At 36.2% G+C, this 284,288-nt stretch overlaps 1 protein-coding gene, 1 long non-coding RNA gene and 3 pseudogenes across 4 annotated transcripts; 2 read left to right on the top strand and 3 right to left on the bottom strand.

Annotated features, from left to right (window-relative positions):
• The first annotated feature begins 52,929 nt into the window (after positions 1 to 52,929).
• Positions 52,930 to 61,895, top strand: LOC117025261 (uncharacterized). Its single transcript, XR_004423570.1, has 3 exons — positions 52,930 to 53,018; positions 57,639 to 57,745; positions 61,766 to 61,895. It is a non-coding gene; the product is annotated as an uncharacterized LOC117025261 (long non-coding RNA).
• Positions 53,527 to 193,604, bottom strand: RNF180 (ring finger protein 180). 3 transcript variants are annotated; one of them, XM_033111097.1, is made up of 8 exons: positions 193,503 to 193,604; positions 167,662 to 167,796; positions 158,659 to 158,754; positions 156,101 to 157,060; positions 152,752 to 152,787; positions 92,479 to 92,704; positions 84,185 to 84,310; positions 53,527 to 54,535 (listed from the first exon to the last, which is right to left on the bottom strand). In XM_033111097.1, the coding sequence occupies exons 2-8, from the start codon at positions 167,794 to 167,796 to the stop codon at positions 54,336 to 54,338; spliced, it is 1,779 nt and encodes a 592-aa protein (XP_032966988.1). In that variant the 5' UTR covers positions 193,503 to 193,604; the 3' UTR covers positions 53,527 to 54,335. The 3 variants fall into 3 exon arrangements, with proteins under 3 accessions (XP_032966988.1, XP_032966987.1, XP_032966989.1); XM_033111096.1 differs by lacking the exon at positions 193,503 to 193,604 and adding an exon at positions 193,062 to 193,311; XM_033111098.1 differs by lacking the exons at positions 152,752 to 152,787; positions 193,503 to 193,604 and adding an exon at positions 193,062 to 193,311.
• LOC117025259 (nucleosome assembly protein 1-like 1) lies at positions 96,876 to 98,028 on the bottom strand (annotated as a pseudogene).
• On the top strand, positions 112,227 to 113,021 carry LOC117025260 (cytochrome c-like; annotated as a pseudogene).
• LOC117025258 (high mobility group protein B1-like) lies at positions 121,251 to 122,221 on the bottom strand (annotated as a pseudogene).
• Positions 193,605 to 284,288: the final 90,684 nt, after the last annotated feature.

Below are 284,288 nucleotides of genomic sequence, written 5' to 3'. Positions count from 1 at the left end.
AAGACAGGACACTGGAGGTCAGGCTTCTGGACATCTTTGCCACCATTCTGTAATTTCATCCCCTTGCCCTGTAGGGAAATAGTGACTGCCACCAGATTTGAGCACCTCAAAGCTCCTGAGTAGTAGGTTTCTACTCTAGCTACAACCATCTGGTTTCTACTCCCCCCTTCTTCTGCCTAGAGACAGTTTCAACAAATGAAAAAGAGTGGGGGAAAGGCAACACTATCGCACTGCCCTGTTTCTATGCCTTATTTCTTTCAGGAGGAGGAGGATAAATGGATCAAACTCAGTACCACATCTGAGGACTACAGATTTGGAAACCTGCTGGGGGATTAAGCAGAATCTCATTGGTAAGATGGCCCTTGGCCTTCCCTGAGAGTCAGCCCAAGCCATTTTCCTGAGAGGGGAGAAAAATAGCAGCCAGACCAGAGCTGTCTCTCCCAGGAACAAATGCTGTAATCAGAATAGCAGCAGGCAGGCTGAGTTCCCTCACCTTCCCCCACATTCAAAACAGCATGAATTTACATTCCTGGGGCTATCTGACTGTCAAATAGCAGGGTGAATGCAGCTGGAGATCCCAACAAGGGCATGTTTTCTGGTTATCCAGACCTCATTTTGGCACAACCCCAGTAGCGGGTCCTCTATAGGTATACAGCTTCAACCCAAGTCACATCCTAGAGTCACTGCAATATAAAATCCACCTTACGGTTCACGTTATCTCTGTGGTAATTTTAGAGAATTCATTTTGATTTGGAATTTTAAAAATATGAATATTAGTATAGAGTGAATGTGAGCAACTTGGTAAATTTCTCCAAATTTCTGCTATAAAGAACCACAGTGGGACCCAGAGACGCACATCTCAAACTGGACTGGCATGTCATGAAACTCCTCCATACTGGGAGGCAGATTTCATCTGGGAGTAAAGTTCAAGGAGGGGCAAAGATGAAAAAGGACCTTATCTGTGTGGGTATGTGATAGAGGCAACAAAAAATACATTAAGATACTGAGTTCTGAGATGTTGGAGAAATCTAAAGGGAATGATCGAGTTATTTTCTGTTAGTGTCAAAAGACATCATGTTATTATAAAGATTTAGTGAAGACACCATCTAATAAACAGTTTACTTCCACTAGAAACAAGAGGAAGTACAATATATTGGGGACACATTTATTAATTTTACATATATTTTTGAGTGTTTTTATTAGGTGCGATTCCAGGTTTTGTTGGTCCTACAGCTTATATAATTTGGAGGCCCTTCTTTAAGAAAAAGAGTCCAAAAATTTAAATACAAAATTAGATATGTGGTCTTAGAAGGAGCATATGCAAGAGAGGTTCCCTGAAGTTTAGGCTTCATTATCTTCATGGAAAATTTCCACATTATATGCACGGTGGGCATCTGGTATTTTACCTCCTGTCTTTATTGTCTTTTTACCCTGATGATAGCACCTTAAGTTTCCTTTGAGAAATCAGTCTTCTCTCATTTTTGTCACATGGCTCATGGGGGGTGCATATGATTCAGACCTGGCCAATCAGAGTGCTACATTCTAGTGGCCACCATGATTGGTTTAGTAATGGGTACGAAATCTAAGCTGAACCAATGAACTTCAGGCCTTGGGACTTTTTCTGCAACTATTAAGTTGAAACATATGAAATTGCCATTATTCACTGTTCTTTGACCTACATAAATGCAATTTTATATATTTTTAACTTAATATTAAGAGTTTCTTTCCTTTGGGTTGCTAGGATGATAAAATCAAAGTCTGGAGTTTCTGGTGGCTGCCTTTGTGGCTCATGGTCAAAAAACTACATAAGAGCCAAACCAGAGGAAACCAGAAGGGAGAGAGAGGGCAAGATTGATTCTTTTTGAAATTTTTACTTTTATTGAGGTACAGTTAACACCCAACAGTATATTAGGTATAAAACAGCTAATCAGGTGTACGACGTACTGATTCAATATTTGTATATACTGCAAAATAATCATAGGAAGTCGAGTTAACATATGTCACATACAGAATTACAGAATTTTTTTTCTTGTGATGAGAACTTTTAAGATTTTTTCTTCGCAGCTTTCAAATATACAATACAGTATTATTAACAATGGTTGTCATGCTGTACATTACATCCCATGATTTTTTATTCTAAAACTATTAACGTGTATCTTTTGGCTTCCTTCACCCATTTCACCCACCCCCACCCCATGCCTCTGGCAACCACCAATCTGTTTTCTGTATCTATGAGCTTAGTTTTTTCTTTTAGATTCCACATATAAGTGAAATCCACATCTACAGTATTTGTGATTTGTCTTTCTCTCCCTGACTTATTTCACGTAGGATAATGCCCTTAAGTTTATCCATGATGTTGTCAATGGCACAGTTTCATTCTTTTTTATGGCTGAATAATATCCCACTGTGTGTGTATGTGTATGTGTATGTGTGTGTGTATGTGTGTGTATGTGTGTGTATCACAGTTTCTTCATTCATCAGTGGACACTTTGCTTGCTTTCATATCTTGGCTATTGTAATTAATGCGGCAATGAACATGGGGGTGCATATATCTTTGAGTTAGTGTTTTCATTTTCTTCATATAAATACACAGAAGTAGAACTGCTAGGTCATATAGTAGTTCTATTTTTGAACATTTTGAAGAACTTCCATAATGTTTTCCACAGTGGCTGCACCAATTGACATTCTCACCAACAGTGCACAAGAAATTCCTTTCTCCACATCCTTGCCAGTACTTGTTATTTCTAGCCTTTTTGATAATAGTCATTCTCATAAGTGTGAGGTGATTTGATTTTGTTTTCATTTACATTTCCCTAATGATTACTGAGGTTGAGTATCTTCTCATGTACATGTTGGCTATCTGAATGTTTGAAAAAAATAATGTCTATTCAGATCCTCTACCTATTTTTCATTGGATTGTTTGTTTTTATGCTATTGAGTTGTATGAGTTCTTTATATGTTGCAGATATTAACCCCTTATCAGATACATGATTTGCAAATTATTTCTCCTATTCCGTAGGCTGCCTTTCCATTTTGTTGACGGTTTCCTTTGCTGTGCAGAAGCTGTTTGATTTTATACCATCCCACTTGTTTATTTTTGCTTTTTTGTTTTTGCTTTTAGTGTCAGATACAAAAAAATCATCACCAGACTGATATCAAGAAGCTTACCTCCTGTGTTTTCTTCCGGAGATTTATAGTTTCAGGGCTTACATTCAAGTACTTAATCAATTTTGAGTTAATTTTTGTGTGTGGTGTAACAAATTCTTTTGCATGTGGCTGTCCAATTTTCCCAGCACCATTTATTGAAGAGACTTTTCTTTCCCCATTGTATACTCTTGACTGTTTTGTCATAAGTTAATTGACCACATATATGTGGGTTTATTTCTGGACTCTATTCTGTTCAATTGATCTGTGTCTGTTTTTATGCCAATACCTTACTGTTTTGAATACTATAGCTTTGTAATATAGTTTGAAATTGGGAAGCATGATGCCTCCAGCTTTGTTCTTTGTAGGATTGCTTTGACTCCTCACTATCTTTTGCGGTACCATACAAATTTCAGAACTCTGTTCTTTTAGTTTTTGTTTTTTGTTTTGTGGAAAATTGGAATTTGGTAGGGGTTGCAATGAACCTGTAGATTGGTTTGGGGAGTATGGATGTTTTAACAGTATTAATTCTTCCAATATATGAGTATCTTTCATTTATTCATGTCGTTCTCAATATCTTTCATCAGTATCTTATAGTTTTCAGTTTATAGGTCTTTCACCTCCTTGGTTAAATTTATTCCTAGGTATTTTATTCTTTTGATGCAATTGTAGAAAGATTGATTCTTAATGATATTATTAGAGCATGTGAATCCAGCTTTCCCTTAAGTCAAACTACACTTACAGTTTCAGTTAGATCACCTCAATCCCTTTAAATTAAGCCAATTTGATTTGGGTTACTACCACTTGCCACCAAGAAAGTCCTGGTTAATATAATATATAAAGAATAATTGTGCACAAGTATAGGTTACATCACATCAACCCGTCATCTTGTACTTATTCAGTGACCACTATAAACAAGGCACTGTGTTAAAGACTAGAGAGAATACAATAAAATTAATGATATGATTCTTCCTTCTAAGTTACTTATACTGGGGAGATGAATACATACACATATGAAATTATGAAAACAATAAAATATATATTAGAGTTATTTTCTGATGTATCTACATACCGGAGGAATCTTGTGACAGCATCACCCTCTGTAGGCTGACGTTACTAGAAAAGGCTACATGATAGAAATGCAACCTGAAGTAGGTATTTGTAGAATCTGGAGAGACGGAAGAATGGGGAGAGCTTTTGTGCAGTTGGCTAATAGTAGGAGCAAAGACACAAGTGGGATGCATAAAGAGCCTGGCCTGAATTGAAGAGAAGAAACAAAGGCTAGGGTGAAAGTGGTGTGGGTGAGGTCACAGAAGTAGGATAAATGATCTGGTTCCTTTGGTTTAGGAAAGGAAGGAGAGTAGTAGGTAAGAAGTAGATAGATAGCAATAATAATCAAGATTTGAGGTCACATTGGGAAGCGGATACCCAAAAGGACTATGCTGTGTACCACTGACTTCTTACACTTTTATCTATCTATCTATCTATCTATCTATCTATCTATCTATCTATCTATCTATCTCTATCTATCTATCTTGACTTCCTATATTTTTGAAGGAATGGACTTGGAGCCTGAACCCCAGTGTTCTGAGGAATCAATGATGCAAGTTACGGGTAGAGTGGGAGTTGATGGTAGCTAAGAATGGCCTGCTTCACATTACTTACAGATTTTAGAGCAAAACGAAGGCATTTGATCCTGATGCTGGGTTGAGTTAGACGATGGGCAAAAGAGGACCACTGCCATTTCTTAAGTGAATTAATAAGAGGCCAGTGCTGCTTTAAGAAAATTAATTTGGCAATGGTATGTAGGATGCATTGGAGTGAAGAGATAGTGAAACCATTTCCTAGGCTATTATAATATTCCAAGTGGAGGAGGTCCCTTTCTGTGCTGGTAAGAATCTGGGAGACATTTAATAGTGTTTGAAGGTCAAAGCACTACCTCACATAGCATTACCTTATCTTCTTAGATAGTTTAAAAAACAATCTGAACTTCCCAAGTTAAAAAGCAACAGGTATTTCAATCTCCCATTGAAATAACAAAACTCATTAACTATTGTGCATGAAATCTGCATCCAGCTCTGGCTTTATAGAGCACTCCTGCCTTCTATGTACATAAGACTTGTACCCATTGGCCAAACTCCAGCTTGTCTTGTCTATGGATTTCACTGAGACCTCCTGCCCATTGACTAAACCTCTTTCTAGCCAATCACAGCTCTGGTCTAAACCTAATCTGCACCACACCATACTCAGATACTAGTCAGCTACTGTTTTGTTGGCCCTATTTCCTTCTGCTGGTCCCACCAACCCTGTCTGCAGTGGTAACTCCTTCCAACACAACTTGGTTCCTTTAAGGACACTTCTGGGCCTGCCAAGTATGCTGAAAAACATGCTGGAAGAACACTGCAGTGGACAGGCTGTCTCTGCAGTACCAGTTTCCTAACTGTCCTTTGACCCGTCTGTTTACCGGCTCCTTTCTGGCCATTCCATTTCCCACCTTTGCTTCATTCTCTGCTTCCTCTTGGTTCTGTCCCTCACCCTCTTTCCTTCTCTTTCTTTTCTCTCATTTATTCTGTCTCATTCTCCCTCTCTTTCCTTTTCTCCCTCTGTCTCTCCCTTTCTGTCTCTCTAATAATAACATAATTAATACAAACATAATTTTTCCTTATTTAAAAAAAATTACATTGAGATAAGGATAAAGTCTTCTTTGAACACCATCCCAGCCTCAGGCCTCTTCTGCCTCTCCAGAAATAATCCTTCTTATCAGTTTGCTGTGGAGATCTTCTATTATAGGTAGTGGTTCAATATTGTTTTTATATGTGAATGTATTTATAGAAATATATGTGTCATTCTGCAACATGCCTTTCTTCTTTCTACTCAACACTGTCTTTGGAGAGGCTTTTGTATTAGTGCACATGTACTTCAATTTGTATCCTGCATAGTATTCTAGAGTACTAGACATACGACAGTTTACTAAGCCATTCTCTAGCTGGGACATTTAGACTATTTCCGATTTTTTAATAGTATTAATGATGCTGCCATGAAATTCTTAAGCATACCCTCTTTTTCAGACGAGGGTATATATTTTGTAAGTACACGTGAGGAAGTAAAATTGCTGGGTCATAGTGTATATGCATTTACATTTGTAAGAGACACTCTGACATTTCTTTCCAAAGTGGCTCTATCAAATTACATGACCGTTGGATGTTTATGAAAGTACCTGTTGCCCCACACACTGGCCAGTTTGACAGCATTAAACTTTGAAATTTGTGCCAATTTGACTTTCTCTCTTGAGCTATATCTTTACCTTACCGGCTTCCACTGATTCAGTCTTGGCAAAGAATCTCTGTGACTGATACTCTGTAGACTGGTAATGATCCCTTCTACACACTCACACACTCTGATCCCACAACAAAATGAGTGGGCTTCTGAGTTGCTTACTATTAGGAAAAAATACAGGCAGGGTAGGGATGAGAAAAAAATAAAAGATGAACTTAAATTTCTGAGTCTGATAAATTATAAAATGGAGCTTTCCCTGGTAGACTTGGGCAATTGAAGATATTAGACTAGGTAACAGGTTAGAGCTGGATATGTAAATTTAGAAATCAGAAGCAAAAAAGTGGTCAATGAAGACTTGAGAATGGACGTGTTTCTAGGAATGAGTAAGTATAGAAAGGAAAAATGGCAGAGGGATGAAGATTAAGTCCTGAAGTATGTCAATTTAAGAGGTGGGGTGAGACAAAGAGTCAGCAGAGGGATAGAGAAGGGACAGCCAGAAAGACAGGAAGAATCCACTGCGTGCAGTGTCACAGCAAAAGGCACAGTCATGTTCAGGGAGTGAGATGGATGTTGTCCCAGAGGTGTGAAGGAGGAAAGGGACTTAGAAAAATACCTTTTGGTGGGAAGAAATGATCGTGGGAAGTTGGTGTATCTAATGAATGCAAAGAGTAAATTGTAATTGAGCAATAAGGATAAGAAACAGAAGAAGCAGACAGGCACCACACTATGGGACAAGGACAGTTGTTACAGAATGGCAGCTTCTGGTAAGTGTATGTTTGTCTTTTAAAGGACATGTTTGAAAAAGAAGGGAAGAACCAGTGCGGATACGCAAGGATAGATGTTTTAAAAATAAAAGGGCATAATTATAGAAATAAAAGGCATCCGGGGATAGAATGTGGTAGAAAGTGCAAATGAATGGAAATCTACTGATTTTTTGCAAATGAGAAGAGTCTAGGCAATCTTTCCAAGAGTGCTTAATAGGAATTCAGGGTTTTTGATCCCAATTCAATACTGAAAATAAAATCCAGGCTTAAAGTATCTAGGTCCTTAGAATATGTTAATAAAATAATTTAAAACAAATTTTTTTTCAGTTTTTACATCAACCCTGTGCAGTTAGTTTTATTATGAATATATTCTTTCATTCATTCAATTTTCTATTTATTCATTTCTTCTAATGGCATAACACAAGCATAGAGCTTACAAATATGAGTAAGACTTAGTCTTGACATCCATAAAGTCTAGTAGAGGAGGGATGAGTGAACGTCCAGGCACAGCACCAGTACAACAAGCCCACAGGAAAGGAGTACCTCACAGACTGGGAAGGTATCAGGGTCTCTTTTCTGGAGGAGCTGAAACTTTAAAGGACCAAAGTGAGGGAATGCAGTTCATCAGAGCTGAATTACTTATGGTGCAGCTTAAGAGAGGCCAGAGATAAAATGGAGGTGATGGTAGGCTCGAGATCATAAAGAACATTTATCTACCTGAAAAGTTTGAATACATTTATTCATAAAGATAAATGTACCCCTATGTTTATTGCAGCATTATTTATGGAATAAAATAATTTCTTGAAGGAACAAAGGCCTACACAATAACATCATTACCTGGCTTTGGGGACTGAGGCATTTAAACTCTTGACTTTTCAACCTAATTACTGAAATTCTGATGTATCAAGGGTGGTAAGGGACATTCAGAGTTTCCCACTAGGGAGACCAGCTCAGAATCTGGCTGTTTTTTCCTCAAGGCTGGTTTGGGGAAAAGGTTCTATAATTTCTCTCAATAACTTGTCCTCGTATCCAACAAACTTTTCAGTCAGGACATTGTTCTTTATGTATATTCTAAATTTCTCCCTGGAGCAATTTAATTCCAGTTCCTTAGTGAGCATAGGAAACAAATAGCATTTGTTGCCAGACTTAAAGTAAAATAGATGAGTTAAAATAAAAACTGGTTTTTCAATATGATGGTGCAGCTCAGTCTTTTAAACTCTGACAGAAATGGGGAGAGAATTAGATTGGCAGAGTGTCTCTTAATTTCAAGGCATAGAGGATCTAGGGTTTCTCCTCCCTGAGGGAACTGGGGAATAAGATGGACTATCCAGGGGACTGGGAGATGAAGGTTTCAACATCAGACTAGGATGGATTCCAGCCACTTGTGTCTGGCTCATTCTGTCCTCTCTCCTTTTCTGTGGAAGTTGGAAGGACTTACCTGATGTCTCTGTTCTGATAGTCTGGCAGAAGGAGAGTGTATCTGACTTCCAGTTTGGCAACAAATGCAGCCGCAGTACCTCTGGCTTTTTCAGAACTGCCAGTGCTGAGTCCATCACCAGCTCTACTGATTTGTTGCATGACCATGGGTAATGAGGCCGCTATTCTTTTTATAGTAACCTTTACTTCCTTAAAGAGTCATATCAAGTCACCTGTCAGGTTTTTTTCATCCAGGCAGAAATAATTTTGTTTCTTCATCCTTCTTTCAAAAATGTACACAGTCGTTTTTTGTTACTTCAAGATAATTGAAACTAAACTCTAAAATAAGGTCTCTAATAGTAACCTGATTAAAGTAAAAGCAACTTTATTATACCTTCATATTATATCTAAATAATTCATTGAGTCTCTAACTACTACTTTTAAAATTAAATGACTGCTTTGATAATCTGTATTGACTTTGTGGTCCAAATGGCAGATATAAGATAATTCTTACTCTATATGATAATATTAGTAAGAGAAGAGGTGTAACAATAGGCTTTCAGACCTGCAGAAAATAGATAAGACAGAAATAAAAGTTGATATATCCAGAAATTCAAAAGGAAAGGCCTTTGTTTTATTATTACTTGACTATTTTTTTTTGCACATCAAAAGGAGCTAATAACGCTCTCCTTTTTATGAATCTAATCTTTGTTGCTATTCTATAGTTATAATTGCAATGAAAAGTTCTTAGGTAATTAGACTGGGGTGTAATCCACATCTGGAGGAAGCATCTGAGTCTGCACAATCTTGGGATGCACTGAGGAATAAGAAACTCGTATTGAATGATTGATAGATAATGCTTCATTACAAGACTAAAAGACAATGGAGCATTTCAGTTTTATACAACAAACTCGTATCATCATCAACAAAACTTTATTGAATGTTGGGTGGTTTTTAAGGCACTAGGTTATGTAATAGGGAGTCAAGATATTAGATGATACAGTCTCCGTTCTCAGAGCCATCCAAACAGACATCAATCTAAGATGGCAAATGCTACATGTCATAAGTCATGCCTGACGGTGAGGAATTCTGGGAAAATAGTAGTAGGGGCTGGTAAGGAAGAAGAAAGTCTGGACAGAACTGGAAGGAGGAGAATTAATCCTTTATGGGGAACTTACTTCCATTATGTTGTGTCCAAAGAGATAGGACAAAATTGGTGTGATTTATATTAGCCTAAATATTCATGGAGGTCTAATTTAGTTTGTTGGTATTTTTTTTTTGTTGTCCTAAGAAGCCTGACTCATACCTACTATGTGTTAGTTGCTGAGAATGCAAAGTCAAATAACATAAATCCCTGCCTAAGAGGAACTTACGGTAACAGAAGGAGAAATGGTAAACTATATTCAGGGTGACAGTATCATCTGTGAGTAAACTCTGTTCAGAGTGAGTCTCCTAGCAGACAGGGGAAGAAGAAAGCAGGCTGATGAGAACTTAACAAGATTCTGGGGTCACAGAGAAGTGGGCTGAGATACAGAGCTGGGCTCCATTTTCCAGAAAGAACTGGAGAGCAGAAGAAAATTTTGAAACAGAAGTTCAGTGATGTGGATCAAGCCAACACTCTTGGGAGCAGAGAAAAGCTGCAATTCAATGGCCACATTGGTATACAGACTTGTCTATACCAGGCATCTGGCCTTGGCAACAATCCTGATTTCAGACCTGGAGATTTCTAGTTGACCATCTGCCTTAGGAGATTTCTAGTGTACTACCTGCCTTCGAGAGGAGAGCTTTGGGAGCTGGGAGTAGAGCGGAGCTGGCTTGTGGCACAGTGACTTATGTGACACAAAAGGGAGGGGCTCATACTTTGCTATTAAATGAGCAGTGGCCAGAGTGTCTGTAGGGGAGCACCCAGCACATCGCTGAAGTTGTAAAGAAAGGTTTCATTCAGGGAGAAATCAAATCTGAGGTATGTCGTCAAGAAAAGAGGCAGGACTTAGATGAGGAGAAAAGAATGGGAAGAACATTCAAGGCAGAAGAATCGGTATGAACAAAGCACAAGAGGAGAGTTCAGATGGACATAGTATTTATGGGGAATGATAAGTACATCAGTTTGGCTGGATCAGAGGGTTTGTATAAGCAAATAATGAAGTAGATTGGAAAAGTGGGTTGGAGCCAGATAATAACAGATATTGAAACTCCAGGCTAAGTATTAGACTGTATCTTATGAACAATAGAGAAAATTGATTTTGTTATTAATTTTGGAACTGAAAGGCTAATTTTGAGAAGATTAACCTGGTGTCAATGTATAGAACGGAAAAGGTAGACATTAGAATGAGAGAAACTACTGCTATAAGAGCCTGGAGATCATAAGTAGCAGTGGGAAAAGAAAGGGCAAGCTGTGGAAGACATTATAAAAGAGGACACAATAGGAGGTATTCAGAATGTCTCCAGAGTTTTATATTTAGGAGGCTGAATAATGATGGACCGTTGCCTGAAATATCAAAAGCCAGAGGGGCTGGTTTGGTGGGAAAATAATTAGCTTGGATTTAGATGTGTTAAATTGAGGTGATAATGAGAATTCTTAGGGAAGAAGTCCTGCAGATAATGATAAATGTCAGGTCTGAAATTCAGTGGAGATTAGGGCTCAAGATGTGTGTCTGAGAATCTTCCAGGTAGGAGTGAAAGTATAAACCCTGAGAATAGATGATTCTGCAGGAGAATGTGTGGAACAGTCATTCTCAACCCAGTTTATGTATCAAAATCACTGGTGCAGTGGCAGATATTGTTTCTACCTGCCCCTCTTTTGGTGACAGAGGATCTCTTTTCCTTTTAGAAGCTGCCTCTCTTCCTCTCCATATGATTCTGGCAGGGAAAGGGCTTACAATTATGGGGTCCCACTTCCCATCCCATAAAGATGGGCCTGCAACCCAATCTGGGCGATCAGAACATTCATCCTTTAGATATAGTGACTGGTCCGGAGTTAGGGACATGACTCAGCGTTCTGGCAGTATTTAGCCTGGCGACAAATTAAAGAGGGCCTGACTCTTTTCTCTAGAATTACTAACTGTAGATGATGGGAACCAGAAGAAGCTTCATGTAGCCCTCTTTCCTACCACATAAAGAAAGCCTGCCTGACAATGAAGCCACCACAGAGGGAAGCAAAGACAGGGTTCTACTGACATCATTTGCATCCCTAGAACCACAGACATTCCTCAGTGTAGTCCTAGCACAGGTCTGCCAACATGGCCACTTCATTTCTCTGCCATCACGCCACACTGGGACTTAGCATGGGAGAGCACAGACAAACGCTGCCGAATATCAGTTTGCTAAGTCATCTTGTACATTGGCTGTTTAGGTCTTTGTGATGATGGAATCGTTCTGTATCTTGATGGCAGTGGTAATCATACAAAACTATACATGTGATGAAATGATATAAATCTATACACACACACTGTATCAATGTCAGGTTCCTGGTTTTGATACTATGCTATGGTTATGTAAGATGTAGCTATTGGATGAAACTGGGTGAAGGTACATAACTTTTCAACATCTTACAAATCTGTAATTATTTTGAAGTTTAAAGCTTTAAAAATTGCTGTTTATAAGAGATACATTTAAATTTAAAGATACAAAAAAGTGGAAAGGATGAGAAAATATATTCCATGCAATATTAACTTAATAGATTTATTAATATCAGAAAAAATAGACTTTAAGAGGCATCAATGTAAGATGAGTCACTTAATGGCGGTAAGAACTTGAATTTACTAGGAAGCTATCTGATACTATAACCTCAAAATACATAAAGCAAAACTTGACTTAATTAAAAGAAGAAATGGATAAACTCACTATCATAATGGGAAATTTTAACATACCTTTCTCAATAAGTAATAGCTCAAACTGTTAAAAAATTCAATAATGTAGATCGATATCAGGCAATAAATTGACATTACATGCCCAGGATTCTACAACTACAGAATGTATACATTTAGGAAGATCAATTCCATACTGGTCCATAAAGCTACATATCTATCTATCTATCTATCTATCTATCTATCTATCTATCTATCTATCTATCTATCTATCCATCTATCTGAAGATATATCAGGAGTTGAATAATGCAGGGAAGGCTAAATTTGAAATTTAGAATCAGGCAAGTGAACAGTACAACAAGAAGACAATCTGCAAGTGAACACAACAGAATTGTAAGTCACTACAAAATATTATATAATGTCTAGTTTCCAAATAAATATTATTAGACATGCAAAGAAACAGAAAAGTGTAGCTCATAATTAGGTAAAATGGGAGTCAGTGACTCCAAGTGGATCCAGATTTGATTTAGCAGATCAGCTTGTCAATTTCTGCAAAGAGCCTTGGGGGGATTTTGATGGGTTATACTGAATCTATAGATCATTTTGGAGAGAATTGACATTTTGATAATATTGAATCTTCAAATCTATTACCGTGGACTATCTTTCTCCATTCATTTAGATCTTTTCTAATTTTTCTCAACAAAGTTTTATAAATTTTGGTATATAAGTCTCCCACTTCTTTCGTTAAATTTATTCCTAAATATTTTGTTCTTTTTGATGCTATTTATGAGTGGAATTGTTTTATTTCATTTTCATGGTTGATTACAGGTATTATATCGAAATAGGATTGATTTTTTGTAAATTAGCCTTGTATCCTGTGATTTTGCTGAACTGCTTTATTAATTCAAACAGTTTTTTTTGTATGTGGATTCCTTAGAATTTCTTACACACAGAATCATATATACAGATAAGGGGAATTTTACTTCTTTCTTTACAACCTGGATGTCTTTTATTTCTTCTTGCCTGATTACATTGGCTAAACATCCAGTATTATGCTGGAGAGAAACAGCGAGAATGGACATCCTTGCTTTATTTCTAATCTTAGTGGAAAGCATTCATATTCTTACCATTAAGTACCGTATTAACTAAGTTAGTCTTTACAAAGTTTCCTTGTTTCAAGTTCATTTTTATGTCTCATTTTTATTGCTCAATGGGCACTGGGTTCTTGTCAAGTGCTTTTTCTGTGTCTTTTGAGGATTTCCTGGGAGTTTTGTCATTTATTCTCATAACTTGCTATATTTCATTAATTATTTTCTCCCTTGCATTCTTTTTCCCTTGCTCCCTTTGTCCTTTTCTTACAGTGTTTTCCAGGACCTCCAATAATTTGTCAATCAGTGGTGGTGGTAGGGGTCAGCCTTGTTGTATTTCTGATCTTATAGGAAACATATGTAAATTTAGTTTACTAGGTAAAATTATGTTGTTGGCTCACCAAGCTGAGGAAGGCCCCTTTATTCCTTAAATCTTTAATAAATATGACTTAACTTTATCAAAGACTTTTTTTGCTATAATCATTTCAATTTTATATATCAATACATTAAATTAGTGAATTACATTGATGTTTTTTTCTTATGCTAAACCATACTTATATTCTTGGGATAGACTCTAAACAATGTAATTTTGAAATGTACTATTGGATTTAGGTATTTTAAAAGGTTTTGTACCCAAATTCATAAACAAAATGAGTATACAATTTTTTTCTTTCCTATTGTTATTATCTGGTTTTGGGATCATGATTAGCCTCATGCAATAAGCTGAGCATCTTTGTGCAATTCGTCTGTTAGACATTCTTGGCCTGTAGCTTTTTGGAAGGAGAGAGCTTTGACCACCATTTCAATTTCTTTAATGTTCACATACTTGTTCAAGTTTTGGTTTTGTAATTTTATCAAATTTTTCACCTTGTCTTCTTCTAGCTGTATCCATTTAATCCAGGACCAATTGAACAAATGACCAATTGGGTATATTCCAAGAGATTGCAGTACACTCAGGTACTTTAGTAATTAACTGGGATCCCATCATTCATAATTAACTGCTGCAAAATATAATTCAATATAAGCATTAGTTTTTCCCTTAACTCTATTCTTACAAGTAGTATCAGATCCCCTACCACAACAGAAGTCAGCATTTCAGTGTGTCGATCTTAAAAATAAAACAATCAGTTATTTTACCAGCAGCAGTGGGTTTACTCCGGAACAGCAAAGAACTGCAATTTGGGACAAGTAAGCTATGGCAAAAGCCATAGGCAAGTCAAACAAACAAAGGAGAGGAACAGTTATTTTATGGAAAAACAGGAGGAAGTTGGCAGGGGTTCTTTTGAGTGAAATTCTACTGGGGAAATGTTTAGTTCGTAGAGATGACAGTATCTCATTGGCTGAATTGTTGGGGTAGTCGATGTTTTGTAGGATTTGTTTCTGTAGGGGCCTATGATTGGTGATCCTTTCCTGTTTACAGTTCTGTTGGGGTCCGCAATGGACAATTCTTCCTGTAATTGACATGGAGTGGTACTGTGTGAGAGCTCCCCCTTCTGGCCTTCGCGTCCACTTGAGTGAGGTTTCCCTTTATTTTCGTGTCATAATACTAGATGTGATAGAAAACTACAGTTGAAGAATCATGTAGTAAATCAGCGGAAGAAAAAAAAAAAGGAAAGAGAAAGAAAAAAATTGTGAAGTGCCTAGATTCTAAATAAAAGTAGAAGGAAAGGCACATTAGAATTATGGTAGAGGCAAAAAAGGGCTTTCAGGATTATGGCATATCCTGAAAATATCGGGACCAGGATGGGGGTGAAGGCAGATGTGTAATCTTGAGGGCAAGGGCTGTGATTATTCTGTTTTCTTTATCCACAGCTTCACTCACAAGTGCCTGGAAAAAGGGTATTTACCTTGGTTAATGGATGAATGGAAGAGTCCTTTGGGGTAGAAGGGCAGAACCACCGAAGTGGGTGCAGAATAGGTTTTATTTAAAGAGTTCTTGACAAGTGGACTATTTTTCTGTAAAGGGGACACAATCCATACTGAGGAGATGTGCAAGGTTCATAGACAAAAATGTTTGCCCAGCAAGATAGTAAAGCAATGAGTTTTGAGTACACGCCCAGAACCATGAGCTCTGCTAGTTTGAGATCTGCTGCTTGTGCCCTCGGAAGTTTAGAGAGGAGGGGCACCAGCTTTTCCGTTAGGCCCTATTTGATCATTTGTAAAATGAGAATTGTTTTTGCTCCTTATCAGGATTAAGTGAGGATTTTTGTGCAAAGAATCTATCACTGTGTGTAGTTTGTGTAAGCACTTAATAATTGCCAGTTTTTATTTTTTTTTCCTTTTCTGTATTTTAAAATTTCTCGGGGTCAGTGAGACATGTGTAACTACTAATAGGAACATAACTTTTTTTTAGCATATCTTTTCTTCTTTGCAAAGATTGTTACAAATTTGTAACCCTGAAGTGACCAAGGAAGGCATTTGGAATTTAAGAAAAGGATAAGACGCTGTGGATAGGTGGAGACTGGAAAGAACTCAGGATTAGTGTTTGGGGAAACTACGTTTATCTAGGTTTGGATTTTTTTGTTTGCGTTTACTACTGGTGTGGGATGCGGCAAGTCACTTTAACCTCTCTGGGCTTTATTTACCTTTCCTTGTTCTTTTCTTTCTTTCTTTCTTTCTTTCTTTTCTTTTCTTTCTTTCCTGTGCGGGTTGGGCGATTGAGTGGAGGTGGAGCGGATGGATGCGACTAGAGATTAGAGCTCTGATATCTTCTCTCTTTTCTCTTTCTGCTGGCTCTTTCTCTCTTTCTCTCTTTCCTTTCTCTCTTCTCTCTTTCTTCTTTCTCTCATCTCCTCTCTCTCTCGTTTCTCTTTCTCTCTCTCTCTTCTCGCTTTCTCTTCTCGCTCTCTCTCTCTCTCTCTCTCTCTCTCTCTCTCTCTCTCTCTCTCTTTCTTTCTTTCAGTTAGGATATGCACCTGACATTTTTCTCACTGATTTAAAGATGGAAAATACTAGGAAATGGGGAAACACAATGGGTGCTAAGGTAAGGCAGTGTGGTACTAACGTAAAGAGTAGTGGGATATGAAACTTGTGGTTGTAGAAAATTTGAATGCTGGGCTAGCATTTGAGAACTAGTCAAGGTTTTTGAGAATGATCAAAAAGGTGTTTGTGACATGACCCCATGAGATGTTTTGGAAATATTAAGGGGGGGTTTGAGTGGAAAAGATTAGAATGGGGCAAAATCTGTTAAGGGAGATATCTAGAGACCCTTAATACTCGTATAGTTATAAGCCTAAGGTGGGGCAATGAAAATTGAAAGGAGCAGATGGATTTGAGAGACACAGCAGACAGATGAATAAGACATGGTTACTGAATGATGTGTTTGTGAATGCGTGGGTGTACAGACATAGAAATGGGGCGTCTACAATAGTCCTGTTGTTTAATATGGGGTAGCAAGAGCATTGTACTATTTCTGGAGGAGTGTGATGAGAATTAGTGTTGAAAAAGGAATTAAATAAGTTGAATTTGAGATACTAACTGTGCAGGTAGACGTAAATAGCAAATAGTTGGGCAAATTACATCTCCCAACTATCCTTTTTCTTTCCTGTATTTTATGCTTTTTTTTTTTTCCAAACTCTTTTGATTTTATATTAAACTTGATACCATAAAGTTACATTAAAGAATCTAGTAAGATGTCAGGCAAATCTCCTTTCTTCTTGCTCACAGGGGACATAATTTATATTTAAGGATTTGTATTTTGTAGCATAGTTTGAGTTTTCCCACATGTTTTAAAATGTTTCTTTTAAAGGATTTCAAATTAAAATTTGAGTATATCTTCTGTGGTAAATATTTCATGTTTTAGTAGAAAATATGGTTTACTTAAGAAATTTGTTTTTTAGCTTATCCTTTCAAAATGCAAATATGTTAAAAGGTAAGGTATGTTCATTATAGGACATGATCTCATTTGAAACATTTTTGTGTTCTTTCATTTTTATTCTAATTTTAAAAAAGAATATTCACATTGCTATTTAAAAGGTTTTCTTTGTTTTTGATGAGGGCATGCAATTACAGGACATAAAATTATTTTTTTAGATTTGCAACAGCTGTGAAAATGTTCAGTTTCCGGAATCCACTTTTGATTTTTACTGGAGACTGCTTAAACCCTTCAGTTTTAAGTATAATAATGAAAGGAAAGCATATGATCCCTATCTTAAATGAATTGAGAATACATTTTGCAGTTTTTGGTAAGTATTTTCAAGCTATTCTTTTTACTGTAAATAATTAACTATAAAATATAGTTAACTATAAAATATTAACTATAAAATAATTCATGTACTACTTTTAGATTTTTTGATGTAAGAGAAGTTGAATAATCCTGTTTATCAGTTTATATGCACTGCAACAGCATTTGGCAGCTAATAGGATTGTTCAATGAATCTGAACATGTTTAATCAAACCTAGGGTTGATTTTATGTGGCAAGAGTTTTTTGTATTATTTTTATCTTTATTACATTTATTGGGGTGACATTGGTTAGTAAAATTATATAGGTTTCAAGTGTATATTTCTATAATACGTCATTTATATATTGCATTGTGTGTTCACCACCCAGAGTCAGCTCTCTATCCATCACCATATATTTGGCCACGTTTACCCTCTTCTACAATCCTTCTTACCCCCTTACCTTCTGGTAATCACTAAGCTGTTGTCTGTGACTGTAAGTTTTTGTTTGTTTGTTTGTCTTATTCATTTGTTGCTTTCAATTTTATATCCCACATATGGGTGAAATCATATGGTTCTCAACTTTTTCTGTCTGACTTATTTCACTTAGCATATTAATCTCAAGGTCTATCCCTGTTGTTGCAAATGTCAGTGTTTCATCTTTTCTTATGGCCGAGTAATATTCTATTTTATATATGTACCACATCTTCTTTATCAAATGATCTATCGAAGGAAACTGGTTGTTTCCATGTCTTGGCCACCATGAATAACGGTCAATGAACATAGGGGTACATATATCTTTACAGATAAATGTCTTCAGAATTTTTGCATAGAGACCCAGAAAATGGATTGCTAGGTCATATGGTAATTCTAGTCTTAATATTTTGAGGAATCTCCATACTGGTTTCCATAGTGCCTGTACCAATTTACATTCCCACCAACAGTATGTGAGGGTTCCTTTTCCTTTACTACCTCTCCAATACTTGTTATTACTTGTCTTGTTGATGATAGCCATTCTAACAGTTATGAGGTGGTATCTCATTGTGGTTTTGAATTGCATTTCCCTAATAGTTAATGAACTTGAACACTTTATCATATATCTGTTGGCCGTTTATATATCTTCTTGGAAGAGTGTCTGTTAAGGTCCTCTGCCCATTTTTTTAATTGGATTGTTTGTCTTTTTGTTGTTAAATTGTATGAGTTCTTTATATGTTTTGGACATTAGCCCCTTATTGGAAGTGTTGTTTACGAATATCTTTTCCTATTCAGTTGGTTGCTTCTTTGCTTTGTTGATTGTTTCTTTGCTATGTTGATTGTTTCTTTGCTGTACAAAAGCTTTTTAGTTTGATATAATCCCATTAATTAATATATTTTTTTTATTTACCTTGTCTGTGAGGTCAAATTCATAAAATCCTCTCTGATCCCAAGGTCCGTAAGTTTGGTACCTATGCTTTCTTCTATGCAGTTTATTGTGTCAGGTCTTATGTTTAGGTCTTTGATCCATTATGAATTAATTTCGTTGTATGGAGACAGATAACAGTCTACTTTCATTCTTTTGCATGTGGCCTTACAATTTTCCCAGCACCATTTATTGAAGATGTTCTCTTTTCTCCATTTGATGTTTTTGGCTCCTTTGTTGAAAATTATCTGCCCATATATATGTAGATTTATTTCTGGGTTCTCAACTCTATTGCATTAGTCTGTGTGTCTTTTCCTTCCAGCACCCTGCAGTTTTGATTATTATTGCTTTGTAGTATAAATTGGAGTCAGGGAGTATGATACCTCCAGCCTTGTTTTTTTTTTCTTAGGATTGCTTTGGCTATTTGGGGTCTTTTGTGATATCATACAAATCTGATAATTTTTTGTTCTATTTCATTTAAAAATGCCTTTGGGATTTTGATGGGTTTTGCATTAACTCTGTATATTACTTTGGGTAACATGGTCATTTTAACTATGTTGATTCTTCCAATTCATGAACACAGAATATCTTTTATTCATGCATATATAAAAATGAGAAGTATAAGAAGTAGTTAAGATCATGAGCTTTGGATTTAGCTGGACCTACATCTGAATCTTGGTTCCACTATCCTCAAGTTAATTGACCTTGAAAAACATGACTAATCTGTCATAGCCTCAGTTTTATCAGATGTAAAATAAAGAAAATAATGGTACCTACTTCACAAGGTATTTGTAAGGATTGAACAGCATAAATATATAAAGTGAATGGTATAATAGTAAGTACTCAATTATATTTTAGCTGTTTTTATTAAGATTAACAGATAACAGCTAAAGAAAAAAAGGATAGTTGAAATACTCATGAAATGTGTGGGATTTTGATGAGAAGATAATGGTCTGGACATTATTTGCCTATACTTAAGAGATTATTAGGGAATTTAGATAGAGGGTGAGATTAATAGGGATCTTGATTCACCCATGTTATTTTAGGGGTGTATATACTGGTTAATTATAGTTATAGCTAGTAGACACAGGATGATTTTATTTTTTTTCTGTGAGCCTTTCTAAAAAACTATTGATTCTCAGTGTTTAATGATTGGTTCCCTTTGGTTCTTCATACTATAATGTCTTCACTTTAAAAAAAGCAAATGCATTCTGAGCATTTCTCCATGTTATGAAATAATCTTTTTTTAATTATGATAAAATATGCATAACATAAAATTTACCTTTTTAACTATTATAAAGTATATAGTTCAGTTGTATTGTAGTGCATGAAATAATCTTTTATAACCATTTTTAATGGTTGCATAGTATTCCATTTAATGATGATGTTTTATTATTTAACTAATCTATTAGATATTTAAGTTATTGCTATTTTTTTTTGTTATTACAACAAAACTCGATGTTAAAAGGGGTTTGGAGATGCTGATCTGGGAAACAAAAGTATGTTGAAATATTTTAGCTAGGTATTAGGGAATGGCTATTGTAAGTAGGCAAGATAGCAAGCTCAAATAGTTAAAGGAAGAAATGATTATATATAATCCTATCATTTGTTCCATCCTTCCCAAATGGTGACAGAGAAGATAATGAATGAAGGAAAGGAGGAAGAAATCAGTTCTGGGATTTAACTGACACAGAAAGAAGAGTCTGGGGAATCAATACTCGACCCTGCTGTCTTCCCCAACCCTTTCCTTTCAAATTCCCGCCTGTGTCTACCATTGGTTTAATCCAAAAGGAAGCGAGTAGGTAAGGGAGCCATTTAATATGGTCCTTTCTTCACTTTACCTACTTGCTGTGTTCTTTGTCTGCCACAGACTAAGTTCTGAACTCATTACCATGTGGATTTAGAATTTAGAATCTAGAAATGTTCCACATTTAAACTCAATATATATTCGGTTACTAATTTTAGTCCAGACATTGAATTGGACCATATGTGCTGACTTTGTCTACTTACCTACATTTTGAAAAGAGGGGACTATGAATGTTGAAAACTCGGTTTGCCAGCAGTATAGCCTGAGTTCTTTAGTGTGTGACTCCCCTTTCTGAGGAATGCATAGATATGCTGTAACTGTGTTATTTTCAGTTTGTTTGACATTCTATTTATACCATAAATTTACATTTGATTGATTTTATAGGCATTTTTGGGATGGATTCTATTGTAAGAAGGTGAGAACAAATAGTCAGTCCCTATTGGTTATATCCAGTTTATCAATTTTGCTAAGAATTATTTTGGATTTTTGTTTTGACACTTCAAATTCTTTCTTATAAATTTAATACAGTTTGAAGAGTACAGAAAAATACCAAGAAACAAAATAATTATTCATAGTTCCATCATTTTAGGTTAACATTTTGTGATATTTCCTTGAAATTTATTTAATGTGCATTTTTCATGTAATTGAGGATGTACTGTATTTGTGTAATTCCACATACTGCTTTTTCTTGAACATTGTATCAAGCATTTCTCCATGTATAAGTGTGATCAAACAATATGGTAAATGCTGCTGCCAAGTGCAATTCAACAGAAAGGCAGGGATCTTCAATATGGGAAGCGGCGTTTTGAACCCTAGTAAGAGTATGTGACAAGTTTCAACTTGTTTGGTGCAGTCAGTCGAGTGTGAGCTACGGTAGAGAGAGGTGTGTTTTAAAATTTTTTAATTTTAGTGAAGTCTACCTTATCAATTCTTTCTTTCATGGATCATAATTTTGGTGTCATATCTAAAAAGTCATCACCAAACTCAGGGTTATTTAGATTTTCTCCTATGTTATCTTCTAGGAATTTTCTAGTTCTGCATTTCACATTTAGGTCTGTGATCGATTTTGATAGGTGTAAGGTTGGCATTTAAATTCATTTTTTTTTTTTTTTTTGCATATAGATGTCCAGTTGTTATAGCACCATTTGTTGTAAAGGCTACATCTTCTCCATTATATTGCCTTTGCTCCTTTGTCAGGGATCGGTTGACTGTATTATATGGTTCTTTTTCTGGGCTCTTTATTCTGTTCCACTGATGTATTTGTCTATTGTTCTACCAATACCACACTGCCTTGATTGTTGTAGCTTTATAGTAAGTCTTGAAGTTGAATAGTGTCACACTTCCAACTTTGTCCTTGTCCTTTGATATTGTGTTGGGCATTTTAACTCTTTTGCTTCTCCATATAAAGCTTAGAATAAGTTTGTTGATATTCACAAAATAGCTCGCTGGCATTTTGATTGAGGTTGCATTGAATATATCGATCAAGTTGGAAAGAACTGACATTTTGACAATATTGATTCTTCCTATCCATGAACGTGGAATATTCTCCATTTATTTAGTTCTTTGATTTTGTTTGTCAGAGTTTTGAACTTTTTTTCACATAGATCTTGTACATATTTTGTTAGTTGTATGCCTTAAGTGTTTCATTTTGGAGGGTGCTAATGAAAATGGTATTTTTAATTTCCAATTCCATTTGTTCATGGACAATATATAGGAAAATAATTGAGTTTTATATTAACCTCATATCCTACAACCTTGCTCTAATCACTTATTAGTTCCACTGTTACATATTCATGACATTTGCGAACATCAAAAATGTTATTGTAAGACATTGTAAGTAGTTCTTTAACTACTACTTCATTATCACTAAAAGTCCCACCAAATAATTTCCCCCAAAAATGCTGTAGGAAGAGGGAGATGTGCCAGAGGTATCAGTGATACGTTTTCAAATAATTTAACAGTTACAGGATTTTCTAAGAGTATAAAAAGGCAAATATGATTCACAAAGACCTGTTATTAAAAAAAAGTACAGATGGGTCAACATTATTTGTTAACATATATTCAGAAGGAATGAAACCAGATTTCACCTGATTTTTTTCCTGTATAGTTGGTTTTATATGTCATGTTGATTAATTTTAAAATGGATATAAATTGTACAAACATCCTGCTTCATGTAAACTGATGCTTTAAAAATATTAAATTATAAAAATTAAATCAGTGAAAAATTATGAATATTACTAAATTTTTTTTATTTACAAAGGGATCTATTACAGAATTACTTTCAGTAGTAATTTATATTAGTGATTTCAAAAAAATCACTGGTTTTAATTTTCAAAATCACTATTTATATAACTTCATAAGGAGCACAACTATTTCAGAAAATGTTGTAGAACTACATCAGGATTTCTCTTAGTCCTTTACCGCATGAATGATTTTAAAACAAAACAAAACAAAACATTGATTTTAGTTAGGAGTAAAGACATCAGTTTTTATTCTTAACTGAACTAGCACAGGCTAGTGTGCCCACACTGACTAAACATAATTTTTAAATTAGCAAATTATTAACCTAGCATTAATCACATCATTGCATTGTTTTCATATTGTAAGACATCTTTTCCACCCTACTTTATAGTTTCTTTGAGAATGCAGTACTACGTGCATTGCAAAGAGAATTTCTGTAGAATAAAGGCTTGTACAAGTTTTATCATTTGTAATTAAAGTTGGGATAATTAAATGTAGTGTGTGATAAAATATATGCTCTTATCATAAAGTCTCTCCAGTAATGGAAACTCTACTATTTGGAGAATGTTATTTAAATATGAAATGGAATAACATTCTTGTCAATTAATTTCCAAACTTTTTTTATTTATAGAAAACCATGAGCTTGATTTTGATGTGGATATTTTGAAAGAATACATGAAACAAATGCACTTGGTTTCTCAGTAATGTCTATGACAGATTTATTTCTGAAGCTCTTGGATGTGGTGCAGTAACAGAAAATGGTTAATTGGAACAATATAAAAATTGGGTTAATGGGATTAGTGGAAGAATTGTGGCTAGATACTTTGGCTAAAGTTAGAAGTCAAATGTAAATGATAAAGATTGTGTTGAAGTTGCTAACCAAATAGCAGTAGGATTTAAAGAAGAAGGAGCAGATCTTGTCATTGCAATAACTCATATGAAGTGGGAAATGATTCATGGCTTGCAAAAAGCACAAGGGGTCAATTTCATTCTAGGGGGCCACGGCCATGATTATAGAATCAGGAAAGTGAATGAAACTTGAATTATCAAAAGCGGGTCTGATTTTAAAAACGTGACAAAAATACATATAAGACTCTTTGATGCAGCTTTCTAATATGCACTTGAGAAAGTGGATGTTTTGAATTATTTGGGAGAAGATTCATATATTAAAACAATAGTACAAGATTTTACTCAAAACATACAATAGATGAATATTGCTTATATTTTCAGCAAAGTACAGATTAATCACATGAATATTTATTGGAAAATACTGTAACATAATAGCATATAAGAAATGAATAACCAACATAGCAAATATCATCTTTCATTACAATTACTTAATGCTGCTACATTTTACTTTATTGGATTGTAATTTCCATATTCAATTTGTAAATTTATTTTGGTTTTGTAAGTAACAGGAATTTATACCTAATTTAATATTTGGATTTATTTTAACTATCATTCCGAAAATATTTTTTCAACACTCCAAATTCTGAAAGACTTTATTTCTTTACTAAAGTGATTGCTACTCAAATTTATTAAGTAGTGGATTAACAAAAGAACAATTTTATATCAACTCGTAATGAAAAGAAGCTCTCTCCTATCTGTTCTCCGATTGAAATACCTCAAACTGTGAGTGGTTTGTTATTAGACCACTTAAACTTTTACATGAGATTGAGGCCTGGAGGCTTGTCTTTTCTTCCACTGCAAAATTGTAGTGCCCAGGGGTGTGTGTATGTGTGTATGTGTGTGTGTTTACATTTGCAAGAGCTGATGGGATATATGATCTAGGTTCTCTTTACATCTGTGCGTGCATCATGTCATATAACTTATGGTACCTGAATTGATTCTATGGGAATGGAGTTGTCTGTTCTGATCATGATCTAAGTATTAATGGATGGCTTTATGTTTGGATCAGCTTGGTGTCAGTGATATTATATATATTCTTATAACAGTTTTCTGGCTTTAGAAGGTATAGAAGAAAGCTCCTAAAATTTATGATAATCTAAACCCTTAAATGGCTCTGAAAAATAAATGATTATTAAAATATCTATTACTTTGATATCTCTCTAATATTTTGGTATTTGGAGAGGGAGAGTTTCAATAAATTATCTGATTTTGAGCGAGAGGTAAAGAAAAAATAGTCAAGACGAGAAAAATTAATAAAAAAAGGAGAAATGTTGATTTTCGATAGCTATTTTTTTCTTTTAGTATATGTTAGAAGTTCTCTGCCCAATTGATGTAGATGGCTATGAAATTACTCTAAGAAAGGTCTGAGAGCAGTCTTGGAGATTTGGTGACTAAGACAGTGTCGTAAGCTTCTTGTGCTGATGTACCACTACTTAAGTCAGATTATCTCATTGTTTAATTAGTTGAAAACAAATAATTATGCTTAAAAATGACTAAATTTTGTTTTTTAAAATTTATAGTAGCAGTACACTACTTATTAAATACAAAACTAGAAACCCTTTTCATTAATTTCACGGGATCAGATCTTCATTTTCTGTTATGCTCAGATACACCATTCAGAATTAGTTCAGTTTATTTGAAAATTAAAAATTTGATGAGATTTTGAATGAGGACATGGCTTTGTCATTTATCTGTTTTACACTTGGTGTGTATTCAAGCCTTGATTATATGAGAAGCAGTGGATTAAAATCTTTCACTTAAGTTCTTGCTCTTTTACTAATTGTCCTTCTTACCTGCGCAATGAGGAAATGGTAAAAAATCTTGTAGGATGATTGGGTAACCTGCTCCCTTACCTAACCATTTTTGTTATGAGTTACAAGATATTAAGAATGTCTATAGGGAATAGACGATTAACCCTTCGGTGAAACCCACCGTGACTCATATGCCACAATCTAGAAACTTTAGACACTGTGACTGTCTGTTCTCAGTGACTCAGTGTGTGCTAATTATCTCAAAAGTTTAGAACGTGACATCACTTAACATCCTAACCACAAACCTCTTATGATGACATTGTCACCGAAAATATATGTAATCTTAATATTCGACATGAATAATTTAGGTTAGTTTGTGGAAACATTTCCTAAGAGTGAGATTTGTTAAACCTTAGAATCGTTTCCTTAGCAATTCTTTGGAGTTGCTCCCCGTGGAGAGCTTTAAAAATGGATGATTTTTGCTTTGGGGTGCCTTAGGCATGATCTTGTCAGAAAGCAGTGGGAGAGCTAGGGCTTTTCAGTTCTAATATTCTGTAATTAAAGAGAAAATAATGGCTAACGTGAAAGTGAGTCTTTCTAAAAATGAACATGCTCTGTATAACTACATAATTAAGAGGGAAGAGAATAGAAACATGAAACATGGGTTAGGGAATAGAAAAAAAATGGGGGAGGGAACTTTTGGCAATGTGGTGCCCAATTCTGAAATTTTGAACATGATATTGAGTCATAAAGTTGACACTTTATGGAAAAAAATCAGTATTGCATTGTTTTTTCCCCTCAAATTTATAGGCACTCTCCATCTGATAGAATACATCCAGCAGGGAATTTCACTTTGCATGATCTTTTGGCTATCCTTCCCATAGTGGACTGGTTTTAATTGTCAGAGTACCAGCTGCATAATTGCTTGATGTACTTGAAAGTGGAATTTACATACCCAGTTCTAGATGGGCAGTATGTATATATGTTTCTACCAATTGATGTACTCACTACTTTTTTTTTTTTTTTTGTATAATGGAACTGAAAGAAAACTTTGGATTTAAATATGCTTTAACATTATTTATAAATCTTTAAAATGTTTGTGCATAAGGATGGTTTTGGAAATATCTCAAATTATGTTTTTTAATAACTAGTCTGAGATTAGCAAAGTACTGGTCTACAAAAATTATACTTCTTAAAAAGTAGGATTATTTTTAGTTGTATACATGTATGAGTATATTTGAGTGAGTCCTTAATTTCGGTACCTAAGTACCTGAAATTCCTTTTTTTTTATCCCTTTGCTTATTTGAGAATTACTACTTTGTTCACTGGAATTTTACTAAATCCCTGTGTAGCATTCTTAGGTAAATGGGGATGAAATAATAGACTTAACCGGATGCTTCTCTCCACGCTTGTAACTCTTAAACCAAAATATATAAAAAGACACTTGCTCAATATTATAATCCACAGTATAATTATACTGTGTATATTATAGGGTATCATAGTGGCCGGAGTTAATAAGAAGCTGAGAAAAGGGTGAGCCCAACCATCTGTAGAGAACGCTTATAGAAAAGTGTTTTGCTTTTCTAAAATCTTACTTCAGTTAACTTTTGTTTAAAAAGCTTCATTGAGATATAGTTTTACTGAGCTATATTGAGTGTACAACTCAGGGTTTTTTAGTATGTGCGCAGAGTTGTGCAGCTATCACTACAATCAATTTTAGAACATTTTCATTACCCCCTGAAGAAACCCTGTAACCATTAGCAGTCTCTCCCCATTGACTCCCAAACCTACAAGCCCCAGGCAACTACTAATCTACTTTGTTGTTTCTATGGATTTTTCTATTCTGTGCATTGCATACAAATGGAATTATACAATATGGGGCCTTTTTACTGGTTTCTTTTACTTAGCATGTTTTCAAGCGTCATCCATGTTTTAGCATGTATCAGCACCTTATTTCTTTTTATTGCTGATTAATATTCCATTGTATGGATGATAATACATTTATTCATTCATAAATGATGTACATTTGGGTTGTTCCCACTTTTTGGATATTATAATGCTGCTATGAAAATTTGTGTACATGTGTTTATGTGGGCATATGTTTTTATTTCTCTTGGGTGTATACTTAGGCATAGGATTGCTGGGTCATATGGTAATTCTACTTTAGCTTTTTGAGAAACTGCCAGATTGTTTTCCAAAGTGACTGTACCATTTTACATTCCCATCCATAGTGTTTGAGTGTTTCAATTTCTCAATTTCCTTGCAACACTATATATATATTTATAATATCCATCCTAGTGGATATGAAGTGGTATCTCAGTGTGGTTCTGATTTGCATTTTCTTGATGGCTATTCACGTTGAACATCTTTTCGTGTACTTATTAGCCATTTGTATATCTTCTTTGAAGAAACGTCTACTCATATCCTGTGCCCTTTTAAAAATTGGGTTATTTGACTTTTTATTATTGAGTTAGAGGAATTCTTTGTATCTTTTAGATATGTCTCTTATCAGATATATGATTGCCAGACATTTTCTTGCATTTTGTTGTTTGTCCTTTACGCTATGGTGTTTGAAGCACAAAAAGGTTTTAATTTTTAATAAGTTCATTTTTTATGTTTTGTTTCTTATGCTTTTGTTGTCATAGCTAAGAAACCATTGCCTAATACTTCTTCCAAAAGTTATGGAAGTTGTGCCAATACTCCTTCCAAGAGTTTTTTTTTTTTTAAATCGTTTTAGGTCTTTGATCCATGTTAATTTTTGTTTATGGTATAATAAAGGGGAGCAGCTTTATCTTTTGTGTGTGGATATCCAGTTGTTCCAGAACCATTTGTTGAAAAGACTATTTTTTCCCCATTATATTGTCTTGGCACCCTTGTCTGAAATCAATTTACCACAAATATAAGGGTTTATTTGTGGATTCTCAATTGTGTTCTATTGATCTATAAGTCTATCCTTACTGGCAACACCACACTTTGAAATCAGGAAATGTGAGTATTCCAACTTTGTTTCTTTCAGTTTCTTTTGGCTATTCTGGGTCGCCTGTATTTCCATAAGATATTTAGAATGAGCTTGTCAATTTTTTCAATAAAGGCAGCTGCTATTTTGATATGGATTGTGTTGAATCTGTAGACCAATTTGGGGAGCATTGCCATCTTACGTTTTTTGATCCATCCATCAACACCCATTGTCTTACCATGTATTTAGTCCTTCACACAGTGTTTTGTAGTTTCAGATTATAAACTTTATAGTTCTTTTGTTACATTATTTCTAGGTATTTTATTCTTTTGGATACTATAATAAATGGCATTGTTGCCTTCATTTCATATTTGTACTGTTCATTGATAGTGTATAGAAACACAATTGGTTTTTTGTATAATGAGTAAATTGTGTTTTAACATTATACTAATTGGATGATAATGTAGAGAATAAACTCATGGAGAAACTTAAAGTAATATAACTGGCTTTCTATGTGTTCAGTTTATGGTGAAGTTCTTGGGAAGCTCTATAAGTACCTTCTTTTTCAAAGGTAGAAACGCTTGTTTCCCACAATAAGTGCAGTTAAGAAACCTAATCTATAGCCAGTAGCATTGTTTTTCTTAAGTAGTTTCTGTCTTGATATTAAATGTAGGTATGTACTCACAAAGGGCTTTCAAACATGATTTTAATTAAGCCTAGAATGCAGATGAACTTTCTTTAGATTGTTGGTTTTTCTTCAACCTATAGTTGTATTTCTTGACCTTAGAGTTTCTTATCACGTGTCCTTCTCCCCAGTGTTGGTCATTTGCCCCAGGAAAATTACAGAGATGGGTTGAAAGATTTTACGAGGCTCCCATGTATTCTGATCCATGAGGCAATTTTCCTTTTGGAATTACGTAATGTAAAGTCATTCTGTGTCATTTCTCTTTTTGAATATCTATATACACTAAAAGTAGAGTCTTGCACACTGGCATTTCATAAATTCTTAACTGATTTTACAGGTTAGCATGGAATTAGGAGTAAGCAGTAATATTTTGACTTAATTTCCTGGAATGAAGACTAAGGTGGGAGGCATAGAAGAAGAAGGATGAGTTTTTTGGAGTCAAGACTAAAACTGTTTTAGAAATTATTTTACAGTATTTCAGACTTTACCTTGGTTGATTGGGTTTTAGCCAAATACTAATGTTAGTTTGGTAGAGTTCAGGTGATATTAGGGAAGATGCAGCAATAAAAGAGATAATGACAAATATATAGAAATGTTTTCCATTTTCTTAACAGTATGGCTAGTGCATATTCTAGGAAGAAAACCAATCTGAAATAGTTGACAATTGTTTGCCTGGAGGTGGGCTCACTGAAGCAGACATTCTATCAGAATTATTAATTGGGCTGGGAAGGGGAGATTGAGTCAAATGCCAAAATCAACCCACTATCAGGCATATGGCAGTACTTCATCAGCTTTTCTCTGTGAGCAGTTATTGGACAAACATTTGCATGGGCCCTGTCTCAGGTAATCAAGAAACTGCTATGTACATAAGTTCTTTGATTTTTCAGTATTAATTACTAATATGTTTTCAGGAAAATCTGCAATTTTTTTGATGCTGAGTCTGTCATTAGGAAAAGCCAGATTTTTCCAGCTAAGAGTTAGTTAACTCTTTAACACCAGAACTTAAATCTTAATATTTTGGATTAAAACTTAACTAAAGTGTACTACGTTCTTTTCTTCTTCAATTGTATCCCTAAAGTTGACCCACTGTAATCACTCAGGGTCATCATCATTAACCTTGAGTAATGTGCTGATACAAGTATCAGTGATATAACCATCTCAGAAAGAATTCATTTGTGTTTAAAGAGAGAGACAATCCACTTGGATTTTTTGTTTGTTTGTTTTTTTTGAAAAATTTCAAATGGCAGTTTAAAAAAATTGTAATAGCTTTATTGAGATAGAATTCATATATCAGAAAATCCATCTATTTAAAGTACACAACTGAATGACATTTAGTATTTTAGAGTTGTGTGACCATCTCATAGTCAATTTTAGAACATTTTCATCATCCCATGAAGAAACCCTATACCCATTAGCAATAACTCCTGTTTTCCCATAATACCCCCAGTCCTAGGCAATCACAAGTCTACCTTATTTCTCTATAGATTTGTCTGTTCTGGTTATTTCATATAAATGAAATCATATCATATGAGGGATTGGCTTTTTCACTCAACAAATATTTTTAGGATTCATCCATGTTGTAGCATGCATCAGTAAGTACTTCCTTACTTTTTATTGATATATAGGTCCATTGCGTACATGCACATGTGTGTTTGTAAACACATTACATTTTATCATTTTCACATTAGTTGATGGATATTTGATTGTTTCTGTTTTTTGTCTGTTTTAAATAATGTATAATAAATATTTATGTACAAGTTTTGTGTCGCCCTATGTTTTGATTTTTCTTGGTTATATATGTGTTGGGTATGTATTTCTCTTGGGAGTGAATAAGTTTCAGTGGGTTTTTTTTTTTTTTTGTAAGTTGCTTTTTTCCTCATAAATGTGGAGTGAGGGCACAAAACAATCGTAAAACATCATAGGCAGTATTGCATTGCCACTTTTTGTATAATTAATTAGAAGATAAAAGGCTGAAGCTTTTCATAAGTGGTTCTCCCTCCAGAATTTACCGTGTTTTTTATTGTTGTATTTTTTCATTTGTCAGCACCATTTCAGAACATCATCTAACTATTATAATAACATTGAAAGTCCTGGATATTACCTGCATGATGGAACACTTCTCATCAAGTATCTTCATATTTTGAATAACACCATTTTCCACAGATTGAATTAGTGTGGCAACACTGGGGAGCAGGAAAATGGTAAAAATATTCCAATCACTAACAATATTTTTGGGGGTACATTCTATAATTCTGTTAAAACAATAGTTTTGATATCCTTTGATAAGTCCATGATTCTGAAAATATAATTTAGTGATTATAAAAAAAGAAAATTAATAGTAAAATACCACTTATTAGGTTATCACTTATTCTATTTATTTATTCAATATTTATTGACTGCATGTACTGTACTCTATAGTTGGGATTTAAAATGAACTGGACCTGGTTTGTGCCCTTGAGGAGCTTACAGTGTAGTAGATCTGGTATGTGAGAAGTTACAATGAAGTGGTTCTTAATAAATGGAGTAGCAGGAGTATACAGTGCATGTAAGAAAGTGGTATGAGTTTGAAAAGGGCCAACTTGGGAATATGTTTCCTAAGTATTTGGGACCTTCTACTATGGCTTCAGGAGAACTGTCATTTAATTTTAAGCAGGAGAATGGCATGATCATATTTATATTTTAGAAAAATAACAGGTGGTAGTGACAGTGTAGGGAATAACTTGTAGAGGGGCTGCAGGGGATGTGTGCCAGATGGATTTCAAAGCTGCAATCAGCACCAGTTGAAATTTGATTAGACTTTTATGTAGAGGTGGTGTCACAAATTTGATTAGATTTGGATGCATAGATATTGTCAGATATCTTTAAATTGCTTTGAGACAAGAAATACAAATATTTGAAGGCCAATTAAATCAGTCTGAGTTCAGTTGTTCAGTAGGATGTGTTATCAGTCTTGAACGTATCTGACACTCTTATCGCTTAACATCCATTATATTTCCTGGATCAGATACTCTGCTCTTTCTTTGTACTTTTTTCCCACATTTTTATGTCATTTTTGTCTATATCTTGTTTTGGATATCTACCAAGCTTTGCACATTACCTTTTTTCAATATAAAATATTTTTTAATCTTGTGATAATAATCGTATGATAAATATCTTAGGCAATCATAAATATCTGTTAGCCTTGGTTTCCTCAGAGAGAAATGTAACAGAGAGATATAGCAGAATTTCAGGACTCTTACAGTATTTACATTGCCTTTTATTATGCCATTTGTGTGTGTGTGTGTGTGTGTGTGTGTACACATACACATACTTGGTAAACATTTTGAATGATCTCAATGATGTCAATCATAAAGAGCTAGATAATCACTTAATACGTATGCTAGATTAGATGTATTTTTCCGGACGTTAAGCCAAGTGATATAGATCCCCAAATGAAGTAGTGTACAGATATTTGTGTAGTACAGATTTTTATCCTCATGTATGGTTTATGGTTAGTAATGATAAATACCTTTTGAAGAATTCTGTGAGCCTCACACGTACAGTCGAAGGGCAGGAGCATGGAATGGGTGGAAGGGAGGGGAGGCACCCTGGTTTCCAAAGCCCTGCCCTCAGATCCTGCTTTCCTGGCTCTGGTGCTCTGTGCTCTGAGGCCAAGGCCTTCTTCCCAGAGCCACGTGGGCTGGCCAAGTGTTAGGCCCTAAATTAGTTTTAAAACATTTTTTTGTTTTCCTTTTCCTCCCCACACAGAATTTGGGGGTGATTTGATGAAGGGAAGCATTTCTACTTTTTCAATTTAGCATAATCAAATGTGCTCATTTAATGTTAATGCTTTTTATCTTACCTACCGGTATTATTAATATATATTTTGTAGAATTATACAAGAATATATTTCTAAATTTTAGATTTCCTCAAGTTGCTGGAATAGAATTTGGATTTATCAAGATGCAGGACCAGGATACTGAATCATTAGAGATATTGTAAAAGTTCAAGGACAATACTTATGGAGAAGAAAAGTTTATCTTGCTACAAAGGAGTATATTGGAAATATGAGATTAATTTCTTTTGAAAATTTTTAAATAAAGTCATTGTTTTATGTTAATACATACACTCCTGTACATGCTTACACACACATATAGTATAATTGTCTTTTGATAATTTTAGACCCTTGGTGGTTTCAATAAATGTTTTCCATTGCATTTTTATAATTTATGAATTAGATTTATTTTATTATAAGCAGGTATGTGTTTATTGTTAAATATTTTTTCGATTAACAGATTTAAAAATATAGAACATCCAAAATTCATGCTATTAACAGTTTTCTGAATGATTGGCAAACATAGCTAAAGGTGGCTAAATAACAACCAAAATAATGGTTGTTATATTCCAGAGTTCTAATATGAGAGCAATTTAATGGGTTTCGGATGAGGTTCAGTAATATCCATTCTAAATAGACCTCCGAGCAATGGTACTTTACAGCCACATTTTTGTTTTTTGGGTTTTTTTGTGTTTGTTTGTTTGTTTGTTTTTATAGCCGCGTGTAAGGATTGTTGGTAGCCCCTTCCTAAAGCTGCCAGGCAATCAAGCCTAGAGCAGCAGGGTCAGGCCAGCATGTCTAGATCCAGGAAGTGGGACAGGACTTGGAAGTGTATTAGTGTATCATATGGAATGTATGTGTTTTTGTATGAAGTTGCATTTCAGTGCCTCCTATAAATTTAAACTATGTAGTTTTTGATTTATACATATTTCTGTATTAGAAAACTGAAATATGATTTGATGTTTTAGGGGAGAGATGTTATATTATGCTTAAAAGTTGTCCTCGAATGTTTGACACAGAAATGGCAAAGTACTTTCTACTGTAGTCATGAATCACTTTGAATCCATAAAAATTTTGCAGTAAAAGAAACAGTGCCTAAACCCTGAATGAGTTTAATTCCTACAACCAAATTACCACCACGAACAGGTGATCATACAGTTTTCCTTAGGAGTTGTTTTGGTTTTGAATCAACTTTTTGGTAAAGTCTGGACATTGGATAAATGAAATTTGGCACTCTAATTTCTTCTGTTTGGGAAAATATAATAAAAGATGAACAGCTTAATAAAGACTGAGCTCTATGTGTCAAGGCATAAGGGTAGGACTGAGGGAAATACAAATAATTAAAAGAAAAACATAAGCAAAAATTCAAAGATAAAATACACAGAGTAATTTCTCAGAATGTATATATTCTTCAAATTCTTCTACTTCACAATCTTACCTCATTTTCTTCAGGTTTTTTTCTTCCCCCTTTCACTTCAATTGTATATGAACCTTTCTAATTAGTTAAATTGGCTTATGTCCTATAAAACATTTTGTCCTTTCCTGCCTAATAAGCAGTGTACCTTGGCATATAGAGATCATTTTATTTTATTTTGGCTTAGTTTTACTCATTTAAATAAGTAACTTAGTAATAATTCAATAGCAGATGGGATCAAAGTCATAATGGGTTTTACAATTGTTTAATTGTTTGATAAAATAATTGTCTTCCTATAATATACCCAGTTTCTAAAAGTCATAAACCTATAATTTTGAAAGTGAAATGTACCACCTTTTATAATAAATCAAGAAAAATTAATGTCTTTTTAATTATATTTAAACTTAAATTGTCTCTTAACATTTTATTCATGGTTGTACAGCTGACATGGAGAATGGATATTCAGAGAAATTCTGGTTAAATTATATTATTGGTCTGAAATTCAATCCATGCATTCTAATAAATGTTTAGGCTTAACTTTAGAATATTTATTTTGGAGTCATCATGTATTTTAACCAGTTTACTGTACTTTTAGCCTTTGAGGAAGAATCAGCTAAATCAGCAGTACCTGGCAGAGGAGGACAAATTCGCTGTGTTTCTCAGGACATGAGTAAACATTCAAACCAACTTAGAACTGCAAGAAAACAAGGCTTAAGAACTTTTCCCACTGTGAGTGACAGTGCATGTGAAAATTCTGATTTTGATTGAAATACTGTATAGGTAAGGTGTTTTATTAGTGCCAAAATGAATCTAACAAATTAATACACAATTTTAGCATTGCTAAGCATTGCAATATAATTTTGATTATTTTGTATTGTTCTAGAATTGATTTTAGTTCTGGAGATGTTGGTTTAAAATTTCTTTTCATTTGATTCTTATTAAGTCATGTAACTTTTGACTCTTCAGTGTGTTATGCAGAAAACAATATAATACGTTTGTGAACATGTTGTCTGTGATTTAAGTACATACGTTGCATAATGTTTCCAGATGCAATGATTTCCATGCTCACCTTTTCACAGTACTTATTTATACATTACCTTTTATTTCTCTTAATCTTGCTTTGCTTCTTTTTTTCCTATCTGAATGAAATACATATATTCATTTCCTTCCGTTGCTGGCTTATAACTACTTTATCTTCACTATTATGACTCTGAGTTGATTCAGAATAGGGAAAAATACATAATTGCATATAATATTGATCATTACTGTTGACTGTTCTAGAAAATTTGATTATGAAGTTGTAAGGTACAGCAATAAGATATTAAATATTATTGTTTTAGAAGTTGTGAGTTTTTCACCTTAATAGACAGTGTAGTCTTTTTATGCAGTATGCTTATCTGTTATCATTTCAATTAAAACAGTTTTTCTTCTTACCAGAAAGAAATGGGAGGGAATATTGCATAATTTATCAATAAACTATGACAAAAAAATCATTTTGCAATAGTTTCAAACCAGGTTGGGCCAACTGTATAATTGGTTTATAATTGGTTAATTGATAAAAGAATCATCTTCCTAAATATACCTCATATCTGATAGTCTTAAGTTTATAATTTTTGAAAGTAAAATGCACCTCCTGCCTTTTCTCAGCCATAAGCTGTATATACCATATTTAGGGCAAAAAGACATTCTTTCCCAGGGAGTTATGTGTACCTCTTTCTAATTTGTAGAGGAAAAAGACACACCCCAGGAATGTCTAGATGAGAAGTAGAAGTAATTCATTGCAATAAGCTATGTAGAGTAGCATTGTTAATAAAAGTGCAGGTTTATCTGGAAGAAAGAAGAACTGAGATGGTACAATTTTCACTTAATTTCTCTCTACTTTTAGCTTTCTATTAGTCATAAGCATAAATGGATTGCTTATACACACATATACTGATTATCTCTGACAAATCCATGATAATAGAAAGCAGACAGGAGTGGAAAACTTTGATAGCAACAATAGTTTTAGATTTCATTTGAATAATCAGATCCAGGTAGATTTCTGAAGTCTATTTTTAAATTAGAAGGTGTATACAGACTAGGTAACAAGAACTTTATTCTGAAATCTTCAGTATATGTGATTGGCATTTAAGTGGAGGTTAGGTCTTTGCCAAAACTTGAATGGAGCATCATTTATACAGTAAGTGGACATTCATTTATTCAGTAAATATTTATTGAGCATATTGTGTGGGTTTTTTTTTTTGTCAAATGCATACATGAATGAAGCGACCTTATGAGTATGTTATTGGTGAATTTTACTGTGTGAAGATTTTACTGTGTGAAGATTTTACTGTTTTATATGAAAGTTTTAGGCGTAGAGGGAAATGAAGTCCAGGGGGTTAAAACCAAATGGAGCATATTCACAGAAGAAAACTGAAACACGAGTATCAGAGAGGATAAAGGGAAAAGACAGTATGTAATGGAAAATTGAATATTACCTAGCTACACTACAACTTATTTTTTACTTTAATAATTTATTGATATTACTTCTGAATACCTTATATGTTGTGATAAAATAATTTACTTATGACAGATGACAAATATAAAATGGCTTTTCAGATTATGTTAATAGAATAGGAATTTCAGAGTTAAAGTTATTTACCTTGAAAGGTAGTAGATATGAAGCTTTAAAAAGTATTCATTTAAATGTATATTAATTCAGACAGAGCTGAATACGAATTTTACTTTCTTAGGAAACCCTTTATATTGCAAATATATAATATAAAAATAGCAGAGTTTAAAATACTTAAGAGAATATTTTAAGCACATTTCTTAAGTCATTTGTATATTGACACGCTTATTATAAATCTTTAGTGTTTAAAGCAGAACTCTACTAGCTGAGGCCTCTTAAGGTGCTCCCCTCATTACCATTCAGAAGTTAATGGTGGTATCTACTTCTCAGAGCCGTGCAATTTACCACTCTACTTGCTTGAAGTTTTCTGTGTTTCAGTGTTTCCCCCAGGAACCTTCTTACCAGTTTCTATCAGCCCTCATTTCAGCATCCAACTTCATTTTATTCTCCTGACAAGATGTCCACCGGGGGCAAGCTTCCTGTTGGGAGCATTGGATGTGCTAATGAAAGCATCTATTTTTTGGTTGTTATTCTTTAATGAGGTTGTCGGTTTTGTGTTGAAGTGAAAAAGGGAGATCCATATTAATTCAGTCATTCACATATATTGAAAAATGATTCAGTGCCCTATTTGCTAGTGGGCAGAGAGAGGAGGGTATATAGATCATTAGTTCTCAAATTTTACCACATAATAGATTTAACCTAGGGAAATTTTAAGAATCCCTATTCCTGTACCAATTAAATAAGAATATTTGGGAGAAGATGTAGGCCTCAGTATTTTTAAGAACTCCCCAAGTGATTCTACTATGCAGCCAAATTTGAAAACCAGTGATATATATCTAGGGTTGGAAAAGTTTTTTCGGAGAACCTAGTTCCAGCTTAGCTAAGCTGACACAGTGTAAAAACACTACAGTGAACTGGATCTGAGCAATAAGGGGCAGCTGCAGACTGAAAATCACCTATTAGGCATACATTTGTGTGGGTGATTCTACATAATAAAAGGACCCCTAGACATTTCATTGAGGAAGAATGTCTGAATTTTCGCTTAACTTTGTTGGAGAAGTCCCTAAATTAGGCATTGAACTCCGTAGAAGGTTTAGTGGAAAGAATACAGCCTCCAGAACTGGATTTAACTCTGGGCTGTACCACTTGGTAGCTGTGTAACTTTAGGAAAGTTATTTAACCACCGTTAGCTCAAATTTTGTGCATAAAATGGGTGGGTAACAAGAGCCTTTTAGGATTGTTGTGAAAAAGAAGCTACTGTATGCGAGATACCTTGACTAGTATCTGGCATGTATTTAACACTGATGTTAGTTCCCCTTTTATTATGTAGAATCACCCACACAAACGTTTGGATAATAGGTGATTTCCAATCTGCAGCTGCCTGTTATTGCTCAGATCCAGTTGACTGTAGTGTTTTTACACTGTGTCAGCTTGACTAAGCTGGAACTCTGTTCTCCGAATCCTTTTCCTATATGGTTGCATGAGAGTGGCTTTGTACTGTGCCTATTTAGCTAAGTTGGAAATACTTTTCCCAGAATTTTTCTTCCTGTATGGTGTCAGGTAGAGGTGGCCTAAGGAGGAATTTGCATAAGATTTGAAAAGCAGAAGCAAAATCGCTGCCATTACACTCTGAAGGTGTTAGTGCTTCCTGGCTGTAAGGGGCTGAGGCAGCGGACCCAGCAGGCTCCAGGCTGCCCTTGTGCTTCTCTGACCTGCATTCAGCTCTTCTTCTTTACTGCTGGTCCTCTGGCCATGAACATTTGCCTGCTCAGCACCCATCTTTTGGCTATGGATTAACCAAAGTTGTAGCTGCACGGAGCCAATAGCTTTACAGAACAGAGCTCCTCTTTGTGGTCCACTTTTAACAGCTGGGTGTGCTTAGCTTCCGTATTTCCTGAGACCTCCCTGTTCTAATGATATAGGAGGACTTGTCTCTGATGCTCAGATTCTCCTTTTTAGACCTTTACGTCCCCAGCTCTTCCCACAATTTGGTAATGCCTAATTCCTACCGTAAATTCCTTATTCCATAAGACAGTCCACGTCGTGGTTTTCCTTCCTTGAATGAACTGGGATTGCTACGCTGGTAAAACCCTGTGCTGTGCAATATAGTGGCCAGCTGTTAGCCACGTGTGCCTGCTGAGCACTTGACATGTGGCTAGTCCACACTGAGTTATGCTGTGTGGAATCAATACAAGATTTTGAAGACTTAATGCCAAAAACACAGTAAATATCTCATTATTAATTCTAAAAATAATTTGATATTATGTTAAAATGGTAACATTTTGAATGTATTGGTTTAAAAGCATTATTAAAATTGCTGTGTTTCTTTTGACTTTAGATGTGGCTATTAGAATCTTTAAAATTAGATATGTGGCCCACATTACACACCTCTGTGAAGTGCTAAGCTAAGCCTCCATATTAGATATGCTTTTTCCATGCTGGTGGCTATGAGGACGATCTTCCTCTTTATCCTTATTCCTTCTGGGGAGGTGTTGCTGCTGAATGAGACAAATGGATTCCAGGTATCTAGAGCTATACCTAGGGAAACTCAAGTTCTAGGTGGTGGTTAGGTGTAGTTGAGAAATTCTATTAGTACTGTGCTAATGGATTATATAGTTTTATATGGCATTTTGGGGACTAATCTGAGAATCCAAATATTATAATGTTTTTCTATGAGAAAATATATTCAAATTTAGAAGAAAAATAAACAGAAGGAAGATTTTGTGAAAACAACTTGGTCTTAGTTGGAAACTGTTACTGTTAGGAAAGGAAAACACTATAGAATTTGCTATAAAATATTTCAGTGCTGGAAAAATGTAAGCACTGACATATCTTCAAATATTAAAAAATTGCCCTCATTACATCAAGAATTAACATCATTATGTAAAAGAAATTATTTTCGTTAATTCTAGTTGAAAATTTGATTAATCCGGGAACTTTACTGTTTTATGTATCTATAAGTTAAAAATTTTTTTTGAAATAAATCTAGTACAAGATGTTTGATGAGCTTAAAGATAACTTGGTATGATAATATGAGAGTTATGGACTGTCAAAGTCATAACTAAAGGAGACTCCTTTTGCCCTGAATTGATATAGAACGGTATGCTGCACCTTCACAGTACAAGTGTAAAAAATTATGAAGGCACCACATTACAATTGAATTTATGCCAGAGACCATGTGCCACAATGCCAAATAGATTGTTCTAAATTTGTGGTTCAAAATGAGACCTATGAAAGACTATCACAGCCCTTCACCCTGTTGACTAGAAAACTTGATTTATAATCCAATTTTGCCTAATGGCCCAGTTAAGTGACTCAATTCTTTGCTATACTGTGGCTGTCAGCTTAAGGGAATGTAAGACTTCCTTGGTGGTAATTAAGGATTCTGACTGTACACTAATAGGGAACAATAATAATGTATTTGTACCCAGCTCCGCCAGCCTGAAGTCCTGCCAAACCTCAACCTGGATTGCCTGGCTTGACATCTTTCCTTGACCTCCATACCAACTTCCTGGAGCATTTTGAGGCTGTCTCTTTTGAGGACCATTTTTTGGGGCTCTGGTTTTCCTTCCTTTGCAGTGTTGATTCAGTGTCATCTTGTTTTTCACCCTCTTTGAGGAGCACGTGGGAGCCTTGCAAACTCTGGGCCTACCCCTGAGCCAGGTACTTTCTCAGCCTAGCAGAGCCTACCATGGGTCTCCTATACTGGGCTTTGGGGGCAGTCCAAGGCAGTAAAGAGCTGTGGTGGGGAGCTTTAGCTTTTAAAAAATAAGAACTTTTCTATGGCTCTTTCAAAAAGTAGGTTTTTAAATAAGGGTAAGGGAAAGGGTAACACGTTTATTGAGTGTTTGCTTTCACTAGCATTATCTCTTTCAATCCACAATACTATTTTTTTTCCCTTTCCTTTTAATAAATGAAGAAACATAAGATTAGAGAGGTTAAGTAACTTGCCCATTATCAAATAACATACTTGGTAAATATTGCTTTGTCTTTGCACAAACTTTCTTTACGAACTTTTAGATCTGTTCCCTAATTTTCTTGTGAACGGAATTTTATCCCCGTAGAATCCTGTGAAGTTCTGTTTCAGCATGCCTAATTTTACAGCTGCCGAAAATGAGGAAAGATAGGTTAAGGAAATTTTAGTCCTATAACCCAGGACAATAATAAGGTCTTTTGATTTTAGCAATTATAATGTATAGTAAGAATTAGAGGTGAGCAGAAATGCCAAAGTATATTTTATTTTAAATCTCCAGATGTGATATTATTACTGATAAATATAGTCTCACATTTGTTCTATTTAAATGGTTCTAGATAGAGATATGAACACCAAAATGTCGGTAATAGAAGAAGAGGGAAAAGTGGGAAATAATTTTTTTTTAAAAAGGAAAGAGTTTGATTTGTGGATTTAAAAAAATCTACTTATGTATTGCTACCTAGACTCAAATCTCACCAAGTAATTTCAGAAGCTTTTTCTATATAGATTTCGGTAAAATGAATTATAACATAATTGATTATAATTCCTATATATTGGATAACCAGTATAGCATAACTCTCAAATGCCAAAATAATGAGAAATTTGTCCTCTTGGGGCACTCTTACGTTAATGACAAAAAAGCAAGATTCATTGCCTTTTTACATTTGTGCTTTCAGTTCCTTGTTATCCTAAGTGTGACGCATGGGCCAGCAAATCAGTACCACTTTGTAGTTTATTAGCAATGGAGAAGCTCAGGTCAACCCTACTTTCTGAAAAATAAGCATTTTAATAAGATTTGATGAAGGCATATGACAATTTCAGAAGGTTGCTGTGGATGACTTTTAATCTAGGTTGATTGCTATACTATATTATCTGCACTGGTTTACCTTCAAATAATGGGACCAGAATAAATATTACCAGTAGCATCCATTTAGTTCTGTAGAACTTGAAAATCAGGACTATATACTTTTTTTCCCCTTAATGACAGGGGTTTACATTTTTCTGAAATAAGAAAATTAAATTACGTTTTAGCCACACCATTATATTTTAAAAATCTGGTGTGTAATTCACAACTAGATTCCTATTAATCTCCTGTTTTCAGGTAAAATAAGAAGTATAGGACTGGAAAGTAGTTTACTCTTAATTATAGTTCACAACTAAATGAGTATATGTCACAATCTTATTAATTATAGTCAATGAACTACATTTTTCATTTTCCCCTCAACAAATGGCAAGACATGCTTCTGAAATATGAATGCCTTTTTGCACCCTTGCCCAAGGATGAAAGATTCCTAACATGGACTGATTTTTCTCATCACTCTCCTTCCCCATGTTTGAGGGACATTGCTGGTGGATCAGAGCACTCTTTTCCCATCAGAGCGAAAACGTAACATCAGAATCCTTCTCAATAAAGCACCCTAGGTAGCCACCACCAATCAAAGTTGGCCTTCAGAATGAAAGCTATTATCAAAGGTAGTATAGTGTTTCACAGATATTAAGGAGTTTTTCATTGGTATAATGAAGCTTTAGGTGTACAGTGCAGTGATCAGGCATCTACACCATCCCTGAAGTGGTCTCCCTAATAAGACAAGTGTCCACCTGATACCCTACAAAATCTTTACAACATTATTGATTATATTCCCCAAACTGATTTTCGTATCTCCGTGGCAATCTTGTGGTTACTGATTGTGCTTTCTAATCCCCTCACCTTCTTCTTCATCCCACCTCCACTCCCATCTAGCAACCCTCAGATTTTCCTCTATATCTCTGAGGCTGTTTTTGATTAGTTCGTTCATTTATTCTTTTCTTTAGATTCCACATATAAGTGAGCTCATATGGTATTTGTCTTTTTCTGTCTGACTTATTTCACTTAGTATAATGTTCTCTAGGTCTATCCATATTGTTGCAAATGGTAAGATTTTAATTTTTCTTTATGGTTGCGTGATACTCCATTGTATAAATGTAATACAGTTTCTTAATCTAGTTATCTACCGATGGGCATTTCGGTTGTTTCCATGTCTTGGCTATTGTGTATAGTGCTGCAATAAACATAGGGGTGCATAAATCTTTTCGAATTAGTGTTTTGGATTTCTCTGGATAGACACCTAGGAGTGGAATCGCTGGGTCATAAGGTAGTTCCATTTTCAGTTTTTTGAGATACCTCCATACTGATTTCCATAGTGGCTGCACCAATCTGCAATCCCACCAATAGTGCACAAGGGTTCCCTTTTTCCACATCCTCGCCAGCACTTGTTGTTTATTTATTGATGATAGCCATTTTGACTGGGGTGAGGTGGTATCTCATTGTGGTTTTTATTTGTATTTCTCTAATGATTAGTGAGGCTGAGCATTTTTTCATATATCTGTTTGCCATCTGTATGTCCTCTTCAGAAAAATGTCTCTCCATGTCTTCTGTCCATTTTTTAATTGGGTTGTTTTATTTAGAGTTCAATGAGTATTTTATAAATTTTGGATACTAACCCCTTATCAGATATATCATTGACAAATATCTTCTCCCATTCAGTAGGATTGCTTTTTGTTTTATTGATGGTTTCCTTTGCTGTGAAAAAACTTTTTAGTTTGACGTAATCTCATATATTTATTTTTTTCTCTTACTTCCCTTGCCCAAGGGAATATATCAGTAAAAATCTTACTCCAGATAATGTCTGTAAACTTTCTTTCTATATTTTCTACTAGGAGTTTTATAGTTTCAGATCTTACATTTAAGTCTTTAATCCATTTTGAATTTTTTCTTGTATATGGTGTAAGGAGGTGGTCCAGCTTTATTTTTTTGCATGTGTCTTTCGAGGTTTCCCAGCACCATTTATTGAATAGACTGTCTTTACCCCACCATAAATTCTTGCTTCCATTGTCGTAGATTAAATGACCATATAGGCATGGATTTATTTCTGGGCTCTCTATTCTGTTCCATTGATCTATGTGTCTGTTTTTATGCCAGTACCATGCTGTTTTGATTACTGTAGCCTTGTAGTATAATTTGATGTCAGGTATCATGATACCTCCCACTTTGTTCTTATTTCTCAAGATTGCCAAGGCTAGCTGGGGTCTTTTATGTTCCATATAAATTTTAGGATTATATGTTCTATTTCTGTGAAAAATTCCTTGGTAGTTTGATAGGAATTGCGTTGAATCTGTATATTGCCTTAGGCAGTATGGACAGCTTAACAATATTAATTCTTCCTATCCATGAGCATGGTATGTTTTTCCATCTATTTGTATCCTCTTTAATTTCTCTCTTCAGTGTCATATAATTTTCTGAGTACAGGTCTTTTAGTTTTTTGGTTAAATTTATTTCTAGGTATTTTATAGTCTTTGAAGCAATTGTAAATGAGACTTTTCTTTATTTCTCCTTCTGATATTTTACTATTGGTATATACAAATGCAACTGATTTCTGAATATTAATGTTGTATCCTGCGACTTTACTAAATCCATCTATCAGTTCTAATAGTTTTTTGGTGGAGTCTTTAGGGTTCTATATATATAGTATCATGTTATCTGCATATAATGGCAATTTTACTTCCTTCTTACCAATTTGGATCCTTTTCTTTCTTTCTTTCTTTTTTTCTTTTGGCTGATTGTGGTGGCTAGAACTTCCAGTACTATGTTGAATAGAAGTGGAGAAAGTGGGCAATTTGCCTTGTTCCTGATCTTAAGGGGAGTGGTTTCAGCTTTTCCCCACTGAGTATGATGTTAGCTGTGGGTTTATCATGTATGGCCTTTATTATGTTGAGATATGGTCCCTCTATTCCCACTTTCTTAAGGTTTTTTTAAATCATAAATGCTGCTGGATTTTGTCAAATGCTTTTTCTGCATCTATTGATATGATCATATGATTTTTATTTTTCATTTTGTTAATGTGGTGTATCACATTAATTGATTTGCGGATGTTGAACCACCCCTGCATACCAGGAATGAGTCCCACTTGATCATGGTGTATGATCTTTTTAATGTATTGCTGAATTCTGTTTGCTAATATTTTGTTGAGGATTTTTGCATCTATGTTCATTAGGGACATCAGCCTTTAGTTTTCTTTTTTGGTAATGTCTTTGTCTGATTTTGGGATCAGGGTGATAGTGGCCTCGTAAAAATTGTTTGGGAGCCTTCCTCCTTCTGGATTTTTTGGAATAATTTGAGGAGAATAGGTGATAATTCTTTTTTGAATGTTTTGTAAAATTCACCCATAAAGTCATCTGGTCCAGGGCTTTTGTTAGTTGGGAGCTTGTTGATTACTGATTCAATTTCCCTGGTAGTAATCAGTCTATTCAGGTTTTCCATTTCTTCTTGAGTTAGACTTGGGAAGTGTATGCTTCTAGAAAAATGTCCATTTCTTCCAGATTGTTTAATTTGTTGGCATATAGTTGCTTATAGTAATTTCTTAAAACTTTTTGTATGTCTTTGGTGTCTGTTGTCACTTCTCCTCTTTCATTTCTGATTTTACTAATTTGGGTCTCCTCTCCCCCCCTTTTTTTGATGAGTCTGGCTAAAGGTTTGTCGATTTTCTTTATCTCCTTGAAAAACCAGCTCTTGGATTCATTGATCTTTTGTGTTGGTTTTTTTGGTCTCTATTTCATTTATTACTGCTCTGATCTTTAATATTTCCTTTCTTGTACTCCCTTTGGGCTTATTTTGCTGTTCTCTTTCCAGATCCCTTAAGTGTAGGGATAAACTGATTTGTGATTTATCTTGTTTCTTTAGGTAGGCCTGCATTGCTATGCATTTCCCTTTTGCTGCAGCCCATAGATTTTGGGTTGTTGCGTTTTCATTTTCGTTTGTCTCGAGATATCTTTTGGTTTTTTCCTTGATCTCATTGTTGATCCATTCATTATTTAGTAACATGTATTTGTGTGTCTTCCAGTTTTTTTCCTGTGGTTGATATCCAATTTCATAGCACTGTGGTCAGAGAAGACACATTGGTCAATCACATTGATTGGTATGTGATTTCAATTTTCTTAAATTTACTGAGACTTGTTTTGTGTCCTACCATGAGGTCTATCTTGGAAAATGTTCCATGTGCGCTTGAGAAGAATGTCTATTCTGCAGCTTTGGAATGAAATGCTTTGACAATATCGATTAAATCCAACTGGTCCAATGTGTCATTTAAGGCTGTTGCTTCCATATTTTCTGTCTGGAAGACCTGTCCCTTGTTTCAGAGGTGTGTTGAAGTCCCCTACTATGATAGTGGTACTGTTGATCTCTGTCTTTATGTCAGTCAGTACCTGTTTTATATATTTAGGTGCTCCTATGTTGGGTGCATAGATGTTTACTAGGGGTATGTCCTCTTGGATTGATCCCTTTATTATTATGTAGTGCCCATCTTTGTATTTTAATATGTTCTTCATTTTAAAGTCTGTTTTGTCAGATATAAGTATTGCTACTTCAGCTTGTTTTCTCATTTCCATTTGCATGAAATATCTTACTCCGACCCTTCACTTTCAGCCTGTGTGTGTCTTTTGATCTGAGGTAAGTGTTTTGTATACAGCATATGCAAGGGTCTTGTTTTCTTATCCACTCAGCCATCCAATGTCATTTGACTGGAGCGTTTAATCCATTTACATTTAAAGTGATTCCTGATAGGTACATAGTTATTGCCATTTTTTTATTTGTAGTTAGATTGTTTTCATCTTTCTTCTGCTTACAAAGACCTTTTAATATTTCCTGCAATGCTGTCTTGGTGATAATGAATTCCTTCATCTTACTCTTTTCTGGGAAGCTCTTTATCTCTCTTTCAATTTTAAATGATAGCCTTGCTGGATAAAGCAGTTTAGATTGTAGGCCTTTGTTTTTCATCACTTTGTATACCTCCTCCCACTCCCTTCTGGCCTGCAAAGTTTCTGTAGAAAAGTCATTTGATAGTCTTATAGGAGTTTCCTTGTATGTAACCTGCTGTCTTTTGCTGCTTTTAGGATTCTCTCTTTGTCTTTAACCTTTGCCATTTTAACTATAATGTGTCTTGGTGTGGACCTGGTTGGGTTCATCCTGGTTGGAACTCTCTGCACTTCGTGGGCTTGTAGGTTGGCTTCCTTCACCAGGTTAGGGAAGTTTTCAGTCATTATTACTTCAAATATGTTCTCGATCCCTTTCTCCCTCTCGTCACCTTCTAGTATTCCTATGATGCACATGTTGTTGGGCTTGATGTTATCCCAGAGGTCTCTTAAACCATTTTCATTGTTTTTTATTCTTTTTTCTTTTTATTGTTCTGCTTGGGTGATCTCTGCTAACTTGTCTTCTAAGTCGCTGATTCGATCCTCTGCCACATTTAACCTACTGGTAATTCCTTCAAGTGTGTTATTTCAGTTATTGTATTCTTTAGTTCTAACTGGTTGTTTTGATTTCTCTATCCTTTTTTATGTCGTCCCTAAGCTCCTTAAACATTCTTATCATCAGTGTTCTGAACTCTGTCTCTGATAGGTTGGTTACCTCTATTTCATTTGGTTCCAATTCTGGAGGTTTCTTTTGTTCATTTGGGACATGTTTCTTTGTTTCCCCAATCTGGCTGACTCTCTGTGTTTGCTTCGATGTATTAGGCAGATCCCCTAGGGTTCTTGGTTTTTGATGGGTGATCTTATGTAGTATGTGTCCTTTATATTTGACTTGCACCACTTCCCTATTCTCCTGTGCTTGTGCTCCAAAGGTGACCTTTGTGTTGTGCGTATTCTCCTGTTAAAGTTGAGCTTTAATTACTTTTGGCTTGTCAACAGGTGGGATTGACTCCTAGGCTGACTAGTTGTGAGACTTGGTTATGCCCACAGTGGATGATCTGCTGCGTGAGGGTTGACCGCTCAAATGAGGCAGTTTCTGCTCTTGCCTGCACATATGTGCACTGAGAGTAACACAGCCAGCCCTGTGGCCAGGACTCCTGAGTCTTAGGACACTTCTTCCATCGGGGGGGAGAGTGGATGGGGTGGGTGTGGAGGGCGGGAGATTTCTGAGCTGCTGAAAGCCCAGAGCTGCCTCTGCCACCTGCTGCTGACCCCTGGATGTGTCTCCTCAGTTGTAATTGCCCTGCCCTAGGCAGGCCAGAAAAGGTGGGGGCTGGGAATACAGGAGTCTTCTGTCTCCCAGCCCAGCAGTGTCACATTCTTCCCAGACTCTTCCCTAGGTCACAGCTGCAAACCCGGGATTCCCAGATCCTGAGCTCTCTGGCTCCTCTATAATCTGACATCCCTCCTCAGTTCAGGGGCCAGCTTGAGACTCTGGAAGGGCAGGGGTAGGATTGCTGTGGGAGAGTGGGGAGAGGGGCCCAGGTATGGTGTTTACTTACTTTGTCTAACCTAGAGCCCAGCTGGAGGTATCAGCTGAGGTTACTGCCTCAAACACTAGATAAGCTGCTCTCTGGCAGGAGAGATCAGCTGTGGGATGCAGGGAAGAGCCCACCTCTTGGCTCTTGTGATGTCTGTTCTGTCCTGGGACCCCCTGCGTCTCTGCAGCCTCGGCCGTGGGCTGTCTCCCCACATCGCTCCTTTTCCTCTTCCCCTGCTCATCCGGGTTGCCCACCTTCAAGTGATCGCCCTACATACCAGTCTCTTAGCTGTTCTGTGTGATGAGCATAGAGTCCTTTGATGGGTTACAGATATTCAATTTGTGGTAAGTTTCAGAGGAGAACTCAAGAAGACTACCTTGCTGCCACTATTCCTATGATGTCCCATTCATGCATTCTTGATTGAGACTATCTCTTATTCCCAACGCTTCTTTAGCAGTATTATTACAAAGCTTCTTCAGTGAATATTCAACTTCATCAAGTTTAACAGATATTACTGACAGTATAGGTCAGAAATGCAGATAAATCAACCACTTTCTAATTGGGTGATTTTGGTAACATTATTTCTCTTCCTCATCTATAATATTAGGTTAACATATATTATTCAGAGTATTGAGAAGATTAATGTGTTAATATGACCAGAATACTATCTAAGATATAGCAGTTTCATAAATGTTAGCTGTGGTCTTCTCTCATTTCCCTTTTTCTCTTAATGGTTTGTTGGTAGACACCTGTAATGCAATTAAAATATTTACCACGTTCTTATAAGAGCAATATTGTCTCTTGCAATGCTGTCAATAATAAAATTACATTTTAGTAGGCAGTATGTTTACTTACTAGATATTCTTCGGGTGAGGCTCTTATAAAAACCATGCAAGAGTACAGCCTACTTAGGAGGACTGTGTCTGTTTTTTATATTTTATTAAATTGATTGGGATGACATTGGTTAGTAAAATTATAGGTTTCAAGTGTACAATTCTATAATACATCATCTATATATTGCATTGTGTGTTCACCATCCAGAGTCAGTTCTCCTTACGTCACCGTATATTTGACCCTCTTACTCTCTTCTACCCCTCTCCTCCCTTCTTACCCTCTGGTAACTACTAAATTGTTGTCTGTGTCTATGAGTTTTTGTTTGTTTGTCTTGTTTGTTTGTTGCTTTCAATTTTATATTCCACATATGAGTCAAGTCATATGGTTCTCAACTTTTTCTCACTTATTTCACTTAGCATGATAATCTCAACATCCATTCATGTTGTTGCAAATGGCAGTATTTCATTTTTTCTTATGGCAGAGTAGTTTTCCATTGTGTATATATGCCACATCTTCTTTATTCAGTCATTCATCTATCAAAGAACACTTTGATTGTTTCCATGCTTTGGCCACTGTGAATGATGCTGCAATGAACAGAGGGATACATATATAGGGGTACATACACAGTGGTACCTTGGTTTTCGAACGTCTCTGTTGACGAACATTTTGGTTTATGAATGCCATAAACCAGGAAGTAAACGCTTCAGATTTCGAACAGGACTCGAAGTCGAACAAGTCGAAAGATCCTGAGGCCTAGCTGTCAGCTGTTTTTGAACATTTCAGAACTCGTGGATTACATTTGAAAACCGACGTACCACTGTATTCTTTACAAATAAATGTTCTCAGATTTTTGGGGTAGATACCCAGAAGAGTGATTGCTGGGTCGTATGGTAATTCGCAATTTTTTGAGGAAACTCCATACTGTTTTCCATTGCAGTGTACCAATTTCCATTCCTACTAACAGTATATGAGGGTTCCTTTTTCTCCACAATCTCTCCAGCACTTGTTATTACTGTGTTTCCCCCAAAATAAGACTGGGTCTTGTATTAATTTTGCTCCAAATGACGCATTAGGGCTTATGTTCATGGGATGTCATCCTGAAAAATTATGCTAGGACTTATTTTCCTGTTAGGTCTTATTTTGGGGGAAACACGGTACTTGTCTTGTTGATAAGAGCCATTGTAACAGGTGTGAAGTGGTATGTCATTGTGGTTTTGATTTGCATTTCCCTAATAGCTAGTGAAGTTAAGCATCTTTTCATGTATCTGTTGGCCATTTGCATTGTCTTCTTGGGAGAAATGTCTGTTCAGGTCCTCTGCCCATTTTTTAATTGGATTTTTTTTTGTTGTTGTTGAGTTATATGAGTTCTTTATATATTTTAGATATTAGCCCCTTAGGACTGTGTCTTAACCATACTTAATATATTGATGGTTATGTGTGTAAGAAGTAACCATAAGCATTGTGATAATAGTTCAATACCTATTTTTAGACATACTGGAATAAGAAAAATGATTCTCAAAGTATATCTATTGTACCTTGTGAGAGATCCTAAAAAAGAGTAAAAATGGCAAAGTATCCGTTTTCCTGACCCTATAAATAGAGGCATGATTATAAGATAAATGCATATTGCGGTAAATACACACTAGGATGTCCATGGTCTAATGAAGATTCTCATAGGATCTATGTGAAAAAAACTGAAATATGGAAAAGGAATTCTTATTATAGGTGTTGTCTTCAAAAATAGCAAAAGGACAATAAATTCATCCTAGCAAAAAGCATACATTGATAGAAGTTACGGAAAGCAGACACTGAGAGTTTACTGAAAATCAGAAACCTTTCAAGAAAATGAGGTGAACATATTAAAGTATTCAGAACTGTAGGAACACTTTACTACATGACAGTATCCTCTGCCTTTAACTGCAGAATCCTATGAACAGAGACTTTAACTGTCATTGCATTTAATTGAATGCTCGTCTATAACGCATTTGTTAACAAATGATCCAAATAAAAATCAAGATTTTAAGAATCTGTCTTCCTTTACCCATATAGAAGACATTTAAATGATAATAAAATGGCTTTTTCTTTCTTTTTCCTTTTTTTTTTTGGTCATGCCAACTATTTTAGGAGCAAGTTTCCAAGGCATTGGTGAAATTGATGGTGCTTTTGTTGCTATATATAGTATTTAATACTAAAGTGGCATTAGTAATGTAGCAGATACAGAATTAAGTGTTTTATTTTTTTGCATTCTTGAATTTGATGATTAAGAGTGGTAAGGTCTTTGTATGACATAAATTCTGATTCCTTTTATATTTTGTCTAAGTTTCCCTATTTTCTGAGTATAAAATGAATTGGTGTTGGTTTTGTGAATTTGCTTTTTTAAAATCAAGAAATAAATTAGCTGCTGAAAGTATTCAGAAATTTACCTCAATTTAGGCATTTTTTTATGAATGTGTGAAAATGTTTAAAATTAACCTTCACCATAATTAAGTTCAATAGAAACAGAAATTGTTGATAGTGATAGCTCAGAAAATGAAACCTATTAAATAATAAATAATATTGTACTTGATTAGTTTTAGGATTTTCTTTTCTTTTTCTTTACTGGAAAATGATTTTTTATGTAATTGATACTGTGAAAAACACTAAATAAAAAGAATATGTAATTTTTTTATTTCACTCTAAAGCTCATTCATGTATTTTATTTATAACTTTAACGATCATTTATTGAATGGCTACTGTGTGATAGATACCAGAATGGTTTCTTTTCACCCTAGGTTTTATCCATTTTCTCGTAAACAGTTGTCTCTAGGAAATGCTGTACTTCTTACTATTTAGCAGCTGTTAGCTCCATTTGTATAAAATTTTAAAATATTTTAAAGTAAAATTAGAAATTTACAATTATTTTCTAAATTTACTCTTAATTTTAATATGCCAAATGATGTCATTCTTAGATCAAGTTATTAATATGCATAAAATCAGACCATTTAGAATGCTCCTCTAGACTGTTTGATTTTTTAAGGGTATTATAATTATTTAACATATAATTATGTTTATTATATATTTGTATTTAGTTTATAGATACAGATTTATACACTGATATGCTCACTGACCTAATAATATATACTGGGAAATCAGGACTGTTTCTCTGAGAGAGATGTATCAATAATACTACTTATTTTACTTCATGTATAATTAAAACCAACCTTTAAGTAATTTAGGAATGAATAAAGGAATATCCGCTAAAGCTTCTAAGCCAGGAGTTGCCTGGGAAATGGCTCCAATTTATTTTCAAGTTCTTAAAATATTGCTCCCCATATGGATTTTGTTAATTTTTCAGTCCTGACATATATTTTATGAAAGCTATATTTTCCCTTATATTATCTTTACTTTGAGCAATAAATTTGTGATTATAAATATCCTTTTTTATTTTTGTAAGGTAATACTGAGCTTTGTCTACAACACTGTTTCCACAAGATATTAGTTACATGTCACAAGACAGCACATATAATTTATATATTTTATTATGATGTGGGAGAAAAAATTGATCTCTGTGTTTCTCAATTGTATTTAATGTTCTGTTTTCTAGACTTATGATGTCTAATGCATACTACTGTTTTCTCTCACAGATATAATTTTAAACACGATAGGAACAGTATTAAAATAAAAATCTGTACCATTCTTCCGTATTTCTTAGAACATCACATACCGTCAGGTAAGTGCTTTTATTCAAATACAATCAGTAGTAATTAGGCCAAATTTGAACTTTTCATAGACTGAACTGTTGAACCTTGATCCATTCCAATTTGTCTGGATGGTGGTAATATTTTTAGTGCCATGAGAGGTTCATTTCAGCATATAAAAATATGCTTACTGCATTATCAGATTTATGCCATCATAGTGTAGGAATGTTGGATCAGTAGTTCATAATAAAAGCTTTTATCCTAGGTTATACAAAGACCACCTGAAATAAATAAGCTTACTTCTCTATGCTTTAGTTTTCTCACTTTTAAAATTGGGATATCTGTCCCAATTCCTTCCCACACTGGGGTAATTCATATCTTCTATTTTTTTGTTTATTTGTTTTAATAAGGAAGAAAACTAATTCCAAGGGTTACTGAAATAATAAATAAAAATAAATGTCAGGTTTTCTTTCTATAAATCCATAAGTCTATTTTCAACAATTCTTTATTGCAGATATTAGATCACATAATAACAATAAAAAATTTTATAAGCCACTCTTTATTGCACATTTACAATATATTTGACAACCTTCTAGTTAAATGAACCACTAAATTAATTACATTTTGGACATGCATTGCTGTTTTAGACTACTGAAATTCAGTACATTTTTTATTTCTTCAGTGAGTAATCCTGCAATTCTAAAAGTGTTAATATCCTTCTCTAAGTGTCTATTGCTGGTTGGTCTCAGTTTTTCTTAATATTTATTATTCTATTCTTGTAGTAATTAAAAATGTTGCACTAAAGCTATTATTAGGTCTGTAAGAAAAGGACAGTCAGCTTTCTTGGTAATAGAAAGGGGCATAAGTATCTACTAGGGATGATTGGAAATCAAAACTGAATATACCTGCTAGATTAGTTCCAGAGAATATAGTTTACCTTTAATGCATATAATTTGCTTGAGAGTAAGTGGTGACTAACTATTTTTTCTGATATCTACCCAGATAATCATTTTGTTTTTTAATTTTTATTATTTTTAAGTGGAGGGAAAAACCTCAGTCTTTACAATAAAGACAATAAAATTAGAGCTCACAAATTCTAAACCAAGAACTATGAAATTAATAGAGCATTGTTGCTAAGAGCGAGATAGATTAGCTCTTGAATAAAGTTGTTTGTTACATGAAAAAAAAATTAATAAATTACCTATTCTCAGACTTTCTATAAACACCCACATTTTATATAATGAAACATTATAAATATTTCAAAGCACATTAAAAAAATGTTTACGTAATTGTTATCTACATCATTCGTGATTGTTCAGCCGTGTTAAGATAGTAAGATATGAAAATTCCTAAAACGGAAAGAAAAAATAGCAAAGAAAGCAGAAAACAATGAATCCGATGACCCAGTTTACTGAATAAATATAGATGATCACCATGTCCATGTCAAACCACCAGCCGCGGCTGTCATCCTCAAAGTGCAGGTAGTCCATCCTGTGTGCGCCGTGTGGGAACTGCCTTCGTGTAACAGGAGCCGCACGTCTGCGGAAACCTACAAGGTGTATGAACACAGTTTAAAGCTCATTAAACTCAGATCTGTACTCAGACAGGAAGCTGCATTCTGAACGCAGGTACCATGAACAGAGTATATCTTGATTTCACTTGATTGTTAGGTTGTATTCCTGAGTTTTTTTCAATGATAAGCACTTATCAGAAGTCTCTTTAAGTTTCATGGTGAAATGCTGTTTTTTTTTTTTTCATTGTGATAATTACATGTGAATTTACAGCTTGACCATAAACTTGCTGATTGGCAACCATTTTTTTCCTTGGCTGACCAATATTTCATTTCAGAAGTATCTAAAAAATACAATTCAATTTTCCAAAGACTGATAACTTGATTATTAATCTTTGCTTTTTAATCTAATGCCTACTTTAAGTACTTCTGTGCTTATCAGTGTTAGTGAGTGGAGACAATATAATAAACTGAAAAGAAAAGATTAGTACTTGCTGGTAACTCTGATGATAAAGGTTCTGTGAGGCTCAAGCTTGAAGCAGATTCTAGTTCATCCATTGTAACAACTGAGTAATGTTAAATATTATGCTCTAGATTAGTCTGCTTATTCTGACCACTAGGTTGCATTCATCTGGGTATTAGTATGTTTATTTAAAGTCAAACTTCTTTGATTAATAACAGTCCTAAATTACTGTTTATGTATGTTTTATTTTAAAAAATAAAATTGTACATATTTAAGGTGTAAAACATGGTCATTTGATATATAGTGAAATGAATATTATAGTCAAGCTAATTACCGTGTTTCCCTGAAAATAAGACCTAGCCGGACAGTCAGCTCTAATGCCTCTTTTGGAGCAAAAATTAATATAAGACCGGGTTTTATAGTAAAATAAGACCCAGTCTTATATTACATTGTTATATTAAGACCAGTGTCTTAATATAACATAATGTAATATAATACCCAGTCTTAAGTAAAATGAGATCCGGACTTAAATTATAGTAAAATAAGACCAGGTATTATATTATTACATTATATTACACTATATTACATTATATATTGTATTATATTATACCCAGTCTTATGACTGGGTCTTATATTGATTTTTGCTCCAGAAGACGCATTAGAGCTGATTGTCCGGCTAGGTCTTACTTTCGGGGAAACACGGTAACATATCTCCTCTCATAATTACCTTTTCAGTTGTTGTGAGAGAGCACCTGAAGTCTATTCTCTCAGCAAATTTCTAGTATCTCTTATCAGATATATGGTTTGCAAATATTTTCCTCAAATCCATAGGTTGTGTTTTCATTTTGTTTCCTTTGCCATGCAGAAGTTTTTTAGTTTGATGTCATCCCGCTTGTTTATTTTTACTTTTGTTGCCTGAGCTTTTGTGGTCATAGCCAAAAAACCATTGACAAGGCTGATGCCACGGAGCTTACACTCTGTTTTCTTGTAGAGTTTTACGGTTTCGGGTGTTAATTTAAGTTGATGATCTATTTTGAGTTGATTTTTGTTTATGGTGTAAGGTAAGGGTCCAATTTCAGTTTTTTTTTGCATGTGGCAATCCGGTTTTCCCAGCACAATTTACTGAAGAGACTATCCTTTCCCCACTGTGTATTCTTCGTACCCTTATTGAAAATTAGTTGGTTTTATATGAGTGGGTTTATTTCTGACTCTCCACTGTGTTCTACTCACCTCTGTGTCTGCTTTTATGCCAGTAGCATGATGTTTTGATTACTATTGCTTTGCAACATAATTTAAATCAGGAAGTACAATGCCTTGCACTCTGTTCTTCTCAAGATTGCTTTGGCTATTCAGAGTCTTTTTTGGTTCCATACAATTTTTAGAATTGTTTTTTCTATTTCTGCAAAAAGTGCCATTGGTATATTGATAGAGATTGCATTGAATCTTTATATTGCTTTGAGTAGTATGGACATTTTAACAATATTAATTCTTTCAATCAGTGAACATGTAAAAGCTTTTTTAGTTGTGTCTTCTTCAGCTAAGTTTATTTTAAATTTTTTAAAAATTAAATTTATTGGGGTGACATTGGTTAATAAAATTATGTAGGTTTCAAGTGTACAATTTTATAATACATCACCTATACATTACATCGTGTCAAATCTCCTTTTGTCACCGTATATACAGCAGTTTCTTTCATCAATGATTGAATCGTGCTAGGCTGATAGCTCAGCTCCTCTTACTTTTTGTTTGCCTTATTAGTATTATCTTCAATCTGATTTCTTTATAGAGTCTGTTTAAATCTCTTGTCCACTTTTTGCTGGTAATTTAGCTAAAACTAGATAATATAATTCAAATTTAGTTGGGCATATGTAAACTTGGATATATTGCAACACACAAAAAGCAAACTAATGAACTCAGTCCTTCTGTGTTGTCAAATCTCCAGTTTTCCTCAGCTAACATTACATACCATAACATCTAAGAATGCTAGTGTCCTCACTAAATATTAGTAAAGCTTAACTTTTCTTTTGCATAAACATAATAATAAACTTTAATGTTATCTTCCTACATTCCAATAGATTGCCTTGCATCCAATGTGTGGGCATTCTGTTTTGGAGAGACATGGAGGGGATTTCAATCCCAACAGCTTTTTAAGGCTATCTAACCACTGTTCTCTAAAATATAGTCTATATGTTAGGAGGAAAGGGACTTTTCTGTTCGTGTAGAAGATAGGGAAAGTGGGAAGAGTTGTTCTCATGTTCAAATATTATCCTAATACATAAACACAAATATTCCCAAAGTAGTTTATATACCTTTTCAAAAACTTTACAGATTTAAGCTGGAGAACAGGTAACACTGTTATTGGATATTATTACTGTTAACTTTACATTTAAAAATATGTGACTTTGCTATCCCAAAGGCTTATTTATAGGCCTTAGTTTCCTCATATTCAAAAATTTCAGTTGTTTGGGTCAAGGAAATAATGTTATTAATGCATAGTTGTAAAAAACAGTACAGCTGAAAATAGACATGGCACAAAAGATGAAGCGTCATGGGAGATTATAGTTACTTGTTTTCCCAGGACAGTCTGTTTAATCTTGTTGTCCTGATATAATTACTAATAGCGCCTCTTTTACTCTAAAAATGTCCTCATGAATGCTAATTCCCTTTTTTTGGTGGAAGGAGGGAGAAAGAAGGCAGTATTAGAAGACACTGGGATGCACAATTTCCAGCTCTGAACAGCAGAAGGCGATGTGACCCAGGATGGCTTAGGCAATACATTTTTATAGGTAAGCTGGATAATGATCATTGCTTGGTTAATGTTAATTTCTTTAAAAAAATTTTTAAGTAGGGAGGGAGAGAGTGTGTGTTATTAATAATTTTGGAATTTCCAGAACTGTAAATGGGATGGGATGATTGCAGTTTCTAAATCAAAATTAGACTAACAGAAAATAACCTCACAGACATTGTTGGTTAAGTAGTAGATTGATTATGACATTAGAAAAATTGTCAGAATACTGATCACAGTGATTAATTACAGATTCCACTGTAAAATGGTGATGATGAAAGTGCCCAATTCATTGAGCTATTATGACGATTAGATGAATTACTACATATAAAGCATATGCCTGGCCCATAGTAAAGGTTCAATAAATGTTAGATTTTTCTTCTTATTGCTATTACTACTTTTTTCTTGACATCTTAATTTGTGTACTGAGCAAATATTAAGCATCTACTATGTTCCAGGCTCTCTGCTACATGCTGGAGATATGGTGAATGATGCTTAGTGCCTATTCTAGAGATGTTTATAGTCTAGAGCAGGGTTTCCCAAGCCTGGCACTACTGACATTCTAAGCTAAAGAATTCTTTGTTGGGGGTGGGGGTGGGAGGTTGTCCTGTGCATTACAGGATGTTAAACAGCATCCTTGGTCTCTATTCACTAGATGACAGTAACACATGTCCCCAGATGTGACAATCAAAAATGTCTACAGATACTGCCAAATGTCCCCTGGGAGGCAAAATTGCCCTGGGTTATGAACCACTGGTCTAGAGTAGTACTGTCTAATGGAACTTTCTGTGATGATGGAAATGTTCTATATCTGGGCTGTCCAATATAGTCGCCACTACCCACATGTGCCTAGTGAGCATATGAAATGTGGCTAGTACAACTGAGGATCTGAAATTTTAATTTTGATTAATTGTAATTTAATTGCCACACATGCCTGGTGACTACCCTATTGGACAGAGCTGGTCTAGAGGACCTCCAATATCCTGATGTTATCCTGACCTTCACTTCCAGTGTCAGAACTCTTCCTCCTCATTCTCAGTTCTTTGTTCCTCCACTAGTACCTGTTTCATTCAGTCCTGTGTTACTTCTCTTCTTTGGGAACTTATCTGCCTCCATTGTTAAGGCATTACACACAGGCAGGTGCTGTGTCTAAATTACTTCAGGGTCCCAAATCTGACACTTGATTTTTCTCAGTTGAAGCAGCATGATTTGGCACGCATTTGAGGGAATTTTTGAACAACAGGAACTGTCCTTGGAATCAGGGAGAGTGAGAGGTGGATCCAGGAGGGTCCAGGAGTGTCCTTGAGGGCCAGCGGGAGGGTGACAGTCAGTCATTCCTTGCATCGGGTGGTCCCCAGACCCGAATCCCTGGAGGGTACGTGGGCCCAGAAGAGGGGACACCACGGTGACTTCTCCTTACTTCTTGTTGTCTTTGCCTTTCCTTTTGTCCTTTCCTTTCGATGGCATCTGCTAATACTACTTTTAATATGAGGAAGAAGCTGCCTTTTCTTGCCAGTGCTTGTTGTTTATATTACGCCTATCTTTTCTGAATAAATCAGTAAACTTACCATTCATTGCTTGTTCAGACAAATGGCTGAGCAACTGTTTTCTTCAAGTATGTGTTGATTTCTCTAAGGCAATTGCTAACTTTTTGTAGACTATCATAATATCAGACACTGAGAATATGGAATTTATTAAATACTTATGGAGTGTATATGTACTAACATTAGTGACTGATGATTTAAACATATTTTAAGAAATGTTCCCTGTCTTAAAATCTCAGTCTAGAACAGTGTTTCTCAGTCTTTTTTTTCATTATCATCCTTGTAAGGAGAAAAAAATAAGTTAAATTGAAATTTATTTTAAATTGAGCATTCTAATAAATAAAGTTAAATTATATCTACTTTCTCTCTAATGAGAGATATTAAATAATAAGGAATAAAATTTTGTCAGGTATGTTGAGCTTTTGAGGGCCACAAACCACTGTACTATCTAAGCTCTTTGTTGTCCCCAAAACCAATTTTTGCCATCATGGGGGCTATATTGCCCCCATTTAAAAAGCATACTTAGGGACAGTACACTTAAAACCATTATATCAGTCAAAATAAATATTTTATTATTTATTTAATTAAATTTATTGTGGGTGACATTGGTTAATAAAATTATATAGATTTCAAGTGTACAATTCCATAATATATCATCTATGTATTGCATCGTGTGTTTTAACGATGCAATGAAGTGGTTTTACAACCACTTCATTCCAAACAAAAATTGGAGTTAATGGAATGAGAAGCTTTTTTACTAGGAATTCACTTTTACACAGACTTGACCACAACCTACTATTGGTGATAAACTGATAATAATTGGTTTGGTATTAAGTCATAGTTTAAAGAGTATCCAATATTATTAGTACATTTTAACTATGCTATTTTAAAAAACACAATAAAGACACATACTTCATACTTTTTTGACATATAATATTGCAGTGAAAAATCACACTCTTCAAGCAATCATAAAATTTGGATTCTTGTGCCAATGTTACACATCTCATTATTGGGTCAAGTCAAAATAGTTTCTCTGTATTTATTGAGATGTTCACATAGATTTCCTATTTAATCTGTTAATGTGATGAATTCAAATAGGAGATTTTTTTTAAATGTTGAAAAATTTCAAAACCTGTAAAAGTGATAGATTTTCTAGTATTTCATCATTCCTTCATACCTAGGATAAATTCCATGTGTTCATGATATTGGTTTACATGCACTGGTGAATTCAGCTTTATATATTTTATATGACATTTTTATGCCTATTTCTGTAAGGAAGATTGGTCTATAATTTTCTGTTTTGTGCTATCTTTGCCTGGTTTTTATATCATAATTTTAATGGCTTCATAAAACATGGCAGTTATGTGACAATTCCCTATGGATCTCAGTGTGTCTGCATATCTTGCAAACACTGACTGCCTTTGCTCTGTACTATTTTTTTAAAGAGATATTTCTATAGCAAATAGTCTTGGCAGATAGCATGTATCCCTCTGTTCTAAGGTTTTATAGCCTTAGAACATAGCATATTTAATACCTGTTATAAAAGATTTGAGATTTGTAAGCTTAGAGCTCTCCATGTAACACACCCCACCACATGTGTAGATATCATCTGGCCCTATTTGTAATGCCCTATGAGAAATGGGGCTCAGGTATCCATCACAAATGCTGCTTTGAGTAGTAAACCATTTGTCGCTGACCCAGGAGTGTCATGTCTGCTGCAAGCATTCATGAAACTGGCAGACTAAACTGTTAGCTTGCAAATGAGGTAAATCTTAGACACTTAACAGTTCTCAATATTGGCAATCTTGTGCTCTATTTTTACTGTGAAACAGTTTGCATAGAATTGGAATCCTTAAAAGTTTGGTGAATCTAGCCTACAAAGCCATTTGGGCCTGTAGTCTTTTCAGGTGTGGGGGTAGATTTTTAAATACTAATAAATTTCTTCAATAGTTGTTAATCTAGTCCTGTTTTCTACTTCTTCTTGAGTCATTTCTGGCAATTTTTATACAACATTATCCATACTATCCCAGTTTTCAAATGAATTGGACTAAAATTTTTATAGTTGTGGTACATTTACAGCTCTTCCAACTATTCTGGTCTCTTTCAGAGTAAATGGTTTATGTGCACTTCTCTGCCCCTTAGAAGTTAGGCACAGCCATGAGCCTTGATAATGAAAATGACTGTCCAATGAAAATACTGTATTACTTCTAAGTAGAGCATCTATCAGTTTGAGATGGTGCAGCAGTCTCTTTTCCTCCTCAGTAACCTTTCCACAATAACCAGCAATGCACCAGACAGAGGAAGCTGTCATCCTGGGTCATAAAGTTTAGGGTGGTGTGCAGCAGGGCCCTCAGGAGTTCATGGAAAAAACATTTCAATGTTACTGTGAATTCTGACTGAAATAATAAAGTGACTTATAAAAGTGTAAAAGAGAAGGGTGATAGAAAGTTGAATCTGACCTATTTTCCCACTTGAAGGGAAAAAAAAGCTCTTGGAGAAATTCATTATATGAAATCAAAGAGGAAGAACTGCAAAAGAAAATCTCCAAGTCACTATCAGGCTTATAAAGAATATAAAGAAGAACCAGCAGTCCACCAGAATCTCAGGTACTTCTGCCTTTTCATAAATTCTATTTTGTAAAAACAATTTTATCTCAGTATTTCTCTTGTATCCTGCAAACAAGGCTATGACCTTTTCTCCCCAACAGAATATGGTTCTAATTTATATTCTCTATCAAAGACTATAAAGTAGGCTCCATTATTTTGAATATTCGTTCAGAAACGGAAAGACTGTCAACAATTATCTCATTCATTTTTGCAATTTTAGCAGCTTGCACAGTGCTTATAGTGGGTTAATATGTGTTTGTTGAATAGATGGATGAGTGCCTGTATATAAGGATAGACTTAGAAGGAATAATTAGCATATTTTCTGAGAATTTCCCAACTCAAGCCTCTCAAATGTTATTTTCAATAGGAATTGAATATTATTATGAATATATTTGAGATACGGTTTGTAGTTCTTATGAAAAATATTCTTTAGATGTTAACTCAGAGCCTTGAAATCAGTATTAAAGATATATCCTATCCTTCATGTGTAATGGGACAGACAAAAGGTTGAAGCACAGTATTTCACTGCTCTGTATTCTTCATATTACATAAGAATTTGTGTCAAAAGTTGATTGATATAATTAGGGCTTAGCAGAGGTGGAGTGATATTTTTATAGTCTCAAGTAGGTATAGAGGTACTCTGTTAATATACTTGAATATTTAATGCAAAATGGATTTTATATTTCATCTTTATCTCCTATAGCTTTAGGATTACAGAGTCAAATGTATTAATCCTGCAAAATTAAATTTTTATATTGAATAAGTTAAAATATCTTGTAGATTACTTATAATTTTATAACACCTGCTTATTTTTCAATATAATTCTATAACATCTGCTTATTTTTCAATATAGTTTATAAAGTTACCAGGCAAAATTATAAAATTTTAAAATATTTTGTTTCTGTAACCAGGTGAAAAGTGAGTACCATGTCTTTTTTTAAAAACACTTTTTTATTATGGTAAAATATATACAAGAAAATTTGAGATTTTAACCATTTGTAGTATACAATTCATTGGCATTAATTACATTCACAAAGTTGTGCAACGATCACCACTATTTCCAAAAAATATTTTCATTACCACAAAGAAACTCTATAGCCATTAGGCAATAATGCCTCAATTCCCCACTCTCCCCAGCCTCTACTAACCTTTAACCTACTTTCTGTCTCTATGAATTTGACTATTCTAGATATCTCATGTAAATGGGATCATACAATATTCATCCTTTTGTGTCTGGCTCATTTCACTTGACATAATGTTTCAATGTTCACTAATACTGCAACATGTATCAGAACTTCATTCCTTTTTATGGCTGAATGATATTCCATTATATGTATGAACCACATTATGTTCATCCATTAATTTGTTTACAGATACTTGTCTTGTTTCCATCTTTTGTCTTTATGGTGAATAATGCTACAAAGAACATTGGCCTACAGTTACCTGTTTGAATCTTGGTTTTCAATTCTTTGGGGTATATACCCAGGAGCAGACTTGTTGAGTCATATAGTATTTGTATGTTTAGCTTTTTGAGGAAACTCTAAACTCTTTTCACAGTGGGATGCATCATTTTACATCCGTACCAGCAATGTACAAGAGTTCTAATTTCTCCACATGCTTGCCAACAACATTTATTTTCTGTTTGTTTGTTTTTTTAACTTTTATTATAGGCACTCTAGTAAGTGTGAATCTCATGGTGGTTTTAATTTGCATTCATTCCCCTAATGACTAATGAGGTTAAGCATCTCTTCATGTGTTTCTTGACTACGTGAATATCTTCTTTGGAGAAATGTCCATTCAAGTCCATTGCCCATTAAAAAAAATTATTTTGTCTTCTTGTTATTGAGCTCTTTATATATTCTGAGTATTAAGCCCTTATTAGATACATGATTGCCAAATATTTTCTCCCATTATAAAGGCTTTCCTTTCATTTTCTTGATAGTGTCCTTTAAATGCACAAAAGTTTTAATTTTGATGAAATTCAATTTATTTTTAAATTTGTTGCTCATGCGTTTGGTGTCATAGCTAAGAATCCACTGGTCATGATTTACCCCTACATTTTCTTCTAAGAGTTTTATGGTTTTAACTCTTATATTTAGGTTGATTCATTTTGAGTTAATTTTTGTATATGGCATGAGGTAGGGGTCTAATTTTTTTCTTTTGCATGTGGAAATCCAGTTGTCCTAGCATTATTTGTTGATGACACTGTTCTTTCCCCATTGAATGATCTTAGCACCCTTGTAAAAATCAATTGGCCACAGACATATGACATGGGTTTATTTCTAGACTTTCTATCTCATTGATTTATGTATTTATCCTTATGACAGTACCACGGTGCTTGACTACTGTAGTTTTGCAGTAAGTTTTGAAATAGGGAAGTGTGAATCCTACAACATTATACTTCTTTTTCAAGATTTGTTGTTATTCAGGACACCTAGAAATTTCATGTGAATTTTAGGATCAGCTGTTTCATTTCTGCAAAAATGGCTATTTTGATTTTGAAAATGATTGCACTGAATACGTAGATAGCTTTGGGTAGTACTGATATTTTAATGATATTAAGTGTTATATTCCATGAACATGGAATGTCTTATATTTAGGTCTTCTTTAATTTCCTTCAGCAATGCTTTGTAGTTTTTGGTGTTCCAATCTTTCACATCCTCGGTTAAAATTTTTCCCACTTATGTATTATTTTAGATGCTATTGTAAATGAAATACCTTTCTTAATATCCTTTTCAGATTGTTCACTGTTAGTAAACACAACCAATTTTTGTGTGCTGAAGTTACAGGCTTCAACTTTGCTGAATTTATTAGCTTTAATAGCTTTCTTTCATATATAGCATTATGTCATCTCTGGGACTTTCTATATATAATATTATATCATCTGTGAATAGAGATAAGTTTACTTTTACCTTTACAATTTGGACACCTTTTATTTTTCTTATCTAATTGCTATAGCTAGATTTCTAGCACAGTATTGAATAGATATAATGAAAGCAGGAATCCGTGTCTTAATCAAGAAGGTGGAGGGGAGCTTTCAGCCTTTCACACTGAGTTAGATGTTAGCTGTTGAGTTTTTAATAAATGTCCTTTGTCATGTTGAAGAGGTTCCCTTCTAGACCTAGTTTTTTTGTTTGTGTGTTTGTTTTAAACATGAAAGGGTATTGATTTTGTCAAATGCCTTTTATGCATTAATCAAGATTATCTATTTTTTCCTTTATTTTATTAATGGGTATTTATTATATTGATTTCTTATGCTAAAACAACCCTTTATTCCTAAGATAAATATTATTTGGTCATAATGTATAATCCTTTTAACATTCTACTGAAATAAGTTTGCTAGTATTTTATGGAGGATTTTTGCATCTATATTCATAAAGGATATTGATCTGTAATTTTCTTTTATCGTGATGTCTTTATTTGGCTTTCATGCCTGGGTCATGCTGGCCACATAGAATGAGTTGCAAAGTGTTCCCTTCTCTTTAATTTTTCAGAAGAATTCGAGAAGGATTGGCATTACTTCTTTTAAATTTTGGTAGAATTTACCAGTGATATCATTTGGGCCCGGAATTTTTATTTTTTTTTCTTTACAATTTTATTGAGAAATAATTGACATACATCACAAGTTTCAGGTATACAGCATGATGGCTTCACATATAATGTGAAATGATCACCACCATAGGTTTAGTTAATATCTATATCTTATAAATACAGTAACAAGAACAATTTTTCTTCTTGTAATAAGAATGCTTGGGATCTACTTTCTTCACAACATTCCTATATGTAATATAGCAGTGTTAACTATAGTTATGTTGTCCATTACATCCCAGTACTGATTTATCTTATAACTGGAAATTTGTACCTTTTGGCCACCCTCCTCCAATTCTCCCTCCCCCCAACTCCCTGCTCTTGTAACCACAAATCTGATCTGTTTTTCTGTGTGTTTGGTGATTTTTTTAAAATTAAGATTCCACATATAAGTAAGTCATACAGTATTTGTCTTTCTCTGTCTGACTTATTTCACTTAGCATTATGCCTTCAAGGTCCATCCATGTTGTTGCAAATGTAGGGTTTCCGCATTTATTATGGCCAAATAATATTCCATTGTATATATACACACCACAACTGCTTTATCCATTCATCTATTGATGGACACTTAAGTTTTTTCCATGTCTTGTCTATTGTAAATAATACTGCTATGAACATGGAGGTACAGATAGCTTTTTGAGTTAGTGTTTTCGTTTCTTTTGGAAATATTCCCAGAAGTGGAATTGCTGAATCATATAGTAGTTTTAATTTTTGAGGAACCTCCAAACTGTCTTCCACAGTAGCTGTACCAATTTACATTCCCACCGACAGTGCAAAAGTATTCCCTTTTTTCCACATCCATGCCAGCATTTGTTATTTCTTGTCTTCTTAATGATGGTCCCTCTAATAGGCATGGAGTGATATCTCACTGTGTTTTCAACTTGCATTTCCCTAATGACTAGGGATGTTGAGCATCTTTTCATGTACCTGTTGGCCATTTGTATATCTTCTTTGTAAAAATGTTTATTCAGGTTCTTTGCCAATTTTTAAATTGGATTTGTTTGTTTGTTTGTTTTACTGTTGAGTTGTGTAAGTTCTTTATATATTTTGGATATTAACCCCTCATCAGATATATGTTAGTAAATATTTTTTTCCCAATCCATAGGTTTTACTTTGTTCGTGGTTTATTTACTGTACAGAGCTTTTTAGTTAGATATAGTCCTACTTGTTTATTTTTTATTTTATTGCTTGTGCTTTAGGTGTGATTTCCAAAAAAAAATATTACCAAGACCCATGTCAAGGAGCCTTTTCCCTGTTTTTCAGGTCTCACATTTTTAAGTCTTTAATCTTTTTTGAGTAGATTTTTGTGAGTGGTATAAGACAGGAGTCAGGATTCATTCTTTTCTATGTGAATATCCAGTTTTCCCAGCACCATTTATTTTGGAGACTGTCTTTTCTCCACTAAGTATTCTTGGCTCCCTTGTCAAGTATTAGTTGACTACTGTCAACTAATATGCTTGGGTTTATTTCTGTACTTTTGATTCTGTTCAATTGGCTTATTGTTTTCCTGCCAGTACCATACTGATTTAAGTACTCCAGCTTGAAACCAGGAAGTGTGATGCCTCCCACTTTGTCCTTCTTTCTCAGGATTTCTTTGGCTATTCCCGGTCTTTTGTAATTCCATATAAATTTTAGAAATGTTTTTTTTCTAATTCTGTAAAAATGCCCTTGGAATTTTGGTAAGGATTGCATTGAACCTATAGATCGCTCTTGGTAGTATTTTATTTTTTAAATTTCATTTATTTAAATTTAAAAAACAAACCCCAAAACAGTTCACTCATTTTCCCATACCCTACCCCCTCCTGTGGAAACCACCAATCTATTCTCAGTATCCATGAGATTTTTATCTATCTATCTATCTATCTATCTATCTATCTATCTATCTATCTATCTATCTATCTATCTATGATTCCACATAGATGAGAGATCATATGATATCTGTCTTTCTTTGTCTGACTTATTTCACTTAGCATATTGCCCTCAAGGTCCATCCATGTAACAAATAGCAAGATTTCATGCTTTTAGTATGGCTGAATAATATTCCATTGTACATATACACCACAATTCCTTTATCTATTCTTATATCAATAGACACATAGGTTGTTTCCATATCTTGACTATTGTAAATAATGCTGCAATGAACATGAGAGTGCACATATCTTTCCGAGTTAGTGTTTATTTTTTTCTTCAGATAAATACTCAGAAATAGAATCAATGGATCATATGGTAGTTCTATTTTTAATTATTGAGAAACCTCCAAACTGTTTTTCATAGTGGCTGCACCAATTTACATTCCCACAGACAGTGCCAACTGTCTTTTCTCCACCTCCTTACCCAAACTTGTTATTTCTAATCTTTTTGATAATAGCCATTCTAACAAGTGTAAGGTGATTTTTCATTGTAGTTTTGATTTGCATTTTGCTGATGAATAGTGATGTTTGAGCACCTTCCATGGAACTGTTGGCCATCTGTATGTCTTCTTTGTAAACATGTCTATTCAGATCCTCTGCCCATTTTTCAAATCAGATTGTTTGTTCTTTTGCTGTTGTATGAATTGTTTATATATTTTGGATATCAGCCCCTTATCAGATATATTTATTGTTTGTTAATATTTTCTCCCATTCAGTACAGTGTCTTTTTGTTGTTGGTTTCCTTTACTGTACAGATGCCTTTTCATTTGATGTCATTCCACTTACTTATTTTTGCTTTTGTTGCTTTTGCTTTTGGTGTTATTTTTAAAACATCATCACTAAGATTGATATCAAGGAGCATACCACCTATGTTTTCTTGCATTGTTTTAGGGTTGCAGGTCTTCAAGTCTTTAATCCATTTTGAGTTAATTTTTGTGTATGGTGTAAGATAGTGGTCTGGTTTTATTCTTTTGCATGTAGCTGTCCAGTTTTCCCAACAACGTTTATTGGAGAGACTGTCTTTTCCCCAGTGTATACTCTTGGTTGTTTAGTCACACATTAATTGACCATATATGCATGGGTTTATATCTGGGTTCTCTATTCTGTTCCATTGATCTTTGTGTTTGATTTTATGCCAATACCGTACTGTTTTAATTATTATAGTTTGAAATCAGGGAACATGATACCCCCAGCTTTGTTCTTCTTTTTCAAGATTGCTCATGCTATTCAGGGTATTTTACAGTTCCATATGAATATTAGAATTGTTGTACCTTTGTGGAAAAAATGCCATTTGAATTTTGAATGTAATTGCACTGAATCTGTAGATTGTTTTGGGTAGTATTAGGTTGGTGCAAAAGCAATTGCGGTTTAAAAGGTTAAAAATAATTGCAAAAAGCACAATTACTTTTGCACCGACCTAATATATGGATATTTTAACAACATTAGTTCTCCTAATCCATAAGTATGAAATATTTTTCTGTTTTTGTGTGTGTTCTTCAATTTTGTCCATTAATGCCATGTAGTTTTCATCATACTTTCACCTCCTTGGTTAAACTTATTCCTAGGTATTATATTCTTTTTGATGCAATTGTAATTGTGTAGTTTTCTTTTTGATTGCTCATTATTAGTGTATAGAAATACAACAGATTTTTGTGTATTGATTTTTTTATCCCACAACTTTATTTCTGCATCTATTGAGATGATCATATGATATTTATGTTTCATTTTGTTAATGTGAGTATCACACTGACTGGTGCAGATGCTGAACCACACTTGCATCCCTGGAATAAATCTCACTTGATCGCTGTATGATCCTTTTAATGCATTGTCGAATTTGGTTTGCTAATATTTCATTGAGGATTTTTGCATCTATGTTCCTGAGGGATACTGGTATGTAATAATCTTTTCTTGTGGCATCCATGGCTAATTTTGGTATCAGGGTAATGTTCCCCTCATAAAATGAATTCCCTTCTATTTTTTCTGGAAGAACTTGAGAAGGATTGGTATCAGTTTTTTGAATGTTCGATAGAATTTACCAGTGAAGGCTTTATAGTGCTGTACTTTTGTTTGTAAGTAGGTTTTGATTACAGATTCAATCCCTTTACTAGCAATTTGTCTGTTCGGACTTTCTATTTCATGATGATTCAGTCAAAACTGAATCAAGCCTTTTGGTAGTATTAACATTTTAACCACATTAATTCTTCTAATCCATGAACACAGGATACCTTTCATTTATTTGTATCTTCTTTGATTTCTTTCATCAGTGTCTTCTAATTTTCATAGTAGATTTTCATAGGAGATTTTTCACCTCCTTGGGTTAAGTTTATTCCTAAATATTTTATTTTCTTGATGCTATTATAAATACAATCAATTTTTCTTGATGCTATTATAAATACAATCAATTTTTCAGAAAATGCATCATTAGTATATAGAAACATTACTGATTTTTGCATGTTAATTTTGTATCCTGCAACATTACTGAATAGGTTAGTTCAAACACTTTTTGGTTGAGCCTTTAGAATTTTCTATATATAAAATCATGGCATCTGCATATAGAGACAATTTTACTTCTTCCTTTCCGATTCTGATGGCTTTTAGTTCTTTTTCATACCTAATTACTCTGGTTAGGTCTTCCAACACTTTGCTGAATAAAAGTGGCAGGTGGGCACCTTTGTCTTGTTCCTGATCTTGGAGGAAAAGCCTTCAACTTTCAGCACTGAATACAAGGTCGCACAATTAAGTTCACAAACTTGTTACAACGATGTTGCTAACCTTTTTTGATATCAGAGAGATTATTCATTATGAATTTGTACCAACTGGACAAACAATTAACCAAGTTTACTATTTGGAAGTGCTGAAAAGACTGTGTGAAAAAGTTAGATGACCTGAACTTTTCGCCAACAATTCATGGCTCTTGCAACACAACAATGTACCAACTCACATGACACTGTGAGGGAGTTTTTAGCCAGTAAACAAATAACTGTATTGGAACACCCTCCCTACTCACCTGATCTGGCCCCCAATGACTTCTTTCTTTACCCAAAGATAAAATAAATATTGAAAGGAAGACATTTTGATGACATTCAGGACATCAAGGGTAATACGATGACAGCTCTGATGTCCATTCCAGAAAAAGAGTTCCAAAATTGCTTTGAAGGGTGGACTAGGCACTGGCGTCAGTGCATAGCTTCTCAAGGGGAATATTTCAAAGGTGACCATAGTGATATTCATCAATGAGGCATGTAGCACTTTTTCTAGGATGAATTCGCGAATTTAATTGTCATACCTCATATAATAGCAGAGGGTGTGTCATATATAGCTTTTATTATGATGAGACATGTTCCCTGTATTCCTGCTTTGTTGAGTTTTTTTTTTATCATGAACAAATGTTGACTATTGACAAGTGCTTTTTCTTCATCTTGAGATGATCATATGATTCTGTCATTCTATTAATGTGATTTTATCACATTTAATGATTTGCATATGTTGATCCATCCATGCATTGCAGGGATAAATCCAACTCAATAATGGTGAATGCTACTTTTAATGTGCTGCTGTATTTGGTTTGTTGAGAATTTTTGCATCTATAGCCATCAGAGATACTGGCTGGTAGTTTTCTAGTAGTGTCCTTATCTGGCTTTAATATCAGGATAGTTCTGGCCTCATAAAATTGGGAGTATTCCTTCACGTTCAGTTTTTTGGGATGGTAATTTTTCTTTGGATGTTTGGTGACATTTACCAGTGAAGCCATCTGGTTTCGGGCTTTTTTTCATTGGGAGATTTTTGATGACTAATTCAATTGCCTTACCAGTAACGGCTCTATTTAGATTTTCTCTTTTTTCCTGATTTTGTTATGGTAGGTTGTTCATTTCTAAAAATGTTTTAATTTCCTTAGGTTGTTCAGTTTGATAGCATATAGTTGTTCATAGTAACCTCTTATGATCCTTTGTATTTCTGGGGTATCAGTTGTAATGTCTCCTTTTTTATTTGTAATTTTGTTGATTTGGATCCTCTGTTTTCCTTGGTTAGTCTTGCCAAAGGTTTGTAAATTTTGCATATGTTTTTAGAGACCAACTCTTAGTTTGATTAATTATTTTCCTGTTCTCTATTTCATTTATTTCTGTTCTAATTTTATTTTTTCCTTCCTTCTGTTAACTTTCGGTTCTGTTTGCTCTACTTTTTGTAGCTCCTTACATAATAGAATTCAGTTACTTATTTGGGTGTATTTTTTGCTTTTTTTAAATTAAAGTTTATTGGGGTGTATTTTTTGCTTCTTAATGTAGGTGTTTATTGCTATGAACTTCCATCTTAGAACTACTGTTGTTGCAGCCCATATGTTCTGGTATATTGTGTTTCCATTTAATTTTTCTGAAACTTTCTAATTTCCCCTTTAACTTCTTTGTTCCATTGCTTCAGGAAAATGTTTAATTTCCATGCATTTTTGTGAGTTTTCCTAATTATTGATTTCTAATTTCATGCCATTGTGATCAGAGAAGATTTTTGGTATACTTTCAGTCTTCTTGAATTTGCTTATTTGTTTTGTGCTCTAATATATGGTCTATCCTAGAAAATGTTTCATGTGTGCTTGAGAAGAATGTGTATTCTGTGTTAGAATGTTTTGTATATGTCAGGTCCATTTATTTATAATGTTCAAATCTGTTGTTTCTTTATTGATTCTCTGTCTGAATTATCCATTTATCCATTGGTGAGAGTGGGGTATCAATGTCCCCAAATATTATTGTACTGCCATTTATTTTTTGGTTAGCTCTGTTAGTTTTTGCTCTATATATTTAGGTGCTCTGATGTTGGGCACATAAACATTTTATCTTCTCCAGGTATAGAATTCTTGATGGACAGTATTTTCTGTCAATATTTTGAATATGTCATCCCATTCTGCCATGGTCTGAAGTTTCTCTTGAGAAATGCACTGAAAGTCTTATGGGTGTTCACTTTTATGAACTACTTCTCTCTACTTTTGCTGCTTTTAAAATTCTTCCTTTTTCTTTGACTTTTGACAATTTAATTAAAATATATCTCAGTGTAGTCCTATTTGTGATCAACCTATTTGGTGTCTTTTGGATCTCATGGATCTAAACAGCCATTTTCCCCTTCAGGTTTAGAAAATTTTTAGCCATTATTGGTTTAAATATACTTTCTGCCCTTTCTCTTTTTCTTCTCCTGCAATTCCTCTAATGCAAATATTGTTTCTTTTCATTTTGTCCCATAGGTCCTGGAGACTTTAGTTTTTCATCATCATCATCATTACTATTATTACTATTATTATTTTTTGTTCCTCGGGATATTTTCAAATGTCCTATCCTCGAGGTCACTGATTCTTCTTTCTGCATGGTCAAGTCTGCTTTGGAAACTGTCTATTGAGTTCTTCAATTATTACATTTTTCAATTCTAGGATTTCTGTTTGGTTTTTATTTTGATGGTTTCTACTTCTTTGTCAAACTTCTTGTTTTATTGATGCATTTACCCCCCACCCCCCAAATTTTGTTTAGTTTTCTGTGTGTTATTGTAGTTCACTAAACTTCCTTAAGAGGATTATTCTGAACTATCTGTCTGATGTAGATCTCCATTTCTGTAGGGTCAGTTATTGGATCTCTTTTAGCTTCCTTTGATGGTGTCGTATTTACCTGATTTTTCATTATTCTTGATTCCTTACATTAGTATCTGCACACTTGAATAATTGGGCTCTTCTTTCAGTCTTTACAGGTTTCCTTAGGCAGAGACAGACCTTCACCAATCAGCTCAGTTTGGGTTTCTGAGCATGTTTACTGGTAATGTCCTTGGGCAGGTGGGCCTCCTATTATGGTTTTGGGTTGAAGCAATTGTTCCAGCTTTAAAGTTGGAGATGGGGGGTGATGTACCATTGGCTGAGAAGTTGGATAGGAATGCCAACTTTGTCCCCTACTCAAATGAGGCTGTAAGATAGGCTCAGTGGTTGCCTGAATTCTCTAGTCAGGTTTACTAGATAGTTAAGATAGAGTACTATAATAGTAGATGGGGCTATGAATTAGCTTCCCTGTGCTGGAAGGGTAGGATCCAGGGTTTGTACAGCTCATTGTTTGTGGACTCGAGTCAGGCAAGAGTGCGCACTAAATTCCCTGGTTAGTGAACCTTCTTCTCTTCTGCACCCTCCATGGTTCTGGCCGAAAAAAGAATATGTATTCTTTCTAACTCTTTTTTTCTAATTATTTCTTTATTTTTCAATAATAGTTGACATTCAATATTATATTAATTTAAGGTGTACAATACAGAGGTTAGACATTTATATAACTTGCAAAGTGATCTCCCAATAAGTCTAGTACCCATGTGGCTCTAACTCTTTATAACCTGTGATTTTACATTTTCTTTTACATTTTAGTGGCATTGAATGTAACTCTTGTTTTTAAAGTAGTTTATGGTATGTAGGACTTATTACGGGGTCAGCTTTTGAAATAAATTTTAAATTAATAAGTATACCCTATGGCAAAAACAGAAACTGATTCTGCCACTGGAAAATAAATTGAAAATAAAAGACACTTTGGAATTCATAGGCCTTTTCAGAAAATTATCTTGTGAACGAAATGGTTCCAATTTCAGAAGAAATGTAAAGGTTCATGCACTTTCTACTAAAATGCATTACTAAGTCTACAGCATATTTTAAAATCTCTCTGACCTCCAACTTTCAGGAAAGTCAGATTTCTGGGTTATATTCAAACTCGTGCTGTTTGAGCATGTACTACTCTTTTTTCTATTCTTTTCCATGTGGATATTCCTTCATTTATACTGAGCATGTTTAAACTTGCAGAATCGATCTGACACCTTCAGCAAACTAATGATCAAATAAAACAATTCCCCAGACTTTTACAAGAAATGGATGGATTTGTTATAAATATATCTCAGACACTCGCATTTCAGCTGCATGTTTTTGTTTAGTGAGAAAAATTAGGGCATGGGATTTTAAATTATGACCTTTTAAAAATTTCTTTGACTTGAGTAGTATTTAGGAAAAAAAATTCAGCAGCATGGAACTTTTTTTTTTTTTTTTTTTTGCAAAAATATCTTACTAAAACCTGTTAGCTATTTTGCTTTATATGTATTTAATATTTTAATATTATAGATATGTTTTCATTTATATACTTATGTAATACATATTTTTTTAGGGAACCAACTAACATGGCATGTCTGGAAGTCAAGTCAATTTGATATTGATACCTGAGGATGCACTGCCTGGAAATGACTGATGTTTCTGGAAGAAGAACTAAGATCGACTGAGACATCAGTTCAACTAGTACCTATAAGAGATGAAAAATGCTAGCTCACATTTATTTGGAATATTTCCATTCCTTGACATTATCCATTTCATGTGTAACTACACAAAATAATGTATTTTTAGAAAGAAAAAACATATCTGCTTACTCATCAATATCTGTAAGACACTGTGTTGTAGGGTGAAAAGGAATGGGTCTATTCTAGGTTTTAAGTGTGAGCTAGCTTAATGGTTGAATTAATTCAAGAAGAGTATATATGAGCTTCATTGGTTAGAAAATCTAAAACTATGTTATAATGTTTTGTTTGCTGGAAAAACACTAATTTTGTGGAGCTAAAGGAATCTGTTGGAAGATCCCCCTTCCCACATAACTTCCTTCCACCACCCTCACAAAACTAAGCTGAAAAGAAATTTTTCTTAGGGAAACAACATGGCATACCGTGTTTCCCAGAAAATAAGACCTAGCCAGACCAGACCATCAGTTCTAATGCATCTTTTGGAGCAAAAATTAATATAAGACCTGGTCTTATATAAGACCCAGTATTATACTATATTATATTACATTACATTATTTAATATTACATTATATTATATTATACATTGTATTAAATTATATTAAAATAAGACCGGTTCTTATATTAATTTTTGCTCCACAAGACGCATTAGAGCTGATAGTCCGGCTAGGTCTTATTTTTGGGTAAACACGGTAGATGGCATAATATGTTTATTGAATAGTGTGATATAACTATGGTATGTTTATTGAATAGTGTGATATAACAGACCCCAATTTTCAAATATGATCTTAATTTAGTACCATTTTATTTTAACCAAGATGATTCAATCAACTAATTACATGTGGTTTCTTATGAAAAATAATTACAAATGAAGAATAACAAAAATACTACATGTAATGTATAAGATTACTGAAATGTATGGCCTTAAATAAAAATTTTAAAAAGTAAAAAGAATATTTGTCAATGATATATCCGATAAAGGGTTAATATCCAAAATTTATAAAAAACTCACTCAACTCCAAATAAACAAACAACCCAATTAAAAAATGGGCAGAGACCTTGAAGAGACATTTTTCTAAAGAGGACATATAGATGGCAAATAGACATATGAAAAAATGCTCAACCTCACTAATCATTAGAGAAATGCAAATAAAAACCACAATGAGATAACACCTCACCCCAGTCAAAATGGCTATCATCAACAAACAAGTGCTGGCAAGGCTGTAGAGAAAAGGGAACCCTTGTGCACTATTGGTGGGATTGCAGATTTGTGCAGCCACTATGAAAATCAGCATGGAGGTATCTCAAAAAACTGAAAATGGAACTACCTTATGACCCAGCAATTCCACTCCTAGGTATCTATCCAGAGAAATCCAAAACGCTAATTCTAAAAAAATTTATGCACCCCTATGTTTATTGCAGCATTATACACAATAGCCAAAACATGCAAACAACGGAAATGCCCATCGGTCGATGATTGAATTAAGATACTGTGCTACATTTATACAATGGAGTATTACGCAGCCATAAAAATAATGAAATCTTACCATTTGCAACAATATGGATGGACCTAGAGAACATTATGCTAAGTGAAATAAGTCAGAAAGAGAAAGACAAATACCATATGATCTTACTTATATGTGGAATCTAAAGAAAATAATAAATGAATGAACTAATCACAAACAGCCTCAGAGATATAGAGGAAAAACTGAGGGTTGCTAGATGGGGGTGGGGTGGGGATGAGGGAGAAGGTGAGGGGATTAGAAAGCAGAATCAGTAACCACAAGATTGCCACGGAGATACGAAAGTCAGTTTGGGGAATATAATCAATAATGTAAAGATTTTGTAGAGTATCCGATGGACACTTGTCTTATTAGGGAGTCCACTTCAGGGATGGTGTAGATGCCTGATCACTGCACTGTACACACCTAAAGCTGAAGCTGAACAATAATGAATGTCAAATATATATATATATATATATATACACACACACACACACACACACACACACACACACACACACACATATATAGTCAAAAGTCATATATATATGTATATAGTCACAAATATTTAGTCACATATATATAGTATATATGTATATAGTCACAAATATATAGTCTCACACACAAATATATATATATATATATATATGGTCACAAAAAGTGGAGTACAGCATTAGGAATAGAGGCAGTGGAAATGTAACGGCTGTATGTGGTGTCCGAGGGGTAGTAGATTGGGGGAGGCGGGTTATCACTTTGTGAGGAATATAAATGATAAATGTCTATTACATTGTTTTGTACACCTGAAACTAATAAAAAATGTAAAAAGATAAAAATTAATGACCTAGAAGACCATCTTAATATGGTATAAAAAGGACAGAATAAATCTAAAGAAAGTATCAGTAAAAATTTAATAGAAGAAATTATGAAATAGAAGATAAAGATACAATATAATAGAATCAATTTCAAAAACTGGTTATCTAAAAAAATAAAATAAAATTGCAAATACCTAGCAAGATCAAGATAAAACACAAAACATGAGTAAATAATATTAAGAATACAAAGAGAATATAACTATACTATATAATAGATTACAAGAAATAAATATCTTTTTCAACAAATTTTAAAACAGAAAAAAATAAATTCCTAGCAAAAAGGTAAATTATATAAACTGACTCAAAGAAAACATAGAGGCAATGTTACTAATAAGTATAGATTTTCTGTTTGGGTGAGCTATCCATTGCTGCCAATGGGGTACTTAGTTCCCCTACTATAAGAAGCAAACTATAGATGCAAACATCCTAAAAAAACAAAACAAAACAAAAAAAAACTAACAAATTGAACACAACAATACATTAAAAAGATTATACATCATGATCAAGTGGGGTTCATTTCAGGGGTGCAGGGATGGATCAACATATACAAATCAATCAATACGAGTATGATTCACTGCATAAACAAAGGATAAAAATATATCAATAAACACAGACAAAGCAATTAACCAGATACAGTATCCATTTATGATGAAAATACTTAATAGAATGGGTTTAGAGGAAAGTACCTCAACATAATAAAGGTTATATACGACATACCCTGAGCTAATATCATACAAGTAGTTAATAGTGAAAAACTGAAAGCTTTTCCTCTAACATCAGGAACAAGACAGGGAGGACCCCTGTCACCACTGTTATTCAATATAGTATTCGAAGTCCTAGCCAGGCAATCAGAAAAAAGAAAGAAATAAAATGCATCCAAAATGGGAATGAAGAAGTCAAATTGTCACTTTTTGCAGATTACATGATTATATAGAAAACCCTAAAGACTCCACCAAGAGAACTATTAGAAATAATAAATGAATACAGTAAAGTTGCAGGACAAAAAAAAAAAAAAAATCAATGTATAAAATCCACTCCATTCCTACATACTAACAATAAAATTTCAGAATAAGAAATGAAAGAAAACAGTTCCTTTTGCAATTGCAACAATAATAATAAAATACCAAGGAATAAACAAAGAATGCAAAGGACGTGTATACTGAAAACTGTAAGACATTTTTGAAAGAAACTGAATAAGACACAAAGAAATGGAAAGACATTCCATGTTCATGGACTAGAAGAATCAAAATAGTTAAAATGGCCATACTACCCAAAGCAATATACAGATTTAATGTAATCCCCATCAAAATCCCAATGGCAATTTTTAAAGAAATGGAACAAAAAAAATCATCAGATATGTATGGAATCATAAAAGACCCTGAATAGCCAAAGCAATCCTGAGAAAAAAGAACAAGGCTGGAGGTATCACACTCCCTGACTTCAATTTATACCACAAAATGATAATAATCAAAACAGCATAGTATTGGAAGACAAACAGACACACAGACCAATGGAATAGAATTAAGAATCAAGAAATAAACCCACATATGTATGGGTAAATAATTTTGGACAAAGGAGCTAAAAACATACGATGGAAAAAAGAAAGCCTCTTCAATAAATGGTGCTGGGAAAATTGGAAAGCCACGTCCAAAAGAATGAAACTAGACTACTATCTCTCACCGTGTACCAAAATCAACTCAAAATGGATCAAAGACCTAAATATAAGACCTAAAACAATAAATTACATAGAGGTATAGTTTTGTATAAGCATTCCTTTTAAAATCAGAGATGCTACTATCACTTTTTTCTATTGAAAATCAAACAGAAGTCCTAGCTCAGAAAGCAAGGTAAAAGAGGAAAAAACATGTATTAAATTGAAAGATGTCTATTTACAGATAAGACAGATTTGATTGTCTTTGTTGAAAGCCCTCCAAATCCTATAATTAGATTTAAGATCATTTAGTAAAGCTGCTAAATATGAGCTTAATATCCCACACTTACATTCCTATACAATTAGAGAATAATTTTATAGACCCAGCATCATCATATAATAAGTATTCAGAAAAGTGGTCTATTATTTGAAGGCAGACAGACATGAATCCTCTGAAATATAATGTTAAGAGGTTGATCCTAAATAAAGATCTAAGTGAGAAAGGTAAAATTATAAAGTTAATTTAAAAAAACCTAAGAGGAAAACTTTGTGACCTGGGAATGGGGAAGAACTTCTTAAACAAAACTTCAAAATTGGAGATCTAAGATGGCGGAGTAAACACTGTGCCTGCTTCCTTCTGTGAACACACTGAAATTACAAATTATAGGACAATCAACCTGGAGACCATCTGAAGTCTGGCTGAACTAAGTTTTATAACTAAGGATCTAAAAAAAAAAGCCATATTAAGACTGGTATGAGGAGCGGAGACATGAACTGGACTGGTCCCAACCTCCATGTGGTGGTTGAAAACAGGGAAGGATAGGTTCCTCCCCAGAGGAATGAAGGACCGCATCCCTACTCCAGGCTTCCCAGCCCGTAGTACTGGTGCCAGGAAAAGGAGCGCCCACAACATCTGGCTGTGAAAAACAGTGGGGATTCCAACTATCCGGGTGGGAAGGGAGGCTGCAGGAAACCCAGATATCTTCTTAAATGGTCCGCACACAGACTCACTCACAGGCACTCACCTTGTGCTCCAGAGGAAGGACAGTGACTCGGGGGGCATCAGAGGCATACGGAGAGCAGACTGAGGTATGTGGCTTTGAAACCAGGGCTGACGGACCCCTGTGTGGGGATCCTTCTCCCATGCAGTTGGACAGGTGGCTGCCATCTTTAATGTTTGAGCCTGCCGCCACTCTTACAGCCACATCTGAATCTGATTGGTCTGGTGAGCTCTGGAGCTCCACCCTACTGACTCACTGGGACCCTGCCCCACCCAACTCCCCCAATGCCAGAAGCACTTTCTCAGTAAGCAGTGAGCCCCTCCTGCATTGCACTCTTTCTTGGAAAACTAGCAGAGGCCATGGACTCCAGGCAGGCGATGACTGGCCTCAGTGTGCTCTGAGACTTTTCCTAAGTAGCTCCACGCTCAGCACTGGCACCAAACCAGAATCTACACTAACCTGGTGACTACAACTCTGCCCACTCCAGTGACTCCCTGAGACTCTGCCTCACCCAACTTGTATAACACATGAGGCCTTATCAGCGGCTGAACTTTAAGAGAGCTGGTAGGTAGCAGCAGGCCTAGGGTATCCTGGCATTTTGTGGAGTTACCCCAGGCCTGAGACTGATGGCAGACATACTTGGTTTGCAGCGTGGCCTTTCCCACGTGCCTTCAGGTTTAGCACAGGCAGCAAACAACTGTGGATTGCTTTCTAGCTCCTACCAATTAGTCCCTGGCTAGTCACAGGCAGTGGGTGACCTAGGCCTGCAATGGAGCCCCTCCCAAGAGGCCACCAACATACCTTGGGGTTGGCTTCAGACCACAGCAGACCACCAACCAATTAGCCCCACAAATGGCATACACAATGGGTGGTATCAACAGGCACCAGAGCCCACTGGATCAAATCCCACTCAGTGGAGTAACCTCCTTCCCAGGAGCCCATAAGCTGCAGACATGGCCAAATACCACAGCCCATCAGCCTGAGGGCCAGTCCCACCCATCAATATACCAATACCAATCAAAGCTCGACTATAACAGGAGGGCACACACAACCCACATCTGGGATATTCCTGGAACACCAGAGCAGACTGTGACCAGAGAGACTGTGTCAGGGCCCCACAGAGCACCTACTAGATAAGGCCACCCAGCCAAGACTGTGAGGCATAGATCTACCTCATAAATAGAAACACACACAGAGAGGCAGCCAAAATGAGGAAACAAAGAAATATGTCCCAAATAAAAGAACAGGAGAAAACTCCAGAAAAAGAACTAAATGAAATGGAGGCAAGAAACCTACCAGGGACACAATTCAAAACAATGGTTATAAGGATGCTCAAGAAACTTAGTGAGACTTCAACAAAGAGAGAGTAAGTGTAAAAAATGACATAGAAACCATAAAAAAGAAACAGTCAGAAGTGAAGAATGCAATAACTGAAATGCAAAATGCACCAGAAGGAATCAGCAGCAGACTAGATGACGCAGAGGAATGAATCAGTGGTTTGGAAGACAAGGTAGCAGGAAACACCCAATCAGAACAGCAAAAAGAAAAAAGAATTAAAAAAAAAATGAGGATAGTTTAAGACACCTCTGGGACAACATCAAGTGGAACAACATTTGCATCATAGGGGTACAGGAGGAGAAGAGAGAAAGCAAGGGATTGAGAACCTATTTGAAGAAATAATGACTGAAAACTTTCATAACCTGGCAAAGGAAATAGACATACAAGCCCAGGAAGTGCAGAGTTCCAAACAAGATGAACCCAAACAGGCCCACAACAAGACAGATTATAATTAAAATGGCAAAGGTTAAAGACAAAGAGAGAATCCTAAAAGCAGCAAGAGAAAGGCAACTAGTAACTTATAAAGAAGGTCTCATATTATTGTCAGCTGATTTCTCAACAGAAACTTTGCAGATCAGAAGGGATTGGCAGGAAATATTCAAAATAATGAAAATAGGATCTACAACCAAGACTACTCTACCCAGCAAGGCTATCATTTAAAATTGAAGGACAGATAAAGAGCTTCCCAGACAAGAAAAAGCTAAAGGAGTTTGTCACTGTCAAACCAGTATTACAAGAAATGTTAGAGGGACTTCTTTAAGGTGGGGAAAAAAAATCAAAATTATGAATAAAATGGCAACATATCTATCAACAATTACTTTCAATGTAAATGGAATAAATGCTCCAATCAAAAGACAATAAGGGCTGAATGGATAAGAAAACAAAACCCTTATATATGCCGCCTATAAGAGAATCACTTCAGATTGAAAGACACACACACACACACACGATATACAGATGATGTCTTACAGAATTGTACACCTGAAAACTATGTAACTTTACTACTAACAATTGTCACCCCAATAAATTTTAATTTAAAAAAAAAAAAGATGTGTGGTTTTCCGGCCTGACCATAGGCAATTACAGAGGCTTTCCCTGGCAGGCTTCACAGGAGAAAGGGGCCCTCCCCACACCACACCTGGTGTACAGCCAGTGCATGTCTCTGAAGGAGATGCAGTCAAGGTCTCAGGCCCCGCGCAGTGATGCTCTTCCACACACGTACAATTCCCAGGCCCAGTGCCTGCATTCCCAAGCCCTATAGAGGCGCTGGACAGACGGCTTCTTCAGGCACGTCTGCTGAGACCTCTTTGGAGAGGTAAAGGGGGAGAACCTCGAGACATTTTCCCCACTCTGAATTAGTACCCAGTACTTTCCCACTCTTAGGCCCTTCCCATTGTCCCTCCTCCCCCCCAGAAAACCCCACATAAGTTCAAGAACCATAAAAACTACTGGCAATCTTTGTTCAGAACACCCTCAACAGTGAGATGACCCCTGGTCTGTGCAGATCCCCCTGACCCTGGACCAGTGCGCCGTTCCACGGGGGAAAATGGAATACGGGTGGTAGGGGTGGGGGAGTGGGCATTTCCTCAGGTTTAGACTCTGGCTTACCACCATTGCACTAAGTGGTTAAAGGTTTAACTCTTTTAGTTTTGGCTGAGCCTGAAGCTCAAGCTGTTGTTGCTCAGCTGAGCTCCTGACAGTAATATATTTCTTAAGTTAGGTTGTATAATAAAGCTTTTGAACATCCTCCATAAAAAACTTACAAAATGTTAAGCTCCGTGGAACTCCTATGGACAAATAAGGTGAAATCACAAAGAAGCAACTGTTTAAATTATAGCTTCAGTGCCCCAGAATACAAAAAGATGAAGGAAATTATGGGGTTATCAGAAAGGTGCTTCATTCTTTCTAAAATTTGGATGCACGGTAGAAGGTAGGATACAAAGGAATCTTTTAAAGCACATAATTCATATTATAAATTTTCTCTTTTTTGGTATGAAATCTTTTAAGTAAGACTGATTTTCTTATATTTGCTTTCATATTATATTTGGGTTAAATGCGATACATTTTAAATGTTTCCATACCATCTCAGTTACTAACTACTTTGTAAAACAGTATGTGCTTATACAATGTTCTTCAACTACTTTCTTCATTCAAACCACTATATAAAGTTATATTTGTCCTTCAACTTCAACTTTGCCTCAACTATGCAGGCTGTTTCTTTCTCCTTTGGTCTCTGTCACTGCTGTGCGGATCATATTGGTTTTCATACACAGAAGTCCTTCCTGTTCCCTGAAGATCATAGTTCCCCAGATCTGAACCTTTCCAACCAGACCTTGTACTATCATAAGGGGCAAATCTAAAATTGCACAATAGTTCACGCTCTGACAGACCATGGTTTTTTTTTTATAAAAGATGAAATTATAATTTGTCCATATTGTATGATCGCCATTATACAGTAACAAATTTTTAAAGGTGAAAGACGTAATCTGTTACCCTTATTTTGATAATTCCTTATGTTTATATAGTGTGAATAGTTATAATTTAGAATGTGCTTTCACATGAGCTCATTTGATCCTTATAACCAGTCTATTAATTAGGGGAGGCAGATACAGTTATTCCCATTTTAAAGATCAGAAAACAGAAACAAAAGAAAAGGTATCTATGACAGCTTGAGGTCAAATGGCTAGTTAGGCCTGAACACAAAAAACTGGTTTTCCTAGTCCACTGCACACCTCTGAGACTCTTTACACAAAAGCTCTCCCACTTTCTGTTTCTCCTAATCTTGTGGGATAACTGTAAAATATTAAAACTAAATAAACTTGGCTTATGATAATGAATTATTTCAATCTTATACCAGTGCTTTTGACAAGTCCTGTTACTTTTGAGATAAATTTCATCATCTACACATTATTGACAACATGGTAAAGTAAGTGTAATCATGAGTTTCTCTCAAATCTGCTCTCAAATTATTGCATAGTCTCCATTTTCTTCATATGTATACCTGTAGCTTTCAGCAAAATCTTTACTTAAAATTGAACAATGCAGAAATGTTTCCACTAACATTTCTAAGACAGGAAAACGACAGCTTTAAAAAGAGAATTTGGACAAAGTAACCAGGCTTTTTTTTGAGGGGGGAGGGATTAGTTTCCTTACCTCCAAAAAGATGGAATGCTTTTCTGCAGCTTGGTAGGGGCCATTTTGCAGAGCTGGATTTCTGAAAGCTTTGTTTTATTTTCAAATATTCTTTAGTGAAGAATGTTTTTGTGGCATTGTTCAGTTCTAGAATAAAGTAAAAGAAAATAGTATTTTAAAACATTAATCTAAGTAAAATGGCAAGAACATGAAAAATAGTTATATTTTGATGATAAATTCAGATCTCTTTAAGACAGTGGAGACAAATGTAGAGCCAACTTTCTTTTTAACTCAGGCAAACATAATTCTCCAAACTCACATTTGAGGCAATTTTGATCTGCCTACACATAAGAACATACACCTAATTGAGTAGCTCCTCAGTTAGAGCCTATGCCAGCTGTGGAGAAAACAGTGATGAATAAGACACAGTTCCTGCAAGAAGACTGTAGAGTAAAAGATGGAAATAAACAAGTAGACAAAAAAGGGGAATAGTGTGTTAGGGATGTAGGAATAGAATGGCTGAAGTACAATTACGTGAGGCTCAGGAGAGAGAACGGTAATGAAAAAACCTTTTAGAACTTTTTACTTCATAATCTCTTTATTTCATTCTGTATGTGATGAATTCAGAGCATTTATTGAGTCTAATGCTGCTGATTTGAGGAAGTTTAAAAATTTAGAAATAAATTTTCAACCTTTAAGAAGCTTGCTAATGGGATTGAAAAAGAAAAAAATTCACGTGAAGTGAGCACAGACCAGAGAACACACATCATGGTATTCACTTTAACTAGTAGAAATTCTCTATATATGAGCCATGGAAAGCAAGGCACGATCTGAGCCAGACTGTTTAATGGTGCAGTTCTTGTCGGAGAGGCTCGTGCAGAGTTAGTTACTAACTTGAGAAGTAAACTATAGTCTTTCCATCCTCTCTGGTCCTCTCTTACTTTCATCCTACAATTATTGCCTATTTCTTCAGTTTCTATCCTATTTCAGGCTTTGAGCTTCTGTTCAAACCAGTTACATTAAATTTTCTCTATTTTTCCTAATTATTCCCTTGGATTGATTTTTACCTAATTCACAAGAAAAATGGATTCATGAAGTTTGTATTTAACAACAAAAGAAACAATGTATAAAATAGACTACTGTAGGCAAGTGAGGTTACGTATTAAACCTACAACTCTCTAACTTCCCTGCCCCATTCCACACCCAAGAACCAGTAATTCAAACATACAAGTTAGAGAAAAAAATATTTTCATAGTTTGTATACTCATTATGTATGCATGGAATTGTTATGGCTAGTGAATTTATTATCCTTTATGTGTTTAACAGTTAAATCATTTCAGGTTGGATATGCCCACAGTGTTTTCTGCAGCAATGCACTGCTGTTTCATTGAAGTTCACTTTGCCCACTACCTATGGGCAAAGTGAACGGCCGCTTAGTACAAGATGGTCATGGCACCATTATCTGCTTCCAAGGACTCATCAGTGTCACTCATACTGATGAAGAGAATGGAAGAAGTTATCAAATAACTTATAACTCATTCACTGACGGTAACAAATATCTTCTTGCAGGACTTATCCTTAAGCAGTGAGGACTAATTCATGGTTTTTTCTGAGAAATTAAAAATTCCATGATTGCTTTCGCTATTTGGGGTCTTTTGTGATTCCATACAAATTTGATGATTTTTTTATTCCATTTCTTTAAAAAATGCCATTGGGATTTTGATGGAGATTGCATTATATCTGTATATTGCTTTGGGTAATACGATCATTTTAACTGTATTGGTTTTTTCAATCTATGAACATGGAATATCTTTCCATTTCTTTGTGTCTTATTCAATTTATTTTAATAATGTCTTGTACAGGGCTGGAGGTATCACACTGCCTGACTTCAAATTACACTACAAAATGACAATAATTGGCAGAAAAACAGACACCCAGATCAATGCAACAGAACTGAGAACCCAAAACTAAATCCACATATACGTGGGCAAATATTTTTTAACAAAGATGCCAAAAGAATACAATGGAGAAAACAAAGCCTCTTCAATAAATGGTGCTGGGAAAATTGGAAAGCCACATGCAAAAGAATGAAACTAAACTGCTATCTGTCACCATACACCAAAATTGACTTAAAATGGATCAAAGACCCAAATATAAGACCTGGAACAATAAACTGCATAGAAGAAAACATAGGTATTAAACTTACGGACCTTGGTCTTTTTTAGAGAGGATTTTATTAATTTGACCTCATAGGCAAGGGAAGTAAAAGCAAAAATAAATGAATGGGACTATAGCAACCTAAAAAGCTTCTGCACAGCAAATGAAACCATCAACAAAACAATGAGGCTTTCAGTTTTCAGTTTTCAATCCCACATATGAGTGAAATCATATGGTTCTTAACTTTTTCTGTCTGACTTACTTCATTTAGCGTGGCAAGATCCATCCATGTTGTCGCTATTGGCAGGCAGTATTCGAACAAGACAAACAAACAAAAACTCATAGACACAGACAACAGTTTAGTGGTTACTAGAGGGGAAGGGAAAAGGGTGGTGGTAGAAGAGGGTAAAGGGGGTCAAATATATGGTGATGGAAGGAGAATTGACTTTGGGGGGTAAACACACAAAGCAATACATAGATGATGTATTATAGAATTGTACACTTGAAACCTATATAATATTACTAACCAATGTCAACCCAATATAATTAACAACAACAACAACAAAAAACAATCCAATTAAAAAAATGGGCAGAGCAACTGAACAGATACTTTTTATAAGAAGACATACAAACAGCCAAGAGATATATGAAAAGCTGCTCAACCTCACTAGCAATAAGGGAAATGCATATCAAAACTACAATGAGATAACACCTCACATCTGTTAGAATAGCTATTTTTAACAAGACATGTAATAACAAGTATTGGAGAGGTTGTGGGGAAAAAGGAACCCTCTTACACTACTGGTGGAAATGTAAATTGATACAACCACTATGGAAAAGAGTATGGAGGTTCCTCAAAAATTAAGAATATAATTACCATATGACCCAGCAACTGCTCTTCTGAGTATCTACCCCAAAAATCTGAAAACATTTATCTGTAAAGATATATGTACCCCTATGTTCACTGTAGAATTATCCATGGTGGCCAAGACATGGAAACAACTGAAGTATCCTTTGATAGATGACTGAATAAAGAAGATGTACACATATACTGGGGGTGCCAAAAGAATGTATACAAGTGGACACTTTGGTCAACATTGCTTAAGCAATAGTTCGCCGTACTCAGAAGTGTCTGGACGCTGATGGTAACCACTTTGAGCACCTCTTGTAATTGTAGAAGTCAAATGTGACTTGTATTCATCTTTTGTTATCGGTATATATTATTACAATTTAAATTTCTTTCTTAAAATGTGTATACCTTTTCTTGGCACTCTCTGTAGAATGGAATATTACTCAGCTATAAGAAAAGATGAAATACTGCTATTGGCGAAAACATAGATGAATCTTGAAAGTATCATGCTAAGCAAAATAAGTCAGACAGAAAAAGTTGAAAACCGTATGATTTCATTCACATGTGGGGTATAAAACTGAAAGCAATAAATGAATAAGACAAACAAGTAAGAAAAACTCAGAGACACAGAAAACAGTTTTGTGGTTATCAGAGGGTAAATGGGAGGGGGCAGGTAGAAGAGGATAAAAGGGGTCAAATATCGAGGGTGCCAAAAAAATGTACACAAGTAGACACTTTGGTCAATGATGCTGAAGCAGTAGTTCGCCATAATCAGAAGAGTCTGGACGCTGATGGTAACCACTTTGAACACCTCTTGTAATTGCACAAGTCAGATGTGACTTGTATTCATCTTTTGTTATTGGTATATATTGAGTATTACAATTTTAATGTTGTTTTGCTTTCTTAAAATGTGTATACATTTTTTTGGCACCCTCTGTATATGTGACAGAAAATGTGACTTTGGGTGGTGAACGCGCAATATCTAGATGATGTGTTATAGAACTGTACACTTGAAACCTACATAATTTTATTAACCTATGTCACCCCAATAAATTTAATTTAAAATATCCGATAAGTGGTATTGTATTAACAATTAACTCTTGGACAAACTGGCTTGCAACTTACTAAATGCTCTTAAAAATGAGACCAGAGTGAAGGGTAAATGAGGATTTCTGTGGGAGGTAATATAAACCAAGGAAAAGAGATCGCAACTCAAGAATTCCTATTCCTCCCCTTTCTCTTTCTCCACATCCCGCCTTTAGAGCTTGTGGCCACGTCCTAATATGTTGATACAATAACCAAAGGATGCCATTGCAGTCCCTTTGTTATACTGAAAACTTATTTGGAAGTGACAGAATTCTAAGACACCAGATCAAAAGGACATTCTTGTAAGAGTTGTCCAATAATTTCAGTTTTGATAACGGGCCACAAACCACTTTTCCTAGAGGGTAGGTGAGAGTAAAGTAAATTAATAATGATGCCTGTGATACTTCTGTATCTTAGCTTCAAGGAACTTAGTGCAGTTTTAAGCTATATTTAACATAGACATGTGGTTAATGTATCAAAACAGGAAAGGGTTCGTAAATATATTTAGAGTACCTAAGAAAATTATGATCAGAGAAATTATTAAAATCTGCAAGAGATGACAGTTGTAACTACAACACTTTGTTGAACATACACACCGTATGTGTCCATAACATAATCTTATGAGACCAGCAATTTAACTACATTTGATCTGAAGGGCCTTTGGAGAAAAGAGGACACAGAAGCCCTGGTCCCACTATTGCTGGGCCAAGTAAAAACTGGGTTCCAATGCCTCCCAACTGTGGAATCCTTTATCAGCTGTTGAACTTCTCTTTGTGCTTACTTTCTGCCCCATCTCCTGCAAACATTTATTTTGCACTTGCTATGTACCTGGTACTTTGCTGGTCCATCTAGGAATATAGAAATGAATTAAATGAAATTCCTGTCTGCAGGGCATTGTACTAGATCACTGATTCCAAAATGCATGTCTGCAGCCTGACTATGCATCAGAAACATAAAACCATAAATTCTAGGACCTTGCCTAGATATACTGGAACAGAAGTGCTGTGGATGTGACCTAGGAGTCCCTGTTTTCTACAAGCTCCTTCGGTTATTATGATGCAGTGTCAGATTTGATAACCACTGGATAATATCATCTTAAATCCTTCTCTGTTCTAAAATAATTTCTTTTACTTAAATATGTTAAACCTCATCTCACTTTGCTATAAACTATACAAATCCCAAGGATGCTATTCTTTCTGTAGAACTGCACTGCCCCATTCTCATGGCATTTGAACTTGGCAATGCAGGATTTGGCAACAAATAAAATGTTCAACATTACATTTCTAATAAACAAGAAAAAGATGAACAGACCAAAATAAAAATGGACATTTTTATGATAAAGCATTTAAAACAGAAAAAAAGGTTAGCTCAGAGTACAAAGAAAATAAGAACCTGTATACTGCCATTTGCAATAATTTTGAAGCATAATTTTGCAACATATCTAGACTTAAAACACACATAGGCTTTAACGACTTCTGGAAATCCATTTCAAGCAAATTTTTAGAAATTTGTACAAATATTTATCCACATATATCAGCAAATAAATGATAACTAAATTAAATGTCCCATAATAGTAGATAGCTTAAGTAGGTTATGATATAATCACAAGAATTTTAAATAAAACAAAGAAGGTTAAAAGCTTTATTATGTACAATTTGATCTCGTTTTTTTTTTTTTTGTAAAATAGATGATTACGTATGTGTAATCATTTATATGTGGTATCCTTCTGAAAGGATACTAAATGTGATCTTTAAATAGTAGGACTACGGAGGATTTTGAGCTTATAATTTTATTTGTATGTTCTGATTTTCCTATAATGAATTATATTACTTATATAATTTTAAAAGTTATTTTTATAAGAAAACAAGACCATATTTTTGGCTGTCCTAGCATTGTTGCTTTCCCTATTTTATACTCTGATATTTCCTCAGGTTTTATAAAAGAATACCATAAAACGCAATGTTAGAAAACCTGATACTGCATTTGCTCTGAGGATGTTTTTGAGGATATTGCCTAATCCATCTTTCAATATTCTTCAGAGGAGAAATCACATTTTAAAGTGCCAGAAAATCCTTTGCTTACCCTTAGGAATTGCTGTATTTCTTTTCATGGATCACGAGAATCATTTCATTGTGTACTTTTATTTTTCTTCAGGCAGCCAGAATGTTTAAAACGAAATGCTTCACCTAATTGTAGTTACTATGTAGGTCCATATGGCTTCCATATCAGCCATCCACCCTTACTTGGGCTTTATAGTCCATTTCAGTTAATAAATTCCTTTGTCCTGCTATTACACTGACTATATCTTTTAAAACACCTCAAATCTTTTTGAGATAGGGTATGATTATGTAGGATAGTCCCATTATTATTCCTAGCTTCTAAATGACAGTACACAACCAAATATAGTCTCCACTAGAATAAGTATTCCCAATATGATTTACTTTAGAAGAACCAATTTTGAAAATAAAGGAAAATATGGCGTCATTTTGATAAATGGACCAAGAGAGACTTGCGTCATTACTGTTTTAAGACATTACAAAAAGCAATTTAAAAATACCTATCAGTGTTAAATTAGATCATAGAAGGCAGGGACAGCATCTATCTAAATCACAATGTAAACTGTCTAGAGACTTCCTATCAAAACAGGCTTTTCAGTAAATGCTTTCTTGCATAGATGGTCGGAGATAACATGGAGAAAGAGGAGTCAGTGGTGCCTCTACTTTTTTTCACTGCAAAGAATCCAGCAAGAAAAGAACTGCTTTTTCCCACTTCAATATAAACCAGAAAAAGAGGAACTTCCAGTAAGCAGCTGCCCTCTCATGGAATTGCTTCCTTGCCTCTCTTCATCCCTTACTCTCTCTTACCAATGAAAGGAGGAGTACTCTGCCTGGTGAGACTGAGGACAGCTTGATGCCCGGACCACATTTCCCTGTTGGGTGGAGTCACTGTGCTTGCTTTTCAGTCTCCAGGTCTGTCTAAACACAGTTCAGTGACTTTGTGCTCCAGTCCTAGTGCACTAGGCATATCAAGGCGGCATGTCTCTACTTTTTCTTCGTTGTTTGATTACTGGTCCTGTAAGCCAGGTTTGCAAGCCTGCATGCAGCTGGTTGGGTCAGGGTACTACTCAAAGCTTATTTTCATAATCTTTATTCTCCCTTGCAGATGAGTCGTTGCTTTTCTTTTAGGGAAGAAAATGTGCCATGTGTTCTCTTTATTTTCACTATTAATGAAGTAAGTACTTTGATCCTTATTAAATCCTCTATGGTTGAGACGAGAATGTGGAGACAGAAATTTTTTCCTTTAACAGTTAGCACACAGTAGTGCACTCAATAAATATAGCTCTGCTTACCACTATCATTCTTCCCTTTTTTCTTAGCAGTTCTCTATGTTCCACATTCATTAGTTTTTCCTCTTTTCATTAGTATGTTTAAATACTGTGTTATATTCCATCTTTATGTGATAATGAGATGACAAACAAATCCTTGCTCCAATTTTACTTTCTTTTTGTTCAAGAAGAAAGACCTTAAGAACAATACGAAAGGTTGAGAAGATTTGGAGTTTGGGGGAAAGGCATAACAGTTGTCCTCAGAGATTTATTCTCTGAGACTCCAGAAGAAATAACAAGGGCAAAGAATGAGTAAGAGTGAAAGGCAGATAGGAGGAATAAACAATCAACAGGGCTGCTTCAATTTTTAACGGAATATCCTTTACGCTGGAGAAGTCCAAGTAAAGACAGAACAACATCTAGTTAGGGTGTTTTAGAAGAGATCCCAGCACAGAGTAGAGGATTTGAGATGAGAACCTATTCTTATCTATGATTCTATGATTCCATGATTTCAAAATAGTTCTATGAGTTGGGCAAGCACTGTTTTATAAACTGGAGAGTGATAAATTCTGTTGTATATGGTTTTCAATAATGAATACTAATTAGCAATCAACAGTGTCTATAATTTTTTCGTTTTTCTATCAACTTTCAATAGTATATCTTTACCTCCCTTAAAAAATAGATATTAATGCCTTCTACCCTTTCTTCTACATATCCTCTCCCACTTCAGTTTCTCACCTTTTAACAGTGTTAAGTACTTTATCAAGATCACATCCGACAGAAAATGCATGGAGCATTCTCTATTCTATACTTTCTCATAATAATTTATAAAGTACCTCTAGACCTGAAACAAAGAGGTAGTCAAAATAATCACGCAAACTGAAAGAGAACAGTTACCTGTCTGAAAAAAGACTCTGGAAATAACTGTCCGACACAATGGGCAGGGCGTGCTTGCAGGATTGTCTTTGGCAAGAGTCCGTAGGCAGGGCTCACAGAATATGTGGTGGCAAGGGTAACACATGTACGGGTTGAAATAAACATCCAGGCACACTGCACAGATGTAGCTTTCCTTTTCTTCTGCATATTCATTGTCATCATCTGTACTCATCTCATTATTCAAAGTCTGCAAAACATAAGCAAAAACAATTTTTCTTAGTTCAGTATCAGATTAGTTCCTTGAAAAAACAGAGCTTGACTTTATATTTTGTTAAAATGAATGAAAATGAAAAGCACATACTCTCTGTGTCTGTGACACATTCAAAATGACAGAAATGCTACCTTGCAAAGTGAGAAGAAACTGAAAACATCCGTGAAAAACAGAAGTCTTATTCTTTTTAGTATTTTTACATAATGCTAAATGCTAAAACACACTGAAGTACATTAAGTATACCTGTATATCTAAGCAGCGTTAGTTAAATGTTAGGTGTACCCGTCCCAGGATTACAGATTCCTCATTTATCCCACTCCCACCACAGCAAATGAACTGATAGTCACAAGGTGATGAAGTCTTACATGGGCATCCGCACATGATGAAAAGTGAGGACCAAAGGATATCATACTTTATCTTCACGTTGTGCATGGAGCATTCTGCAGTCTATACTTTGCACCTTCCTGGACCTCAAAGCCAAGGAAAGGCCAAAGCCTACCGTATGTCAGGAAGTAGACAAGGCAAAGAAACGTGCAGCAACGGTGGGCTCAGCCTTGCAGCTGGGAAATATGAGCCCCCCGTCCCCACCACTACCGGATAGTGAAGAAAGAGGCTCTTAAGAGGCAGCTCAGAGGTTAACAGCACAAAGTCTGGTAGCAGAGTTCCTGTTATTTATTTAACTTCACAGTTTCCTCATCTGTGAGGATATTGTGAGGATTAAATGAGGTAACCCACTTAAAGTGTTCAGCACAGTGCCTGGCACACAGTAAACATTAATTAATGTTAGTCACAACCATCCTCCTGGCCTCTCCTCCAACCCCTTCCTCCTGCCCACCTTCACAGGCTCTGTCGTTTTTGCTCCAGCCTTGAGATATTTCCTCAAATGAGGGCTGCACTCAGTCCACTGAGGCATAATGGGAATCTACATGGTGTAATCTTTTCTCCTCACTTTGATTTTTGTGAAAAATGGAGATCGGTGATTAATATTTGAGTGGGCCTTTGGTTTAATAAATATTTGTAAGTTACATGAAAGATAAACGTTATGCAAATCAGGCCAATAGAGCCTTGAAAATACAAAAAAAAAAAAAACCCTTTGTACTGGATACACTATTATTTGATTTATCCAGATGGTTTTGCTTCCCTTCTGCCAGTTCTTGGTAATTTTTCTTTTATAAAGGACATACCTGAGTCTTTAGCCCATTTATTTTTAACTGGGTTGTCTGATTTTTCTCATAGACTTGTAGGTATTTTTACTTAACCTCGTTATTTTTTTGTTATGGGTTATATATGTTACAAAAATATTTTTTTCCTTTCTTTCTGGTTTTCCTTTGCACTCTTTTTATGGTGTCTTTTAATGAAATGAAATCATTAATTTTAAAGAACATTTTTTCCTTTGTGGTTAAGTACTTTCTCTGTGTCTTATTTAAGAACTTTTGCCCTTTCCATAGGTCATTAAAATAGCATTATTTTGTATTTCATAATCCTATCATCTACCTGAAATTGATTTCCGTGTATGGTGTACATTAGGGGTAAATTTCATTTTTATTCTTTATTCAATTCTTAATTGGAACAGTCCATTTATTGCAACGACTTTCCTTCATTGCTCTGAAGTGCATGCTGCTATTAATTAAGAGGCCAAATATGCCTGGGTGAGCTACGAGGCTTCATTCTGTTCCATTAGTTTATTGGAACTGTCTATTCCTATGCCATATTGAGAATCTCTTACTGTAGCTTTGTAATAAGCCCCAATTTCTGGTAGAAAAAAAATTCTTTCATATTATTGTTATTCCTCAAGAGTGTCTTTGCTATTCTTGGCCTTTACCATGACCATATAAAATTTGGAATTACCTTATCAAGGTATTTTATTTTTATTTTTTTAAATTTAATACAAAATTTATTCAGAATTTCAAATTACATATTTCAAATTTGTAGAATGGAATAGAACCATTTTGGAACTGGAAAGACGGCATAGATGAACACTGATATCCCTTGAAATCAACTTAATAGAACAATTCCTCTGTAAACCACATCACCCTTATATAATAAGATGAAATAGCATTTACTCTTTCACTTTGGTAATAGCTATTTCCTAAAGGAACAAAGGAAAAAAAAGTAGTGGTTTTGCTACTTTAAGTTCATGAAAAATGAGATCCTATCTTTAGATTAAAAAAAAATTTTTTTTTTTAAGTTCATCTATGTTCAAAGGAGCTACGGGTTAAAAAAAAAAATCAGAACGGAATGTCTAATCAAAGCAACCAAAATCATTTTGAAAACGAAGAGGAATAACGTAAGGTGCTTTCATGCCTTTTTTTTGCTACAAACTATCACAACTGATTAAAGATTTCCGGTAGTTAATTAAAATCTTAGGAGCAGAATAAATAGTATTATACAAATAATAAAATGTTGTGCTTTCCACCCCCAAATAGTCTTATTTCTATTTTAGTCCCATGATCTCTACAATATGGTCATAACTAAAAACTAAAATACCTGAAAACAATCTTTGGACATTTTAGAATGCTTATCCATTCACTTCTATTAAAATAGGAGCCACATAAAGAGTGTTGCCTGACCAGAGCCAGAATAAAATACTTAATTTTTGTTTCCCAGTTTATTTATCAAATCCTGGTATGAATAAAATGCTGAATATCATTCTTGTGGTGCCAAAAGGTCCAAATTGTTAAGCTTTTAATAAGGTTGAAAAACATTTCATAAAATTTAATTTAATATGCCTAACACATTTGTGAAGTCTTTAAGTAAACAGTACTATCCATTTTAATACATAGTAAAGAAGCATGGGTAAATAACATACTCATACTTTAAACAATAAGAATTGGAATTAACCATAGAGGCTTGGGGCCCTCTCTCATTCTAACCAAAGGAAATGAAACTTAACTTTTTAATCTTTCTTAAAAACAAAACAAAACACATTGCATCATTTATAATTTTCTTTTTCTTTTTTTCACTTTCTTATTAAAAGATGCAGTACCCTCTTCCAAAGTTGGCACCCTTTTCTTCAATATGGTAAACTAGGTACAATGCTTAATTCAAGGTAGGACTCTGCTTCTACCCAAATTAATACAAAATTAATAGTGGTTACCGGAGGGTAACGGGGGAATGGTGGGGGGTGGTAGATGAGGGTAAAGGGGATCAAATATATGGTGATGGAAGGAGAACTGACTCTGGGTGGTGACTCTGGAATGTGATATGTAGATGATGTGATGCAGAATTGTACACCTGAAACCTACGTAACGATACTAATTGTCACCCCAATAAACTTTAATTAAAAAGAAAAAGACATTATGTTGTGAGAATTAAAATTACATTTGACATTTTTATTTTAGTCTGCAAAAACAAAAAACACGGAAACAAACAAAAAAACTTGAAATAGGCTTGTCAAATGATGAAAATTCATTTTTGGCAGGGAAGCAGAAGGCATACCCTACCACAAAGAAAAGATGCTTAGTTAATGGAGGTTGAGTTTAAAAGTACAGTTAAAATAATGAAGCTTAACTTCTGAAAATTCTAGGTTTTATTTATCTCTCAGTAGTAACCAATAACCATACTATTGAGTTAGGATTCTTCATATTTAACTATGTCACCTAAAATATAAAAGTCCATTAACAATCTAAGTTAATGGGTGTGGTCTTACTGAAAATTCTTAATCATATACTTGTCTTCACAAGTTTTGTTTTTCTTTTTTAAAATGATGAATTGTCTCAGTATAAACACTGCATTTCTAAAACAAAGTAATGAAAGGCAAAGCTAGTGCAAGCAAACTTAAACCCATTTAACTACCAGCTGAAAAAGCACTTTAGTTCTTCAGGAAAAAAATTCACAAAACAAAAAATCTGTTTCATTTAACAGTTATGTTTATTTTCATAGCTGTAATCCATAGTTACATGATAAGAACACTCCAGAGGAACCAAATTGTGTAGCAATGAATGAATTTCGGCATTCAACACATCTGGCAGAAAAACTAAAGTTAAAATGCTGGGTAGAACAAACTGGTCTTTAAAATATCAATTCCTTTCCTTTAAAAAAATTACTGAGTCTACCAAGAAAATGCAAAAACATGGCTGTAAGTAAGTAATAGTTGTGTTTAGGCTTTTGCAGTGCAGGTTATGCTCGAGGCCACTCACATCCAGCTTCACTGCTGCTTGCACTCTGCTGGGTCTTGATCCTTCTTTGGGTCATAATCCGGAACATTTTCCTCCTCTTTTCCCCCTTCCTCACCCAATTCTTTCTTTACCTTCTTCATCACAATCACCACCATCATCTTCAATAACTTCTCCAGTAGTATAACACTGATCTTGGGATTATACACACACGTAAAACGTGACCAATTTCAATGTCTGCAGCAAGGATAGCTTCAGCAGCATCACCCAGATCTCCACTCTCATAAACTTCAGGAGGGGCAAAAAAAATTAAAGAAAGAGGCACTGGAAACTGATTTGGTCACAATATGAACTGTCCTACGTCCCCTGTGTTTCTGCTTTTTAATGGTTTTTAAAGTGACATACTTCCCTTTTATCCAATCTATCTGGCACCCCATACAATCTTAATTTCTAGTCCATCAAAAGAAAGGGATCAGAATCATCTGGTTCTGACTTCATCCTATATGTTTTTGTTAAATACTTATTGGGTTCTAAGACAAAATTCATAGGCTGGCCAGCATCGGAGAACTTCACTTTAATACCTTCCAAGTGCTACAGAATAGATTGGTCACGTTCCTGGATCACATCACTGAGCAAGTCAACATTCTGAAAAATAGTCAACCAAAGTTCAGGAATTCCCTTGGGGTCTTTTCCTTCATCCTTTTTCTCATCTTCAATCTTGGCCTTTTCTTTCATCTCCTCCGAAATTTCATCTTCCTCATCTGGTTTCCATTCATATTCTTTTTCCGTAGGTTCATAAATTACATTAATGATCTCGAATTGCCCATCAAATAAATGCTGATAGAGAACAGAGTACTTTCTTTCAGCAGCATGAACTTCCTCTTAGAACTTGGCTTCTATCTGTGCACACCTAACTTGAAGGCTTTGGAGAGCATTCACTCGTCTTTTGACTTCCCTAGGCAAGCTTTCAACATATCCTGTTCGTGTTTCTACCAGACCATCCACTTTTTCTTGGAGGGCTGCAAACATCTGAGGATTTTACATCATCTGAACAGTCAGTGGACGTGCTTTGATTTTTGTTTCTTCACCAGTTTCTTCTTATTCTATCTCTTCAACATCATGCAAACCTTGGTCAAGCGCAGACTGTTCTTTGCTGTCATTGTCTGCCATGTTGTAAGAACTCCAAATATCAGTTCTTAGCATGGAGAGCCAGGCAACTGGAGCTATGCAGGCAGTGACTCAGGGCAGCAGTGGGAGCAGCAGGAGGCGGCTCCACGGGCAGATGGCACTAGAAAAGCTCAAGTTCTTTTTTAAAAAGTCAGAATTCTTATTGGAACTGCATTGAACTTGTGATAAATTTAGGAAGAGCTAGAAATCTTTACCAATAGAATTTTAAAATACATGAACTTGGTTTCTCTCTCCATTTATTAAAAATTTTCAAAAATTATTTTGGTAGAAGTCAACTTATATTTGAATGAATATTTTGTGCCCACCTTTATTATTTCACTCCTTTTTCTGAACTAACCTATTTCTATTAATATACATGACATGCTCTAATGTCTGTCACATCAAAACAAAACCATAAAAAACACCAGATCTCTCCAGCTCATGCTACATTCCTCTATTCCATTTGACAGCAAAACTTCACAAGAGATTTGATCATATTACGTGCAATTTCTGCTTCCTCACCTCCTATCCACTCTTCAACTCTTTCTACCCTGGCTTCTGTTCTTACTCTGCAGAAACTACTCTTGTACAAGTCGTTAATAACCTCTGGTATAGCCCAATCCAGAATGCTTTCAGCAGCATTTCCAAAGTAGACCAGGACCTCTTTCTGGCCACCAACCTAATGCCTTCTTCTTACATTTGAAATAAATTAAATCAATAATTAGTTACTTTTCAAAATGGAAAGCACCAGGCCCAGATGGGATCACTGGTGAATTTAAGGGAGAAATTACACCAATTCTCTACAATGTCTTTGAGAAGATAGAAGCAGAAGGAATACGTCCTAACTCATTCTATGAGGCCAGCATTACCTTAATACCAAAATCAGACAAAAATATTATAAGAAAACTATTGATCAATATCCCTTATGACATAATGCAAAAATTCTCAACAGAATATTAGCTTATTGAAGATCCAGTTCTTTTCGTGAAGAAGTCATAAAAGGATACATGTATTAAGAAAATATTCAAAACTGAACAGTATATTACTTAAAGAAACACACACAAATCATAAAATTATAAAGAAGAATAAGAGAATTATTAACATAAAATCCAGCATCGTGTTTATGTTCGGAGAAGAGAAAACCATTTGGTTGGGTGCACAGCATGGATACTGGTAATGTTTTGTTGCTTTAAAAAAAATATTAATGCAAAAAAATTAAACAGTGTCTTTATAGACACTTCAAATTACTGTTACAATAATGAAAATAGAAAAATATTAGCAAATTGAATACGACAATGCATAAGAAGAATTCTATACCATGACCAAATGCATTTTACAAAGTCAAAGAAGTTAATCAAAAAGACTATATCCTCTGATTTCAAGTGTATGGCTTTCTGGAAAAGGCAAAGCTATGGCGACAGTCAGAAGAGCACTGGTTGCCAGGGTCGGTCAGGGGAGAGGGAGGCGAGCAGGCGGAGCACGGGGAAGTTTTAGGTGGGAAGAGTACTGTCTCGGAAGCTGTAGTGGTAGGTACGTGTCATGCTGTTTGACAGCATTTTCCGCATGGAACTTCTTTCAAAACCGGAGTCAGTCCTCTCAAAACCGGCCACTGCTGCATCAACTACGTTTGTGTGCTGTTCCAAATCCTTTGTTGTCATGTCAACAATCAGCAATCGAAGGGCTAGACATGAAAAATAGGGACCGGCCACAAAGGTTCTATGGCAGTGATGATAGTTATGGCATGTCAGGGAGTCTGGATTGGATGTAAGCCTCCAGACAACACCTGAGCAAGGTAAAAGGGTGTAACAGGCGGAAGGAAGGGAGAACAGAGGGCTACAAAACTATTAAGATACCAGTCAAGTGAACTGGAGCTCCAGTCCAAATGGAAACATGAGGAGAAAGATAAGGCTGGGCCAGCTCAACAGAAGGCACAGGCTGTACTCGGTAACAGGACAATTTCTGACCCATCCTCCGGTACGTACCTCAAAGTTAACGAGCTTAGGCAGGATTGCTGGAGATACAATGTGCAGCTGAGTTGGGCACAGCTGGGTCAGGCAATAATTTACATTGCCTATGTTTATATCATATAGGATTACAAAGTAAAAAAGTGTGACTACATATATCTTTGATTGTGATCTTTTTTCTTCTATCATTTTAACATTTCTGAAACTGTTATGTAATTTTAACCAGATATATGTCTTTCATTTGAAATTCTTCCCACCTCACCCCAAAGACTTTACTGATTAATTTGTCAGTCATGGTGTCTTAAAAATTCAGGAAATATGGCAAATTTTCCTCTGAGTCAAAAGAATAAACAGCTACTATGCAACAATAACATTTATTTAGTACTTACTAAATAAGGCATAGTGCTAAATGCTTTTATAGAGAACAACAAATTTAATTCTCGTAACAACTATTATCTTGCCTGTTATGGGCTGAAATTTGTGGCTCTCAAAATTCATGGGTTGAAGCCCTAACCCTCAATGTTATGGTATTTAGAGGTGGGGGCCTTTGGGAGGTAATTAGATGAGGTCATGAATGTGGGACCCTCATGAAGGGATTTGTGCCCTTATAAGAAGAGGATGACTGAGGTTCATATTCATTCTCTCTCTCTCTCTCTCTCTCTCTCTCTCTCTCTCTCTCCCCCCTTACTCCTCCTTACTGTGAGAAATACATGTTTTTCAGCCACCAAGTCTATGTATGGTACTTTGTTATAGTAACCCTCACAGGCTATGACACTCCCCATTGTACAGATTAGGAAACTGAGGCTCAGAGTGATTGAGTAAGGTTAAAGTCATGATAACTTATTTAAGCCACAGCTCTGCTTGACTTCACAGCCCAAACTCTGAACCACTTCTCTATACTGCATCCATGAAATTGAATACTGTACCTTTCAATCACAAATTTCTTCTCTATCAGTTTTTTCTATATTTTTCATGCAATGCACGTTCATCATTCTAGTCCAAGACACAGTCATCTTTTTCCTAGATTGCTGCATTAGCCTCCTAACCGGTCTCCCTGATTATACCTTCTCTCTTTTCTCCCTCCATTTTCCCCATAGTATATTCTTAACTCAGAAACTAGATGGCTTGTTTTAAAATATCACGTCATACCACAAATTGCTCAAATCAACAAGGCTTACAAAACCACGCAGACTTAAAACTATAGTCTTTACATGGTCTCTCAGTCCTGCATAACCCTTCCCAAACACCCTACTTCCCTGACCTCACCTCCTATGACTGTCTACCTCTCACTGCGTTCCAGCCACAATGACCTTCTTGTTGGTCCTATTCTTATCTGAGATGTGCACTCTTGTCTTAAGACTTTTACATTTGCTGTTCTCTCTGTCTAGAATGCTTTTTGCAGATGGGTTTCTCACCTCCTTTAAGTCTCTGATCAATACTTAATTCTCAGTAAGATCTAGCTTAACCACCCTTATTTAGTATCACGACCTACTTCCCCCACCTTCTGACACTTCTACTTTGTTTTTTCCATGACATTTATCAACTTCTAATATTACATATAATTTTACTTATTATGCTTATTGTTTGTCCTTTCTACCAGAATGTAAGAGATTGACGGCAGGAAATGTTGTCTGTTTTACTCACTGATGTGACCCCAAGTGCCAAGAACAGTGCCTGACATGTAGTAGGAAGCAAATAAATGTTGGTTGAATGAATAAACCATAGAAGATAGATTACTTGTCACTAGAAGACAGATCCTATTTTAAGTGAGATATTGGGAAAAAAAGGACCCAGTCAATTCTTCATTAAATCATTAACACAATATAGCAGGAATATCAATAATTCTAAATAGTCTCAAATATGTTTAGTCTCAAAAAATATCTATTGTGCAAAATTAAGAAATATAGAAAAATACAAAGCAAAATGAAAGCCATCCATTAGCCAGAATAATCCTAATATTATTTAAATATATATACAAATATATGGATATTTAAATATACATACATATATATATATATATATATATATATGCCTAGTGTTTTTTCTATGTATCAACAATCTTTAATTTTTTTTTAAGAAACAAAATACATCAAATTAAAAAAGCTTCTGCATAGCAAATGAAATCATCAATGAAATAAATAGGCAACTTACTGAATGGGAGAAAGTATTTGCAAATCATGTATCTATTAAGGGGCTAATATCCAAAAAATATAAAGAACTCATACAATATCCAAACAATATAAAGAATGCATACAATAGCAAAAATAAAATCCGATTAAAAAAATGGTCTGAGGATCTGAATAGGCATTTTTTAACGACGACATATTGATGGCCAACAGGTACATGAAAAGATGTTCAAAATCACTAATCAGGGAAATGCAAATCAAAACAACGAGATTTTACCTCATACCTGTTAGAATAGTTATTATCAAAAAAATAAGAAATAACAAGTGTTAGTGAGGATATGGAGAAAAGAGAACCTCACTATTGGTGGGAATGTAACTTGGTATAGCCACTATGGAAAACAGTATGGAGGTTTCTAAAAAAAAATATTAAAAATAGAACTATCCTAAGATACAGCAATTCCACTTGCAAGTATTTATCCAAAGAAAACAAAACCACTAATTCAAAAGATATCTGTAACTCCATATTCATTGCAGCATTTTCAATAGCCAAGATATGGAAACAACCTAAGTGTCCATCAATGGATAAATGGATAAAGAAAATGTGGCATACAATGGAATACAGTCATAAAAAAAAGAATGAAATCTTGCCATTGAGATAATATGGATGGGCCCTGAGGGCCTAAGTGAAATGTCAGACACAGATACCTTACAAACTCACTTACATGTGGATTTTAAAAACAGCAGCAGCAGCAACAACAATAAACCAAACTCATACATACAGGTTGGTGGTCACCAGATGTGGGGGAAGAAAGGGTGGGAGAAACAGGTTAAGGTGGATCAAAAGGAACAAACTTCCAGTTATACAATAAATAAGTCATGGGGGTGTAATGTGCAGCATGGTGACTACAGTTACTAATACCGTATTGCATATTTGGAAGGTGCTAAGAGAATACATTTTAGAAGTCCTCATAACAATAAAAAATTATTTTGTAACTATATACGGTGACAGATGTTAACTAGACTATTGTAATCATCCTGAACTATACATACAAATTTATAATCATGTTGTACACCTGAAACTAATAATATGTTAGTTATACCTCAATAAAAAAATAAAATTAAGATTATCCTCTCTCGACATGTTCTTCCCTAAAAGAGATGCACATGTACAAATATCTTCTATTAAAACCTAAAGAAAAAACCCTCTTTGGATGCTACATTTCCACCTAGCTACAATCACTTCTCTTCAGAATCAAGTTAGTGGAAAGAAAGGAATATCATTTCTGTCTATTATTTCCCATTACCCACTTAAAACTGCTCTACTCAAAAGTCATCTATGACCCAAATGCCACATCCAGTATAGCATTTTTAGCGGTCATTGTACTCAACAATACTGCAGCATTTAACATTGTCAGCCAATTTCTTCTCTTAAAATTGTCCTTTTCAAGAATGCCACTTGAATGGAGTTTCCTTTGAATTTCTAACCCTGTTTCTTTTCCTGGCTTTTCTTCTTTGGCCACCCGCTAAATGCTGGTATTCTGCAGTGGCCAGCCTTGGACGTTTTGCTTTTCTAACAGTACATGTTCTCCTTCAACAATCTCATCTTTCATTCCTATACAGTTTTAGCCACTGCCTGTTGTGACGATGACTCAATAATCTCTAGCATTAGCCCAGATCACTCTCCTGAACCCCCAATCCATTAATCTATGGATATCCATTAATCTATTAGGTAGGTATCCAACTGTCTGTGGAAATGTCACCCAGGCACAGGGAAACATAGTGTGTTGAAAGGTAGTTTAACTTTACTCTTCAACCTGCACCTCATCCAAAATCTTAGTAACTGTTACCACAATCCAATTGTTATTCATCCAAGAAAGAAATTTAGCCATCATTTTAGATTTTCCTTTATCTTCACTTTCTACATCTCACCAGCAATCAACTCATACATATTCCATTTGCTGAATCGCTCTGTATTGTAGTCCCCATTGTATTTCTTCCCCTTGTCACTGCCTCAGTTCAGCCCTCATCATCTCTTGTGTGGACTTAGTCAATCTCCTCTTTCATAATCCCTCCAGTTCATGCTCTATACTGCTATAAAACAAATCTTTTTAAATGGAATATGGAATACATTGCTTTGTGTCTCTTTGAGGGAAGGAAGATTTTCACCCTCTTTTTCAGTCCAGAGAAACCTCCATCCAGCCTCAGGTAAAGGATTTACAATTCAGGTAAATCAACTTATAGGTAACTGACCAAATCATGTTACTAACTGGTGGATGAGGTTACAGTTTAAAATGCCAGGTCCTGCCACCATCTCCTTCTCCTCTCCTTTTTTCCCGGGATGCTATAATGCTCACGAATCTGACCCTTTTCGGCTGAGAGGTCAGCTGGTTGGCTGGTACCAAGTTTGAATTTGAAGCTCTATTTTCTAATTAAAAAGTAACACATGCTTATGGTAACAAATGAAACAACACAACGTAATTAAGCAAATTGTGGTAGACACTATTGGTTGGATAACCCAGTATTTTTTCTAACCCTCTTTTCCTTTACAAGAACCATTATCTGTTATGTAACCCAGAAAGCCTAAATAGTTATTTACCAAAACTTTCTTATAGTTAGAGTTGGCCTTACTTTGGCCAATGAGACATAAAGTATGCTGACAGCTGCTGGGAAAGCTTTGGATTTCCCAATGAAAAGGGCAGAAACAGCTGACCTTATCCTTTTCTTTTTCTTGAAAATAATGATCTTGAAATTTGGATGTGTCAGCCATCTTGCAACATGAGACAAAATACATGAGAAGAGAAGGAAAATGGAGACAGAGTCTGCATCCTTGATTGCAGAAACTATCTCTAGACTTACTTTATGAGAAAAATAAACAGTTCTCCTGTCAGTCAAGCTTTTATTTACAGCTAAAATCTTGATAACCATATTGCACTCCACCTGTCCATTCCCTACCTTGCACATGCAATCATCTGTGAGTTAACACTGGGGAATCCTTTCATACCTTCTCTTGGCTCACACAAAATATAGACACACATGTGCACAGAAATACTCTGCTGACAGTTTTTTCAATTACCAACATGCCATGAATATCTATGCAAGTTCGTAGATATTGATCTATCTTTTATTTTTTAACCTAGATATACACGTATTTTACATAATTAAAGTGATCTCGTATCTGCTTTCACAGTTCAGCTTTTCTCTTCTTTATTGCTTGCCTTCCCTGACCCCCAATTCTCTACAGACTTACTTCTCCTCCCAGTCTCTTGTCTCATTTCTTGTACTGTTCCATCTTGCATCTTACCATTTCCTCTATGAGGCCTGATCACTCTCCTTTAATTACTCTATCCTCCATGAAATGTTACACCTCCCACCTTATGCCCCTACTATGCTTTTTACATCTTCCGCAATACCTATATTGATTGTCTACATATGTCCCCCTCTAATACATTTATAAGATCCTTGTGGGCATGGACTATGCTTTCTTTTTTCTTAACTTCTGGACCTGGAGGGAAGAATAGAAATTGGAATCAAGGAAGGAAGTGGAGAGGAAATTTGAGCTACAAGGATAACATGGGAAAATCATGAGAGCGTGGATGAGGCACCTGTCCTCATCCACTAGACAAGTTTGACTAGACAAGTTTTTCTAATAAGTAACAGAAAATTTTCCTTGGAGAGCTAAGGTGGGTCAGTTGCTATTGATCAGGAATGCACAATCTAGAGCCCACAGGCCAACTACAGCCTGCTGCCTGTGTTAGTAAATACAATTTTGTTGGAACACAGCCATACTCCTTTGTCTATGTACTGTGTGCGGCTGCTTTTGTGCCACCATGGCTGAAGTAAGGAGTTGTGACAGAGACTGTATGATCAGCAAAGCCATTACTTTGCCAGCCTGAGAAGCTTCATTATGTTACTGAATGTAATACAGCACTGCTGATTTCCACCACAATCAACAAATATTTATCGAGCAGTATTTCAGGACTTGGAGATTTTCTTAGTCTGCTCAGGATATAATAATAAACTACCATAGACTGGACAGCTAAAAGAACAGACATTTACTTTTTCCAGTTCTGGAGACTGGGAATCCATGATCAGGCTGCCAAATATGGTTGGGTTGTGCTGAGGGTTCTCTTCCTGACATGCAGAGAGCCACCTTCTCTCTGTGTGATCACATGACCTTTCCTCTGTGCCTGTCAAAACAGATCTCTCTCTCTCTCCCTTTTCTTACAAGGCCAGCAATCCTATGGAATCAACCCCCAACCCATATGACCTCTTTAACCTCAATTACCTCCTAAAAACCCTATCTCCAAATACAGTCACATTGGGGTTAGAGTTTCAACACATCAATTTGGGGGGGGGGGCACAATCCAGTCCATAGCAGGGGTATGCAAGGCACTAAAGATGCTGCAGTGAACGTATCCAGCAAAAAAGACCTATGAACTCGTCCTTTAAAAAAGAAGAAAAATGTGAAGAGGGGATATTTTCAAGACTGTGAGTGCTAAGTGGCAGAAAGAGGCAGTAATTAAGAAATGGGGTGCCAATGGATTGAACCAGAGAGGTTGTGCCGGGAATTTCAGGTGTTTTTGAAACCCACATCAGCAGGAGCAAATTTTCATTTGAGTGGAGAAGGATATATTGATTTTACAATGAACAATTTCTATTTTTTTCCTTTTAAAATATTAAAATCTCATCTCTTAAGTTCACATTATTTTGATTTGCATTCCCCTATTACTTTTGAAGGTTTTTAAAAAGAAGTCACCTTCAGGCTGATGAGAATTCTCATTGGACTACCAAAGAGAGAACACGGGTCTATAACAAAAGCCATTTTCAGCCTCTAGCGACAATCCTTACAGCTGGCAATCAGTTCCAGCTCCACTAAGTCCAGCTATTCCTAAATCAGCATATCAACATTACTTTAGAGAGTAAAGAGGTCTGTTAATCTTCTCTCTTCTTTACTAAACCTCTTGAGTATCTTTTCCTGCCTTATTCTTTTCTTCTTTATATTCTTTTGTTTCTTTGAAGCACAAAAACATTTCTATATTAACCAATGTGGTTTTTTTTTTTTTTTTGTTCCCAGTTCGGGTTATTCATGACCCTTCTCCATTCAGGCAGAAATAGATAATGTTTTATTGCCTGAAGGAATGGGTGACACAGCGGTATGTACATAACAAAGGAATTATTACATTTTTGGCATTTGACTTGCAAAAGCCTATATATGATTCTGAACATAAATGAGAGATTTGAAAGATGCTATCCCTCCTATCCCTCTCCCCTTATTTCAACACATACTAGATAAAGATTCTATGGGATGGGGGCAGGAATCTGGTGGATCTCTGACGAAGGAAGCACTCTGAAACATACTCGCCTGAGCTTCAAACTGTGGGAGGATGATGAATAGGACAGAAAATTCCATCATTTGGGTTTTCACAGCAGGAAAGCCCACAACAGAATAAAGTGTAAAGAGGAAGCAAGGTCTCAGAATTCTCTCATCCTTACCACAGTAAGGGAGCAGCAGAAGACAACACTGATTTGGCACTGAGTCAATACAGGGAGAAAGTAAAGTGACCATGTAGATACCTCAGTCGGCGTCAGCCAGGCCAAATATCCATACCCCTACTAACAGACTGACAATTGGAAGGCCCAAGAAACTTAGAACCCACACCTAGGAGGAAAGGAGAAGAGAAAGCTTTGTACTGATTGCGATTTAGGTTCTAGCCTCCAATAGAAAGAGGGCTAGAAATATAAATTAAATTTACTCAATCATTCATTCATTCTTTCAACAATATCCATTATGGACTTATTATATACAAATAACTTTTAGTTAAAAATAATAAAAATTATATTTCCTGAACACCTGACTTTGTGGACTATGATTCATTCTTAGAACAAATTCTTCCCTCTCCTGTCTTTTCATTGTATCGTTTAAACTCTTCACATAAAATTGAAGTATGCCTACCTTTCTCTAACTCTTATTCTATTGCATTTTTCTTATGTCTGACACAAAGTCCACAGTAGTCAGGCAAAAAGTTTAGATATTAAGGTTATCAGAAAATACCAGTGATTAAGAAACAGCATATGGAAGTTACTTTAAATATATGGACATGTATGTTACAGAATTCATTTCATTTCTGCTTCTTAAAAAATGTAAATTTTTATAAATGTCATTGTTGTGTCATAAGAATCTGCATTTCTAGTCTCAGAATATGGCTTCAAATTTGCATAAATGCATATTCCAAATTTGACAGTTTTGGATTTCTAACATATGTTAGCTTCCATATCAGTCACTGAAAACGTATTTTAAGAAACAACTGGACGAGTTTTCTATATTGCCAAAAACCACTCTGGTCAGTATGGGGAACCAAGCCAATGCAGTAAGCCTCCCTCAAGTGCTAATTCAATAAAAATGCTACATAAAATGTTCAACAATCTCATATGTGTGTTGAGGACACAGGTTATGAATCAAAACTCTAGGCTCTATGTATAGCTGCAAGCTAGAAAGGCTGTTTGGTCTGAGGAATATGGTACAGAAGCCAGCTACTCTGGACAGGAAGGATACCAACACTCCAAACCTGCACTAATTGAGGGTGTGAGGTCTGAATTAGCACTCCAAGAAGCTTGGAACCCCGGAATAGAAGGAGTACCATGAAAATAAGTCCCACATTAGGGAAAGCCCTAAGACCACAGCAATGTCAAACAAAAAACCGGCCCCTATTCCTCCGCAATTCAGCGCACCTGAGATTCACACAGAAACAGAAGAGAAGCTCACAGTCAGAAATTACAAAATATGGCAGAAAACATACCACTAATGAAAAAAATATAAGTAGATGAATGGAAGCATTCACTTTAGAAGAACTACATATAACTGAAAAATACGTAAGAAATTTTAAAATAAGTGTGCTAAAAGATTTTAAAAGGGGACTACAGTTTATAAAGCAAGAACAGAAGATAATAATAATATAATAAAAACAAAAGGTGAATTCGGAAAAAATAAAAGGAGACTGTAAATATAAAAAAGCCAGGTTAAAGAAGATAGATTCCGGAAACTGGAAAACATCACTAAAGGAAACAGACGAAACAATGAATCGTTAAGATTCTTAGCTTATCCAGTTACTATGTTAATATGCTTTTATAACTACTTGTATGTCAAAAATCCAATACTGCAGTTATTTCGTTGGAATTTTTTACCTACTTTTAAAATTTGGTGGTTTTTTTTTTCTTTCTGAGTTTTAAGAATTCCTTGCATGTTCTAGATACACATCATTGATGCAAATGCATGATTTGTAAATATTTTTTTCCAGTCTGTCGCATATCTTTCTATTCATTTTTAGCAGTATCTTTTGAAGGGAAACAATTTTATAAGGACTAATGTGTCAATTTTAATTATTTTTCCTTTGGGAATCTTTTATTGTGTGTCTTATCTAAAAATGCTTTGACTAGTCTAAGGACACAAAAGCCTTTCTCCTATATTCCTGAACTTTTATGGATCAGGTTTTACATACAGGCCTATACTACCCTGTGAATTAATATTTTTATATGGCACAAAGTATGGATCAAGTTCGTTTACTTCATAATGTTTCAGCACCTTTTGTTGAAAAGTGATCCTCTCTCCTTTGAGTTGACTTTGTACCTTCCATTTGACTTCTGTATTTCCAGACTCTATTCTGCTGGATGCTAAAATCAGTGAGCAAATGTTTCAGGAGAAACAGATTATGTACAGTATCTCCCCCAATTTACTTCCTAACTGCAAAGGAAAGACAGTAACTTCACAGTGGAGAAACCTGCCAGACACCAACTAACCAAGTAACCAAGGTAAACATCACCAATAATAATATATATGAACATGAACTCTTTGATATGATACACTTGAGGGCACAGCTTTTTTGTGGTATTTTTGTCAAAAAATATATAAGCCCATTCCATTCACAAGATAATTCAAATAAACCCAAGCTGATAGAGTCTACGAAATAATTGATCAGTACTCTTCAAAAGGATCAAGGCCATAAAAGACAAGAAAAAACGGAGAAAGTGTTACAGAATGGAAGAGACTAAAATAACTAGAAGAGAAAAAGAACATCACTAGAAAAATTGGGGAAATTTTCTATACTTTAGTTAATAATATTGTACCAATGTTAATTTCCTCTTTATAATTATGCTAAGTGAAAGACGCACAACAACCACCACAAAACAAGTACAATACCATACAATTCTATTTATAGAAAATTCTAGAAAATGCAAACCAATCTATAATGAGAGAAAACAAGCGGATGAGTGCCGAGAGATGCAAGGGCCGTGGGAAGCAACAACAAAGAGGCGAGAAAGAACACATGGGGGGAATGGGTATGTTCACTACCACTGTTACGGTGGTGAGATGTGTGGTACACATTTAAAACTCAATCAAATTTATACTGTGAACATGTACAATATATGTTAATTATATCTCAGGAAAAAGGAAAGATTCTCAGCTTATCTTAGAGAGACAGGTAGAGATTTCCTTGAATCCTTCTAAACATAGAATAGGGATTTAAGGAATTTTAGAAAATCACCTAATTCAGTACTAAAACCAAGGCTTCTCTAAAAATTTCTTTCAAATAATACTCGATATGTTTCGCTAATAATTAAACTGTATGATACTCTTCTAGATAAGCAGTTCCCAATTCCAGTGTCAAATCTGTGGAAACTATTTTTTTTCCTGACTAATTTTTATTAAGTCACTGGCTCTCTGTTATGACTCGACATTTGACAATGTTGATTATTCCCTTCTTAAACACTTAAATGTTTTTTAATTTATGTGACTATATATTTCTCTTGATTTTTATGATACAGTATTTTTTTCTTACCTTCATGCTTGCTGCTCAAGTGCATCCTCCTTTTACCTCCTATCAAGTTAGAGTTTCTCAACGCTTACCCCTGAACCGCCTTCTTGGTTTTTCTTCTCAATCTATACAGTTTCCCTAGGCAGTGTGGACCGAGAGCTTCTGCTCATACCTATATACAGATGACTTCCAGATTTATAACTCCAGCCATAGCCTTGCTTTTGAACTCCAAAACTATATGAGTGTCTATTTGGTATTTTTGTTGTGATGTCTTAACGGCATCTCAATTCAACATGCCACAAACTGGACTCACAATCTTCTCTCCATAACTAAGCCAGTTCTAATTTTCTTTAACCTGCCGAATCCACCCAGTTCCACAAGCTAGTATACTAGGTGTTTTCCTTGATATTTCTTCCCAACCTATCAGTAAATCCTGTTTATTCTGGTCCTTGAATTTCTCTTGAATCCATTCCTACCTTTCTATCTTTACAACTACCATTCTCTCTTCACCTGGACTACACTTCAATGAACTACTTACATCCTTTTTTGCATCTAACAATTTTTCCACACTTTGTCAAAATAATTCTTTCAAACTGCCACTCCATGGTTAAAAAGCCTTCAGGGCCTTCCTATTGCTCTCAGGCTAAAGAACCAACATCTATATGGTCCCTTCAGCTCCACTGTAATCTCACCAACTTCATCTATCACCAGCTATGCTATTGCCCTCTGAACTCTAGCATGTCTTTTTACTTCCTTAAATGTACTATTCTCTTTCAGGATACAGATCTTGGCACATGTTAGTTTGTTTATCTGGAATGTTGGGCCCTCATATCTCTTTACCTAGTTAACTCCTACTCTTGGCTACAAAGACACTATTTCAGGAAAACTTCCGTGACTTTTAAAAATATGTTCCCCACTTATATGCTATCACAGCAACATATACTTCTCCTTTACAGCATTTATCATAGTTTGAATTTTACATATTTGTGCACAAGAGCTTAACTTATGTTTGCCACTCCCCACTAGACTTGAAGCTCTGTACCTAATACATTGCCTGTTATGTACTCATAGTAACCACTCAATATCAGAGATAATATAATAAAATGTGTATAACAAATTAACAATGTTTGCAAATAATTTAGTTTGAAAGTTCCTTATTTCTAATCTATAATACTTTATTATCCCTATACTCTAACTCTATTTGCGTTCTGAATTTCTTTCCTGATTCGTGGAAAAGGGGAATGATTAAGAAGGGGAGTTGGGAGAGAGCGGGACGTCAGGCTTGCGAGTGTGAGACTGCGTTTCGTGTCCAACAAAAGAGCGATTTAAAAATGGGTAATGTTGAGAAGGGCAAGAAGATTTTTGTGCAGAAGTGTGCCCAGTGCCATACTGTGGAAAAGGGAGGCAAGCACAAGACTGGGCCAAATCTCCATGGTCTGTTTGGGTGAAAGACTGGTCAGGCCCCTGGATTTTCTTACACGGATGCCAACAAGAACAAAGGTATCACCTGGGGAGAAGACACCTTGATGGAGTATTTGGAGAATCCCAAGAAGTACATCCCTGGAACAAAAATGATCTTCGCTGACATTAAGAAGACTGCAGAAAGGGCAGACTTGATAGCGTATCTCAAAAAGGCTACTAAGGAATAATAGTTGGCCACTGCCTTATTTATTACAATACAGAAATGTCTCGTGACATTTTTTTTTTATGTGTACCATATTTAAATTGATCTCATCTCACCAGAATTCAGATCATGAATGGCGGATATTACATTTCTTTTGGGCAGTCCTAATTCAAATAAGATTGGCTTGTGGTTAAATGGATATGATCAGCTTTTTGAACGTGATGGTAATTTCGGGTCAGCAAGTCCTATTACTGTTTTCCCCCTTCTAAAACTATGATGGGATGTGTCATGTTCAACTTTCCACAGAGATGGTAAATGCCATCTTCAAATCTATAGGAGTTTTGAAATGGAGTTTTATATTTAGATTTGTATAACTGGTTATATTAATATGTTAAATACTGAGGAAGTCCCTTCACTGTCTTATAAAACAGCCAGACTCAATTCTGTTTCAAGTGTTCATTAGCCTGTTAAAAGGAAGGGCTGAAGATACGGTGGCAGTGCCCACTTTATCTTTTTGGTCCTAACTATGCCAATTTAATTAAAATCCCATGTATCTAAACCGTTGCCTTTTATGTAACGAAAGGCATTTTAGTTTGGTTTATGTATAATACAAATAAAAAAAAATATTTAAAAAAAAAAAAAAGAAGGGGAGTTGGGAAGTTATGTGTAAAACTGGAGACGTTCCTGAGAATGTGTATGCAATTCTCCTTTATTTGTGACATAGTAAGGAAAAAAAAAAAAAAAGAAAAAGGACACCTGAGAATTGCTGCTCTAGATTACCAACTAATAGCTTATTATTTTTAAAGATAAAACAAAGTTCTAAGGAGAATAGAAATAATCTTTAGACACACATTATGTCTTTTTAGGATAGTCAGCAACACATGACTAAGGGAACTCACAGTTTATTCACTCCATTGTATCCACTGTGTGATGTCCTAGTTTTAACCTCATCTCTAGGAATAAGCAAGCTCTTTTGATAAGTAACTGTAACAGGCAGAAAGGAGAACAATCTAGTCATCCAAAATAGTGCTTCAAGTTTTTATAACCATCCTTATACTGGTGGTTACATAAACAAAGAAAGTATTAGGCATGTGCTTTATTCCAGTTCCATTGATTTCAATAAAAATTCAGTTCACATATATGATACGTACTTCAGCCTTTCAAGCATGATGCTGTGTATAATATTCTAAATTAAAATTTTAAATGTTGTCCTACCTGTGAAAATTATTGTATATTAGGGACTGAATGTTTCTGTTCCCCTAAATTTATATATTGAAATTCTTACCCATAATATGATGGTATTTGAAAGTGGGGCCTTTGGGAGGTGCTTAAGGCAGGAGGGTAGAGCCCTCATGAATGGAATTAGTGCCCCTATAAAAGAGGCCCCAGAGAGCTCCTTTGTCTCTTCCAACATGTGAGGACACAGTGAGAAGATGGCCATCTATGAATCAGGAAGTTCTCACCAGACACTGAATCTGCCAGTGCTTTGATCTTGGACTTCCCAGGCTCCAGAACTGTGAGAAATATGTTTGCTTAATGTACCTGTCTATGGTATTTTTGTTACAGCAGCCCGAGCAGAAAAAGACCTTGTATCTTCTGTTAAATGGCTGAATATTATATAGAGTACATTATTGTTCTGATTAAAAAGGTAATAAATGCAAGAAAAGAAACAAAGGAAATAAAACCCCAAATCACACTTTATCTTGATAATCAAGATAACCATTGCTAATATTTTATATATTATTTGAATTTTGTTTCTGGTGTGTGTGCATGATTTTCTATTTTTTTTTTTTTACATAAATAAGATTATGGTATACACATTGCCCCACTGTGAACATTTTGCAAACCTGTATTCTTTTCTAACCTTCATAATGGAAGCAACATATTCCTGAAAGCAGTGGTTCTGAACTGGGGTGACTTTGCCGAAAGGGGACATTGGGCAAAACCTGCAAACATTTTATATTGTCATGACTGGACGACTGGGGACGTAGTCGTACGAGTGTTACCAGTGCTTATGCATCTAGTGTGTCAGGAATGCTGCGAAACATGCATAGGCAGCCCCTCCTACCAGAACTATCCAGTCCAAAATGTCAAGTGACAAGGCTGAGAAACCCTGTTTCAGTGCACACAGTATTTTAAATGCTGAAATCAGCAGAAGATGAAATCGGATCTTATACTGCATTGTCATTAATTTTTGAAGATATATTACTAAACCTCCACTGTACTTTTTCTATGGTGATGCATAAAGTCCCTTTTAATATTCCTAAACTTCTTTATAATGTATTCCCATTGGGCAGCTTCTGAAAAGGAAAGAAATATCCTGGCACCCAAACCCTAAAATATCCAGTTATGAAAATGTAATTCTTAACACAGCATTATATAATTCTCAGAGTACTCTGAATCTCACCTTAGAATTTATCGCAATGTAATTTTACATTGATTTATGGGTCTCCTCCACTAAATTATAACTTCCACAAAGGAAAGAACTGTGTCTGTCTTTTCTCACCATGATGTTATGTTCCTTAGCACAAGGCCTTAAACATAGTAAGCACTTAAATGTTTATTAAATGAATGATTAACAGCAGTAACCAGTGCAATGAAGTAATTACTTTTTATACTTTGGTCACAGAAACCAAAGAAAATACATATATAAATAAAATGAAAGTGATGTGTATTAATTGGAATTAATATTCAAAAGTAACATACATATTTATTACATCAAATGTTTAACATTAAATGGAGGGCTCAGTATAGTTAAAACTGCAGAAAATACCAATGGCACGAATTCATACACCTTACATTTTGTGATTTATTTTCATGAATGACTTAACCTAATAATTTGATTTACACCCAGCAGTAGATTTTTTGTCTAATTTCTACAGTTATTAATTCATCGATTTACTCTTTATTTCAGATTAATGCACAGATGTTAAAGACCAAGCACATGAAATATCTGATTCCTTCAAATTATTTTATTGCCCAATATTGTTTTGTCTCTTCTGTTTCAATTCTAGTAGGGATCAAAGAAAAAAATTAAATTTAAAAAAGTCAGTTGAAAATATCTATTACTTGGTATCTCACTGGTACATGATAAAAAATACATCAATTATATGTGGTCACACATTATGTTTTTCCTATTTTTATTAAAATCATCTGAATTTACCTTCAGATAAATTTTTAGTATAAACAAGATTTCTACACTATATCCCTCAGTAGTTCCAAATCTAATTGAGAGAAGCAAAATAAGATAACTAAATATTTGATTACACTTAAGATACAGAAGTAAATGTTTTAAATCCTTAAAAATACATGCTCCAGAAAGGCATAAATTGAATTCCCAATTCTGCCATTTAATGTATTTTGTAATCTTAGACAAATTATTGTTAAATTCCCTGAGTCTCAGTTTACTCTTCTGCACAATGGGAATAATACCACTTACCTCATAGTTTTGTTGGAAAAATTAAATGAGATCATACACATAAAGTGCCCAATAAAAAACCTGACACAGAGCATATTAAATAAATGCCTCCTTTAAGGCCATGAGTACATTCCACACATATAATCCAGAATCTGACCTCAAATTCCTAGGGAAGAAAGGCAGGACTATTTTGCAGAAATTTGCTAACTGGTTACATGGGTATACAGGGAAGTGAATAGTGCATTTACTCAGTAAAGTTCCCTTTTCCTTGCCAAGCTATTTACTGTCCAATAGAAGAGAGAAGGATATAGACTGATACTTCTTTGGTGGTACTACAGAAGCCCACCATTTAATTTCTCTTCAGTTGGACGGGGCTGGTTATCAATACTCTTCTCCAAAATGGGATAAATATAAACAAGACAAATAGAGTGGTTTACCTATTTATTCCAAAGACATCTTTTTATATCTTTTTGTGAAATACAGTAGTTCCTTAAAAAACAAGAAGAACAACAAAAATCAAAACACTAACAGAGGCTTGTTTTTGTGGCTATATTGGGAAGGCGCGGCGAGAGAGGAAGACACTCTTATCTGCACGCCATTAAGGTGGGCTCGGTTTACCTGGCTCACGGGTTTTAGCCAGGCAGTGAATGCCTGCAATAACTGAAAATTGATGGGTACCTCTAAGTTCCAAACTGAAGTTTTAAAAGTAGGTCATTACTTCACATACGTGTATGCTGAAACCGTTCTTGCTCCATTGGAAAAACAGCTTTATTTAAAAAATAAATTTTGAAGATAGAAAATAAAGTCTGAGGTGAAATATTGGCACTAATCACAACTGCCAAAGGTACATGTGATTTTCTCTGATGTCCCACAGATTCGATGAACAGTGGCTTAGTAGAAGAGCAAATGATCTCAGATGAAAACATCAGGGCCTTCAGTAAGGCTTTTTAAAAATCATTTTCACTTCTACTTAGAAAGGAACAAACAAATGGCTTTCAGCCTTTTAAACCTGGGCACACAGGCATACTAAAAAGAGACTGCCGTGCTGTATGAGGCACAGGGAAACAGTGAAGACGTACCTCAAATCTGCCACACATGGGCTGCTGCTGGCAATGACACCCTATCACAGGGGACATTTTAGGGGGAACAAAACCGGCACACATTTCCTCTTAAAAATTATGGCAGACAGGTGTGATAATTTTCAATGAAGAGAATATATAAATGAAGACAGCATTAACAACAGTAAAGGCAGGTGCAAATAGTGACTAGAGTAGAACGTAATTAATTTAACAATGTGTCACTGGATGGGTTGTTTCAAAGGAAGTGAAAGATATCAACTATTAAAGAAAAGAGAGAAAGGGCACACCAGAGATAAGAATGGTACGAGCAAGGCTGTGAACATGGGAATTAGCAATTTGGATGTAGGTATGCAACAAATGGTAGCAACATTAGAGGAAGTAATAAAAGATAAATGTGGTTTGGTGGTTTCCTGATAGAGGATTTTGATGCTGTGTGTGAATCAGCATAGGTTTCAGGGAATGGCTCCCGTGATAAAGAGGAGTGTTTGAGGAAGAGGCGGCAGCTCTGCATATAACTAGAAGAAGTTAAGAGGGATTAAAGGCAGGACACCTGCCCCAAGGCTCTTGTCATAGTCCAAACGTCCAAGGACAAGGAGCTGGATCAAGCTTTTGGCTGTCATCATTGTGGAAAAATGGGCCACAGCACATAATAGATTTTTCTTAGGTAGGAAGGAAATTGGAATGTACTGGTTCTTTGGGAATTAAATCAGATGGTTCCCAGAAGTTGAATAGTTCAAAATCTTACTTTGGTATGCCCTTCTTGTATAAGATATAGTTTGATTTTAAAAGTTAAAAATTCACTGAGATGACTGTATCAGAAATGTTAATGTTGAAATGTCAACAGAGCATATATAGATAGGTTTGTGCCCCTTCTGTGCAAATTCTCTCTACCTATTTGCAAGTTTATAATAGGAAAGGAAAAAAAAGTGGGGGAAGAAAGGTGGAATGTCATGTGCACTAAAAAAAGGAGCAAAGACTTGAATACAAATATTTCACTGTATCCTAATTTATAATGTGGTTGGAATAGGTTAAGCTCTAAAAAGTAGTATTATAGTTAGAATTAAACCTATAAACTATAAAAACTCAGATGTTCTGTCTATTGTGTAATAAAACTCAAAATGAGGTAAGAACTGTGTAAAATAACGTTAGGTAAAGTAAAGACACAATTTGAACTTCAGCTTCATCAACTTGTGAACTTAAATGAATCAACATCGAAAACCAATACAGGAGATAGATAAATTTATGGTAAACAGTTTTTGTAACCAAGTTTCTTAAACTGTGATCCATGGATAGAATGTGTGGGTGTGGGGGTGTCTATGAACTAGGATGGGAAAATGAATTACGCATCTATTTTTCTCTAACTTCAATTTGAAATTTATACAGTGTCTTCAATGATGTACGTAGGAGGAAAACCTCAGCAATATTAGTAGTACCTGTGACTTTGTCACCAATAGAAATCAAAGATATTTTCATATGACATTACAATTACAGCAGATACCCCCAAGTGTCACTGACACTCATCACTGTGATGACTTTATAGTAACAATTAGACTTACTGCTAGATCCTGTTATTTTATGCCTTAACAAAGAAGCACATGTGAGGTTGGTCAATTAAGTTCACCAACCTGTTGCAACGATGTTGCTAAACTTTTTTGGTATCAGAAGGATTACTCATTATGAATTTGTACCAACTGGACAAACAGTTAACCAAGTTTACTATTTGGAAGTGCTGAAAAGGCTGAGTGAAAAAGTTGGACGACCTGAACTTTTTCCCAACCATTCATGGCTCTTGCATCACGACGATGCACCAGCTCACACGGCACTGTCTGTGAGGGAGGTTTTAGCCAGTAAACAAATAACTGTATTGGAACACCTTCTTATTCTCCTGATCTGGCCCCAATGACTTGTTTCTTTACCTGAAGATAAAGGAAATATTGAAAAGACATTTTGATGACATTCAGGACATCAAGGGTAATATGATGACAGCTCTGATGGCCATTCCAGAAAGAGAGTTCCAAAATTGCTTGGAAGGGTGGACTAGGCACTGGTGTCAGTGCACAGCTTCCCAAAGGGAGTACTATGAAGGTGACTATAGTGATATTCAGTAATGAGGTATGTAGCACTTTTTCTAGGATGAGTTCGCAAACTTAATTGTCAGACCTTGTATAACTATATATAACCAGCTGTTGAATATATCTGCCTATATATCCCACAAACATGTCAGTCTCAATATGTCTACCCATTTCTTACCTCACTTTCCTCCCAAACTTGCTCCTTAACATTTATATATGATTCAAAAGAATAACATCCTCAATTCATTGACCCAAAAAACCTTAATCCTTCTTCTTTTACCATCACATCTAATTAGTTCCCAAATCCTGTTGGGACTTAGTCTCTCTTAAATTTGTCAATCTCCAATGTCACTTTAACCTCTCTTACCAGAATTTCTATAATAACTTCCTAACTAGTTTCTCTGACTACCATCTAAATCTTATCTACATCCCTTCTCCCGTTCACCCTCTACACTTCTACTACACTGACTTAAAAAACACAACCAGGTCACTCTTAATCTTGTTTGAAATTTCTTCGCAAGGCATAAAATGGTCCTTTTAGTTCTGGCCTCTATATACTTTTCCATCTATTATAGATTCCCGGTCAGCAATGTCCCCATATTTATCCTTCTACCAATGTTACCGTGTTCTTGTGATTAGTACCTGAATAGGCCATGTGCTCTCTTATTCAACTCTTGACTAGCTGTCACACAAGATTTCATGCAAAGATTCCCAGGAGGAAATCCCTTCTGACCCCTCACTTTTCCTGTGCAGAGTTAGCTGTCCCTCCATCATCCTGTGCACACTGCTTTACTGGCACTTGCCAACATTATAATGTCATCACTGCCTTTATATCCATCTCAGCTAGATTGTGAGCTCCCAATGCACTTAGCAAATAAAACTAGAGCTAGCACTAGGTCTTTTTCTTTACCTATTTCTGTAGGCCTGAGGAGAGTATTTTTCACACATGAAGTACTCAGTAAATGCTAAAGGAATAAAATATACCAAGAATTTTGAAGCTTTATTCATTGTCAAACATTTTTTTTTCACTTTTTAGATAAATGGCTTAAGGATTAAAAAAATAAGGATCCATAATTCACCCAATGGCTGATTTTGTTTGATACATGTTTTTAAAAATTTAGTTCAAAGCAATGTGATCTTTCTTTAGAAATGTGGAAAACATGATTTATTTATGGCAAAAATGTAATAAGGAACAAATGGAGCTGACTTCTGACAGTGTAGGTCCTCCTTCCCCAAAGACCAAGATATCAGGTATCATTTCAGATGGCTCAGGAGTATTATTTACCAAATTACTTTCCCTTAGGAACCTGTGCATCTAGGAGAGGACATATATTAATGGCTGGAGAAAAACATGGGAATCAAAGTTTTCTTCACTATTTTTCTATACATTTTCTTAGGCAGTTCGTTTTATGCAATTTGCTTGAAGCTTCCCATCCTCTATAATTAGCTAAGTTCATTATGGTATACAATATCCACACAAAAAGATTATCGAGAAAGAATGGATAATCTTCAGAGACTGTCCTGTACTTTTACTATGGCTTGCTTTATGACTGTGTCATTACAAAACCTAGTTTTATTTGATAAGTGCATTTATAAATTCATTGTCCTCCAGCTCAAATTTTCTTAAATGCTTTTTGTAATATAACACATTACAAAAGCATGTTGCAAAATGGCAGAGATTTTATGATATCCCCAAGGCATAAAATCTTTTATTGCTATTTAAACAAAGAAATAAACAATTCCCGTTTGAAGAGCTGTGTATTACGAGAAACAAGGCACTGATATGGTTCTGTTAGTCTCTGATGAAAGGAATCATTAGATGAAACACCATCGGGCCCTATTTATCGCCATTCTGCCATTGCTTCTTAAATACCTAGCAACTTCTGAGAATATACCTAACTAAAGATGGACTTCGAAAAGTTTTAGTTCTCCAAAGGTTTTAGCGTAAAGGTGACTACTCTGCATAATCCTTATTTTCAAACTTTTTTCCCTAATAAAAAAATTGTATTTACTTAGAAGCATTCAGAATGTCAACAAAACAGCTGCAATATTTTTTGCAATTACAGAGTGTATTCAGTTAACAACAATTATTTCATACAAGCTGCATCAGAGACAAATGGAGATGAAAAACTTACCATCCCCATATATAACTAATTTTTGCTGTGTCCCAACAAGGACTGGCTTTAAGTTTCCATGCCAATTTACCACCCCCGTACTGTACCAGGCAAGGTTAGTGGCAATGACAAAAAAAGACACTGTACAGTTTAAAAACAAATCTTACACAGTCTTAACATTGCAATTTTTTTCTTTAAAAGGAGTAAGTTTTGTACAGTGGAGTTCAATATTTTATAGACAAGGGAAAAAAAAACAGTGCTAGAACCAACTTATTTATCATCTTCTTCTTTATCTTCCTCTTGCTCCTCATCCTCTTCGTCTTCCTCTTCTTCCATCTTTTTCTTGCTCTTTTCAGCCTTGACAACTCCCTTTTTTTTTGCTACATCAGGCTTTCCTTTAGGTCAGTATATAGCAATATCCTTTTCGTATTTTTCCTTCAGCTCAGCAGCCTTCTTCTCATAAGGCTGCGTGTCATCTGTAGCAGTGTCATTCCACATCTCTCCCAGCTTCTTTGCAACGTCACCAATGAATAGGCCGGGATGCTCACTTTTGAGCTCTGGGCGATATTCAGAACCAAACAAGAAAAAGGCCGAAGGAGGCCTCTTGCGTGCATTGGGATCCTTGAACTTCTTTTTTGTTTCCCCTTTAGGAGGGATATAAGTTTTCATTTCTCTTTCGTAACAGGCCTTGTCTGCCTTTGCTAAGTCTTTAAATTTTCCTTTCTCTTTAGCAGACATCGTCCTCCATCTCTCTGAGCACTTCTTAGAAAACTCTGAGAAGGTGAAGCATCTGGCTGCTTCTTCTTTTGCTCCTCCAGGCAAGTTTGCACAAAGAATGTGTATGATGACATTTCGCCTCTCAGCTTCTTACGATCTCCTTTGCCCATGTTTAATTATTTGTCCTCAGTAACCACAGAGGTGCCCAGTGCCCGTCCGACTGGCACTTGCCCTGGTGCTGTCTCTATGGAGCCCAGTGCACTGCCCTGGTTGTGAGAGCGGGAGCCAGATGCAGCCTCTGTTTTTCAAACTTTTATGTAACTGAATAGGATTTTTAAATATCTTCCATTTATTAAAGGCAAGGTGGTAGAATTTGGGCCTAGTTTTGAGGCTTGGAATACCCAAATATTCAATTTTACGTTGTAGGATAACATTAGTGTAAGCACTAAGAGTATGTGAAGGTCCAGGATGAGAGACTCCACCTCTAGTGGTAAAGGCAAATTTAATATAAAAAACAATTTTAACTTTAATAGTACTTACTATTTATCAAATGTTTACCAAGTGCAAGGCACTCTCCTGAAATTGAAATGTCTTGTCTCACTTAGTCTCCTCAGTAACCTTAGGAGGTAGGCACTATTATCTCCAACTTACAGTCAGACTCAGAAGCCCAGAGACAGTTACTTGGTAGCTAGTATCTGGAAGGAAGAACCAGGACTCAACAGCACTGGTCGGAGTCCAAAGCCCAGCTTCTGGGCTGGCATCCAGGTAAGCTATCCATGTGATGTCTGATTTAAAACAAACAAACAAACAAACAAAAAAATCATCCTATGTTTTCTTCTAGGAGTTTTATGGTTTCAGGTCTTACATGTGTCTTTAACGCATTTTGAGTTTACTTTTGTATATGGTAAAAGAGAATGGTACGGTTTCTTTTTTTTTCTTTTCTTTTTTTGCATGTATCTGCCCAGTTTCCCCCGCACTACTTGTTGAAGAAACTGTGATTACGCCAGTGCATATTTTTACCTCCTTTGTCATAGATTAGTTGACCATGTAAGTGAAGAGTTATTTCTGGCCTCTCTGTTCTGTTCCATTGATCTGTGTGTCTGTTTTTGTGCCAGTACCAGACTATTTTGGTTATTATAACCTTGCAGCGTACATGGTTTGGGATCCGGGAGAGTGATACCTCCAACTTTGTTCTTCTTTCTCAAGATTGCTTTGGTTATTTGGGGTCTCTTATAGTTCCATATACATTTTAGGCTTATTTATTCTAGTTCTGAGAAGAATGGTGAGAATTACGGTCATTTTAACAATGTTAGTCCTTCCAATCCATGAACATGCTATATTCTTCTACTCTTTGTGTTCTCTTCAATTTCTTTCCTCAATGTCTTACAGTTTTCAGAGTATAGGTCTTTCACCTGCTTGGTTAAATTTATTCCTAGGTATTTTATTCTTTTTGATGCAATTGTGAATGGCACTGTTTTCTGCATTTCTCCTTCTGATGGTTCATTATTAGAAGATTTGGTATATACAGAGGGTGCCAAAAAAATGTATACACATTTTAAGAAAAGAAAAAAAAAACTGTATGAAAATTGTAATAATATATACTTATAACAAAAGATGAATACAAGTCATGTGTATACATTTTTTTGGCACCCTGGTATATAACAATGGAATATTACACAGCAATAAAAAAGAATAAAATCTTGCCATTTGCAACAACATGGATGGATACAGACGGTATTATGCTAAGTGAAATAAGTTAGGCAGAGGAAGACAAATACCATATGGTTTCACTTATATGTGGAATCTGAAAATAAAACAAAACAAAAACAGACTAATTGAAACAGAGACCTAAGGGATGGTTTCCACTAGGGGTGGTGGGATGAGTCAAAAGAAGAAGGGAATATAGTCAATAATATCGTGGTAAGTTAGTACAGATGACTACTAGAATTAGTGATCACATTGTAAGGTACAGAAATGTTGAATCACTATATTGTACACCTGAAACCAATATAATGAATATAAGGTTGTATACCAACTATACTTATATAGTTAAATAAAAAAACATTATTCAATATGTATCAAAGAATTTACATTTTTTCCTTGAGAACATTGGCTAATTTTTTCTATATCCATCAGTCTAATACTTTGTAATCAAGTAATCAAATAATTACCTGTTTCACTTATTTGTGTATAATATTAAATATCATAACTCAAAAACTAGTAAATGTAAAGACTCAAGAATCATGTAGAGTTTTAATACTAATAATTATAATTTTTGTAAAAAAAGAATGTGTCTGTGTTATTTTGATTCATGGTTTTTCCATACCTTTATGTAAATGCAGGCTTTACAATGAAGGAACTTCACTTACTAAAAGCTCTTCTAGGAAAAAGATGAAAGTGAAAACTACTCTCATACTACCCACGTCTTTTACTCTAATTTCTTACAGATCTTCAGTTTTCCTTGTCCATAAAACTCCTAGGACTCTATTGCATTTACCAGGTTTATAGAATAAATAAAAAACATCAGAGTCCCCAATTACAGATCTTTTTTTACATACTGAAAAATTGCAAACTAAATAATAATTTGGTAAGAAATGTTAAACCCCTAAGGGATCAAATTTTAATGTTATTTATTTCTTCAAAACTAGAAGAGTTACTTGTGAAAATTTTAGATTTTTGTTCGGTCTTTGAAAAAAAAGAAATGTTAGTATTCCACTAATTTCCAGAGAACACAACTTCAGTTTTGATGGCTAAATGATAACAGGGATATAAATGACATGAAAAATCCAGAGAAATTGAAAGCTCCAGTGATAACTTTCTCATAAAATATTCTACAGCAGACATAAACTCCACTGACATACCTTAAATTTTTGGCATTAAGAAAGAACAACTTGTAGAATGGAAGTCTATACTTTCATAAATGTTTATAGTCTAACAAGTATAATTTCAAAGTCACCAATCTCTGATGTGCAAAACCATACTGGTTTCACAGCAAGTGAATCTAACTTGTCTATTTAGCTTTCATTTTCTGTGTGTAGACTAGGACAACAATTTTCAGGGCAAATCATTTGGTTCCAGTTTTAAAGCTCAATTTCTTTGTGGTAAATAGTCAGGATTCTCCCCTGGTACTTTCTCCTCCCCATCTTCCATTCCTTGATGCCTCAGAGGACCTGGGAAGGCACAGCACTTACATGAATCAAGGCATCTGAGGTGGGAGGAAGGAGGGTGAATGGTCCATGGGTGTCCTCTGTCAATACTGGCTCAGGGTGGGAGAGGGCATTTCATAAAATGCTCATCATTCATTCATTCTTATTGAATCCCTATGTGCATAGCAGTAAACACAGCCTAAAAAAGGCCTTTATCTCGTGGAGCTTATAATCCAGTGGGGATAGAAAAACAAAAAATAAATACATAATAGGTTGCATTAAATACCCTGAAGAAAAATAAACTGTAAGGAAATAGAGAATGTATGTGTAGGGTAGACATGTCACTTAGGATGGTCAAATAAGGTCTTTTTAAGGAAGTGACATTTGATTTAGAGACGTGAATGGAGTAGGAGACTCATGTGGATACCTAAGGGAAGATCCTTCTAGGTAGGAGGAACCATAAGTGCTTGGAGGGTGCAAGAGACAGTGAGGAGACCATGTGGCTATAGCAGAGTGAATGAGGGGACAGGTAATTAGGGGTGCCATCAGAAAGAGGGCAGAGTATCAGGACTGGAGGTTATAGTAAATCCTACTTTTAGTGAATGATCACCGGTTAAAAGTTCTGAAGTAGCCTGTCACCACGTTTCCATTGGGAAGGTAAAACCAATTACTACGTGTCAGGGACTCAGACGCCTCAGATGCACGTTAGCATCTGTAACTCTAAAATCCAGTTACAAATGAGGGATCTGAGACTCAGACTGGTTAAGGCTCTCATTGTCTCTATTATAAACACAGTATGTCCTCATCATGTTGGCACATGACCTGGTGGCCCTTGTCGTATGGTTGTGCTAGACATGCCAGATTAAGCAAGATTTAACAGATTTATTTCCTAGAGGATTCATTCAGAGTCATTGATACCGTGTTTCCCCGAAAATAAGACCTAGCTGGACCATCAGCTCTAACGCATCTTTTGGAGCAAAAATTAATATAAGACCTGGTATATTATATTATATTATATTATATTATACTATGTTATAAAGACTGGGTCTTATATTATAGTAAAATAAGACTGGGTCTTATATTAATTTTTGCTCCAAAAGAGGCAGTAGAGCTGATTGTCTGGCTATTTTCAGGGAAACATGGTATGTATTTTGAGGGTCCAAAAAGAGGACATACTAGGTCGGTGCAAAAGTAATGGCGGTTTAAAAGGTCAAAAATAACTGCAAAAACCGCAATTACTTTTGCACCAACCTAATAGTTTACAGAGTACTTCCATGTTTAACATATTGTAAACCCACAAATTAACATTTTGTGGAAAGTTAGTTGTAACATGCTGCTATGCATTTTAATCCTATGTGTATTTATTGTGCAGATGCTTAATGTGGAAGAAAGATACAAGCATCACTTGCTATTCAAATCTATTTGGCTCCTGAGTTCTAATAGTGAGGAGCAAGATACACAGAGAAAATGTGTATCTCTAAAATTGTGTTCAAATCTACTTGGTTCCTGAGTTTAAAGACTGAGGAGTACCTGTATATTTTAATGGATGAGCAGAACTTCAGTAGTCCCATCTAACATTTGTGAAGGTAACACCTAAAATATATATATTTTGTTATATTCAGCAAACATCTGCAATTTCAAGTATTAATAGAAGTTTTACCATGTTTCTCATTTTAAATGCACATTTGCTCTTTCTGAAACAATGAATTTGCAAAGGAACCATTTTCAGATGAATATAATGCTTGTTTTTAGGATAATAGTTACTTATTTATGTCCAGGCAGATACATTATAAAATATTCACTAGCACTAGCATATCTTTAAGAGAAAGGTAACAGCTTCATGACAGAGGGCAACATGTTTCATAAGATCTCTGATTTTAAAATGTTTCTATTTGCAAAATGAAGCCAAATTAATAATTCAACTAGCTCTAAAATGCCACAATCAATACAACAGCTTCTAACTCAACAACAGAACGATATTTTAAAAGACAATCACACTATAAAATAGATTCCATTCTTGTTTTGAGCCAGACACACACAAAAATTGCAACTTTTTTCAAAGAAGAGGCAGTGTTTACTAGCAGACGGGAAAATGCAACATACAGCAAAAGCAATTGCTACCAGGAATAAAGCGAGTTGTCTCTAAATGACAAATAAGAGTTGGGAACAAAACAGCCTGAAGCAATGATTCTCAGACACTAAAGGGCACATGAATCACCTGGGGAACTTATTAAAATGCAGATTCTGATTCAGTAGGTAGAGTGGGGCCTAGGATGGTATATGTCCAACAAGTTCTCAGGTGATGCTGATGGTACTTGTCCATGAATCTAACTTTGAGTAGCAGTACCTATACAGGTCCTATACATGAGATGCTGTTGAGAGACCTATACTACATGAGTCAAAATAATAAACAAATCCTTGCTTTAAAAAATGTTGTTATGTTTAACTGGTAGGAGAAGCAATGGTAAGTTCTCTAAAACCAAAATCAAACAAACAAAACACCCCACAAGCACCAGTCACCATTATAATCTTCAAAATCATAAAAATTACAATTGATATTTGAGATTGGGAAAAAAGAGATTAATTTGAATATCAAGAACTTTGAGATCTCTTACTGAGGAGATGCCAATCTCCCTGGCTAAAAACTGGAGATTTCCACAGAAAAGATCTGTCAATCATTGAGGGGAGAATGACAGGGTAAAAATTCAACAGGAGCAAGGATGTAGAGTTAAACAACACATACACACCAATTGCCACTTTTAGGAATATATCCCAAGGAAATGACAAGACTGAAGGTGTGTGTACAGAATAGGTTTTATCAGCCAGAGTGTTTTTGTTTGTTATCAAAAAAAAAGTGACCAAAGAAGGGGACCAGTCAAATCAATTATGGTATATCCACAAAATATACTAATCTATTTTATTTCATTCATCAAATGAAATACTAGGTGGCCAGCAAAATGTTGGTATAAATCTATAGTTAATGACATGGGAAATTATTTATAGAACACTGTAAGAAAAAAGACCACAGCACAGGATGCACAAAATTATTCTACTTAAACATATGCAAATATAGAAATAGTAGATTATGAGTAATTTGGGAGGCTTTTTTGCTTATCTAAATGTTCCATTAATATTTTGCCTAAAATAAATAAAGACTACTTTGCTTAATACAAGCAAGTGAATAAATTATTACATTTTTCCTGAGTACAAATACATTGATTTTAGAGTTATATCCCCCAAATTCAGATCCTGAGTAAGTTACTTAACCTCTTTGTGAATTAGTTCCATCACCTATAAGGAGGGCATAATAACAGTACAACCATTACAAGGGCAGAGGCAAGGATTAATGTGGGCTAACAGATGGCAAGTGCTTAAAACAGAACTTAACCATATAACAAGCACCATATAAGAGTTGACTCTTTCTTCCCTCCCTCCTTCCCTCCCTCCCTTATTTCCTTCCTTTCCCAACCCTTCCCTTCCCTTTCTTTTCCTTTCCTTTTTTAATGATTAAACTGGTCTCTTGCTGATTCCTGAGATGATGTTATCATTAAAATTCTGTTTTGGCTCCTCAGTCTACCTATATATTAGCTCTAGACCCTTTGGAGATAACTAGCCCATGGAATAGTCTAAATCAGAGCAATAATACCCTGAAGTGGTCAAGCAGCAGGCAAGGCAGAACTCTGTACATAGCTATCGTGGATTTTTAAACATTCAGTAGAATGACTATTCACAAATTGCTGGTAAGAAGATAAACTGGCTCAGTCTTTCTAGGATACAATTTGGTAATATGTATTTAACCAAGATCTGAACAATTCTGAGAATTTAGTTTAAGAAAAGTGATAGCTGTGATATTCAGCAAACAAAGATTTAGATTTAAGGATGCCAGTGTATAATAACCAAAACTTGGAAAAAATCTAAGTTTTCAACAATGGAACATGACTGAAATAGATTTAATATATTCACATATTACAATATTTTGAGAACATTTAATGCTATGTAATGTTCAATTTTTAAAAGTTGAACATAGAACTGGAGATAAAATAAGAACTCAATGTTCTTTTAAAGATTTTGAATAGAAGATGCACAGGAAAGTTCACAGGAAATCAATCTTTTAAGATAAAAATTTAATATTTAAAAGAAAATTCCCTGTCAGTCATATTCCTTGTACCTGGGTATTCAGGAGACATAGTTTAAACCACATACACAAAAAGGATATGATCAGACTTCCAGCCAAAATGGACAAGTAGGTGAATACCGTGCTTGCCTCCTCACACGACCACATCATAATTACAACTAAATTATACAACAACCATCATTGAGAACCACCTGAAGACTAGCTGAACAGAAGTCCTACAACTAAAGATATAAAGAAGAAGCCACAAGGAGATTGATAGGAGGGGCACAGATGCAGAATGAGTAGGCCCACATACAAGGTGTGGCAGTTAAAAATTGGGAGCGATATCTTGGCTGTGCAGGTCACTCCTGAGAAGTGAGGGATCCCATCTCCACATGTGGATCCCCAGACTGCGAGACCAGTGCCAGGAAGAGGAGTCCCCATATTATCTGGCAATGAAAAACAGGGGATTGCACCCAAGTGAGACAAAGGGTTGCTGGAGTTCTGGGCATTCCTTCTGAGAGGTATCTGTTCACTGGAGACTCGCTAGCTCTGGGTTCTAGCACAGGAGTGGCAGTCAAAGACATATGGGGAGGAACTGAATTGACTGGCTTCAAAGCGAGAGATGGAGGGGGAAGAATAGGGAAGATTCTCTCCTGGGATAGGGTGCTGGTAGGTGCCACTGCTTCTTTGTTGAGCCCTTGGCCCAACCACCAGCAGTGGTAGAGCGGCAGAAGATCTCCACAGTCCATTAAGCTGGCTAACACTTGTTGCCCCAACCTGGTGGTTCCCTGAGACTCGCCCCACCCAACTCATTTGCCCAGCTTTTTTAGCAGCTTTCCCACACAAGTGGCCTGCCTTGGCTTGTGCTCCAGACTTTCCTAAAAATGTCTCAAAGGCCCACAAACCCCAAACAGGAGCACCTGGCATCGGCATGCCCTATACCTCTCTCTTGCTAAGAGGCTCCAAGCTCAGCACAAGAGGAATCCAGTCTCAATTTGCATCATAACGCCCATCAGGTGGCCCCAAGCCTGGCACAAAGTATGGCTAGTGTTTACCTGAAACATAGCTTTAACTAAGTGGCCAAACTCAGCACAAGAGGAAGCTAGCCTCAGCTCACACTGTGTTGCCCATGAAAGGGTACCAAACCTGGTACTAGTGGCAGCTGGGATCGGTTTGCAGCACCTCTCCCAAGCATCTCCAAGTACAGCACAAGTGGCAACCAATTGCAGATCACTTTGTAGCTCTTACCAATCAGCTCCAAGTCAGGTACTAATGGTGGCTGACTTTGGCCTGCAATGAAACCCCTGGCAAGAGACTCTAGAAATAATTACCTGGTGGCCAGCTTCAGACCACACCATAGCACCACCCAACCACCTCCACAAATGCCACACCCAAAGGATGGACTAGGTTGACACAGGAGCCATGCTAAGACAATTCTTGCTTAGTGAGGTTAGGCCCCCCAATGGCTTGTTCACTGTAGTAACAGCCACCCTTCATAGACAGTCAGCCTGAGGGTCAATCCTACCAACTGATGTGCCAAGAACAATCAAGGCTCAACTAAAACAGGAGGGTACACCCAAGCCACACAATGGATGACCCTGGAGCACCTGACTCAGGTGAATAGGGAGACTGTGCCACCAGGCCACAAGACATCTACTATATAAGGTCACTCTGCCAAGACTGGGGGACTTAGCAAATCTACCTAATACATAGAAACAAATACAGGGAATAAGCCAAAATGAGGAGACAAAGAAACATGTCCCAAATGAAACAACAGGACAAAATTCCAGGAAAAGAATTAAACTAAATGGAGATAAAAGATCTATCAGATAGAGAGTTCAAAACACCAGTTATAAGGATGCTCAATGAACTCAGAGGAAGAACAGATGAATTCAGTGAGAACCTGAAAAAAAAGAGAGAAACCATAAAAAAGAGCTAGTCAAAAATGAAGAATAACTAAATGAAGAATACATTAGAAATAATCAAGAGCAAATCAGATGAAGCAGAGGATTAAATCACTGATCTGGAAGACAAGGTAACAGAAAACACCCAATTGAAACAACAAAAAAGAATTAAAAAGAAAAAAAGAATAGTTTAAGGGGCCTCTGGGACAACATCAAGTGAACCAACATTCCCATATAGGGGTACCAGAAGAAGAGAGACAGCAAGGGATTGAAAACCTATTTGAAGAAATAATGATGGAGAACTTCCCCAACCTGGTAAAAGGAATGGACATATAAGTCCAAAAAGTGAAGAAGGTCCCAAACAAGATGAACTCAAAGAAGTCCACACCAAGACACATCATAATTAACATACAAAAGGTTAAAGACAAAGAAAGAGCCTTAAAAGCAGCAAGAGAAAAGCAGTTAGTTACCTACAGGGGAGCTCCCATAAGACTGTACGCTGATTTCTCAACAGAAACTTTGCAGGCCAGAGGGAGTGGCATGCAATATTCAAAGTGATGAAAAGAAGGACCTACAACCAAGATTACCCTACCCAGCAAGTTTATCATTTAGAATTCAAGGAGAGAGTTTCCAAGAAAAGGAAAAGGTAAAAAAATTTATCACCACTAAACCAGCATTACAAGGAATGTTAAAGGGACTTGTTTAAGTAGGAAAAAAAAGATAAAAAATATGAATAAGAAAGAAAAAAAATTCTCACTGGCAAAGGCCAACATTTAGTAAAAGCTGTGGACCAACCAACTATAAAACTAGTAAAAAGGTGAAAAGGCGAAAGTAGGAAAATCATGTGTAATTACATCAACAAACTAAGGGATACACACACACACACACACATACACACTCAGTAAACAATGATGAAAACAAAAGTGTAGGAGGGTGAGTAAAAATTGTAGTGATTTTAGAATGCATTTGAACTTAAATGACCATTAGCTTAAAATAGACTGCTATAAACACAGCTTGGTATATGTGAAGCACATGGTAAACACAAACCTAAAATGCATGAGAGATATACAAGAAATAAGGAGAAAGGACTCCAAACACAACACTATAGAAAGTCATCAACATATAAGAGAATAGAGTAAGAGAATAAGAAAGGAATAGAGAAAAACTACTGGTATTAAATTTATCAGTGTGATCATTTTGTAAAAGTTATCTAAATATCTAATCACTATATAGGTCACTATATACAGGTGTTGTACACCTGAATCTAATATAATATTGTATATCAACTGTAATTGAAAAATAAAAATAAAAATTTTAAAAGAAAGGATATAAATTAAGTTGAATTTATTTATTTAGGTCTTTATTCAGATAGCTCAGTCAGGATACATGCAGCTGCTGTAAAAATACATCTAACAATCAAGTTGTTACGTTTCCTTACAGTACTGCATATTGTATTTTTTTGTATCTTTTAAAATAATGCAGTTTAGTTTTCTCAAAAGTAGCATTTTAATGCCTTTCAAGTATTTTTCTCCTTCACTAGATCTGTTTAATAAATATTTGTTTAGCTCCTAATAGTGGGTAGGTAAAAATATGAATGAAAAATAGTCACTGCCTTCAAAGAACTATAGTCAAAGCTGCCACTGTATAACAAATTACTTCTTCCTATGGTGGCTCAGACAGGCGTCTATACACGGACAAGTAACAAAATGCAAAGTGACACTAGTGTTTGTTTTTATAAAACAAAAACAAAACTTTTTATAGATACTCTACAATGACACAAATTAAGGTTACTTTCTACATTTAAATTTCAAAATTGTAGAGCGAATCTATGTTAAAGTAATTTAAATAAAAAAAGTGGACTTTATCTGGAATAAATAACTCTTCTAAATCGTTTTTTTCCCATATAGAGAAGGAGTCTATTTAGGCATATCCTCCCTTAACAGTCCCTCTCTCAGTCAGAATTCCTCAGAAGTATTACCACATTGTTAAAGAAAGGGGTTAAGGGCAGATTCCTTATTAATGCTTCCTCTGTCAGTTGATAAGCAAACATTTACTTAAAAAGAAAAAAGCATTAGAGAAAAAATCTTTAGCTACTTTTTGTTAAGGAGTAACATCGGTTTATTATTATTATTCTTATTATTATTTCCTGCCGATTATCTTGGTTACCTGTTATGATAGCTAACTTTTATTAAGTGTTTTTTAAGTGTTTACTCTCTTATAGGTACTTTATATTTATTAGCTCATTAGATCCTCACAACCACCATATAAGGTAGATAGTATTATTAGCCCCATTTTAACAAAGAAACTAAGGCACAGAGATCTAAAGCTTCTTAAATAATATATGTATTTAAATAATATATGTATTTAAATAATATATGTACTTAAATTTCTTAATATATGGCAGGCTATTATCTAAAAACCCACAATGTGAGTCCAGAATCCTTGTGTGTCACGATTACCTTATTCTGACTCCTAAGAACTAGAACTAAAGGTCATCCTTTAAAACCTGAAACACTAAAACTGAGGCCTAAATGGATTAAAATGCTTAAGAGTGTAATAGCATATGGAACTATAAATAGCTGAAAATGTAAATGGAAATATCAAAGTAAATGAACAGATAGCTGTTAAATGAATTGTTAGAAAAACTAGGATGTACTGAGCAAAGTACAGACTCAATCTGTTGAGAATGAACTAGAGAGAACCATCAAGTCTTCTTTCTGGGGCCAAACAATGAGCTTTAATGAACAAGCAGCCTCCTACCCATTGCAGTTTCCGTAGTATCCATTACCTACACTATGTAGTGTCCATTACCAACACTGTAGGAACCAATCTGACCCGAAGCAGATCCATTTAAATGACTCGGTACCTACCAAAAAAATGACTTAGCAGCCATATCAGAGCAGAACATGGCACAGAAATGGTCACTAGATGTTAACAATTATCATCATTATTGTCATTTAAATATACTAATAATATTTTGGTGCATATAGCACAAAACATCAATTGCACAAGGACCACTTGTGTTTATTGAGGAATTCTTCAATTTACTTTTAGTGCTTTTTGTGTGCAAATCAACTGAAAGAGATCTGTGAATTTTCCCCTTTGGGTCTAGTGAATCTGTGTTTCCAAAGTCTTCAAAGTCACAGGAGATGACAAAATTCAGCAAAGTTTGAAACAGAAATTTACGCTGCTGTGTGCCACTTGGGAGCTGAGAAGGGTAAGAAGTGAAACAAAAGAAGACAGATATTATCTTGTCTTTCAACCTCAATCCCCGGTATTCTATACCCCTCTCAACTCTCCAGGGCTTACTGAAGTTCTTATTTTTACTTTCCTCTCAACAGTAGCAGTAACTACAGATGGCCTCTAATGCATGAGACATGTGTCATTTAATTACTTAACTAGCACTGTGAGGAAGTCACCCTGCACTTTTCTCTGGAAGAGACAAAGACCTTGAAAGTGGACAGATTTGGTTTGGAACCACAGCTTTGCCATATAGCAAGAATGGGACATTGGGCAAATTTTAGTCTCTTTGTATCCCATTTGTTTTACATGTAAATGGGGAGTAAGTGCAGAACACTACAAAATTAGAAATATCACTTAGAGAATAGGCACTTTTTAAATAAGCCTATACCACAACACATTTTAAATAATTTCCAAGAACTTGCTGATTTCTGTAATGCCATTTTAATAACAGTTGATCATTTAATCCTATTTAGCTTTATTTTCTAATATTCTCTCATAATGGCATTGCTTTACTAAGTGGAAAGACTTAAAATGTTTTAATAATCCATAGTATATAAAGATACTTGATGCAGTTGGATAGCATATGACAATTTTTTCACAAGACAATTTAGCAGTGAGTACCAACAGCCTTAAAATTCTGCATATCCTTTGATGAATCATTTTACTTCTAGAAGTTATTCTAAGTAAATAATCCTGGATACTCACAATAACTTTAGGGGTAAGCATGCCATTTAAATGTGTTCACCAACTGCCCCAAAATTAAATATATTTTTGATAATTTACTTTAATACTACTCAGTTATTTAAAACACTAAAGGAGTAATGTACTAACATGAAATGATATCATGATATAATTACTAGGAGAAAAGCAGTTTTAATACACAATTTAACTTCATATTATAAAAATGAGTGACAGAAAAAGTGCAAAGATGTAAATGATAAGAGATTTTTAAAGATGTTAATAGCAGTTATGACTGGTGAGATCAGAGTTGATTTCTATTTCTGTCTTTTGGCTTTCCGTATTTTTTTTTAACAATAGCTTGCATTTTTGTTGCATTATAATAAAGACTAAACAGTTAAGAGTTTATCTGTCTAAATCTAGTTGTAGAGAGGTATATAAATCAATAGATATTATGTAGATATAGAGAGAAAGAGTCCAAGAGAGAAAAGGTTTGAGTAGATTCTTATGGCACATAGTAGAAGATGTAAACATAAACTGCTCTAAGGAAGAAAGGAGGAGGAAGTATCATCAAGGAGAAAAGTAGAAACAGTAAATCAATGCAGAAAGCGTGATGAAGTAGGCACTCTATAGTTAAGCATTTGTGACATCTCATGTTGCATGTTCCTGGTTTGCTGTCATCTATATTATGTCTGCCTATAAGTCCTTTCACAGTTACGGTCATTAGCAAAAATGGAAAACAAAGCACACCATTCTTATATCAGGAGAGTTTCAATTTTCACATCTATAAAATAAGGACATATGGAAACCATATTCCAAGAATAAATTAAGACACTGAAAAGTACCTTAAAAGATGAGATTACTCAATCAAAGGTTACCAGCATTATTTATCATGTTTTAAACTAATCTAAATTAATTACTGTACTGGGTCCCTACCTTCCAGCTTTCCTATCAGGAAAGGAGTATAACCTTGAACTCCCACCACACTCTGATTGGAATGTTTTTGCTCCACTGGTTAACCCTGCATCCTTTAGTACAATCCCTAAACCCTGCATCACTTCCTCAAGGATTATACCTGGGACCCGTAAACTCCATTGCTATATGTATTCAAGCACCCCATACCTCCCTTATTATAACATTCTTTAAACTATATAGTGTTTACCTGTTTAATATATTCACTAATAGACTGAGCTCCATCAAGGGCAGGGGACATGCCTGTTTTGTTCTCTGTCGTATCACCGGTGTTTAGTACCGGTGACATAACATGACATAACATACAACATGACATAACATAGGTACTCAAACACTCCTTGGGGGAGTGGATGAGAGCTATATTCCTTGATAATACTTTGGTTCCTTACAGATCTGGCATGAGACTACGGGCTTACATTGAGGCTCATTATAAAAACAGCTCTCTAAAATGTATTGTTCTACTTACTACAAGAATCTGGTTCACCACTTCAGATATCCTTTTTAATGAGGGGCTTAAGAGAGATGACTTCTTGGCAATACTAAAAATATTAGTTTCCAAAGCAACCAACTAGCTTTTACCACATGAATTGTGTATCTAAGTCGTTTCCCTTACCGTACTGGCTGTGTAAATTTTGTGTACTGACTTTACCCATAACTTCATCTTATTTTAACTATTTCTGCTTATTCTTCTCTAGATTTCCTTACTTAGCAATATACTCTTATATGTGTTTTTTTATTCCTCAATTTTTTCTAGAAACAAATCAGAAGGCATACACATTAAAATTTGATATTAATAATATCAAACTTAGCCAAAATTGTAATTATCTGCAGCTGAGACAATTTTCCTAGTAATATGGTGCTTGAATAGAGTGCTAAGGATGATGAATTTTAAGTTCCTGCTCTATTCCATTAGTATATCTTTGGATAATTCAGGTTTGAATTAAGTATCATTAGTAGAATATTTCTTAAACTGTATGTTGGTTTAGTTGCTCTGCCATTTCTCCCGTATTTCTCTCCATTCCTCTAGATACTGTCTTATATAAAGCCCTCACCAGATTACTTGATATTCCACTTTCTGATCTCCTGGTTTCCAGACAACTTGTCTCAGTCTCCACAATGTGCCCAGAAGAGAAATCCTTCTAACATGTAAACCTACCTGCTAGGGCCTAGCTGTTGCCAAAGGGTCCCCTCAGCATGGACTATAGTTGATCACTGAGTTTCCCCACCACCAGCTAACTAGTCTTGTCTAGTCATACTGAACAACAGTATGTGAAGTTCAAAGAAAGAACCAGGCTAATTCATTCATGCCTCTGTACTTTTTACTACACACTTCTCTCACTGCCCAGACTACTCTTCATCACCTTGTCTAATCGGCAAAAACCATTCATCTTTCAAGATAACTTACCATCTTCTTTTACCAGCTCAGGCCTCATGTCCCTGTGAAACATTTTAAATCTTTGTCAGGTAGGACTGATTAGCTCCCCTTTTGTACCCCCACTGCACCTCATAAGATGTAGTTTCTCCTTATTTCCATTTTCTCCCTTCAGTCACCTAGGCTTTTCAAGAAAAAGGTCATGCTTAACTCATTCTGGTAACCTCAGAGCCTGACACATGGCAGAGGCTTGGTCAATAAATCCGTATGGAATTGAATTAAATTCCTTACTTGAACTACTTGTTTATTTTTCTCTGTCTAGTCCTTTGCGATGATTCTGAGAAGTACTGTTAGTGCAACGTTGAGGAAAAAGCAGCAACAGCAGCAGGCAAATCAAATGGCATTTAGGACTTGCAAACTGACTCTTTTTGAGCAGCAGCATGAGATGCAGGCTCTAAGGTAAAGACAGACAGTCACAGCTGATCAACAACATTCAAAGTAGTGTTTTTCAAACTGTAGATTGAGGGAGATGAAATGGAGGAAGATGAAAACAGAAATGTAAGGTGGGGATAAACTGTGAATAAGTTTGGAGATTCACAGACTTTCAGGTAAGAGACTGTTGTGACCAGGTATGTTTTAGCTGCAGTTGAAGATGATAATAAGGGCTTGAACCAGGGCCTTGAATGGCGGGAATAAAAGAAAAGAGATAGTTTAAAGGTAGAAGGAATCAAATTTAATAAGCAATTATGTGAGAATATGATAACCATTAGTATATAGCTAATGAAGGAAATGGAGTCATGAAAGACTCCTATATTTCTACCTTTGGCAATTGGTTAAATGATGTCATAAATTTAGATAGAAAATTCAGGAACACTCAACACTGAGGTTGGCTATTTTAGAAAATTTTGGATTCAGTATCATTATGAAAATAGCTATCTTGCACAAAATGAGCACGTAAATCTGTTTCAGAGTGTGGCTATCTTTGGCAAATGTATATATTGACCTTAAAGGGGAAAATATGCTGTTTATTTCTTATTATAGAAGCAATTCATATATATATTTTAAATATTTGGAAGATTTTGTAAATCTTTGTAAAATTTTGATGTTTTCTTCCAAATTTTTTCATGGTTGTGATCAAATTATCTGTAAACATACTTGTACAGCCTGCTTTGTTTTTCACTTGACATTATAACATAGCATTTTAACGGAATATCTTAAACACACATTCTATAAGAATTAAGGTAAAATGAGAAAGGGTAACTGTCACCTAGAAAGCCCAGCCACACGAGTGAGAAAGCTTAAGGTCATAGTAATGCCAATGACCATGCTATTAATCTGTATTTAAAAGGAAAAAATTTGACCCCCTTTACCCTCTTCTACCACCCTAGATGAAGAACTGACTCTTGCCAACTGACTCTTGCCAACTGACTCTTGCCAAAGGGTCCTCTGCCAATTCTGTTGTACATCATCTATATAGTGCATTGTGTGTTCTGGGTCGTGAACACACAATGCACTCTATAGATGATGTACTACAGAATTGTACACTTGAAACCTGTACAATTTTACTAGCCAATGTCATCCCAATAACTTTAATAAAAATTAAAAAAATATATGGAAAAGAAGATGATATACTCTGAAATACTGAGTCATAAAATGCAGAAGAAACTCAAGGAACAGATGTCCAACATGCTGTGATGACACTTAATAAAGCAGTTTAACAAGAAAAAAAGTAAAAGGAAAAAATTTCTTAGGAATGGTATAACAAATGGGGAAGAAAACATGTCACTAGCATTGATCCATCTAGTTCTTACTTTTTTTGTCAAAGGCACTAAACATGTAGAAGAAACCAAGGCTCAAGTGAATTAAGCAACTTGCGTAAGACCACACAACTAAATTGTCAATGAGCCAGGATTCAAACCTCAGTCTGTTGGGACTTTTGGTTCTTCTTCTAGTACGTTATTCTGCCTCCTTCAATTACTAGCCATACAGAATGACAAGTTTTTTGAAACAACCCAGGGCATTCATTTGTAATGCAAGGAGATTATTTAGGGCAGTGAATCTCAATTCTAGTGGTGGTGAAGAAGAAGTAGGCAGAGTGTCTATTGGCCATCTGTATGTCCTCTTTGGAGAAATGTCTATTCAGGTCTTCTGCCCATTTTTTAACTGGATTTTTTTGTTGTTGTTGAGTTGTATGAGTTCCTTATATATTTTTGGATATTAGCCCCTTATCAGAGCGAAATAAGTCAGACAGAAAAAATCGAGAACCATATGATTTCATTGATATGTAGTATATAAAACTGAAAACAACAAAAGAACAAGACAAACAAATGAAGGAAAAAAACCTCATAGACACAGACAATAGTTTAGTGGTTACCAGAGGGTAAGGGGGGAGGGGGGTGGGACATGAGGGTAAAGGGGGATCAAATATATGGTGATGGAAGGAGAACTGACTCTGGGTGGTGAACACACAATGGGATTTATAGATGATGTGATACAGAATTGTACCCCTGAAATCTATGTAATTTTACTAACAATTGTCACCCCAATAAACTTAAAAAAAAAAAAAAGAACTAGGCAGAGTGGTAGACTAGATCATTCCAGTATGACTTTTCAATTCTAACATTTTGTGACTCTGCACTCTTCTGCAGGGTTGCTGAACTCTTGTTTTCTCCCAATGCAATCAGTATTCTTTCACAGATTTTGCTGCACATCACCCAGTACACTTTGGTCTAAAGTCTCTCAGAGGCCTGCACACAATTCCCGTATCAATGAGTGAAGAGTGTATGCAAGAACCCTGAGGCAAAACTTGGCCCACTGTGTCATTTATATCTACTATGCTTCCCAACGGTAATTGTTATTAATTTATCGTTGCATTTTTAATTAGTTTCTATTCTATTTCCTTAAAATATTATTTGTCATGGCTATTTTACTTCCTATTTTTAATACTTTACGTTTCTTTAAATTATGGACATAATTTGCAAAGCAATAAGGCAACACAAACTGCTCTTTGTCAATTGTTTCACCTAATTTCTGATCTACCATAGGCACTGCCCAGTTTTTAAAAATCAGATAATGGACAGTATAAAGAGAGCACTGTCTAATGGAGCAGTTCAAAACACTGGCTGCACATTATTGGAATAACACAGAGAGGTTTCTTAAAATGCTAATGACTAGGCCCACTACAAATGAATTAAATAAGATCTGGAGGGCAGGGAAAGGGCTGAACAGAGGTATTATTTAAAAATCTCCATAGCAATCTATTTAAGTCAAAGGGCAGTGTAGTCATCAGACAGCAAAATACTTTAGAAGCAACCAATTTTCTATGAAGTTTTCTAGAGGAATAAAAGACAACTGAGGATTAATCCCTAACATTCTGAAGTTCACAATGCTTAAGATACAGAAGGTGCCAAAAATATGTATACACATTTTAAGAAAGGAAAAAACTGTATTAAAATTATAATAATATATACCGATAACAAAAGATGAATACAAGTCACGTGTATACATTTTTTTGGGCACCCCCAGTATACACTTACCTACAGTGATGGAAAGGCTTCTTGTTCTCTTTGAGCTGGGACATTGTTTTCTTTTCTTTCCTCTTTAGGTTTAACACCAATACTAGTAAACACATTCCCCTAATTTAGGTTAGATAATGGCAGTGCATGAAAGTTAGGACTACACACAATGCTCCAGAGCCTGCTGGAAGAGCAGAATTCAGCAATTCACTTCTGTATACACAGGGACTCTTTAACTTAGCATGACATACGCTATTCCCCAAGCAATTACTAATTAGTTTAAAGGCTAATTCAAATTTCTAGCTTCTATATTTAGCATAATGATTAGCGACCGAGATAACTAATGAGTTAACTGAAAGAGAACTCATCTTTCCTTATACAACTCAATACATTTGTGGTATCTATTTCTCATTTATTTTATACCATCTGAGAAGAAAATAAAAGAGTATTTCTTTCACATTTAGTTGATTCAAAATAACACCAAAAATAACATTAGGAACACTGATCTTTTAGTTCATTATTAAGTACAAAAAGCTAACATGGGCACCCAAACTGAAAGCTATCACTCTTATCATTAATACACCTGTGGTCTGTGACTATTATTTCTATGGAATGAAATGGACCCTAGTAGTAGTCTGAAGTCTTGGTATAGCTTTGTGCTACTTGGGAGTTGATTATACCGGGTGGGGGGGGGGCAAAAAAATGTATACAAGTGGACACTTTGGTCAACGCTGCTCAAGCAGTAGTTTGCCATAATCAGAAATCTCTGGACGCTAATGGTAACCACATTGAGTCCCTCTTGTAATTGCAGAAGTCAAACGTAACTTGTATTTATCTTTTGTTACCGGTATATATTGAGTATTACAATTTTAATAATTTTAATAGTTTTTTTCCTTTCTTAAAATGTATATACATTTTTTTTTGGCACCCTTTGTGTACCAAGAAGATGTGGTTTATTGTCTAATGTTCCTTCATTCAGAGTCATGGCTCCAGGCAATACTGTAAGGTAGATCAATATTATTATATCTTCAGAACCCTATCTTTTTCTCAAGTAGTCCTTGCTCTCAAATTGCTTCTCCATCCAGAGCCCACTAAACCTCTTCAAACAATGCCCTGTGCTTCTTACCTTTCCTGATCCAGCTCCCGCATCCAAATCTAACTGTCCTTTATCCCACTTAGGGAAGACCTGATGGGTCAATCTAATAATGTTTGTCAAATTATGATACTAATGGTTGATACATTATTAATGAATTATGCCTCCTAGCGCACATATTCATTTTCATAACCCAAGAAAAACTACAGAAGTGAGTAATGTAGAAACTCCATGGAAGGTTAGAGAAAAACGCTAATTTTCCCTAAACTATCAAGACCTATAAGTAGCTACCTCTTTTCTCTTAAGGCTGGCCTAAATCATAGAGTCAGTAAAACCGTCTGCAGTAGGCAGAATAATCCCTGCTCTCCCCCCGCAAAAATGCCCACATCATAATCCCTGGAACCTGTGAACATGTCATGTTAAATTCAAGGGGAGGACTGTGTATGGAATTACACCTGCTAATCAGCTGACCTGAAGGAGATTGTCCTGGATTAATTGGGTGGGCCAATGTAATTACAAGGGTCTTTAAATGGGGAAAGGGATTCGGAAAAGTCAGAACCAGAGATGGCATCATAAGAAAGACTTGACCAGCAACTGCTCGTTTTAAAGATGGAAGGTGGGCATGAGCCAAAAAAAGTGGACAGACTCTAGAAGCTAGAAAAGGTAAGAAAAACGGATTCTCCCCTAGAACCTCCAGAAAGGAATGCAGCCCCACCAACACCCTGATTTTTGCCAAATGAGATCACTTCAGACTTCAATTTCCACAACTATAATAAATTTGTGTTGTTTTAAGCAACTAAATATGTGATAATTTGCTATAGCAGTGAAAGGAAACTGACGTACCAACAAAGTACTCAGAAGGAGCCAGCACCTTGATTTCCTTAAAATACATGGTTGGTATTTTCCTACTGGATTATGCTGCTGTTTTATAGAAGTTGCCTTATTTGTATTTGCTAGTGGATAGACAACCTATATAGACGATCAATTGCGGCTGAAAATAAAAGAGAAAAAGAAAGATCCAACAACCAGAAATAATTTAAACTATACTGTAAAAATATCTTTAAATATTTAACTTCACAAAAAGTAGTTAGTAAAAAGAAATCATTGGCTGGTGTGGCCTTGTTCCCCTCTTCTAATCAAGAATGGGGTAAGGATGGTTTATCAAATGCAAGTTAACAAAACTCTACTAAACCTCAAGTTACGAACGGTGCACGGTGATTTAAGGAAGGCATACATCATTTCACTCTCCTCTGCCAGCACCCCACTCCACACTGAAAACTACACATGCCATCTGAAACTGGAAAACAGAATAGATGGAGTATCTATAGCTCCTTCAGAATAATTTATCCGGAGCATTATCCCAGGGTAGCCGTTTTAGTCCCTCCAGCAAACATACTCATATAATACCCCTGAAAAGGAGCTTAGTAAACGCAGACAGTCTCAGCTGATAACAGCAACAGAAAACCTTAGTATGATTTGTAAATTCTCTTACAAAGCTCACTTTTTAAAAATTTTCTAAAGACTAAAAACATGCCATTCCACATTCCACCCCATATATGAAATTCTTTGATGGAAAGAAAAGAGCTTGATTGTTTTGCTGCAAGAGAAAATCTGGTGCCCTCTGGTGTTGGAAAACAAGATGATCCACGTCACCTTTACAAACTAGTATTCCAGAGAGCTTCATAAAAAGCATAGAATAGCACATTCCAGTGCAGCACAGATACGTATATTTTACTGGAAAATTTTGCTTATGAGTTATTAAATGCTCAATTTTATTCCGAAGGAGTATTAGAAAAGCATTATTCACAAAGTGGAACCTCTTAGGTAAAATAATACTTTCCTATATTAACTGTTGGAGCCTGTAGCTTTACATCCCGGAAAACAAAGGCAAATGATTTAAGATTTTACAGCAAAAATAATGATCAAAAAGGGCACATTATTAGGGTAGTATGACTTATAATTGATTCTGCAATGTATTATAAAATAGTAAAGACATACAACATGGAACTAAAAAAGATTAACACTTGTAATAATATTACCCAGCTTAAGAAGTAAAGCATGACCGATAGGGTTGGAGCTCCGTACATGGTACCCCGTGTCATATTCTCCTTGCCCCTCAGCGGTAACCATTCAATTGATTTGTAAACGAACGTATTTTTCAATTTCATACACTTCAACACTACATTCCTTCTAAAATGAAAAAAAACTAACTTTAAAATATTACTTTGTAAAAGAAAGCTTCGGTGATAGCAATTACAATTGGCCATGCAGAGCCAGGGAGAAGATTCCAGCGATATCTCCCCAGTTTGGGGGCACATGGAAGCTGATATTGTCAGGTTCCCAGCTGTGACATGAGTAGGTGAGACTGACATCTCAGCATCAGACAAGTTTCAAGGAGATTTGAATAAGACAAGGAGGCACGGCCAGCCAGTGACTATGATTTTTTAAATGTGTAAGGGCAGAAATGGGGCAGCAAGGGAGACAGCAGGTGCACAGTGAATTATCTTGGTTGATGTCGTAAATGAAGCCAAATGTGGAGGTTTAGCATATAATCCAGGCTCAGGCTTCCCAGTGCACACAAAGCCAAAATTGCTGGAGGCACAGCCTAGTTCTACTCATAACACGCAGCTAGCACCAAGCTCAGTCCTATGCGATAAGCTCCAAATTTCTGTAAGTCTCTCCGGGACTAGCTTACTGGTGACTGTGTTTTCTCCCAAACAAGTTGGCCTCTCACAAAATTTGGGAAAGGATAGCATGCAAGATGCATGCTGTTCTCCTACTTCCCAATTCCCTTTTTCCACCCAGTGCCTTCATGCTCCTCTCCAGCTGCCCAAAGCCTGTTGCCATCAGAGCGTCTCCATGCTCCAGCAACCTAAAAGCTCATAAAAATCAAGCGATACAAGTAAAACACCCTGTACTATACCCAGAATAAAGCTCCATAAACGTTAACTGCTGTTATCATCACTCTTACCCCAACTTCTCCATTCCATTCCCACCCTCCCCCTTGCTCCCAGCCCAACTTCTATTCTCTTGATACCAGGCTAAGAAAAGCTATCTGAATATACTAAGTGTTACTTAGTCATGGATATTTATACTGTCTTTTACTACATGCAAGAAGCTATATGAGGTGTTGGAAAATATAAGATCAAACTATTTTGTCTTCTCCAGTATGGTTCTTCATCTAATTCCTTCTCAGACTGGTTCCTGGTTACAGCTGCCTTTCCTCCGTAACATCCATCAGAATTAATTGTCTTTGCTCTTGTTAATAAATTATTTGTCAAGGACTTTAACACAGTTCTAAACCACTCTTAATTCCTTTTTGTTGATCTCTCCTTTCCAATAGTTATCAACCCTGCCTACACATTGGAATCACTTGAAAAAAAATGTGTGTGTACATGTATGTACATATATATATACACACACACATATAAATTTATAAATGTATAAATTTTTTAATATATACAAACACATAGTAATGCCCAGTCTAACCTAACCAAAGCATAATCTGATAGAGCCCAGGCATGGTATTTTTTTTATTTTATTGTTAGTTTCAGGTGTACAAAACAACGTAATAGTTAGACATTTATACCCCTCACAAAGTGATAACCCCCCTTCCCCAATCTACTACCCCTCTGACATCACATACAGTTACAGTTCCACTGACTCTATTCCTTATGCTGTACTCCACATCCTGTGACTATACATATATTAAATTATAGTTGACATTCATTATTATTCAGCTTCAGCTTCAGGTGTACACTGCACTGGTCAGACACTACACTATCCATAAAGTGGTCTCCCTAATAAGAGAAGTGTCCATCAGATACCCTATAAAATCTTTACAACGTTAATGATTATATTCCCCAAACTGTCTTTCGTATCGCCATGGCAATCTTGTGGTTACCAATTGTGCTTTCTAATCGCCTCATTTTCTCCCTCATCCCCACTCCCATTCCATCTAGCAAACTTCAGTTTTTTCCTATATCTCTGAGACTGTTTCTGATTAGTTTGCTCATTTAGTCAGTTCTTTAGATTCCACATATAAGTGAGAGCATATGATATTTGTCTTTCTCCATCTGACTTATTTCACTCAGCATAATGTTCTCCAGGTCCATCCATTATCGTTGCAGATGGTAAGATTTCATTCTTCTTTATGGCCGAGTAATACTCCATTGTATAAATGTACCACAGTTTCTTAATCCAGTCATCTACCAATGGGCATTTCGGTCTTTAAAAGCTCCTCAGAAGATTCCAAGTTGTAGCCAGGGTTAAGAACCACTGTTAGCCTCTACTTTTAAATCATTTACCATTCCTGAAGCATTGGATACATCATTTATTTGTTCATCCACTCGGTAACCATTTACTGAGTTCCTACCATGGGCCCAGGCTGGAGCTTGCTAATCAGAACTTTCCAGCTACATAGCATCCTCAGAATCAAACATAAGTTTCGAACTGCTGCATCGTAACTCTTCATAAACAGACCATTTCTCCTCTCTTCTCTGTCATCTCTCTTCCAATTTCTGCACAATATTCCTACCCTTCCTCTCCCAATCAAGGTTGTTTTGTGACTTCTCTGGGATTTTCAGTTGCATCTCTAGGTTTTGGTCAAAGTAATCCGGCATTAACTAAACTATTGGCTACAACTCACTATAATATGACATTTATGCAAATGCATGAGGATTACTGATGTTCGTATCTGTCTTCCCTGTTCACTCAAAGGCCCCAGAGGGGAAGGATCATATTCCATTCATCGTTGTATCCTCAATACTTAGCACAGTTTCTGGCGAAGAGTGAAGTATCCAACAGGTATCATTAAATGAAGAAAAGACTGAACTAAGCATAAAGGTATATGATACTAAAATGTTTTCTGAACCACCAAAGATTGATCAAAACATCCTTTCCTGAGAGGCTATGGTACAGCTGATAGTTAAGAGCATGAGCTTTGGGATAAAGACCTGCCACATACCAGGATTGTGGGAAATCATTTAACCGGATCCTCAGTTTCTCCTTCCATAAAATGGTGATAACAGAAATTATCTCATAAAATGGTATAGGATTAAATGAAGAACTCAGAAAAACACGCCGCATATATAGTAAGATATGGTAGGCTGAATAATAGCTCCCCAAAGATGTCCATGTCTTAATCCCTGGAATTTATGAATGTTATCTTACATGGCAAAAGGGACTTTGCAGCTGTGATTACAAACTTGCAAATGTGAATGCTATTTTGGATTATGTAGGTGGGCCTAATGTAATCACAAGAGCCCTCACATAGGTCAGAGGGAAGATGTGACAAAGGAAGCCATTGCTAAAAGGAGGTCAAAAGCCAAAGAGTGCAAAGAGACCCTAGAACTTGCGAAAGCAAGGACGGGTTCTACCCTAGAGCCTCAAGAGGAAATGCAGCCCTGTCAACACCTCAAGTTTAGCCCCATAGCACCCATTCTCAGACTGTGATCTCCAGAACTATATGGTGATAAAACTGTGTTGTTTTAAGCTACTATGTTTGTGGAAATTCGTCCCAGTAACACTAGGAAACTAATACATGAGGGATATATAAGTGTGATAATTACTATTTTCCCCCTCTCTGTTTCAAAGCATTTCTGAGTTAACATCAATAATGATGTCATGTTGATAGTGTATGTCTTTGATATAATGTATGATGTGATGAAAACGGCGTTTTAACTGTGTGATCTCCCTCCCCAAAACCCATGTACAGAAAAGAGTTATATAGGAGGCCTGCCCTACTATAAGGCTGGCTCTAGGCTGACATCTGAGAACCTGAATTTCTGGAGAGCTCCCATCACCCTAGTAAGAGTGGCTCACTATGTCTAAAATGTTGGCATAAATAATGTGGCTTATGTTGAACATCTGCTTTTCTTCTGATGTCTGGAATTTTGGTATGTGTCAGGCAGAAGGGTCGACATGACCAGCCCCCAATAAAAACCGTGTGCGCTGAGTCTCTAATGAGCTTTCCTGGTGCAAACATTGCACATGTGTTGTCACCACATATTGCAGAAGGAATTACGTTCATCCTATGTAACTCAGTAAGTCAATGGGGAGAGGACTCTTGGAAGCTTGAACCTATTTGTTCCAGACTTTGCCCCATGAACCTTTTCCCTTTGCAGATGTTGGTTTGTATCCTTAAACTGTAATAAAACTTATTTGTGAATATGCCTATAGGCTGAGTGCTATGAGTCCTCTTCTTGAGGAATCGAATGTGGGCGTGGATGTGCAGACCCATTACACAAACCATAACCCCAGTCTAATCATGAAAAAAGCATCACCCAACCTCAATTGAGGAACATTCTACAAAAACCTAACCAGTATTCCTCAAAACTGTCAAAGTTGTCAAAAACGGGGGAAGTCTGAGAAACTATCAAGGCCGAGAGGAGCCTAATGAGACAGGACAACTAAATGTAACGTAATGTGGTACCCTAGATGGGATCCTGGAAAAAGAACATTAGGTAAAAAATAAGGAAATCTGAATAAAGCATGAACTTTAATTAATAATAATGTATCAATATTGGTTCATTAATTGTGACGGATGTATCACACTTATGTAAGATAATAATAGGGGAAACTGGGTGTGGGGCATATGGGAACTATCTGTACTAGCTTCACAAATCTAAAACGATTCTAAAATTAAAAAAACAAAACAAAAAAAACTCCTGTTTAAGAAATTTCTGATCATCCATGTATTGTGTACAGAGTATTTGCTAAGCATTAGAAAATTTAGAACTATACAATTACTTAAGGTAAGGGCATTACCAATTCCATGGAATTTTGCTCCACACTTATAATTTATCTATATTTTCAAATCAATTTGAAATAACAGGAAAACAAAATTAAGCCATTTAGTTTATTATAATTGACTGAATATTTGTATCTTACCTCACTGGATGGTGGCTTTCTGGAAGGTAGAAGCAAATTAGAAGTATCAACCTACTGAGCAAGACCTAGATATTTTTGCATTAATAAAATGAAAAGATTGACAAACTTAAACTGAAACAATTGGCACAAAGTAGAGTGAGAAATAAACAATGATCTGTCTCAATATATGAGTATGTCTGAAGGTCATGATGTTCTTTCAATCTATTGTCTTCTTCTCTATAAGACCAATTCATACTTATATTTCTGTTTTTAATAAAACCAGTAAAATCTGTGTCATCTAAATTGTCATATTTTCATTACTGAGGTTTTTCATTTCAACAAACCATTGACTTTCTGCTGGAAGAAGAGAATGAATGGGGAATAGTTGTTCAATATGTGTGTTACTATTATAATCCAGAAGCACATAACATTCTCTTTTAAAAAGACAACCAAATATACACCTGGAATATGATTTTGTGTGATGATGAAACAAGTGATAAAAGACTAACTGGACTCCATTAAATTTGTGAAAAATTAAAAATGATCTCTATGAGCAAATCCCTGAAAATGAAATTTAAGAGCTTTTGTAGAAATATATATCTTTTCTCTATAAACATAAGTAAGGGGGTCTTTAATGTAATTTATTGGCCTCTATTCTCCCCAATGCTTATGTCACTCCCGTGTAATAATACAAGCAGTCTTAATTCATTTAGTTCACTGTGAACTGTGTAATATAATCAGTGTAAATAGTTTAGTGATTTATTATAGACCATGATATTTGGTCAATTAGTTTATATTCTCATGCATAGTACTCCACAGACTGTAAGGTAAACTCTCTCTTTTCACAATAGTTTCCTATAGGCTTTAAAGAGACATTTTCTTTTATTCATATTAAATAGGCCCAATGTTAAGAAATGTAAACACAATAGAATGAAATGCTGTTTAAATAGAATTATTTTAAAATATTATGCAACCATATTAGTGGCAGCTTCACTTCCTCTCAATCCACAAGAGAAAATATTTTGTGCAAGGACAAATTTTTTATAATATAAATTTCCTCTAAATGCAGATATTTCAGCTTTTTCATGATCATACTAACCACCTAGAAAAGCTACATAGGACAAAGGACGTCTCAAAGAAAATTAGAAAATGATTTGAACTGAATAACAATGAAAATACAACATAAAAGTCAGAGAATGAAGCCAATACAGTAATTAAAAGGAAATTTATAGTATTAAATGCTTAGATGAGAAAAAAGATTTCCAATTGATAATGTAAGTGTCTACCACAAAAAAGTTTATAAGAGAAAGGAAAATAAAGTCAAAGTATAAGAAAGCAGATAATAAAGATCAGAGCAGAAATCAATGAAAATAGAAAACAATAGGAAAAATAATTGAAACACAAAGCTGGTTCTTTGGAAAGATCAACAATATTGATAAATCTCTAGCAAAGTAAAAAGAAGAAGAGAGAAGGGTGGGAGAGGATACTAATTGTCATTATCAGGATTGAAAAGGGGATAACATTACAGACACAACACATTAACAGCATAATAAAGGAATACTATGAAAAACTCAACACACACAATTTCAAAAATTTACATAATTCATTGAAAAAACAAACTACCAAAATTCACTCAATATGAAATAGATGACCTGAATTGTCCTATAACTATTAAATTAAATTCATAATTAAAAATGTTTCAAAAAAGAAATCTTCAGGCCCAGTTTCATTACCAAATATGTTTTTAAAAAGTGACATTGATTCTCCATAATATTTCCCAGAAAACAGAAGAGGAAAGAACACTTCCTAATTCATTTCATAACGGCAGCAATGTCCTGATGTCAAAATTAAAGATAGTATAAAAATAGAGAAAACTACAGACTAATTAATATCCTTCCAGACAGAGGCAAAAGAAACAAAAAAGAAACCTTCCAAAAATATTGGCAAATAGTATCCAGCAATACAAAGAAATAAAAATACAACGTAATAAAGTGGTGTTTATTGTGGAAATGATAGACTGGCTCAATAGTTGATAAACAATATTAACATTGAAAACACATGATCGTATCAATTCCTGCAGAAACTTTGACAAAGTTCAACATCCACTCATGATAAAACTATCAGCAAACTAGGAATAGAAGGAACTTCCTCAGCCTAATAAAGAACATCTACAAAAAACTTAAAACTAACATATTTAATGGTGCAAGACAATGCTTTCCTCCTAAGATCAGAAAAAAAAAAAAAGACAAATGTCTGCTCTCACCACTTATACTCAACATTGTACTGGATGTAATAGTTAATTCAATAATAAAAAAAAGAAAAAAAATCTATATTGAAAAGCAAGAAGTTGTCTTTATTTGCAGACAACATGATCATCTAAATAAAAAATCCAAAAGAACCTACTAAAAAAATAACTATTCCTGATTGGTGAGATTAGAAAGGTTGTAGGATATAGGGTCAACATACAACAATTAACTGTACTTCTACATATTATCAATGAATAACGGGAAATTAAAATTTATTAACACAATGACATTTACCAACAGTATAAAGATATGAATACTTAGGGATAAATCTGGTAAAAAATGTCAAAGATCTGTGCTCTCCCAACATCACAAGATACAAAGTCAAAATAAAAATTAATTGTGTTTCCAATATACAGTGGTAACTAAAATTTTTTTAAATTAAAACATCAAAAAGTAAAGACTTAAGTATAAATCTAACACAGCTTCCACAGATTTTAAATGCTGAAAACTGCAAAATATTGACAAAATAAATCAAAGATCTAAATAAAAAGGGATACACATCACGTTCATGGATTGGAAAAATCAACACAGTAAAGATTTCAGTTCTCCCCAAGTTGATCTATAGAGATTTAACATAATTACAATCAAAATTGCAGCAGAATTTTTTATAAATATAAACAGGTTGATTGTAAATTTTATATGGAATGGAAAAGGAACTAGAATAACTAAAACATTTCTGGGAAAGAATGATCAAGTTGGAGGCATCATAGTACTGTTTTACTACATAGTATTCTGACTTACTACAAAGCTACAGTAAGAAGAAAGGACTATTGGCAAAGGGAGAGACACAAAAATAAAAAGAATAGAGAGTCCTGAAACAGACCCAAACATATACAGCCAATTGATCTTTGAAAAAGCTACAAAAACATTTCAATGGAGAAAGAATAATCATTTCAACAAATGCTGCTGGAAAAATCAAGTATATCTATGCAAAACAATGGACCTTGAGCTAAACCTCACATCTTATTAAAAAAAATTAACTCAAAATGAATCGTAATACTCAACATAAAACTTAAAACTATATAACTTAGAAGAAACCATAGGAGAACTCTTCATAAGCTAGGGTTAGGCAAAGAGTTCTTAGATATGACCTCAAAAGCATGATCCATAAAAAGAAAAAAAAATTGAAAAATTAGACTTCATCAAAATTAAACATGTTTGTTCTATAGGAAATAAAAATTGTTAAGAAAATAGAAAGACAAGCTACAGACTGGGAGAAAGTATTTACAAAATCACATACCCAATGAAGGATTTACATCCAAAACATACAAAGAACTTTTACAACCAAACATGAAGAACCAATCCAGTTAAAAAATGACCAAAAGATTTGAACAGACACTTCATTAAAGAACATATACAAATGGAAAAATGAGCACATAAAAGTGTTCAATATTATTAGGGAAAATGAAAATGAAAATTACAATATGCTACCACTACTACATTATCTATTGAATAACAAAATAAAAAAACATTGAGAATACCAGGTGTTTGTAAGGATGCACAGCAAATGGAATTCATACATTGCTGCTTGGAAAGCAAAATGGCACAGACATTCTAGAAAACAATTTGACAGTTTTTTATAAAGTTAAATGTATACTTACCATATGATCCAGCAATCCCACTCCTGGGTATTTACCCTAGAAAAATGAAAACAGGTTCACCCAAAAACCTGTACATGAATGTTTATAACAGCTCTTTTCATAACTGCCAAAACGTGGAACAACCACCAACAAGGTGGTTCATTCATACAATGAAATATTATTGAACAATAAAAAAGAACAAACTATAGATACATGCAACAACTCAGCTGAATCTCACAGGCAAATGTGGCAGAGTAAAAGAAGTCAGTCTCTAAAGGTTGTATACTATATAATTCTAATTTTATAACATTGTATTATTTCACAACATTATTAAAAAGACAAAACTAAGGTAATGGAGAACAGATTAGTGATTTTCAGGAATTAGGAATGGAACAAGGGTGTGATTATAAAGAATTCAAGGTACAATTATAAAGGCACAAGTGAGATTTTGGGGGTGATGGAACTGTATCCCCATCATGGTGGTTGTTATATGAATCTATACCTATGTAAATCATAGAGCTGTACGCCAAGAATAAATCAATTTTATTGCATGATAATTAAAAAATAAAAACAAAACCAAAAAGACTGTGCTGCATAAAAAAAGTCTTGCTGGCTGAATGTAGCTTAGCACTGTCTTTCCTCAAACTATACGTTTAGTCAACATTTGCTGAACAAAAACTGAAAACTGGCTGTATTTTCTGCTTCAATATCAATCGCATTTATATTCCTAACCTTCAAAAATTTAAATATTGTCTATGTCTATCAGTTTTTGTTTCTGTGTTTGTCTTGTTCCTTTCAGTTTTATATCCCACATATCAGTGAAATCATATGGTTCTTGACTTTTTCTATCTGACTTATTTCACTTAGAATAATAATCTCAAAATCCATCTAATAGTTTAGTGGATACCAGAGGGTAAGGGGGGAAAATGGTGGTAGATGAGGGTAAAGGGATCAAACATAGGGTAATAGGAGAACTGACTCTGGGTGGTAAACACACAATGTGATATATAGATGATGCATTAAAGAATTGTACACTTGAAACCTATGTAACTTTACTAACCCTTGTCACCCCAATAAACTTTAATTTAAAAAAATTTAAATAAAGTTTTGTATTGTCATTAACATTTCCTATAATGGTTTCTGCCACAGAAATATCTATAGTTTGCACAAAATATCATTAAAAATGTCAAGTGAAAGTCAGAAATCTTGATTTTCCAACCAAGTATTCTAAACTTTAAAAACAAAAATCATTGATAACAAAATCTTTTTCTTTGTATCGTGTATGCTTATCTTCCACATTAAAAAAAAAGACAGGATCTGTACTGAAATTACACAAAGGCATAGTATACCAAACAGATATTTGATGAATGCTTACAGAATTTACTAATCTTTATAAAAATGGAATGAGCTGAATAACTAAGCCATTAATTTATCTCAAATAGTAACTCTTCCTAGGATTTATCTTTTTGCTTGAATTAGCAAGATTGATGATTAAAAATTATTTTTCTTCTTTCTGGTTCAAACCATGATGTAGAATCATATCCCTAAATCACGTTATTTCTATGTTGCTGCACACTTTTACATTTTCTTTGCTAAGGAGACATTGGGCATTTGCTTGCCTGTAGCTCCTGTGCAACCAACCAAACCCATTAGGATCCTGCCATGTCACTCCCTGTACTGGCCTGTCATAGCTGTGACTAAGACTCATTTATTCTGATCAGTTAGCTGAGCAGATTGGTTAAAACACATGTGTGTGAATGAATAAAAATAATTTCACACACACACACACACACACGTTACTAATTTGGTCTTGCTTTGCTCTAAACTGTGTAAAATTGTGTTCCTACACTGAAAAATGATTAATGATATAGCTGAGGTTTTCAGAAGTAACCCAAGAATTAAACACATTTTTAAAATTGCAAAGATGTTATTTGCATATACATGCAAGTATAATTCTCATCCTTCTTTTACATTTCTATTTCTTAGAGAATTATTTTGGAGCCCTTTACATTGTTTTAATGGTATTCTTTCTGAATATTCATTTTTTTGAATTTTTTCCTGATAATTTTATTTTATAGAATTCTAGAGTTGCAAATTCTTTATTTTTAATTTTTATTAAATTGATTGGGGTGATAACAGTTAGTAAAATTACACAGATTTCAAGTGTACAATTCTGTAATATATCATCTGTGTATTGTCTAAGGCCATACCACCCTGAAGGCACCCAATCTCATATGAATATTCATTTAACATCTCCAATTTATCTAGGTTTAGGTCAAATTTTCAATAAAATTTTTGAATTTTACAGCTTCAATAAATTAAACTATAAATTATATTATAAAAGTGCTAAAACATATTCATTCATACATTCTACAATATGCTTTGAAGCCACGTCACACCGTTACCTGCAAATAAACCAAACTGGAATGGTCTTGTCAGGAACAAGTCAAAAATGTACTAAACAATTACCTATTATACCTATTATGCTATCTAACTGAAAGATGAAAAATACCCAAGCCTTACTGAAGCACCCAAAGCAGTGATTCTGTTTTGTTCAGTCTATGACGAGGATCATCAGCAATAACGAGTCTGCTTAACTGTTTTTAAAGGAATGAACTATTCTGTAAAGTTGCAGCTTTCTCTATTTTAGCACTAAGGACACTTAATATTCAACAGACAGATTAATAAGGACAACTATCTATTGTGAACAAGTAAATAATAAAGGCAATTTGCAAAAATAAAGTTTATATAGAAATACACTAGTCTTCAAACTTCCACACTTTCATAAGCACCTCATCCATGGGCTTTAATTGGTTTCCTGGCACCTAACATTCATTGTTCAGTCCCTTCATACACCCCACCCCTAACCAGGTCAGTATGGGTAGAGGAATTTAAACCATAGAGAAGCACGCTCTCTTGTAAAATTATAGTAAGGGTCACAATGTAACACCGTTAACCACTCCTGGATCATGTGGCACATCCCTGAATAAGGCTGCTTGAAAATATCCATTTAAGCTACATGTGAGGAAGTGCATGAATGTCACTAGATTATAAGTAGATGTACGTAGACAAATTTTTATGCTTCAATTTAACCTGAAATAAAATCCTAACTTGAATTTAAAATGTATATGACAGTCTCGTCTCAATATCATGAGATTACTGTTCTTCTAAAATATCAGCAGAATTGAGAAAAACTTCCCAACAAGGTTAAACATGTCAATTATAATACACTATAATTAAGTTCACCTACAGAGAAATGTCATTTCAAAAATCATTACGACCAAGATGTATAAGTATGCAATGTTAGCTCCTCTCCCTAAACCCCAACATCTGTAATCCAGAATTCTTAGTAGACTCTTTTAAACATTACCTGCTTCTGCAGCCATCTTTCATGCCTTCGCTGTTTCCTTCTCAGATTCTTCAACTTGCTCCTTTCTCTCTTACTGAGCCTCTGATTCATGGCACCCATAGAGAAACTGCCTGAGTGCAGGAAGTCCAGAGGGGAGAGGTGCTCGTCCTGGTCCGAGGCCTCCACCACACTCCTGCCAGCCGAGGGCAGGTCCATCAGGAAAGTCAGGTTGTTAGAACTAGCATGGTCAGAGCACACTGCAGAAGCTTCTAGACCACACTGAAATTCTCCTCCTCTTTGTGTCTGGGTCTCATGGGGAGCCACCGACAATCTTTGCAGCAGCATATTAGGATCAAAATTTGATGAAATCTGAAAGGAACATCTATTTTTAATAGATTCTAAAGGCGAGTCCAAAAGGTCAATAGGCTGTGTTTCATTTAGCCTGGGATAGGCAGTAGTTTTACTATGTATTTCATATAAAGTGGGTAATAAAGTCAGTTTCTCACTGATGTTCAGATCCAAACTATGTGATTTTCTATGAAAAGCTCTTGTGGTGCATCTGCCAGTCACAAGCTGGGGAACAAAGAGCTGGTATTTCGGATCGGATGCTTTGAAGAGCAGTTTTTTGTTCTTTATCTTGAAATATGTAGACCGTACCTCTAGGCAGAGTGCTTCTGTTAATCTTCCAGGGCCATTATTATTTTGAGCCATGTTTAAAAGCCCATGATTTCTGTTTCTGGAGGCGCCACCTGTCAGCAGAGTTTCTGTGTCGCAACCTGACGGAACTCTAGGATGTGACAAGTATTTCAGCGATGGTCTCATTGGTCGGCTGGCCTGTGCTGGCTGATAATCAGTCCGGCTCTTGGAGAGATGCACAGCTGTAAGCTGGCCGCAGGAACATTTTGGAGTGCTGACAAAATTAAAGCCCCCTAAACGGGCCCCACAAAAAGGGCAATTCAGTTTTCCAACTGTCCATTGGGCCTACAGGCATTAAAGGAAAATAAAGGTAATGTTTTCATTATAAAGTAATCAAAAAGAATGTGAGACTTTTGGGTTTGTTTTTTTTTCAAGCCGACCACATGAACGTTTTCGATATTACAGAAAAGGCTAGTTAGCTTTCTGTTTTCTGATTAGTAGACAGAACAGTAAATAGAAACAAGCTTTCCAATAAATAGTGATAAGCAGCTCCAAAGTTCTAGAATAATATATTGTACATCATGCCGATCTAAACAATGCTCCTAAAAATTCTAAAAGTGTCTCTTAAACAATAAGTTGAATATGGATACAGCGTGAACTAATGAAAAGAAAAATACACTATGGAACCAGGAAGCCAATCAGTCTACAGAGCTTAATTTGCAAGTAAAATCTCACAGAAAAGTATCTGTTTTGATACACTTCTTGCATACCAAGCACTGTGGGAAGGGACTTTATCCAACCAACAGAATAAAGCTCTTCTTGTCTTTTTACATACAACCAAAAGATACTGGTTGCATACATCAGATAGTGTATTTTCTATACTCAGATTTGAAATTAATAATGAACTGGCTTAAAATTATCTTCTCAACAGAGATAACGGAATATCTACAGTGTCCTAATACATTTTGTAAAGTTCAGGTCACTTGTAAGCAGTGCACTGGCATTTTCCCAAGAAATCATTACAATGTGAGAATGGATAAAAGGAATATCAAATGTTACTGTTTAATAAAAAAAGTTAAGCTAGTCAGTGAAGAAAGACAACTATATTTTTCTAAAAATCATATTACTTATAGTTTTCTAAGACTTAAGTGTTTTGATTGTGAGAAATAATACTATACTGTTAGCAAGATGATTTCTTGCTCTTATAATATTTCACTAAGGATCCTTAAAAGTGTAGTATATTTTGATTTTTATTGGGCCAATAAGTCATTAATTATCCAGTTTATTTTATGTGTGCACATACATGAATAACACACAGAATATTTTATTGACTCCATTGATACTGTTTTAGGTGCTGGAGATACAATAATGAACAAAATATAAAAATCCTTGAGTTCATGGAGTTTATATTCTAGTAGGGGAGCTAGGCAATTAACAAGATCTGTAAATCATATATGTATGTGTGGGTGAGTGTGTATATATGTATATGTGAGTATATGTATAATAATGCATATATATGTAACATATACTTATGCATATTTACAAGCAGTATATATTATAGTGTGTGAGTGTGTGTGTGTGTGTGTGTGTGTAAAATATAGATAGGTATATAAAGTAGAGAAGGAAGAAAGGAAGTGTGAGGACGGTAGGTTGGCCAGACAATGCCTCACTGAGAGTAAAGGCCTATGGAAATGAGGGAACAGGTGAGTATCTGTGGGAAGAGCTTTCAAGCAACGGGAAATAACAAGTGCAAATTCTGAGATGGAAGAGTACCTGAAACACTCCAGTAATAATGAAGAAGCCAGTAAGTGTAATCAAGAGTTACATATACATCCTTTCATGTCTCTGAAAAGAATACATCCAAGAAAAATAGCTCTACAAGGAGGACAAAGACATTCTGAAGATACTATATGCCTAATTTTACTCTGAAACTAGGAACTTACTTTTTGTATTAGGCAGTCTATCCATTCTGGAAGGGCTTCTATATTCATGTGCCACACATGACAAATATTTTGATCGTCAGCTGAATCATGTCTATCCTGTTATATCAAAATGCATGATATAAGTTATTACCAGTTCAGAATTTATTTCACAAATTTCATATTTCAGTGAAACACAAAAATATAAATTCAATTTCAGCTATGAAGGAAATACACACTGCCCTTCTCTCCTCATTCCCATCTCCAAAAACAAACCCACGAAGACAAAAAAAAAAAAAAAAGGAATAACCACCTGTGAATTTTTAAAAAAGGCTCCCATTTCATTGAGTTCATCAATTAAACTTAAAATTTAACAGTAAATTACTTAATGGACAAATCTAGTGCCCGATCCTTTTTTTCTATGTGTGAGAAAAAGTAGTACCATTCATGACAACTTTCCCCACCCACCTTCAAGCTCTGATTTTATCTTGATTCTACCAATGACAAAATAAGAGTTGCTATATTCTTTATCAAGAAGCTCAATAAACGTGCAAGAGAATGGAGGAAATAGGCAATTGAGTAGGCAGGTGGAAAAGCCCCAAGTAAACTTTAGCTGTATAAGAACAAAAATTTCAAGAGAGACAATTTTGGCTTTTTGAAAGTAGATTTGTAGAAATAAATGTGAGTATAGTTGACACAGTATGGCTTCCCAACATGTCAGAAAAATGCAGGGTAGCCAACATAGAGATATGTGGCTCTTTCCTACCTATGTGACCTTAGGCCAATTGCTTTACCTCTCTGGGTCTCAGTTTCTTCACCTGTAAAACACTGCTAGGTAACTGCTAAGGTCTCTTCTGAGTCTATAAAATTTCTTTCTACAAAATGACAGAAAAGTGTTGACTGAGAAGGAGAGGGGGAGGGTACCGCTCCTGCCCACCTCCTCTTCCCCAGCATCAGATTTTAATGTTATCATAATTGTTTTAATGGGTCAATATATTGAATTATACTTGTACAATTAAAAAAATTATTTAAAAGTTGATTCAAATAAAAATAAAATATTGATTCTGGCAATGCTGGAGAAAGTAGTATTATACATGCCCTGGTAAAACTAGCAAGATAAAAAAGGTAACAAGAGACAAAGATGAACATTTTATAATAATAAAGGAGGCAATTCATCAAGAAGACATAACACTTATCGATATATATATATATATATATATATATACCTAATCCAGGAGCACCAAAATATAGAAAGCAATTACTAATAGACCTAAAGGAAGTAACTGGCAAAAACACAATTATAGTAGGGGAATACCTATTGACAGCAATGGATGGAACATCCAAACAGAAAGTCAGTAAGGAAACATCAGCTTTAAATGATATATTAGACCAAATGGACTTAATCCATATTTTTAGATCTTTCCACCCCAAAATGATAGAATACACATTCTTAAGTACACATGGATCACTCTTGAGGATAGATCAAAGGAAAAAGAACTGGACATACCAGCACTGACAAAGAAGGTACAGAACTCACACTCTCTTACATTCCTGGTAGGAATGCAAAATAGTGCAGTCATTTTAGAAAAAAGTTGGTCAGTTTCTTTAAAATGTTATGCCTATGCTTACTTGAGACAGAGCAAAATGAAATAGAGCAATTTATAGTAAGAACCAATAAAAATAAAAATATATGTCTACATAAAGATTTGTAAGCAAATCTTTACTATAGCTCAAAACTACAAACACCCTAATGTCCATCAACAACTATGGCATCCACACAATGGATCAACAACTATGGGATCCATACAATGGAATAATACTCAGTAATATAAGGTTGGTGCAAAAGTAATTGAGGTTTAAAACGTTAAAAATAATTGCAAAAAACCGCAATTACTTTTGCACCAGCCTAATAAAAAAGAATGAACTACTGATATGTGCAACAACATGAACCAATCTCAAAAACATTATGCTGAGCACAAAAACCCAGACATAAAAGAATATATGCTATATGACTACATTTATAAGAAACTAGAAAAGACTGAATCTTACAGTGGTTACATGAGTATGTAAACATTTGTCAAAACTTACTACAATGTGCATTTCATCACATGTAAATTATACCATAATAAAACTGATTTTAAAAAATAATTAATAAAAATATCTTTTTAAAAAAGTGATCAAGAAACACTTGAAAATCATAAAATCTTTAGTTGGAAAGCTCCATCGGCATGTACTATCTTAGTCCTCTTTGTACCTTCAGATCACAAGAAAGTGCCCAACATATAATAGGTACTTAATAAATGCTTCGGGAATGAAAAAATGCCTATTCTATAACAAATTTTATATACAGAGGGTGCCAAAAAATGTACACACATTTTAAGAAAGGAAAAAACTGTATCAAAGTTGTAATACAATGAATGACACTAGCATTCATTTGATTAACAGCCATCTTTTGAGCAAATGTCATACCACACATTGCTACCGTAATTCAATGCAACTTCGAAAAGTAATACATAGATAACATTTCTTAAAAGGTGTATATATTTTGGCACTCCCGGTATTTTTTAACTGCAATCATTCCCTAGGCCGTGTAGTTTGTATTTTCTTCAAACTACTGAAAACTGCCAAAAATGTACATTGATAACAGTGTGCTTGTTTTAACTCGCTATAGTATTAGGAAAAAATTCATTTAAAAATCTGAATTCTTAACAATTTAGTTGTATATGAGCCAAGATCCATGATAACAAATTTAAATGGACTATACAAATCTATTTTCTTTCTAAAGAACCTGGGGAAACTGACTGGAGTGACACAAAAATAAGCAGTATAGCTTTACCCAAACAATTTGCCTCAGAAAAAAAAAAATGAAGGTATGGATAAAATTTTTGAAGAATAGAATACTCTCCATAGGCATAATACATTAGCCCTCAATTAGGGGCTGACACTTAATGCAGATTAATATAACTCTAAGGAATTTTTTACAGGCTCTCAGAGAATACAAACTAAAATTAACAAATAAATACAGTCATCTTTACTTTGTTATTAATTCTAAATTTTTTCCTGACTTTTCAGGGTTCTCTGTCTATGCAAGAGCTAAATAAATAAATAAATATTTCTACATTGGTACAAAGAATAACAGAATATTAATGTAAGAATAAGTTAATGGCAATCAACCTATCAATACTGAGTGACTACTGGACACAACATTGACCATACAAAGGGAGTGAAGAAACTTATTTACATGCCAAGGACTATGTGGGGGTACCTTCTACTTATTTTCTCATTTTGCTATTTCATTGTGCATATTCCACTATTTCATTTAACCATAGAAAGTGATCTTTATATTTAATCACATAAAACTGATCATGACACTAAGAAACCACTGTATATGATAAATTCTAGAGATGCTTTATGGACATTCCTATGACAATAAACATTGGAGTCATAGTTCTAGGTAAGTGAAGGAAGTTTTATAATGTATTTATTCTTATTTTTACGAGGTAACACACATTTGTACTGTGATTACTATGCCCAGGCACTGTTGAAGAGTTTTACTATTTTACAGATAGGGAAACTGAAACAAGAGAAATTAAGTAACTTATACGTTATTTGTTCAAGGTCACATAGTAAGCAGCAAATCAAGGATTTCCATTTAGGAAGTCTCCCTTCAGAACTCATGTCCTCAGTCACTAAGCTTCCTATACCAAATAAATGCTATCATTTTTAGGGCAATCAACTTTCTTACATATTTATCCTGAGTGTGTTTTAAGGCATGATACTACTATTCTTCCCTCAGCTTACAAAACAAACAAAAACCTGGGACATAACTTATTTTTAAATTAACCCAAAACAATACACTAACTTATACAGCGGAAAGATATCTTTGGAAGAAATTCCAGTTGATTCTGATATGTGACCCCAACCCAATCTCCTTCATTTGAGAACTATTACTATAAAGCAAGCACACATTTTCCTCTCAACTGTTAAAAGTTAAAGCATACTTTCATGTCAACAAAAAAGAGGAAAATCAGTTACAGCAATTAATACAGGTGAGAGGAGCATAAAGGATTGGATTAAGACTGTATATAGTATTTCGCTTCCTTTTCTGAAAACTTAGATATTACAAAGACAACCAGGAACCTCAAATATAAACAAGGCTGCCAACTACTTCACCTGTATTTACAAATACAAAGCCTTAGGAAAAAAAATTATTAATGACACTTACTTCCAATATAATTTTCTAGGTAAAGTATAGGACATATCAAACTATTCAGTTTATAAGTGTACAGTCACTTAAAAAATCATACAAATATATGTGATAAAACAAGTAATAATGGATGTATTTTAAGATGAGTGATTTAAATGGAAGCAACCTGATTTGAGAAATTTAAAGCCTTTAAAGTAGTGGCACGACAGGTTATCTCCTTGAGGGGAAAAAATTACACTGAAAATTAGTAAAACTGTATTAGGATTTAAAAAATTCTTACTAGACAGATATTCATGTCTCTAATTAATAATGTGGGACAAGGCGGAAGGGAAGAAAAAGTAACTAACAGACAATTTCATTTAATGCTGACATAAAATGTTGACAAAATATTTTACAAATGAAATAATTTGTTCAAGCAGCAGGTGGAGCTAATGCATTTTTATTCTGTTGGGTTTTTTTCCTTTAAGAGTGGAGAATGTATTCAGTTGCTGTGTACAAGAACTTCATTTAATTTTAAAGTTACAAATGTAATGCATATCTTTCTGTTATTTGATGATAGAGTTAAGGTTTTTAATTAAGCAGAAGGTTAAATGTAAAAAGTTGACAAACAATTTAATATTATTAATAATGTGTTGAAATGTTTAACACTTAACATTTCCAATGTTAGCAATTAACATTCTCTTAGCTAATTTGTTAAAAGTGAGTCAACTATATTATTTAACTACTGCAGCTATAAAGACTAGAGGAAAAAGATCAGGCAAAAATGTCATTTACATTAACATTATTAATTAGATGTTGAAAGTGTTACAAATGTAACAGAACTAAATTCTATTACACTGCCTGGTTTTTCTATTCGTACTTTCAGAATGTACTTCAAGGGGGAAATTTTTTTATTCAGAAGGTCAGAATGAATGAAAAAATAATTGAAAGCCTCACTTAAGTGTAGACAGCCTCCCTGCATCCATTCTTGCTACCTTCCGAATTCACTTCTCACAATATAGCCAAAATTTCAATGGTCATGTAACTCCTTTTCAGTGACTTCTGAGCTCTTAGAATAAAAATCAAAGTCCTCAATTTGGCTTCTAAGACCATAAATGATTTAACCAATACCCATGTTTCTAGCCTCAAATCTTGCCAAACTCCCTCTTGATCTCTGAACTCCAATCATGGAAATCTTCTAGTTCCCTTGATACACCACATTCTCTCCCCCACAGGGCCACTGAACATGCGAATGCCAAAGCTTGGAACATTCTCCCTCCTGTACTGCCCTCAATACTCATCCACCTATCTCTACATAAGTCACTTCCTCAGAAAAGTGCCCCCTGACAACTAGGTCCAATCCTCTGTCTGTATCCTATTCTTATGGCTCCCTATACATTCCACTTTTGACACTTACACAGCTAAAAATTTAATATCTAGACTGACCACTATCCTAATGCTTCACAAGGACTTAACATCTCTCTTCTGCCGTTTTCTGAATTTCCAGTGCCTATTACAGGACCTGCTGTGTTTTAGTCAGCGGGGTCTGCCGTAACAAAACACCACAGACTGGATGGCTTCAACAACAGACATATATTCCTCACAGTTCTGGAGGCTGGAAGTCTGAGGTCCAAGTGCCAGAATGTCCAGGTCCTGTTGAGAGCTCTCTTTAGCTTGCAGATGGCTGCCTTCTCACTGTGTCCTTATATCTCACATGGGGGGGGTGTGTGGGGAGAGAGGTCTTCTCATTCTTATAAGGCCACGGCCTCTTATCAGATTAAGACCCCATCCTTATGACTTCATTTACTCTTAATTACCTCCTGAAAACCTACCTCCCACCTCTAGATATAGTCATATGGGGCTTAGGACTTCAACATATGCACTTGGGGTGAGGGGGACACAATTCAGTCCCTATGCTGACACTATGAAAAAGGAACATAAAAATATTTAAAATGTAATAATAAAAATATAATTTATTTCAATATTATATTCACTGAAGGAAAGATACTGCCAGGATAATAAAGCCAGAGAGACAATGAGCACGATATCTAGCCAAAGAGGTGAAGGAGGAAGTATATAATCCATAACCAATTCAACAATCATTAATCATATTTATGGCCACCACTGTTTTGGCAATGGTATTACAAAGATAAAACACTTCACAGCCTGGTAATGGAAAGAGCCATAACCAAATAATTATAATGCTTTATATAGTTAAGTTTAGACCATTCCTCAACTTGCATTTTCCTCAACTCACTGGAATCTGGTACCTGCCGCTACAATTCTCACACTATAATGAATGTTGACCAATAATCTCCTCTTTGCTAAAAACAATGTACACTTTTGGTTCTCATTCAAGTTCTCCACATACAGCTATATAGCTTGCATGCCAACTCTGTACAAATCCGGGGGGCATTTTCCACAGACTAGCACCCCCTGGAACTGTGCAGTGCACCACAGGCACACGGAAAGCAGGATGGGTCTCATACATACATCTCCCCGTGACATTCAACACTACCATGTTTCCCCGAAAATAAGACCTTGCCGGACAATCAGCTCTAATGCGTCTTTTGGAGCAAACATTAATATAAGACCCGGTCTTATTAAGACCTTAATATATATTAATGTTTGCTCCAAAAGACGCATTAGAGCTGATTGTCCGGCAAGGTCTTATTTTCAGGGAAAGAGGGTACTAACCAACCCCTCTCTCTGCAAAACATTCCTTGATTTTCATTAACACTGTACCCTACTTTTCAGTCTTATCTTTCTCGCTACTTTCCCCACTATATTGTGAGATTCTTTTTCTTCTTTCCATCCTTTCAATGTTCCTAGGCCCTCTTCTTCCTCACTTCATTCACACACTGCATGGTGATCTTACCTGCTCTCCAGGCTTCACTAACCACCCACATGTGCTGACCCCCACTTAGTTCAGTTCTCTGTTTTGAATTCCATATCCATAGAATCAGCAGCTTCCCCAAAATCTCTATTTTAAACGTTCTCTGGGCCTCATAAACTTGACATGTCCAAAGTGTATTAAAACTGACTGAATAACTGAAATTGAGGTCACCACTCTCCCACGGCTCCTGACTTCACAAATGGAGACCATTTCTGTTATGTTACTTTATTTTTATATTTTCAGGGTTTTTGTTATTTGTTTTTGTTATTTGGCTTTTGATTTTGGCTTTTGCCCACATTTCATGTGTCTCAGGCTTGAAGGTAGAATAGGAGCCTCCTTTTCCCCCTATAGATATTGTAGATTGTTTCAAAATTCCATTCTAAATTCCTTGTCACATGCTTTACAACATGCCAGTAGCTGGAAAACTAAAGCTCGAATGTCCCAGATTTCCTTACAGCTCAAGTTCCACACATGACCTAGCTTCCACCAAGCTGATACACCTGCTTAATATTATCAAAGCAGCAGTGATGACTGTATTTGTGCTGTTTCTTCCAGCAAGCTTGATTTTGGAGGTAATTGGTTACTCTGCAGCATCTAGTTCCTACTTTTGTGAGGGCTGAGAGGCAGTGTGTGAAACTTCCATTTTCTGGCATTGCTCAGGGATAAAGAAGTGTGGTCCTGGAGCCAACAGCTAAGAATACTGTTTCTCCCAGTTTCCTGATCTTCTCTGTTGTTCTGAGATCCATTTTCTGTCTGCATGGGATGTAGAAGACAGGTGACAAAGTACAGGGTTTCCTCAGGCTAGGGAGACCCTAAAGGGAAACCCCTACATACAGCTGGGTTTTAATCTCAGTATAGGAGTGAATGAGAAATAAACCTGCTGCTCGAGACACAGAAGGGATCTTGCCTATCTCAACTTTGGCATTCCGCAGAAAAAAAGAAAAAAAAACTTCCCTCAGGGTATAGAAGAATTTCTTGAACAAAAAGTACAAAACATAAAGGAGATGATTAATAAATTCATCTACATTATGAACTTCTGTTCATCAAAAGCTAGCACAGTGAAATAAATAGAAGTTACATAAACTGGCAAAAGGTTTTTGCAATACAATAACCAACAAAGGATTAGTATTTAGAATACATAAAGAACTTCCAAAAATCAAAACAAAACTACCTAACAGAAAAACAGAGAAGAAGACATTTCATAGAAAACACAAATGGCCCCAGAGAATAAGATATTAGAAGGGGGAGGAAATAACCATGATTAAATGTGGCTGAGGCAAAACAAAACAAAACACACAACAACAAAAACTGAGTGTCTCTTTAAGAAGGGGAAGAAACTAATAATAGGTGGGTAGCAACTCTGTCTTCTGAATTGAGAATTCCCTGTAAAAACCATGTATTACTATCTTTTGGCACCTCTGATATTGCTGTTTTCATATTGCTCTTAGAGAAGCTCAGGGATTTTATTTTTGTTAAATACAAAAGCAATTCGTTAATAAGCACTGTGGAATATTATTCAGGTGTTCCTATTGACTTTTAAATTATACATGAACTTTCTTTTCAAGGCCCATATTGAATACTACTATATAACAGGTTTTCCATTTCTTGATAGTGTCTTGAATTTCACTGTGGTGATGACTAAGGTTCACTCATGGTGAGGATAAAACAAACATGGATTATTATCGTATTTAACGTATGTCTGTGATATTGCACTTAAAACTTTAAAACTTTAAGATCATGTTAATGTTAGCAGCTAAAGGTAAAATTAATTGTAAGTGTAGAAGGTGTGATGCCTTCTGAATACCACTGTGAAGTGTTTTCAGTGGGTCAAGTAACATTAGTTAAAAGCTCAGTCAGGTGTGGAGGAATATGCACGCATGTGTGGGTGTGCCAAGGCATTCCTATCCTAGGAAAATATTTGAAGATTAGAGTTAGCAGGACTTACCTTAATCACCTGATTCTCAAGATATGTCATGAAACAACTGGAAGATGCTATACATTTTCTACATTTCCAACAACGCAGAATATGAATGTCTTCTTGATTATGATTTTTAGTTATCACTTCTTGACTTCTTTTCATCTGTGGGAAAATTAATTCAGTTTTAGAATGTTAAACTGAATCACATCAAACTTGATTTTCTAAACCTTTTCCACAGCATTAGCTACGTGTGGAGCAGAGGGAAGAGAATCATCATTTATTGAGGTGCCTACCAGTAACTAGTTCTTAGGTTAGGAGCACACTATAAACTATGTCTGGCATTGAAATTCCACTTAACTATTATGTGATGCGTTATGTGAGTGACTACCAGCTTGTTTTATTTTTGCAGAACATTTTATGTCTATTTCTTTTCATCTGTTACTCACCAAAAGTGGTAAAAGGCAACTGCTGAAGTGTCAAATAAGTTATTGCAGTGGCCTGACGAGAGTCATAATAAAGAACTATAAATATTCCTATAAATAAGATATTTTGAATACCCACAGCATTAAATTTTAAATATAATAGGATACCGTGTTATAGTAAATTTTGTGAAAATTGAAACTTATTTACTTTAAATGTATGGCAAAAATCTCTTACTGAATGCAAAAATTTATCTTGTATATTGCACTCATGAAACAGTTAACTACTCTACATCTTGTGGTACGTGTAGTCAAACAAAGACTTCGAGAATAGCCCAGCAATTTTTTAGTCTATTTTATACCTGAGATTTTATATCAATACTGTGATTTAGACCAATTTACAAAAACAGTTTCATACTAATAGGTAAGAATTCCAAAACAGATGCAGTGTATTTAATAATTTGTCTGCTAACTATTCATTATAAAGGAAGAAAATGTTCATTTATTAAGCTACCCACAAGAGCCTCCTGTCTTGTTCCCAGCCACATTTCCTCATTTGTCAGCGCTTTCATTTTTCACTCATTCAAAAAACATTTACTGAGAGCTAACCATATGCTACATAATGAGTCAAATTCTGGGGGCACAATGATGAATAAAACTTATTTTCTGTCATAGAAGTACTCACTATGCTATATATCAATAGTTTTCTACCTTAGCTCATTAGAATAATGTGGGAAGCTTTAAAATATACTGATGCTATGGCCCCACCCCTAGAAATTTTGACTTGTTCTGAGATGGGAAGAGAGCTAGGAATGGGTACTTTTAAAAAGTTCCCCAGGTGATTCTATAGTGTGGTCAGGATGAGAACAGAGGTCTACTACACCAATGGCTAACGAAAATGCAACAGCTTATAAGGACTATAAGAGAGGACCTTAAGCAACTTCAAAGGAAGGATTTAAGGAACTCTGCCTGGGAGGGCATAGCATGCCCCTGTTGCAGTCCATCTAGCTTTGACCTTCAGGTAGCGAGGCAGCAGAACCCATCTTAGCCCAGCTAACCACTCTATTTAAACCTTGTCCTCAATGATTATCCATAGTATATAAATTTGCAAATGTCTTAACCTCCTCCAGCTTGAGGTAGTTTTCTTCATTGTTGAAGCCCCCCCTTTACTTAACGTCTTTAGCACTCCTTTCACCTCTCCATATCCTTAGCACCTCTCGCTTCATCGCCCTTTATCTTCCTTTTAACCACCAGTGGGTCTCAGTCAGGAGTGCGGACTGCAGGGAGGGGTCATATCAGAATCAGTGATGGAGAAACTTCATAACTGCCTATGTGCTCCCCCTCCCTGAGATCTATACACACCTCCCCAATTCTACTTCTCCCCCAAGATTTTTTCCATGCCATCTTGGAGCACAAGCATGCAGTTAGAAAAAGCCCTGTAGGTGATGCCAATAAGTCTTCACTGCAAATCACTGAAAAGCATCCTGTGTGTGACAACTCTTTCATATAAATCACTTTTAAATTTATGTGTCTAGTTTTGATCTCATTCCAAAGCTCTAGTGTGCCAAAAGTCAACTTCCAGGTGTTAAATGCACATCTCTACATTAATCTCCTTTAGGGCCTTTGTACTGGCAGTCTAGATTTGTGCTGCCCTACATGGCAGCCTCGTCAGATGTGTTCTTAAACACCTGAAATGTGGCTAATCTGAACTGAGATGCACAGTAAGTGTAAAATATACACTGGAGTGTGAATACTTAGTAGAATATAAGAATGCTAAATAGTTTAACAGTTTCTACATTAATTTCTTATTGAAATAATATTTTTAATATATAGAGTTAAGTAAAATATAGTGTAAGAATTTCATTTGTTTCTTTTTTTACTTTTTAATGTGGCTAGAAGAATTTCTAAAGTTACATATATGAGTTGTATTATACTCCTACCGTGTTTCCCCGAAAATAAGAGCTACCTGGACAATCCACTCTAATGCGTCTTTTGGAGCAAAAATTAATCTAAGAGCTGGTATTGTATTATGTTATATTGCTATGTTATGTTATGTTATATAAGACCCGGTCTTATATTAATTTTTGCTCCAAAAGACGTATTAGAGCTGATTGTCCGCCTAGGTCTTATTTTCAGGAAAACATGGTGGTGGACGGTGTTTGTCTAAACCTCCTTGTCCCAGGTCTCCGCATGGTTGGCTTCCTTCTCATCGTTCAAGGTCAGCTCAAAGTCATCTCACAGGTATGGTATAAGAAGTACCAGAGGAGTTTATTTAATGTAGGTCACAGGGCCACGTTCATAGATTCTACTTCAATGTTTCTACGGTAGAAATCAGCATATTTAACAAGCACATTAGGTGATTCTGTTACAGGTGCTCTGGAGACAACACTTTGAGAGACACCAACCTACAGGATACAGTCTAAGCTCCTTCCTAAGTCAAACAGGTCCTGTAGGTAGCACAAGGGACTCTCGCGATGGAACTGTTCTGTATCTGATTGTGGTACGCTCACATGAATGTACTCATGTGATAAAATTACATAGAACTAAATACACACATGCAAACATACATACAAATTAGTGCATGTAACTAGTGAAATCTGAATAAAGTCGATGGTATGAAGGGTGGACAGGGTCTTTCTGAGAATCCATAATGCACAATTCACAACTGAATCTACAACTATCTCAAAGTACAATGTTTAAAAAAAAGACGTTTACCATATACATTTAAAACTTAAAATTTTAGTCATACTACTTTTATCAATTAACCCTCCTGACTACTTGTATAATCTAGAACAATAACTGCAATATTTTCTATAAGGAGAATTAAAAGATCATTTAATCTTTTCTCTAAAAAAACCCGACCTTTGACCCTTTAAAAGCTCACACCAAACTGCTTCTTGGTGTCCCCCCCCCTCCAAAAACACTCCACACCAACACTATGCAGATCTTTGTGCAGTTCCCTAAAATTATCTTCTCCTGCTTTCCCTCTTTTAAATTTGCTGATCTCTCTTCCTGTAATATCATTTTCCTTTCTCCTGACTATATGTTAAGAAATTTCTGTCAAATACAAACATTATGGTGTGTCCTCATGCATCTTATTCACTGGATCTGGCACTGTGCAACTTCTGGCTCTTCCCCAAAGTCAAAATGATTCAGGACATCGAGAGAGCCATGACAGCACAACTAAAGACACTCACAAAAGAGGACTTCCAGAACTGCTTCAGAAAGTGGCAAGAATGATGGAATAAGTGTGTTTGAAGCAAGGGGGAGTATTTTGAGGGAAATTAATGGCAATGTGTCTTTTACTGTAATACATTTTTCAAATTTAAACATTCACCATATTGTTTGATCACACCTCATACACTTACCTGTGCATATCTGTGTCTTACTGATTTAACTGTGAACTCCTAAAAAGCACTATTCAACTTTGTATTCTTACAATCAAACATGGTACCTGGCACCAAAAAAGACACTCAACAAACATTTGTTAAAATCAAATGAACAAGATCTGACAGAGAGCTCAGCTTACAAAATGTGTGCTTCCAATACTAAGTTTTAAGTATGTCTGGCCAACTAGTGGGGCAAACCAAATAGAAGTCCTTTTGCAAGGGAAGAGAGGAGACCAAGGGAAGAAATAAAGTTATGTCTATACAGTTCTGAGCTTGAAAGGAGAATTGGAGGTTATCCAACAGTAATATATTTATAAGAGAGAAGAGATGGCTTCTGTCAGAGAACTTACATTAAAAGAAGGAGTCAAACGTGATAAAGGAACCTACAAACAGGATGGCAGTCTTTGAAGGAAATACAGCATGGTTGTTGGCTGCTAACTCAAATCCATCCTCAACTTAGCACCCAAACAGGTTCAGGAAGACAGGGAATAGTATAAGTAAACAACTTAAAACTCTGTTTTCTGATGTGGTCTACACAATTTGAGGCAGCACCCACCAGGTGGCTTTAACACTCTGAGGACTTGAGGACTAGAGAACTGTTGAAGCAGACAGAAAGAGCAGAAACCAGGTTATCTTGGGAAACAGTACAACAAAACATGAAAATGAACTTATTCCTTAATGTATATGGGAGCCTCACAATGCCCAGAAATACTGGGACTCTGTAGGGGGACTGGGTTCTGAGTCAACAGACGTGGATAACAAACTAAAATTCTGATATGACTGTTCATATGACTGCAGTGGAACTGAAAGGCTGATAAGGCTTACGAACTGCAGGTTTTATATTGCTTTTCTCCCCAAACCTGTTCTGATCAGATCAGATACATGCATTTTTCTAAGAACAAGTGCTCTCCCCAGACCCGAGTTCTTCCCACCAAGGTCACAGTCTTTGTCATGATAACCTTCTTATCTCCTGTTCCACGCTTGGTCTCTTAGACCACACTAGCTGCTAATAACCTGCTTGCTATACACCATATTGCCTGCTCATAGATTTCCTCTTGTTGTACTTTACTGTCTATTCTGATATCCCTGTCACTTTCTGGTATTTCCTCAATGGAGTGGCCATTTGGAAAGTAATGTTTTGCTGAGTTTATGCAAATCTCCCAAATAGACACATTTCACATTTCATTACAAAACATCAAAAAAACAACATTTGTTAGTATCACCACTAATCTCAGCAAAAGTTCTTTAATTATTGGGTAATAGTCAAGCTCCTGGTGGTGAATACAAGTTTTTTAAAATGCTAATTTTTGTTTAAAGATCAAATTTTATCACTTGGAACAAACATTGCCAAATAGTCATGTCTGAATAAGCAGTTTGTCAATAATTCAAGTAAAAATGGTGTGCCATAGAAAGGTGGACAGGTCAGCTCTAAACTGAAACAACTGAGCAAGGGCTTTGCCTCAAGACCACCATCAGCCTGCAGTGTACTGCAGAAATGCTTTACACATTCTTCCCATTTTTCTTCACACAGAATATTAAAAATATATGACTTAAAAGTAAAGATTTAATAAAATCAATAATAGTAACTATTTCAATAGTGTTTTAACTGCATGTGTATGGCAGTGAAGAATAACAACTAGTATAGTTTGTCACCACTGCCTTGATTCTGCCAAAGGACTAGCAGTTTTACTCATAGTTGCTTGAGTATTATTAATGAAAATGTTAACACAGTAAAAAACAAACAAACAAAAAAGGGCAAATAACATCTTAGTATTACCAACAAAAGAATCTGAGCTGATTCTCTAAAAGGTCTTGGAGACACCAGGGGCCAAGGGTCACATTTTGAGAACTGCTGCTTTATGCAAAACAGCTGTCTCAAAAGTGGTACCTATGAAAATCTTATTTCCCACCAACATCCTTTAAAATATTTAAGAATAGATGAGTCCTTATGGAGAAATATATTTATATATTTGTTATATTTATAACAAATTTGGTTGAAATTTTCTATAAAGCCAACTACTGGAATTATAACCTCCATAAAGAAGTTTCATTCCTTCAACGACCTTTTGCAATTTACCAATTTTTTTTTTTATGGTAAAATATCAGCATTTGTCATATGTCAAATTCCACACACCGAGGTCTCCGATTGGCAAATTATACCAATCCTTTAAGAAATGAATGATCTTTGTAAGTAATATAATTTCATGGTTCTGAAAACATAAAAGGAAGACTAGTTCCACAAATATAACCTTGACATGTTAATTATATAAAGAGATATAAAACTAGTCAAGGAGAGTATAAAAAATTATATACCAATATATTTATGAAATAGATGCTAAAATCCCAAATAAAATATTAGGCAACCAAATCCACCAGTGAATTAAAAGAAAAATACATTTTGACCAAATAAGATTATTTCCAGGAATTCAAGGATGGCTCAAAATTGAAAAAAAACTATCCAATATAGTCAGCAAACTAAAAGATTAAAAGAAAAACAAAACAAAACACATGACCACCTTAAAGGATGAAAATTAAAAGTTTTGGTGAAATTTAACACTTAGTCATGATTAAAAAACAAAAATACATGGTATCCTAGAAATAGAAGGAAATTCCTTAACCTGATTAAAAGGGAGTTACTTAAAACTTTAACTATTATAATGCTAGCTGGAGAAATGTTGAAAGCATTCCATGAAAATCATCAAGATCAAAAGAAGACCACGATGCTCATTATTTTCTGTATTATTTAACTTTATACTACAGCTATTAGCTAACACAATAGAAGAAAAGTAAATAAGAGGTGTATGGACTGGAAAGAGTCAATAAGTGAGCAAGAAATCAAGTCCTGTTATAACACATGACACCATTTTTCTTTTTGGGGCTGGAAATGTTTCTATCTTCTTAGAACTATATAAATCACAATGGTGAGCAAATTTGTTCCCTGATACTGAGGAGAAAACATTTATAGATAAACAATACCTACATTATATTACATACACACACACACACACACACACACACACACACACACACACAGATCCTTACACCTTTGATGTGATATTTCTTTGCTCCCTTACCACATAGATCACTCTGTTGATTTTCATCTCAACTGTATCACTTTCATTTACTTGGTGTATAAAACTTTCATATATTGGTATATGTATTTGGTTTAAAATGTTTAAATTCAGCTTTTGGACTTACATTCAATACTCTGGTATTATCAATGAGGAAAGGCACCCCTATATGTACATTTCTCACTGTTTACATGGTAAGAATGAAATCATCGAAAATATTTTTCCACATTATTATCCTTATTTGAAGGATATTGTGCTGCTCAAATAAATCTGTTGGGACACAGTGTTAAATTAAAAAATAAGCTAATGTGGTAGTTGGTAGGTTTCTGAGGTACTAATAATGTACTAATTTGTAATGTACTATTCGTTTCTCTGGGTACTCATGGGTGTGCTCGCTTTGTGAAAATTCACCAAGCTATTCACTTGTGATCTGCTTTCTATGTGAATCTTATTTCAACATAAAAATTACTTTAAAAATTTGCAGTGATTTCAAAGTTAGTCTTTTTGTGTGTGTCTAGGTAACCCTTCCCACCATTTATATAACCCCTTGCTTGTCTCTGTTTAAAAACAGGGGGTAAAGAATACTCAGTGTGGAGCGATGTCAACCGTGACAACTTTCATTATCTGGTCCCTGGATACAAAGTCATTTTTTTATGATAGGTGGAAGTCAAGGAATTCCAATGGGACAAGGAATCAGAGATGTATTTTCCTACCTCTGCCTACAGGAGGACTACTTATCCACCACCAAGGAACAACTGGAGAATGGGGAAGATGTCGGAATGTGTCTCTGCTGCTCTCTCATTGTAAAACTGAAATATATTAAAGACCAGTTTATATGTGGATAAACAGTTCCAGCCCCTTTCACCACCAAAAGATTAGTTAAATGCTAAAGAAAACTTTTAGAATCCAACTATTGAACAGCTGGGAATGGGCCAAGATAGAAAAATCTAACATAAAGGCCTTTGACAGACAACAGATTTTTATTATTGTATTTCATTCACACAACTTTAAAAGTGAAATATTCTAAATTTTCTATCAAATAGTATAGAAAGACAATTTTAGGTTAGTGTTTTCCAGCTATTTCATCATCTTTATATATTAATATCTAATTATTTGGAAAGAGAGAAGGAGGGATGAATAGGTTGAAGATAGAATTTTAGGGCAGTAAAACCATAGTTTATGATACTATAATGGTGAATTAATGACATTATACATTTGTTAAAACCTGTAAAACAATACCACACAAAGAGTGAATCCTAATGTAAACTAAGGATTTTAAAATAATACATCGCACTCATTCATCGATTGTAACAAGTGTATCACATTAACACAAGATGTTAATAATAGAAACTGTGCAGGAGGAGAGGGAGTAAATGGGAGTTTTCCATAATTTCTGCTCAATTTTTTTAAAAGCTAAAACTGCTCTAAAAATAAATTATGTTGATTAACAATTTTTGATATCTAAAATAGCATTATCTACTCAAAGTTATTAATATTTAACAAAAAAGGGAAAGTTTGCCATTGTCTTGGCTATTTAGATAATTAAAAATAGCTCTTCCTTTGAAATTTGGCAACATTGGTTTTTTAAGTGTAAGAAAAATTTCTACCTTATCAGTATGATACCTGTATTAGTTTACTTGGGCTACCATAACAGAATACCACAGGCTGAGTGGCTTAAACAACAGAAGTTTATTTTCTCTCAGCTCTGATGGCTGGAAATCTAAGATCAGGGTGCCAAAAAATGTGAGGTTCGAGTAAGGGCTTTCTTCCTAGCTTGCAGACAGGTGCCTTCCCGTGTGTCCTTACACAGCTCTTACTCTGTGCTTGTGCATTGGTCTCTTCCTCTTCTTATAAGTTATGACAATGGAATATCATAATATTGCGGGTAGGAAGTTTTGAGGGGACAAATTCAGTCCGTAACATTCCTCCCTCTGGCCCCCAGAATGCATGTACGTCTCAACATGCAAAATACACTCACCCTATTCCAACAGCCCCCAAAGCCAAAATGTATTCTAGAATCAACTCCAAGTCTAAAGTATCATCTAAACCAAGTATGGGTAAGTATGGGTGAGACCTGAGGTATGACTTTCCTAAGGCAAAATTCCTCTATAGCCGTGAATCTCATGTGAAACCAGAAAAAGTATGTGCTTCCTAAATAAAATAGTGGGAAAGGCATGGGACAAGCATTCTCATTCCAAATGGGAGAAAGCAGAAAGAAGAAAGGGCCCTATCTCCAAATATAGTTATATTGTGGGTTAGGGCTTCAATATATGGATTATTTTTACAGGGGGACACAATTCCTTAACAGTAACTAAAGAACCCAAGTCAGTCTTCTCAATTTTGACATCATTGGAATGCTATTATTGTCTTTCCTGTTATAGAAGCATAGAATAAAAGCCCTCGCATAAAAGTTCATAATTTCTCAAAAGGTAAAAGTCATCCATCTGTTAGTGAACAAGAAAGAAAAATCAAAAAGTGAAATGGCCAAAGAATTGGGAGTCCCGTTATCAATTATCTGTATATTTCTTAAAAATTAGAACAAGATAAAGACCAGATAAAAAGCCAAGAGTAAAATGGGTAAAAGTGTGAAAAGAGCAATGCATAATTAATTAGAATATGAAACACTAAACTGATATAGCCAGTTCAGACCATCGCAGAGCAAATAATATTTCTAAATTTTGGTCTTTTTTTAAAAAGAAAAAGCCAATGAAACTGCACTACAGATAAGGGGTTATGTCAACCTTGACTTTCTAAACCATGGTACTACACCTAAATGATGCAACATCTCAATCTCTACATCTGCTAAAGATGCAAGCAGAAGGTCTGAAGATAAATATGTCCATGGGAGCATATTTAACGCTGATGAGATGGGACTCCTCTTTAATGTACAACCAAACCAGACATTCGCTCTTACGAAGGAACGATGCTATGGAGAAAAATAAAGACTTACTGTCAAACTTACTTTGTTGCAATAACAAAGTAAAAAAACAAACAAAAAAAACACATCAGAACTACTTAAGGAAATTTGATATATACACCTTAACTGTATATACTTGTATGAGGTCAATAAAAACATACTCATTTCTGGCAGGATTTGGGAGCGGGGATGGAGGAGGTAGGGAATCACCACTAAAATCAGAGAGAAAATGACCTGCAGAATAGGGATATTCTCCTACTGACTGAGAAATGCTGCCCATACCCTCTGGGGGGGCTAACTTTAAAATATGTATATACTTTTTTTTTGTTGTTGTTGCTTAAAAGCACATTCTATATTTGCAGCTATTAGACTGAGGCATAATTAGTCACCTAAAGGTTGTATACTGGAAGTGCTTGGTATACTATGTCCCCAGGAAATGAAAAGGAGTACTCCTTTTATCATATAACGAAGTAGCATATTGTTAATGTGAGGGAAATCTCACTGTTCTGCAGGACGCAGTAACCTCAGAAGTAATCCACAACCGTTTCGCTGAAGTGGGCTTTGGAACCAGTGACTGTTCACATAGATACTATTTTCTAAAACTGAAACTATGTCAGCTCCCCTTGCTTATGTTTAATATTTCTGAGGTAAATGTGTTATGAACACAGAAAAACTGGAATAAAATATGCCCAAATCCAAGCAGGCCACAAAAAACAAATATTAATAACACTACCATCAATGGTCTGTGAAAAACTGTAAAGAACATAAATGACTGAATTTTCATAGCAACAGTCACGACATTTGCTTGTGAAGTATATAAGAATACATCAGGACCCCAAAAGGAATCTTACATTAAGCAGAAATTAAAACAGGGTCTTATGGATATGACTAGATTCCTGTGGAATTTATATGCCTTATGTACTTCAGTAGATATTTCTAGAACTTGTATTATTTCGTAAAAGGTGGAAGGATCCGTCTCAAATTAGCCTTCAATCTTTATCAAGGGTATCAGATACTTTATATGTACAAACAGGGGACTGGATCAGGCGATTTCTAAACTGCCAATGGTATAATTCTAGACTTGGTAGCTGTAGGGACTACAATGGCAATTGAATTCTCAAATTTATTAACTCTAAAAGTGTCTAAATCATGAGTGACAGAGAGACATCTCAATCTTCTTCAATAATTACTGAGGTTTACACACTTTGGGATTTGAACATGTTGAAGTCAACTTCAACAACTTCTTAACTGTTTAAATGATTCTGCATGCGCTTTGGTATTCACATCCAGAAACACTTTTTCTTGAAAAGCATCCAACTTTTGTTGATTAAAAAAAGTATCCAATAGGTCAAACTATCTAATCCCCATCAAGTCAGGTCTCACCTACCTTCCCTCTACTTCTCTTCTACCTTCACTGGGCCTGCTGCCGTCTTAGACATGAACACAGTGCATATTTAACCTGAGGGAATAAAGGTAATGTGAAATTTGATGCTACTGTAGCTACCAGTACTTCCCCTCCCACAGCTTCGTAAGCTACACAATCAATGTTGACCACCACCTCTTTATTCTATAAATTTCTCCTTTTCCCTTTCCTTTCTCTCACCTACATACTCCAGACACTGTCTTGAATGCTCACTGCAGTCTTTCAATCTGTCAGACCACCTTTAAGAACTGTAAAAAAAAAAAAAAAAATCACCGAAGAAATGCAGACATCTTGTAACTCCTGTACCTTGATTAATTTTGCCCATTTTAACTGCTACCATTCTTTGGTAAAAGAAGGAATAAATTCTAAAGATGAATGAAAGTAATAGTGTGTAGGACCCATTCTTATCACACACTACTTCTCACATACTACTTTCTTAGGTAGGAATTATAAGAAAAGGTATTACATACAGACTACAGTTGTGAGCAAAGCTGAAATATACTTTTCAAAAATGTGTGATTCACATGTAAATCTTAGAAATCACCATATGATGAGTCTGCAAGTTTTTATTTCAAGGAATAGGTTGAGCCCTTTTTGGAGATTTTTGATCAATATAAGATATATCTAAATGTATTTTAAATAAAAGTGCCAATAATATTTTTTATTGGACCAAGAAGAGACAATATCAAGAAGAAAATAAAATCAGGTGATTTTTAAAAATTAATTTTAAGTTGTATTTTGAGTGTATTCTTTCACTCAATAAATATTTGCTGAGCAAACGTGTGTGTGTGTGTGTGTACTATTTTAGCAGGAAACACAAAGAATAGCAAATACTATATTGTGAAAGTATATGAGAGGCTGAGAGGGGTTCTACGCCAGTTGGAGACAGAATAGGCAAAATTGTCAGGGTTCTCAGAGGGAAACATCTAAGTGAAGAATTAATCCTGAGGTCAAATAGAGCCTTCTGTTTCCAAATGCTTTTCAGGCTGATTTCTTAGAAGGGTATATAAGGGCTAAAATATATTTACTTTATGTGAAATATATTATATGATATAAAGATTGCTCTTAATTGGAAGTCAATAAGTAGTTGCCCAATGTGCCATACTTTTATTGAATGGCTATATTCTTTTTGATGGGCCAAGTATCAATAATCAAGAAAGGATTCAATGAGAAAGTGGCAGCAGCAAAGATAAGCATACGAACTTGGCTTCAAACTCCTTTTTCCTTCTGGGCCAAAGAATAGTTACACAGAGAGGCTGTTTGTTGGATGTAGAGGCAGCTATACTAGGTTACTGCAAAAGATTGCTAGATAATGGAGCCAAAAAAGCAGTAAGTATCTCCTAGTACATAAAACACTCATCTGGAAGCTGAGACTTGAGCTTAATAATTTACTTATTTATCCCCTAAAAAGGGTTTAAAGCTCCTGGCACTTTTGTTGTTTGCTCCCTGAGCAGCCTGTACCTTTGAACAGTTCATCTGTTACTTAAGCCTCTCTTTAGTACTCATGTCACTGAGCCACCAGGTACTATACTAATGTGTACACTTGTTTCTTCCTCTCAAGTGTAAGCTCCCAGAGAAAGGGCAGAAGCAGTGTCTCAAGTCTTTATAGTTCTTCACAATACTACCCAATACCTTGCATGTGACTATAGATGTCACTGAATTGAATTAGGGCAACTAGAGCTATTGTTCTCTCACTTTGGGGATCGAAAGGAAATTCTAACACATCAAGTATAAGCCACGTGCTTCATTTCATTTAAGGTCACCTACGAGCCATACCTCTCAGTAAGTACATTATGCTGCATTTCATGGGGGGAAAAGCCCAATTCAGAGACTGCATTTTGATTTAAGTTCTCATATAATTCTAGTTGAATCGAAATAGTTGTCCTAGCATACTGTGTGCTTTTACAAAGTCCTGCTCCTGCCCCAGTAAACGCTTGCTTATTCATAATTAAAGTTAGAAAAGAAAAATGAGACAAGGTAGCATGTTTTGAAATGGCTTAGTAGATTTAGTTTTAAATAAAATTCTGAATATAAAGCAGAAGTGTGGTTATGGAAAATATCAATTAATTCTTCTACTAGATAAACTCCATTTGAATGAAAACACATTGCTGTAGCAATCCACCCAAACGATCACACTCAGAGCAAGTGATAGCCTCGTGGGGGTAAATAACGGTCAAATTTTGGATATGCATATTGAAGGGAGAACAAACAGGATTTCCCGACAGATTGAATATGGGGTCTTCAGAGAAAGAGGAATCAAGGATGGTTCTAGAATTTGGGACATGGGCAACTGTAAGGATGGAACTGCCATCAGCTGACATGGGGAAAGATGCAGGTGGAACAGGAGTTCAGTTTTGGATATATTCAGTTTGAAATGGCTACTCATCTTTCAAATAGAACTATTAAGTACACAGCTAGATTCAAGAGTCTGTAGTCCTGAAGAGTGACTGAGCACGAATTTAAATATGGGATGGATACCTAAAGCCATGAAAATGGATGAGATCTACAAGGCTGTATGGATAGAGAAGAGAACCCAATACAGAGCCTGGGTTCATTTAAATTTTCTGGGGATCTAAATTTCCCCTCAATTATGTCTATTAATTCTCACTGATTTCCTCCTGAGTTTTGTTATGTTGGACTATGAATTCATCTTTACCACGAGGCCTGTGTGGGACCTTGTTTGAGGACCTGTCCCTCCAGAAAGCACAATTTCACAGTGTAAATGCCAGGTGCTCAAGGGACATCAGCAGCACAGCAATACTTTGTAAGTAAGTTTCTCAGTTTAGGGTTCCTTGGCTCACCCTGCTAGTATAAATTCAAGTCCTAAAGTTGCAAGTTAAAAGATCCTTTGGTGATTTCGAGGCTGTCAGAATCTGAAAATGGATAAATAAAGGGAAAGAATGAAATCAAGCACTTATTCTTCCTTTGCTATACAGACTATTTCAGTATACAAGTAGATTTGGTGAGAAAATATTCCTCAGTATAGAGGCAAACTGCTAATAAAATAGGATGATTAACATAATCTCAATTTTTAAACCCCTAATAAAAACTCATCAATGGATACTAAACCATTAGAAAGAAAGGATGATGGAGCATTTTGTAATGAATTCATAAGGCAATTGCCTCTGAACTCAAACATCAAACCTAATATCATAACTAAATAATCATAATTAAAAAGAGGACCACTGTATTAGTTTGCTAGGGCTACCATAACAAAGTACCTCACAACAGAAATTTATTTCCTCACAGTTCTGGAGGCTGGAAGTCTAAGATTAAGGGGGTCATCAGGGTGAACTTCTTCTGAGGCCTCTCTCCTTAAAGTTTAGATGGCTGCCTTCTCCTGTGTCCTCACATGGTCTTTTCTCTCTAGGCACATATCCTGGTGTCTTTTTTGAGTCCAAATTTCTTCTACTAATAAGGACACCAGTCAGACTGGATTAGGGCCCATCCAAACAGACTTGTTCTAACTTAATCACCTCTCTAACGCCACTGTCTCCAAATACAGTCACCTTCTCAAGTACTGGGAAATGGCTTTTCAACATACAAATTTGGGGGGATACAATGTAGCCCATAACAACAACCAAACATCACGTGCCCCGATGGAATTCAATCAGAAGTACTCAGCACCATTTACAACACATTCTTTATAAAAAAACAAACAAACAAAAACTTAACCTGACTGATCAAACGTTAAATTTAGGAAGCACTTTATGGAGACTAGAGGAACATATGAAATGATACCATGAGGATACACGTAGCCAAACACAGAATATGGGAAATTCTACAGGACATATGACTTGGTTTTTTCCAACAAATAAATGAATTTTTAAAAGAGGGTGGAGAAACATAACAGATTCAAGATACCAATCAAATGCAATGTGTATACCTTATTTGAATCCTGATTCAAATAAATCAACTCAAAAATATAATTTTTGAGACAACTGGGGTAAATTACACATAAACTAGGTATTGGATGATAAGAAAAAATTGTTAATTTTGTGGATGTGATATATAATGCTATTATGTTTTTTAAAGACCTTAGGTTAGAGATAAATGTTGTAAGTTTGGGTACTTATAGGCAAAATTATATAATGTGAACAAAGACACAAGAATAGAAGAATAGTAACTATTAAAGCTGGTTGATGGATACATAAGGATTCACTATACCATTCTCTATTTTTCTGTGTGTTTGAAAATTTTATAGTTCCTTTTTTTCCTTCTAACTCAATGAACAAGCTTTCCAGATCAGACTTTTTTCCACCTTCTATTCAGAGACGAGACCAATATAGACTCCCTTATAACCTCTCCATGTCAGTGGATCACGTTTTTTTCTAATCTACTTTTCTACTAAGAATGTCGCCCTTCCCAAATCCTGGCTTTAATTTGGGGCTCTCGTATCTCAACTCCTTGACTCATGTGTACCCAAGACCTAATCCAACCCCTAGACTAGTGAGCCTAGCAACCTCACCCTAACACCAAGGGTAGTTTTTATGACATCTGTCTACTTGCCAAGCTCTCCCACCCTTTCCTGGGCTTTCTTTTACTTTGTTACATAGTCATCTACACATCTATGTAGCATATAATCAATTATTTCTAGAGAAGTTCTTATTTGTGGCATAGGTTTTCAGGTTATCATAAGTGGAAGCCTCCCTTTTCTGTTAACCAACTGCAGAAAACCCTTCTAATTCCTGTTATTAGGCAATGTCACTCAGAATTATAGTCATGATATTCGGATTTGTTCTGAAAACTTCAGATTCCTGAAAGGAAGGGGCAACAGGGAGGGAAGAGAATTAAGGTGGATTGGGGGCAAAAACTTCCTTGTCAGCCCTTTCAAACAGGTAGAATGGGACAGAATCTTTCCCTTTAATAGACCAAAGAAGAAATATGCAGAGAGGAAGGTATTTCATTCTACATACTCCATAAACAATAAATAAATGTGTAACCTCAAAAATTCTCAGCCAGCAATTATGGCTCTGGTCACTAAAGTATAACTTTATAGAAATCTGAAGTATTTTCTTCTCTCTCTCTTTTTTTAATACTTAGATGTTTATCATTTATATCCGTCACACAGTGACAACCCCCTCCCCCATCCACTATCCCTCTGACATTGCACACATCCATTACATTTCCACTGTCTCTATTCCTAATGCTGTACTCCACTTCTTGTGTGTGTGTGTGTGTGTGTGTGTGTGTGTGTGTAAAATTGTATTCTCCACTGAAGGCTGAAAATGCAAAAGGACTCATTGTTCTGCTGCTGCTTTCAGCAGACCCCCAGTGCTGGCTGTGCTGCCCAGGCCACTGCCCATGCTCTGAGGCCGGCAGGCCAGCATTTCCTCAGTTCCTGCACTCCACTGGCTCTCCTCCTGCTCCTGCCCCTGGACCCCTACGAAGCTGGCCTCAAGGGGCCAGGAAGTACTGCCATATCCTTCAGGTCTCAGCTTAAATGCCCTTTTCTGGGGGAGGGACGGGGTCTTCCACATTATTTTTTCCAAAAGCCTTTCTAGTTCTCCTCCAGAACACTGATCACACTTATTATCTGTTCTGTGCCTGTCTTCCTTGCTGAGTTGCAAACTCCTTGACAGGTTAATCTTCTGTAGTGCTAGAAAAGTATTGGACACTTACAGCTTGAGTGAATGAGTGAATAAGCAAGCAAACATAGGCAAGACCCCAAAAAAAAAAAAAAAAAAAAAAAGCCATTCTTTCCTAACTGCTTAAAGGCAGGGCACAATTTATGGGCATCACCCGAATAAATTTAGCAAACACTACCAAAGGAAGCTGGTCTCAGCCTCATAAAGTTATTATAGAGACTGACTTTTTAGAGTCTCTATTTTAGAGCACAGACTGAGTTTCATGACATCATATGTGGTTTGATGACCATATGTGACTGGATGTATTCAAATTATTTATAACCCTCTTTATGAAGCTATCCATCAGAAAATAGTATTTTTCTCTTTTTATTTAGCATTAGGCCAGAAAGTGGCATACTCTACATATTTTTTTTAAACCCAAATCTCTACATATAGAACGTGAAGGGGTTGAGATCATTTAAAATAAGTACTAGCTAGTATTTTTGAGTGCAGGACTTATTAAGTGGTATTAACTCCTTTAATCATCAGGACATTCCTATGAGTTAAAGATTATTAACTTCATTTTACAGATGGGGAAACTGAGGCCTAGAGAAGTTAAGTAACTAACTTCCAAAACTATTTCCACCATTTTGTGAGGAGGAAGTTCTGATTTTCTACAGTCTTAAGATTTCTCAGGACAGGAGTGAGGTGGACTAAAGTCCTTACTGAGAGTTCAAAGGTGAGATGGGGGAACGTGCTCTCTTTTAAGTCACTTACTGGAACAGAAGAGGCAACACATATCAGTGGCCGTCCTCTCCTATCTGCTGGCAGCTTAGCTGACCACAGTAAGAAAAGCAGAAAGGAGGTATGGAAGCAGTGACTAGCTCCAAGTGTCACCGAACTCCATTCAGTCCCTATCACTTTGTGGGAGATATCAGAAGTACTCTCTTTAAGCCATTCTAAAAATAAAACAGGGTCCAACAAGTCAAGAGAGCCCACAAAAACTCTGCACACATGCCTGTCTCACCATATGGATGTTGGTACTTTTTTAACCTTTGCTTTGCTTTTGTGTACTCCCGCCCTTTGGAATTATGGAATCCACATCATGACATAACCAATTGCTATCATTTATTCTGTTTTTTTAATAAATTTACCACTACCTGGCAGCAAATGTTTCTGCAGACAGCTGTTCTATACAGTCTTTCAGCATGGATCTCCCAGAAATTCAGCGATGCTCTTAGATGGTGTAATAAGATGAAGTTTTTGCTTATAATCCTAAAACAGCCATGCTACACTAGTTGTTATTTCCTGTCTTCACATTCAGTGATTTATGCTGGTGATGCCCATACATTGTGCCCTGACTTTTAAGGAGTCAGGAAAGAATGGCTTTGTTGTTGTTGTTGTCGTTGTTGCCTATGCTTTTTCGCTTGTCCCCTTAGAGGCCCCTGAAATATGCAGGGTTTACCTTGCCTTCTTTAAGTGTTTCCAGACATCTGACGCACCAACTTACCCTATATTCTGAACAGTTACTGAACGAGCAGTTACTCATGACTCTCAGTAAATCCAACATTCATAATTTCACAACAAAACTTTCCATGGTGATTAGCAAGATCTCCTAATGAAATCGATTCGATTTCTAGAAGTTCTTTAAAGTTCAGGTTTTTGAGAATGACATTATTTAAGAAAGCCGCAGTTGCACTTTTCCCCTCAGACAAACGCTTATAGGAACTCCAAAATATCAATTGATAAAAGCAATGCAATGGTGAAATATTTCACTATTTGCAGAACCCCTGAAGCACAAATTGAGCATACAGATATAAAACACGGTATTCAAGTGACTACTACCTATCAAGTCTTTAAAATGAATGTTATATTACAAGTCCTTTCAATAATAAATCTTCCTTTGTGTCACAGTGTTTCAGAGGTTTCATTTCAGATTGCTTTTATTTCTTTTTCTTCCTATATATTTCGATCATGGGGAGCTGCCCAGACTGGGTGTGAAATAGACAAGGTGAGGAAATGACGCACGGTCACTTCACTTTTCTGCCCACCTGCTCAGATCTGTGGTGGCAGAGCTTCCTGACGTACAAAGCACTCTGTCTAGTCTCCCTATCTCGAATGGGCCTTCACCGCCTGCCTGGTTCTCTGTTCTCCACCCTGCTCTTCAGAGGGTGATCTTGCCCTACTCTATTGCCTGTTTCTTTGGGAGAAAAGCTGACATGACCCATGAAAATGACTAGAACCGCAATGCTGCTATGTATTATCATTGGGTTCTTTGTGTCTCAGGTCTCCTAATGCTCTGTGGCACCCACCACAACCCCCTATTACATTCTGCCTAGTGGGTTCCTGGAATTTGCCAGGAATACAGAAAACGAGAGAAAATCCAGCAGCTCCTGCTTACAGAGCAGTATCTGAGAGGCAGAGGGGGATGTCTTCCCCGTTTGCTAGTTGGTAGAGGACCTGTGTATCGGAGGGAATTGACTGAAGGAGCAGAAAGAAGCCTCTTAGCCTGTATTCATCAGACAGTCCATAAAAACAGACAAGGGTGGGAGAGGAATATGCAGGTGCTGATGCAGAGAAAAGTCCTCTCATAGAGGACAGTCACTTCTTAATTAAGGTTATTTTCTCCTGGTTTTTAGGAAGTTTTTGTGTTTTTGTTTTGTGGTGAGTTTTCCTACGCCTTCATAGGAAACTAAGGAAAAATGAGAAAAGCTACACTGGAAGCCGCTATTTAGATGCCATTTTGAACTGGGAAACTCTTTTACATAAATTTTAATTATTAATTTAAATATTAACAATTTTATGTATATTCCAGTGATAAACTGTGTAACATATTTATTTATTTATACCATACCTTATCTAGAAAGAATTTAAGAAAGTAAGGCAGAAAATTACAAACCTTAGGAAGACCAAGGTTGTGACTACATGTAAGTCAAAAAACTGTTCCAAGAAACAGTCAAAATTACTGATAAATTTAAAATATTGATATTTTTCTAAACTTCAGTATAAGAAAATAAAAACAAAATTAAGAGACAACCCATGGACAGGCAGGAGAAATCTGCAAATACTATAAGGAAATGGTTAATATCTACAATTAATTCTACAACACAAATTTTTAAAAAGACACATATCCAACAGAAGAATGAACAAAGAATATAAAAGCACAATTCTCAGAAGACAAAATCCAAATGGCCAACAATCATATGAAAAGTGTTCAACTTCACCAGAAATCAGGAAAATTAAAATTAAAACAAAATACTACCTCACACCAATCATACTGGGAAAACTTTAAAAACCTAACAATACCAAGTATAAAAAACAATGTGGAGCAACAACAAAAACCTCATAAACTACTATCATGGGTAGATATAACTAGGCACAAGCATTCTGGAAAGCAATGTGGCAAGATTTGGTAAAAATGAAATGTGTACCTATGCATTTACAGTTCTATTTCTAAATTTTCATGTGCATAAGAAAATATATCATATAGAAATGTTTATTTCAGCAACATGTTATGGTAGTAGCAAAAAATTGTATACAACCCAGTGTTCATCAATAGATTGGATAAATACATTTTTGTTCATTAATACAATGGAATACTATACAGCAATAAAAGTTAATAAACTAAAGCTGTATATATATCTAGAAAAATATTCCAAGGTGCTATGTTAAACAAGGAAAAGGCTGCAGAAATATACTCAGTAAAGAAGGATACACACAGCATGGTAACAGTTACAAAAAAACTTACAGCATGTGCAACAATGTTATATTTTGTTTACTGATACATGCATATGTAGCAAAAGTATAAAAACATGAATGAGAATGATAGACACCAAGTTTAGGATGATGGTAACCTCTACTCCAACTGGGTCCTAAAGGATAGAGAGGATTTAGACAGCAAGTAAAGTGGAGAGGAATGGGCATCTTGAGCAAGGAAAATAACATAAACCAAAATACCAAGTTGGGAAAGGGTACGGTTGTTTGATGAGCCAAATGTCTAATGTCTGACTAGAGCAGAGAAAGCTGTATTTAGGACTCTACAGTCTTAGCTAGTTCTAAGTCAAACAGGTTCAGCTATGCAAATACTTATTTTACAATTTATATAATCTCCAGAAGACAAAGGGTTTGGGACAGAGTAAATTGTACCTTAAAACCCAAAATTTGGGCAGCATATGCCAGAAAAAAAATTTCCTTTAGTTTTAATTTCTATCTCTATGAAATAAACCTTAAGTAGACAGTCCCCAATTTACTCATTATGTCACTGGTCCACATGTCTATGCTAGTCACTCCATGTTGACAAAATGAGTGTCATAATTCAGTTCTGGACCCTTGGATACAATTTTTCCACAGGTTTCTAAATAGGCCAGGCAATTCTCATTCAGTCTCATGTTTATCTCAGCTATTTTATGAAGGATATTTTGAAGCTTCTTTAATGTAATACGTAGATGATGTATTGTAGAAAAGTAAACTTGAAACCTATATAATTTTACTAACCAATGTCACCCCAATAAATTTAATAAAAATGTTGACAAAAATCTATGCTAATGATCTATTGCCTGTTTCTAAGGTTTTTCCAGCTATCAAACCATCAGTGAACTAATCAGGTAAAGAGATTACAGAACCTGAGGACAGTTCTATTATAATTAGAATAATCTCTAATGTTTCTCCATGCTACAGAGAAATTTAACAAAATTTTTTAAATGTAACCCTTCCAATTTTCACAGCTAGGTTTTTAAAGACAATAGTCATGTCATTTCTTCAAAGATTTTCTAAAAATCTAAGAAAGCAACAAAACACCTTGTTAACTAAGTGATTAATGTTGTTTATTGCACTAAAGATACTCAATTTTCATCAACATGATTCTATTTTTGTATACTTTATTGTATACTAGGGCCAAAACAGATATTTAATGTGGGCATTTTTATGTCCCATTTTAGTGGGGACTGCCTACTTATTGGGGCTGTTTGATGAGGGGAAATTTTGATTAGTCCTTAAAAATGAACATTAAATTTCCAAATGGAGAAAAAAAAGCGTCTGTTATATTTGAAACAAATATCCTCCTCCCTTCCTGAGGCAATTACCTTCTGCCCAAAGTGGCAATCAAAGATGACGGTCAGAAATTAGAGTAAGGGTCAAAGGCAAGTACAACTCACAGATGGGATGAGATTGACATGGAGCACATCTGGGAGGCAAACCATGTGTATAACCAGGAAATAATCTTTACCACCATACTTGCTTATCTTAAAAGACTGTTCTAGAGGAAATTTCTGATTGTCTGCTGATAATTTACATGTCACTTCAATAGTCTGACTCAAAATCTGACTTTTCTCCAAGTTAACCATTCACTCTTAGTTAAAAAGAGAGATTTAGCTGTCAAATAATGAAAAAAAGCTATTTTTTCCATTCAAATATCAAAAGGATAGTTCCCTTTCTTTTTATATGTTCCTAATTATGAATTTATTATGCAGTGGAATGGAGTATATTTGTAGTCACAGTATTATCCCTGTCCTCAAGCTACAGACTGCACAGAAAATTCTCTACTTCTAACTGTTCCCTCAGAAAATGATGTCATATTTGTTTACAATAAAACTCCTTTTTAATGATTTTAGAGGACCAGGCCAATATCTTTTAACTGCTAATACAATTATAACAGACTTCTGGCACTTACAGTATATATAATACACTTATAAAAATTTTTAAACAACCCAGAAACGAAGAAAATGAATAACTGGTGTCATCAGGAAAATTTATCATACACACAATTTGCTAATAATTCTTTTGAAAATAGCAATTTTATATTCTGATGAGGCTATTTTAACCCAGCCACATTACACTCAAAACATATAATGTGGAGGCAACTTTTATGATTCTAAATTATTATAAAGATTTACATTTATTTTTATGTGAAGTTCAAACTTTTATATTAAGTATACCCCAACGTAATACTGTTCCAGTACTATACATGATTTATTTACTGTATTCTACTTAGAATAAGTGATAGGTTAAGAGACAAATTATTAGTTTCAAAATGTGTAATAACATACAAATGTACACACAGATATAGAAATCCAGCCTACAGGGAAGCATTGCCCCCTTCAAAGTAGTCAATCTGAAAAGGATGCAAACTTGTTCTAACAATGTTGTTATTATTTAAAATTATTTTTTGGCCACCCTTTTGAAATTGCCTTCATAGCCTTCAGGATAATCTTTTAAATATCCTTTAAGAGTGGTAAAACCTTGAAGGTAGAACTGAGTTTTGCAATCATGCAGAAATCATTCCGCCAAGTTTGAAAGTAAACAGGTGTTCAAACAGAGTTACATACATAATTTTTGTATTTAAAAAATACAAACAAAAAACAAGTGCTTACAAAAGTAATTCTAAAATTAAATTTTTATGTTGCTTATAAATTGACCATAAATTTCAAAAGATTCAAGAGAATTGTGAATAATAGCAGTACTTTTGCAATAAGTGGTTAGCCTCCTAAGGTAACCACAAATAACCCCTCTCTTTAAAAACATCAATAACAGCATGTTTGGGGGAGGGGACAGTGTTTCAGGACTCAGTAGAGTCAGGCTTTCAAGTCACAAAGCAGTTTTCTTCCATTATGTTCAAAATATTTCCTAGATATTACTTCATTTAATTCTCCAAATACCCCTTATGAGACAAAAGACAGATTATCATTCTTTTTAAGTGAATGATACTTCCACAACTAAGTGAAGTGGTTTAAGGGAAAGAGAATTGCAAGTATTTATTATGAGTCAATAATTAAGTCTAGGCACACTGTGCCCTAAAATTTGTGCTATATAGCTAGCAAAATTTAAATTGTGCTATATAGCTAGCAAAAGCTGACTTTTTTCAGCTTTATGCTGCTTGATAAAAAGGCATTGTATGAGGTAGGTGTGTCACAAAATATTGCAGAGATCTATTAAAATGATTATTAATTCACTGCATACTTGCCTGGAAGAATTCTTGCTTGATTTATGAGAGGTACGTACTAAAGAGGCTAGTGTCAATCCTCAGATACACTAATAAAAGTCCTACATAAGTCTATTTGATTAAGAAAAAAGCTGTTTCTTTTAACACTCCTTGAATTTTAGAAGAAAAATATATCTCCACTTTGAAAAACCAAATATATAAATCAAAGAGAGGAAGAAAAATGGGACAATAAAAGATCTATTGGCAAAATCATCTAAGAGCAAACCCTTGGGAAACTTCATAAGTTGTAGATGATTCTAGAGAGATAAGAAAGCACAACATAGTATGCATATGATCACAAGTTAATTTATATTAAAATTATTAAAATGACTATTCTGAATTTTTAATTCTTTTCTATGAGAAAAGAAAACTTGCTGCTCAATGTTTAGGGATACCTAAGAGTTGGCTGCCTCCATTCTATTTCTTAAATAAACACTTAGGGTCTCTGCTCTGATGATCACTAAGTATCTTTGGGTCCCAGTAGCAGACATATTTACATAGGAGATTAAAGATTTGACAGATGAAAGACAAAGGAAATTTAGCCCCTACTACTACTGTAGTGATCCTATTCAACAACCGAAATGATTCTTCTTCTTTTAAGTATCATTTTTAGGGGTACTATTCCAGGAGTCTGAAAGGATTCCATTCTGTTTGTTTTTTCGGGGGTGGGAGAGGTTTTAGTAATTAATGAGTAAATAAAAATATAATAAGTATCAGACAGGCACTCTGAGCACGAAATTTTGTTTGAGACTGAGTGGCTGGACGGAGGACAACTCAGTCAGACGCGTTCTAATCACAGCTCCCACAAGTGCTGACTGCCTAGTTTTTCTATAACCATGTTTCCTCCTGGGTGCCTCAGCTGTCTAAGTCTATAAAATGGGGTAATTTAATAGTAACCTGCCTACACAATGCTCCTTTGAAGTTAACTAATGAATGCTCTCCCGGGTGCACTTAAAACTATTAGATGTTACACATATACTGAGCACGATCTCCAAAAGGCCACGGTGATACAAACATGTTATAAGGCACTAGGAATAATCCCCCACTCAAGGACCATCTCCACACCTGCGCCCCGCTGCATTTCAGAGCTTCCGACGACCTCTGCCTAGTAGAAAGTTTGTACTCTCCGGACCCAAGGCTGCAACAAAAGCATCTGCAATGCCGATACCGAAATGGACCAGACAAAAGAAAGTGGATCCGTGCAGAGGAGACAAGCCGTGGAAGGGGGTGTGTGCCCTCTCCCCACAAGCTCCCGTAAGAGACAGGACGCAGTTCCACACCTCGGGCCTGGGGGGCGTCCAGCACCGGAGCCCGGTCGCCCACCCCGGTCTCCCTGCCCTCGGCTGGCACCCTGCCCTCCCCCACCTCGCTCCCGGCCCCTCGCCGCCCGGGCTCACGTTTCCAGACCCCGTGTAATTCCATCCTCTCGCGGGCTGCGCCCTGAGGCCGCCAGGGAGAGCCTCAGGTGTGAAAGGTAAACCGCCGCCGCATCCCCCGAGGCCGGGAGAGGAGGTGGGAGGCTCCGGGCCGGCCAGCGCAGCGCTCGGCGCGCCCTCCCCGGGCGAGCGCGGGCCCCGGGCCGCCGCGGCCGGCAGGGCGGAGACCGGACCGCTCGGGGAGCGGCGCCCCGCCGCGCTCCCCCGGCCTCGGAGCCGCCGGCCTCACCTGCATCCGCGTCCCGGAGCCCTCGGCTCCGCGCCCCGAGCCGGCGCGCTCGGCCGCCCGCAGCCCGGCTCCGAGGACTCGCAGCGGCTCGGGCGGCTGTGATGCTGCTTCGGAGAGACGGGAAGCGACAGGAGCCAAACCCCGCGGAAAGCGCTCCAGCGGCGCCGGCAGCGGGGAGCCCGCGGCCTCCGTCTCCGCGCCGGGCTCTCCCCGCCAACACCGGCCCTGCGCACCCACCCCCGCGGGTTCCGGCCCGAGCCGCGCGTGGGCGGCGCCCCGCCCTGACCCCGCGCAGACCGGCGAGCAGCGCAGCCGCGCGGGGCCAGGCGCGCCCGTGGGAAACTTGTTCTCTCCTGTTGTCCCTTCCCCAGGTGGGAGTGCCATCTCCCATCTCCCATGGTCTCACCCAGCCCTTCTTGCAGTTCTGAGCTCTGAACCCACCTGCTGGGTCTCTTCCCCGCTAAAATCGACAGGTGTCCCCAGGATCCATCTCCATGCCTAAGACTTCCTAAGGCAGCACCTCTACCTCTCCGGTTTTAGTTTCCCTTTTGACATCACTATCTGAATTGCTTACCTTCTTGTACCTAAGGTTCCACCTTTGTGCAACCGAGATTAACCACTGACGTGTTCTTGACTCCCCTCTTGACAAATTTCAGGGGATTGGGAGTTGATAACTGGAGGTCAATCAAAGTGCTTATTCAAGGAGTGAGGGGGGCCTCTGGAGTGAATGTTGACTTGTCAGCAGTCATAAACTGTTTTCAGAGCAATGAAAATAGATGAGCAAGACTACAAATAAAATTTGGAATATAAAAAGCAAGTTTTATTAATTGGCTTGAGGAAGGAGAAGGAGGCTACAGATGAATCTCAAAAAACTGTGTTGCTTTTTCAGCTATTCAGAAATTTCCATTTGCCTGAAGTGGCTTATTTGGAGTCTTGTCCCAAGAGTAGGACTGTATACATTGGTTTCCCACTTGAAAATCTGATGAAAACAGTAACAATTCCAAATAATCATCATCATCACGGGAAAAGAAAGTTACAGACCAATATACCTTATGAATATTAATACAAAATTCCGCAACAAAAAACTAGCAAACCAAATCCAACAACGCAGAAAAAGCATTTTACAACATGACCTAGAGGGATTTATCTAAGGAACGCAAGGTTGGTTTAACATACAAAATTAATCAATGTAATACACTCCTAATAGAAGAAACAATAAAAACCACAGGATCACCTAAATATATGAAGTAAAAGCACTTGATAAAATTGAACACTTTTTTGTGATAAAAACACTCTACAAACTAGGAATAAAAGCGAAAGCCCCCAACCTGATAAAGACTATCCTAAAACAAACAAACAAAACAAACAAACAACCCAGAAAGCAAACATCTTACTTATGGATGAAAGAATGGGGTGGCCGGGTAGCTCAGTTGTTTGGAGCATGGTTAATAACACCAAGGTTGCCGGTTGGATCCTGGCATGGGCTACTGTGAGCTGTGCCCTCCTTAAAAAAAAAAAAGAAGGATGAAAGAATGAATATTTTCACTTTAGGTCAGGATAAGACAAGGATGTTCGCTCTTGCTACTTTTATTCAACATTGTACTGTAGGTTCTAGACAGGGCAATTACACATGGAAAGGTCAAATATCTAATAGTGAAAAGGGCAAATAGAAAAAAGAAAATTAATGAAGAAAACCAGGACAACAGTTCTCAGAACTTAAGGGCAATAGGACACAAGCTCTCAGCTCAGTGGTTAAATATTATCTGTACCAAAGTATATTATTGGGAAATTTCAAAGCACATGGTTAGAGAGATCTTAATAGTTTTTAGGGAGGAAAAAAAATGATCATTTACAAAGATTCAGAAATCAGGAAAAAAAGGGGGGGATGCAGATGGCTCAGTTGGTTAGAGCATGAGCTTTCAACAACAGGGTTGCCGGTTCAATGGTGTGCTGCGCCCCCTGCAACTAAAATTGAAAAAATGGCAACCGGACTTGGAGCTGAGCTGCGCCCTCCACAACTAGACTGAAGGACAATGACTTGGAGCTGATGGGTCCTGGAGAAACGCATTGTTCCCCAATAGTCCCCAATAAAATTTAAAAACAAAAGAAATCAGAATGGCATTGGACTTTTTGACAGAAACATAAATAAAACAAATTCCAAGGGAATAGAATTTCCAATCCAGAAGTTAATAAACTATGAGGTCAAAAAAATATATTTTCAGGTATAAAAAGTTTTAAATGTTCTTCTCATGCATTCTTTCTTAGAAAACACTTGGAGGACGTACTCCACTACAACAAAGGTGTGATGTAGGGGGTATGACAGAATAAAAGGGTGAAAGTTATACCCAAGACAACTGTGATGGGCAGAGTGGTCCCCAAAAGATGTCCACATCTCAATCTCTGGAAACTGTGAATATGTTACAGTCCACACCAAAAGGGACTTTGCTGAGGTAATTAGAAATATGAACCTAAGTACAGAAATTATCCTGGACGATCCAGGTAAACCCAACCTAATCACATGATCCTTTAGAAGCAGAAAATTTTCTACAGCTAGAGTTAGAAAAATGAGACGGAAGATATCAGAATGATTTAAACCCTGAGAGAGACTTGACCTTCTACTGTTGGAAGGAACCACATGGAAAACAAGAGAACAGCTTATGGAAGCAAAGACCTGGCTGAATTTACAGTGCTTTTTATTTTTTAAGAAATACATTTTTAGAGGTACAGGGTTTATTATAAATAGGCCTGAAAGAAGAGTAGACGAAAAGGTTTAAGACTTTCTAATTAAGTAACGTAATTTAGCCTCCTGTTTCCTATGAAGCCATCACCATACAGTCAAGAAATGATAGAGTTGACATATTTGGCAAATAAGAACACAGGATACTCAGTTCAAACAGGATTTAGGATAAAATTTTAGTGTAGAAATACTTATACTGAAAAAATGTTTTGTTGTTAGAAATTGAAATTTAACTGGATATTTTTCATTTATATAGCAACCAGAAAAGCGACTCCTTAGAGCAATGGTTCTCAACCTTGGCAGCACATTGGAATATCCTGAATGGCCTATGAAAATACCCATGCCCCATGATCACCCTGGTGTAACTTCATCAGAATTTAATGAGGTGGGACCTCAGATGACTCCAATGTATAGTCAAGGTTGAGAACCATAGACCTAGAGAGGAGGTTGCTTGCCTTCATTTTGTTTAGTTCTTTTTCTGGAGTTTTCTCCTATCCTTTCATTTGGGACATATTTGTTTCCTTATTTTGGCTGCCTGTCTCTGTTTGTTTCTATGTATTAGGTAGGTCTGCTATGTCTCCCAATCTTGGCTGGGTGACCTATGTAGTAGGTGCCCTTTGGGACCCGGGCACAGTCTATTTGGTCACCTGCTCCAGGTGTTCTAGAAGTGTCCCTTGTGTGGATTGTGTGTGTCCTCCTGTTATAGTTGAGCCTTGGTTGCTATTGGCACATCAGTGGATGGAATTGATTCTCAGGCTAATTGGCTATGGGGTTTAGCCAAATCCACAGCTTGCAGGCTGCTGTGTGGACCCGAGGAGGGGCAGAGCTTACCCCACTGAATGGGATTTGCCCCAGCTGGCTCTGGTGCCTGATAGGACCAGATTGTGGGGCTAATTGGGTGGTGCTCTTTGGTGGTCTGAAGCCAACCACCAAGTATGTTAGTTCTGGGGCAAGCCCACATCAGCCACTGCCTGTGACTGGCAGGGGACTATCTGGTAGGAGCTACAAAGTGATCTGTAATTGTTTGCTGTCTATGCTAAACCTGGATGCATGTGGGGGAAGCCATACTGTGAACCAAGGATGGCTGCCACAAGTACAGAGTCTAGGGTGGCTCTGCAAAAAGCCAGGACACCTTGACGCCTACTGCCACCTGCCAGCTCCCTGAAGTTTCAGCCACTGATAAAGCCTTGTAAGGTACACAAGTTGGATGAGGTAGGGTCTCAGGGAGTCACTAGAATGGGAAGAGTTGTTTTTGCTAGGTTAAGTAGATTCTGTTTTTGTCCAGTGCCAGGCCTGGAGTTACTTAGCAAAAGTCTCAGAGTACACTGAGGACAGTTGCTGCCTGCCCCACCTCTGATAGTTTTCCAAGAAAGAGTGCAATTTGGATGGGGCTGGCTACTTGCTTAGAAAGCACCTCTGTTTTGGAGGGAGTTGGGTAAGGTGGGGTCCCAGTGAGTCAATAGGATGGAACAATTGAGATTCAGATTTGGCTACATGGGGGAGGGTTCAACACAGAAAAGATGGCGCCCAACTGCCTGCTGCATGGGAGGATACCCAACATAGGGAAAATGGCGATGTCCTCTAGCCATCGCTGGGAAACCACACACCCTAGTCCGTCTCCTGCATGCCTCTGATTCCCGATGAGTCACTATCCCTCCATTGGAGCCCAGGATGAGTGCCTGTGAGTGAGTTCTTTAAGAGGACATCTGGGCAAAATTAAAAAGGGTTAAATCATGCAGGACTTCACTGGCTATGGTAAATATTTTGTTCCTAATCCCCAAAGCAGTGAGAATCCACTGAAGTATTCAAGCATCTGGGTGAATTGATCAGATTTATGTTTTGAAAATATTAATCTGGCAACAGTGTGGAGAATGAATTGGAGAAAGTTAAGAATAGGCCCAAGAAGACCAAGTAGGAGGCTACTGTAGTAGTCTTGTGCAAAAATGTTTGGATTATGGTAGAAATGAAGTAGCTTCATATTTGAACAATTTAAGGAGGAATTGGCAGATAAGAGGAAGTCGGTGCCTATGATGACTGCACTGTATTTCTTATTTGCATAATTGGCTAGATGGTAGTAGCATTTACATTAAATAGAAAACATTGGAAGATAAATGTATTCTAGAAAGGAAGATCAAGAATTTGGTTTGGGATATATGAAACCTAAGATCCTCACAAGCTATCCGAGAAGAGAGGTCAAGTAGACAGATGGAAATGTGAGTCTGGAGCTGAAATGACAGATCTCTATATAACTGGTGATCGATATAGCTGGCAACCATCATATTGGTTTAGCTTTATGATACAAACCTACCAACATTTCAAAAATCTTGATTCTATTATTTGGAGTTTTCACTTCTGACCCTTCTGAATACATGCTTTCCATGTATTCATCTAAATTGGTAACCACTAAACTGGACAGTACTAAATCCTAAGCAAGAGCATGGCTTGGATATCTTGCATCATAAGTGGATACTGGCTATGATTTGAAACAGGAATTTCCAAGCTGTGACTGTTGTCTGGGCTATTAGCATATATTTTACATTTTTGGCCACTTTTCTTGTTCTTTCTTATGAACTTTTTCATGGAATATGTGTCTCTCCTATTTCTGCTGTGTGCTTTTGGTATGATAGACCTGGAAGATAGAATTGGGTAGCTGAAAAAGTAGGGGGAAAAATGAAGAGATAAATTTTTAAGGTACCAAATGCTTTAAATGTTTACTTGAAAAATGACTGAGGGAAGAATGTTCTACATCAATCGTACATGTTTATGGCGCTTTGGTAAATCTAGGTAATCCCTATTATTGATTCACTGTGTGTCTGCTTTGGTACCTAGTTTGAAGGTAGCAGAAATAGCCAGCCAGAAATAGTATCTCTGGAGTATGTAGAATATGGTCCCCTCTCCTCCATTGTCCCATACAATGTTCTAAATCTCAGTCCCTCAAACTCAGAGCTGGATTCTAAGGCATCTTCAGCATCTTTACATAACCCTCTTTACAGAAGAGGTCAGCTGTCCGTCTTCTTCTCAGTCAGCTCTTTTCTCTGTTTCCACAAGAAATCCAACCACACCAAGCACATTGCAATCTTTGCAGTTTTTCGGCTCTCGGGATATCGCATAGCACCTCACACAGCATACCACTTCAAAAGCTCACTCTGCTATCTCTTCCTAAATCGCTGCTCCTGGCTGCACAAGCACTGGACTCCTTCTTTGCCTTCCCCACCTCACAGGTCTCAGCTCATCTTCTACCCCAAACCCCTGGCTTCTGTGTGCTTAGTCCTTTCTTTCTCAGGTATTTAAATCTCTCCTATCACTTTTTTTTTTCCTTCTGCAGAGCAATTTCGGGGGTTTCTAGTTTCTACTTCTCAACTTTCACACTTCATAGAGCTCACCAACAGAGATCCCTCCAGGTACTCGGGCCCATTCTCCTCGGGCAATGAGAAGTTGTAAATTTATAATGAATTTATAATGAAATTTATAATGAATATTTTTACTGTGGGCTATTTCCAACATTTTCTCATTCCTTCCACATAGAAGGAAATTCAGGCTATTTATTTTCTCAGTGTCTCAATGCCACCCCAGGGAAGAGAATAGTGTTGAGATGGACAGGAAATTGGGTTTAACAAACAGGCTATTCCCTAAAACACTCACTGATCAGGCGGGAGGGGAAAATAAGAAAGCTGGGAAATTAAGAGGGATGGAGGGGGAGAATTAGTTAGAAAAGTTGTAAGGAAGTTGGATAATTTCTGCCCTTCAAATGCTTCATGATATAATAACCTATGTGTTATTTGAAAAGGGTTAATGAAGGCCAGGCCAGTAACAAGTAAGGGACTAATAGAGAAATAGTATGATCTACAAGTAGAAAAATAATGTGATAAATATGTATAGTAGGATTGAGTCATACTCTAGGACAATTGGTTAATGGTTGAAATAATTAGTAAGGAATCTATCCCAGAGGTGTTTAGCTAGTATTTGAAAAACCAACCAGAATGATTAATCATTTATCCGTGTCAAAGTGTTTGATAATTAGTATATGAATGTTAGAAATGATTCTTCATTGACGTTGGTGACAAAGTATGTACAGATTGACAAAGAGAACCTCACAGTTACCTCCACACTTGCCTGAACAGGAAATAAGAATCTAACAGTCCCAGGAGGCGATGCTATTGAGAAGAGCTTGATCTTAAGCCTAAGGACTCCATCGGGTCACATGTCTAAACATTTTTGGAGGTGTCTGATGTCTGATCTTACTGGAAGATTGGCAGAATCCTACAACTAGAACAGTGTTGTTATCTGCCTTGAGTGAATCTTTTGTGCAAAGTGCTTGAAGTGGCAAAGGACAACGATGTCACTGAATTTACAGGATAGGTTAATCACCTTTTTTTCTTCTCCAATTTTTTTGTATTGTGGTAAGATACACCTAACAGAATTTACTGCCTAAACCATGGTTAAATGTACAGTTCAGTGGCATTGAATACATTCATAATGTTGTACAACCATCACCAAGATCCGTCTTCAGAACTCTTTTGATCTTATAAAACTGAAACTCTGTACCCTTAAGCAATAACTCCCTATTATCTCCTCCCCTCAGACCCTTGCAATCATGATTCTACTTCCTGCGTCTATGATTTTTGACTGTCCTAAGTAACTAATTTAACTGCAACCATATAAATCTTTTTGCGACTAGCTGATTTCACTTAGCATAATGCCCTTTAAGTACATTCATGTTATAGCACATGTCAGAATTTCCTCTTTTTAAGGGTGAATAATATTCCATTGTCACCTTTTCTTTTGCCTACTTGTCTTCTAGTATTTGTAGCTGTGGCAAATTTTGGTCTGAGACTTGCTTTCACAGTAATATTCCATCTGGTAGAGAAACTTTCGGGGAGGCAAGCTATAGTTCTTAGATATCTCTTAGAACCAGGCTACTGTTATTTACCAGAAAGTATCTACACTAATAATGAGGAATGATCAAATTGGCTTAGGTTAGTTCTTAGCATTTTGTTTATAATATTTACTATCAACATCTTTAAGTGCTTATGTATTACATCTCAGGATTATAAACCAGTTCTCAGAAAATATATAACCATATTTTATGAACAGTTGTTTTACGTTAAAGTGGGCAAATTTTCAGCCTTTAAAAAATATCTTTATTAAGCTACTTAATTATTGCTTTTATTTATTCATTTGAAAGCTTTTTACCAAATAAGGTAATTCTAAATAATTTTCTAGAGTTTCAGCTTTGTTTTCCAAATGGAGGCAGAGTTTGGATTCAGTCTTTTAGAAATCTGATTGGCTGACCCAACAATCCCTCCCCTGGGTATCTACCCAAAAAATCTGAAAGCATTTATACATAAAGATACATGTGCTCCAGTGTTCATTGCAGCTTTGTTTATGGTGGCCAAGACATGGAAACAACCAAAATGTCCTTCGATAGATGAATGGATAAAGAAGTTGTGGTATATATACACAATGGAATACTATTTGGCAGTAAGAAAAGATGATATAGGAACATTTGTGACAACATGGATGGATCTTGAGAGTATAATGCTAAGCGAAATAAGTCAGAAAAAGCAGAGAACCATATGATTTCACTGATATGTGGTATGTAAACCAAAAACAATAAAAGAATAAGACAAACCAATGAGAAACAAAAACTCATAGACACAGACAACAGTTCAGTGGTTACCAGAGGGTAAGGGGGTTGAGGGGTGGGAGATGAGGGTAAAGGGGATCAAATATATGGTGATGGAAGGAGAACTGACTCTGGGTGGTGAACACACAATGGGATTCATAGATGATGTAATACAGAATTGTTCACCTGAAATCTGTATAATTTTACTAACAATTGTCACCCCAATAAATTAAAAAAAAAAAAGAAATCTGATTGGCAAAGATTTTTTGGTGACAAATTAATTTTTTGCAAGTGTTTTCATAGCTTAAGGCAGAGGGTGCAAAGGAGAAATTCCCTTATAAGTGCTGTGTGTATTCCTATGACACTAACCTTTCATTTCTGCATTATTATTGAAATTGAGAAAGAGCTCAAGGAGGAGACAAGGAGAACAAGGAAATGGAATTAAAACAAATCAAATAGAAAATTTTGCTCAAAGGGATTGGAGACAAAAAAAAAAAAAAGATCAAGATCAGACTGATGAAATAAATCAGTGCCCACTGCAAAGTCTCTAATAAAATTGTAATTTTGAAAATGTAAAATAATTTCAATTGTTCTCTAGTATTGGAAAAACATAACACTTTCCCCTGATGAAAGATAAAACAACATATGTTGAGTTTATTACTGAACATTACCACATGCTAGGCCGTTTCAACAAACACTATTTTTTAACTCCTTACTGTGCAGCTAATTATAAGAAAGTATGATTGGGTTATTACACATGCAGGGTCATCATAGTTGGATAGTGAAATGAATGGTGGAAAGATAAAATTCACAGATTTAGTGGAGGTACATTTTCTTAAGTAGCAAATAATATAGATACGTAACATGGAGCCCCTCCAGATGGACAGACATCTTCCCACAATACCAGAGCTTCCCATGGAAATTTTAGCTGTGGATGATATCACTGGTGCAAAGTAAGGCTTCTTCTAGCATGAAAACTTGTCTTCTTAGTGTTCTGTGACTGTCTGTCTACTCACCAGGTGGAGATAACAGGTGAAAAACAACCCAAACACATTCCTAAGTTTTTGTTACAAAACGAGGTAATGGGAAGGCCAGTCTCCCAAGAGCATCCCTTCGCAGGACAGGCTCTGTTTGAGGTCATTTGTATAAATGCACTAGAGAAAATAGAGCCTCAATCATGTTTTACACTTGGGCATTCTCAGTGGCAAAACTGAGGGAGCTGAAGGTAGGCCTGAGGTATGTAACACTACAGAAAAGAGAGAGAGTTGAGTGTGTAAATAGAATATGCATGTAAATATACCATGTAAGTATGTATGCATATTATTTTATAGGTAGGCAAAGCTTATTTTAAATGCCAGACCTGGAGCCATTTTTTCCTGGATTTCAAAACACCATTCTGAAACTATAACCACTACCACTCCCCAAATCCATACTATCTTGTAAAAACACATAATTATTTACTTTGAGGTCAAATATCAAACTAGAAATGGTAAGATCCCAAAAGTCTCAAATTAGCAGTGAAATTAGCCATATTTTAAAAATATATTGTGTTTTTTTCTTTGTTTCGCCCTAGTGACTTCCAAAATAGCAAGTAGACATCCAATGTTCCTTACTCTCCTGGCTCATACTTTATAATGGATAAATCATAGATAATAACAAATAAACAAGTACAGCTTTTTACTTCATAGCACATAATTATGAAATCATTATCTGGGATTCCAATCTTACGGCTCTGGCTGGGTTCTGGAAGCACTGGCTGGTGATCAGAGGATGCGGGGAGGGTGGGATTGAACAGGTTGAGATACTTATTCCCTTCTCTCGCTCCATAACTAGCAGCATGGTTTGGGCAGTCCTGCATTGTGCTAAAGCCACAGCTCCTGTCAGACGGCACATCTGTGGGTCCAGCTCTTGCCACCTCTGGTAACCCTGATCACGTCTTTGCTCCTTTAGGCCTAAGGGTGACAACAGCTTTGTGTTATAATAATCACACCCACACCTCTGTAAGTAGAACATTATTTTATTCATTACTGTGTCTCTACCACCCAAATAACTCCTGGCACATAGGAAGTATTCAATAAATATTTGTTCAAACGTTACTTGCCTAGGTACAAGTTCAAATGGCTCCTGTTTTCAATATAAACTTCTTGGAAAACACAGACTTTAAATCCACTTTCTTAAATGGAAAACTATTTAACATCTAGATAAAGACTTGCCAAATAAGTAGTTAATGGGAACAAAACTTTAACTGGATTAGAACAAAACACATGAAGGACCAAAACTTCAGGGCCACTGTTTGCCTAGAAACAGGGGTGGAGTTAAGCCAAAGAAAATCGATGCAATAATTCTTGGTGAAAAGATTCAGCCAACATTAGGGAACCACATAATCTAAATGGATTCTCATTTCCGACTAGTATAAGGAATCAGAAAACCTCAAAATGAATAAACTCATACAGCCCTTTGATGTGAGACTGGCAAAAGAGCGCCAGATAAAATGAAGCCCGACAGCTCTTCAGACAGAATCTGCTCCAGCCAATGAAATTAACGTCAAACAAAATGAAAACCTAGGCAACCACTTAAATAGCCCAGAGGATAAAGTGTTTTCCCTCTCCTTTATTTGAAGGCACTTAGATATTAAATAGTTTCTAAATTACATGATTTTAATTTATTCAAAATAAGTGGCCAAAATGAAAAGAGAGACATGTGTAATTTAAAATTTTTCTAGCAGCCACATTAAAAAGGAAAAAATAGGCAAAATATAATCAATAATGTTGTAAAGATTTTGTATGGTGTTAGATGGGCACATGTCTAATTAGGGAGACCACTTCAGGGACAGTGTAGATGCCTGACCACTGCACTGTACACCTGAAGCTGAAGCTGAATAATACTGAATGTCAACTATAATTTAATATACATAGTCACAGGATATAGAGTATAGTATAGGGAATAGAGTCAATGGAATTGCAGCAGCTATATATGATGTCAGAGGGGTAGTAGATTGGGTGGGGGCGTTATTACTTTGTGAGGGGTGTAAATGTGTAACAATTACATTGGTTTGTACACCTGACACTAATTAAGAAAAATAGGCAAAGTTAATTTTATGATATATTTCAATCGACCCACTATATCCAAAATATTATTATTTCAACATACAATATAAAATTTATTGAGATATTTTATATATTTTTGTACTAAGTCTTCAAAATACAGTGTATACTTTATACTTGTAGAACATCTCAATTCAGATGCTAAATTTTCACTGAAAATATATATACACAAACACACACACACACACACATATATATATATATGTGTGCTTAATAATATTTACTGTTGGAAGTAGATTCATGGACTCTAGTTATTCTAAACATTCTTAAAAGTTCCCCAGTAACTGAATCAAGTGTGAACTTTAAAATGTAAATTAATTGAAATTGAATAAAATTGAAAAATCAGATTCTCACTTGCACTGGCCACATTTACAATGCTCAAGAGCCACATACGGCCAGTGGCTACTGTAGTCAACAAAGTAACTCTAAGTCATGGAAGAAAGACAAAAAGAATGGTAAGTGGAACATGAAGGAACTAGGGAGAAATACTCTAGGCTTGATGAAATTAAAAACAAAGGGTTGAAAGGACTGTGATATATATATTTTTTTAACTTAAGGAATGATTTCTTAGTGAGTAAATGCCAGTGTCTGAATGAATAATGCGAGAAGCTCCTGTCTTTTTCTGACCATGGTGGCTAGGATTATTTTAACTTATTTTGATAATTCAAAGGCACCAATATCTGGTTTTCTTCTGCAGCAATGCGGGCCTAAGCACTTGCCATTTTTGTTTTCACTTGAAATATGATATGTGGAACATTTCACTGATTACAGAAACATGGCTCCCAGGGAAGAGGTATCACATTTGTTGGGACGTGCACAAGTCCTTCTCTGTTCTCTTAGAGGTAGGTACGTTTTGACTCCAGACTTTGGCTACAAAGATAAATAGGCTTTTTTTTTTTTTTTTTTTTTTTTTTTTAACCTCCCTGTCGCTGCTACCAACAGGTTTGCCTGCCTTAGCTGGGATAATCTGCCTAATACCCTGCCACCTAATTAGGTTCCCTAACAACATAAGTGTTCATTCTATGGGTCTCATTCTCTTGGACAAGCCTTGTCATCTCCCTCTCTTCCTGTCTGTTCCCTGTTTCTTGGTGTGAACACAGTCCTAACCAGCTCTCTGGCTTCATCCTCTTCAGCTCAGACTCCCAGGCCAGTGGGTCTGCCTAGTCTTCCCATTATTTGTCCCCTCTGAATTGCTGGCTCAGCGTGGTGGCTAGTTTTGAGCTGGTGAAGTTTTGCTGCCCCCTTCTGGTTTGAATGCTCAACAAATATTTGTTTAATGAATCCTGGAAACTTGTTGGAACTGCAGGTCTTTCCAAATGATCATGTATAATGAAAAGCTACATAATTTTAAAAATATTAAACACTATTTATTGAGCAGCTTCTGTGTGCCAGAGATATTAGGCACTGGAGATACAGCAGTGAATGAAACAGACAAAAATCTGTGCCTTCCTGAACAATCAGGGGGAGACAGACAAGGAGTATACAAACAAGTAAAATATGTGGTAAATCAGGAATTATATATATAAAAAAAATAAAGATGTCAAGGGACACAGAAGGTGGGACATTTCCGTTTTAGATAAGGCCAGGGAAGGTCTCCCTGAGACCTAAAGGACATGATAGCAAAGAGAAAAATAAATAATAAAGCATGAGGCTGCTTGGTATGTTTGAACATCAAGGAGTCCAGTGTGGCTGAAGCATTGGAGCAGAGTGAGTAAGGGGGGTAGTTGAATATAGGTCAGAGAGCTAAGTGTGCTAGGGCAGGTGGAAACAGAGTACTCAGGGACTTGTAGTCAATTTTATATATATACATATACATAGGCACACATGCACATGCACACACACACGTATCAAATTAAGGTGTCAAATGAGGTCAAACTAAGAACATGATTCAATGTAGCAGAAGCTGTTGCTAAAACTGAATTATCACTTGTAATATGAACGGGGTCCTGCCTTCAGTGGTGCAGTTTCATTTGAGATTTAAATGTCCATTTGACTTGTGATGTATGATGGCTTTATTCTTTTCTTACTTTTCTCTATCGAACTATTGTGAACCTGTAGTTCATATAGCTCACTTTACAGTCATTTGGTCTTCCTATGGCACGACTGTATCCTTTATCAATTAATCCTGCCTCTCACTTTTTCTCCTTAGTTCATCACAATTAAAATATCTGCTCGCAATAACAGCATTGTGAATGCAACTGCAAATATAGGCAGTGTTATGGAGTGCCTGCCATGACTTCTCTATTCCCACGTTCTCTTGTTCAAGTAGAAAATGTCTATATACTAAGACTCAGTTTATATGGCATCCTTTCCGGGAAGCCTGCTTGATGTCTCTGGGCAGTGCCTACTGCTCCCTTTTCTGTGTTTTCATCATGCCTCTTTTTACCTCTCTATAGCACTTGTCATGTAACTAATCATTAGCTTTCATATCCTTTCTGCTATGTGATTGTAATTCCCTAGAAGGCAGGAATTGTCCTTTACTCATTTTTGTATGTTTGATAACAGTTACTGTTATATAGTAAATGCTCAGTAAATATTAAATGAGAAAATAAACACCATTTGGGCTAAAGAAAATTATGGGCTTTTCATTTTGGCCACCTATTTTGAATAAATTAAAATTATGTAATTTCAGAAACTATTTAATATCTAAGTGACTTCAAATAAAAGAGGGGGAGAACTCTTTATTCTCAGGGCTAATTTAAGCAGTTTCCTAGGTTTTTATTTTGTTTGACATTAATTTCGTTGGCCAGAGCAGATTCTGTCTGAAGAGCTGTCGGGTTTCATTTTCTCTGGTGCCTTTTTGCAAGTCTCACATCAAAGGGCTATATGGGAGTTTATTCATTTTGAGGTTTTCTGGCTCCTTGTACTAGTCGGAAATGAGAATCCATTTAGATTATGTGGTTCCCTAATGTTGGCTGAATCTTTTCACCAAGAATTATTGCATCGATTTTCTTTGGCTTAACCCCACACCTGTTTCTAGGCAAACACTGGCGCTGAAGTTTTGGTCCTTCATGTGTTTTGTTCTAATCCAGTTAAAGTTTTGTTCCCATTAGCTACTTATTTGGCAAGTCTTTATCTAGATGTTAAATAATTTTCCATTTAGGAAAGTGAATTTGAAGTCTGTCTTTTCCAAGAAGTTTATCTTGAAAACAGCAGCCATTCGAACTTATACTTAGGCAAACAACCTTTGAACAAATATCTATTGAATACTTCCTATGTGCCAGGAGTTATTTGGGTGGCAGAGACAGTAGTGAATTAAATAATGTCCCTTGCTCTCATGGCTCATATTTTATAATGGATAAATCATAGATAATAACAAATAAACAAGTACAGCCCTTTACTTCACAGCATACAATTGTGAAATCATTTCCTGGGATTCCAATCTTATGACTTCTGTCTGGTGATTAGAGGTTGGGGGTAGGGTGGGGTGAGATATTTATTCCCCTCTCTCCCTCCACAACGAGCAGCATGGTTCGGGCAGTCCTGCATTTGTGCATAGCCACAGATCCTGTCAGACAAGCACATCTGTGGGTCCAGCTCTTGCCAGCTCTGGTAACACTGATCACGTCTTTGCTCCTTTAGGCCTTAAGGTGACAACAGCTTTGTGTTATAAAATCACACCCACACCTCTGTAAGTAGCACATTAAGTCTTTCACTTAAACCCTTTTGTTTAACTGCCTTCTGTTTCCTGTTAAGATCATGACTGATACAGCAGAGATGTTAAAGAATAATTACCCACATACGTAGATACTCCTTGTAGCCATTTCTACAAAGAGTAGTGTAGCCCTGTATCTTACACAGTAGAAGTTCTTCAATATATATTGTTATTGAAGATGAAAAATCTCAGAAAAATCCAGTCTGGGGCCCCAGAGTCATTGGAAAATAGGATCACACAGATCTGATCCATTCTTTGAGGTTGATTTTACCTATAATTTGGTTTCATGAACACAAACTCTTATTGCTGTGTATTACATTTCTTCAGGTGATACTGTAAAAACTAAATCATACTCTGAAAGACTGGAAACCTCTTCATATTAAATGGAGAAGTAACATTTTGGGGAAATAGAGGCTTACTGGCTTAAACAATATAAATATTATTATTATTCCCAATGGTGAAAGTGCATTTGCTATATGATTTACAGAATGAGGTAAGAGTGTTGAATTTATTCCTTCAAACTATGGCTCACTTCTATGGCTATAGAAGATTATGTGCTCTGATGTCCAAGAACTGAAAAGTAATCTAACACGATATTCCAAATAATAAAACATGAATTTCTATCACAAAATTTCCAGTAAGTGACTTTCCACTTTTTTCCAGAATACTTTCAGTTTGAGAGATCTCATCATAATAAACTATGGGGTAATCTAGTCCATTTGTGATACTTCTAAGTATTATAAAGCCCTTCCTTAGACTGACCTCATACTAGTTTTTATTACAGAAAGCATATCAGCATTTGTCAGGGGATGGGGGACAAGCTTCCAGGAGAAGCAAGAGGGAAGAATCACAAAGAGGAATGAGGAATCTTTGGGGGATATGGGCCATGTTCGTTATCTAGATTGTGGTGATAGTTGTGTATTCTTGATAAATGTACAGTTTCTTGTGTACCATGTATATCTCAATAAAGCTGTTAAAAATATCTGCGGTACTAAAGGGATGGTACAGATCCATTTCTCAGACTATTTGTTTCCTCTAACTTTAGAGAAATAAAAGCATTAGCAAAGCAAGGTTCAGAATGATTAAAGATACCTTTAAACAAAAAGCAAAATTCACTCACTTCCTTAACTTACTTAACAAGCACTGCACTCAGGCACTGTAAGACTTAACGCAGGTGAAACTTTGAAGGCATTTCCAGATAAATGCAACTCTGTATTATTTTATCCTGTCTTTGTATCATTTTTATAAACTGCTTTCAAAAGATATCATTCATTCCCATATTAGTTGAGAGGCCTGTAATAAACTCCCACAATGTTTTAATTTGCATTTATTTCTTCTTTTGTCGAGAAGAATTTATGGTTTCATTCATGAGCTGGTTGATAGATCACTTGCCTTCTAATATGGATAAAGATATGCATGGATTGCTTTAAATATTGTATGTCCTACCAATCTATGCTAGCAGGCATTTGTTCTGTTTTTTAATTAAGGCCTCTTACAACCATTGTTATATCTCTTTCCACCCTACAGATCCATCAAATAGGTCCCTGATTACCCTAAGCAAGACTAAAAAGACCACTCTCCTACCTCTAATAAAGGGACAAAACTCATATTCACAAGCAGTCAGAATCCTAGATACACCATCCTTCTTGCCTCATAGAAGAAGGGGAAGTGAGAGGACGGGGAGAGAATGAGAGAGGCAAATGTTGACAAGAGAATAAAATAATGGAGTCTTGTGTGTTTCCTTCTTATATACTCCAGTACACATTCCACATAGTATGACCAGTCTCTCCTCCATTGGACAGTTGCTGTCTGAAATGTATTTTTGTTCTTAGAACCTCTGTTCTTACTCCTCGTGTTCTGGCAGAAATGGTCAGAGTAGGACACAAGTAAAATCTACTCTAGCAATTCATTCCTCAAAAGAGGCTCCATCCTGTTTGCGGACTTCAACTGCAGGTTTCTCTCTACTTCGCAGTCCTTAAACAAGTTCAGTTTGTCCCGTTAATTCCCTAATTTCTTCCAGTTGATTTTTTTTTCTTTTTACTGAATACCTTGACTCATATAAGCCACAGAAACAGAATTCTAGAATTGAAAGGACCTCAGCTCATCTAATAAAGTGGTGCCACATTTCCCAAACTTTGGTTCACGTTGGTTCCCAAGCCCAGGCATTGAAATGTCATGGACATGGAAGTGAGCTGGTGAATGGAATATTTAGAAGCTCCCTAGGTGATTGTAACGTGCAGCAAAGTTTGGAAAACAATGATTCAGTGTGAATTGCTGACTTTTCTTAGGGCACATACCTGGTAGGTGGCCAAGCCAGGACTTGAAAGAAGGTCAATTGCTACTTGAGCCAGTGCATGTCCATTGATCCAATGTTGTGCTTCTTAATGAAATCGCCCCAAATAACAGTATGTGTAAAAATCAGAGCACTGTTTGAGATTATATTAATGGTATAAAATGCACTAAATGAGTACTAAAGAATGAAGATTAAAACGGGCCATTCAGAAAGAAAAAGTTCAGTAATGGTGAACTATTTTAATATGATAGAGCATTAATGACATTACCTGATTGCTATGAATGAAATACTCATGAAATAAGAGTAAGTCTTTAGCAAGCTAATATGCAGTTCTTCATACTGGATCATTAAAAGGCGGATTGGAATGATTTGTCTTTTTACAGGATGATCTATCTGTTAACATCGATTTTGTAAACTAGAAAGAAAAACTGTGTTCATAGAGTCACTTGAATAAATAAATACTCCTCCATTCTTTTGATTAAGAAATAATTCTTTAAAAATCTGTGGATATTCAGCATACCCAGAATAGTAATGGAAAGGTTATAAGCAAGCAACACAAAAGGAATTTGAGACAACACAACACCAAATAAAACGTAGCAACCAAACAGATATTTTAAGGCCTTTGCTCTCAGCACTACCATTGATTATTGACTATCTGACCTTCTTGTTGATCATGTCAAAGAAAGGAATGTACAGTTGACCTTCATTGTCCTTGGGTTCAGCACAGTCTGTCTCCACTTCCTAAGGTCGTTATCTGTTCCCTTAGTGTTCCCTCTTTTTTCTTTAAATTATATTTATTAATAGCAGCAAGATACCTTTTATAGTTTTGATCTAAAGATAAAACTTTGGCTATAAGTGGAGGTATCAAATATACACATATGTTGCTACCTATACTCTTTATTAAAGTTGTTTGAATATTAAGAAACATACAATGTTTACAAATACTCGGGAATTTCTCGAATGGCATTCATTTCTGATATACAGTCCCAGAAACACATCACATGAGCAAATCTTGGGTGGAGGAAATATAAATGAAGCCTGAATTTGGCTCTTTGTTAGTCTTCTGGAAACTTGGATGCAGACAGACTTTTTCAGCTAGCGCAGGACTTTCCACACTCCAGCCCTTAAGGTGCATTGAGGGATTATGAAGGTGTTACCTGAATCTATGTCCCGCTTCAGGGCAAGGTAAAAGGCTGCTGAGGAGGTAGCTAAGGTGTGTATTTCAAGTGGAGGACTGGCTTTCCGAACGCAACTCCTGGGTGCTTTGATCAAGTTCCTTGAAAGAATTATGTAGCTTTGCTATTGACAGCACAGCCCAATTCCACGGTGAACTCCCACTGGAGTTCCCTCTGGGAGAGTTTCACTGAGCTGTGCAGCTATGGAGGGAACTAGAAGCTGTTCTGGGAGAGGAGAGAGTGAGAACTATCCTCAGAGTTGTCCTCCTAGAGGAGTTTGTACCTTTGGGAGCTGTTGTTGAGGATTTGCCACATGGTCTTCATCAGAAGCTCTGTTGGGGGTAAGGCTTGTTACTCTGGCAATACAAACTAAATAAGGTGAGGATAATTGCCCAGGGCCAATATCTGCTCTGATTGGCTAGGCACCCTTGGGGTGATTTGTTACATTGCAAAAAAGTAATTGTCACAGGAGTGGACACATTGTTCTGTCTATTACAGAAAATATACACCTTCTTCACCTTTTCTCCCAATACAACCAGGAAGCTACTGATCAAGGTCCTTACCTTTTGGACACCTGAACAAGCTTAAGGGTGGTATGTGGCCTAGACTGGGCCAATCATAATATTGTGCTCCCTTTGCTAAAGTGATTGGACCAAGGAATAGCACGCGACCTGACAAGGAACAGTCTGGGTCCGTTCCTGTAAACTGAATTAGAGCTGGAGGAGAAAATTCTCTTGCCTGTTAGGTTACAAGTAGCCTATAGCCATGTTCCCATAATATGGAGAGAGCCTTCCTGCATTAGAGGAGAATGAAGCTGCGCAAAGAAGAGCCCAGAGAGGAGAGGAAGGGAAAGAGAATTGATTGTGCTTAGACCTCTGGTTCCACTCACCACGTTCATGAGTTTCCCTAGTCCTGCAGCTCTTCCTTCGTTTGAGAGCTATCCTAGTACCCTTTCAATAAATTGTTATGGTGTGTAACGTAGTCTGAGGTAGGACTCTGTTAGTTGTAATCTGTAAGGACCCCCACAGAGAGTTTGAATTTCTCCCTCAGCAACAGAGACCCTCAGGAGTATGTGATTTTGAAAAAGTTAGCCATTTGGGGGCAAAGGAAAATAACAAGGATACATTGAAGGAAAGCATTTAAAAATAACAAAGAGATCTTGTTAAATAAAGGTGTCAAATTAAAGACAGGTACACATGACAGGCAGAAGGGATTAATTAATAAGTCTATTTCACTAATGGAAAAGTATATGCCTCCTGAAATTATAAATTATTAGTCTCAAATAGAATGCTGTATTTCCCGAGTCACTGCTACCCTCCTTTGTCCCTATCCCTCCAACCTTATCCACAACCCATTATTAATTTCCTCAAATTTTAGGGCTGCAACAAAGTTATCATTGGTTTAGAACAGGGGTGTCCTAACTGCGGCCTGCGGGCCAACTGCGGCCCGCAATCCATTTTTAATTGGCCCGCAGCAAATTCCAAAAATATATTTAGTTTACTTAAATAAACCAGGTGAGGCAATACGTACTTCACCTCGAGTGAGTGGCCCGGCTGTTTGTGTATTTTACCGCATACGGCCCTTGGTGAAAAACGTTGAAAAAAGTTTGGACACCCCTGGTTTAGAATGAAAACTGTAATGTGAATAACACTACATTATGTAGGGGACATTAACGAGACAAAATCAATACCCACAATGAAAACCCTGGATGCTATTTAGTTCCTAATACCTAATCAATAAGAAATAAAAATGTAACAAAGAAACAGTCTGGTAGTCCTAAAGAACCAATTGAAAAAGCCTGCAACTTAAGCAAAATAGTAAGAAAATGGAATTATGTAAAATCTTATTAAAACATTTTTTCAATGCTGCTTTTGGAACAAAAATGACCCACTCATGAATATTACATAGACTCTGGACATTGTTTACTATTTGTGCGGTGCTTTAAAATTTGTCTCACCACAGGAATCTTAGCTAATAAGAAGGCATTTCGGGTAAAGAATAGTTTGAGATGTTTGGTAAAGGAAAAATAACATTCAGATTATGTTTCAGATAAATGCAATCATGTAGAAAGATGCCTCAAAAAATTTAGTTGTTATATGTTTAAAAGTCAGGAATTTGAGCAAATTACATACTTTTGCCCTCGTGATATTTTATTCATGACCATGCTTCATAGGTTTGTTTGTTCAACATCATGCTCCAGACTCTTTTTGTTAGTCACAAATAAGATTCCTGCCTCAACTCTCACCCACTTCCCAGGAATTTCTTAAACTGTTCTTCTCTCCTTATTTGCACCCAAACGTGTATTGATGGAATAAAAAGTAATTTAACGAAAACCTTAGCAAAATGTAATTAAGAAGCTTAATTGCAGAATTGCAAAAGTTTAGAACTGGAGGGGATGTTAGTGCTCATTTGACTCAATGTCTTTATTTCACAGGTAAGGAAATGAGATGCAAGAGCATTGATTAATTTGTAGCTCAAGGTTATGTTTGCATCTACAAAAAAAAAAAAATTCTCCCAAACTAATTATAAATGACTCTTAGGTTATCCGTTGTTTTGGTGTTTCTGTGCCCCAGGTTTTCTTTCCTTCTTTTTTTTTTTAGACCCAAATCTCTTTGAATGACTCTCAGTTTATTGCGTGAGATGATCTGGTGCAGTAATCTTCAAAGTGTGGTCCCTGGACCAGCAGCCTCAGTAGCACAGGAAAACTTAATAGGAATGCAAGTCCATCCCAGATCTGGTGAATTAGAAAGTCCGGTGGTGGGGTCCAGCAAGCTGTTTTAACCGTTCGGTTATTCTGATGTACTAGGCTTATGGAATGATTTTTGGTCTGCATGTTGGGAAACTGAGATCTTAGTCCAGATTCTGTACCTAGTGAGTTCGGACAATTCACTTAACTTTAAATCTATTATTCTTTTTCCTTTTCCTAGCACCCTCTAATGCTCTCCCACAGGCTACAGAATACAATTTAACCCTTTTACCCCTTTGTTAATTGATCCCCTCAACTTCTTCCACTTCATTTTCCCTTCAACTGCTCCCTTAACTTTTGGCTCCAACAGTATCTATCTCTCTGTTCCACTTCCCCTATTGTTTCCTTTCCAGGAAAACTTTCTTCCCTCTTCACCTGACTGAGTTCCTTCATGAAACAGACCAGAGGCCCAGGACTTTCAGGAAGTCCTGTTTGGCTTCTTCCCAGAATGAGTTCTGTGCTTCCTCTATTGCTCTCATAATATTTTATGCACATGACATCGAGATGAAAACATGTAGGTATTTACAAGGAGGAGTATTGAAGGAGGACAAAAGGGCTTCCCAGGACAAGAGAATGGTTTGTGCAAAGGTCCTGTGCTTGGGAGTGAGCATGGCACAAACAAAGGGCTGAAAAAGGGCCAGTGTGGCTGAAATGTTCGGAGTGAAAGGGGGCAGAGTGGTGCAAAGTGAGGCTGGAGAGATGGAGCCAAATAACATAGAATATTGTAGATTCCTAAGACCAATAGGAAAATATGGTATGTTTTTAGAAAAGAGTTAATGTAATAAAATTTGCATGTGAAGAGGCTCACTTTGGCCACCTTCTGAGGGTAGTAAGAGCAGAGATTAGATGACCACTTAGATAACCATGGTAGTAGTGCAGAGAAGAGATGAGGGTAGCTGGGACTTTTCTTATTTGTAGTGAAGAGAGAAGGGGATGGATCCATGAGACTTTTAGGATTTGGTGATGGTTGGATAGCAGGGGTGAGGGAGAAGGAGGGGTCAAGGATGGATCCAAGGCTTTTGCTTTACATAACTAGTGCATTCAGTCATTTGTTTGGGGGAATAATGGAAGAAGACCAGGTTTTGGGAAAAAGATTATAAACATCAGGGATTTGAGGAAATGTCAGTCAGTAGTCAAACTCAGAGGGAGGTCAAGGATGAATGTAAGAATTCGAGGTCATCACCTCTAAAGTGATCTTTATTAGACAGGTTTTTATTGTATTGGTGGGATGGAAGGCATATTTTAATGGGTTGAGTAATGAGTGGAAAGTGAGGAAATAGAATCAGGAAGTTTTGTTAAGTGTCTTGAGAAATGAGAATGTGAAAAAGAGAATTATATGGGAGTCACTGAAATGGGCATGGTGTAGACATATTAGGGTTTTACATGTATCAGGGACTAGAGGATGAATATAAAAGAGGAAAAGTGATAACTGATTGTTCCTCCAGAGAGCAGGAAGTGATGAAATCCTCTGTGAAGGAATTAACTTTAAGATAAGGTTGGGACAGCTTCCCTATTGCTACGTTATCCACGGCAGGTTTGTAAGTTGGGTAAGCAGAAAGTTGGGGGAGTTCCCATCCAAAAGCTGTATTATCTCAGTCAAGTTTAAGGCTCAATCATATGCTGGGTCTGAAGGGCTTGCCAACGCTCCTTCTGTTGGTTAGCATTATAGGGATCCTGCAGGGCTGTGAAGCTGTACCTTATGTTACTAAGAGGTACCTGGTACCAAGAATGAGGAAGTTAGAAGAACATGGGATTTGGCCTTGTTGGATTAGCGTTCAAGTCTCATCTCTTAAGAACATCTGGACCTTGGTCACCTTCCTCAACTTATTTTATTCAACTGCATTTCTTTATTAATAAATTGGAGAGGATGACTCATCTCACAGGACTGCTGTAAATAGTGCGATGAAACTCTGCAGAAATGTTAGTTATTTTAGTACAACAGGGTCTACGGTCATGGAATTTTAGAGCTTGAAGTTTCCTTATGGATCCCCAGTCTAACAACAACTCCCTAATAATGAGCATGAAGGAACTGAAGCCAAGGGCAGCAGGGTTGAGATGGGAACTAAATAGTATTCCATCCGTTATGTTCTTTCTGTTATTGCACGTTGTTCCGTGTAGTCTTTGGAAGAATTGGTTTAGGTAGTTAGTTTTTGTTATTTCTTGCAAACTTTTTCTTTTTATTTATTTATTTTCTATTACATATCTTTCCCAAACAGGATTTAAAGCAACTTATAATAAACATGTTTGTTTTATTCTGGGCAAGTAGGTTTTAAGTCAATATCTAGTAATTCAGTAGTGACGATATTGGCTATATCATTTCCACCTGCCATATTTACACTACCAAAGAAGAGAACACTCCCATTTTAATACTCTGAACAATTACACTGGGTACCTCAGTCCCTATGTATTCTCAAAACACAGCCAGTTTGCTATGGGCAGTGAATGTCCTAGTACTTCTTTGAGATTACCTTTTAGAAAACAGTAAATAAAATAAAATATAACGGTTAATTTCCTTCACTTTCCACTGTCCATCCACTGATAGCACTGCAGAGCAATCATTTAATTAATTCTCCTGAATTTTTTCTGTAACATTTGTTTCAGATATTACTCCTCATCATCTTTTCTTCCCATTAGTCAATGCTTCTTTTTGTGCTTATGAATATTTCATATATCATATCTTTTGCCTCATGTGGAGGTTTAATGATCCTCTTTATCCTTTACTAGCCTTTAGATACATTAATCTCATTAGCGTGAAAGGGAAAGGGTTGAGCAGATTTTTCAGAGCCAAGTCGAAGATTTGTAATATTTTAAAATTGTCTGCTTTACCAGAATTTGATGTTTTAAAAAAATATGGTTAGGAGTCTTGAGAGAGATGAGATGTATTTATGAGACACATATTTATTTGAAGTGGATAATATTTTTGTTTGAGTATTATATAAAAATAAAACACCTTTATATTTGAAAAAAATTCTTGGATTCTGCATGAAATAATTACTTAATTAAAATGGGTCCTCTAATTTTAACAAATTTAAAAGACTGACAAAAAGCAAGATGAGCAATTAATTTCTAATGAAACCAAGTCATTGATTGAAACATGAGAGAGCTTATATGTATTTTTGATAAGTGTAAGAAACATAGCTATCCTCAACAATTACTGGATAAATGCTTGGTGATTCTCTGAACATACTAAGGAGATATAGTTGAAGCTTGTCAGCTAAACTCTGTGAAATAGTGTCTGGTTATTTAGTAAGAACCATTTTCTCTTTTCAAAGAACTTGGCAGCACTTCCTGGTAGAGATTCTGTCTGCATCAGCAGAATGTTTCCAGTGAAAGAACACTGTGGCATCATCCTTGGGTTGTATACCATGAGACTGCTTTCTAGATGAAAACCTCTTATAAAGTGATACTTCTGATTTGTCATTAATCAAGCACTCTTTGGATGGGGTATAAGACAAGACAGTCTGGCTTCTTTATGAAAATAATAGTAGTGAATGATTTTGGAAAGAGATTTCACTCTATTTGCATTTGACAGGTAAACAAATTAGTTTCCTGATGAAATAAAAGCAAATTGTTAGCAGAATACAGGTCAGGGCACATCTTCAAATCAAGGTCTGAGGTCTGGTTTTGGTATCTCCTCTCCTCTGGCCTTCAGTAAAGGATGAAACCATCCACAGTTAATAAGAATTGCTTCTGTTTCCACAGTCCTTTAGGTAGCCCATTTAAATGTGTGACCATATATCCCATTATGCTCTAAAGCATTCTGAATTCTGTCCTTTGGAAAAAGATCAGTGGGTCACCATTTTCTTCTTCCTTATTTATGTTAAAAATATGTATTGCTATCTCTTTTCTCATCTGAACAATCCGAATTTATGTAACCTTTTCACACAGATTTGATTTTCTCACCCCTGGGCTCACCCTGATGATATCCCTGAAACTCTTCCAGGTCCTCCTTCCCTTGGATGAGGGAAATCCTGATACCAGAGGATTCCGGGCTCTTTAGTCCCCAAGGCTCAGCCTGCTCCGTATCTTGCAGCCTTCCTCTGCTCACCTTCCTAATGCCGCTGTTCTCAGATCTCCATTCTCAGCTGTGCCTAGAGAGCAATGCCCATAACAATCCCCAGTGGGGCTGCCTTATGACGGGGGGAGAGACGTGGTTCCAGGGTTAGCAGGAAGGCGCTCCACTGCTCATTTCCTCCCTAGAATCTGCTCTTCCTTCCACAGGAGACAAAGCCTTAAGTCCTATATAAAGTTTGTAATGCAAACGTACTCCAATAGAGATAATATGGCAACTTAAATTTGTTTGCATAAAATCATAAATGCCTAGAACGAGACCCAGAGAACATGCCATATAATGGTTGGATGTACGAGGTAAATTTGACTTTGCTTATGCCATTACACGGTCACTTTTGATTAGAAGTGTAATGGTCCCTGAAAGTACTGGGTAGTGAAGGGATGCCTTCTTGAGCTCTAAAAGGTTGAACTATTCATTGCTTACACATAACTCTGAGTGTATTGTCCCTTAACTTATCATCAAGCTTACGGATTCTTTCCTTGGCCGTGTCTGACAAAGCTCCCATCAAAGGCAGTCTTCATTTCTGCTCTTCATTTGTGGTCTTAATTTCTAGAAATTCCTTCTGATTTTTTTCTTAGAGTTTCCATCTCTCTGCTTATATTTCCTATCTGTTCTTGCACATTGTCAATTTTTTTCCATCAGAGCCTTTAACGTAGCAGTCATAGTTATTGTAAATTACATTTCTGTTCATTTCAACATCTGTGTCTGCTTTTTATGATTGCTTTGTCTCTTCAGATTGTTTTTCCCCCATTTTTTAATTAAATTTATTGGGGTGTCATTGGTCAGCAAAATTATATAGGTTTCAAGTGCACAAGTTTATGATACATAATCCATATATTGCATTGTGTCTTCATTACCCAGTCAAATATTCTGTCACCATATTTTTGGCCCCTTTTACTCCTTTCTATCTCTCTCCCCCTGGCCTCCCTGACCTTCTGGTAACCACTAACCTGTTGTCTGTGTCTAGGAGTTTTTGCTTGTCTTGTTCGTTTGTTGCTTTCAGTTTTATATCCCACATATGAGTGAGATCGTATAGCTCACAACTTTTTATGACGTATTTCACTTAAGCCAGATTGTGTTTTCTCCTTGCCTTTTGGCATGCCATGTAGCTTTTTTTTTTTTGAAAACCAGACATGTTTGTATAAATCAGACTTTAATGTGAGGAGTTGTGATAATCTGGTTAGACAATGGGTTGTGTTTAATGTTTTTTGTAGCTATAGGTTCAAGTGTCTTGAAATTCCTCTAGTGTCCTGTTTTGTCTCCCTTCTTGACTTTGGGTTTCCCTAAGTACTTCTCCTTGGAGAGAGTCTGTGTTTTGCATCTCTTTGACTTATCATCCACTATAGTTAAATTGGAGTCTGGTTGGTGTGATGGTAAACGAGGGTTGAGGTGACACATTCTATAGTCTGATTAGTGGTTCTGTGTCTTAGGTCTGTGAGCTACACAATTATTTGTTCATAGTGTAGCTTTATTTCCCCTCTTAGGTAAGACAGGAAGGCTAGAGTGGGCAGGAGAGTAAGGAGTGTCCTTCTCTCAGCTGAGATAGGCTCTGGCCCAGTCTTTTCCCTTCCTGAGTAGGCCTTTGTTATGAAGAATGCTTTGGGCTTATTTCACACTGATTGCTCTTTCTCAGATCTTTACTGTGAGAACATGGTGGGGTTGCTGGAAGTAAACTCAGAGGTCTGCCTGAAAACTGTAACCCCAGGAGTTTCTCATTCTCATGCTAGTCCACATTCAATCTCCAGCAAGTCATCAAAATTACCACTTAAATGTTCCTAGCAGTTTATGAATCTAGAAGTATCTGCTCCAGGTAAGCACATCTTGGTTGTGACTTTGACTCATTTTCCTCTCCAGATTTTGGGGTGGTGATTTTCCCTTTAACATCTGTTCTCTGATGGAGGTCTAAGAAAAGTCACTGCTTTTCAGTCTCTTTAACTGTTTCTTGTTGTAAGGAGAGGAGTGATTTCCAAGCTCTTTAATATGTCAGAGCTAGAACTAGAAGACTATATTACTTTTTAATGCAAATTTCATGTTGTTTCTCCGGGTGCATTCCTCTTGAGGCAACATGACTATTTAAAAAAAATATTGAAGTGACTGTACCTATATTCACATTTACATAAAAATCAGGTCTGACATTAGAGGAGGTGAAATAATAAAACAAGATGACTTTAGAAGAGCATTGGAACGGAATTCTAATTTCTACTGATGGGACCTTGAGAATGTAGAAATCCTCCCCCAAACAACCACTGCTCCTCCATGAAATGTTATGTCAAGGCTACTTTGATACGGGGCTCACGCTGAAATAACCTAAACACTTAAAAACAAGCTATCCTGAAATGTCTCCTTTTCCAACTCTGTTTGAGATCAAAGTACACCTCTGTTTACTTTTTTATTCTATCACATATAATATCAACTTGCACGTATTCTACTGATCCCTTAAAGGTCAGATCATATGCCACATTCCATATTAAGCCTCCTCTGATTACCTCAAGTAGAAGTAACCTCTTTTACCTTTTATTTAATTGTTACAATGGAGTGCTGGAAACAGTTCATATTGGCTTATCAAAGCTGAATGTGACTGCCTCTTTCCCGGTTCCACATTCAGTGATGTCATATTGGTAGACTGAAATCAGGTATGGTAGGAACACTTACACCATTGAAATTGGCAAACACTAAAAATCATTTTTTTGGTTTTTTTTCTAGAGAGCCAGTTAAACATGTACCACCACATTACTGTGTGTTTGTGTGTGTGTGTGTGTCTTTGTAGATAGATAGAAAGACAGATACATAATAGCTGTTTATGTACTTATGTCTTATTGCAGTTTACATTTTCTTGAGTATAGATACAGAGGGCAGGTGTTATTTTTACTCCTGAGTATCCACTCCATCTTTTTAACTGGGAACCACTGGTTCCATTTTTAATTCTTGGCTATTTGGGTGGGGCTTAATTCTCTCTTGGTTCCAGGGTTAGGCATGAAATTGGCAAATCAGTGTACTGGTTTTCTCTCTCCACAGTGATTGGTTCAAAGGTAGTCACATGACATACCGAGTTAATCACAGTCAATGAATAGAGGCCCTGAGACTTTAGTTGGAACTATTGGAAAAGTACTCTCCTTTTACTGAGGTCCTAAGTCGATAGACATTAAGTTTGGAACTTCTGGTGGCCATTTAGCCAATGCAATGGTAGACCTGCCTAAGAATAAAGTTAACACAGAGAAATGAAGAACCTACAAATGGAAAGAGAAGATTCCTGATAATAATGAGCTAGATCTATACTGAAGTTATCTACTTTTTCAAGTATATGGGCCAAGAGTTATTTAATATTGAATAGTTTGGATTGGGTTTCTCTCACTGGCAATCAAAAGATCCCTGACTAATATAGTAAGTAAAATATATCTTAAAAAGTTATTATAACCTCACATCAGCTTAATGCCCTCTATCTAAAGAGACTCAATTCATTGAATGAAAGAAGGAAACTGAATGAAATACATATTCAAAGTTTGCTGTCAATATGGGATATCTTTATTTCCTCCTGACAGCCTTATTAAATATTTGAGTGACTCATTCATACCAGATTGCATCCATTTTGAAAGAAGAAGAAATTGTGTCTTATTACTTGACTTTTATTCCCTCTTTGCTGTTTGGCTTTTACTTATTTATTATTTTAAGAAATAATTTCTTCAGCTAAATGAGCCATAGTAAGTACTTCTGTCTTGGGTCCTTCAAGGTAAAGGTTTTCATTCTTAAAAACATACAATCAAATATAAAAATTCATATCACTCCATAAATAAGCTATTTTGAATTTTTTTAGGCATAAAAGAAAATACTAATCCAGAATGATAAAAGAAACTGCAAGAAAGTAAAAAAAAAATTAAAATTTAACTAACACTATCAATGCCACGAAGTAAATTAAAAATAATATATTTATTATCAACTGCCTAAAATCTCCGTAATCCTTTTTTCTACTTGCATACTGTTTGATTGTCTCATCATATGACAACAATTTTGTGATATCATTTTCTATAGAGAAAACAGACTGATAATTCAGTCTTTCCTCTTGCATGATTCTCCTTTGGGAGGTCACCCTCAATAGAACATTCCTTTATTATCCCAAACAGAACACATGCCTTTTTTAGCCGTGAGACTGGAAGTAAAGTCTTTCTTCACACTGCAGTCCCTGGAGAAGACAAGAGAAGAGAAGGTGTTGATGCTGCTGCCTCTGTTCTCTTCCTTATTGAGCAGCTGGCAGACCAGAGAAAGTCACAGTGGCAACTGGTCTGGAGATGTGTCATGGGAGGCCTCAGGATTTACTGGGATAGTGGGTTTTAATTCATGATGACTGCTTCTGTGGGGAACATAGATTTATTACTGAGATGAACTTCAAAGGCAAAAATGAAGAAACCTGTCCTCCCATCCCTTAGTAAGCTACAAGATGCCTCTAGATCCTACTTCTGATTTTAGCTCCATAGTTGATTTTACTTTCTCTTATCTCAAAACATCAGTTGATGAGACACAACTTTAGTGGCCACTAAATTTGGGTGCTGTGTCACACACTTTGTGGGGGATATGTACAGCCCCCATAGAACATAAAATATGATTCCTGCTTTCAAGAAACCTAGAGCCAAGTCTTTTCTCAAATGATAGAAAGTGGTATTAGGTATGAGGCACCAACAAAATGCTATGGCAATCCAGAGGAAGGAGGGGTGCATTTACCTGCAAGATCAAGATCTTAAAGAAAAGACAGACTTTTTCATGGTGAGTAAATGTTACACTGAACTTCTCCTGTTATTTCTGAATTTCAGCTAAAGCCCCCCAAGTAGAAAATGGACACAAAAAACCTAAAGAAAATGCTAAGGAACTACTAGGCTCCATCTATGGATTACCAAGAGTTAGCCACGCTTGAGCTGAGACTCTCATCAACTCTATCCCATCAAGTGAAGAGGCATGTTGTGGAACTTCCTCCTTTTCTCACTGGAAGGAAGGGAAAGCAGGGTGTTTGGGACCGAAATGCGTTCTTCCCCAATTCATTTATTGAAGCCCTTACACCCAATGTGACTGTATTTGGGGATAGCACCTTGAAGGAGGTAATTAAGGTTAAATGAAGTCATATGGATGGGGCCCTAACCTGAAAGAACTGGTGTCCTTATAAGAAGAAAAAAAGGCACCAGGATGTCAGTGCACAGAGGAAATGCCATGTGAGGACACAGTAAAAAGACAGTAGTCTGTAAGCCAAGAAGAGACACCCTAGGAGAAACCTACCTTGCCAGCACCTTGATTTTGGACTTCCAACCTACAGAACTATGAGAAAATAAATTTCTGTTATTATATTTAAGGCACTCAGTGTGTGCTATTTTGTTATGGCAGCCTGGCAAACTAATATAGAGGGTTCTCCAAATAAGAGGGGTTCTAAGAAAACTTGTAGTGATTAGAAATGACTATAAGAATGAGACTGACATCTCATCCTCTAGTATTTGTTGTTGTATATAAAATTAGAGACAAAGTATGAAGTTTGTTTTGATTTTGATTGATTTTTTTTTAACACCTAAATTTGAACTATCCTCACTAAAATGGGAATATGCTTGAGATGTCCTTAGAGAGCATGGAAGATGATCTCATAAATCATTTTTGAAAGGAGTAGTTGGTGAAAAATAAACTGTTTCTTGTTCAGATTGTTCAATAAACTGGCTATATGTTTATTGAACAATCTGAACAAGAAACAGTTTATTTTTCACCAACTACTCCTTTCAAAAGGGTCCCAGTTATATGTGCAAAACTGGGACCCTCTGCTTTACAATCATCTACATGAGTCACTAATCTTATTGAATATGCTCTTATACAAGTAGATGGTTTTATTTTATGACATTAGTAGTTTTTAAAAACTGCTTAGCTTTTGACTCAGAATATAGTCCCCAATAATCAGATTTATGGAGTAGGAAGGGAATGTAGAATAGCAAATATTGTCTATATTTCCAGTTTTGCCTTTCTTCTCTAAGACAAGAGAAGGGAAGGATTTTTTTATATTCTGACATTTCTTACTTTCTGTGTTGCCTTTTTTTTCTTTTTTTTTTTTTTGGCAGATCAAATTATGGCCATTGGCTGCCCCTCCTCCCCGGTGTATGTGTATGTGTATGAGAGAGAGAAGGTTTAAATATTAGAATTCTGTGTTTGTTTGTGTGTGGGGGGGAGGGTATGAGGGGGGTGGAGAGAGGGAGGGACGGAGAGAAACAGAGACAGAGAGAAAGAGAGAGGGAGAGAGAGAGAGAGTGTGTGTGCGCGCGCTTAAATATGATAATTCTCTATATTTCAAAATCAACTTTTTGACCAATGGAGGTATTTAATAGATTATATGGATGGGCTTTATTCTTGGCTCAGATATTGCACAATTTCAATCAATGGTGATTTAATTTACAAGTCATAAATATCTAATAACAACACAATTGCCAACATTAACTGACTTGGGTTTTTCCGTGCGTTTACCAGCAGACATCATACCACCTGCCACTACTACTGGCATATTTGGTTGACATCTCACTTAACTAGTTCTTATGATTCTTAGTATGAGAATATGAGCTATTAGTTTTTATTATGAGTTCTTCTCTTTTAGAGACTGTAGGGTGTGCAAGAAGCTTAGATTGTTTTAAGTACCTGGGTAGTGCTGGAACAGTGCAGAGAAAAAGAAATCAGAATTTCAGTGAAGGAAATAAACAGTATATCTTTGGTAGTTATATATATGAGAGGGATGATCAAAAGTCAGAGAATGACTAAATACCAACTAAAATGTGGTCAGTGTAGGCAGTTTGCCTTGGGAATTCCAAAGTGGTATAACTAAAAGTCATGCTTTATTGTTTGACAAACTTAACCTTGTGAGTATACCTGTAATCCTTAATTGAACTTGATTTGAATACATTTGCAAATATTCATATAGCCTATATTTATCTCACACTAATATATGTAATCAGTGCTATAACAACCAAACAGAAGGCAAATACAGAGAGTATCCTACACTTGGTCATCAATCTTATGGAAAAATGTCACATTGCAGCACAAGCTGCCATCTGTTGTTTGAAACTCTATGCAATGAACTGATTCACTTGCTTGATAATGACAAACTTTGTTTACCTACCCTGTAACCTTAGGTTAATAGGGACTTCCGTCCATTGCTTCCTTTCCATACCAACTGTGGTAGACCAGAAAATGCCCCCAAAAGATATCCATGTGAAATCCTTGGAACCTGAGAATGTTACCTTATTTGAGGAAGGATCTTTGCAGATTTATTTAAGTTAGGCTATTGAGATGAGGAGAGAATCCTGAATTACCTGGGTAGAGAGAAACAGACAGGCATACAGAGAAGACACACATGTAGAGAAGGAGACATGAAGACAGATAGGAGTGTTACAGCCACAAGCCAAGGAAGCCAAGTAACGCCAAGAGCCACCAGAAGCTGAAATAGGCAAAAAGGATTCTCCTTTAGAAGCTTTAGAGGAAGCATGTCCCTGTAAACAGACACCTTGATTTCAGACTTATGGCCTCCAAAACTGTGAGAGAATAACTATTTGTTGTTTTAAGCCACCAGATTTGTTGTGATTGGTTATGGCAGCCCTGGAAAACGACTATTCCAACACACACACACACACACACACACACACACACACACACACACACACTTTTACATACTATTTTGACCAATACTATTAATCTTAGTTCAATTTATCCTTAAAGTTATTTGGACCTACTGTGTGTTTTCCAAAAAGTTACCATTGAAAAGCTCTAAATCAGCTTGAGGAGAGTAAAACAGACGATGAATTACAGGATCTGGTTCCATTTAACATAGTATTCCAGTTATCTCTTACTTCTTAACAAATCACCCAACCCTTAGGGGCTTAAAACAAAAGTCTTATTTTCTTCCATGGTTCTGTGGATTGACTGAGCTACTGGGTAGTTCTTACTTTGGGGTTTTCATATTAATTGAAATCACATGGCTGCTGGGGCATGCATAATCTGAAAGTTCTATTGGGCTGAATATTTCAGACAATTCACTCTCAAGGTGACAATTCATTCTAGCTGTCCCCTGGGAGCTTAGCTGAGGTTGTTGCCCTGGGGGCACCGACACATAGACTCTCTTTGTAATGTGGCTTTTTTTTTCATTTTTAGCATCAGTTGACGATTTGTATTAAATACATAAAAATCTTAAATACAGCATTCATAAAAATGTTATGTACTCCATTTTTCCTAATCGTAAAATATTGAAAACAAGGTAGAAGAGGGTAAAGAGAGTCAAATGTATGGCACGGGCTTTTCATAGAATGGCAGATACACATAGGTTCTCAGAGTGGGCATCCCAAGAGAAAGTTTTCCAAGAGACAGGAAGTGGAAGTGCCAGGTCAGGAAAGCTGTATCTTAACAGTGTTACTCTGCTATATTTTATTGCTCAAGAAATAAAAGTCTCACCCAAATTCAAGGAGATAGAAAAATCGACTCCATTTCTTGATGAAGGCATACCAAGGACACATCGCAAAAGAGCATGTGAGATGTGACCATTTTTGGAAAATACAATCTGCTATGGAGAGTAATAAGGTTCATGAATAATGCCAAGCTCAGAAAAAAATGATTCGTGCTTGAGTAAAAATGATTAAAATTCAAAGGCACTTTGAGAGATAAGCTATTACAGGAAAGACTCCTTATTTTAATACAGCTTTTGTCTGGCAGCCTCAGTTATAGCCTCTCTCCATTTCTCCCAACTTTCCATTAAAAGAAAAAGGGTAATCTCACATTGCCTCCAAAACCTGAAACGAACTAGCAATATCAAGAGATCTTTTCATGGCCTATCTGAGCTCTGATTCATGAAATAGAGTACACTTTGAAAAGAAACTCTTCCTTCCATTACTATTGTCTGTTCCTGGGGTCCAGGGCCCCAGGACCTGAATCACTGAAAAAATTAGGCAGCTGTCTCTCCACCTCAAAGGTGCTGAATTGCCTGCCTCCTTGTCCTATCATTAACCTTCAAATATTATTCCTCCCTATCAAGTTACTACTCCCATCAAAGGTGTTTCCACCAAAAAAACAACTGGGCAAAAACTGGGGAGAGGAAGTGTTTCAGAACTGGTGGTGTGGCATAGCCCTTGGGCAGTGTAAGACTAAAAAGTAAAGTACTTTGGGTGAGAGTTAGGACAGGAGTAGTTAGTTCTGGAGTTGAGGTTCAGAGTAATACATTTGCAGGCAGTGAGGGTAGGCAAAGATACTGCTTTAGGAGAGCAGAGAGGAAGCTATGCACACCGGAACACATTATTCTGCCCTCCAGCTATAAATTTGAGAAGAGGCATGAAACATCAGCAGAGTGGTTAGAGAACAGGCCACATCAAAGGTCCATGGGCAAACATTACTTCTAAACAGAACTTGTCTTATTCAAACAGAACAAGAGAGTTCTAAGAATCATCACTAAAATGATCTATGACATAGTAGAGAAAGACATTTCAAGAAGTCATATGATATTCTTATCAGAGTACAAATGCATATAACTGCCGTAACGTAGGGATAGAAAGAGGGAGAGAAAGGGAGATGCAAGGAGAGGTAGATAAGATTTAAACGTTGACAAGAAAACGTTATTTTCTTATTTTTATCCTCTCCCTGAAATTTCTAGGCTACATGAAAAAGTTAAGTACACATTCCTCAAGGACAAGCAAATGTTTTAAATTTAAGGGAAAAAAAAGTATACTAAGGTATAAAATGGGAATAATTGCTGGGACTAATAATGGTATAAAAGGATCAATGACCTTAGACAATTTCAAGTAGCTTAGTGTTTTATTACTAAATCAAGACATGTCAGCAATGGTACAGACAACAGGACATGAAAACACATCCTGCCATATTTTTATTGCTCAGACCCAACTAATTTAATGTTTAACATTTTAGGGTGGATATTTTGGTAAAAGTAGAAAGAAAGAATAATCAATGATGAAAGCAGTTGAGAATAGTTCACCAGAGAATGCAATGGAGCATTCGTCAGCCATAAAGAGAATGAAATCTTTTATTTGTGACAACATGGGTGGGCCTTGAGGGTATTATGCGAAGTCAAATAAGTCAGACAAAGACAAATACCACATTATTTTACTTATATGTGGAATCTAAAAAAAAATATATATGAACAACCAAAACAGATAGATGCAGAGAACATAGATGCAGAGAACAAATTGGTGGTCTCCAGATAGGAAGGGGGTTAGAGGATGATTGAAAAAGGTGAAGGGATTAAGAAGCACACATTGGCAGCTATAAAAATAGTCATGGGGATGTAAAGTGCAGCATATGGAATATACCCACCAGATTTTTAAAGGGAAAAAAAACGGAAATGGAGAGAGCACCACCGAGAGCACTTAGTGATCCCTGTGACATGATTAGCTTTGGAAATGTATACCCTGAACCATGTGTTAAATCCATTATTCCTGTAAAACATACGAGAAAAGGAAAACAATAATTGAAGCTAATTGCTACAGTGAAGTTGAGGACTAATGCATGGATTATCACAGGAAGTTCTTACACACTTCCAGCTGACCTGTACAAATTAGAGAAGCCTTCCCTCTTAGATTCAGATGACAGAGGAGACTTGTTTTGTGACCGACCACTACTCACTAGAAGGAGCCACTTCAAGTAATTTAAAATGTGAAAGCACATTTCTGAACTCATTCAAGAAGGCATAAGAGGAGACGTAAATGTATTTTCATTATACAAATTAATAAAAGTAATGGAGGATATGTATCCCTGAGTTAGCATTTTTTCTACAGTTTTATTCAGCCCACAGGATTTCGGAAGAGCAGGTAGATTTGCTGCAATTAAAAGGCAGGGTTACCTACAATACCAGAAATCAGAAACCATAAAAATATGTATAGATCCTGAAAAATTAGACTTCTTTACCAGTACCTGTTCATAGTTCTTTCATCTTCCTTCCTTTGGTTAAGGTGAGCATTTATATTTGAAATTCTGTCATACTTTGGGGTTGTACATCCCATCCTGATTTTTCCTCTCCAAGTGATGGGTCAACCAGACTGCTCTTCTGGTCCCGTTTATTACATACTGTCAACTCTCTCCTCATTCACAGCAATTGCTATTTAAGAAGTCTCTAATTACTAGCTAATCCTTTTTGCTATGTCTTTTTCTCTAGTTACCATAACAACAGAAGAGCTGGTCAAAAATTCATTATCCAGTTTTATAAGCCAGACAGAGGCCTTCCAGAAAAACCAGTACAGTTCAAAGTAGTTTTTAAAGAAATAACAACAGATGATTTTCAGCTAGAATTACAGAATATATCATAGACTTAGAGTTGGAAAGGGTTTTAGATTTTATCCACTCCTCCTTCCAACCCAATTCAGGAAATCCCTTGTATTTATACCCATTGCAGGTGGTCATCTAACCTTAACCTAGAAACTTCCTGTGATAAGCAGCCTCCCTGTATGGTGTACCTATTCATTGATGACAGCTTTAATGATTATAAAGTTCTTTCTTGTATCAATTAGAAATACGTTTCCCAGTAACTTCTATACATAATTCTTGTTACGTAAAGTGACACTTCACAAAATAAGCTGGGTCTATTTTTAACTTGTTCCACATTTAAACATTTGAAGACAGGTAGTATTGAAGTGGTCATCTCTATTTTTGCCTGCCCAGTATCCATTTCCTTCTTCTCATAATAATCAATTTTCCAATGAGAAATTATCTTTGTCCTACCCTCCACTGATGTGTTTACCATGGGGTGAAATCTTTCTTTCTTCCATCTTCTAGGGTGTGTATAACAGAGACCCTCTCACATAGTGTATTCCATTCTCCTGGCCACAGTGATTATTTCAGTTCCAGGCTTGTGATCCAAACTGGTCCCGTGGAATTCTATATAAGCACTTATATGGAAAATACTAGAGAAAAGAAGCTCTTCATGTTTTGAAGTTAAGATGCTAGAATATGAACTTGGAGCATATAGGGAGATCCTGCCTAAGAATGAGGGTAACCCAAAGAAAGCAGAGCCTTGAGATAGAAAGAAACAGAGACTTGAGCACAGTGTTAGATCACCTGGAGCCAGCCCATACTGGTAAGCTGTTACTTCTTGAACTTTTGGATACATGAATCAAAAGATTATATAGAAGCCAGTTTGAGTTTCTGTTAACTGTCCCTAAAGAGTCTTGAATAATACAATTATTATTTTGCGAAACTTCTCTTTTCTTAAGTAAAATTGTGGCTTGAGTCTCAACCCTTTTCATCTCTGAGTCATACTATGCTCTATGTGCTTTCAATTGTTAATGTCTCCAGGAAAATCGGATACCTATAAGTGAACATAGCACTCTAGATGAGAATGGAATGCACTAGTGTCGAATGCAGTCAAACATTTTCCTCCTCGTTTATGCCCCCTTGTCCTAAATTGTCACTGACAGAGGCCTTGATTGCCTTAAACCTCTCTCCTTCCTTTTTCCACAGCTTGCCATCCTATTGGCTTGTACAACACCTGAATTTCTGAGGCCTTTTTCACACAAACTTCTATTAGGCTACGCCTCACCTCTCCATCTCTTTACTTTTACTTTTAGCTCTTTCCCAAGCTACACAGACATATATCCACGTGTTTGGTATATTGAAATAGTTTTGAATTTTGAGCTTGAGCAAGTAACTCAATCTCACAGAGCTTGTTTGCTTTACTGTAAAATTGTGTGGTATTGCTTAGAATGCTTTTATTTTATTATTAGTTTCATGTGTACAAAACCATGTACTAGTTAGGAATTTACACCCCTCACAAAGTGATAACTCCCCTCCCCCAAGCTACCCCTCTGACATCGTATACAGCTGTCACAATTCCATTGACTCTATTCCCTATGCTGTACTCTACATCCCGTGACTATACACATATTAAATTATAGTTGACATACAGTATTATTCAGCTTCAGCTTCAGGTGGACAGCACAGTGGTCAGGCTTACGATGCTTTTGACTGCAGATACGAGAAACTCTACATTAAAAAGGCTAATCGATAAGAATATATTATCCATAACAAGAAGTCTAGAGGTAAGACAATTTTAGTTTTGGTAAATTTGGTGGCTAAATGATGTCATTGAGATCCAGGCTCCCTGTGTCTTTGCATTTTGTAACATTCAATGTGTTATCCTCAGGCTTATTCCCTTTATGACTTCAAGATGGCCACCAAGTTCCATGCCTCACAGTTAGACACGAAAATACCACCAGCAAAAGAGGGACTCCTCTTCCCAAAAGGTTCTTTTTCAGAAAGAAGAAAAAGTTTCCTAGAAGCCCCTCAGATTGCCCCTCAAATCTCAATGGCCAGGATTCTATCATAAGACTATGTTTAAATCAGTCCCTGGCAAAGGGTATGGGATGATCAGATTGGCTTAGACCAGTGGTCTCAAACTAGCTATGTGTCTGAATCACCCGGAGGGCTTGTTACAACACAGATTTCTTGGTTCCATCCCCAGAGTTTTGATTCAATAGGTCTGATGTGGGGCCCCACGATTTCCTTTTCTAACAAGTATTCAGATGATACCGATGCGGGTAGAGACCACCTTTAGGTAAGTAACCAACTGGCTTAGACAAATGTGATGTACCCCTGGGATAGGAGTAGAGGTCGGGGCACATATGGGACAGGTAGTTTTCCTCAGGGCTGTATTATGAAGGAAGAAAAGGTAGGTAACCACAAATATCTTGCTATGGGAGCTAACAAAAGCAAACCCAAAGCATCATCCTGTGAGTTATAGATAATGCATATAAATTTCCCATCATAGTATATTCAAGAGATGTAAGGCATACTATTTTTCTTGTTGTGATTACTAATTCCATTATGCACAGACCTTGTATTTATGGACTCTTGCAATTTTATTTCCGGTAAGTAGATACTCACATGCTTTTCCACCTTTATTCAGGTCACTAATAATATATTAAAGAGGCCAGATAGAAATTCTGAAAATTGCAGTAAAGATTTCCCTGATACTGACATCAACCCACTAATCAAAATGCTGTGACTTGGTTCTTTAGTGATTTCACTTCATTGAACTGTCACTTAGCCTTATTGTCCCACCTTATCCAAAGGATATCTCTAGAGACTATAAAATAATTGGTTTCAAATTTGCCTATACATCTCCCTAGAAAAAATACAGAGTAAATTATACGTTCTAGTATTTAATTAATAATATTATCTAACGTTTTCATAGAGTGCTTACCCTCTTTCAGATACTGTGCAAACTGTTTGACATGGGTAGGTACTATTATTATCCCTATTTCATAGAAGAAGAAAGTGAGGTGCTCAGGGCCTTGCAACTGATAAATGGAGGTAATGGGATTTCCATCTACCTTAACATAATCTCTGCTAACAGGCACCTCTATACATCAACAGGACAATCACAGGAAATGTTCTTGATAATAATCCAGCAATACAGCCAGTACCTAAAATGCTCTCTCACACACACATACACATACGCGTACACATCTGTGTTCTTCATTATAGCCTTTAAATGCTCTACATTTTAGTATGTATTAGTTCTTTGAAAATTGTTCAATAAGCCAAGGTGCAGAGGCAAGCCGTCTTTATCAGGGTCATCATGATGGTCAACAGAACTGCTATATGAGGAAAGTATATTTTAATATTATATTGCCTATTGAACATTTTAGTAAACATTTAGAGTAGAAATATCTGCAAACATTTGTAACAACTTTTGCGGAGTTACACAATGGATTGGAATTGGAGCAAAATAGTAAGAGATGGCCACTGTGAAAACAGGAATTGGTATTCAACTAATTAAACTCACTACCTAAACACTGTGATGATTTTGTCCTATTTATTATAAGCAAGCAAGCTCTGATGATTAATCTTTAAGTGACTAAAAATAACAACTAAATAAAAAGCTCATTATTTGGTGTTAGGGAGAGTCTTCAATGTACTTGGGGTCCCTTGGCTCTTTTTTGGTGACTTTTCTGTGTTTGGCCACTAATTGAACTTATTTTATGTCCTGATCACTAGCTTGTTCTTCGAAATTTGGCTGGGAGCCTTGCATTCTTAGGGAGGCTGCTAACCGGCACATTGTGAATGCCCAGATCTACCTGGCCATGAATTTTAGCATATCTAGGGCAGCTTGGCAAGGGTTAGGCATGGCTGTCGTTTCTGTTTTCTCCTCCCAATGTGTTAGGTCTGTTGCACCAGCAGGTGTCATACTGGGCTGCACTTTCCCACAGAAATACATCAGGTAAAAATTCAGAATCATTTTCTGTTCTATAAATTCTGAAAATAGAACACTAGCCTCAAGCATTCTACCATACAGAAGCAGCAAGTTATGCTATCTTAATTATGAATGCATCAACTCCGAAGGTCCTTCCCTCCTCCCAGGTCTCTCTCGGAGGGTTGCTCATCTAGGCAGCTAGTCTGCCGTTTTTAAAGGAGTCAAAGGACACAGGTCTTTAATGAGTCTCCCTTTGCTGTACTAGGCAGAAGTTGTCTTCTCAAAGGGGGCAGGAGTTTAACTCAGTGGTTGTCAGACTTGAGCATACATCAGATTCACGGGGAGGGGTGCTTATGGCAGGGATTGCTGATGCCCACTTCCAGAGTTTCTGAATTTGCGTTAATGACAAGTTCCCAGGTAATGCTGGGAGCAGATTTTGTGAGCCACTGCTTCAACTTAAGGCTTTGTTTTTACTGGGCAGACTTACCCATTTGGATGCATTAGGTTTGCCGTGTTTTTTCCATCTCCATTTGCAACTGCCCAGCACTTGCAGCCGTGGGGAGTAGCTCACATTCGGATGGATGCATTCTTAAATAAGGGCATGGGATAAAGAGTCACACTGCAGGTATTCTGTTACATGTGAAGGTTTTTGGATGCAAATAATAGAAATGATTTTAGCTCACTTAGTGTAGTAGACGCTGTGGGGCTCCCAGTCAGATCCCCTTTTCCACCTATTCCCTAACAGCTATAAGTGCTACAGATAACGGCTTATACCGGTGACATTTTTCAGAGAAGTACCTTTCTCTAGTGACAGCTGCCTCTCCCAGAGATGTCTGTGAAGTATCACACCTATCTTCCCCTGTTGGAATAATTACTAACTGATTGACACAGAGGTACCAAAGTCCCCTTGACTCAAGGTGGAACAACTCTATTGTGCAATATACAGCCTAATACAGACTACACTGCCCAATACACTATGTACTAGCCACGTGTGGCCACGGAGCCCTTGAAATGTGGCTAGTGGAATTGAGATGAACTAGAAGTGTAAAATACACCCTGGTTTTGGAAGACTCACTGAGGGAAAAAAACGTAAAATGTCTCATTAATGATTTTTTAAATGTTAAAATGACAATACTGTGTATATTTTGGGTTAAATACAATACATTAAAAATAATTTTGCCTGTTTCTTTTTTACACACATGGCTCAGATTATATTTCTATTGGACTATACTGGTCTAGGGCCTCGACAGCTATGTGGGTTTGGCCAAAGCTAGATTCTACTTGATACCTCCAGAAGAAATCAAGATTGGATGAGTAGAAGGCTGAGGTCAGCTGCTCAAAAAGTCATGATCCCTTAGCTAGTGTATGTCTCTGAATCAGTTCTTGCACCCACGATCCATCAACTAAAGCGGAGGATGGGTCCCCATAAGGAAGGACCCTTCGGGGATGCACCAGAAACACTGGTGAAGGAGAAGTTCTCCCAAAGGTCAAAGTTTTGGTTAGCACACCCCATCATCATCTTTGTGTGGAGAGAGATAACATGCAGTGGCAAACGGCTTTGTAGGTTGGTCAGGAGCCTGGAATGAGCGAGGTTGGAAGATTAGGGTCAAGGAAATAAAGCAAAGAGCCATATGGATAGAACTTTGGGAGCAGGCACAATATGTGAAATTTTTTGTACACAAATCAGGAAGTAACCATTCCAGAAAAATAACTGAAAATTCATGTAGACAGGATAGTTTAGAAGAGTCTCTTTGTGAAAACTAAATGGACCACACATTTGCTGCCTACTCTATTTTGATTGTTTTTCCTGATTTAGGGAGCACAGTGGGGAGAAACAAAAATAGTGCAATGATTGGGATATAGAGACTAGAAAACGATTTCAGACTCCTCATTACAATGAAATTAAGCAATGTGAATTGTATTATTTCAGGTACCAAATTGAGGTAAGATTAAAAAAATACTAATCAGTTTTCCATGTTTAAACCAGGAGACCTCAAGAGGTGTTCAGGATGAGGTTTTTGGCTTCCAAGTTGTTAGGAAACTTTTAAAAATATTATAATATTCAAAAGAATATGATTTTTGTTATTTGAACCATATTTGAAAGGGGATTTCAAAACCTCTCTTCATAATCCTTTCTAACCCTTATAATTTTTTCAGCCTGGGAGGAAACTCCAGACACCGGAATTAGCCTTCATCGAATATAGTAGGAAGAATAATGGCCCTTCCAAAAATATCCATGCTCTAATATCAGAACCTGTATATATGTCACCTTGCATGGCAAAAAGTACTTGAAAATGTGATTAAGGTTAAAGTGATTAAGCTTAAAGGCCTTGACATGGAAAGAGTAGCCTAGATAATCCAGGTAGGACCAACCTAATAAAATGGACCTTACGAGTAGAGAATGTTTCCCAACTGTGGTCAGAGACACAGAAGAAGGAGAAGGGATTAGAGATGTGAAATGACAAACCCAATGTTGCTGGCTTTGAAGATGGAGGAGGGGACCATGAACCACGGCATGTGGCCAGGAATGACCTCTAGAAGCCAGGTGACAGTCAGCAAGAACAAGGAGATCTCAGTCTTAACACAGAACTGAATTCTGCCAACAACCTGCATGAGTAAGAAAACTGACCTTGCCTGTGACCCTCCAAAACGGAATGTAGCTCTGGGAATACCTTGATTTAAGCTTGGTGAGACTGTGTTGGACTTGTGACCTACAGAAATGTTAAATAACACCTTTCTATGGCTTAGATCACGAAAGTTGTGGCACTTTGTTACCGTGGCCCATAAGTAATTTATACACTGGACTTCCCTGGCCAGATCCTTATCTGCAAAACAAGGATAATACCATATTCCTCTCCTACTGAGGACAAAAGGAGATGCTACATGGGACAGAGCTTGGAAAACTTTAAAAGCCTGTAAACAATAGACACTACTAGATTGAGAAATACCGTGTTTCCCCGAAAATAAGACCTAACCAGAAAATAAGCCCTAGCATGATTTTTCAGGATGACTTCCCTTGAACATAAGCCCTAATGCATCTTTAGGAGCAAACCTTAATATAAGACCCGGTCTTATTTTTGGGGAAACGCAGTAGTTGATGTGGAAGTCTCAGGGGAGGTCTGGTTGGTGCAAATATCCCATTACATTGACTGTTTCTAATGCTTGACAAGGCCATAAGGTACAGGAAATAAATTATTTCAAATTTTGTTTTGGCACATTAACATTTGACGATATCTAAGCTTTAATGAGGTCATGAGAATAAAGCTAGAAAGCCCTGGTAGTGAAGATTATATACATGTTACTACAGGAATATAAGAAGAGAAGCACTATTGCTGTTTTAATATAACTCTTCAACTGACAGAATGAAAAGTTAATTAACATGTACTACCTAAAAACCAAATAGCAGATTTCATCTCCATTTTAATTTATTGAGTTTGATTTGATTATGCTGATTCTCAAGCCGCAATAGCTACTTGGTATTACAATGAGAAAAGTAATGCAAAATAGCTGCTCATTTCTTGTTCATGGTTAATTATGTTGGCTCATTTATTTTGGAAAGGACCACAGAACTTACTTAGGTATGTGGATAGGACAGCTCTTTGCTTCTTGGGATACTCACTTCGAGAGAAACTTTTAAAATTGAGGCCAGTTTGTTCTAATTTTTTTTTAATGACAATCAGACCTGGGTGGTTGAGCAGCTTAGTCAGGGGATATGTATTACAAGGAAGCTGTTTCAAGCTAGTTCCAGTGAAGGAAGCTTAATTTTAAGAATTCCACAAACAGACTCAAGAGTATAAATACTGAAATACAGGTAGTCTTATGAAACCAGGAATTGGGAAACCAAAACCATGGCTTCTTCACCCACCTTTTATGGAGCTTTTGGTCTTTTGCTTCTGCTTGTATCTGAGTGCATGCTCCATTTTCCTGCAGATCTCCTTTCTCTGCTTAGTTATCAGCATGCATATAGCTCAAAATGACTATTTCAGGCCAGCCTCTAGGTACACTGAATTCAATTGCACAAATCACCTTTTTCTCCCAAAGCGCCTCTAGTTTACTCATATATTAAATTAGTATAGACATGTGATTTATCACGAGCTGGTTAAAGGATTGGATACTTTGAGGAATACTCTTAGTTCAATGAGCTGGCATGCTGACCTTGCCTAGTACAATATGACTGCTGTGTTCTGCAGCTTTTAACAGGCAACTCCCAGAGAAGAGGCAATGGGGAGGCAGATGGCTCAAGCCACACCTCTTATATTATAGTCACACTTAAAGCTTTATAGTTCCTAGCACCGGAAGTCAATTTCCTATTTGGTTTATGCCCTTTGACAAAAGTTTTTCACTACAGGCATACCTATTCTTACTGCACTTTGTTTTATTGCACTTCACAGATGCTGCATTTTTAACATGTTGAAAGCAAGACCCTCAACCAACAAAAAGATTATGACTCACTTTACTGTGACACTTGTTTTATTGTGGTGGTCTGGAATGGAACCCGCAATATCTCCAAGGTACGCGTGTATTTAACTTCAAAGCATGACATATTGCCTTCTTTTATATAGAGCTAATGAACACAATAAGTGAGCATAATATCATATCTCCAATAGACATGTCATAAATATTGTTGAAAGTGATAACATTCTTATCCTTTGTGAGTTTGTAATCACCGTCTTTCTACAGTTATTGTTATTGAAGCTAGGAGTAATATGTGTTCGTAGTAGGGATTATACCAAGGTTGTTTATTTGGTCTTCCTTAAAAAACAGACCCTGGAAGTATTTTTCTGCTTACTGAGGGAAGCTTCTGGGACGCATATAATCTCCTTCAAATATATATTGATTTTATAACTAGTAAATCAAGGAAAGGACCTGCAATTTAGCAATAAAAATCTGAGTTCACAAAGTCTAAAAATGTAATGCAAAAGCAAAAATCTAAATTCCCCATTATAGGGGAAACTTCATCCTGTTTTACCTTCAGCGTTTCATTAAATGGAACATAAATGTTACTGTGAGCAGTGCAACTAGGAATTTTTACAAGCCTGGTGATATTGTGGGAAGTATCTCTAAAGCTGTTTAAGTTACAGAATTCTAATATATTTGTGGTTTGTGGAGTAATTGATTACAAAAAGACTTGTGATATAATTTTGAGCCTGGAAGTATTAGACAAGATCATAAAGGACTGCTTGTTCAGGAAAACTCTGCTTCAAAATTGTGATAGACTCAAAGCCCACACCAGTTTCGAGATCTCATTGAATGTCAGGTAAGACCTTCTGACTGAATCATCTAACCCTGAGTCTAAAAGCTACCTGGAACCATCAATAATTAATAATATATTTGGAAGCTATGCCATTAGAGGAATAAAATTTAAAATTGATATATCTACTAATAAAGTTAGTTTTTATTATTAGGAAATTATCATTTTCTCTAGTAGTTTTATTTTTTGTTTTAAAGTTTCTGTAATGCTTTAAAAGCATTTGAAAGCAAAGTCTGGTCTGAAATCTGTCAAATTAAAAAATGTGAATTTTTCAAATGTTCTAATCAATTCCTACTTATCTTTTACACTCATTTTTGTTCAACTCATTGCTGAATAAATTATTTTCCTCAAAAAAAAAAAGACAAAAGTAACAGTACCGACTTGCCTGAAGTTGCTTTCACTATGGTTTATTTCAGGACCATTGGTCTCTATTTGGGTTCCACTTATGAGTACCCCAGTTTGGAAAGTGCCCCCAAGCAGAAAGCTGCGGTGAAATACATCATGTGTTTTCTTTCACTCAAGGACCACAGCTTTATAGTTTATTGTCAGAGGATGTGTCTAATACCCATTATTCAGTCATATTCAGAATCAGAAGTCCTTTTGTTTCAATTTTCAAGTTGAATATACTGAGAAAGAACGTTTAAGTAACTTGCCAAAGCTCCTATAGCTTGGCAGGGTCAGAATCTGAATTCATTCTATCTGGCTTCAGAGTCTGTGGTCTAGTGGAGAGACTAGCAATACTGCTTGGAGGTTTTTTTCATGACCTCAATTTACTGACATTAAAATAAAATTAAAAAATAGTGTAATTTGGTAGGTGTACTGTGTGCATAGTGACCAAGAAATAGAATATAATGTTATATAACCATGGTGACAACAATAACTTATTGAAGTCCCTTCCCCAGCCAAAGAAGAAAGAAAGAAAGAAAGAAAGAAAGGAAGGAAGGAAGGAAGGAAGGAAGGAAGGAAGGAAGGAAGGAAGGAAGGAAGGAAAAAAGGAAGAAAGAAAGAAAGCTACAATACATAGTTTCTTTGTTTTTCTGACCTTGTGGATCTATGAGTACCAGACATCAGAGTTACCTCCATGAAAAACTAGAGATGCTGTGAGGAGTTGCATCAACTCAATCATGTGTATCCTTGATATGGGCATAATGTAGATAGGGAATCTCATCAGAGAAATAGAACTATAAAGTAAACTAAATGGGCATTTTTGAAGAAAAAAATACAATATCTGAAATGAAACTTTTCCTGAATGTACATTCATTGGTACATTAGACACTATAAAAGAAAGAATCAGGAAATATCCAAGACAATCAACAAATCCCAAGCAGGTTAAACCTAAGGAAAATCACACCTAGGTACGAGATAGTTAACTGCTGAAAATCAAAGATGGAGGGGAAGTTTTTAAAGAAGCTAGAAGATAATACATATTACATATAGGAGACCAACAATAAAAATGGTCTCTAGTTCTCATCAGAAATAATGCAAGCTAGAAAACAATGGAACTACATTATTAAAGTTCTGAAAGAAAAATAAGTGTCAATGTAGAATAAAGACAAACAGGTCAATAGAACAGAACAGAAAATTTTGAAATGACCCATATTAAAGTTAAATTATCAGTTAGTTTTTGATAAAGGCATAAAAGGAATTCAGTGGAGGAAAGGAGGTTGTTTTATTTTTTGTTTTTTGTTCTTGCTAAGTAATACTAGAACAACTGAATCTCTATGTGGAAAAAAAATGAACTTTGACACTTAGCTGACATCATACTTAAAGAAGAAAAAAAATAAGTTGAGGTGAATCATAAACCAAAACATAAGTTGTATCTCTAAAGTTTCTCGAAAAAAATATAAGACAGCATTTTCATTACCTTGGTGGAGGGATCATCTTATACAGAAGACTGCAAACATTCACCCTAAAAGAAAAAAAAATACACACACAAATAAATTATTCCTCTTCAAAAATTTAAAAGTTCTACTCATTAAAATACTCCATTAAGATAATGAATAGCTAAGCCACACACAGGGAAATAACATTCACATTACATACCGTGTTTCCCCGAAAATAAGACCGGGTCTTATATTAAGGTTTGCTCCAAAAGACACATTAGGGCTTATGTTTAGGGGATGTCATTGTGAAAAATCATGCTAGGGCTTATTTTCTTGTTAGGTCTTATTTTTGGGGAAACATGGTATCTTGGATAAAAGACTTTTTTCCACAATATGCAAATAATTCCTACCATTCAATAATAATACAAACAGCCTCAAGTACACAAAGGCAGAGGACTTTAACAATAGATGCTTCACAATTGAAGATACAAATGGTCAGTTAGCAAATGAAAGTAGTCTCAACATCACTATTCATCAGGAAAATACAAATTAAAAGCAAAATGAGATACCACTTCACACCCATAAGCATGGATCAATTTTAAAAGGATGGCAACACCAAATGTTGGTGAGGATGTGGAACAGGAATTATCATACTCTGTTGGTGAGAATGTTAAATGATAAAACCACTTTGGGAAAATGTTAGTTTCCTATTAAATGAAACAAATACCTAACCTATTATCCAACAATTTTAATCCTAGTCAAAGAGAAGTGAAATCAGAAGCTCACAAAAAGACTTGTATAAGATATTGACAGCAGCTTTATTCATAATAGTCCAAAACTGGCAATAACAGAAATGTCCATCAATAGGAAAATGGAATACAAGTTATGGTATAGTCACACAATGGCTTACTATTGATACATGTTACAACATGGAGGAATCTCAGAAGCATTAACTTGTGTTATTGGGGTAATGAGGCTGCTACCAACAATTGGCAGACATTTTATTCTTCTAAGTTTTAAAGAAAGGGGGATTATTATACCAAAGCAAAAGCAGTCAGACATAAAAGAACACATACATGATTCCTGTTATATATCGTTCTAGAAAAGGGTTAACTAAAGTACGGTGACAGAAGTCAGTACAGTCGTTGTCTCTGGAGATAGTTCATGAACGGTAACTCTGCTAGGAAAGGCCATGAGGGAACTTTTTGGGGGGATGGACTTTCTATGTTTTGTACACATTTGTTCAAACTCATTTTTCTGTATGTACATTATACCTCAATTTTAGAAAGGAAAGAAATTAAGGTGACATTAGTAACTACTTTATAAGAGTGCTGTGGGAATTGAATAAGCTAATATATATTATACATATATTATATATTATATATAATATATATACACATTGCTTACAATAATGCCTGATAAATCATAAGTAATAAACACACATTATAAATTACAATGATAATTCATGTTATTATTTCAAATATTGCATTTCTTTAATGTACTACTAGTGGTTCTGCACAAATATTTCTAACATTCTGCAATATATTTCAGAATGGTAGAAATAACACCTCACATTGCATAGAATAAGACATCGTATTATTCAGTTCCGCTGTTTAAAAGGCATTGCAGCTGTTTCTACTCATGAAACTTCTTGACACTCTGCATATACCCCATCTGTGGTTTCCTTGCCAGCTGACTTACAAATGGCTGAAAATTTTCCTTTCCATTCAATTATCTAGAAATTTAAATATAAGTATAGAATTAAGACTGCTTTGATTATTCCCATCCCTCAAGAGATCTTAAGCTTCCACAGAATATAACATTTAAAGCACATTTAAACAGAACAAAAGGTGGTTGAGAAAATGGTTTTGTGGTAATACCCTCAAAATCCATAGCCCAAAGTATTCATCGGATGAAATCAATCAAAAATGATCTTTCACCTGAATTCTTTCGGGGATTGCTTCATCTACATAGTGCTGAGCACCAATGTCTCAGCGTAAAAGGTAGGGTGAAAATGCTAGATTTACCTTCTTCAAGTAATAAACAGAAACCAAACGTTCCTGTACTGATGATGCCAAATACCAGAGGTAATTTGTTTTTTAAAAGAAATTGTGTTTTTTACCCCTCTTTCCTTGGGAAGCAAACATTCACTGATAGATGCTGACAAGTGAAATGTAAATGGTAAATACGACTGTTTCAACCTATCGTAGGCAGTGGAAGTCAGCTGAACATCATTTCTTGGCTCTTATCTGTTTTCATAGAGATTTCAACGTTGAAAACTTTACCCTCTCTATGGTGCAGGTCCAATTTCTGACACAGTAATTGTAGACAGTAGCTCAGAATAAAGATCACAGGAGACTAACTGACCAAATTAATTTATTACATTAGCAAAAACAAAGCCACAATCTAACTCTAATTTGCTTTGGTATAATAATTCTGCTTTCTTTAAAAAATAGAAGTTATAAAATGTCTATCAGTCGGTTGTCAGTAGCCTCATTACCCCAATTCCACACAATTGCCATGTTTGATCAAGCAAAGCTGAATAACAGCTGGCCCAGATATTATTAGTCTGTGTTCCCATTTTAGATAAAGATGTTTGCAGGGCACACAAACATTTTCTTCCCCCTCCACTGTCTGGAACACGGGCACATTATACTCTATTTATGGTCAGAAAACTTTTGAAGTTAGACACCACATCACATACGCCATCATGCTAGGAAAGACTTTGCCAAGAAACGAGGTTAGCGAGGTTTCCACAGCTGCACCTTTTAGCACTTAGACTTGCTATTCTTAAACAAGAGATTTAGTTAAAATAAAAACCAAAACTTTTCTTTTTTTCAATTAGATTGCAATGGTTGAATGAAATCTTCTGTCTCTTAACTTTCCCTGGAACTATTTTTCATGGGAAAACTCTTAATGAGAAGGCCTGAGGTCTATACTATTATAAAAACTAATTCTTAAGAAGATCAGGTTTAGAAATATTAAATAGGAGATGTTCATTGCATGCCCAAAATGAAGGGGGGGTACTGCAAAATTAATCCAAAAAAGTGTTTTTATCTTAAAAACAATATATGTTTACATTCCCTTTAAAAAGTCCTAATTATTTTGTTTTTTAGAACGCTTTTGTTGGCAAATTTCTTTTTCACACATAACATCATTTTAGGCAATTGTTTTCCAGATCTTTTTTTGTCATTCAATTAGAATAGCTTTAAAAATTCTTCCCTCAAAATGCTACATGAAATTGGCTCATCTAAAGTATCCCTGTAAACCCAGAAACTGATTTCAGGAAAAATCAACCTACCGGCCCCCAAACACTCATCTATCCAACCAACCAACCAATAATACTGTTTATAAACATCAACCTTTCAAACTTTCATAAGGCCAATCACTGCTACGCCTAACACTAAATTGTATGAAAACTATTTAGGCAAAGCAACACACAAATAACAAAATAAAACTAAACAGACAAAATTCTTAAACAAATACCATGTATTATTAAATGCCTGACATTAAGCTTTTTGTTGTCAAGCCATCCATTTCAATGATACCCATCTCAAACATATTGTCAGCTGTATGACAGACACTAGTAAAACAACTGGATGACCAACAAGGCCACCCACAGCGAGGACGGTTCCTTTTTAGGAAGCGCTGGGAAACTTAGATAACTCGGCACTCCAGTGACCCCACTTTTCCCTTCCCATGACCTAATTCCCACTCTGTGTTTTAAATTCACCAATAAAAAGTGAACCCGCAAAACCCTAGGCACCCCAAACTTGTACCCCAATAAAGACAGAGCCCCAGGTCCCCACACTCCCCGCCCCCAACCTGGAACGTGCTGTATCCTCCAGTACCGGTGAACAGTGAATCTTTTCTCAAAGTTCCTGATGGTTGTTGCTGAGGTGTGTGTTGCAATCATAGGATATGGAAGGGCTGGCGCAGCCACAGCATTGGCTCTGATGGGGAAAATATGTGAGGGGAAGGCGTGGAGTACAAGTAGTCCCAGGTGAGTGCCTCAGGCATTCTCGGTCCATGGCATCACTGTCGATTATAGGCTGAGACTGAGAGAAAACATACCTCTAAAGAAGTGGGGACCTATTGTTGTGTTTTGTTTTTTTTCAAAAATCAAATCAAAGATGAAAGTTTTTTAAAAGTACTAAGAAATGTTGTGCAAAAACCCAACAGAAAACAAAACTCCTTTGAGTATGCAAATGTGCCTTCATTGTTCCAGCAATTGTCATAGAGAAACGGTTTCATTCTTCCCAAATATGAATTAAGTATCTAACAAATGTGTAAGTGCTATATCTATAAATACGTCCTAATACTACAGATTAGAAATACCAACAGGACCAAAATTTACCTTAAAGTATATTGATTTTCAGTCAATCCCTAGAAATACAGTGTGTTGGGGAAGGGGGTGCTTCATTGCATTTCCACCTGCTTTTTCTTTCTGTGTTTATTATTAATTATAAAAATGATGTAATCACATTGCAAAAATTTGGGATGAGGAGATAAAAACAAAACACACTCATAATTAGTTCAACACAATCACTGCATCGCTTATTTCAAAAAGAAAAAGTAAGGGAAAGAAAACCGCTGTTCTGCTGGGAGTACACGTGTTGGTATACAGAGCTAACCTTGTACTATGTCAGTCCTTTATGATAATTTACAAACCACTATTCTGATCAACATCTTCCTTGATAATATTATTCCCACCCGCTGGCACTTTGGGATATTTTCCCCAAAAGCTTCTGAAGGCAGAAAGCACCATGTTGTGTTTTCGCAACTATTAGTTTTAATTGTTGTGTATTATTCTTACATGATTTCAGGTAACATTCTCACTCCAGACATTACTGAAACCTGATAGTCTTCAATCTTTTCATTTTATGCATTGTTTAATATCTCATAATCTTCCCTGAGCAAAGTGGGTGAACCTGTTTCTGTCACTTTGAATATTCATCATTTTGACTTCTCTCCTTCCTTAGAACTGCAATTCCTTGAAAGAAAAGTATGCACATTTTGCACTTAATAAATAACCTTGACTGACACCCTTGTTCAAGTAATAGTTTAAACAACATAAAGGAAACACTAATATCTCAATGCAACATAGCAGTTAACTTGCTTCTGAATATTCCCTATCACCTCTCTGTGATCAGTTTCCTCATCTGTAAAGAGGGAGACATTATCTGGATCTACCAGAAAACTTACAAACTAACCTAGCTTCTTACAGTCAGCACCGAGATGCTCTTCCTCCTCCTTCAAACAGAACCTGCTCCTTCTTGGTTTCCCCTCTTTCACTTCCTCATCCCACAACAATCTGATTTCCATTCCCACTACCCTGGCCAGGGTGACTGGCCAACACCTTCTTGCTAAATCTAATGCGCACTATTCAATCGTAATTGTATGTAACAATGCCATACTGTAGACTATTCCTTCCTTCCTGGAACATTGCTCTCTGGTTTTCCTGGTGCAGTACTCTCCTGGTTTTCTCTGCCCTCCCTGGCACTCTCTCCTTCATGTCTTGTAAGTCTCCTTCCCTGCCAGGTGTTCCTTGGGGTGATTTCCTAAGCTTTCTGACCTCACCCACCAACCCCAACACTTTATATATTTTTCCTGGGAAATATCATTTATTACCAGGCCTTTGTATGCTGATGAATTCCAACTAAAGCTCTAGCCCAGTTTTCCTTTTGAGTTATAGACATTTTCACTTACATGTCTCATAGGCAAATCAAATTCACCACACCCAAACGAAATACTGTTATCTCCTCTCCAAACCCTTCTGCGTTCCCTGTTTCAGAGGATGATTGCAGCCTCCGTGCGCAAACCAGAGGCCTGACCTTCATCTCTTCCTTTTCCATACTCTCCCATTCAATCAATCATCACATCAATTCTGTTTTCCAAACCTATTTCCAGTCCACCCTGTAGTTCCTCTCCTTACCACTCCTTCCAGCGTCATCCTCTTTTTGCCTGGATTACTGTTCACAGTCTTGTTCTCGCTAATCCATCCTAACATTGTTGACAGCTTCATTTTCTAAAAGAAAAATATGACTATGTCACTGCCATGTTGAAGATCCTGTGAAGTTGTATGCTGCCCTCGGGATAAAATCTAAAATCCTTAACACAGTTTACAAAGTCCTCCTGACTCTCTAGCCTTAACTCAGCTTTTCTTCCAGCACATTCTGTGCTTCCACCCTACTGCACAAGGGCGTTCCTGTGATCACTTATTGCTCTGTGACCTCCAGGAGTTGCGTGTACTGCCCCCTGCTCCCACAATACACTTGCCCTCATGTGTCTCCATTCATTTACTTATCCCCTTTTTATTTTTGAGTTTCAGGCTAGACGTTACTTACTTCAGGAGAGACCTTCCCTACAAACCCCACCTTCACTCTCTGTCTATTGATTATATCTCTCACATTGATTATACCTCCACATGCATTCACATATGCTGGTAGTTGCATTAATCAGGAATAAAAGTTTAACCACTGTATTAGTTTCCCAGGGCTGCCAGTAACAAAGTACCACAAACTGGGTGGCTTAAAAAAACAGAACTTTATGTTCTCAGAGTTCTGGAGGCTGGATCTTTGAAATCGCCATGTCCGTAGGATTAGTTCCTTCTAAGGTCTCAGTGGGAGACTCTCTTCCACGTCTTTTTCCTAGCTTCTGATGATAGCTGGTAACCTTTGACATTCCGTGGCTTGTATAGCATCACTCCAATCTCTACCTCTACCTTCACATGCCAGACTCTCTGTGTCTGTCTTCAGATGGCATCTTCTTATAAGGACTCCAGTCACGTTGGAGTAGGGTCCCACCCTACTCCAATATGGCCTCATGTTAACTTACGTATATCTGCAATGACCCTATTTCCAGTAAGGTCACATTCGGAGGTACTGGGGTTAGAACTTAAACATATCATTTTGGGGAGATAATGCAAAGCATAACACCCATTGAAGGGTATAAATACATGGTGAGGAAATTTGCTTACCGCTTCTTTAGGAGAAATTAACATTATCTGACAAAGCCTCATTACATTGGTAACATGGGCAGTCATATCGCAATTAATTTTTTAATCTCAAAAGTAAATTATTCTCATAATGAAAGTAAAAAAAATTTAAATATGTATTTAAAAAGTCAACTTTCATGTCTTGTATCCCATTTCTAGCTACACTACTTTAAAGTCTTTGCTGTAAATAGCATGATTTGTATCTTAAATACATATACAATATATGGGGTGATTTTCCCCCCTTCCTTTTAAAAAATACAATGGGAATAGTCCATATATATATTACTCTGAAATCCAACTTTTTTTTTTCAAATCTGTACCATTTTTAGCAGTTGCTTGGTATTGTATAATATGGAAGTCCTGAAGTTTATTTTTCCACCTTATTTTCCAGAATACAAATTTAGTTTTATCAGTAAATGTCCTCTTGTTCAATTTGTCCATTTACTTTTACAGTTGAAACATCATAACTTTAATTTTTAGAAAATCTCTGTGTTCTAAATTATTTTCTTGAGTGTTCTTAATTTTGTTTTGTAATGAAAACTCCCCTATGATGTTTCTGTGAATTCTTCAGTGGATTCACATTTTCTAGATGTTTAGTTTGGTCTTTGGCTTAGTCTGTTTGGGCTGCTATAACAAAATTCCTCAGGCTGGGTAGCTTATCAACAACAGAAATTGATTTCAGAGTTTTGGAAGCTGGAAGTTTGAGATCGAGGCGCCAGCAGAGTCGTATTCTGGTGAGGGCTCTCTTCCTGGTTCATAGCCAGAGCCTTCTCGCTCTATCCTTACATGGTGGAAGGCGGGAGGGAGCTCTCTGGTGTCTCTTTTATATGACACTAATCCCATTCATGAAAACTCCACTCTCATGACCTAAATACCTCCCCAAAATCCCATTTCCTAATACCATCACTTCTGGGGGTTAGAATTAACACATAATTTTTTTGGGGTGGACACAAACATTCAAGCCATAACAGTTTTCCTCCATCAGATTTTGTTGCTTTCGGTGAGTTTTAATTTTCATTACTTGTCCATGGTTTTCTGAAAGTTGCTTAGGCTGATCGGGTCTCTAGAGCCAGGAAAATGACAACCAAGTCAGGAGTATATTTGGAGAGAAGGCAACCTTCAGCCCTCTCATCAAACCTGAGTGTGAGAGCACTTCCACCCACTTTTGACAGGTACCCTGCAGGTCCACTGGGCTTAGCTTCCTGGAGTGTTATACAAACAGCCACAGGCAGACACCCAGCTTCTTTCTATCAGGACTCATAGGCTTCTACCTCCTAAGTGGCCCAACAGAGCCACAAACATCCTTTTTTTTCTCCTTCCCCCCTATCCTTTACTGTTCTTTTTTCTCTCACACAGATTCCCAATCCTGCTCTACCCTAGACATTGTGACTGCCTACCTTTGGCCCCCAGTGATCTCTTTAGGCCCCACCAGCTTTACTGTTCTGGTTTTTGTGTTAGGCCATAGAAGGGTTGGAAGAAAGAAAGTCAGGGATGTGCACCAAAGTCTCTATCTTCCTCGAATGCACCATTGTTGCATTCTCATTTCTTAACCCCCAACTGAAAACCATTAAATATCCTGTGAATTTTGTTGGCACTGATTTAAAGTTAACAACCTTGGCTTACTTCATTTGCCAAGGATTATTTTATCTCAGTTACTTTCTTGACTGGTGTCACAGTATCCTATATAATAAAGTGTCAATCCTTAAAAGTTTAACTCCAATTCTCTGAATAAGTCATTTAAAACTTAAGTGGACATACCCATTTTTATTTTCACATATATGGGTTTTTTGTTTTTGTTTTTGTTTTTTTGTATTGTTTTGCTTCTTATAGTTCCTTAGGACAATTACAATTGAGAAAAATTTCTGAAAAATGATTTCCTAAATTCCCAGACCCATTCCTATAAATCTGACAATTTCATATTCAAAACAACAGTGACTATGAAGTAACTGGTAATTTTTTTCTCTGATATGTTGTGGGGAGCAAGGTTTTTACTTTGTGGATGAGAGACTGAGGCCAGGGAATGACAAATAACGTGTTTGGTCATACTATCACACCGGGGAAAAGCTGTGACCCAGACTGTACACCAACTACCACACTGAAGCAATGAAATGATTTAGGGACAGACACAGTTGATGGTCTCAGAATATAGAGGAAGAGACAGAAAGAGAGTTGAGATAATATGTGAGCTACCTTTCATTTTAGTAAGCATCTTAGATCACTCAGTCCTTCATTTTAATGATGGATGTTTTGAAGAGCATGGTGCTTCTTATATGTGGCCATTTTGTTTATGCATCTTTTTATGAAATGGAATTTTAAGAGCTAGCATACAGTATGCTGAAAAAGGGATAATATAAAGTATGCATAGCTGAAAGTACATCCAAAAAGGCCAATCTATCACTTCAGATACAGTTTACTCACCATACAGAAACTGAAGAGGTTTAAGGCACCGAGACAAAGGAACAATCTTATATATTAAGAATAAGTGAAATTAATGAAATTTATGTTTAGTTTCCCATATCTCCTCTTCAGTGTTTAAAATAACATTTCCTTACATTTGTAGTTATACTTTATAAAGTGTTCTTGTATTCATTCTCTGGTTCAATCTTTCCCATCTCTTACATTTTTATCAATTCCCTTCCACTAGTAGCCAGTATCACCCATCTGGATGGTTCACAGTGGGTGATTTTATTCTTCAACTTCTTTTGGCAACAGAACAACCTGTATTCTTATTTTTCTAACAATAATAACAACATTAACAACAACAACAGGACGGTAAAAGAGAGTGAAAGAAGAGAGAATGAAGAATTCTTTATAATCTCTTTACTTTCAAAACATGTTCTAAGGAAAGCATTTGATATCAGGCATTACTGTTGTGAATTCAAGTTAATATGTTACCCTTTTCTGAGAAACTTTATACTTAATTCTGGAAGAAAGAAGTTGTCTCTATTGGAATTATTGCAATTTTTGCCCAATAAGTGGTTTTAGAACTCAATAAGTGGAGCAGTTATTTTGAGAAACACCTACTGCCTTACTTATACTAACTCAGAAAAAAGGTAATTGATGGCTGGAGATATCATTGCATTTTTACTTTCTTAAGTGTAGGGTCTTTGTAACCTCATGCTATGATTCTTAAACTAGCACTGGGGGAAGCCACAGCCCTCTATGGGCAATGAATATTGAATGACATCACCTTTTTTCTTTTTTTATTAGATATATGAGTCAAGTCTAAAGTCATATATATTCATGTTTTGCATTGATGTGTTTGTTTCTAACAGTAGACATCAAATGTTTATGAGGATGCTGTCATTCTTGAGGAAAAGCTGTGCTCAGGAAAATTGCATAGTTTTACTTCGCTGAGAGGTGCCATAACTCCTTTTGCCTGTGGTTGTGCTTTATGACCAATTTAATGCTTCACTGTAAACATGCTTTTTCTGCCTGGAATTGCTCATAAGGAACACCAACTCTGATGTCTGGAGCTCACTGAGATCTTATGAGAGTTGGACGAGTTGGTTCGTTTGTATTTCATGCCAGTCATAATTCAAGGGCTGTATACTAGAACCTTATTTTGCAGTGATTGGGAAAATATTCATGTTCTCACACAGGTAATGTGTGAGATAATGGCTTTATTTGTTGGTGCAAATTGGACATAAACATATTGACATTCCAGATTTGTTTAAAAAATTTTACCTCCTAGTATGTTTGAAGAATGGTGAGGAAGCCAAAGATCCTTTTTCAAGGAGGTGTTCAAGGTTCATGAAACCATTATTTCCAGACGGTTTCACACTAGTCTGTAAGTGTTTCCATTGTGGCCTCCCCAGCTGTGGCTAGCGAAGGTATTCATTCATTCAGTCAACAAATATTACTGAGTGCATGCCAGGTGCCAAACTCCATTCTGGCTCCTGAGGATTTAGCTGTGAACAAAACAGACAAAATCCCTGGCTGTTTGGAGCTTATTTTTAGCAGGGAGATAGAGTATAAACAAGGTAAATAGTGTGTTGGTTACTGATTAAGTGCTAAGGAGAGAAATAAAGCTGGGAAGTGTTGGCAAAGGGATTGCAATTTATGATGGGACCAGGAGTGCCTCACTGAGAAGGTGACTTTTGCACAAAAACCTGACACAAGTGGAACATAAATCATGTGGATAGACAGGGTATCATTATTCCCTGCAGAGGAAACAAGTGAAAAAAACCTGAAGCAGGAGCATTAACTGGTCTATTTGAGGAACAGTGAGGATGAGACCAAGTGTACTGAAACTAAGTAAACAAAGGGAACAAGAGTAGAGGGTAAGGTAATAATGAGGGCTAAAGGGACACATTAGGTAGGACCTTAGAGGCAAATGTTCAGCCTCTTTGTTTCAATTCAAGAGAAACACTATCTAGGGAAAATAAGGAATTCAATTTCTACTTTCCAGAGATATTATTGATGCTGGGAATAGTTCCTGGGTATCAGGAGCCAAGACATACTTCTTCTCATCAGCACTATAGGATACCTTGGTTTTCTTTTCTTAATGGAAACAAAGAGTAATGTTTCCTGGGTGTTATGTCTAAATTTCCAAATGGAGATGAATTCTTGCGTAGCTATAATTTACTTGTTTCTCTGCTGCTTCTTTCACATCCACAAAACAGAAAACCTTTCCCTCTGCTTCCTTGAAATTACTATGCAAGACGTTGTTATTTCTATTCTTATGTATGTTATCCCTTTTGATATGCTATTGAAATGTCAAATAACTGCCTGAGATTCTAGGATTATGGCTTTGACAAACTTAATTGCAGTTTCATATTTGAGCTCATTTGCATAGTGAGCACTCAATAAATTACACGACATGGAAGGGAATAATTCAATCCTGAGGATAGATGACCTGATTCTCCTTGGCCTAATCCTTCATTTCACTTGGAAGACCAAATACATGGTGGTTTTTCAAGAAGTTCCTATAAAATATGAATGCTTGGGGAGGATGTTTCTGAAATGAAGAGCTGGAGGTATGGGAAGTAGATTCTACCAGCTTCAGCTCTTTCTCTCAGGATGGCCAACTGTTCCTTCTGACTCTTTCCCACCATCATTTAATTATTATATTTCTTAGGGATGTGGTTTTTCTATTGAAACAGAAACACCACAAAGAACCATGACTTTTATAATCATTCTATTCCTAATACTTAATGTCGTGCTCGGTCCATTTTAGGCATTCAAAGTATTTACTGAGTGAATGAATTCATGAATTAAAATATACTGTATGTCTTCTGTATTCTTCTGACCTCCCTCCAAAATTTTCAGCCTGGGAACCCAATTCAGGATTTTCTGCTTCTTGAGGAGATTAGGTAACTCCTTGAACAGTGTAAGTCTGGAATACGGAATTAGCAAGCCATGATGCCTTCAACATACAAACTTCGGTTGTAGTTTCTTGAGAAATGCCATGGAGGGAGTTGATTCATCCACCTGGCCCAGACTAGCTTCCTGCCATCACTTAGGGAAACAAAACAAAACTGAAATCAACAGCAACAATGATAAAAAAAGCAAACAAAAACTAGTAAGGACCTTGGGACTTAGAATATCAATGTATTTTAATGCCTAAATCTCTCTTTCCAACCATTGTTCTTGCATTATAGGCCCCATTTTGCTCATTGCTCCTTCAATGTTTAGTACAGATACGATAGAAACAGCATGAACTGGTGTCTGGTAAATCTGGATGTGAATTCCTAATTTACCAACTAAGCCACAGTTTATTCACCTATAAAAGTGAGCTCAAGAGTCCCTAACTCATAGGCTTGTTAAGATTAAGGGAAATAAGATATGTTGAGTGCCAGCTTAGAGTTTGGTAGGTAGAAACCCCTTCAAAATGCTGCTTCCCTCTCCCTTCAGATAGTGGCCCAGGGATTATGAGCGGCCCCTGTTCCTTTTTTCCCCACCTTGCATACCTCTTGAAAGTTTAGGGTTACAAAGCTCAGAGATATATGTAGAAGTAAGGTGGGACATCAAGGTGGGGAGGAAATAAAGGTAAAGAGTCCAGAAAGGACAGAATTCCTAGCTAGACCATGGTTCAGATATGATAGGATGATTTTAAATAACTTTCTAATATGAAGTCTTGCCTCTGATCTTTTCTCTTTCTAGTTCAATCTTCATACTGCAACCAGAGTTGTTTCCTTCTTTGGCTTATGCCATTTGCTAAGCCCCTACCCCCCACCCCAAATCACGTTTATATCTCTCTCATAAGACCTATGCTCTCTAACTTGACTGCATTGCTCACTATTTCCTAAAAATACCATCACCTTTTCTGCCTTGATCAATGTGACAATGCTCTTACTTTGTTGAAATCCTGCTCCATCTTTCAGTCTTAGCTTAAGATACAGGATTCTTCAGGAAGCAGGCTCGAGTCTTCCAGGCAGAATACATAGCTCTTTCTTGCATACTCCTATAGACTTGGTGTATACCGTGGCTGTGATATTTCTTTTCTCTGCTTTATATTAACATAAAAAGCATGGTTATTAATCATCTTAATCTCTGAAGTTATAAGTCTGTATGAGGGAGCAAAAATAATAAAACATGAAAATAGTCACTAATTAGCTGATATTAGTCACTATTTTATCACTAATTCGTACTGACTATTTTGTTACTAATTTGTAATATTAATCCCAACTTTTCTAATACTTCTCCCCATGTATCATAAATAATACCTATCCATCATCATAATATCTTTACATTTTTATTCTGGTTGGGCAGTGCTACAAATATCCAATAATACAATTCAGATACAATGTAAATAGATTGCTGTGATTACAAAAACTTAGTTTAGGTTACAAAAACTACAGGAAATCATGAAGGCTAAGTAAATAGATTGCTGTGAAATTTCAAGAACTACCGAAACTACGGGAAATCATGAAGGCTTGGTAAATGCTAAAATCACTTACAAAACTATTGACAAGATTAAAAAAAAGAAAACAAAAAAAAAAAACTCAGAGAAAATTGTTAAGAATGATGACAAGAGCATCGAAGGAGAATAATTTGCATACCCCAGTATTAGGCAAATTCATGAAGTTGGTTAACATTTTTATGAAGAAGTTCTTTATGATAGCATTATAAAAATTCAAATGAGATGTGATTTTCATACTGCACATTTTATAGAAAAAATTGCATACAAAACCCAACACATGATTTATTATTTGTTGCAATTATAACCTATATTTTGTTAAATATAAGATAAAATAAACATTTTTTAAGATTTTTATTAATATATAGCTAGCATACAATATTATATTAGTTTCAGATATACACCATAGTTATTCAAAATTTATATACCTAAAGAAGTGATCACCATCATAAGTCCAGCAACCATCTGACACCGTAACACACTGTCACAATATTATTGATTATATTCCCCATGCTGTACATTACATCCCCATGACTTGTTTTATACCTGGAAATTTGGACCCCTTATTCTCCTTCACCTTCCCGACCCTTTTTAATTTTTCAATTAAAATTTACATTCAATACTATTTTATATAAATTTCAGGTGCATAGTGTAGTGGTTAGACATTTATATAATTTAAGAAGTGATCCCTCTGACTAGTCTAGAACTCACCTGGCACTATACATAGTTATTACCATATTATTGACTATATTCCCTGTGCTTTTCTTTACATCCTCATGACTATTTTGTAACAACCAATTTGTACCTCTTTATCCCTTCACCTATTTCACCCTACCTCCAACCCCTCCCATTTATCACCCCCAAAAACCTAGTACCAATATGACACCATACATAGCTATTAACAGTATTGTTGACTATATATTCCTTATGCTGTACCCTGCATCCTCATCATGACTGTGTAACAACCAATTTGTACTTCTTAATCCCTTCCCCTTTCTCACACATCTCCAACCCCCTCCCATCTGGCAACTATCAATATATTCTCTGTATCTATAAGTTTGTTTCTATTTTGTTTGTTTATTTTGTTCTTTATATTCCACATGTAAGTGAAATCACATTGCATCTGTCTTTCTCTGTCTTACACTCCACTCAGCACAGTACCCTCCAGGTCCATCCATGTTGTTGCAGATAGTAAGAACCCATTATCTTCCATGGCTAAACAATATCCCATTATATATATATATATATATATATATACCACCTTCTCTTTATCCATCAACAGACACCCAGGCTGCTTCCACATCTTGGACATTGTAAACAATGCTGCAATGAACATATGGATGCACACATCTTCTCCAAGTAGAATTTTGGGTTTCTTCAGATAAATATCCTAAAGTGAGATTGCTGGGTCCTTTTTGCCTCTTGTTATCGCAGGGGTGTCCAAACTTTTTTCAACGTTTTTCACCAAGGGCCATATGCGGTAAAATACACAAAAAGCCGGCCACTCACTTGAGGTAAAGTACGTATTGCCTCATCTGGTTTATTTAAGTAAACCAAATATATTTTTGGAATTTGCTGCGGGCCAATAAAAAATGGATCGCAGGCTGCAGTTGGCCCGCGGGCCGCAGTTTGGACACCCCTGTGTTATAGCCTTTGTCATAAAGTCTATTTTGTCTGGTATCAGTGTAGCGACCCCAGCTTTTTTTTTGTTTTGTTTCCATTTTCATGAAATATCTTTTTTCTATCCCTTTGCCTTCTGTGTGTGTCTTTCAATCTGAAGTGATTCTATTGTAGGCAGCATATATAAGGGGTTTTGTTTCCTTATCCATTCAGTCCTCCTGTGTCTTTTGAGTGGAACATTTATTCCATTTACATTGAAAGTAATTATTGATAGATATGTAGCTATTGCTATTTTAGTATTCATATTGATTTTTTTTTTTTTTTATCTTAAAGGAGTCCCTCTAAGATTCCTTGTAATACAGGTTTGGTGGTGATGAACTCCTTTAGTTTTTTCTTGTTTAGGAAGCTCTTTATCTGTCCTTCAATTCTAAATGATAGCCTTGCTGGGTAGAGTAATCTTGGTTGTAGGTAAGTAGGTCCTTGCTTTTCATCACTTTGAATATTTTGTGCCAATTCCAGCCTTCAAAGTTTCTGTTGAGAAATCAGCTGACAATGTTATGGGAGCTCCCTTATAAATTACTAGCTGCCTTTCTCTTGCTTCTTTCAGGATTCTTTCTTTGTCTTTAACCTTTGCTATTCTAATTATAATGTGTCTTGGTGTGGGCCTGTTTGGGGTCATCTCCTTGGAGACTCTCTGCACTTCCTGGACTTGTATGTCTACTTCCTGACCCTGGTTAGGAAAGTTTTCAGTCATTATTTCTTCAGATAGGTTCTCAGTGCCTTGTTTTCTCTCATCTAACTTCTGGTACCCCTATGACATGAATGTTGTTACACTTGTTGTTGTCTTAACAGAGGTGTCTTAAACTATCCTCATTTTTTTTTTTGGAGTCTATTTTCTTTTTGCTGTTCTGATAGGGTGTTTTCTGCTACCTTGTTTTCCAAATTGCTGATTCAATGCTCTGCTTCATCTTGTCTGCTGGTGATTCCTTCTAGTGTATTCTTTATTTCAGTTATTGTATTCTTCACTTCTGACTGGTTCTTTTTTTATGGTTTCTATGTGTTTGTTTTGTTTTGTTTTGTTTTGTTTTTCATGCTTGCTTTCTCTTTGTTGAAATTCTAAGTTCCTTGAGCATCTTTATAACCACCATTTTGAACTCTGTCTCTGGTAGATTGCTTGTCTCCATTTCGTTTAATTCTTTTTCTGTAGTTTTCTCCTTTCCTTTTATTTGTGATGTATTTCTTTGTTTCCTCATTTTGGCTGCCTCTCTGTTTGTTTCTATGTATCAGGTAGATCTGCTACGTCTCCCACTCTTGGCCAGGTGGCCTTATGTAGTAGGTGCCCTGTGGGGCCCTAGGTCAGTCGCTCTGGACAGTGCTCTGGGTGCTCCAGGAGTGTCCCTGGTATGGGTTGTGTGTGCCCTCCTGTTATAGTTGAGCCAGATCGCTATTGGCATATCAGTGGATGGAATTGAAGCTCAGGCTGACTGGCTGTGAGTTTTGGCCTGTCTATAGCTTACAGGCTGCTTGCGAGGGGTTTACTCCCCTGAGTGGAATTCACCCCAGTGAGCTCTGGTGCCTGTTGAGCCTGCCCTTTAGGTATGCCACTTGTGGGGCTAATTGGGTGGTGCTCTGCTATATGGTGGATCTGGGTCTCTTGTGAGGGGCTCCAGTGCAGGTCCAGGTCATCCACTGCCTATGACTGGCCAGGGACTACCTGGTAGGAGCTACAAAGTGAACTAGAGTTGTTTGCTGCCTGTGCTAACCCTGGAGGCATGTGGGAGAGGCCATACTGCAAACCGAACCTAGGATGTCTGCCACCAGTGCTGGGCCTGGGATAGCTCTGCAAAATGCCAGGACACCCCAAGGCCTGCTGCCACCTGCTGGCTTCCATAACATTCAGCCACAGAGAAAGCCTCATGAGGTACACAAATTGGGTGAGGCAGGGTGTCAGGGAGTCACTAGAGTTGTAAGAGTTGTGGTCACCTGGTTTGGAGCCAGTGCTGAGCCTGGAGCTACTCAGCAAACACCTCAGAGCACACCGAGGCCAGCTGCCGCCCACCTGGGGCATGTGGACTGCGATAGTTTTCTAAGAAAAAACTATTTTTTGGGGGCAGGATTGGCTGCTCGAGGAGAAAGTGCCTCTGGTGTTGGTCTAATTGGGTGGGGCAAGGCCCCAGTGAGTCAACAGGGTGGAGTGAGCAGAGCTCACCAGGCCAATCAAATTCAGATTTGGTCTTTGGGGGAGGGTTCAATACAGGAAAAAGGGCGCCCACCTGCTGGTTGCATGGGAGAAGGACTCCGCATAGGGAAAATTGTGACTATCCTTCAGCCCTCTCTATGAAGCCACAAACCTCAGTCTGCCATCCGCACGCCTCTGATACACCCTCCAAGTTACTATTTCTCTGTAAACGCCCAAGTTAACCGGCATCCAAGGTGAGTGCCTGAGAGTGAGAGCATCTGTGTGTTGGCCGTTTAAGAGGAGGTCTGGCTATCCCACAGCCTTGGATCTCACCTGGAAGGTCAGAATCCCCACCATTTTTCACAGCCAGATTTTGTGGGGGCTCCTTTTTCTGGCACCAGTACTCTGGGCTGGAGAGACTGGTTTGTGGCTGGGATCACTTGTTCCTCTGGGGAAACTTCTTCAGCTGAGATATCCCTCCTGGTTCTCAACCACCACACGGAGGTTTGGGGCCAGTCTGTTTCACGTTTCCGCCCCTCCAATCAGTCTTGATGTGTCTTCTTTATATCATTAGTTATAAAAGTCTGTTCGGCCAGACTTCAAATAATTCTCCATGTTGATTGTTCTGTAATTTGGTTGTAATTTTAACATGTTCACAGAAGGAACCAGGAACAGTATTTATCTACTCCCCCATCTTGGATCCCTCGTTTGTTTCAGATAAACATTTTTTCATGAATTTGAGTTGCATTTTCAAGAGTAAATTCAGGCCAAAACTTTTTTTTTTTTTTTTAATGTACTTACTATGAAACTTTGTTCCCTGAATTAAGAGGCTTTTTTTTTCCTGGTACCAATTATCCTGGGAAAATGAGCTCTTGTTGTAGTTATCTGTAGACCTTTGGAAGCCATTAGCATGTCAAATCCATGAAAACAAGTACCATGTTTTCAGCAGCCAATATAATGCCTTGCACATAAACACTAATGTACCATTTACTGTGAGCCAAACACTGATCTTAGCACTTTACAAATATAAGCTCATTTAATTATCAATATAATCTTCCAAAGTAGGGATTATCCTCATTTTACATATGAGAAAACTAAGGCACAGAGAAGTTAAGCAATTTGTCTAAGGTCACACAGCTTATAAGTGGTTGAGCTGGAAAATCAAACCCAGGCTGTCTGGTTCCAGAATCCATGTTCCTCGCCAATATACTATGTTGTCTTTACTATTTTAGGCTTTTTCCAAATGTTTGTGGAATAAATTAAGACTTTATTAGTCTATGTGAGTGTGGTAATACAGTCTATAGGTCAGATTCAAATGAGATTCTGAGGAAGGGGGGACCATTAAGGAGGTTTACAGTATTTCTGGTTTTGATAAATACTAGAGGAAACGTGCAATCACAAAACATAAACAAAACTCCCAAAACTCTTTCAATGAAATTAAGAACATCTGGCCTCTTTCAGTATATTATTTTATCCCATTTATAGCCTTATTATTTTTTCATCAGAAAATAGAATGTGCAAATATAAATATTCCAGAAATATTTTGTGCATATTTCACCAACTGTTTTTTCTACCACGTATAGATACATTTTGCATTATTTTCTGAATCGCTGTGCTATACACATCCATTATTGACAGTGTTGTTTGGTTACACAATGGGAATGCCATTCAGGCTAAGGATCACGGCTTTATTTTACTTTCTTTGTATATCAATTGGCACGGGGACCTGCCTGGAGTCTCTTTTCCATTCTCACGCCCCACTGAGGGTCCACTCAAGGTTTTCTGTTTCCTCAGTTTCCCCTACCAGTCCCACCCTTGTCTTACTTTAGAGCAACCTGTTCTCTTTTAGACTCTTGTCTAGTCTTTCCTTCTTTGCCTCAGTCCCTTAGGGTCCTGCTCTCTGCTGGGTGACAGAGGCCTAATTGGATGGCCTAGCCAGGACTCCTAGGTTTGTTGACTTGTCTCAGCAGCTAAGAGGGGGATGGTTTAGGGGTAAGATTGGGGCTGGAGGTAGCAGGCAGGTTCTGGGCCCTCCATCTCTCTCTCAGATAGACTACCTCACTGTTTATCTTTTTATATGTACTGCAATGAAAATTATATTCGCAATAGGTGACAACAGAATTCCTCTTAGGAAGGGAAGTGTAAAGGAGCTGCCTGTGTTGGAAAGACACTTTGATACACCCCACAAAGATAGAAGGTTAGAGATGGCAGGAGCCCCAAAAGCAAAAGCAGATAGTTAAACTGCTTTGCAGGAGAAAGTGTGAGCAATTTTTATTTGTTTGTTATTCTTTTGTTGTAAGAAGCGTGGGGGTTGGGGGGTGGGGTGGTAAGGGAGAGAGAAGATAAATGGCAGGGGGCAAAGAAAGAAGCCAGAAAGTTTGTATGAGATTGGAAATATTTGGGGTTAAGGGCCAGTGGGTCATTCCCCTGTGGAAAGACAGCAGAAAGAACTTTCTAGAAGGAAGAATTTTAAAATATGCACCCTTCTATTTTCCTAATAATTAGAAAATAATTTAACCTCAAATGAAATGTGTGACTGTGGTGAATGTTGAACATCTTCATGAGGATGTTTTCACACCAACTGAGCACAGAATAGCGGCATGTGTGTGAGATGAGTCTGAGCAAAGCAGATCTTGACCTAGTCCCCAAGAAGTCATAGGCATCTGCTCTTGGGCTTTGCACTGTCACAGGGTGGGGAACTCAGGGGTGCAAACCAAACTTATGTCTCTTGCAAAGAAATTGGAGGGACTTGTTGTTTCTGGGATGTATTTATATTTTGTTTGAAAAAAGAGTGCGTCTAGTTAAAGAAAAAAATATGTGTATATGTGCATGTGTGTGTGTGTGTTTGTGTGTATGTGTGTATGTGTGTGAAAAACCACACAGTATGATAAAGAGACCTTGTGACCAGGAACTCAAATGCTGTGAGCTTTTGGAGGAGAAAGGCTATGTCCCAAGACTGAGCATATGCTTGGCAAGTAGTAGAGGCACCCAAATAATAGCCATTGAGTAGAATCCAGCACTTAAGACAGTACCTGATGATACCAGAGACATTGGGTTCTTTGCTAGCTGATGAGGTCTCAGCCTTGGACTTGCATATGCCTCATATGTTGTTTTCCTACTGTTGGTAGAAATTATCTTCTGGCATAGACCAAGTCTGCCTGTAATACCAATCTCAGCGGAAAATGAAATATTTGCTGCTGATCTCCCTGGTTCATGAGGAAACCTCCCTCCTGCTAGTGTTAATGATGTCTATGTGTGCAGCTTTCATACCATGGTAGTTAGTGCTATACATAGAACTCTTTAGAAAATGTTTTGCTTTTCCAGTTCCCAGGTAACAGGATCTACCTAAATGAGCTTTGCTGTAGTGAGATCTATCTGTGTTCAACGTTTTGTTTTCTGAAGGACTTTATCTCATACATCCTTGTGGGCACATACTTGGGAATGAAAAGAAGGCAAAGCCCTCTTCTTCCCACCCCCTGCCTGCCACCACTTACCACAAATCATTCAGAACATTTAGTAACTGTTGGAATAGAAACATCAAAGGATGAGGGACAGAGAAGGAAGATGATACTTCTCCATTGTTTCAGGTTTTACTAGGTTCCTTATCCTCGCTTTCTTCTGCTCCCCACAAATTTGCCCCAGTTTCCTTCTCACCTTCAGACTCAGCCCCAACCAAAGCAAGTCTGGGAAGAATCAGGGCAAGGGGAGTAGGGAGAAGTGTCTCTAGAGCAATACTTATATTTTTCCTAAATAAATAAATAAATGAATAAATAAATGACAAATACATTAAATTACTCTCCCTTGTTCCATGATCACTATGAACGATGGATTTATTTAGTTTTAACTTGGTGTCTTATTATCTGTAATGGTAGACTCAGCTCTAACAACGTACCCCACGGCTTGTTCAAGGGAACATGGTTCCTCATAATGCACTGATGGGAATGGAATCATTGTTTTCTTTCTTCTGGGCTTGTCTTGATTTTTATTTTACGTCTATTCATTTAGATCTTCCTCATTCTAGCCTTTATGGGGTAGGGGAGGATTAATCTCCATTCTGTTCTCCCCTACTCCACCCATTAAGTGAGATACTCACGCTAGCCTCAGCCTGGGCTCTGATGAATTATGCTTTGGGTGGAATAAGGTGGGCAAGACAGGTTTGGTTTGCTCTGCAAAGTGGTTTCTAAGAGTATGATGGACATGAGCTATGCAGAATTCCTAAAGCAGTTTCACTTTTTTTTTCTTTTAGTAGACAATTATGTTTGATTTTGAATCTAAATTTTTTTTTGGATTATTATTATTATGGGTACTCTCAAAAATTAAGTTTTCCCAATTGTTCCCAAAGTACATTTTAAGATTTTTCTTTTATTCCAAGGTGAACTCGATTTTCACCTATTGGATTTAGTTATAGCTCTTCATTTTTACATTTGTTTTTCATGGCGTTCATTTTCTACTGACCTTTTCTGAAGTTCATTGCTTCCAGAAAACAGACCATATTTTGCTCCCCCCCCACTCCTGTCCCTTTCTTTTCTCCAATCCCTGTTGCTCTTTTGGGATCTTTATCATCATTCATTACTTACACGCCGCTGGACCTCTTCTAGTGTTCAGTAACATGGTTGTACAACCTTTATAATATACCTATCTTTCTCCACAGAAAATGTAATATAGAAGAAAAAGTTTGGTATATAGACACATTACCACAGACTTAAAACACAGACATGCACGAGACCCTTCTCTGCTCTGGGATTTCTCTCCTAAAATATCCATTATCAGACCAGGAACCCCAGGGAGGAGAAACAGAATCCTCCATGGTAACTGAGGGTTACACTTATATTTTGAGCATTAAGTAATAACTGCAGCTTTGGCTGATGGACAGATAGGGTCTGGCAAAAATGACTGGAAAATTCTGCTATAACATCTTCCCAGGAGATACTCTTCACATACAGAAATGGCTCAGAAAGGCCAAAGGCATTTTTATTGCAGCGAGAAGTTTTTAACTTGTCAGAAAAATATTTCTGTTCATGAGAAGGACAATAATTAATAGATGATAAGAACTTGTCAGAACACTTCCCCAGAGCCTGGAGGAGACACTGTCAGGCCACGTATTGGTAGGGAAGCTGTTCCAGGCCTGCTCTGGGTTGGCTCTCAACAGGAAGTGATTCCCTGCCGGGGCTGTTGACTCCCTCTGAGGTTGCTTTAAGCGCCTCGGATGGCTGAAGTATCCTATGGCAGGTCTGTACAGGGTGATGGCTTACGCCACAAGTGATTTGAAGTCTCATCCTCAGTGTGCGCTTTATTTTCTCTAGAGGAACTTCTGTCTTCCCTACCTTCTTTTTCTCCTCATCAGATGAAGGCTGACCGTCGCATGCATAGTGTTGGGCAAGGTGAAGGACATAGTGAGAGTTTGTTGTCACACAGCTTACAGTCTTAGAGGGCAGGGTGGTGCATTTTATAAATCTGCTCTAGTTTACACTTCCTGCTCAAAGGAGCTCAGCAAATCTCATTCATTACCAAAGGGAGATGATCCTTAATCCCTCTTTGCAATTCTCAGGCACTGAACTGCTTCAGATGTCTTTCCATTTTGAGGTTTCGTAAGTTGAGGGGAAAGGGTTGTGTGAGGCTATTAAATCTCATGCTGCTTTTTGTCAACAGCCAGATTGGTAAAATGCTACCACAGAGGCCAGGAATGTAACTCTGGAATTTGGCAGGGAGTCAGTTTAACAGGTTCCCTGAGAGACTTGGCTTTTGCAGTGAGCTCAAATCCTGACGGGGCCATTTACTAGTAACACACACACACACACACACACACACACACACACGTATGTGTATATAATGTACGTACGTATACATATATATGTATTGATAGGGAGGGGTTATGCATATGCATATATATAAAACTGCTTCTTATCTGTATAATGAGAATTATAATAGTAGTTGTTTCACAAGACCTTTAGAGAATTCTACCACCATGCCTGTGAAGTGCTTAATATGTAGCCTGTCACACAGAAAGAACTCAAAAACAACAGTGATAATTATGGTGGCAGATTTCAGCCGTTACACAGACTATATCATAAGGTCATACATATAATAATATTAAAGCTTTGGCATCTCTTAACCATTCTTTCACTTAGTACCTGCAACAGTTATTCCTATAAGGCTTTTGCTAAGTTACTAGAATTCTTCCTTAATTTATTTGATTTCTCTAAATAATTGGATGATCAAGCTCTCCAATATCTTACACTAAAGATGCACCTCATTACTTAATGCTGAAGACTTAAGGCATCTGGTGGAAAAAGGTTAAAATTCTTATTTAACATGTTAATGAAAGTGAATGAAACAAAAAAAAATTCAAAACCCCCTTCTTATCTCTTAGTAAATGTCTTTTAAAGATACAAGATCATAAATGAAATTTATTAAATTGGATTCTATGGTTAATTTGCAAGATTCTATTTTAAACGAATGAAATAAAAAGCTCTACTCCCTAATGCCATCCTGAGAAGAAAGCTATGAATATTGAAAAGCCATGTCAGTTCGAGGTGGAAATCCCAGCAGCTTTTATTTTTGGCTTCTGAGTGGTTGATATGCTATTTGGTCTTTGCCTCCCTTCATATGAGTCTTTTTCTAATTTAACAAAATGCATTTTTTTCTTCATCTAGAGTTCATTATCAAGCTAATAGAAGGGAAGCCTGACGTTAATTGTTCTGTAGAGTAGCTACAAAAGTTAAAAAGCAGCTTCCCAAGTTCCTCATGGAATTCTCCTGCCCCCGATGTTTGCATAGCTCATTTCACTCAGGTCTCTGCTCAAAAGTTAACCTCATTCGAGAGAACTTTGAGAACATAATCTTAAATAGCATCTCTCATCATTCTCTCCCCTCTAACACTGATTCATTTTTTTAATTAATTAATTAATTAATTAATTTTTTAATTCTTATTTTTAAAATTAGTTTCAGGTGTACAAAACAATGTAAGAGACATTTATCAATTATATCCCTCACACAGTGATAACCCCTCTCTCCCCATCTACTACCCCTCTGACATTGCATACAGCCATTACATTTCCTGATTCATTTTTCATAGCCCTTACCTTTCCCTGAGATATTACAAATTAATTTTGAATTATTGCCTTCGTGCCACACCCTACCATCCCAGTGATCACAACATATGAGAAGGTAGGGATTTTGCCTATGTTTACCCATTCAATACCAGTATTTAGAACAGTTCCTGGCACATCTTGATGTTCAGTAAATAATAAATAAATAAGCAAACAAATCAAGAGGCAGAGTGGCATGGTAGAGAAATTCTGGACTTGAAATTAAGGTACAGTTTTGACTCCTGGCTATGTTTGTACCAATGTTGTATGTCTATGGGAAAACAAACTAAATATTTTGGGCTTTTGTTTCTCCATGTATAAAATGAGGATAACAAAATCTATCTTGTAATGGAGTTGTTGTATTCAGTTGAGATGGTATTTGTGCAAATGCTTTATACACTCCTTATAAACAATATTAATTTAAAGAGGTTTGTTATTATCACTCACAGACTAATAATTATGATTACTGAACTATTCTGTTTTAAGTTCAGAAGACAGGCCAACACTTAATACACTTGGCCGTTAGCCAGTTTAACCATGTCATGTGTCACTTAAGTTTTGTTTTTATCTTTCCCCAGAAACCACAGAACGACTACATTGAAATATTATAATTTTGATCATTTGGATGTTACTCTGATTTTTAACCTAAGTATTAACGGAATTCAACTATTACCCCCAAACTCCTGCACATGGAAGAAGGGTCTTTTTCTAAAGGTTTCTTGGTGAGGATATTTCAAACAGATACCTGGTGCAGATATAATTAAGACAATTTTACCTGAAAGCTCAGAAATTAAATACATATGTGCAGGATTTTATTTTGAACGTTATGATAGATTATAGTTTAATTTGAATTTTTGTAAGCATTTGTTAAAAGTTCAAGTTCTTGTTTAGCATTGAGTATGTTCTATTAACTAAATGATGTACAACATAATTTTTGGTATGTAGAATATTCTATTTTCAATTTTTAATTTTGACAAATAAAAATGCACATAAACTCTAAAAGATTTTGAGGAGTTACTGATATGAATGTTCAGTGAAGATGCATTCATTAATAAATTATCCATTTTGAAATTTGGCACCATATATCTAAAACTTTAGGTAGGTACGTAATCATTGATCTAGTAATTCCACTTCTAGGGATATGTCCCAAAGATCTAATCATGGTTATGAGTAAAGCTCCATATGTAAAGTTGTTTATTACAGCATTGGTTATAACATCAAATTTAGGCAGAATAACCTGAATGTGTGATAATAGGGAATTAGTTAAACTTATTGTATAATTATTAAAAGGAATATTATAAAGCCAGAAAAAGATGTAGAAGAAATGTCATGAGAAATATTCATGATATAGTATTAAGTAGAAAAAAAACAGTCCATATAATATGTGTATGTGTGTCTATAGAACAATCTGAAATTGATGGGGTTCAAATAGAAAATGGCTTATTTATTTATTTATTTATTTATTTATTTATTTATTATTTATTTATTTTAAAATGGCTTATTTTTGACCAACTGTTGCCTTCAAACATACTCTGTTGAATCTCTCTTCCCTTTCCCTTATGATATCTTGGAAAGATGCCTTAACTTTTCTGTTATTTTCTGTTGTGATTGTGTTCTCCCTAATTATAGTTCATATTCAGGGATTAAAAAGTCCAGTCCATTCTAAATAAAACCTTTAAGCTCACACCCAATTCAGAGTTCATCTTCCCTTCATGACTCCCACCCCTCCACTGGGACCTGCAGCAGGTCAGGGGAGTATGGGCTGTTTCATTCTCCTTTTTACCCCTTCCCTGCTGCTTCCAGCTCCTTTAGGTCTAGGAAGGGGGAATGGGTATTAGAGGGACAAGAGTAATAGATTTATGTCACTGGTGCTATTACAATCTGGCATCCAAAGTCTGGCTCTTTAATTGAGTACAAACATGAATTCTTTGGTGGTTCTAAAAAAATCCCCATATTGTGTAGTTCCTTGATATAAGCGATGTATTCAGTTGAATCTTACAACAACCTCTCTCAGGGTGCCCTTGGTGATACATTCCATAACTTCTTACACTAAGGTTTTCTTGCCCTAGATGACTGCCTTCTTGGGCAGAATAATGTCAAGATAGCTTGAGCCTGTTGATGGCTTCTTCTTGGGTGACAGAAATCTCATACATTTTTGCTACACCCAATAATTATAGTTCAAGATTTCCTACTGCTGCCCTCTCTCTTTGTTTTTCCACTGAGAGGACACACTGGCCAACCCCCACCCGTTAGCATATTCCAAGTGAGAAGCTGGTATCAGTTTTTATGGCATCAGTATGAAACTGGGCTCCAGAGAATTCTCAAATTTTTCCAAGAATTCTCTTCAATGGCAAAGCTAGTTTTCTGCAATTTAGCACATATGACAAAGCTATTAGAGAATAAAGATTAGGATGAAATTCATAAGCCAAGAGCAAGTTTGTTGGAAAAAAGGGGGCCTTACAGAGTCAGTGTGGTTCTAGGATAGGTTGATGAATGTATATGTCTATAACGAGAACAAGAAAAAAAGAAAAAAGGAAGCTTTCTAACTCCTAAAGTTGGAACTAAGAGAGTCCAAAAAAGATGAAAAGATAGTTGCAGTATCCATGTATTTTCGACCTGAGGCTCAGTACCTTTTCTAATTATTCTGAATCCAACATGTAATACTTTATATCTGACCATCAAATTTGACATCTCTTGTTTTAAAGATGAAAAAGTATGTGTCAAAGCTCAACATTAAGGAATATTAAAAATGTATTCATGGCCCTATATAATTCATAATGTAGCTACTTTTCCCCTTCTGACAGGAATATGATATAATTTTAACAGGACACATTGTTCTTTTAGAATATGGGTGACCAATTTGGTTTACAAGATCCAAAACATTTGTTGCATTCTTTTTATTATACTGAATATTATTATTTTTCTTTTTTTTTTTAAGATTTAAAAAAAAAATTTATTGGGTAGCAGTGTGTTTTTATTTTTCTACACAAAAAGTTAACAGCATTTGTTTATGACACTTAAAATCTTAAGAATGACTATCTCCTTTTACACATTTACTGGGTAGTTGCTTAATCCTTTGCTTCATTTTGAACAGGGTTTAAGCTAGCATGTGTTATTAGTGAAGAAAATGTGCAATGTGAAGTTAGACTCCCTAGACAAAGGTTAGCTGGCTATCTTCTAGGTAACATTCCTTGAAAGCTAGGAGATTCAGTTTCTAAAATTATCAGCACACTGAAAACAAATTTATTTTTCAGGTATTGTTTCACATTAATCAAGTTAACAGAAATTAATATATATAGTAGAAAACCAATATATTAATTTCCCACCAGAAATATAATTGTTCATATCTAGTGGAAATTTTTAATTGCTAATACGGCACCTGTGATGGTTACTTTTTTTGTATCAACTTGTCTGTCACAGAGTGCCCAGATATGTGGTTAAACATTATTCTGGGTGCATCTGTAAGGGTGTTTTCAGATGAAATGCCTCACCCAATGTGTTGAAGGCTAAAGCTGAACAAAAAGGCAGAGGAAAAGAGAATCCACTCTCTGCCTGACTGTTTTCAAGATGGGACACATTTTCTCCTGTCTTTGAACTTGCACTGGACTGAGACTTATCCCACTGGCTCTCAGGACTTTGGACTCAGACTGAAACTATATTATTAGCTCTTTTGAGTCTCTAGCTTGTTGACTGCAGATCTTGGGACTTCTCAGCCTTCAGCCTCCATAACCACGTGAGCCAATTCCTTATTATCTATCTGTCTATCTATCTATCTATCTATCTATCTATCTATCTATCTATCTATCTATCTATCTATCTATCTACCTACCTACTATCATCTTTCCCAATTGTCTGGAGAACCCAGACTAATACAGCAACCAATTATTCCCTCTTCTTAGCAATATCTGAAGTATAGTTGGTAGCTATACCTCACCCATGGAATCCAGATACATTAGGGAAGCTAACCTAGACGTCAGGTCTAAGTGTAGCCTGTGGTTGGCCTAAGAAGCAAAGAACATATTTCGTTCAATCATTCTATCCAAACTATGGTTTATTATCCAAATTGGGATAAATTTAAAAGTGAAATGGAAGGGTACTAGCGACAATTATTTCCGGCCAATAAGAAACCAGAATGTCCAAAGGAACCAGAATGTGTAATTCTCTTACATAAGCAGTCCAGTTAGGATGTATCTTTGGGTTCCTTCTAGGAATTCTAGGCCAGAAATGTATTCCCTTCCACTGAACATGTACAATGGAGCACACAGCTTCAATGTGCTTAAAATGAAATAGGCTTTGAAGAAGGGAAAGCATAGAAAATGAAAGTCCTTGGTGACACATTAAGTTATTGGGGTAGCCAAATTTGAAACCCACACTATGTTTGGATTTACATTCACTTGAATCACTGACTCCTTCCTTCCTTCCTCCCTTCTTTCCTTCTTTCCTTTCTGCCTTCCATCTGACCAAAGATCTTCAGATCTTTGCTTAATTTCTTTTTAAAAAAAGGTTTCTAATATTTTAATCTATTACTCAGATTTTCTACCAGAAAGGGAGGTTGGGAGCCTGGCCATTCACCTAGCAAGCAAAAATCCTTCCCTCTTTACTCACGGCAGTACAGGTTTGGTTCTCTCTTCACAATCTCCCTTTTCTGTAACACTAAAAGCCTAGGACTGGTATGTCGAAGTCAAGAGCTTCCTTTGAGGGTGGGTACATCAGGAAGCTGAACCAGAAAACTAAAAACCTCTTGTTTGGAAAGTTCAGAACATTCCCATGTCAATAAATTTTGATTTCCAGCACACAGTCTGATCCTACAGACCTAGAAGTCACCCTACCTCAAAAGTAACTTCTCATTTTCTTGCTCAAGGCTACTATTTGTTAGTATTAGAGCTGAACCCTCAAAGAGCAATGTTATTTTACTTATTTCCAAGTCTTTGGAGTGGCAATGGGATGGAGAGAGCTCAGGGGTGAAGGAGTTGGTAGAGTCTCACTACGACCCATAAGTACCACTATAAGGACTGACAAGGCCAAAGGCATAGCATCATTTCTACTTAGGTTGATTTGTTTTGCCCTGTTCCTCAGCCAAATTAAAAAATGTGTGCTAATTAGTCACAGACAGTCTGCAAATCCATCACTGCCTCTGGCTGAACTGGCCTCCAGTGTGTGCCCTACTAGAGCTGAGTCAGCAGCAATATGTTTAGAGACGAAAGAAAGCACATCCATTACCATATTTTTTTACATCTATTTTTAGTCTACAAGCTACTCAGGGCAATTTGTATTCATTTTAGAACTGAAACATTACACTTGGTATGCATATCAGTGAATAAGTTATATACAACTTTGTTCTTCACCTTTGCATGTGGTTGCACAGTTGCCTGTAGGGGAGGGAACTCTCATTTCATAAACACTTACCTGTCCTGATCAGCATTTTGGCTTACTTTGTCTGATAACTGTAGCTGCGGCTGAATTTCAGACACAGGGCCAACTGGTATTTCCACACTGTCAACTTTGTGTAACTGAAGCCATAGTTTTGAGAAGTCTGTTGCCATTTATAATTCTATTTTAGGGTGTGAACAGATTAAATGCATCCCTTCTTCTTTGGAAAGAGACACCTAGTAATTTCAGCCACATAGTCACATAGGTTCAGAACAGTCCTGAATAAATTTTCAGTATTCTGGGCTCTTGTACCCATTATTTAATATCATACATGGAGGCCTTCAACCTGAGATTTTCTTCAGTTTTTTGTGATGACCATGCATGGTTGGGAGCTCTTCCATATATTCTACTGTTCAGATTTATTCATATGTCTGATTTCTATTGATGTTGTGCTTTTTCTCTTACTGATTTTGTCTCTTATTGACTGTTTTAGTATTAATTTATACAGACAGACAGTCTGCATATCAGAATCACCTATATCCGGTCCTCCCTACGTGCTCTCCTTCCCCCACCCCCACCCCAGGGATTCTGATACATCTCAATTTCTTGATTCAAAACAATTATTTTGATGTTTCTGTTCATACATGTCATCAGGGCAGGAAGTTGTTTTAGAGAGTGGGAGGACCCCTGCTGGCAAGTGTGTTGGGAAAAGGAATTTGGTAACTGACTGAGGTAAGGTGAAAGCCCTATGAAGAGAAGGAATTGCCAAGGAGATAGTATCTGGTACTGCTGCTCTATCAGGCAAAGCTATGGGTGGGCTGGATGGGTCACCTCCTTGTCCCATGAAGACATAGGGCAAACTCCCAGATCCTACTGCTCCAATTGCTTTGGAAAAGGCTCCTCCTGCCTATCCACTTATGTATTTCTACCCGTGAATCAGGATCTTCTTAAGGTTGTGTCTCCTCTTTGAAGCCTTATAGGTAACCACAATTTTATGCCTTCCTTGGTTTCTGTCTTTTTTGAACACCTTATTGTTTATATTTATCAATTTTGCACATATGTTGCTTATATTCTTTCACTGTTCCCTGGGTGTAAGTCTCATCATTCTAACAAGATTACAAGTTCCTTGAAGGCTGTACCTTGTTATTACTTTTAAAATCTTCCAGAGGAGAAAACTTTGAAAAGAATGGGAGGAAGGGAACTCATACTTATTTATCATTACTATGTGCCAAGTATCATGGGAAGCTCTTGATATTTTACTTCAATTAATTCTCACATGATATTATCTCCTTTGGTCTAGAACTAAAATAAAGTTTGGAGTTTTAAGTAACTAGCTAAAAAGCCCATGCTTTGTAACAGAGAATGTAGAGATTTGCCTTAGGCTTACAGAATTCTCATCTCATGTGTCACCATAGCATTTAATCATCAGCCTCACTGTACCTTAAAAGCATGCCCTGTGTCCACTTTACTTAGAGATCTTATTGTCGTCTCTGTTTAGTACACAATACAGGAGATTTTTTTCTACCTTAGTATATTTTTCAATGCTAGACTTGAGTGCTATCTTATAATTTCAAATTAAATGATAATTGTATAATGATATTGTAATCAATCAGTTGCCCAAAAGTCTTTATACAAATTCTTTTGGGAACATTTAGTGCTTATAATTATATACATACTTATTGCTGTCAAAAATCATCTTTTCTCATTTATTATAAGGATACTTCTAGTAGTAGAAATAGAAATAATTTACCTTGAGAATGCTATTTGTATTAACATTGATTTTTATTTATCTCAGGAGATCATTTTCACATAGAATGGGAAAATCATTGAACTGCAATTATATTACCTAATATTTCCACAAAATTTCAATCTGTTTATCTAAGTCTTTGAATATCAAGATTGTTAATATTTCAGTTTTCTTTTATGAATGATTTCAAAGAATCACTATTTTGACATTTTAATGCTAGTCAAAAATTTTATTAATTCTGACAGTTTCCAATATGCCAGCTTCTTTATCAGTTTTACATCAAATATTGAATTCTTGGAAGACTTCACAACCAGTACCACTTTTTAGGAACTTCTGTTATTTTTATTACTTTCTGACTGCCAAAATCCTGTCATTTCACTTTTTCAGTAAAGATTTAATTTTTGAAAACTGTGTTTAATAGTCTCAGACTTTTAAAATTATCATTGTATGTATTTTTTCTAGATGCTACCTTTCATTTTTCTTAATTTAATCTTCCTGGGGTATGTTTAAAATTTCCATCTGATTTTTCTCAATCCCTTTGCTACTACTGACATCTTTAGGTTTAGAAATCCTTAAATGGCTTCTATAAGCAACAGGTTTTACCTGGTTTACATCTGCAGCTTGCCACCCAACGTTTTACTGGTTTCATGGCATGTTAAATATATATTTATATTTATATTTGCACCAGGGGTACTGGATCTCCAGAGATGAAACTCTCATGAAGCCATTTCATCACTTGGTTTGTTTGACACTGTTTGTTTGACACTTGGTTTGTTCACACATGTGGCAGAACAAGTGCAGAACTCTGCATCTGTCTGCTAATTGGGAAAATATATAGAGGAAGTCAAGCGTAGAGGGATTGAGAGCATATTCTAGAACCAGACAGCTATGGATTTGAAACATGCACCTGCCATTTGCACAAACTTTGGGCAAATTACCTAATCTTGTTGTGCTTTAATTTCCTCATCAATAAAATGGAGGTGATAGTAATCACTACCATACAGTTGCAGGGAGAATTGAATGTGTCAATACATTTAAAGTGCTTAAAATAGTGCATATACATATACCTATGTGTGTGTGTACGTTTGTGTCTATAGGGAACACTCTAACAAGGTTTTATTTAAAATGAATCCGTATTGGTTTTACTGTTTCACGTATGAGATAGCCCATGACACTCTACCTTTCTCACCCATAACATAATGTAGTAAATTTCGATATTCTACAGACACATTTTTATGAACCAGAAAAAGAAAAGTTGTTTTCTTTTTCTTTTTTTTTTTGTTTTAGTTTTTGCCTTTTTGAGTAGCTTCTGCTGATCTTTATATAAAATGCTCTTTTCCTCCCTTCCTCCCTTTTTTTTCATGTCATTGTCTGCCAAAGAGATCCTGGCAGCTCTAGGTCTTGCCTGTGACTGTCTCAAGAGAGAAAAACAATACAATAATTAACTGATATAAAGATGTCTAAGGCCATAATTATTTCTGCTCTATTTTTCCTTATGAAATAGTAAGACTTTCACAAATGGCCTTGGTAAATTTTGCAAATGTTCCATGAATAAAACTATAACCACATTCACATATAAAACTAGTTACATGAATTCAAATTTCCTAGAAAAGGTCAGGAGCTGAACAGAAAGGAAATATATTGCTTTATTATATGTACTCACCTATAGACTGCATGTGCTTAATAGACATTTTTTCCTGATTCTATTTCTCTCTGTCAAAATCTCAGCTTTTCTTTCAGATTCTTCAACTCAACTGTCCTTTCCTTCACTAAATCTTTGAAAGCCTCCGTTAGAATGGAACGATTTATCCAATCATCTACTGCAGGACACTTTGGTCCGTATCGTGTCCACCGTAAATATTGCTTCAATGAACATTGGAACACACATGTCCTTATGGATAAGTGTTTTCAGATTTTTGGGGTAGACACCCAGGAGAGGGATTGCTGGGTTATATGGTAATTTTATTCTTAATTTTCAAAGGAACCTTGATACTCTTTTCCATCCTGGTTGTACCTATTTACATTCCCACCAACAGTGTATGAGGGTTCCTTTTTCTCCACAGTCTCGCTAACACTTGTTATTACTTGTTTTGTTGATGACAGTCATTCTAACTGGTGTGAATTGATACCTCACTGTGATTTTGATTTGCATTTCTCTAATAGCTAGTGAAGTTGAACATTTTTTCATAAATCTTGGCCATTTGTATGTCCTGTTGAGAGAAGTTTCTGTTAATGTCCTCTGCCCATTTTCTAATTGGATTGTTTGTCTTTTTGTTGTTGAGTTGTATGAGTTCCTTATATATTTTGGATAATAGCCCCTTATCAGAGGCATTGTTTGTAAATATCTTCTCCCATTCAGTTGGTTGCCTCTTTGTTTTGTTGATGGTTTCTTTTGCTGTACAGAAGCTTTCCAGTTCGATATAGTGTCATTCATTTATTTTAGCTTTTATTTCCCTTGCCTTTGAGGTCAAATTGATAAAATTCTCTTTGAACCCAGGGTCTATAAGTTTAGTACCTATAATTTCTTTTATGCAGTTTATTGTTTCAGGTCTTATGTTTAGGTCTTTTATCCATTTTGAGTTAAATTTGGTACATGGTAACAGATAGCGGTCTAATTTCATTCTTTTGCACATGACTTTCCAATTTTCCCAGAACCATTTATTGAAGAGGCTTTCTTTTCTCCATTGTATGTCTTTGGCTCCTTTGTCGAAAATTATCTGCACATATTTATGTGGGTTTATTTCTAGGTTTTCAATTCTATTCCATTGGTCTGTGTGTCTGTTTTTCTGCTAATACCATGCTGTTTTGATTATTGTTGTTCTGTAGTACAAGCTTAGATCAGGGAGTGACACCTCTAGTGTTTTTCTTTTTTCTTAGGATTGCTGTGGCTCTTCAGAGTCTTTTGTGATTCCATGATGATGTTTTGTTCTATTTCTTTAAAAAATGCCATTTGGATTTTGATTGGGGTCACATTAAATCCATATATTGCTTTGAAGATGTGGTATACGAGGTCTGACAATTAAGTTGGTGAATTTGTTGCAACAATATTGTTAACATTTTTTGATATCAGAGGGATTATTCATCATGAATTTGTACCAACTGGACAAACAGTGAACCATGTTTACTATTGGGAAGTGCTGAAAAGGCTGCGTGAAAAAGTTAGATGACCTCAACTTTTTGCCAACAAGTCATGGCTCTTCCATCACGACAATGCACCAGCTCACACGACACTGTCTGTGAGGGAGTTTTTAGCCAGTAAACAAATAATTGCATTGGAACACCCTCCATACTCACCTGATCCAGTCCCCGATGACTTCTTTCTGTACCTAAAGATAAAGGAAATATTGAAAGGAAGACATTTTGATGACATTCAGGACACCAAGGGTGATATGACAATAGCTCTGATGTCCATTCCAGAAAAAGAGTTCCAAAATTGTTTTCAAGGGTGGACTAAGCGCTGGCATCTGTGCATAGCTTCCCAAAGGGAGTACTTTGAAGGTGACCGTAGTGATATTCAGCAATGAGGTATGTGGCACACTTTCTAGGATGAGTTCGTGAACTTCAATTGTCCAACCTTATATATACGCAATGGAATACTATTCTGCCATAAAAAAGATGAAATACTGCCATTTGTGACAGCATAGATGCATCTTAAGATTATTATGCTAAATGAAACATATCAGACAGAAAAAGCTAGAACCATATGACTCCACTCATATGTGGGATATACAACTGAAGGCAATAAAGGAACAAGATAAGCAAATAAAGAAACAAAAAAATCATAGACACGGGCAACGTTTCAGTGGTTATCAGAAGGTAAGTAGGGGGGGATGGTGGAAGAGGGTAAAGGGGGTCAAATATATGGTAATAGAAGGAAAACTGACTCTGGGTGATGAACACATAATGCGATATGATGTATTATAGATTTGTATACTTGAAACCTAAATAGTTTTGTTGACCATTATCACCCCAATAAATTCTAATTAAAAAAATGGAATGATTTATCCTCTTTATTTTTCTAACATTGGTTACATCTCTTTCATGACATGTCATATATTAGGTTGGTGCAAAAGTAATTGCGGTTTAAAAGGTTAAAAATAATTGCAAAAACCGCAATAACTTTTGCACCAACCTAATACTACATCATGGACTTCTTAAGGTCAGAAACGCTGTCACTTTATCTATCTTGTCTTTATCTTTTCCCACCTACCCTCCTTTAGCTTCTGCCTAGTATAGCAGCTCAGGTAGATGGGTCCTCAACAAATTGTTCCTTAATGAATAGATTTATAAATGACTAGACCTGGTATGGAACTTAGAAATTATTCAGTTTACTTACTGATTTCAGCCATGAGAAAACTCAGGCTTAGAGGGTAATCTAATTTTTCCTGATATCACACAGCAAGCACACAGAAAGGAACATAAAAAGATGACCCTTCTTGTGCTGGTGCACCTTTTTAGTTATAATGATTAAAATCTTAGAAGTACTGAGAATTGTAAACCTCTAGACTATCTGAGATATTGCTTTGGAAGTTGTTGTAGCAAACAAGGTATTTATCTCTAAATATTGTAAACAGGATTTCTATTAGCCAGCTTTATAAAGAAACAGCTTTACAGAGAAACAGATAAATTCTATATTGTATTCTATTCCTCGGTACTCTTGTGCCATTTTTGACTTATAAATTGACTTGGCCAACCAACTATTAATAGTTGTCGGGTTACTTTGGTAAAATGGAAGCCTCTGACAATTAGAGAGAGCTGGGAACTACATTTCTTCCTCTACAATGCTGCTACCATATGAATTATTAAGATGAAAATCAGTTTCTCCAACCAAACACCTTTTTCTTTTTTTTTTTTTTTTTTTTTTTTAGCCAGCAGGCACAAAGCATTGAAACACCTTTTTCCGATAAACCCAGTGAAGCCTTCTTGTCCTTTTAGGAACACTGACAATAACCTTACCTGAATCACTCATTTTGTAGAAAATAGAATATCTGCCAGCAGCAGCAGCTACCTTCGTTGGATCAGGTAACAAAATACAGCATTAAATGGATGGACACAGGATGACACCAAAGTCAAGACCATCGGCCTCCCTTTGAATGCGGTAGCCTGCTGGGCTCACCTGAGTTTTAGACGTCATTGGATGCAATGGTGGAGGTGTCTGTAATTTTCCCAGCCAAGCAGATCTTGAACAGCACTAATTTTGCAGTGACAATTTACTTCCACGGTTCCTTGTGATAATGTACCAACTGTCGAGGGAAGATTCAGATACTGGTATTTGAAGGCCTTGTCACAGGCCCAGTCCTGGAGAGTAGACTCCTGAATATTTCAAATGTTAGCAGTGCCTTAGGTTGTAGCTTAAGTTGAACTCACACCTTTAGGTAACACTGTTTGTACTGTATTGTTTTAAAATAAATTGCAGTTCATGTTACAGTACTCATGCGCATCTTGGGATATGGAGACCTCCAGTTTTCATTCATGGGGTCCTGGGAGCTACTGTATTTTCGGCATTTTTAAAATCCTAATGGAAATAGTACCTGTGGTAAGGATTCACAGGTTAACTAAAACCATGTTTTTTTTGTTTTTTTTTGCTTTTATGTTATTCCAGTATGGCAACAGTAATTGTCTCATACATATCAGAAATTGATATTGGCAATTATATATGTTTTTGACATATTTAAATGGGAAATGTATTTTAATAATTACTTGTTTGATGTACAAGATCATCATCTATAGGGCACCTATAAGATAAAATTATGTGAAAAGTCTTGGACGGTGATGGGAATCAGCCATGGGGATCAGAAGTGACGTTGTCAGGGAGTTTCTGAACAGTTGCCTTAGAGATTAGAATTCTAGGTTGTCTGTATTAACACTTTGTAAGACCAATTGGTTTAAGGTCATTTTTACAAATATACTAACAGAAAAATATACAGCAAGAAACAAATACTTTGGCATCCTAAAATGGACAGGCTGTTAGGGACTTATATTTGATTTTGATTCATTTTTAAAAAAATAATAAAATTAGCTTGTTCAAAAAGGTATAAACTCATAATATTCAGCTAACTTTGGAGACTTGAATTTCTAGATAGTATATTTTCATGAGCTGTAGGTGAATTCATATTATTCTCCATCCAAGGGAGGGTATTAACGGAAAAGGACTCATCTATAGCAACTACACTACTTGCTGCCTTTCTAGGTCACCTCTCTTCTGTTATTAAACTATATATGGCTCTACCACAAAGCCCTACGAGATTCGTTCAGATGACAGCCACCACTTATGCCTGGGCTTGGAACACCTACAATTGTTTCTTTCTTCACCCCAATTATGCACTAACCCTTGTCCTCCAACTCAAACTAAACATAGTACATATCTTTGACGGTAGTAACATTTTGCTGTCTTGATACATACTGGTCTTAATCTCTTATTTTTATCACAGAGGTGCCTTTTGTTTGGTGGAATGTCAGTACTCCTGATTTAGACGTAAAGTGCTAAACATTGTTGTGTTACTTGAGAATCTACTGTACTGATCACTTTGTGCAATAGCATGTCAATATTCAGAAGAAAATCAGAGCGGAATAAAATAAGGACTCGTATATTTAGTTAGTAAGTGTAAATTGTCATAACCTTTATGGGAGAACATTTGGTAATACATACAGTCTTAAAATATTGAAATTCATTGTTTTCTTAGTTGTACTACTAGAAATGAATCTGGAAGAAATAATCTGAGTTACGCATAAGTATTTGTGCATAAGAGTGTTGAATTAGACTTCTAGTGCTGGGCCACAAACTTAGCAGCTCAAAACAACACCTGTGGACGAAGTCTCTGCTCAGGTTATCACAGAGCTAAAATCAAGGTGCCAGCCAAGCAGAGTTCTGGTCTGGAGACACTGAGGAAGGATCCACTTCCAAGCTCATTCAGTTCATTGGAAAAATTGAGTTCCTTGTAGCTGTGGGACTGAGATCCTTGTTTCCATGATGGCTGTCTCAGCTCCTAGGGGTCACTCACATTCCTTTTCAGATGACCTTCTCCAGCTACAGAATAGTTCTCATGTATCAAATCCTTTCTGCTCTGCACCTCTGACTTCCTCTATCTCTAACCTTTAATCCCGGATTTGCTCATGTGATTAGGTCAGGCCCACCGGGATAATAGTCCCATCTTAAGGTCAACTGATTTGGCACCTAAATGACATCTGCAAAATCCCTGCACAGCAGTATCTAGATTAGTGTTTAACTGAATAACTGGGACAATGTGTGTAAACCCCAGGGATTTGGACTCTTGGAGGTTGCCTTAGAATTTTTCCTCCCACGGTTTAATCCCAGTGTTATGGTTAGCACTGAAAATTTGAAATAACACAAACTTCCAACAATAAGATACTGATTAAATAAATTACTGTTCATCTATATATAATAAAAGATTATACTGCTATTCAAAACTCCTTATTTTAAGGAATGTATAATGCCATGTAAAACATTGATTAAGACTAAAAATGAAGACATTAGACTATATATATGTATAGAAAAAGACTGGAAAGAAGTAATGTAAATATTGACAATAGATAATGGGGTAATAGGTAATTATAATTTTCTTTATATTTTTCCATCCTTCTAGCTTTTTATAATAATCATGTCCTAATTTTGAAATCAGAAAAAAAATATTTGAAAAGTATTCTAGCATTTTCATGGGTCACACAGTGTTTTCTGTTTTTGTCTTCTCATCCCCAAACCATGACCGTGACTGCCGTACAAGCTGTCTTGGCAATTCTTTCACCGTGTCGTCTTCAGTCTCCTTAACTCTCAGTCTAGGAATCCTGCTGTACATTTCCCCTTGGCTCATGCTTAGCCTGAATGACACTGAGATTTCTTGCTACTGTTCCTTTCCCCCGTGCCTTTGGCAGATGGTATTAACTGATCAAGGCACTTTCCCCCTGTGACCCTGGATTCTCCTCTAGGTTATTCCGGTCAGCTATGCCTGCTCAGTTGGAATTGGCATGAACAATGAAATCAGCAAAGCATGAATTAATCTGGGGATTGACAGAGTCTGGTCATGCTTAGAGAGCCCGTGAGGCAGGCCATCTGGGTTTCTATTTACGTGGAGGAGTAAAGAGCTCTTTTGGAAAGGAGTTCTTCCAAAAGTAAGAGGGGTCAATATACAAGAGCTTGGCTGAAGGCCAGGGGTTGTTGCTAAAGGAGAAAAGTGATTTTTAAGTTGAATGGCATTTGCTAGTCAGATTCCTCTTTGCCACAGCCCCGAGGCGGCACGAGGAAATTTTCCTTTATGAATAGGTTGCGGTAATGGAGATGGCTAGTGGTCTTCCCACTTGAGCATAATAACATCATCCTAATACATCACATTCAAGAACTCTAGAAGAGGAAATAGCACAGTGTATACCAATCATTACCCTGAAGCTTTACAAACATATTAGGAGTAATTTAAATGGAGTGATAATTTCTGAAATTCTATAGGTGGGATCATACACAAAGAGAATACAGTTCTGCTAACATTTCAGGTTTCCCATTGTAGCTTCAAATTTGTGTGGTCCATGAATACATGGATTATTCTGTGATATAGGAAGGGAAGCTAGTATGTTTTTCATTTTACAAATTAGTAAAAGCATGGAGAAATTAAACCTGTTCACATAATAATTTATATTAGAGAAGGACTAGAACACAGGTGTGACTTAGTTCTTTTCATGACTACTTCGTAGACTAATCAAGCAAACACTTCAGGCAGAGCCCTGTGTCAGACGCTGGGGACTGCTACTTATAAAATTAGAAGTGCAGACTCAATTTAGCCTGCTAAAATCTAACGATGTGATTTGATTTGTAAACTTCAACTGAGTCCATGTAGAATTCTAGGAATCATTATGTAGTGGATTGTATTTTTCAAAGATGGAGAATCTCATAGGTTCTTCTTCAGATGTGATGTAGATATTCTTTTATTGAGAGGTTGGGCAGTTCCTTTTTCTGCCTTGATAAAATTGAAAAAGGCAGTCCCCTTCGACTTGGGCAGTTCCTTTTTCTACCTTGACCAACAGGAGGAAGGTTTGCTGTGTGACTTCTGAAGTTTACTTATAAAATGTGATATGGCTCAGACAGAACACACACCTCTGGGATCTCTGAGATGCCATATAAGAATCCTGGCTACCTTGAAGCCACCATCCTGAAGAGACGAGGAGGAGGGAACACAAAGAGACCCAGAGAGACGCCTGAGCAGCCCTATTTTCTCCAGACCTTGCTCAACTCTTCCTACCCAGGCCCCAGACATAAGTGAAGAAATCTTCAAGGACTCCAGACTCCGCCACCATCTAACAATAACTTCATGAGAATCCCCAAGCCAGAACCACTCAGTTAAGCTGCTCCCAAATTCCTGACTCACAGAAACTATGAAAGAAATTAATGTTGTTTCTTGCATCTAAGTTTTGGGGTGACTTATTAGTCAGGATTCGTTAACTAATGCACACAAGGGAAAGATGTGTTCACCAATCTTCTCAGTTGCTATCCTTGCTTTAGAGCTGAGAAACCGACAGTGCTTAATTCAAGATAATTCTTTTAAAAAGATAAAACTGATGAATCCAGCCATTTCTTTTTTATTGCCCACACATTTATCTCTGGTTTGAGTGCCATTTTTACTTCTAATATGCTTGCACATGTTCTTTTGATGAGACACCATCTTTTATAGTTCCGTTAAAGACTGCTGTAAAGCTCTCAATTTATTGAATGACGGCAATGCCAGCTTCCTTTTCTAGGATGACATGAAAAACATGAGGGAGCTGAAGCTGGTTGGCATTTGCTCTTTATTTGCTCCAGTTTCTGACTCCCTGGGGTCTGCATCTTCTAAGCAGCTCAGGTTCCATCCTGGGGCAAACTGGCTGAGGATCTGAGAGAAACAATTAAAGCTGAATCTGCGAAGTCTTACCTCCTTTTAAGGTATAACCATTACAAGGTGGATTCACAGGATTTACTAGGAGTGTTCAGAAAAAAGCAGTTTTAGATGTTTCACATTTTTTCTCACACTTCAGCATGATACTATGTTGAAAGAATTCGGAAAACAGTAAATGACACCAAAAACTTGACCAAAAGAGCCGTTACTCTGTTGTCTTACCATCCACTCCTCTTCTTCCTCCTTAACTGAAACCTCTCTAGTCTGCATTTCACAACTTCATGAATCATTTGGACACGTACCTTAATCTCTCTAAATCTCTTTACTCAGCTATAAGATTGGGATAACAACAGTATGCAGTTTTATTTACTTAGGTTGTTATTGAGTCAATACATAATTGCCTATCTCTGTATCATTAACTCTCTGATATTGCAACATCCTATTGTATTATAATTTCTGGATTTAATAAGAAATTGTGAACTGATGGTTGGATGGCTACTCTGCTAGGCAGGTGTGAAAAGGCCTGGGATCTGAAGTTGCAATCCTTTGTGAACGCCCGGTCTCCTAAGCGATGGTTGCAGAACGTTACTGGAACGGCTGGAAAGCCAGATGAGTGGCCTTGTCCTCAGGTTTCTTCCTAATCTTCGCACCCTCCCTGGCATTCAGAAGGACACTTGGTTTTGCTCTGCTTGGTGCAAAGGAGACAATCAAGCTTATTATTTTCAGGGACTCCAGGGAGCCTGGCCTTCCCATGAAAGGCAAAGTTGGTGTGGGGTCACTTAAGGACACCATTTATTTTCTCTTTGTGTGGGAATCAGATAAGGTAGTCCTAGGGGAAAACCAGGTGGAATAAATTTTTCATAGGAAGAGAACCAGAAGGCCAGAGAAGGAGGGGGCTTGTACTGTTAATACACTTTATGTTGTTCGGGAAAGTCTAGCTCCTTTACAGAATCCCTCTGTGACAGTGGATTTCAACTGTGTTTCTCTCTGCCTATTATGCTGAAAATAATATAATTGGAAAAAAATAGTTGATAAGACAGTTGAATGAATTTCATGGGCTAAAACACACAGGTAAGTTGCAAGAAACAATTTTATATAAATTTGCTCAAGAGACATGGTTCAAGATACTTTGGAGAGGAGAGTTTAATTCTCTTTTTTGTAGCCAAGGCAGCTTTCTTCCATCAAATCCTGTAACCGTTGACTTTGATGTCTCCCACAGGCTCCGAGGCTCCTGAGGAGGAGCCCTTATCATCTTCAATTCTTTGGTTCCCTGGGGTGCATCCTGCAGGATCAGAACTGCAGTGCCGTGCTGGGCAAAGGGCACGTGCTTTGGAATCGTAAGGCACGGTTTGCATCTTGGTTCCATCACTTATCAGCTGAGCGACAATAGGGAAGTCACTTACTGATTCAGAGCCTTGAGTTCCTAATTTTGTAAAAATCCAGGAATAACATTTACCTTATAGGTATCCAGTGAGGATCACAGGAGATACAATATGAAAATGTTTCATATACTTTAATACTTAAATATTAGTTATTATATCTACTTTGTGTCATTATTATTGGTCCTTCCTCTCATATTAGACTGAAAGATCCCTGAGAGAAGGATTTTGAGTTTCCCCTAGTTTCTCTCATAATAATTGGCATGAGTAGGTGTTTAAAAAGTGTTTGCGGAAGGAATGCATGAGTGCATAATTGAATAATAAATCCATTTTAGAGGCTGTCTCTCTATCATATAACCCTTCTGCCTGAATTCTGAGGGTTATAAATTAAACTCTGGGCCTCCTGTGGGGTAATCATTGCTTAGGATAAGAGTCTTTTAAA

Source organism: Rhinolophus ferrumequinum, chromosome 7 (assembly GCF_004115265.2).
Source record: "Rhinolophus ferrumequinum isolate MPI-CBG mRhiFer1 chromosome 7, mRhiFer1_v1.p, whole genome shotgun sequence".
NCBI lineage: Eukaryota > Metazoa > Chordata > Mammalia > Chiroptera > Rhinolophidae > Rhinolophus > Rhinolophus ferrumequinum.
The sequence above is the reverse complement of the archived record's forward strand: the minus strand, read 5'-3'. Positions and strand labels throughout refer to the sequence as shown.

Bases quoted from the DNA above. Each gene is read 5' to 3' on its own strand.
- RNF180 (XM_033111096.1), bottom strand. The intron at 157,061-158,658 runs GTAAGTTCCTAG...TAATGCCTGTAG, and splicing joins TAGACTGCCTAATACAAAAA to GCCCAATGGACAGTTGGAAA. The intron at 152,788-156,100 runs GTAATGTTTAAA...TCATTTTTCTAG, and splicing joins AAAGATGGCTGCAGAAGCAG to GGTAAATACCCAGGAGTGGG.